The sequence below is a fragment of the Bufo bufo genome, chromosome 9, assembly GCF_905171765.1.
Source record: "Bufo bufo chromosome 9, aBufBuf1.1, whole genome shotgun sequence".
In the NCBI taxonomy this organism is placed as follows: Eukaryota; Metazoa; Chordata; class Amphibia; order Anura; family Bufonidae; genus Bufo; species Bufo bufo.
The window spans coordinates 81385932-81674289 of record NC_053397.1 but is presented as its reverse complement, the minus strand read 5'-3'; the positions used below and the strand labels follow the sequence as shown (position 1 = coordinate 81674289).

At 41.6% G+C, this 288358-nt stretch overlaps 1 protein-coding gene across 1 annotated transcript; it reads right to left on the bottom strand.

Annotated features, from left to right (window-relative positions):
• Window positions 1-86828: 86828 nt before the first annotated feature.
• Window positions 86829-276588, bottom strand: COL11A1 (collagen type XI alpha 1 chain). Its single transcript, XM_040407771.1, has 67 exons — window positions 276337-276588; window positions 249518-249685; window positions 243291-243504; window positions 238469-238631; window positions 216445-216573; window positions 208047-208163; window positions 207103-207195; window positions 204008-204307; window positions 202438-202500; window positions 199786-199827; window positions 198882-198944; window positions 198693-198767; window positions 197933-198016; window positions 197101-197157; window positions 185250-185303; window positions 185045-185098; window positions 183218-183271; window positions 182441-182494; window positions 181781-181834; window positions 179954-179998; window positions 177805-177858; window positions 176995-177039; window positions 174001-174054; window positions 171845-171889; window positions 170016-170069; window positions 166375-166419; window positions 160364-160417; window positions 159314-159358; window positions 154827-154880; window positions 154457-154564; window positions 153446-153499; window positions 147874-147927; window positions 147448-147492; window positions 147246-147299; window positions 146965-147009; window positions 143678-143731; window positions 142834-142887; window positions 136496-136549; window positions 135891-135998; window positions 134836-134925; window positions 134340-134393; window positions 133737-133844; window positions 131445-131552; window positions 127707-127760; window positions 126202-126255; window positions 125096-125203; window positions 121456-121509; window positions 121267-121320; window positions 121122-121175; window positions 108530-108583; window positions 107075-107182; window positions 106919-106972; window positions 105269-105322; window positions 105040-105093; window positions 102702-102755; window positions 102485-102592; window positions 102252-102305; window positions 97972-98025; window positions 97435-97542; window positions 97224-97277; window positions 96674-96709; window positions 96336-96389; window positions 95710-95956; window positions 94176-94288; window positions 93813-93881; window positions 92580-92813; window positions 86829-88272 (listed from the first exon to the last, which is right to left on the bottom strand). The coding sequence occupies exons 1-67, from the start codon at window positions 276449-276451 to the stop codon at window positions 88126-88128; spliced, it is 5472 nt and encodes a 1823-aa protein (XP_040263705.1). The 5' UTR covers window positions 276452-276588; the 3' UTR covers window positions 86829-88125.
• Between the last annotated feature and the right edge of the window lie 11770 nt (window positions 276589-288358).

Below are 288358 nucleotides of genomic sequence, written 5' to 3'. Positions count from 1 at the left end.
CTGGTCCATAAAAAGTGGGATTTTGAAGATTTCTGAAAATTGTAACATCCCCAAAAAATAAAATATCATTCCCAAAATGCTACAAACATGAAGTAGACATATGGGGAATGTAAAGTTATCACAATTTTTGGGGGTATTACTATGTATTACAGAGGTAGAGAAACTGAAACTTTGAAATTTGCAAATTTTTCAAAATTTTCGGTAAAAATTGTATTTTTTTATGCAAAAAAATTAACTTTTTTGACCCAATTTTAGCAGTGTCATGAAGTACAATATGTGACGAAAAAACAATCTCAGAACGGCCTGGGTAAGTCAAAGCGTTTTAAAGTTATGAGCACTTAAAGTGACACTGGTCAGATTTGCAAAAAATGGCCAAGTCCTTAAGGTGAAATAGGGCCGAGTCCTTAAGGGGTTAAGGACCGGGCTCATTTTCACCTTCAGGACCAGGCCATTTTTTGCAAATCTGACCAGTGTCACTTTATGTGGTGATAACTTTAAAACGCTTTGACTTATCCAGCCCATTCTGAGATTTTTTTTTCGTCACATATTGTACTTAATGACACTGGTAAAATGGAGTAAAAAAAATAATTTTCCAAGTTTCAATTTCTCTACTTCTATAATACATATTAATACCTACAAAAATAGTTATTTCTTTACATTTCCCATATGTCTTCTTCATGTTAGGATCATTTTGGGAATGACATTTTAATTTTTGGGGACGTTACAAGGCTTAGAAGTTTAGAAGTAAATCTTGAAATTTCTCAGAAATTTTCAAAAACCAACTTTTTAAGGACCAGTTCAGGTCTGAAGTCACTTTGTGTAGCTTACATGATAGAAACCACCCAAAAATGACCAAATTCTAGAAAATACACCCCTCAAGGTATTCAAAACTGATTTTACAAACGTTGTTAGCCCTTTAGGTGTTCCACAAGAATTAATGGAAAATAGAGATACAATTTAAAAATTTTACTTTTTTGGCAGATTTTCCATTTTAATATTTTTTTCCAGTAACAAAGCAAGGGTTAACAGCCAAACAAAACTCATTATTTATGGCCCTGATTCTGTAGTTTACAGAAACACCCCATATGTGGTCATAAACTGCTGTACGGGCACACGGCAGGGCGCTGAAGGAAAGGAATGCCATACGGTTTTTGGAAGGCAGATTTTGCTAGACTGTTTTTTTTTACACCATGTCCCATTTGAAGCCCCAATGATGCACCCCTAGAGTAGAAACTCCAAAAAAGTGACCACATTTTAGAAACTACAGGATAGGGTGGAAGTTTTGTTGGTACTAGTTTAGGGTACATATGATTTTTGTTTGCTCTATATCACACTTTTTGTGAGGCAAGGTAACAAGAAATAGCTTTTTTGGCACCGATTTATTTTTTTGTTATTTACAACATTCATCTGAAAGGTTAGGTCATGTGGTATTTTTATAGACCAGGTTGTCACGGACGCGTCGATGCCTAATATGTATACAATTTTTTTATTTATGTAAGTTTTACACAATGATTTCATTTTTTAAACAAAAAAAATCATGTTTTAGTGTCTCCGTAGTCTGAGAGCCATAGTTTTTTCAGTTTTTGGGCGATTATCTTAGGTAGGGTCTCATTTTTTGTGGGATGAGATGACGGTTTGATTGGCACTATTTTGGGGTGCATATGACTTTTTGATCGGTTGCTATTACACTTTTTGTGACAAAGGGTGACAAAAAATGACTTTTACACTTTTTTTTTTTTTTTTTTTTTACGGTGTTCACCTGAAGAGTTAGGTCATGTGATATTTTTATAGAGCCGGTTGATATGGACGTGGCGATACCTAATATGTATATATTTTTTTATTTATGTAAGTTTTACACTATGATTTCATTTTTGAAACAAAAAAAATCATGATTTAGTGTTTCCATTGTCCATATATTTCCATATATTTTTTTTTACGGTGTTCATCTGAGGGGTTAGGTCATGTGATATTATTATAGACAATGGAAAGAGCCATAGTTTTTTCAGTTTTTGGGCGATTATCTTGGGTAGGGTATGATTTTTGCGGGATGAGATGACGGTTTGATTGGCACTATTTTGGGGTGCATATGACTTTTTGATCGCTTGCTATTACACTTTTTGTGATGTAAGGGGACAAAAAATTGTTTATTTAGCGCAGTTTATATATATTTTTTTTTACGGTGTTCATCTGAGGGGTTAAGTCATGTGATATTATTATAGAGCTGGTTGATACGGACGTGGTGATACCTAATATGTATACTTTTTTATTTATTTATGTAAGTTTTGCACAATAATATCATTTTTGAAACAAAAAAAATATCATGTTATAGTGTCTCCATAGTCTGAAACCCATAGTTTTTTTTATTTTTTGGCCCATTGTTTCATGAAGGGGCTAATTTTTTCAGGATGCGGTTTGATTGGTACTATTTTGGCGTACATGCAACTTTTTTGATCACTTTTATTACCTTTTTTGGGAAGTAAGTTGGGCAAAATTTCTATTTCCTCATTATATATATATATTTTTTTTATGGCGTTCACCGTGCGCGGAAAGTAACATGACCGTTTTATAGATCAGGTCGTTATGGACGCGGCGATACCTAATATGTGTAGTGTATTTCTTTTTATTTTTTTTTATTCAGTGATAAATGTGTTTCTTTTTTATCTTTAGTTTTTTCACATTTTTTTTTTACCCAGACCCACTTGGCTCTTGAAGATCCAGTGGGTCTGATGTCTGTATAATACAGTACAGTACTCTATATAGTGTATTGTACTGTATTTTACTTACATCTGTTCAGCACCATGGACAGCAGGATGCCTGAGAAGGCGTCTTGTTGCCATGGGAACCTTCCCCGTGTGCCACAACTGAGCAGACGGGGAAGGGGAAGGAGTGGGGCTCCCTCCCTCTGTGACACCATCCTGTCTGGGGGCTGCAAAGGCATAGCAGCCCCCCGATGGGAGAGGGAGGAAGCTCCCTGACTGTTAACTTTTTCCATACAGCGGTCCATACGGACCGCGGTATGGAAAGGGTTAAACGGCTGACATCACAGCACAGATGTCAGCCGTTTATATCAGAGTGTCAGCAATGTGCTGACACTCTGGTATACCCACTGAACGCCAATAAATATTTAAGAGGAGGCGGGCAGGGCATCGCGATCCCGCCTGCCGCACCGCCCGCCTCCCACACCGTCCGCACCGCCTGCAACCCCCTCCCCCCCTGCACCACCCGCCGGCATAAAATCATTCAGGGAAGCAGGGGGGTGAAAAAAATCTTTATTTTTGGCATTTTAAAGTTTCTGATCCCCGCGGTCCGATCAGAAACTGCAGAAAGCGCTGCAAACCGCAGGTCTGAATTGACCTGTGGTTTGCTGCGATCGCCGATACGGGGGGTCACATGACCTACCCCGGCATTGTGACAGGATGCCCGCTGAATGATTTCAGCGGGCATCCTGTTCCGATTAACCCCTGCTGCGCCGCAATCGCGTTTTAAACCCATGACGTACCGGTACGTCATTTGTCCTTAAGGACTCGGGAAACATGCCGTACTGGTATGTCATGTGTCCCTAAGGGGTTAATATTGGATGGCACTCAAGATCACCTGGAATCCACAGTCTTCCGCAAGACTAAAGAGGACAATAGTATGGCGAAGTCATTCGAACATAGACTGTTCCTAGATATAATGGAGCAGGGAATGGTGCAGGAGGAAACAAAAAGCTGGGTTGCACCTCTACCCTTTAAGCCTCAAAGACAACGCTTACCCAACAATAGAGAACGATTTGTCTCTCTCAGGCACAGCCTACAAAGTAAACCTAAGATGAGAGATCACTTCTTTGCCTTCATGGAAAAGATATTCCGGAACGGTCATGCAGAGCTAGCACCCGCACTTCGAGACTTGGAAGAGCGCTGGTACCTACCCATGTTTTGGGTGTATCACCCGAAGAAGCCAGGTCAGATCAGAGTAGTGTTTGACTCAAGTGCCAAGTATGAAGACGTATCATTGAATCTGTATCTAAACAACAAGCTCATAGGAGTGCTCCTCTGTTTTTGCAGAGACTCCGTTGCATTCACGGCTGATATCCAACAGATGTTCTTAAAAGAACCCAGGAGATGCTCTCTCTGTCTAACCTGTGGCTACACAAGATCGCTTCAATCAGCCAGAAATTTATGGAAGCCTTTCCTTCTCAGGACCATTCAGAAGACTTAAAGGATTTAGATCTAGGCTCTGACTCACCTCCAATGCAACGGAGTCTTGGCCTACTCTGGGACCTAAAAGCTGATACCTTCACCTTCCAGGTTAGCAGAGAAGAAAAACCCTTTACTTGCAGAGGAGTACTGTCAGCCATAAGCAGTTTATATGACCCATTGGGATTTGCAGCTCCAATAATAATCAAAGGAAAAGCTATGTTAAGAGACTTCACCAGAGAAGTGTCGTACTGGGATACTCCCCTTCCCATGAAGGAAGGAAAGAACCACGTGGATGGCCTGGAAAAATTCCCATACAGCCTTATCTGATCTTCACATAGCTCGCCCATATATTTCTGTACAAACTACCAAGGTTGAGACACAAAAACGTGTTTTCTGCAATGTTCAGTCAAAGCAATTGCGGCTGTAGCTTACTTGAAGACGTTAGATACCAGCGGACAATGTCATGTAGGGTTCGTCCTGAGCATACCGAAACTAACGCCACTCTATGAACACACAATACCGCACCTGGAGCTATGTGCCGCGGTGTTAGCGGTGGAGTTAGCTGAACTCATCACTATAGAAATGGACCTGGAGATTAAAGACTCTGAGTTCTATATCGATAGCAAGATAGTATTAGGATATATCTGTAATGAAGCTAGTGATAGATAGTTAAGCCACGGCACTCCAATGGATACATTTTCAATTTCTTTATTACACCTGAGGTAGCGACGTTTCGACCAAACGGTCTTTATCAAGCTCACATTATAACAATGACACAGTGAACATTTAAATACCTCCCCAAGGACTTACATTGGTTACAGCTTGGCCCATCCCATTAACCCCCTGTGTACTTCCTAAAACTCTCAAACCATGTTTTCTACATCCCCATTTACCTTCCCATCATATATGGACATTCAAGCCCTTGCATACCGTGTCCCCATGCTGTAGGAGCCTCCGTCGGACTTGCATTACCAGGGTATATCTTTATACTTGCACGCTAGTTATTTCATCACCGGCGTCCTTCTATTCAATTTGCGCATGCGCCATGTCGTCACTTCCGCCCTTCAGTCTGTACTTCCGCCAGGTCCGATCCTAATGCTATGCCCCGGTATTTTCGATCACATGACTAGGTCTCCTAGTGACGTCACATGCTATCACCTGACTGCCAGTTGCTAAGGTTACATGACGCTAGAGGCTGACAATCAGATTTTCATTTAGTTCTAAAGCGGTCTCTTGATGGGATCTCTCAGTAACATGATGCGGACAACCCGGTGCATACTAAAAAGGGCCATTTATACATTTAATATTATATACGGCTGGCTACTTTCTGGGTTCACTAGTGGCATCATTAAGGATCCATTCTTCTCAACTTTATTTTCATTTATATTTATAGAGTGAATTGCATGGTGCTAATTAAACAGCTGCTTAGCTGGTCCTCCACCATTCATCAAGTGGCTGGTATATAGGCCCAAAGCTCCAGGGGGGTCAGCCCCCAGTCCACAGGGTCATCCAGTCCTTAGTTACCATTCACTCTTAGGGGATTTATGAGAATGGGGGGCTACAATCCAATGACTGGATAAGCCCTCCCCTTGCGGCAGCCTAATCAAAGGTGACTCCTTCTTCCATCCAAGAACCGGGAAAAAATATGACATTAGAGGCCACTACACGTGCAATACGGATTTTGTTATCTACAGTTTGCAGTGCCCGTGTGGCCTTCTCTATATTGGAGAGACGACACAGGCCTGCAAAAACAGAATAAACCAACATAGATATACAAAACGTAAGTTACTAGCTAAAAAAGAGAGCCAACAAAACCGAGATTGTGGGGATGAGGCAGAGTTATAGACATAACATCTCTCAACTAAGATATAGAATCATAGATAGTGTCCCTACGCTGAGGAGGGGTGGAGACAGGGAAAAACTAGTAAAATGGAAAGAATTGCGGTGGATCTATGAACTAGAGACCATGGAGCCAAAAGGCCTTAATAGGGAATTTAAGGTAGGCTCTCTCTTCTGAACCCAGTTTTAGATCAGGATGTGTGTTAATACAATTCAAGCACCAGGCTAAAAGCCGTGTGTGCTTTGTTATATAAAAAATCTAACCCCCTTGTTTATGTAACCTTTTGTCTTATGCACCCTAATTTTTTATGTATCCTCATTGTTTTATCTTTATTTTTAATTTCTAGATGCAGCTGTGTACATGCTGTGGGAGAACTGTACCTGGACTATAAAATAAGACTCCAAATGAGAGAGCTGTAGGGAACTAGTGGAGTGTGAGAATTGTCCATGGGAGTCTCTGGAAAGGGATGCGAGGCTATCCCGATATGTACCAAACGGATGGTTATAATAGCTGGAAATAAAGGAGGGGTCTACAAACATGGGAATTCACTGTTGGCATCTAAGGATAAAATACACTTGAATGGAGTGATATGGTGATTAAGCTGGATATTTAAGTAGCAGGTCTATCCACAAATAATAAAGAGGGACAAAGGGAAAGGGGAGGGCTTATACAGTCATTGGAGTGTAGCCTCCCATTCTCATAAATCCCCTAAGAATGAATGGTAACTAAGGACTGGATGACCCTGTGGACTGGGGGCTGACCCCCCCTGGAGCATTGGGCCTATATACCAGCCACTTGATGAATGGTGGAGGACCAGCTAAGCAGCTATTTAATTAGCACCATGCAATTCACTCTATAAATATAAATGAAAATAAAGTTGAGAAGAATGGATCCTTAATGATGCCACCAGTGAACCCAGAAAGTAGCCCGCCGTATATAATATTAAATGTATAAATGCCCCTTTTTGGTATGCACCGGGTTGTCCGCATCACGCTACTGAGAGATCCCATCAAGAGACCGCTTTAGAACTAAATGAAAATCTGATTGTCAGCCTCTAGCGTCATGTAACCTTAGCAACTGGCAGTCAGGTGATAGCATGTGACGTCACTAGGAGACCTAGTCATGTGATCGGAAATACCGGGGCATAGCATTAGGATCGGACCTGGCGGAAGTACAGACTGAAGGGCGGAAGTGACGACATGGCGCATGCGCAAATTGAATAGAAGGACGCCGGTGATGAAATAACTAGCGTGCAAGTATAAAGATATACCCTGGTAATGCAAGTCCGATGGAGGCTCCTACAGCATGGGGACACGGTATGCAAGGGCTTGAATGTCCATATATGATGGGAAGGTAAATGGGGATGTAGAAAACATGGTTTGAGAGTTTTAGGAAGTACACAGGGGGTTAATGGGATGGGCCAAGCTGTAACCAATGCGAGTCCTTGGGGAGGTATTTAAATGTTCACTGTGTCATTGTTATAATGTGAGCTTGATAAAGACCGTTTGGTCGAAACGTCGCTACCTTAGGTGTAATAAAGAAATTGAAAATGTATTCATTGGAGTGCCGTGGCTTCACTATCTATCGCTGGCAACTACGGGAACATCTGGACCGGGATCCAACGCTGCAGGCACCACCACAAACTGGAAATACTGAACTAACAGTGAGTAGTGCTGTCTTATTGCTATATCGTGTAATGAAGCTAGCCGCTTCTATGTCTACGTCAACAACAGGGTGCAATGGATCAGAAGATCTACCTCTCCCGAACAATGGAAATATGTACCTACGCATCTCAACCCTGAGTACCAAGCAACTAGATCCATTGCTGCTGACCGTCTCAAGAATACAATTTGGTTTACAGGCCCCACCTTTTTGTATAGGCCGACACCCAACACAGCAGAAACTGCCATGTTCGAACTAGTAGACCCACATGCTGATGTTGAGATACATCCTCAGGTGTTACATACAGAGATTCTGGACCACCACCTGAAATCCCATAGATTCAGTAGGTTCTCTACATGGAGATCTCTTGTCCGTGCCATCACTTGCCTGACTCACATTGCTCGGTCATACAAAGTGACCTCATCGGCAGGTAAAAGTATCTGTAGAGGTTGTAAACATGTTTACACAGCTCTCGATCTAGAGCGGTCAAAAAATTTTACCATCCAAGCTGTACAGCATGAAACCTATGCAACGGAAATCGACTGTGTAGTAAGCCAAAGACCTGTGCCCAAAGGTAGTGTTTTAAGGAAACTTGACCCAGTGATCAATGATAATGGGCTTTTAAGAGTAGTTGGATGCCTTATGGAAGCCAATGTAGGTCTTTGTCACCGCCAGCTCTCTGAGAAGCTCTGGCAGACGTTCTTCTGTACCTCTTGCATGATGTTCTTTGTTTTGGTTTCACTTTGTCATCTCTTTTCCTTCTCCCAGCTGTCATCTATTTACACTGATTGCCTCCCTTTATATTCCCTCCCATACTGCCTCACTTTGCGGTTTATACTACTTCCTGGATTGTGTTCACTGCTACATGCTGCAACTGCTGGTTCCTCAGATAAGTCTTTTCCTTTATTTGTGTTTCCATGCTGGCTTGATTCTAGGTGACCCAGATTCCCTTCGTATTAAGTGCAGGGAGCCGGTGGTCATGTCCCCTCACTATTATAGAGTTTTCAGGTGTCACAGTCTAGTAACGAGGGCATGCAATTATCTATCATAAAGATCTTTGCATGGGCAGAGCAGTCAGGGAGAGCTCTAGGGGTTTTATAGGGCTCACCCATATGTTCCTTAGTTTGGGATCAAGTCAGTGTTTATTTATAACTTCCAGTTTTCTGCAACACCATCCGTGACATTATAAACCGCCAAAACCGTCTTAAGCATGGATCCGGTTTCAGCCTTGATTGACCGCATGCAGGGTCTTTTACTGGAGGTAGCAGATCTCCGTAAAACTGTGTCTCAGTTTCAGGTGACTGGTTCTGCTTGCGTTCATGGAGTTTGTTCCGAGCCTAAGATCTCGCTTCTGGATACGTTCTCCGGGGGTAGTGAGAATTTAGTTTGTTTTAGAGAGGCTTGCAAACTCTATTTTTGCCTACTTCTCCATTCATCTGGTGATGAGGAGCAGAGGGTGGGGATCATCATCTCGCTGCTCATGGATAACGCTCAGTCTTGGGCCTTTTCGCTGCCGGTGGGCGCACGGCCCCTCCGATCGGTGGATGAATTTTTTGTAGCCCTGGGGCAGATATATGATGACCCGGATCGTATTGTTCTGGCTGAATCAAAACTGCGTCATTTATGCCAGGGTAAACAGTCCGCAGAGATATATTGTTCAGAATTTCGAAGATGGGCAGCTGATACTGGTTGGAATGATGCTGCACTCCGAAGTCAATTTTGCCATGGTCTTTCGAAGGGATTGAAAGATGCATTTGCCTTTCATGAGAGACCTGCCTCGTTGGAGTCTGCCATGTCTCGAGCTGTTTGTATTGACAGGCATCTTAGAGAGAGAGGAGAGATCACTCCTTCCTGTCATATTCAGTCCAAGGACAGTGGGGCAGTCTCATTCAGTGTGCAGGGGCCTCAGTCTCTCTCAATCCCCTCTGAGCAGGAGGCCATGCAGCTGGGTTTGCTTGCCTCTGATAGTAGAGGAGGGTTTGTTTCTTTTGTGGAGTTATAAATCATTTGGCAAATGTTTGCCCCTCTAGGAGATTCAGGAAGTTTTCTGAGGGTAATAAAGAAACAAAAAGAAAAAACCCTCTAAAAACTTTCCATCTGTTACTATTGGCAAGGTTGATGCGGAAATTAAAGGTTTGCCGTTTGCTTGTAGTTCCCGTTTTGTCCTACCTGCCAGGGTGGCGCTAGATAGCAAGAACATTGTGAGATTTTTGTAGATAGTGGAGCAGCTGTCAATCTCATTGATAATCAATTTGCTACAACACATGGTTTCCAGGTATGCACTTTTGCAAAGGATATACCTGTTTTTGCTATCGATTCCGCTCCACTTTCTCAAAAATCGTTAAAGGGCATAGTTCACAATATCCATTTGACTGTGGGTGATGCTCACGTTGAAGATATGTCATGTTTCGTCCTAAGCGGATTATTTACTCCTCTAGTGTTGGGGCTACCCTGGCTCACTAAACATAACCCCACCATTGATTGGCAAGCAAGGCAAATAAATGGTTGGAGAGACTTTTGCAGAGAGAATTGCCTCACGGCATCTCTTTCAGAGGTTTCTACCAAGACTGTACCATCTTTTCTCTATGAATTTTCGGATGTGTTTTCAGAGAGTGGTGTCCAGGAGCTGCCCCTTCACCGGGAGTACGATTGCACCTATTAATCTCATCCCAGGCGCCAAGCTGCCAAAATCACGTTTATACAATCTCTCCCAACCTGAGAGGGTCGCTATGCGTACTTATATCTCTGAGAGCCTAAGAAAGGGACACATCCGACCCTCGAAGTCACCTGTTGCCGCTGTTTTTTTTTTTGTTAAGAAAAAAGATGTTTCTTTAACCGCCTCAGCTCCCCTAGCTTAAACCCTCTTAATGACCAGACCACTTTTTATAATTCTGCACTACACTACTTTCACGGTTTATTGCTCGGTCATACAACTTACGACCCAAATGAATTTTACCTACTTTTCTTCTCACTAATAGAGCTTTCATTTGGTGGTATTTTATTGCTGCTGACATTTTAACTTTTTTTGTTATTAATCGAAATTTACCAAAATTTTTGCAAAAAAATGTCATTTTTCACTTTCAGTTGTAATATTTTTTTTTTAAAAACTACATTTCTATATAAATGAATCTCTAATTTTATTGTTCTAAATGTCTTTGATAAAAAAAAATGTTTGGGTAAAAAAAAATGGTTTGGGTAAAAGTTATAGCGTTTACAAACTATGGTACAAAAATGTGAATTTCCGCATTTTGAAGCAGCTCTGACTTTCTTAGCACCTGTCATGTTTCCTGAGGTTCTACAATGGCCAGACAGTACAAACACCCCACAAATGACCCAATTTCGGAAAGTAGACACCCTAAGGTATTCGCTGATGGGCATAGTGAGTTCATAGAACTTTTTATTTTTTGTCACAAGTTAGCGGAAAATGATGATTTATTTATTTTTTTATTTTTTTCTTACAAAGTCTCATATTCCACTAACTTGTGACAAAAAATAAAAGCTTCCATGAACTCACTATGCCCATCATGAAATACCTTGGTGTGTCTTCTTTCCAAAATGGGTCACTTGTGGGGTAGTTATACTGCCCTGGCATTTTAGGGGCCCTAATGCGTGAGAAGTAGTTTGAAATCAAAATGTGTAAAAAATGCCCTGTGAAATCCTAAAGGTGCTCTTTGGAATGTGGGCCCCTTTGCCCACCTTGGCTGCAAAAAAGTGTCACAAATGTGGGATCTCCGTACTCAGGAGAAGTTGGGCAATGTGTTTTGGTGTGTCTTTTTACACATGCCCATGCTGGGTGAGATAAATATCTCTGTCAAATGTCAACTTTGAATAAAAAAATGGGAAAAGTTGTCTTTTGCCAAGATACTTCTCTCACCCAGCATGAATATATTTGAAAAGACACCCCAAAACACATTGCCCAACTGTGACCCCATTTTGGAAAGAAGACACCCCAAGGTATTCCGTGAGTGGCATGGTGAGTTCATAGAAGTTGTTTTTTTTGCGCAAGTTAGCGAAATTGATTTTTTTTTTGTTTTTTCTCACAAAGTCTCCCTTTCCGCTAACTTGTGACAAAAAGTTCAATCTTTCATGGACTTAATATGCCCCTCAGCGAAAACCTTGGGGTGTTTTCTTTCTGAAATGGGGTGACTTGTGGGGTATTTATACTGCCCTGGCATTTTAGGGGCCCTAAAGCGTGAGAAGAAGTCTGGAATATAAATGTCTAAAAAATTTAAGCATTTGGATTCCGTGAGGGGTATGGTGAGTTCATGTGAGATTTTATTTTTTATCACAAGTTAGTGGAATATAAGACTTTGTAAGAAAAAAAAAAAAAAAATTTCCGCTAACTTGTGACAAAAAAAATAATCTTCTATGAACTCGCCATGCCCCTCAAAAGTGATCTTTATAGCGCCGCAGCGATTTTACGGTGTTTTTGCAGTGATCAGAAAAATATATATTTCTGTCACTGCAGTGGGGCGGACTGAACGCAAGTGTGCGCACAAGATCAGGCCTGATCGGGCGAACACTGCGTTTTTTGTAGAGCCTATAGACCGCAATTGCGGACAAGAAAAGGCATTTTCTATATAGTTCTGGCAGTGTGCGGATCCGCAAAATGCGGAAAGCACATTGCCGGTGTCCGCGGATCCGGATCCGCGGATCCGTGGATCCGCAAAACACATATGGGCGTCTGAATGGAGCCTTACAGGGGGGTGATCAATGACAGGGGGGTGATCAGGGAGTCTATATGGGGTGATCATTCCCCTGTAAGGCTCCATTCAGATGTCCGTATGTGTTTTGCGGATCCGTGGGTCCGCGGATCTGCAAAACAGATACTGACGTCTGAATGGAGCCTTACAGGGGGGGGATCAATGACAGGGGGGTGATCAAGGAGTCTATATGGGGTGATCAACCCCCTGTAAGGCTCCATTCAGACATCCGTATGTGTTTTGCGGATCCGTGGATCCATGGATCCGCGGATCCGCAAAACACATACGGACGTCTAAATGGAGCCTTACAGGGGGGTGATCAATGACAGGGGGTGATCAGGGAGTCTATATGGGGTGATCACCCCCCTGTAAGGTTCCATTCAGACGTCTGTATTTGTTTTGCGGATCCTTGGATCCGCAAAACACATACGGACATCTGAATGGAGCCTTACAGGGGGGTGATCAATGACAGGAGGGTGATCAATGACAGGGGGTGATCAGGGAGTCTATATGGGGTGATCACCCCCCTGTCATTGATCACCCCCCTGTCAGGCTCCATTCAGACGTCCGTATGTGTTTTGCGGATCCGCGGATCCGCAAAACACATACGGATGTCTGAATGTCTGAATGGAGCCTTACAGGGGGGTGATCAATGACAGGAGGGTGATCAATGACAGGGGGTGATCAGGGAGTCTATATGGGGTGATCACCCCCCTGTCATTGATCACCCCCCTGTCAGGCTCCATTCAGACGTCCGTATGTGTTTTGCGGATCCGCGGATCCGCAAAACACATACGGATGTCTGAATGTCTGAATGGAGCCTTACAGGGGGGTGATCAATGACAGGGGGGTGATCAGTGACAGGGGGTGATCAGGGAGTCTATATGGGGTGATGAGGGGTTAATAAGTGACAGGGGGGGTGTAGTGGTGTTTGGTGCTACTTTACAGAGCTGCCTGTGTCCTCTGGTGGTCGATCCAAGCAAAAGGGAACACCAGAGGACCAGGTAGCAGGTATATTAGACGCTGTTATCAAAACAGTGTCTAATATACCTTTAAGGGGTTAAAAAAATCGGTTCGTCGCTGGCAGGCTGCAGATCCACTCGATTACCTGCAGTTCCTGTGAACGCGCGCATCTGTGTGCTCGCGTTCACAGGAAATCTCGCCTCTCGCGAGATGACACGCCGGCCCGTGAGTGTGCCTGAGCCAGCCGCCTCCGGAACGCAATCCTGTGTTAGGCGGTCCGGAGGCGGTTAAGACCATGTCTGGATTTCAGGGAGCTGAACTGTATCACAATTTGTGACCCTTATCCGCTTCCTCTGATCCCGGACCTGTTTAACCAGATTGTTGGGGCTAAAAAAATTTCTAAATTGGATTTAAGAGGGGCATACAACCTAGTCAGGGTCAGGGAAGGGGACGAATGGAAGACGGCCTTCAATACCCCTGAGGGCCATTTTGAGAATTTGGTTATGCCCTTTGGTTTGATGAATGCTCCAGCCATCTTCCAACATTTTGTGAACAGCATTTTTTATCATTTAGAAACATAGAAACATAGAATGTGTCAGCAGATAAGAACCATTTGGCTCATCTAGTCTGCCCAATATACTAAATACTATGGATAGCCCCTGGCCCTATCTTATATGAAGGATGGCCTTATGCCTATCCCATGCATGCTTAAACTCCTTTACTGTATTTGCAGCTACCACTTCTGCAGGAAGGCTATTCCATGCATCCACTACTCTCTCAGTAAAGTAATACTTCCTGATATTACTTTTAAACCTTTGCCCCTCTAATTTAAAACTATGTCCTCTTGTAGCAGTTTTTCTTCTTTTAAATATTCTCTCCTCTTTTACCTTGTTGATTCCCTTTATGTATTTAAAAGTTTCTATCATATCCCCTCTGTCTTGCCTTTCTTCCAAGATATACATGTTAAGGTCCTTTAATCTTTCCTGGTAAGTTTTATCCTGCAATCCATGTACCAGTTTAGTAGCTCTTCTCTGAACTCTCTCCAAAGTATCAATATCCTTCTGGAGATATGGTCTCCAGTACTGAGCACAATACTCCAAATGAGGTCTCACTAGTGCTCTGTAGAGCGGCATGAGCACCTCCCTCTTTCTACTGGTAATTCCTCTCCCTATACACCCAAGCATTCTGCTAGCATTTCCTGCTGCTCTATGACATTGTCTGCCTACCTTTAAGTCTTCTGAAATAATGACCCCTAAATCCCTTTCCTCAGATACTGAGGTTAGGACTGTATCACTGATTTTATATTCTGCTCTTGGGTTTTTACGTCCCAGGTGCATTATCTTGCACTTATCAACATTAAATTTTAGTTGCCAGATTTTTGACCATTCCTCTAGTTTTCCTAAGTCCTTTTCCATTTGGTGTATCCCTCCAGGAACATCAACCCTGTTACAAATCTTTGTGTCATCAGCAAAAAGACACACCTTGCCATCGAGGCCTTCTGCAATTTCGCTGATAAAGATATTAAACAATATGGGTACCAGAACAGATCCCTGAGGTACCCCACTGGTAACAAGACCTTGGTCTGAATATACCCCATTGACTACAACCCTCTGTTGCCTGTCCCTCAGCCACTGCCTAATCCATTTAACAATATGGGAGTCCAAGCCCAAAGACTGCACTTTATTGATAAGCTTTCTATGTGGGACAGTTTTAAAAGCCTTACTAAAGTCTAGATAAGCGATGTCTACTGCACCTCCTCTATCTATTATTTTAGTCACCCAATCAAAAAAATCAATAAGATTAGTTTGACATGATATCCCTGAAGTAAACCTATGCTGTTTTTCATCTTTCAATCCATGGGATTTTAGATGTTCCACAATCCTCTCCTTAAGTATGGTTTCCATTAATTTCCCCACTATTGATGTCAGGCTTACTGGCGTATAGTTGCCCGATTCCTCCCTACTACCTATCTTGTGAATGGGCACAACATTTGCTAATTTCCAATCTTCTGGGACGACTCCTGTTGCCAGTGATTGGTTAAATAAATCTGTTAATGGTTTTGCTAGTTCACCGCTGAGCTCTTTTAATAGCTTTGGGTGTATCCCATCAGGCCCCTGTGACTTATTTGTATTAATTTTAGACAGTTGACTTAGAACCTCTTCCTCTGTAAAGACACATGCATCAAAAGATTAATTAGTCTTCTTTCCTAACTGAGGTCCTTCTCCTTCATTTTCCTTTGTAAAAACTGAACAGAAATATTCATTGAGGCAGTCAGCTAGTTCTTTATCTTCTTCCATATGCCTTCCTTCTTTTGTTTTTAATTTGGTAATTCCTTGTTTTAGTTTCCTTTATCATTTATGTATCTGAAGAATGCCTTCTCGCCTTTTTTCCCTGACTGAGCTAATTTCTCTTCTGCCTGTGCTTTGGAAGCTCTTATAACTTGTTTGGCCTCTCTCTGCCTAATCTTATAAATTTGTCTGTCATCCTCGTTTTTTTTTTATTTTTTATAATTCCTAAATGCTATCTTTTTGTTTTTAATGATTTTGGCCACTTCTGCTGAGTACCACAGTGGTCTCTTCCTTTTTTTGCTTTTACTGACAAGCCTAATGCAATTTTCTGTTGCCTTCAATAGTGCCACTTTTAAGTAGTCCCATTTCTCCTGGACTCCAATGAAACTGTTCCAGTCTGATAGGGACTCGTATACCACTAATCTAATTTTAGAAAAGTCAGTTTTTCTAAAATCTAAAACTTTTGTTTTTGTGGTGTGAATCAGTCACTGTACTTATAGTAAACCACACTGACTGGTGATCACTAGATCCCAAGCTTTCCCCTACAGTAATATCAGATACCAAATTCCCATTTGTGAATATTAAATCTAAAATGACCTCCTTCCGGGTTGGCTCCTCCACTACTTGCTGTAGAGATAATGCCAGTAGGGAATTTAGAATATCTGTACTCCTGGCAGAACTAGCTATTTTGGTTTTCCAGTTTACATCTGGAAGATTGAAGTCTCCCATAATGATAACTTCCCCCTTCAATGTTATTTTAGCTACTTCCTCAACTAGTAGATCATCTAATTCTTTGACTTGGCTAGGTGGTCTATATATCACACCTACACGAGTTACCTTATGATTATCAAGCTGCACGGTAACCCAAACTGACTCTAAATTGTTCTCGCTAACTTGTATCAAATTAGATTTTATGTTATCTTTCACATACAGGGCCACCCCTCCCCCTTCTTGCCTTCTCTGTCTTTCCTGTATAGAGAGAACCCTGGTATTGATATATCCCAGTCATTACTCCCCTTGAACCACGTCTCAGTAACAGCCACTACATCTATATTCTCAGATGCCATTATAGCCTCAAGTTCATTGATCTTATTCCCTAGACTGCGAGCATTTGTAGACAAGACTCTGAGCTTGTCATTTCTTAACCTTTGTGCTACTGGCCTCTTCTGGCATTGTTCCGGGGGGCAGTTGGACTGCTGGATTATCACTCTTTTGCCCCCCTTTCCTAGTTTAAATGCTTCTTAGCAAATACCTGGAACTGTTCACCGAGGACATTCGTCCTTTGAGAGAAAGATGCAAACCATCTTTCTTGTACAGTTCATTTCCATTCCAACAAGAGCTAACATGAGACACAAAGCCAAACCCTTGGTTCAGACACCATTCACCAAGCCATACATTGAATTCCTTAATGCGCATCTTCCTGTCATGCTGAAGGTTATGCACAGGCAAAACTGCAGAGAATGAAACAGTTGATGCAACCTCCCGTATATCCTTTCCAAGTGTGAAATCCTGTGAAATTTGTACTGGTGTATCTACAAACCGGATTCCAAAAAAGTTGGGACACTAAACAAATTGTGAATAAAAACTGAATGCAATGATGTGGAGATGGCAAATGTCAATATTTTATTTGTAATAGAACGTAGATGACAGATCAAACGTTTAATCCGAGTAAATGTATCATTTTAAGGGAAAAATACGTTGATTCCAGTTTTCACTGTGTCAACAAATCCCCAAAAAGTTGCGACAAGTAGCAATAAGAGGCTGGAAAAAGTAAATTTCAGCATAACGAAGAGCTGGGAGACCAATTAACACTAATTAGGTCAATTGGCAACATGATTGGGTATAAAAAGAGCTTCTCAGAGTGGCAGTGTCTCTCAGAAGCCAAGATGGGTAGAGGATCACCAATTCCCACAATGTTGCGCAGAAAGATAGTGGAGCAATATCAGAAAGATGTTACCCAGCGAAAAATTGCAAAGAATTTGCATCTATCATCATCAACTGTGCATAACATCATCCGAAGATTCAGAGAATCTGGAACAATCTCTGTGCGTAAGGGTCAAGGCCGTAAAACCATACTGGATGCCCGTGATCTCCGGGCCCTTAAACGACACTGCACCACAAACAGGAATGCTACTGTAAAGGAAATCACAGAATGGGCTCAGGAATACTTCCAGAAACCATTGTCAGTGAACACAATCCACCGTGCCATCCGCCGTTGCCAGCTGAAACTCTACAGTGCAAAGAAGAAGCCATTTCTAAGCAAGATCCACAAGCTCAGGCGTTTTCACTGGACCAGAGATCATTTAAAATGGAGTGTGGCAAAATGGAAGACTGTTCTGTGGTCAGACGAGTCACGATTCGAAGTTCTTTTTGGAAATCTGGGATGCCATGTTATCCGGACCAAAGAGGACAAGAACAACCCAAGTTGTTATCAATGCTCAGTTCAGAAGCCTGCATCTCTGATGGTATGGGGTTGCATGAGTGCATGTGGCATGGGCAGCTTGCAAGTCTGGAAAGGCACCATCAATGCAGAAAAATATATTCAGGTTCTAGAACAACATATGCTCCCATCCAGACGTCATCTCTTTCAGGGAAGACCCTGCATTTTTCAACAAGATAATGCCAGACCACATTCTGCATCAATCACAACATCATGGCTGCATAGGAGAAGGATCCGGGTACTGAAATGGCCAGTCTGCAGTCCAGATCTTTCACCTATAGAGAACATTTGGCGCATCATAAAGAGGAAGGTGCAACAAAGAAGGCCCAAGACGATTGAACAGTTAGAGGCCTGTATTAGACAAGAATTTGAGAGCATTCCTATTTCTAAACTTGAGAAACTGGTCTCCTCGGTCCCCAGACATCTGTTGAGTGTTGTAAGAAGAAGGGGAGATGCCACACAGTGGTGAAAATGGCCTTGTCCCAACTTTTTGGGGATTTGTTGACACCATGAAATTCTGATTCAACATATTTTTACCTTAAAATGGTACATTTTCTCAGTTTAAACTTTTGTTCCGTGATTTATGTTCTATTCTGAATAAAATATTAGAAGTTGGCACCTCCACATCATTGCATTCAGTTTTTATTCACGATTTGTATAGTGTCCCAACTTTTCTGGAATCCGGTTTGTAGATGACATTTAGATTTTTTCTCCTGATTTCAAAACTCATAGGGACCACCTACGTCAGGTCTTGCTCATTCTGCGGGAGAATAAATTGTACGCTAAACTGGAAAAATGTATGTTTGCGGTTCCAGAAATTCAATTTCTGGGTTTTCTTCTCTCCGCTTCTGGTTTTCGCATGGACCCTGAGAAGGTCCGCGCTGTGCTTGATTGGGAGCTTCGTGAGAATCAGAAGGCGCTGATGTGGTTTTTGGGTTTTGCCAATTATTACAGAAAGTTCATTTTGAATTATTCCTCTGTTGTTAAGCCACTCACTGATATGACTAAAAAGGGGGTAGATTTTTCCTCCTGGTCGGTTGATGCACTTAAGGCCTTTTCTAGTATCAAAGAGAGTTTTGCTTCCGCTCCCATCTTGGTTCAACCTGATGTCTCTCTGCCTTTCATTGTTGAGGTGGACGCTTCTGAGGTGGGTGTTGGTGCGGTCTTGTCTCAGGGTCCCTCTCCTGCCAAATGGCGACCGTGTACCTTTTTCTCAAGGAAACGCTCCTCCGCAGAGAGAAATTACGAAGTGGGAGATAGGGAGTTGTTGGCCATCAAATTAGCTTTTGAGGAATGGCGCCATTGGCTAGTTGGAGCCAGACACCCTATTACCGTGTTTACCGACCATAAGAATCTGGCCTACTTGGAATCAGCCAAGCTTCTGAACCCGAGACAGGCCAGATGGTCTTTGTTCTTTTCAAGGTTTAATTTTGTTGTCACGTTCCGCCCTGGGGTTAAAAATGTGAAGGCTGATGCCCTGTCACGTTGTTTTCCGGGAGGGGGAAACTTTGAAGACCCGGGTCCCATTTTGGCTGAAGGGGTTGTCGTCTCTGCTCTTTATCCTGATTTGGAGGCAGACGTTCAGGCAGCCCAGGCAGAGGCTCCTGATTTTTGTCCTCCTAGGAGGTTGTTTGTGCCTCTCGCTTTACGACACAAGGTTTTTTAAGGAGCACCACGATACTGTCCTTGCTGGGCACCTGGGGAGTAGAGCCACAGTGGATCTCATTGCTCGGAGATTCTGGTGGCCGGCTCTTCGTAAGACGGTTGAGGGTTTTGTGGCAGCCTGCGAGACCTGCGTTCGTGCCAAGATCCCTCATTAACGGCTATCGGGTTCTCTCCTCCCGTTACCCATTCCTTCCCGTCCTTGGACGCATCTGTCCATGGACTTCATTACGGACCTGCCTCGTTCGTCGCGGAAGACTGTGATTCTGGTAGAAGTGGACCGTTTTAGCAAAATGGCGCATTTCAATCCCCTCCCTGGGTTACCCAATGCTAAAACGCTGGCGCAAGCATTTGTTGATCACATTGTCAAATTGCATGGCATTCCTTCAGACATAGTTTCTGATAGGGGCACGCAGTTTGTTTCCAGATTCTGGAAGGCTTTCTGTTCTCGCTTGGGGGTTCGGTTGTTGTCTCTTCTGCTTTTCACCCGCAGTCGAATGGCCAGACCGAACGCGTCAATAAGAAATCTGGAGACATATCTGCGCTGTTTTGTGGCAGAGAATCAGGAGGATTGGTGTTCTTTTTTGTCCCTTGCTGAGTTTGCTTTAAATAACCATCGCCAGGAGTCCTCGGATAAGTCACAATTTTTTGGTGCATATGGGTTTCATCCGCAGTTTGGGACATTCTCTGGAGAGGGGTCTTCTGGTTTACCTGATGAGGAGAGATTTTCCTCGTCTTTGTCATTTATTTGGCAAAAGATTCAGGGTAATCTGAAGAGGATGAGTGAGAGATATAAGCGTGTGGCGGATAAGAGACGTGTGCCTGGTCCGGACCTGAATGTGGGTGATCTGGTGTGGTTGTCTACAAAGAATATCAAACTGAAGGTTCCCTCCTGGAAGTTGGGTCCTAAGTTTATTGGGCCTTATAAGATCTTGTCCGTCATCAATCCCGTTGCCTTCCGTCTTGATCTTCCTCAGACTTGGAAAATCCATAATGTTTTTCACAGGTCCCTATTAAAACCGTATGTCCAACCCACTGTACCCTCCTCTTTGCCTCCTCCTCCGATTGTTGTTGATGGTAATCTTGAATTTCAGGTCCTCTAGGATTGTGGATTCTCGCATTATCCGCGGTTCTCTCCAGTATCTCGTTCATTGGGAGGGTTATGGTCCTGAGGAGAGGATGTGGGTCCCAGTGGCGGACATTAAGGCCACTCATCTTATCAGGGCGTTCCATAGGTCCCATCCTGAGAAGGTGGGCTCTGGGTGTCCGGAGTCCACTCGTAGAGGGAGGGGTAATGTCATTGCCAGCTCTCTGAGAAGCTCTGGCAGATGTTCTTCTGTACCTCTTGCATGATGTTCTTTGTTTTGGTTTCACTTTGTCATCTCTGTATTCCCTTCCATACTGCCTCACTTTGCGGTTTATACTACTTCCTGGATTGTGTTCACTGCTACATGCTGCAACTGCTGGTTCCTCAGATAAGTCTTTTCCTTTATTTGTGTTTCCGTGCTGGCTTGATTCTAGGTGACCCTGACTCCCTCCGTATTAAGTGCAGGGAGCCGGTGGTCCTGTCCCCTCACTATTATAGGGTTTTCAGGTGTCACACAGTCTAGGTACGAGGGCATGCAATTTTCTATCATAAAGATCTTTGCATGGGCAGAGCAGTCAGGGAGAGCTCTAGGGGTTTTATAGGGCTCACCCATATGTTCCTTAGTTTGGGATCAAGTCAGTCGGATGTTTATTTATAACTTCCAGTTTTCTGCAACACCATCCATGACAGTCTGGCAGATAAACATCCTGTGATAGTACCTGGACAGCATCATATAGCTACTCTGCTTGTGCAACATTACCATGAACAGACAAAGCACCAAGGTCGTCTGTTCACTGAAGGAGCTCTAAGAGCAGCTGGACTGTGGATAGTTGGAGCCAAAAGATGTGTATGCAGATTGATTTAAATGTGTTACCTGTCGGAAACTTTGTGGTATGTCATAGGCACCAAAGATGGCAAACCTCCCGTATGACCGACTAAGTATGGATCCACCCTTCACCAATGTTGGCCTAGATGTGTTCGGTCTTTGTCCTGTGGTTGTCTGGAAAACCAGGGGAGGCCGCACGCATGGGAAACGTTGGGTGATTATGTTTACTTGTCTGTCCATCAGAGCTGTCCATATTGAAGTAATTGAATCTATGGATACTTGCTGTTTCATTAATGCTTTCCGACGTTTCATTGCCATTAGAGGACCTAACAAACACATTCGATCTGACCGAGGCACAAACTTCGTCGCAGCAGCGAGAGAACTACAACTCTATTCCAACTTGGACGTTAACAATATAGAAAGATACCTCAGTGAACGAGGATGGACTTGGACCTTCAACCCACCACACTCTTCACACATGGGAGGTTCTTGGGAGAGGATGATAGGCATCGCACGGAGAATCCTAAACTCAATCTTCTTACAAGAAGGATTTTCAAAGCTGACTCATGAAGGTCTGACTACCTTCATGGCAGAAGTATTGGCTATCATAAATGCCAGACCGCTAACTTTGATTTCTAATTAACCTGATGACCCAACAGTTCTCACACCCACCACACTGCTTACCCAAAAGACTGAATAAATTTGTGCTCCACCTGGAGAATTTAATTCTAAATATCTTTACAGGAACCGATGGAGACAAGTACAGATTTCTCAAACTCGTTCTGGAACAAGTGGAAAAAGCAATACATTCCTACTCTGCAACCGAGGAGAAAGTGGCAAACCAGCAAGCCTAACCTCCAGGCCGGTGATGTAGTCCTAATGAAAGACTGACAGTCACGAAGAAACGAGTGGCCGTTAGGTCTTGTTACTAAGACATTCCCAAATAAAGACGGAATAATACGCAAGGTAGAATTGAAAATATGGAGACAGAGAGAGACCAAATTGTTCCTCAGACCAGTAGGGGAATTCATTCTACTGTTTGCACCCAACGAATACAATAGTGAAGTCAGCTGACATCAAGCGGGGAGTGTTTTGTTCCCAGATGCAGATCCAGTTGTTTTTGTGTGTTTATCAGTTTAACATTTCATTTACCTGTGTTGTAATTCATTTGCATTAGGCCGAATGCACATGGCCGTGTTCAGCAGCCCAGAGCGGTCCGTGGTATGCCGGGCTGGATTCCTGTTCAGAGCAGGAGCGTACGGCGTCATTGATTGCTATGACACCGTGCGCTTCATGTAGCCGCTGCACTACAGTAATACACTATACGAGTGTATTACTGTAGTGCAGCGGCGGCATGAAGCGCACGGCGTCATAGCAACCAATGACGCTGTGCGCTCCTGCTCTGAACAGGAATCCAGCCCGGCATACCACGGACCGCTCTCGGCCGCGGAACACGGCTGTGTGCATTCGGCCTTATATTGTATGGTAAAAGCACCATCTACTGGTAAGTTCATGTATTTCATCCAGCCTGTTTTTCCTATGCATTATGGGAGTCCCAGGGCATTGTGGGTAGTTCCTGGTTCTTTGTAGTCTTGTGCTTGTATTAGAAGCAGTAGCCTTCTTATGTCTCGGTAGCACTAAATGTGTGACATTTGCTTTAGTTCATTATATGTTTCTTGTATTTATAGCTCATTATCATTGTATTACCTCATGTAATGCATGTATAGCAGATATTCTTTATACATGCCATGTACCATGGATATTTATGTTCTGAAATACTACTGTTTTATTCTGTAGTTTCACCTTTCCTGTAAATCAACTAGCAATAAAGAAAAGGTTAAAGCTGAACAGTTCCTTTTTCCCTCAGAAGACAGAAGGTTTAACTACATGTCAAATTACACACCGTGCTAAAGTGTATGAGGACAGTATACTCACCATGCACTCCATTTCAATCGGGAGCCCAACTGTCCATGTGGCCATATTTCCTGATAGAACATTTACAACTTTCTTTAGTTCGTTTTGATGTCAATGCTGTTTGGTCATGTTATGTTTCCAATCAAACACATTGTTAAAATATTTTTAATGTTTCTGATAATCTCCATATCTTTATCAAGATTCATATAATCCATAATGTTTAATGGAGTGTGGATTCCCATTTTCATCCTGTAGGTTTTCCACTAGTTCTGTTGTATAAGCTACCACAATCAATAACTTGGTTACCAATTCCCTAGTGCTGCCTGTATTGCTTATTTGAGTGGCAGTTTGGGAAAATTACTTGGAAAGTTAACTTTTCATATAGTTTTCCAGGTGTCACTGTATGGGGTAAAAGATAACATCATAATAAAAGAAATATTTAAAGTGCTGCGCTCATGAGTTAGCTCAGATTTTGCAAAGTTTGACCTTTTTTTTTGCTAGCCGTGAATATCTATGTCTTGCAAAGGTTTCTACTGTCTGCCTATGTGACTGATGGCTCATAAATTGTTAGATCAGCTCGTAGTGTTAGTCCAGATGACTTGGCAGAAGACTATGTGCACACACACTTCATCATCTCACATGGAACAGACTTTATAGCAATATGATTCAATTTATACCTACTGTATAATGAAGTCCTAGTTGTCAATTAAGACTGCTGGAGATCTAATGTATTAGCAATATCACTGATAAATAATATCCCAAAGGTTTATTACCGATATTAGGCAACAATGATATTGTGCACAAACTGTTAATGCAGTGCCATAGTGGGCTAGTACATATATGTCTTTTTATAGTATAATAAAGGGGGAGTCCAGCTTCCTGTTTTTTGGTTTTTTCTCGATCAGAATGGTATAAAGTAATAAAAGAAGTCATGCACCCTATATCAATTTCTGTTTTTATTTTGATACTACCTGGGTCCATCACTGGACTGGTCTCTATATACTGAAGTGTCAACATGGACATGTGACTACTGTAGCCAATCGCTGCCTGTAACATGTCAAAACCACTGAAATCACCACTGCAACCAGTGATTGTGTAGTAGTCACTGTGTCTGTGTGAACACATCATCACTAGAGTATAGTGTACAGAGATGACGGGAGACCAGTGTAAAAACAAGAACTGGACAAACCTTTCAATGTTTGTTTTAGTACAAATTAGGATTTATTAACACCAAATCTATGGGAATCCTTTACGATCAGGCGCAGATTGTGGTGCAAAGGTTATTTACAACGCAATCTGCGACTTTTTCCTGCTCACGCCAGCTTTAAAAAAGTGGGTGTGACGTGGGCAGGGGACGGGCCAGCAGGCTTGTCTCATTCATCATTTTCTACGCCTGTTTTAAGGGTAGAAAATTGTGTAAATGTGAACTAGCAAGGAAGCTGGCTTACATTTAGCCTGGTGGTGGATACGCCAAAGTTATGTAGAGGCCAGCACCTCTATATAACTTCGGTGAATGCACCACCAGCGCAGGGGCTTATTAACACCGGCATCTAAAACGCTGGTCTTAATAATTGACCCCCTATATTTTTAGGATATTCTTCGGAAAGAATTGACTAGATTTCAATAGGAGCTGGAAAGCACAATTAGATTGGCTTAATTTAATCCAAGGTAAGGCATGTGTGGAATACTCTGAATCCTCACATGGAGGTCTCAACTTTGGATATTAGTGATTGTTGATATTTTGTGGTAGTTACTGAGGAATCATTAAGGGGTTTCAACTGACATGGCATCACACAAACACACTGATACCCAGTCAGAGAACTGATCAGATTAGAATGACAGGTCTTTTTCCTCATAAATCGATGCTGATGCTCTGTTATTGTCACGACGGGGAGTGGGGGAAACCCCCCACCGTGCGGTGTCAGAGGGTAAAGGGGATCAGCCGGGCCAAAAGGAGTAATAAGGGAGCAGGTCACCTCCTACCGCGTCCCTAATCCTCTCCCTGACTCCTCACTGTATGAGCGGACCCTGATGGTAGAACGACTCATACTCAGGATACCTAAAGACCCTAAGTTGCCCTGGTAATCCCTCACCAAGGAGCAGGGAAGAGACGACCTGTTCATCCCAGTCATGGAGGAACAGGAGTCTCTATCTGAGGCCAGGCTGCAAGGAGAGGGGAACACATACAGCTATAGAGATGGCAGGTAAGCGAGACTAGTAACACACTTACCTGCCACAGACACACTGACTGGAACCCGTGCACAAGTGCTGGTGTCCACACCAACATTAAAAGTACACAGCACACACCACAAACCACACAGGGACCCAGGACTTCCATAGCTGCAATAAACATAAGACACCATAAAAACATCTTCAATGACCACAAGGGTGGCCCTTACTGGACATATGAAATATGCCAGGAAGATAGCTCCAGCATACACCATGGCTGGAGTACCCCCTGTGACGCTTTGCGATCCATAGCGATACTAGGAAATCGCAAATTTGCCATATTTCGCAATCACAGAGACACCAGAGCCTTTACTAAAAATCTTCTCTTTTCACTAAAGGAGTAATTCACAGAGCAGAGGTGCCATTATCACCACCTTGTGACAAACCTTTCCTGCCCAGGCCAAGTTGAGTAGCCATCAATCTAGTTCTCTTATGACAGAACCTCAAAAACCTGGTCTTTCTGCAGCCATAGTGTCTCCAATACCAGCAGGGGTCCCACACCTTTAGCCTGGGCAGCGAGCTTCAGAAGAAAAGGACAGATCCTTATCACACAGCTGGTTGGTACAGGAAGGAAGATGACCTGAAAGTCCCCTTCAATCCATAAGCTTCATATTTTTCCCATATTTTCCTAATATTTCATGGGTTATGGAAATGTGAAAGGAACCATCTTTTCAGAGATGGTTTTGGTTCTTCTAACCCACCTTCTAGGAAACCCGCGGGCAAATCAGAGATTCCCGCTCTGAGATATAAAGGTTCTCAGGCACCCTGTATTATCTTTTAGTCGTATTTGTTATCAGATGATGCGTAAAATTGTACTGATTATCAAAATCAACTATAGTTCTTGATTGGACTTACGGGATATGGAGAAATGGGCAAAGCAAAGATTCTGCCAGATTTTCTCCCTATGGGGCAAAGGACTGCCCCTGTTCCAATTACACAAGGCTGGACCTGAACGTGTCATAACCACTCCCCGCTTCAGAGGGGGTAAAAACAGTGACACACTCAGGTCCTGCGTCCTTCTTCTACCATCTGACGTCGACTAACATCACGACCGCCCGCTGGACACGGGCACACCCCACCATCTTGGATTATTATACAAAGACTTTGCCTTTTACTGGACACTACCACAGTAATTCTGAACTTACAGACATTCTATTCCCTTCCACCTCTTACCTATTTCTATCCAAACCAATCTGTTCAACTGGCAGGTATATTTATCTGTCAGCTTTAATATATATATTTTTGTGTATAGTTTTAGAATAAAACTAACGATTTCATCGTTCCAGTTTTGCCCTTGTTACTTGATGAACTGATCTATGCTAAGAACTCTGTCCTCAGAAGACATACTACCAAATTGTTTTATTTTTATAAATTGTTAATTTACTAGCTAGGTTGCAAATAACCGTTTCGTCCCTTTAGGATTAGCTAGCCGGGGTCTCTTCGCCCCGATTCAATACGAAGAGTGGTGGCAGCAAATTAAGTTGATTTCCAGCGTGAAATCAGTAATTTTATTTTTACCGATTGTACATACAATCGTGATTGTATCATGTATGGGCAACCCAAACCAATCTTAAACGTCTTCTGTGCTCACAGTGGATTCGCCTCCAGAAGTCTCTAGTGGAGACCTGTATGGCAACTGTGGCCTAGTACGACGGGATTGGCGGGTGGTTGTCACATTGTTGGCAGCTAGTGGGATAGCAGAACCCAAAACCAGGCAGAAGTCAGCTTTTGGGAGATCAGAGCACAAAGAACTGACAAGTGCAGCTTTTTGAGCAATCATAACAATAGGACAGCGGTTACTTAGTATCCTGTCCTGCGAAACTTGAGTTCCGGGCGCAAAACGGTACACATTGATAGGAATAGATTGGTTTACATTTCCCCACCTTTTCTTTGCTATATCATATTCTTTTTCTGTTCTTTTCTGAATGTCTGATTCAGTTCCAAATTACCTAAGTTAGTCTGTCGCCGACTTACAAGCCGTGTGTGAGTCGCAAGGCATTGCCATTCTACACAAAAATCGATCACAGCTGATCGAAGCTTTGACGGAGAGAGACGGCCAAGCGATGGAGGATTCCAATCCCATGCGGGAGGCTTCGCTGCCCCTTCGTTCAACGTCACCCAGCATCGCCAGCTATGGGAGTGCTGAGGTTGCTACTTCAGCTCCGGGTGATGCAGGTACCCTGGATAACAGCATGTCCACAGCTCCTGCTAACCCTCAGCAAGGAACAAGCAGCTCTGGACTAAACTTCACTGCCTTGGGCCCTATGAGCCAGCAGTTGTTACCGGGCCTGACTGGCGCGGATTTGCGTTTATACCTGGAGATGCAGCTTGAAAGAGAGGAGCAACAGCAGCAGTTCCAGCTTCAGAGAGAAGCGCTGCAACACCAGCGTGCACTAGAACTGTCCCAAGTGAGACAGGCCGAGCGGTCTTCCTCTCCTAACACTCCTGCTGCAGGAGGCATTCCTCTACCCGTGGTCCCCAAAGCAAGGTTTCCAGTTATGGAGAAAAACGGGGACATTGATTTATATTTACGCTCGTTTGAGAGAGCGTGCCGCCAGTTCTGTATCCCTGAGGATCAGTGGGCTCTACACCTGACGCCTCAGCTGACTGGTAAAGCGCTGGATGCTTTTGCGGAACTACCCACAGACCAAGATTGCGATTATCAGACTATCAAGGATGCCATAATTGCTAAGTTCCAGTTAACCCCTAAGGTTTACCGGAGAAAGTTCCGTGCCATCCAGAAAGGGTCCACAGACTCTTATGCGGATGTGGCTAGCCGCTTATGCACCACATTCCGCCAATGGACTAGAATTCTTAAAGAAAAGACTTATGCTCACCTTGAGGATTTGATGATCCATGACCAACTCCTTGCGATATGCCCTACAGATGTGAGACAGTTTGTGCTGGAGCGCAAGCCCCAGTCTGTGAAAGAAGCTGCTGACCTGGCAGACATGTTTGTCGCAACCCGGGTACCGGACATTCGCAAACCTGTGATGACGGACATCCGCAGGCCGGTGGTATCAGACATCCACAAACCCCTGGTACCTGACAGACGCAAAACTCCAGTACCCAACCAGGACAGAGCCATGTCCCAGAACTGGAGAGAAGGCAGGCCCGCTGGCCCTGTGAACCGTGAGACAACCAGGCCCTGGTGTGAGCTGTGTCGCAGGCCCAGTCACACCAAGCAAACCTGTTACGCAGGAAAGCCGGCCCAACCTCCTAGCACCACGACGACGCCAAGCCCTAAGGGGGCCAACGCTTCCACACCTACCTCGTCTGCTGTATTGCTGGTCGGAGGACCCGAGGTGCACAGCGGATCCCAGAATCACCAGCCTGTCACTGTGAACGGCCAGACTGTCATCGGATTCCGTGATACCGGTGCAGATGTTACCTTGGTCCGTTCACATCTTGTTACGGAGAAGGATATCCTTCCAGGAAAGTACCTCGCTCTGACCGGAGTTGGGGGCACTTGCACTCATGTGGCCCAAGCCCAAGTCACCATTGATTGGGGAATGGGACGGCAAAAGCGGGTTGTTGGGGTCCCGGATGATATTCCCGTTGCCACAGTGCTTGCCACTGATTTGGGCACCCTTGTTTCCCATTACGAATACCCTGCAAGCGCGCAGGAGGCCCAAGCAGGACTCCCTGACCAAAACCAGGTACTGTACCGCCCTTTGGGGAAACAGGGAGACGGGGACACTTTGCCTGCTATTTCTACTGTCCCTAACGCACCTAGGGAGGTATCAGATTTAAACGTACAAGCAACCAAATGTCATTTGCCTACTTCTGCACCTGTCATTGTTGATCTGAATGCGTGTGTTAGTGTTAGCAATGGTGATATAAATGATTCTGTACCTGTTCTGGCCATTACACGTTCCATGGCCAGCCGCCTGAACTCAGAACCGACCGAAGGGACCCCCTCGGGCGATTCTGACCCTCAGGCGGATGACAATGCGAGAACGACCTTTTCATGTGATGATGATGATTGTGTCACTGCGCTGGTAGACGCTTCCAGTGTCGCCAGTAACCTGGGCTCAGATGGGGCTGCGGGGACAGAACCAGCCGTCCCTCCACCCACCTCTGACCCCAGCATTGAAGGTAACTCTCCACAGCTGACTTCATACGTCACTGGTCAGCTGGAGGAGACCGGTGGCGCTGCATTCGTGCAGGCCTTGAAGGGTGACCCTAGTCTGGAGGCCCTAAGGGCTCGAGCCGGCCAGCCTCCAGGTGAGGGCACTCCATATAAAATCTATTGGGGGAACAACCGACTGTACTGTGAAGCTGTGCAGCCTGCAAAAGGTGGCGCAGGTGAGAACACGAGACAGCTGGTAGTCCCTAGGGAATTTCGGGCACAGGTGCTCAAAGCAGCCCACGACATTCCACTTGCAGGACATTTGGGTATCAGAAAGACCCACAAACGTGTTCAGAACCATTTTTACTGGCCCACGATGGGAACGGACATAACCAAGTACTGCCGATCGTGTACCACTTGCCAGAGGGTTAAGAAGGCTGGAGGACCCCGCAAAGCTCCTTTGCAGCCACTGCCCGTGATCACAGAGCCCTTCCAGAGAGTGGCAGTGGATATAATTGGTCCCCTTCCCATACCTAGCAGTTCTGGCAAGCGCTACATCTTAACGGTCGTGGACTATGCCACCCGTTATCCAGAGGCGGTAGCACTGTCTTCCCTTAGGTCGGCCACGGTGGTGGACGCCTTGATCGGGATTTTCTCGCGTGTAGGTTTCCCCGCCGAGATGATCTCTGATCAGGGCTCTTGCTTCATGTCGGAGTTATTGGAAGCCCTCTGTGAGAGGATGCAAATCAAGCACACCACTTCCAGTGCGTATCACCCGCAAACCAACGGCCTTTGCGAACGTTTCAACGGAACGTTAAAGCAAATGCTGGCCACGTTCGTGGAATCGCAGGGGAAGGACTGGGAGCGGCACCTGCCTCATTTGCTGTTCGCTTACAGAGAAGTTCCACAGGAGTCCACTGGGTTCTCACCCTTTGAACTCCTATATGGACGAGACGTCCGAGGGCCCTTAAAACTGATTCGGGAGACCTGGGAGGGAAAAGGTGACCCCTCAGAAGTCTCCGTGGTTGAATATGTCCTAAAATTTCGGGACAAGATGGAGTCCCTCATGACCATAGTGACGGAAAACCTTGCAAAGGCACAGGCCAAACAGAAGGCTTGGTATGATCAGCATGCCAGAGAGCGGTCATACCAAGCAGGTCAGAAGGTATACGCCCTACTCCCTGTCAGGCAGAACAAATTGCAGGCTGCCTGGGACGGGCCATACACCATTCTGAAGCAGGTGAACCCAGTCACTTACCTCGTGAGTCTCGGGGGTAAGCGACATAAATTGTTCCACGTGAACATGTTAAAAGCACACGAGGAAAGAGAGCAGTATGTATTAGCAGTGTGTAGCCAGCTAGAACCCGAAGAGCCAGATCAACTGATAGACTTGCTAGCAGAGCTACGAGACGTGGCAGATGATTGGAACATCAACCCCCACCTCTCGTACCCACAGAAGCTTCAGCTCACCACTCTCCTGAGTGCGCACAGCGCCACATTCTCAGGCATCCCTGGCCAAACCAACCTAGCAGCTCACCGAGTTGACACAGGGACCCACAAGCCCTTACGGCAGGGCCCCTATCGCACCTTACCCGAAGTGCAGGCTGAGATCAAACGAGAGATTGATGAGATGCTACAGGTAATGGTCATCCAGAAATCCTCTAGTCCATGGGCCGCCCCGGTTGTTTTAGTCCCCAAAAAGGACAAGGCAACCAGGTTCTGTGTCGACTATAGGAGACTGAATGACATCACCATAACCGATGCGTATCCCATGCCTCGAATTGATGAATTGCTGGATCAGCTGGCGTCCGCCAGCTAACTAACAATCATGGACTTGAGCCGTGGATACTGGCAGATTCCGCTTGCGCCAGCGGCAAGAGCGAAATCCGCATTCATCACCCCTTTTGGCCTCTATGAGTTTACTCGTATGCCCTTTGGGATGAAGAATGCGCCCGCCACCTTTCAGCGGGCCATGAATGAACTGTTGGAAGGAATGCAAGGTTATGCCCTAGCATATCTGGACGATATAGCCATATATAGTCCAACCTGGGAAGATCACCTTGACCATCTGTCACAGGTATTGGGAAGACTGTCCGCTGCCAATCTGACCGTTAAGCCCAACAAATGTCAGATTGCCATGACAGAGGTTCAGTACCTTGGACACAGAGTAGGCAGCCAGACCCTAAAACCTCAGATAGGGAAGGTCGATGCCATTGTAGCATGGCCACGGCCTAACACCAAAAAACAAATACAGGCATTTTTGGGAACGGCAGGGTACTATAGGAAGTTTGTTCCATCCTATAGTACTCTGGCTAAACCGCTGACCGATGCAACGGGCAAAAAACAACCCAACACGGTCACATGGAACTCTGAACTAGAACAGGCATTTCGGGCCCTGAAGGAAGCGCTAGCTAGCGCTCCTGTCCTTCAAGCTCCCGACTTCTCCCGTCAGTTCCTAGTACAAACTGACGCCTCAGACCACGGTCTGGGAGCCGTCCTTAGTCAGGTGGACGCAACCGGGAATGAGCACCCTGTCCTCTACCTGAGCCGAAAACTACTTCCGCGGGAAACCGCATACTGCACCACTGAGAAAGAGTGCCTAGCGATCGTATGGGCCCTACAGAAATTACAGTCGTACCTATATGGACGATCCTTCATGGTCATCACAGATCACAACCCTCTCAGCTGGCTGAAATGTACTTCTGGTACCAACGGAAAACTTCTCCGCTGGAGCTTAGCGCTCCAACAGTACGATTTCACGATTCAGCACAAACCGGGAAGTCGCCATCAGAATGATGACGGACTTTCCCGCTGTAACGAGCTCAAATAGGGAGTTGGGATTGCTTCAGTCCCAGTCTTGCTGACCACTCCTTCCCCAATCTTCCAAAGGGGGGAGGTGTGACGCTTTGCGATCCACAGCGATACTAGGAAATCGCAAATGTGCCATATTTCGCAATCACAGAGACACCAGAGCCTTTACTAAAAATCTTCTCTTTTCACTAAAGGAGTAATTCACAGAGCAGAGGTGCCATTATCACCACCTTGTGACAAACCTTTCCTGCCCAGGCCAAGTTGAGTAGCCATCAATCTAGTTCTCTTATGACAGAACCTCATAAACCTGGTCTTTCTGCAGCCATAGTGTCTCCAATACCAGCAGGGGTCCCACACCTTTAGCCTGGGCAGCGAGCTTCAGAAGAAAAGGACAGATCCTTATCACACAGCTGGTTGGTACAGGAAGGAAGATGACCTGAAAGTCCCCTTCAATCCATAAGCTTCATATTTTTTTCCATATTTTCCTAATATTTCATGGGTTATGGAAATGTGAAAGGAACCATCTTTTCAGAGATGGTTTTGGTTCTTCTAACCCACCTTCTAGGAAACCCGCGGGCAAATCAGAGATTCCCGCTCTGAGATATAAAGGTTCTCAGGCACCCTGTATTATCTTTTAGTCGTATTTGTTATCAGATGATGCGTAAAATTGTACTGATTATCAAAATCAACTATAGTTCTTGATTGGACTTACGGGATATGGAGAAATGGGCAAAGCAAAGATTCTGCCAGATTTTCTCCCTATGGGGCAAAGGACTGCCCCTGTTCCAATTACACAAGGCTGGACCTGAACGTGTCATAACCACTCCCCGCTTCAGAGGGGGTAAAAAAAGGGACACACTCAGGTCCTGCGTCCTTCTTCTACCATCTGACGTCGACTAACATCACAACCGCCCGCTGGACACGGGCACACCCCACCATCTTGGATTATTATACAAAGACTTTGCCTTTTACTGGACACTACCACGGTAATTCTGAACTTACAGACATTCTATTCCCTTCCACCTCTTACCTATTTCTATCTAAACCAATCTGTTCAACTGGCAGGTATATTTATCTGTCAGCTTTAATATATATATTTTTGTGTATAGTTTTAGAATAAAACTAACGATTTCATCGTTCCAGTTTTGCCCTTGTTACTTGATGAACTGATCTATGCTAAGAACTCTGTCCTCAGAAGACATACTACTAAATTGTTTTATTTTTATAAATTGTTAATTTACTAGCTAGGTTGCAAATAACCGTTTCGTCCCTTTAGGATTAGCTAGCCGGGGTCTCTTCGCCCCGATTCAATACGAAGAGTGGTGGCAGCAAATTAAGTTGATTTCCAGCGTGAAATCAGTAATTTTATTTTTACCGATTGTACATACAATCGTGATTGTATCATGTATGGGCACACCAACCAATCTTAAACGTCTTCTGTGCTCACAGTGGATTCGCCTCCAGAAGTCTCTAGTGGAGACCTGTATGGCAACTGTGGCCTAGTACGACGGGATTGGCGGGTGGTTGTCACACCCCCCAGCTTCAGGCCTCCAGCAGAGGCTAAATAGCCCAAGCAGCCACACCCACACACACATAAACCCAGTGTTAAAACACTAGGAAGGGAGTTAACTCTTCCAACACCAGTCAAGGGGAGGAAGCCACTTAAAGGGGAAGTGCACACACAAGCATGGAAAGCTGCACGTTGCCGCAGGCAACCACATGCGTGGCAACCATGTCACAGCAATCACCCAGAAGGCCGAGACACTGCCACCGCATGCACACACAGAAACACGTTGCCGCGGGCAACTGCAAGTGTAGCAACAGTGTCACAGCGCACACCATAGCCCGTGACACTCCCACCCCTCAAAGCCCCCCCACCAAAAAAAAAGTGGAACTAAACAGAACACCCAAAAAACAACAGGACAGGGGGTGTAGGGGAAAGTAAGAGGATCAGCGTCAGAGCAAGGATGTCTCTCTAAGACTGCCGCCAGCCCCAGGAACAACAAACAGGAACCAGGGCACCAGCCACCAAACAGCCCAGAGAAACTGCACTGAATGCTGCATCCACCTCAGACACGGTTCACAGCGGGTCACTGCCGGCATGCATCCCCAACCAGCACACAGCCAGTACACCAAGGAATGCATCCAGCACACAACACACGCACCTGAACCACTGAGGAATGGACGAGGAGGGACGCAAACACCAGTGACGGTTCACACCAACTGCGACCAACTGTCACAGGGAACCGCACTGTTAATAGCGTCTCGCCTTTCACCCTCCCTCCGGAGGATAAGCATGTGCGCCAGAAAATGGCAGGCGACACATGCTGGGCCCTCTTCCGAAGGCACCAAGCAAGGAGCCTTTGTGGTCATACTGTCATGACGGGGAGTGGGGAAACCCCCCACCGTGCGGTGTCAGAGGGTAAAGGGGATCAGCCTGGCCAAAAGGAGTAATAAGGGAACAGGTCACCTCCTACCGCGTCCCTAATCCTCTCCCTGACTCCTCACTGTATGAGCGGACCCTGATGGTAGGACGACTCATACTCAGGATACCTAAAGACCCTAAGTCTCCCTGGTAATCCCTCACCAAGGAGCAGGGAAGAGACGACCTGTTCATCCCAGTAATGGAGGAACAGGAGTCTCTATCTGAGGCCAGGCTGCAAGTAGAGGGGAACACATACAGCTATAGAGATGGCAGGTAAGCGAGACTAGTAACACACCTACCTGCCACAGACACTACTTCCTGGATTGTGTTCACTGCTAGAGGTTGCAACTACTGGTTCCTCAGATAAGTCTTTTTCCTTGTATTTGTGTTTCCGTGCTGGCTTCATTCTAGGTGACCCTGACTCCCTCTGTATTAAGTGCAGGGAGCCGGTGGTAGTGTCTGTTCACTATTATAGGGTTTTCAGGTGTCACACAGTCTAGGTACGAGGGCATGCAATCGTCTATCATAAAGATCTTTGCATGGGCATAGCAGTCAGGGAGAGCTCTAGGGGTTTTATAGGGCTCACCCATATGTTCCTTAGTTTGGGATCAAGTCAGTCGGATATTTATTTATAACTTCCAGTTTTCTGCAACACCATCCGTGACAGTTATAAGGTTATTATCATGGGGATACTTAAGGATAGCAGCTCTAAGAAAGCCTTCTAATGTTACCTACAAAACAGGTGAAACTTACTGGCCTATGATTCACAGACTCACTTTTTTCACACCATTTTTAACCCCTTCCGAACATCTGTTGTACATGTACGTCAGATGTTGGGTCTTTAAAAATGGTCCCTGCTCAGAAAATGAGTTGGCGCTAGTTTTATGCTGTTTAATGAAAAGACATCTGGAGGCAAAGTTTTTGATCGTAATAATGCCTATCATGGACTTTTAACCCATCAGATGCAGTTGTCATGGTGCCCCCATTGCGCTCCTGGTGCTCAAACTGCTACCCTGCACAGATATCAAGGGAGCTATTTTCTTGCTATGGCAGCCTTGGGCCTTCTGAACCCTCTGTGGCCTGCCACAGCAGAATTCCTATTATAACTCTGCCTGTGGCAGAGCTCCATACGAACATAGCGAATCTCCCATGGACTACAATTATAGTCTATTGGATAAGCAATAAGCAATTGTTCAAGTCCTCTGGGGGGGGGGGGGGTTAAGAATGCAAAAAAAGTTTTTAAATATTGTGGGTTTTTGCTCTGGTAGACAAGATTAGCGGATGCAGTATAGAGGCAACAACAAGTTCTTTGGATCAAACAGTTCAGTGTTTTATTCACACTTTAGGCAAGTGACAAAACAAGCAGTCATAAACAAGCAAAAAGTCACCTTGCGGTGATGGTGGTAATTCACACCATGCGGCAATTCTGCCTCAAAGAGTCCTTGACCATAGCAGCACTAACCTGTTTTCACGCCAAACAGGTAGCAAGCCTTCAACCAGACACAAGGCTCCCAGATCCCAACACAGAGACCCCTCTTCTGAGCCCAGCTGCCTATTTAAGGACAGCCATGTTCTTCCAAAACCTGGATCGGCACTTAAAATCCGATCCGGTATTTGACCTCACCTGGCTGTAACTCAGCCCAGCAGCACATGCTGGGAGAAAAAATACCTGTTTTCCCAGACCAAACCTCTCACTGTGTCACAATATATACAGAATATAAACATTCAAATCACCCCTGTTTCTCCATATGAAAAATCAAAGTAAACAGTAGAAAAAAAGATAATTGTCATTGCTGTGTCCCAAATTGCCCAAACTATTATAATATAAGTGTATTTATTACATATGGTGAAGGCCATAGTGGAAAATAAATCAAAATGGACGATTTACTGTTTTTTGTAATTTCACCAACCAAAAGAAATTAATTTAAAAAGTATCAAAACATTATATACACCTCAAAATGGTATTAATAAGAATAACAAATCAGCTTGTAAAAAATGAGCCCCCGCACGGCTCAGACATAAATATGAAAAAGTTATTGGGCTAGAATATGGTGATGCAAAGAAAAAATGATTTTTTTTTAGCTTCCCACTACATCATATCTAATATAAAATGATGCCATTAGAAAATACAACTCTGCAAAATACAAGCCCCATGCTTCTATGTGAACAGAATAATAAAAAAGTTATGGCTCTGGGAAGGCAGGGAGTAAAAAACTAAAAAGAAAAAATGGAAAATTGCTTGGTCAGAAAGGGTTAATAGTGGCACCACATTTGTTATGCTGCCATCCTGTGAAACAGACTCTGTCATTATAGAATCCTTAAGGAGTAATGCAATCTAAAAGTAGCATGTTATAGAGCAGGAGGAGCTGAGCAGTTTGATACATAGGTGTGGGAAAAGATTCAGTAAAGCCTGTAACTTATACATTTATATCTCTGCTTTTTCTTCCTTCTGTGAACATCGTCAGTACAGGAGGGAGGTGTTATCAGTTATTGATAGCACTGTACATATGTGTACATACAGAGATAGCTGTCAGTCACTGATAATTTCTCCTCCCTGTACCGATAGCATTAAACAGGGCTGCAGATGTAAAAGTAAAAAAAGTTTTACTGAATCTTTTCCCAGAAAAATATATATATAAATCTGCTCAGCTTCTAATGTTCTATAACATGCTGCTTACAGATTGCATTGCATTTTTTGGGGACCGGTCCTCTTTAAATATAAGAAACAGGAGTCTATTTATAATGGTAATTGAGAATTTGGGGTCTAATGAAATCTGGCCCCCGTAATTTGTCCTATATTGGCAGTACATGTGTCACGGGGTTCCGAAGGTGCACTCGGTCCCCCATTGCCCGCAGAACTGGTGCTTAGCTTTTGGAATGAGGTTCTGTGTTTGACCTCATTCCCAGGGCGGCTTTACTAGCTGGGTGGCTCCCTGCTCCTAAGTCTGCCTTGAGCGCCGAGCTGATCACTCGGTGCTCGACTGGTTGGTCTGTCGGTCATGTGACGCTGGCCACGTCACATGACCCTCACTCCCCACTATAAATACAGGCAGCCTGCTGGCTACAGGTTGCCTGTTAATTTCTAGGTTCCTGGCTATTTGTTGGACTGCTGAATACTTACCTGATCCTGTTCCCTGACCATCCTTTTGCCTGCTCCTCCTGTACTGCGCTGCTCTCCTGGTATTTATAACCCCGGCTTCTCCTGACAATTCTCTGCTTGCTACATTTGTACTTTGCAGCTTTCCTGGTATTGACTCGGTCCGTTCACGTCCTGTTGTTTGTCTGTCTGTCATCCCTGCACTTACTCCAAGTTAGGGATTGCCGTCCAGTTGTCCCCTGTCATTAGGACTCGCGAGGCAAGTAGGCAGGGCCAGGGGTAAGGGTGGAGCGCAGTGGTCACTTCCCTTCCCCCTGTGTGTGTGTGTACGCGACCGTTACAGATTAACAGGCCCAATAACCACTGTATTATGAATCCTCTGGTGACCCTGACTGACCATGTCTCTAATCTGACGCAGAGGGTGCAGGAGTTAGGGGAAAAACTCAGTTCTTTTGAGTTAGGGCAAGGTTCTTCCACTCCTCAGGCCTCCAGTCCGCATTTTGAGCCCCAGATTAAGCTCCCAGAACCCTTTTCTGGAGACCGGAGGAAGTTTCTCTCTTTTAAGGAGAGTTGCAAACTTTACTTCCGTTTGCGCCCCGTGTCCTCTGGCCCCGAGAGTCAACGCGTGGGCATTATCATTTCCCGATTACAGGGTGATCCCTAGGACTGGGCGTTCTCTTTACCTGCTGGCACCAGTTGTTTATATTCTGTGGAGGGGTTCTTTCAGGCCTTGGGTACCCTCTATGATGAACCAGACAGGGCTCTAGTAGACGAGACGGCTCTAAAGGCACTGGTTCAGGGCAATTTACCAGCGGAGGATTATTGCACCCAATTCAGAAGGTGGTGTGTCCCCTCAGGATGGAACGAATCAGCCCTGAAGAGTCAGTTCAGGTCAGGTCTGTCTGATAAATTAAAGGATCTTCTGGTCAGTTATCAACTTCCAGAGACCTTAGAGGAGATGATGACCCTTGTTGTCCGACTTGACCGACGGGTTAGAGAGAGACGACAGGAACAACAGTTCTCTTCCCAGATGGTGGTCCAGCCAGAGGCCTATCCCAGAGACAATGCTGAGGTCTCCACCGAGGAACCCATGCAGGTTGGCATGACCCGAGGGAATCTTCGCCGCAGACGTGGAGAATGCTTTTACTGTGGAGATCCTGACCATTGGATCAACCAGTGTCCTAAGAAGGTCCTCTCTGTCAAGTCTCCTAAGACAAGGCAACCTAAAGACCAGGTACACCCTGAATTTTCTAAATGTAAGCTTTCGGTACCCATTACGATTTCTCTGGGAGTAGATAAATGGCCGGGTAAGGCCTTTATTGATTCTGGCTCAGCGGCTAGCTTTATTGACTCTGAGTATGCTGTAAGATTGGGTATTCCTATGTTTGCCTTACCAACTCCTATCCATGTCATGGCTATTGATGCTACTCCTCTTATTGGTGGTACGGTGAGCTTATGTACCTCGGAGATTTCTCTAACCGTGGGTGTGTGCCACTCAGAGAGATGTTTTCTTCTAGTCCTGGAGAACCTACCTGCTGAGGTGGTACTAGGGTTGCCTTGGCTCCGACTACATAACCCCACTATAGATTGGTCGAATGGGGAGTTGGTGAGATGGGGGCCTAAGTGTGACTCGTGCTTGTCCGTGGTACAGGCTGGGGTCTCAGTAAAGTCTGATACTTTACCCTCTGTTGTTAGAGAATATTCTGATGTATTCTCATCACCAACCCCGGAGGTTCTACCCCCCCATAGACCTTATAATTGTACCATAGAGCTAGTAGAGGGGGCCAAGTTTCCTAAAGGACGAATTTATAATCTTTCTATGCCCGAACGCAAGGCCATGGAGGATTATATTAAGGAGAGCCTTGGTAAAGGGCATATTAGACCTTCTGTCTCTCCTATGGGGGTGGGGTTTTTCTTTGTTAAGAAAAAAGATGGTGGTCTTAGGCCATGTATCGATTACCGGAGATTAAATAAAATCACTGTCCAGAATAGATACTCCCTCCCATTGATTCTGGATTTATTTAACCAGGTTCTGGGGGCAACCTGGTTTTCCAAAATTGACCTGAAAGGGGCATACAATCTAATCCGAATCAAGAAGGGAGACGAATGGAAGACGGCGTTCAATACCCCGGTAGGACACTTTGAATATCAAGTGATGCCTTTTGGACTCAGCAATGCCCCAGCTGTGTTCCAAAACTTCATGAATGACATTCTTAGGGAGTACTTAGGTAAATTTGTTATTGTCTATCTTGACGACATTTTGATATTCTCTCCTGACTTTGAATCCCATGTGTCTCATGTTAAACAAGTATTAGAGGTGTTGAGGGAGAATCAGCTATCCGCTAAACAAGAGAAATGTGTCTTTGGTGTACAGGAGATTCTGTTTCTAGGGCATGTTCTGACTCCTCACGCCTTCAAGATGGATCCTGGTAAGGTACTAGCAATTAAGGAATGGGTAAGACCTTCATCCTTAAAGGCCTTACAACGGTTCTTAGGTTTCGCCAATTACTATCGTAAATTTATTATGAATTTTTCCGTAATTGCTAAACCGTTGACCGACCTTACTAAGAAAGGGGCGGATTTGGAGAATTGGTCTACTGAGGCCATTTCTTCATTTAAAAATTAAAAAAGGCATTTAGTAGCGCTCCCATTCTGATCCAGCCTGATCAGGAGAAAGGTCCTGCTAGCCTCACTAACCTGAGACCATGTGCCTTCTTCTCCAGGAAATTCTCTCCCACGGAGAGAAACTACGACATAGGGAATAGGGAGCTGCTGGCCATTAAATGGGCATTTGAGGAGTGGAGGCATTTCCTGGAGGGGGCAAGACATTGTGTAACTGTTGTCACTGACCATAAAAACCTTATGTTTCTCGAGTCTGCTAAGAGGTTGAATCCCCGTCAAGCCAGATGGGCTCTGTTTTTTACTCGTTTTGATTTTTCCATCACGTTCAGGCCGGGAAGTAAAAATGTGAAGGCGGACGCATTATCTCGGAGCTTCCAGGCTTTTCAACCTACTGAGGTACCACCTGAATCCATCCTACCAGCAAAAATCTTCTTAGCAGCTCTTACCCAGGATATCTCGGCTCGCATTAGGTCTGAACAACATCTGGCACCGGTATCCACCCCAACAGATAAGTTGTTTGTTCCCGTACAATTTCGTCTCCAGCTGTTGGGTGAGTGTCACGATTCTGCCTTTTGTGGACATCCGGGTGTTGAGGGCACTAAGGATCTGGTTTCTAGATCTTATTGGTGGCCCACTCTAACTAGGGATGTCAAGTCCGACGTGTCAGCCTGTGAGGTTTGTGCCAGGTCCAAGACACCTAGGACTCGCCCTGCTGGTAACCTACGACCCCTACCCATTCCCAGTAGACCCTGGTCCCATATCTCGATGGACTTTATAACTGACCTACCGCTGGCGGAGGGTAAGACTGTGGTTTGTGTAGTGGTCGATAGGTTTAGCAAGATGGTTCATTTCATTCCCCTGTCTAAACTTCCGAATGCTAAAACCCTGGCGTCTATTTTTGTGAGAGAGATTGTTCGTTTACATGGCATCCCGGAAAATATTGTTTCTGACAGGGGTGTGCAGTTTGTGTCCAAATTCTGGAGGGCTTTCTGTCAAAGATGTAAAATTTCATTGTCTTTTTCTTCCGCCTACCATCCTGAGAGTAATGGGCAGACTGAACGCCTTAATCAGTCTGTGGAACAATTCTTGAGGTTGTATGTTGCTGATGACCAGCAATTATGGGTCAAATTCCTTCCGTTGGCTGAATTTGCTTTGAATAACCGTGTCAATTCTTCCGCTGGGGTCTCCCCTTTCTTTTGTAACCATGGTTTTCATCCCCGTTTTCATTCTGGGTCGTCCGTCTCCTCCTCTAACCCTGAAGCGGATAAACTCTCCTCCGAACTGTGCACAGTTTGGGCCCGGGTTCAATCGAACCTAGAAAAGGCTCAATGTTCTCAAAAACTCAAGGTCGATAGGAGACGTTCAAGGGGGGTAAACTTTCAGGTTGGGGATAAAGTATGGTTGTCCTCCAAGAATCTATCTCTCAAGGTAACTTCTAAAAAATTTGCTCCTCGTTTTATTGGACCATATAAGATCACGGAAGTGATTAACCCGGTATCTTTTAGGTTGGAGCTGCCTGAGTCATTCCACATTCATAATGCGTTCCATAAATCTCTGCTTAAAAAATATTTTGAACCGGTAGTACCATCAAAAGCCTCGCCTCCGCCGGTTCTTGTTAATGATGCTGTCAAGTATGTGGTGTCTAAAATAGTGGATGTAAGGAAGGTGCGTAATTCCTTGCAGTACCTGATTCACTGGAAGGGGTATGGACCTGAAGAGAGATCTTGGGTACCTGCCAGGGAGGTTCATGCTCCTAGACTTGTTCGTAAATTTCATTTAGAACACCCTGAAAAGCCATCGCCTGAAGTCTTGGGTCCGGTGGCCCCTCGTAAAAGGGGGGGTACTGTCACGGGGTTCCGAAGGTGCACTCGGTCCCCCATTGCCCGCAGAACTGTTGCTTAGCTTTTGGAATGAGGTTCTGTGTTTGACCTCATTCCCAGGGCGGCTTTACTAGCTGGGTGGCTCCCTGCTCCTAAGTCTGCCTTGAGCGCCGAGCTGATCACTCGGTGCTCGACTGGTTGGTCTGTCGGTCATGTGACGCTGGCCACGTCACATGACCCTCACTCCCCACTATAAATACAGGCAGCATGCTGGCTACAGGTTGCCTGTTAATTTCTAGGTTCCTGGCTATTTGTTGGACTGCTGAATACTTACCTGATCCTGTTCCCTGACCATCCTTTTGCCTGCTCCTCCTGTACTGCGCTGCTCTCCTGGTATTTATGACCCCGGCTTCTCCTGACAATTCTCTGCTTGCTCCATTTGTACTTTGCAGCTTTCCTGGTATTGACTCGGTCCGTTCACGTCCTGTTGTTTGTCTGTCTGTCATCCCTGCACTTACTCCAAGTTAGGGATTGCCGTCCAGTTGTCCCCTGTCATTAGGACTCGCGAGGCAAGTAGGCAGGGCCAGGGGTAAGGGTGGAGCGCAGTGGTCACTTCCTTCCACCTGTGTGTGTGTGTACGCGACCGTTACAACATGCCTACAGCCATCTCACTTCTCCCATTGGCATAGCTGCTGGAATGCTGAAGTGGCTCTCCCATCTTCTGTTCCACGGGTCTGGACCTGACGCTAACCTTTTGCCCCTGCTTGGGGTTCGTGGAAGGGGTCTAGAAGGATAATTTCTTGAGAACTTGTGGACAAATGCAATATGGCCACCATGTATTGTGTTATACTGGCAATCTGTACCAGCCTCTACCTTACTCCTCCCATTGGCATTGCAACCAGAACACTCACCTGTCTTTCCTATCTTATGTTTGAGTGGTCTGGACCCACCACCAACCCTCTGCCTCTGCTTGGAGGGTCTGGCCTTCGGAGTAGCATTGCACCATCCATCCCATGCAGGCTGAAGCCTGCTTCCTGCCTGCTCGCTTTCTCTCTGCCCCTAAGGTGTGTGCAGTCTCTATAGCCTTAAAAAACTATTCATCAGCCTATGGCTGTCCGTCCCATTGTATTTAAGGTGCACCTTCCCCGTGGGAGGGTTCCTGAACAATAGGTTCTAATAAGCTAGTGTCTTGTGAGGGTGTGCCATTATTCTTTTTAACTGTCTGTGTGGAGATCTTCTGGATTTGAGCCTTTACTAACCTGACCTCTTCCTGTTTCTCATACTGACCCTTTTCTGCCTGCCCTGGCCCTGAATCTGGATTGCACAAACCCCAATTGTCCTGACCTTGGCATTTCCCTGACTATATTTTTTTTTGACTCTTCGTGTCTTTTGACCCCTTTGGGTCTGCAATCTACTGCAATCTTACAATAGAACAATATGCTAGCTAGTTCAATACCCTCTGTTCATAGCTGGCAGGTTCTCTCTGGGCACATAATGGATCAACTGGTACAGTATGTTGATATGTAACAGCTATCTTGGATGATCTAATTATATTAGCCACCTGCAAAGATCTCCAGTTCAGGGAGCTTTTCAAGGAATCTTCCTGGAAGAGGACAACTCCTTGACTGACTCCCTCATTCCAGATGCCATTGCTGCTTCCCTCTTCTTTGGTCTCTGCTAAGGAGCTCATGCAGCTGGACAAACTCAAGTAGTTATCCTAAGAAGAGCATTTGCACAGATGCAACAGCAATGTATGTTTATACTGTGGCGGCAAAGGGTCATTATGTGTGGATTTCCCCATTCAAGCCAGGAAATTCCAAAACTTGGGATCAATTTGAGAAATGATCCTTGGCAAAGGCAATCTCTCTCCAACATAGACAGTTGATGTGCTACTGACATGTGGTAACATGTGGTTTACCAAACTAGCCTTCCTGGATTGTGGCTGGGATGGGCAGGTAACTTCCTACATCAGGCCTTGGTGAACCGGTGACCTTGCTGGGGTTACTGTGGCTCTATTCCCATGCTCCTTTGAATAAAAGGGACAATGGGCAGGTCCTGCGCCTGGGATCAAGATGAAATTCATGCTGTCTGGTTTCTGTATGGGCACAGGTTTTGCAGAATCTACAAGGTCTGTCTCCATCTTATGTCAGCTATGCAGACTTACTATGCCATTAGGAGTAACCCCAAGCCAACTGTGTTCACTAGGAACACCAGATATAACAATTTATCTATTTTAGTGTTTTTCAGAATTGAAATAATCTCTATTATTATGGATCAGTGTGGAGTGTGTGGACCCACTGTGCCAACTTACCGGGTTGGCTTTGGGCTTATTCCACTCTCCTAGGGTATTCACCCTTTAGTCCCTTTATAGGGTTCTGGCCTTTGTTGCGCGGAAACAACCGGACAGCCACCTCCTGGAATAGTTAAGGTGTAGTTGGCAGGGATTCAGATGCAAGCACTTGGAGCTTAGGATTCAGAAAACAAACCAAAAATGCAGGAAAACCACACGAGCAGTCTGAACAGTCACTAAGACTTAAATGCAGGTAATTACATTCAGACTGTGGACTAGTGGACTAGTAGTATAGATTATTGGAAACACAGGACAAACTGGTAGGCTGGGTGGTGGTGAAGACACAGATAGAATAGGCAGGCTGGGTACTTGACAGGAACACAAACAAGGCAGAGGGACAGGGTTAACTTAGATGCACAGAACAGAAACTGACAGTGTAGGAGCACACAGGCAAAGTCAGAAACAAACGCAGTATAAATGCAGAAGAATCGCAGAAGCACAAGATGTCAACATTAGCGAACCCGAACTGGTTTTCGGTGATTTCTTAGCGCTTTTTGAAAGGCTACAGAGCAGCCAATCAACAAGCGTTTAACTGTGTGACCTTAGAAGCCTACTAATGGCATGGCTACTAATGGCATGGCTGTGATTGGCCAGTGCAGCATGTCACCCAGCCTATATATAAGCTGGAGTCACGTAGCGCTGCACGTCACTCTGCTGGGCTTAGTGTAGGGAGAGGATGCTGCTGTGAGGGAGATAATAGGACAAAATCTGTTATCAGAACTCCAATTGAGCTCAGCGATCTACATAGATATAGTTGTGTGGGTGCAGTGCACAATCTTTTTACCCTGCCCTGAGCCCAGTGCCAGAGAAAAACAACTTTTATCCGTCTGTTAGTTAGGTGGGAGGCAGCCGCGGCCATTTTATGCAAGCTCAGTGCACCAGCACTGCATGTAACGGTCTCGTACAACACACACAGGGGGGGAGAGAAGTGACCACTGCGCTCCACCCTTACCCCTGGCCCTGCCTACTTGCCTCGCGAGTCCTAATGACAGGGGACAACTGGACGGCAATCCCTAACTTGGAATAAGTGCAGGGATGACAGACAGACAAACAACAGGACGTGAACAGACCGAGTCAATACCAGGAAAGCTACAAAGTACAAAGGATTAAGCAAAGAATGGTCAGGAGAAGCCGGGGTCAAATACCAGGAGAGCAGAGAAGTACAAGAGGAGTCTTAAGAGAGTAGTCAGGTGGGAGCCGAGGTCACAATACCAGGACGGATGCGCAGTACAGGAGGATCAGGCAAAAGGATGGTCAAGGAACAGGATCAGGTAAGTATTCAGCAGTCCAACAAATAGCCAGGAACCTAGAAATTAACAGGCAACCTGTAGCCAGCAGGCTGCCTGTATTTATAGTGGGGAGTGAGGGTCATGTGACGTGGCCAGCGTCACATGACCGACAGACCAACCAGTCGAGCACCAAGTGATCAGCTCGGCGCTCAAGGCAGACTTAGGAGCAGGGAGCCACCCAGCTAGTAAAGCCGCCCTGGGAATGAGGTCAAACACAGATCCTCATTCCCAAAGCTAAGCAACAGGTCTGCGGGTGATGGGGGACTGAGTGTACCTTCGGAACCCCGTGACAGTACCCCCCCTTTTACGAGGGGCCACCGGACCCAAGACTTCAGGCGATGGCTTTTCAGGGTGTTCTAAATGAAATTTACGAACAAGTCTAGGAGCATGAACCTCCCTGGCAGGTACCCAAGATCTCTCTTCAGGTCCATACCCCTTCCAGTGAATCAGGTACTGCAAGGAATTACGCACCTTCCTTACATCCACTATTTTAGACACCACATACTTGACAGCATCATTAACAAGAACCGGCGGAGGCGAGGCTTTTGATGGTACTACCGGTTCAAAATATTTTTTAAGCAGAGATTTATGGAACACATTATGAATGTGGAATGACTCGGGCAGCTCCAACCTAAAAGATACCGGGTTAATCACTTCCGTGATCTTATATGGTCCAATAAAATGAGGAGCAAATTTTTTAGAAGTTACCTTGAGAGATAGATTCTTGGAGGACAACCATACTTTATCCCCAACCTGAAAGTTTACCCCCCTTGAACGTCTCCTATCGGCCTTGAGTTTCTGAGAACATTGAGCCTTTTCTAGGTTCGATTGAACCCGGGCCCAAACTGTGCACAGTTCGGAGGAGAGTTTATCCGCTTCAGGGTTAGAGGAGGAGACGGACGACCCAGAATGAAAACGGGGATGAAAACCATGGTTACAAAAGAAAGGGGAGACCCCAGCGGAAGAATTGACACGGTTATTCAAAGCAAATTCAGCCAATGGAAGAAATTTCACCCATAATTGCTGGTCATCAGCAACATACGACCTCAAGAATTGTTCGACAGACTGATTAAGGCGTTCAGGCTGCCCATTACTCTCAGGGTGGTAGGCAGAGGGAAAAGACAATGAAATTTTACATTTTTGACAGAAGGCCCTCCAGAATTTGGACACAAACTGCACACCCCTGTCAGAAACAATATTTTCCGGGATACCATGCAATCGAACAATTTCTTTCACAAAAAAAGACGCCAGGGTTTTGGCATTCGGGAGTTTAGACAGGGGAATGAAATGGACCATCTTGCTAAACCTATCCACCACTACCCACACTACAGTCTTACCCTCCGCCGGCGGTAGGTCAGTTATAAAGTCCATCGAGATATGGGACCAGGGTCTACTGGGAATGGGTAGGGGTCGTAGGTTACCAGCAGGGCGAGTCCTAGGTGTCTTGGACCTGGCACAAACCTCATAGGCTGACACATAGGACTTGACATCCCTAGTTAGAGTGGGCCACCAATAAGATCTAGAAACCAGATCCTTAGTGCCCTCAACACCCGGATGTCCACAAAAGGCAGAATCGTGACACTCACCCAACAGCTGGAGACGAAATTGTACGGGAACAAACAACTTATCTGTTGGGGTGGATACCGGTGCCAGATGTTGTTCCGACCTAATGCGAGCCGAGATATCCTGGGTAAGAGCTGCTAAGAAGATTTTTGCTGGTAGGATGGATTCAGGTGGTACCTCAGTAGGTTGAAAAGCCTGGAAGCTCCGAGATAATGCGTCCGCCTTCACATTTTTACTTCCCGGCCTGAACGTGATGGAAAAATCAAAACGAGTAAAAAACAGAGCCCATCTGGCTTGACGGGGATTCAACCTCTTAGCAGACTCGAGAAACATAAGGTTTTTATGGTCAGTGACAACAGTTACACAATGCCTTGCCCCCTCCAGAAAATGCCTCCACTCCTCAAATGCCCATTTAATGGCCAGCAGCTCCCTATTCCCTATGTCGTAGTTTCTCTCCGTGGGAGAGAATTTCCTGGAGAAGAAGGCACATGGTCTCAGATTAGTGAGGCTAGCAGGACCTTGTGAAAGGACTGCTCCTGCGCCGTCCTCGGACGCATCCACCTCCACAATAAAAGGTTTCTCCTGATCAGGCTGGATCAGAATGGGAGCGCTACTAAATGCCTTTTTTAATTTTTCAAATAAAGAAATGGCCTCAGTAGACCAATTCTCCAAATCCGCCCCTTTCTTAGTAAGGTCGGTCAACGGTTTAGCAATTACGGAAAAATTCATAATAAATTTACGATAGTAATTGGCGAAACCTAAGAACCGTTGTAAGGCCTTTAAGGACGAAGGTCTTACCCATTCCTTAATTGCTAGTACCTTACCAGGATCCATCTTGAAGGCGTGAGGAGTCAGAACATGCCCTAGAAACAGAATCTCCTGCACACCAAAGACACATTTCTCTTGTTTAGCAGATAACTGATTCTCCCTCAACACCTCTAATACTTGTCTAACATGAGACACATGGGATTCGAAGTCAGGAGAGAATATCAAAATGTCGTCAAGATAGACAATAACAAATTTACCTAAGAACTCCCTAAGAATGTCATTCATGAAGTTTTGGAACACAGCTGGGGCATTGCTGAGTCCAAAAGGCATCACCTGATATTCAAAGTGTCCTACCGGAGTATTGAACGCCGTCTTCCATTCGTCTCCCTCCTTGATTCGGATTAGATTGTATGCCCCTTTCAGGTCAATTTTGGAAAACCAGGTTGCCCCCAGGACCTGGTTAAATAAATCCGGAATCAATGGGAGGGAGTATCTATTCTGGACAGTGATTTTATTTAATCTCCGGTAATCGATACATGGCCTAAGACCACCATGTTTTTTCTTAACAAAGAAAAACCCCGCCCCCATAGGAGAGACAGAAGGTCTAATATGCCCTTTACCAAGGCTCTCCTTAATATAATCTTCCATGGCCTTGCGTTCGGGCATAGAAAGATTATAAATTCGTCCTTTAGGAAACTTGGCCCCCTCTACTAGCTCTATGGTACAATCATAAGGTCTATGGGGGGGTAGAACCTCCGGGGTTGGTGATGAGAATACATCAGAATATTCTCTAACAACAGAGGGTAAAGTATCAGACTTTACTGAGACCCCAGCCTGTACCACGGACAGGCACGAGTCACACTTAGGCCCCCATCTCACCAACTCCCCATTGGACCAATCTATAGTGGGGTTATGTAGTCGGAGCCAAGGCAACCCTAGTACCACCTCAGCAGGTAGGTTCTCCAGGACTAGAAGCGAACATCTCTCTGAGTGGCACACACCCACGGTTAGAGAAATCTCCGAGGTACATTAGCTCACCGTACCACCAATAAGAGGAGTAGCATCAATAGCCATGACATGGATAGGAGTTGGTAAGGCAAACATAGGAATACCCAATCTTACAGCATACTCAGAGTCAATAAAGCTAGCCGCTGAGCCAGAATCAATAAAGGCCTTACCCGGCCATTTATCTACTCCCAGAGAAATCGTAATGGGTACCGAAAGCTTACATTTAGAAAGTTCAGGGTGTACCTGGTCTTTAGGTTGCCTTGCCTTAGGAGACTTGACAGAGAGGACCTTCTTAGGACACTGGTTGATCCAATGGTCAGAATCTCCACAGTCAAAGCATTCTCCATGTGTGCGGCGAAGATTCCCTCGGGTCATGCCAACCTGCATGGGTTCCTCGGTGGAGACCTCAGCATTGTCTCTGGGATAGGCCTCTGGCTGGACCACCATCTGGGAAGAGAACTGTTGTTCCTGTCGTCTCTCTCTAACCCGTCGGTCAAGTCGGACAACAAGGGTCATCATCTCCTCTAAGGTCTCTGGAAGTTGATAACTGACCAGAAGATCCTTTAATTTATCAGACAGACCTGACCTGAACTGACTCTTCAGGGCTGGTTCGTTCCATCCTGAGGGGACACACCACCTTCTGAATTGGGTGCAATAATCCTCCGCTGGTAAATTGCCCTGAACCAGTGCCTTTAGAGCAGTCTCGGCTACTAGAGCCCTGTCTGGTTCATCATAGAGAGTACCTAGGGCCTGAAAGAACCCCTCCACAGAATATAAACAACTGGCGCCAGCAGGTAAAGAGAACGCCCAGTCCTGGGGATCACCCTGTAATCGGGAAATGATAATGCCCACGCGTTGACTCTCGGGACCAGAGGACACGGGGCGCAAACGGAAGTAAAGTTTGCAACTCTCCTTAAAAGAGAGAAACTTCCTCCGGTCTCCAGAAAAGGTTTCTGGGAGCTTAATCTGGGGCTCAAAATGCGGACTGGAGGCCTGAGGAGTGGAAGAGCCTTGCAATAACTCAAAAGAGCTGAGTTTTTCCCCTAACTCCTGCACCATCTGCGTCAGATTAGAGACATAGTCAGTCAGGGTCACCAGAGGATTCATAATACAGTGGTTATTGGGCCTGTTAATCTGTAACGGTCGCGTACAACACACACAGGGGGGGAGGGAAGTGACCACTGCGCTCCACCCTTACCCCTGGCCCTGCCTACTTGCCTCGCGAGTCCTAATGACAGGGGACAACTGGACGGCAATCCCTAACTTGGAATCAAATACCAGGAGAGCAGAGAAGTACAAGAGGAGTCCTAAGAGAGTAGTCAGGTGGGAGCCGAGGTCACAATACCAGGACGGATGCGCAGTACAGGAGGATCAGGCAAAAGGATGGTCAAGGAACAGGATCAGGTAAGTATTCAGCAGTCCAACAAATAGCCAGGAACCTAGAAATTAACAGGCAACCTGTAGCCAGCAGGCTGCCTGTATTTATAGTGGGGAGTGAGGGTCATGTGACGTGGCCAGCGTCACATGACCGACAGACCAACCAGTCGAGCACCGAGTGATCAGCTCGGCGCTCAAGGCAGACTTAGGAGCAGGGAGCCACCCAGCTAGTAAAGCCGCCCTGGGAATGAGGTCAAACACAGATCCTCATTCCCAAAGCTAAGCAATAGGTCTGCGGGCGATGGGGGACCGAGTGTACCTTCGGAACCCCGTGACACTGCATCTGTGCTTTTGTGACATTCAAATACAAGCTTGAAATACTGCAATAATAATTTGGCTTTGAAAAAACACACATTTTTGGCAATATTCAACATCTGGTGCCTTTGCAGGATTAGTCAGTTTGCAAGTTAAGCTAGAAAAACCGCTATAATTTTCTGGGTTTTTAAAAACACCCTTTTTGGGCAAAATACACAATTTTACACCCCTTGCAGCATCTGCACGTGTGAAATTCAAGCGTTATATACAGCTTTGATATTCTGTTATTAAAAAAACACCCATTTTGGGCAGAAAAAAGGATTTTGCAGCCTTTGCTGCATATGTCAATGTGAGATACACACTTTAGATACTGTGGTTCTATTCAGTTATTTAAAAAACAACCATTTTGGGCAAAAAACTTTAATTGCGGCCTAGTCTGGATCTTTACGTGTGAGATACACACTTTAGATACTGTGGTTCTATTCAGTTATTTGAAAAACAACCATTTTGGGCAAAAAACTTTAATTGCGGCCTAGTCTGTATCTGTACGTCTGAGATACACACTTTAGATACTGTGGTTATATTCTTCTATTAATAAAACACCCTTTTTGGGCAAAATACACAATTTTACAGCCCTTGATGCATCAGCACGTGTGAAATTCAAGGGTTATATACTGCTGTCGTATTCTGTTATTACACAAACACCTAAGTCAAAAAACTTTAATTGCGGCCTAGTCTACATCTGTATGTGTGAGATACACCCTTTACATACTGTGGTTCTATTCTGTTATTTGAAAAACAGCGATTTTGGGCAAAAAACGTAATTTTGCAGCCTTTGCTGCATATGTCATTATGAGATAAACAATTTAGATATTGTGGTTCTATTCAGTTATTTGAAAAACAACCATTTTGGGCAAAAAAAAATTAAATGCGGCCTAGTCTGCATCTGTACGTGTGAGATACAACCTTTACATACTGTCGTTCTATTCTGCTATTAATTAAACACCCATTTAGGGATAGATCCTAAATTTGAGAAATATGAGGAGAGCGTCAAATAAGGGACGTGGCACAGGTCGTGGTGCTGCTGGTGGAGCTGCTGTTGCAGGGAGAGGATGTGGTCGATCTGTGCCAGCTACACGCACAAGTGAAACACCTTCCTCAGGTGCGAGTATTCCAAAGAACCTGCAGCGGTATTTGGTCTGGACGAATGCTGCTCTACGAATGGGGAGGCCAGAACAAGTACAGGCAATAGTAGATTGGGTTGCTGACAGTGTCTCGAGTTCCTTCACATTGTCTCCCACCCAGTCTCCTGCTGAAATATCAGAGTTGGCACCTGCAGCCGATGTCCATCAGTCTTTTACCTCACCCCCTTGCAAATCAGCCAAGCAGTCTGAGCCCCAAGTCATGCAGCAGTCTCTTCTGCTTTTTGATGACTCTGTTAGCAGGGTTTCCCAGGGCCATCCACCTATCCCTGCCCCAGAAGTGGAAGAGATTGAGTATACCGATGCCCAACCACTTATGTTTCAAGATGAGTACATGGGAGGACCATCGCAGCACGTCTCAGATGATGACGAAAAACAGGTGCCAACTGCTGGGGCTTTCGAAAGTGTGCAGACCGACAAGGAAGTCAGGGGAGAAGACTGGGTGGAAGATGATGTGGAGGACGATGAGGTCCTCGACCCCACATGAAATCAAGGTCATACGAGTGACCTATGTAGTTAAGAGAAAGAGGCGGTGGTCGCACAGAGCCACCAGCACAGCAGAAGAGGGAGCAGGGTGCAAAAGTGGATCGGCCGTCCCCTAGACAGTACGCCTGCTACTGCCCAGTGCCCACCGCAGCAAGGGACCAAGCACACCAAAGCCAGCTCCAAGGAGTTCCCTGGCATGACAGTTCTTCAGACAAAGTGCTGACGACAAGACACGAGTGGTTTGCACGCTGTGCAATCAGAGCCTGAAGCGAGGCATAAACGTTCTCAACCTGAGCACAACCTGCATGACCAGGCATTTAAGTGCAAAGCACGAGCTGCAGTGGAGTAGACACCTCAAAAACCAAGAAAGGTCTCTGGCTCCTCCTGCTTCCTCTTCTGCTGCAGTCTCGGCCTCTTCATCCACCTCTGGAGTGACAGTGCCACCTGCCACCCTGCAAACAGAGGATTTGCCAGCAACACCACCACCTGGGTCACTAAGCATCTCCACAATGTCCCATGGTAACTTTCAGCTCTCCATATCCCAAACACTGGAGAGGAAGAGGAAGTACCCCCCTACCCACCTGCAATCCCTGGCCCTGAATGCCATCATTTCTAAATTACTGGCCTTTGAAATGCTGTCATTCCATCTGGTGGAGACAGAGAGTTTTAAAGGCCTTATGGTGGTGGCTGTCCCACAGTACTTAGTGCCCAGCCGCCACTACCTACTTCTATGCCTCCTTGAAAAAACACTGCTGGCGATGATGGAAGAGTATGTGGCACAGGAGGAGGAAGAGGGATCATTTAACATAGTAACATAGTAACATAGTACATAAGGCCGAAAAAAGACATTTGTCCATCCAGTTCGGCCTGTTATCCTGCAAGTTGATCCAGAGGAAGGCAAAAAACCCTGTGAGGTAGAAGCCAATTTTCTCCACTTTAGGGGAATAAAAAATTTCTTCCCGACTCCAATCAGAATAACTCCCTGGATCAACGACCCCTCTCTAGTAGCTATAGCCTGTAATATTATTACGCTCTAGAAACACATCCAGGCCCCTCTTGAATTCCTTTATTGTACTCACCATCACCACCTCCTCAGGCAGAGAGTTCCATAGTCTCACTGCTCTTACCGTAAAGAATCCTCTTCTATGTTTGTGTACAAACCTTCTTTCCTCCAGACGCAGAGGATGTCCCCTCGTCACAGTCACAGTCCTGGGGATAAATAGCTGATGGGATAGATCTCTGTACTGACCCCTGATATATTTATACATATTAATTAGATCTCCCCTCAGTCGTCTTTTTTCTAAAGTGAATAACCCTAATTTTGATAATCTTTCAGGGTACTGTAGTTGCCCCATTCCAGTTATTACTTTAGTTGCCCTCCTCTGAACCCTCTCCAGCTCTGCTATGTCTGCCTTGTTTACAGGAGCCCAGAACTGTACACAGTACTCCATGTGTGGTCTGACTAGCGATTTGTAAAGTGGTAGGACTATGTTCATATCACGGGAATCTATGCCCCTTTTGATGCAACCCATTATCTTGTTGGCCTTGGCAGCAGCTGCCTGACACTGGTTTTTGCTGTTTAGTTTGCTGTTTATTAAAATTCCTAGATCCTTTTCCATGTCAGTGTTACCGAGTGTTTTACCATTTAGTATGTACGGGTGACTTGCATTTTTCCTTCCCATGTGCATAACCTTACATTTATCAGTGTTAAACCTCATCTGCCACTTATCTGCCCAAGCCTCCAATCTATCCAGATCCCTCTGTAGTAGTATACTGTCCTCTTCAGTGTAAAGTACTTTACACAGTTTAGTGTCATCTGCGAAAATTGATACTTTACTATGCAGGCCTTCTACAAGATCATTAATAAATATATTGAAGAGAATAGGGCCCAATACTGACCCCTGAGGTACCCCACTAATGACAGTGACCCAATCTGAATGTGTACCGTTAATAACCACCCTCTGTTTTCTATCCCTCAGCCAGTTACTTACCCACATACAGATGTTTTCTCCCAGTCCGAGCATTCTCATTTTATATACTAACCTTTTATGCGGTACAGTGTCAAATGCTTTGGAGAAGTCCAGATATACGACATCCATTGATTCGCCGCTGTCAAGTCTAGAACTTACCTCCTCATAGAAACTGATTAAATTAGTTTGACATGACCGATCCCTCACGAAGCCATGCTGATATGGCGTTATTTGCTTATTTCCGTTGAGATGCTCTAATATAGCATCTCTCAGAAAACCTTCAAACAGTTTACCCACAACAGATGTTAAACTTACCGGCCTATAGTTTCCAGGCTCTGTTTTTGGCCCCTTTTTGAATATTGGCACCACATATGCCACGCGCCAATCCTGTGGGACATTCCCTGTCAGTATAGAGTCTGCAAATATCAGAAATAAGGGTCTGGCTATGACATTACTTAATTCCTTTAGGATACGGGGGTGTATGCCATCCGGTCCTGGCGATTTGTCTATTTTAATCTTTTTAAGCCGCTGATGTACTTCTTCCTGGGTCAGACAGGACACTTTTAATGGGGAATTTATTTTTGCATTCTGCATGTCATCTGACAATTTATTTTCCTCAGTGAATACATTGGAGAAAAAAATATTTAACAGCTTTGCTTTCTCCTCGTCGCTCTCTGCGACTCCCCCCTCATTACTCTTTAAAGGGCCAACACCTTCAGCTTTATACTTTTTAACATTTATATAATTGAAGAACATTTTAGGGTTGGTTTTACTCTCTTTGGCAATTAATCTCTCGGTCTCTAGTTTGGCCGCTTTTATTTGTTTTTTACATGTTCTATTTTTTTCCTTATAGTTTTTCAGTGCTTCCGTGCAACCCTCCTGTTTTAGTGTTTTATATGCTTTCTTTTTGTCATTTATTGCTTTCTTTACAGTTCTATTTATCCACATTGGTTTCTTTTTGTTCCTTAACCTTTTATTACCATACGGTATGTACCTCTGACAATGAGTTTTTAGGATGTTTTTAAAGATATCCCATTTTGTGTCTGTATTTGTGAGGACTTTGTCCCAGTTAGTTTGGCCTATGGCCTCTCTTAGTTGGCTAAATTTAGCTTTTTTGAAGTTTGGTATTTTTGTTCCTCCCTGTAGAAACGCTCTTTTGAATGATAATTGGAAGGTTATTACTTTATGGTCACTATTTCCCAGGTGTCCCCCGACCTGCACGTCTGTTGTTCTGTCAGGTCTATTGGTTAATACTAAGTCCAGTATGGCCGTCCCTCTAGTCGGGTCCTGAACCAGTTGGGAGAGGTAATTGTCTTTGGTTATAGCCACGAACCTGTTTCCCTTATGAGATATACAAGTTTCAGTTTCCCAGTCTATATCTGGGTAGTTGAAGTCCCCCATAATAACCACCTCATTATGATTTGCCGCCTCGTCTATCTCGTTTAGTAGTAGATTTTCTGTGGTATATTAGGTGGTTTATAGTAAACTCCTATTAGTAATTTATTGTTGTTTTTAGCTCCATGTATCTCTACCCATAGTGACTCCACATGTTCATGTCCCTCACTTATATCTTCTCGGACTGTGGGCTTTAGACAGGACTTTATATAAAGGCAGACCCCTCCCCCTCTCCGGTTTTGACGATCCTTTCTAAACAGACTGTAACCTTGTACATTAACTGCCCAGTCATAGCTATCATCCAGCCATGTCTCAGTTATTCCCACTATGTCATAGTCCTCCTCACACATCACTAATTCCAGTTCACCAGTTTTATTAGTCAGGCTTCTGGCATTAGTATACATACATTTGAGAGGTTTATGTATATTTTTTACCCTACACCTTTCCTTCTGAATTGTTCTAGTCCCTCCTTCCATTCCTCCCCCATTCTTATTACCTTTCCCCCGGTCTCTATCTGCACTATCTTCCCCTCCTATAACGTAATTACCCTCCCCCCCAGTCCCTAGTTTAAACACTCCTCCAACCTTCTAGCCATCTTTCTCCCCAGCACAGCTGCCCCTTCCCCATTGAGGTGCAGCCCGTCCCTACGATAGAGCCTGTTGCCGATCGAAAAATCGGCCCAGTTCTCCAGGAACCCAAACCCCTCCATCCTACACCAGTTCTTGAGCCACTTGTTAATCTCCCTAATCTCCCATTGCCTTTCTTGTGTGGCTCGTGGTACAGGCAGTATTTCGGAAAATACTACCTTAGAGGTCCTTGCCCTCAGCTTTTGACCTAAATCCCTGAAATCATTTTTAAGGACTCTCCACCTACCTCTAACTTTGTCATTGGTTCCGATATGGACCATGACCGCTGGATCGTCTCCAGCCCCTCCCAGTAATCTGTCAACCCGATCCGCGATGTGTCGAACTCTAGCGCCAGGAAGACAGCACACTGTTCGGCGATCACGGTCTTTGTGACAGATTTCCCTATCTGTTCCCCTAATAATGGAGTCTCCCACTACCAGCACCTGTCTGGCCTGCCCTGCTCTCCTGGTTCCCTGCTTACTGGAGCTGACATTCCCCTGACTGGCAGAGGAAGTGTCTGGCTGCAGCAGTGCCGTCCCCGGACTGACATCCCCCTCATCTGCCAAACGTGCAAACTTGTTGGGGTGTGTCAGATCAGGGCTAGCCTCCCTGGCACTCTTCCCTCTACCCCGCTTTCTAACTTTTACCCAGCTAGCTACCTCACTTTCCTCAGCCTCCTCTCTGTCACCCTCCCCCTCATCTACCCCAAAGAGTGCTTGCTCGGTGAGAAGCAAACTCTTTTGCAAATTATCAATGCCTCTCAGTGTTGCAACTTGCCCATTTAGAGACTCGATCTGCGATTCCAAACGGGTAATTTGCTCACATCTAGAACAAAGATATACACCCTCGAACGGCTGTTCCAGGACTGCATACATCATGCAAGATGTGCACTGGACTGCGTTGTAAATTGTGCAACACATACTCCTACACCTCTCATGTCTCTTCACATTTCATAGGGTTTCCGGACAGTCATTCACAAGTGGTTCCGAGGGTGGGTTCCTGCACCCACAAACGCCAGGTACACAATTGTCCAGCCAGGGCACAGTTCTGGAGTATGACGAGGTGGAGGATGAGGAGGAGGAGATGGAGGTGGACAAACCTTGCTCACAGCAGGGTGGCACCCAGACCAGCTCATGGCCATCACTGGTGCGTGGCTGGGGGGATACAGAGGACACAGACGATACACCTCCCACAGAGGACAGCTTTTCGTTGCCTCTGGGCAGCCTGTTTCCACAACGACCGCCGAGTTGCCCACATTCTAACTTGTGCTGATTACTGAGTGGCCATGCTGCTGGATCCCCGTTTCAAGGACAACATACCGTCCTTAATTGCCTCACTGGAGCGTGATCGTAAGATGAGCGAGTACAAGCGCACGCTGGTAGACGCGCTGCTGGTGGCATTTCCACCTGACAGTGGGGGCACAGTGGAAGCACAAGGCGAAGGCAGAGGAAGAGGTCGCCAACGCAGCTAGGGCACCGGCAGCACCTTAGAAGGCAGGGTTAGCATGGCCGAAATGTGGAAAAGCTTTGTCAGCACGCCATAACAGCCAGCACCACCAGCTGATATGGAACGTCTTAGCAGGAGGCAGCATTTCAGCAACATGGTGGAGCAGTATGTGTGCACACGCCTACACGTACTGAATGACGGGTCTGCCCCTTCAACTTCTGGGTCTCCAAATTGGGCACATGGCCTGAGCTTGCCCTTTACGCCTTGGCGGTGCTGGCCTGCCCAGCAGGGGGTGTTATCACAGACAAGCGCAGCCGCCTGTCCACAGCCAATGTGGACAAGCTCAGGTTCATTAAAATTAACCAGGCATGGATCCCACAGGACTTGTCCGTACCTTGTGCAGAATAGACATGTATACCGGCCTTAAGCAGCCATTGCTGCCTTAAGCAGCGCAATTGCTCATTCTTGCATTTTGGATATTTCACACTCTTTTGGAGTGTACACTAATAAAAAAAAAAAAATTTAAACCAAAAAACGGTGTTGGCTACTTCGTCCTCCTCCAACGCTGCTTCCACCTACAACGCTACGTCCACTGCCTCCTCAAACTCCTACTCCACAAACTCCTACTCCATATGGACCTCCGCCTCATAAATAGAAAAAAATGTTTTTATTTGTACGTATTTTATTTTATGTCATTTCACTACTTTGTCTGTTACATTTTCGGGTGAAATTCACAAATTTTTGGGTGTGATGTACCACTGCTATACGTAGTAGACAGGTTAAAAAAATGCACTAATTTATCTGTTACATTTTCAGGGGAAATTCACCAATTTTTGGGTGTAATATACCCCTCCTCTACCTAGTTGACAGCTTATTTAATTTCACTAATTTTTCTTTTACATTTTCAGATGACAAAAACAATTTTTTCTGTCATAGACCCCTGCTCTACCAAGTAGACAGGTTAATAAATTTCACTAATTTTTCTGTTACATTCTTGGGTTGACATTTTACAATTTTGGACTTGAATAAACACCTGCTTTGCATAGGTGACAGGGAATAAAATTTCAGAAATTCTTATTTAATTGATGCGCGCCACCTCCTTTCATTCAATGCTTAAACTTTAACAAGTTGTCCCACATTTGCGCTTCAATAATTTGTCCCACATTTGCGCTTTAATCATTTGTCCCACATTTGCGCTTTAATAATTTGTCCCACATTGCGCTTCAATAACTTTCCCCATATTTCCGCTCAATCAAAATAAAATTTCATCCATTTATCTCCCTTGGATGTGGTCTCTCTTTCTTTTACTATGCAAGCCTTCTACAAGATCATTAATAAATATATTGAAGAGAATAGGGCCCAATACTGACCCCTGAGGTACCCCACTAGTGACAGTGACCCAATCTGAGTGTGTACCGTTAATAACCACCCTCTGTTTTCTATCACTCAGCCAGTTACTTACCCACATACAGATGTTTTCTCCCAGTCCGAGCATTCTCATTGTATATACTAACCTTTCATGTGGTACAGTGTCAAATGCTTTGGAGAAGTCCAGATAGACGACATCCATTGATTCACTGCTGTCAAGTCTAGAACTTACCTCCTCATAGAAACTGATTAAATTAGTTTGGCATGAAGCCATGCTGATATGGCATTATTTGCTTATTTCCGTTGAGATGCTCTAAGATAGCATCTCTTAGAAAACCTTCAAACAGTTTACCCACAACAGATGTTAAACTTACCGGCCTATAGTTTCCAGGCTCTTATTTTGGACCCTTTTTGAATATTGGCACCACATTTGCTATGCGCCAATCCTGTGGGACATTCCCTGTCAGTATAGAGTCTGCAAATATCAGAAATAAGGGTCTGGCTATGACATTACTTAATTACCTTAGGATACGGGGGTGTATGCCATCCAATCCTGGCGATTTGTCTATTTTAATATTTTTAAGTCGCTGTTATACTTCTTCCTGGGTCAGACAGGACACTTTTAATGGGTAATTTATTTTTACATTCAGCATTTCAGACAGTTTATTTTCCTCAGTGAATATATTGGAGAAAAAAATATTTAACAGCTTTGCTTTCTCCTCGTCGCTCTCTGCGACTCCCCCCTCATTACTCTTTAAAGGGCCGACACCTTCAGATTAATACTTTTTAACATTTATATAATTAAAGAACATTTTAGGGTTAGTTTTATTTTTTTGGGCAATTAATCTCTCGGTCTCTAGTTTGGCCGCTTTTATTTGTTTTTTACATGTTCTATTTTTTTTCCATATAGTTTTTCAGTGCTTCCGTGCCACCATCCTGTTTTAGTAATTTATATGCTTTCTTTTTTGTCATTTATTGCTTTCTTTACAGTTCTATTTATCCACATTGGTTTCTTTTTGTTCCTTAACCTTTTATTCCCATACTGTATGTAGCTCTCACAATGAGATTTTAGGATGATTTTAAAGATATCCCATTTTGTGGCTGTATTTTTATTTTTCAGGACTTTGTCCCAGTTAGTTAGGCCTATGGCCTCTCTTAGTTGGCTAAATTTAGCTTTTTCGAAGTTTGGTATTTTTGTTCCTCCCTGTAGAAACGCTTTTTTCAATGATAATTGGAAGGTTATTACTTTATGGTCACTTTTTCCCAGGTGTCCCCCAACCTGCACATCTGTTGTTTTGTCAGGCCTATCGGTTAATACTAAGTCCAGTATGGCTGTCCCTCTAGTCGGGTCCTGAACCAGTTGGGAGAGGTAATTATCTTTGGTTTTTGCCAAGAACCTGTTTCCTTTATGAGATATACAAGTTTCAGTTTCCCAGTCTATATCTGGGTAGTTGAAGTCCCCCATAATAACCACCTCATTATGATTTGCCGCCTTGTCTATCTTGTTTAGTAGTAGATTTTCTGTGGACTCTGGTATATTAGGTGGTTTATAGTAAACTCCTATTAGTAATTTATTATTGTTTTTAGCTCCATGTATCTCTACCCATCTATACGGTTTTGGCAATCCTTTCTAAACAGACTCTAACCTTGTACATTAACTGCCCAGTCACAGCTGTCATCCAGCCATGTTTCCGTTATTCCCACTATGTCATAGTCCTCCCCACACATCACTAATTCCAGCTCCCCAGTTTTATTAGTCAGGCTTCTGGCATTAGTATACATACATTTGAGAGGTTAATGTATATTTTTTACCCTAAACCTTTCCTTCTGAACTGTTTTAGTCCCTCCTTCCATTCCTCCCCCAGTCCCACTACCTTGCCCCCGGTCTCTATCTGCACTTTCTTCCCCTCCTATAATGTAATTTCCCTCCCCCAGTCCCTAGTTTAAACACTCCTCCAGCCTTCTAGCCATCTTTCTCCCCAACACAGCTGCCCCTTCCCCATTGAGGTGCAGCCCGTCCCTATGATAGAGCCTGTAGCCGATAGAGAAGTCGCCCAGTTCTCCAGGAACCCAAACCCATCCTTCCTACACCAGTTCTTGAGCCACTTGTTAATCACCCTAATCTCCTGCTGCCTTTCTTGTGTGGCTCGTGGTACAGGCAGTATTTCAGAAAATACTACCTTTGAGGTCCTTGCCCTAAGCTTTTGACCTAAATCCCTGAAATCATTTTTAAGGACTCTCTACCTACCTCTAACTTTGTCATTGGTTCCGATATGGACCATGACTGCTGGATCTTCTCCAGCCCCTCCCAGTAATCTGTCAACCCGATCCACGATGTGTCGAACTCTAGCGCCAGGAAGACAACACACTGTTTGGCGATCACGGTCTTTTTGACAGATTGCCCTATCTGTTCCCCTAATAATGGAGTCAGCTTCTATGAGGATGTAAGTCCCACACTGACCCAGGTAAGATAGTGGATGTTTTGCCTCTAGACTATTTAAAAGTATTTCATACTGTGCCACATAAATGGCATGTACAATGAGATTGCTAGGACTAGATAGTATAAGTGTACATGGGTTAGCAACTGGCTCAGTGAAGGGAAATAGGGGGTGGTTATTACTGATACAGCTTGAGACACAATCACTAGAGGGGTACCAAAGGCTTCCGTATTGAGTCTTCATCTTTTTGATATTTTCATTAATGACCTCATAAAGGACTTAAGGTTGTATTAGACTGCCATATTTTTTGGCAGATGATCGCTCATGAGCATTTCTATGAACGCTTGTTGACAATCATCTTGCAGTCTAATACTGCCTCCAAATGCCTGATGAACAAGTTTGTTCATCAGGCAATTGTGATTTTTAAGCATGCTTAAAAATCACAATAGTGTCGGCGGCAGACCGCTCTGTGTAATAGTGATCTCCCACCGGCACACCACTGCGATGGCATAGCAATCATTTCTCCCCATGCCGCGAAGGACATCTCTGCATGTAATAGCAGCTGTGTCCTCCGCTAGCTATCTGACCATTGCCGGGAGGGAACGCTTCCCTCTCAATAATCGTCTGCAGCATCAGGGTGTCTAATACACCCTTCACAGAGGGAATTTCAGTATTTGCAGATGATACTAAGCACTGCAAACTATTCAACACAGAGAAGAATATAATATTGCAGTTTTGGGAAAGCAGGCATCATGGGACAAAAATTGTAAATGAAGTTCAATGCAGATAGCTCTAAGGTCATGCATTTGGGCAGAGGAAACAACATATACAATTATATATTAAATAATAGGTAAACCTGCCTGAAAAAACTTGGGGATATTGGTGGACTTATCTTTATTGACTATTGCTGCTAAGGCAATACAATAATACATACATAAAATGGGGCATAGATGCTCATGTCAAGAACATAGTTGTGCCTCTGTTCAAATCAATATTCAAACCAAACATGGAATACTGTGTACAATTTTGAGCACCTGCGTATAAAAAAGACATATCTGAACTAGAGCAGTTGCAGAGGATGACTATGAAAAACAAGTTACTTTTGTAATTTACTTTCTAATAAGAAAATTCTCCAGTTGTTTCATTATAATTGCACATTACTATAAACTGTATAGTAATGAAATATATATGATAGAACTGTGATAGAGAGAGCTGCAGCAGAAAGGACACAATCCCTGAGCGGCCAGCAATCAAAGCAATGAATGGGGAGATCTCTGCATCCATGTGAGATACAGGGCTGGTCCTAGCTTTGTTAGAAATAGAACATTATGTATTATATGATGTCTGATTTTATTAATATTAATAATGGTAAAAACTATTTAAGGGAATGTGGGGGATTGGGTCAGCACAACCTGCATGTAGGTGCACATCACTATGGCGAAATACATATACAAACGGAAAATACAAATGTGATAGCACTCTACATCCAGCATTCTGCCCTGCCTCCATGCTGGATGAGGCATTGGTGTACATTTTGGCCAAAGCGTAATAAGCCACTCACCACGTCAAGGTCGCCTCTTTTGAGTGGTCCCTAACACTAGTTCCTACCTTTTTATGGGCCATGACAGCCACACAAAGTCCAGGGAATGCAGGTCAGCGTGCACGCCAAGCACACTCTGCTTTTAACCCCGTCCGGTGCCATTGTATATATTGGAGGCGTGGCGATCTCCTTGGAGTCATGCACACCTGACCAGTCAATCTGTCGTGGAGGCTGGTTTTAAAGTCAGTATAAAATGGAGTCTGCTTATATAGAACCTACCAGTAGCCATTTGGCTCCAGGAGAAGGATATGGTGGGCTCAGCGTGCATGTTAGTACTTGCATCCCTGGATACGATGAAAGCTGTAATGGCACCGGACGGGGTTAAAAGCAGAGTGTGCTTGGCGTGCACGCTGACCTGCATTCCCTGGACTTTGTGTGACTGTCATGGCCCATAAACAGGTAGGAACTAGTGTTAGGGACCACTCAATAGAGGCGACCTTGACGTGGTGAGTGGCTTATTACGCTTTGGCCAAAATGTACACCAATGCCTCATCCAGCATGGAGGCAGGGCAGAATGCAGACTGTAGAGTGCTATCACATTTCTATTTAAGGGAATGGTTGGATTGCAGTAACATGAAAGGTTATTAACTCTTTCCTGACATCCGCCGTTGAGTCTTTAAAGATGACGCCCACTCCAGCGGCATGAGCACCATAGCCGCCGGGTGCCTGCTACTTTATACAGCAGACACCTGTGGCTAACATCCACGATTGACAGTAACGCTGACTGCAGACATTTAACCCCTCAGATGCTGTGGTCAAATGTAATAAAATATATCTTAGGATAGTTTCACACTTGCGGCAGAGGAATCTGGCAGGCAAAACGTATGCCAACTGATTGCATTTTAAGACTGATCAGGATCCTGATCCGTCTTACAAATGCATCGAAATGCTGGATCCGTCTTTCCGGTGTCATCTGAAAAAACGGATCCGGCATGCGCAGACCAGAAGGACGGGTCCGGCATTACGGTAAGTATTCAGTTTTTTTGGCCGGAGATAAAACAGTAGCATGCTGCGGTATTATCTCCATCCTGATCAGTCAAAAAGACTGAACTGAAGACCTCTAGATCTAGAGCTGGGGTCGTCATCCTGTGGTACGAGTGCCACAGATGGCATGCAGGCCATGTTCTACTGGCACACCAACTGCTACCAAATGGCAGTAAGACTGAGAACTTCAGCTATGTTTTTTTTTTATTGCACACCCTGACCCCTGGTCTACATATAAAAAATATGAACAAGACAGCACTACTCACTGAGTCCTTTCAGCATTTCCGTTTTGGGGCGGTGCCCTCAGTGTTGAGTCCTGGCCCCCGAAACTCCTCAAGGATTTACAAAGTTATAGAAAACTGCAGCACTCCAATGTCATAGAAAACTTCACCTTTTATTTACACCGAATTCTGCGACATATCGACCTTTCAGGTCTTTATCAAGCTCAAACAAACATACCAGTAGTGAACATATATAGCTACCAAATCTCTGTTTACTCCACCTAAATTGAATATAAACACATCCCCCTTCACATTAAAAAGAACTTATCCTTTGTCAGCCACATCACTTTATCATCTCATCCAACCATTAAACCAATCCATTACTCCATTTCTTATCCCTGTCACTGGATGTGGGATACATCCATGGGGGGTGTACTGTGCATTCCATTAGCTCATATATTCCGCACCTCACATGGTGTGTATGGCGTCCTCATGTTTCCTCTGAGCATGCGCCACTACGTCATCCGTGACATTTATCGCATCGGTCAGCTATGGTCATCAGAAGCGGTCCTTCTCTGGTACTGCCCTTCTTGGTCACGTGCGTCTTCTCATGCTGCTCCACATGACCGTCATAAACCTCACTGCGTAGCGGCTTCTTGTCTATAGTTACTTATCACTGGACATTTTCTCTTGATAACGGACATTCTTTAAGTATTTAATGGTTATCATACTATCACATTAAGAATGTCCTCCCTAAGAGATGTATATATATATTTTCTTTTAATATATGCAAAAAAATAGTGCCGGTGTCGTTTAATCCCCTCGATGGGTTGCCGGCTCATGCATCCCTCATTCTCCAGCGGGGCACCCGTCTCAACCCTAGGGCGCATCTATTTATGCAATTCCATCCCCTACATATATGCATAAACACGGGGGTTGACAGACGCTTTGTCATCCTTCTCCACGTGTACAGTTGCAAGAAAAAGTATATGAACTCTTTGGAATGATATCGATTTCTGCACAAATTGATCATAAAATGTGATCTGATCTTCATCTAAGTCACAACAATAGGCAATCACAATCTGCTTAAACTAATAACACACAAATAATTTAATGTTACCATGTTTTTATTGAACACACCATGTAAAAATTCACAGTGCAGGTGGAAAAAGTATGTGAACCCCTAGACTAATGACATCTCCAAGAGCTAATTGGAGTGAGGTGTCAGCCAACTGGAGTCCAATCAATGAGATGACATTGGAGGTGCTGGTTACAGCTGCCCTGCCCTATAAAAAACACACACCAGTTCTAGGTTTGCTTTTCACAAGAAGCATTGCCTGATGTGAATGATGCCTCGCACAAAAGAGCTCTCAGAAGACCTACGATTAAGAATTGTTAACTTGCATGAAGCTGGAAAGGGTTATGAAAGTATCTCCAAAAGCCTTTCTGTTCATCAGTCCACGGTAAGACAAATTGTCTATAAATGGAGAAAGTTCAGCACTGCTGCTACTTTCCCTAGGAGTGGCCGTCCTGTAAAGATGACTGCAAGAGCACAGCACAGACTGCTCAATGAGGTGAAGAAGAATCCTAGAGTGTCAGCTAAAGACTTACAAAAGTCTCTGGCATATGCTAACATCCCTGTTAGCGAATCTACGGTATGTAAAAACACTAAACAAGAATGGATTTCATGGGAGGATACCACAGAGGAAGCCACTGCTGTCCCAAAAAAACATTGCTGCAAGTTTACAGTTTGCACAAGAGCACTCAGATGTTCCACAGCAGTACTGGCAAAATATTCTGTGGACAGATGAAACCAAAGTTGAGTTGTTTGGAAGAAACACACAATACTATGTGTGGAGAAAAAGAGGCACAGCACACCAAGATCAAAACCTCATCCCAACTGTGAAGTATGGTGGTGGGGGAATCATGGTTTGGGGCTGCTTTGCTGCGGGGCCTGGACGGATTGCTATCATCGAAGGAAAAATGAATTCCCAAGTTTCTCAAGATATTTTGCAGGAGAACTTAAGGCCATCTGTCCACCAGCTGAAGCTCAACAGAAGATGGGTGTTGCAACAGGACAATGACCCAAAGCATAGAAGTAAATCAACAACAGAATGGCTTAAACAGAAAAAATACGCCTTCTGGAGTGGCCCAGTCAGAGTCCTGACCTCAACCCGATTGAGATGCTGTGGCATGACCTCAAGAAAGCGATTCCCAATATTAGAAGCATCATACTTACCTGATGGGCGGCTGCAGCGATGTCTGTCTCCGGCCGGGAGCTCCTCCTACGTGTAAGTGACAGGTCTGTGCGGCGCATTGATCTGTCACTTACCAGTAGGAGGAGCTCCCGGCCGGAGACAGACATCGCAGCAGCCGCCCAGCAGGTAAGTATGATGCTTGTAATATTGTAATATTGCTAAGTAACCATGGCAACCAGGCCTGCAGTAGCGTCCTGGTTGCCATGGTTACCGATCGGAGCCCCAGAGCGATTAAACTGGGACTCCGATCGGAATCTCCGCTGCCACCAATGATCGGGCAGGGGGGGGAGAGGGGAGGCCGCACACTGGCCACCAATGAAATTACAATAGAGGGGGGGAGGGGGGCCGACGGAGGGGGGGGGGGGGGGGGGAGGGGAGGCCGCACACTGGCCACCAATGATATTAATACAATAGAGGGGGGGCCGCACACTGGCCACCAATGATATTACAATAGAGGGGGGCCGACGGAGGGGGGAGGGGGAGGGGAGGTCACACACTGGCCACCAATGATATTCAAACTGGGGAGGGTGGGGGGTCTGCCCCCTGCTGCCTGGCAGCCCCTGATCTCTTACAGGGGGCTATGATATGCACAATTAACCCCTTCAGGTGCGGCACCTGAAGGGTTAATTGTGCTGATCACAGCCCCCTGTAAAAGATCGGGTGCTGCCAGGCAGCAGGGGGCAGTCATGTACACAGTTTGTAGTATATTCTAACTAGAAGCGTCCCCATCACTATGGGAACGCCTCTGTGTTAGAATATACTGTCGGATATGAGTTTCACGATGTAACCTCATATCCGACAGTATAGTCTAACATAGAGGCGTTCACATGGTGATGGGGACGCTTCAAGTTAAAATATACCATCGGATTGGAGAAAACTCCGATCCTATGGTATATTAACTCCTGACTTTACATTGAAAGTCAATGGGGGACGGATCCGTTTGAAATTGCACCATATTGTGTCAACGTCAAACGGATCCGTCCACATTGACTTGCATTGTAATTCAGGACGGATCCGTTTGGCTCCGCACGGCCAGGCGGACACCAAAACGACTGTTTTTTCATGTCCGTGGATCCTCCAAAAATCAAGGAAGACCCACGAACGAAAAAACGGTCACGGATCACGGACCAACGGACCCCGTTTTTGCGGACCGTAAAAAAAAACGGTTGTGTGCATGAGGCCTAAAGAACACACAATCCTTCCTCCATCGATGTTATTCCCACCGCCTGGATGAGATGATAAAGTGATGTGGCTGACAAAGGATAAGTTCTTTTTAATGTGAAGCGGGAGGTGTTATATTTAAATCAAGAGATTTGGTTGCTACAGTATATATGTTCACTACTGTTATGTTTGTTTGAGCTTGATAAAGACCTTAAAGGTCGAAACGTTGCAGAATTTGGTGTAAATAAAAGGCGAAGTTTTCTATGACATTGCAGTGCCGCAGTTTTCTATAACTTTGCAAATCCCTGGTTTACATCAGCATAGCTATATCATCAATTCGACATCAGCATAGACAAGGCTTCTTTACTATAAGACCAGTGAGACTATGAAACACTTTGCCAGTGGATGCCATGATTTTTTATTCATTGCACAAGTTCAAGAAAGCAAAAAAAAAAAGGCAGAGAGGGAGAGAAGGCGCTCATAGGGTGAGTATGTTGGTTAGCAGTGCTTTTTTCTGGTGATGGTAATGTGCTCACCTTTTTTGGTTGCATTAAATTGGGTGCAACCACAATTAAGGCCAAACAAGAAGATTACTGGTTGGTGCAGCCGAACTCATCCGATGACCTTAGGCGGGAGCCAAGTCACCGGTCAGGTAAATATTGTGTAGAAGAAGAGCTGGGCCATAAAAGTTGAGCAGGCTTGTGGACGACAAAGGGCGCAGAGCCACAACCAGGTGTGATATTAATCCTGTTTTATTTATAGACAATGCGTTTCGGGGTGCCTGACCCCTTTATCAAGTCTTTAGGTAGCGAGCAGCAGCCTCAGCTTGACCGCTGCGGGATGAGACATGGAGCGTTTGCTATGTGTTACACATAGTGGACGCTCCAGGTGCCGTCCCACAGCGGTCGAGTTGAGGCTGCAGCTCGCTACCTAAAGACTTGATAAAGTGGTCAGGCACCCCGAAACATGTCGTCTATAAATAAAACAGGATTAATATCACGCCTGGTTGTGGCTCTGCGCCCTTTGTCGTCAACAAGCCTGCTTGACTTTTATGGTCCAGCTCTTCTTCTACACAAGTTCAAGATGGCCTGGATGCCTTCCTTGAATGTAAAAATTTGCAGGTTCCTGGAGATCTGACGCTGAAGCTGGAATTTTTTCTGATTGCCACTGTAGGATTACAGGTTGAAATTAATGGACCTGTGTCTTTTTTTCAACCTTTCCATATATACCATATACATGTCTGGTGGTCCAAAGCACACATATTCAGGTCCTGTGCTGTCCCTGTAAGCCATTCTTAGTTAAAAAAATGTTATAAAGCTATATATTTTAAATGTATGACATAATATTAACATGGTACATATTGTAAGTACAGATGAGCGAATCGAAGCTGATGAAGTTGAATTCGTTCCGAATTTCAGGAAAAATTAGATTCTGAGCAAATGCGAATTTCCTCTCACTTCGTGCTAACGAATCGCAATTTTTCCTAACATGGCAGCTACAATGGCGGCTAAAATGGAGCCTACACGTGTGAGGATATGGGGCAAGGAACTCTGGGAAGGTGAGATGACCAATAATGCCATGCATGCAGCCAATCAGCATGTAGAACACCTCGGGATGCTCGGGTACTCTACAATGGAAGTCAATGGGAGAACCCGAGCATTAAACCAGGCACCCCCTGCTCTGAAGAGGGAAGGGTGTCTGGTTCATAGGAATAGGTCAGAAATTGATGGAAACACCACTGAAATGGTTCGGGAACAGCATTGGGAGGATGCCTGAAAGCATCTTGGACTCCCAGGTCGCTGCTGGGAATAATGTTGTCCGAGTAGTACACTACTTTTACAGACTGACAATAATACGCACCAAACCGAAGATAAAATTAATTTTAGAGGAAAAGTTGTTAGGAAACGTTCTTTCCTGTATATTTACTTGTATATAAAGTGCAAGTTCTGCCAAAAATTACAAGGAAGAGGCACTCAGATACACCCTGTATATCACATAAAGGAGGGCCTCATTCACATTGCGGTACAATTGTTCAGGTAGTGGGACTCCTACACTCAAAAAGCCTATGCACTAAGGGAAAGTGCTGCCAAAAATTACAAGGAACCGACACTCCAATACAAGCTTTTTTACACATAAAGGAGGGCATCATACACACCCTTGAAAAATTATGATTGATGGCCTGCTGGTGACCCTCAAAAACATTAGGAGCAAGGGCCTGCTGGTGACCTTCTAAAACATTAGGGGCGAGGGCCTGTTGCTGATCTGACCATCTAAAACATTAGGGGTGAGGGCCTACTGCCAAGCTGACCATCTAAAAAAATTTGTGGGTGAGGGTCTGCTGCCGAGCTGACCATCTTAAAAATGTTGTAGGTGAGGGACTGCTGCCGAGCTGACCATCTAAAACATTATGGGCGAGAGCCGGCTGCCGAGCTGACCATCTAAATTATTTTGTGGGTGAGGGCCTGCTACCATGCTGACCATCTTAAAAATTTTGTGGGCAAGGGCCTGCTGCCGAACTGACCATCGAAAAAATTTTGTGTGCGAGGGCCTGCTGCCGAGCAGAGCATCTAAAAGATTTTGCGGGCAAGGGCCTGCTGCCGAGCTGACCATATAAAAATTAAGGGGTGAGGGTCTGCTGCTGAGCTGACCCTCTAAAACATTATGGTTGAGGGCCTGCTAGTGACCCTCAAAAACATTATGGTTGAGGGCCTGCGGGTGATCCTCTAAAACATTATGGGTGAGGGCCCTCTGCTGAGCTGACCCTCTAAAACATTAGGAGCGAGGGCAGCCTAATAAGCATGTTAATATAATCGAGGAGGAGTAAGAGAAAAGGGAGATTGAAACATATACCCTTTTTAGTGGTGGAAGGGGTGCATGTTAATACAGTGTATTCAATACACAATAAAAGCCTCATTTAAAGTGCCTTTATGTTCAGCCGCTTTTCTGTGGTGGAGTAGAGAAGTCAGGGGCAATCCAGGCCTTGTTCATTTTTATAAGAGTCAACCGGTCAGCATTTTCAGTTGTCAGGCAGATGCGCTTATCAGTTATTATGCCCCCAGCAGCACTAAAAACACACTCTGACAAAACGCTGGCGGCGAGGCAGGCCAGCAACTTCAAGGCGTAGAGTGCCAGTTCGTGCCACATGTCCAGCTTGGACACCCAATAGTTGTAAGGCACACAGGGATCACTGAGGACTCTGACACGGTCTGCTACGTACTCCTTCACCATCAAAATTTTTCCCTCCTTGTGACACTAGGCCGCGCTTCAGGATGAGGGTGCTGGCAGGTAGTGATGGCCTTGCGGTTTGCCCGGCGGTCGATTTGCGGCGAACTTTGCTCGTTCGCGATTCGCCGAACATGCAAACATATGGCGATATTCGCGCTCGTCATATTCTTTTAAATTGTGAAGAACTTTGACCCACGACACATCCATCAGGTGGTACAGGACAGAAAATTAAAAAGTTTTAGCACATGGACATACCGCCTACCTTATAAATAGACCCGATCTGGTTGCCATTTTACATTCAGTCTTTTGTCAGTGTAGGGAAAGGTTGCTGTGTGGAGCAGAGACAGACTGTTAGGGACAAAAACGCTATCAAATAGGTCCACAAAAGTCCTTTTAAAGACTGGTATAGGTCTACTATTGATAGGTGTGCAGTACAGAGGGGTGTAATACACTTATACTATACTTTCTAACATAGAAAGCATATTATAGTGGATTTGTATTGTGCAGCAGTGGTGTGAGCGGTTCTGCAGCGATACTGCAGCTACACAGAGTGACTAACGCAATTAGAAAAAAAATATTATAAGTGGTGTGATATACCAGCCGCCCCCCCCCCAAAAAAAACTGATAGAAGTGGGGTGTTATATACCAATAATATATTTTCTATATAGTGCATTTGGGTACTGCAGCATTTGCTTGCGGTTTTGCTGCGTTCCCTCTGCGACACACAGTGACAAACAGTATTGGAAAAAATAATTATAACTGGTGTGCGCACGCAAATTCGAATAATACATCTGGTATGTCACTGTCCATGTTGTGGGACTATTTGTGCACTTCTAGTAATTATTTCTTGGCTGCAAATATGAGCTGAAGGTTTTTCAGGTTCGCCTGCCATTAAAATGAATGGAACCCGCCGCAAACTTACGATTCGCGAACATTTGATCGCGTTCGCGAACCGTCCCGGCAGATGTTCGTCCATCACTACTGGAAGGGTGTCATGAAACTGTCCCAGGTCTTGGAGAGTGTAGCCCTTCCTCTATTGGAACTGCTGTGTGTTCCCCTCATCTCCCTTCCTCAATTGGCCAAGGAACTACAATACTCTACAGCAGTTGTCAGCCAGTTCCAAGTTGTCAGTTGGAAATTTTTGGAGCAATTTTTCCACAAGGACCTTCTGGTATTGCACCATTTTGCTCGTCCTCTCCACCACAGGAATGACAGATGAGAAGTCCTCTTTGTAGCGGGGGTCGAGAAGGGTGAACAACCAGTAATCGTGTAGGCCAAAATGCATACGCGAGGGTCACGGGAAAGGCAGATTAACATAAAGTCAGCCACGTGTGCCAGAGTCGAAAACAGAAGAGACTTCGCTGTCCTCATCAGAAGGATGACTCTCAATCTCTTCATCCTCTTTCTCCTCTTCTATCCATCCACATTGAACAGATGGAATAAAACTTCCATGGGTACTACCCTCTGTAACGGAGGCAACCGTCTTCTGCTCCTCCTCCTCCTCCTTTATCATCCAATTTGCGCTGAGAAGACGAACTGAAGGTGGTCTTTCTATCACCCTGTGTACTGTCTTACCCCATTTCCACCTCTTCCACATGCAAAGCGTCCGCCTTAATTGTGAGCAGCGAGCGTTTGAGTAGACACAGAAGTGGGATGGTTACGCTGATAATAACATTATCGCCACTCACTATCTGTGTTGATTCCTCTAAGTTGTGTAATACCTCACAGAGGTCAGACATCAATGCCGACTTGTCGCTTTTGAAGAGCGGAAGCTGACTGGAAAGGCGATGACCATATTGCAGCTGGTATTTCACTACTGCCCTCTGCTGCTCACAAAGCCTGGCCAATATGTGGAACATGGAGTTCCAGCTCGTGCTCACGTCGCACAACATTCGGTAAGCTGGCAATTGCCAACGCTGCTGCAGCATTGCCAGACCGGAGGAAGCTGTTGATGACTTGTGGAAATGAGCACACATGCGGCACACCTTCACCAGTAGCTCAGGAAAATTTTGGTAGGTTTTGAGAAACCACTGAACAACTAGGTTGAAGATGTGGGCTAGGCATGGTATGTGTGTGAGCTTGCCGAGCTCCAAAGCCGCCATCAAGTTATGGCCATTATCAGACACAACCATGCCTGATTCTAGGTTGAGTGGCGAGAGCCACAGCTCAGTCTGGTCCCTTATCCCCTGCAACAGCTCTGCGGCAGTGTGCTGTTTGTCACCTAGGCAGATCAGTTTAAGCACGGCCTGTTGCTGCTTCCCCACTGCAGTGCTACACTGCTTCCAGCTACTGACTGGCGGAGGAGGATAAGGGGGGATTGCAGCCACTAACGTAGGTGGCGGCGGAAACCCTGATGGAAGAAGGGCCCGCAATCCTTGGCGTTGGTAGCACCTGTGCCATCCCAGGGTATGACTCGCTCCCGGCCTCCACAACATTCACCCAGTGAGCCATCAGGAAAATCTAGCGTCCCTGGCCAAAAGCACTTGTTCATGTGTCAGTCGTTTAGTGTACCTTCCCAATAACTGAGTTGGTCAGGGCAAGGGTGATTTTACGGGACACATGCTGGTGTAAAGCTGGAAAAGCACACAGTGAAAAACATTGCCGGCTGGGGACAGAGTACCGCGGGACAGCCGCCGCCATCAGGTTGCGGAAAGCCTCAGTGTCCATAAGCCTAAATGACCAGGACCAGCAATTTGGAAAGGTGCGCATTTAGTGCTATGGTCTGTGGGTGGATGGTTGGGTATTTGCGCTTTCGTTCAAAGGCCTGGGGTATAGACATCTGTACGCTGCGCTGGGACACAGAAGTGGATGTGCTAGCTGATGGTGCTTGCAAAGGTCCAGGTCAATTGTGGGAGGCATATAGGCCTGCGTCTTCGACAGGGGATTGGCCAGCACATAACACAGAGGAAGAGGAGGCAGTGGTGTGACCCGCAGACACTGGTTGTGGACCCAGGCGTTTGGCCAACTTATTAGGATGCTTTGGCGAGAGGCCCAAATTAAGGAATGACGATGAAAACAGCTTCTTGGAATATCCGAGTGTGGGATCACTTGTTTGCCAAGAATCTCCATGGTGGGTGAAAGGACTATCAGGGTGAGGATTCTGTTGACCAGACTGTTGTCTACTGAGACTGGACTTTGTGTAAGACAGGGTGGTGCTTAACCGACTGGAAGCATTATCTGCTGCAATCCAACCGACCATGAGCGACATAGGAAATATTCGAATTTGTGATATTTCGCATATTTTGGGCCAAATATTCACCATAAATTTGTAAATTCGAGAATTTGTGATCTCCAGTCACTGTTTACTTGCCTGCAAAAATCGGCAATGTAATATATTTGCGATAAATTTGCGATAAATTTGCCATTAGAATATTTAACACTATTCACGAATATGATTATATAGCACTATATTCTAAATATTAGCGAATTCTCGAAGTGGTGATATTTGCGATTCGAATATTCGCGCTCAACACTACCGACCACCTGGTCGCACTGGTCTGACTTCGAGAGTGGTGTCCTGCTCCGCCATGCAAACTGGCACATGAAGCTAGGTATCGTGGATGAGTGTGTTTCTTGTGCTCTGGCAGCAGGCACAGTTTCACCGCGCCCAGGGCCACAGCCTCTGTGTGATCCATCAGCAGCACAGACACTTCCCCGTCACTTACTGCTGGCCTTGCGCATTAAATGGTATATATGCTTGCAAGTATGTCACACGTACAGTAGTGCAGGTTTTGTAAGTGTATGCACAAATAAAGTACACAGAATTTCACAGATATTTTTAGGATGCGCACACGTTAAACAGGAGGTATAGCACAAGTAATGTCGGTGTCACCGCCGCCTAATAAGAAATTACACTGAATGAATGCCACTGATATTTAGGATGCACACTTGTTAAACAGGAGGTATAGCGCAAGTAATGTCGCTGTCACCACCGCCTAATAAAAAATTACACTGAATGAATGTCACTGATATTTAGGATGCGCACACGTTAAACAGGAGGTATAGCGCAAGTAATGTCGCTGTCAGTGGCGTACCTGCAGCTGCTATAGGGCCCATGGCATGGGGGGGCCCGAAGCGCATGGAAGGCCCCGCCCCCTACATCTGCAGACAATCTATCGGGCATTGAGGAAGCACGCCCACTTGTCCTCAGTTCAGTCCTGGCCGGGCCCTGCTTGCTTCCTCTATGCTCAGGGCCCCCCTCCGAACTCCCCCCCCCCCCCATTCTGTACACAAATGAGCACACTCTGCTGATGTCCCCACCCTCTCAAGCAGACAGAACTTCACAGGCCACGCCCACATCCATGAAGCCACGCCCACGTCCTGTGAAGCCACGACCCCATCGCAAGGGAGAATCTCGGTAGGAAACTAGCTGTCTGTCACCTCCCTCTATCCGGCTGTTGTTACCTATTATCTCCCTCTTGGCCCCCACAGAACCTCTCTTGTATGCCCCTCTACTACTCTCCCCACAGAATAGCTGCAAGCCTGCAAACATCTGTGGCCTCCCAGCCACTATCATCTCCTATGTTCCCTGAAGTCCCCAGAGACTCCTTGCCACCTTCTGTGACCCAGAGAACCTGTACTAGTTTCTGTGCCCCCTTCTCATAACAGAGCCCCTGCCACCTTTTGTATTCCTTGTCACCACCACCCACTCACAAAGCCCATGGAACCCTCTGTCCTCCTCCAATCTCTTTCTGTCCACCCATCAGTAACTGAGCCCCTATAACCTATTGGACTTGATGTGCCCAATCCCTTAGCACAAAGCCCTTGTCAACTTCTGCCCCCTGATCTATCAGTCCTTGCCACCTGCTTCTATCCCCTTTCATATAAAAGAGCCCATGCCAGCTGTTGCTACCCTCCCTCTAATAACAGATCTCCATCACCTTTTGTCTTTTATGTTCACTCTGTTCTGTCAGAATACTATACCTTATCAGAATGCTATACCCTTGTCACTTCCGGTGACGTGGCCGCACCGGAAGTGACGAGAATCAGCTGGAGGAGGGGGTGTGCGGCGCTGCGCAAGCACAGATCCACGGGTAAGTCAAAATTATAGCAGCGCCACGGGAGAAGCGCCCACCTAATGCGCAAAACCGGACGGGACACACTGCGCCTGGAGCCACGGCTGGGTAGGAGATGGTACGCACGTGCGGCTATATACTCCTGTCCAAATCTACCTACCCCTGAGTGCGCACGCGTGGTGCAATCCTGATGTGTGTGGCCGACGGGAGTATATAGCCGCACGTGCACACCCTCTCCTACCCAGCTGTGGCTCCGAGCGCAGGCGCAGTGTGTCCTGGCCGGTTTCACGCATGCGCATTAAGTGGTACCTGATAAGGTATAGTATTCTGACAGAACACACTCCCCTCATAGAGCCTCTAGCAGCTTCTAATCTCCCACCCACTGCAGTGTCCCTGACATCTGCCACCTATAACAGTGCCTAGTGGCACTGACTCTGTGGCAATTATGGGACAAAAAATTGCTAATAGCTGCCCTGTCCCACTGTGTGCAGGATATGATGGCTTTATCTGTGCACATTGTATAAGGGTCCATTCAGACGTCTGTTGAATGGGTCCGGATCTGTGCGGAACGGGTGCGGACCCATTCATTTTCAAATCCGCATTTCCTCTCCACTGCCCCGAACTTCCGGTCCGCGGCTCCAGGAAAAAATAGAGCATGTCCTATTCTTGTCCGCAGCTGCGGACAAGAATAGGAATGATCTATTAAGTGCCGGTGATGTGCGGCGTCAGTGTTTTGCGGTCCGCAATTTGCAGACCGCAAAACACTTTGGACGTCTGAATGGACCCTTAACAGGATTATTTATCTGTATAGCATATTATGTTATTATTTGTGCATAGTGTATGGGAGAAGCACTATATGGTGGAGCTACTGGTGTGTGCAAGGTTAAACAACCTTTATTGGTGTGTAACGTGTAATAGATAATATTTTTTGTGTATAACGTATGATGTTCATGCTTTTATTTCTTGCACGTTATGACAGCAATATCAACTTATACTCTAAAGTCATTATTCATGATAAATGGCTATTTTTTCTCATGGTAAACTAAGCATCAGCAGTAAGGAGTTAAAGGGGTTATTCAAACCCTATAATGCCCACCAAAATTCGAGGGCACCTCATACAGGTAATACTTTGCCCGCTCCCGGCACCCGCGTCACTGATGCCCACATGGCCATTACTGCATCCCCCCCGTCACATGAATGAAAACATCCAGAGATGTGGGGGGCAGTCAATAGCCGGCAACAATGGGAACGAGCCTCCTTAGCATCACGGGTGACGCTAGGGAGGCTCATTTCCTTCACGGCCTGCTATTGGCTGCACCCCCCCCCCCCTTGAGCATAAGTATTACCTGTATGCGGTGGCCAACAATTTTGGGGGGCATAATAGGGGTTGGATAACCCCTTTAACGGGATACCAGAGTTTTTTTTTTCATTTTTATTTTTCTTCCCTATCTTCCTTGAGCCATTACTTTTTTATTTTTCCGGTCACATAACCATATGAGGGCTAATTTTTTGCGCGACAAGTTGTACTTTCTAATGCCACCATTTAATATGGCATACAATGTAGTGGGAAGCGGGCAAAAAATTCCAAATGGGGTGGAATTGGAAAAAAAAACTGAATTCCTCCACCATTTTACGGGTTTTGTTCCTACGGGGTTCCCTTTGCGGCGAAACTGACCTGTGCCTTTTATTCTCTGGGTCAGTAGGAATACAATGGGGGTGTGGCAGGGGGGGAGCCAGGGTAGGTAGTGGGATGGGCCAGGGGTGTGTAGTGGGAGGAGTTAGGGGGCCCAATTCAGATTCTTGCTATGGGGCCCGATTTCTATGTACGCCCCTGGTCGCTGTCACCACCGCCTAATAAAAAATGACACTGAATGAATATCACTGATATTTAGGATGCGCACATATTAAACAGGAGGTATAGCGCAAGTAATGTCGCTGTCACCACCGCCTAATAAAAAATTACACTGAATAAATGTCACTGATATTTAGGATGGGCAAACGTTAAACAGGAGATGTAGTGCAAGTAATGTCGCTGTCACCACCGCTTAATAAAAAAATACGCTGAATTAATGTCACTGATATTTAGGTTGCACAAACGTTATACAGGAGGTATAGTGCAAATAATGTCGCTGTCCCCACCGCCTAATAAAAAATTTACACTGAATAAATATCACTGATATTTAGGATGTGCACACGTTAAACAGGAGGTATAGCGCAAGTAATGTCGCTGTCACCACCGCCTAATAAAAAATTACACAGAATAAATGTCACTGATATTTAGGATGGGCAAACGTTATACAGGAGATGTAGTGCAAGTAATGTCGCTGTCACCAGCGGCGAAAAAAATGACACTGAATGTCACTGATATTTCGGATGCGCTAACGTTATATTGGAGACGTAGCGCAGGTAATGTCACTGCCACCAGCGGCAAAAAAATTTGACTGAATGTCACTGATATTTCGTATACGCAAACTTTATACAGGAGATGCAGCGCAGGTAATGTAACTGTCCGCAGCGGACACCGTTTACGGAAAAAGTTCACTGGATGTCACAGATATTTTTGGGCTGCGCCGATGTAAGACAGGAGATGTAGCACAGATAATGTCGCTGTCTGCAGCAGCCAAACAATTGCAAGCTATTTAGCACAGTTTGCGCTAAAAATATATTTTGGTGCCAGATACAACTATAGTCCTTAAAAGGACTTTTGAGTCTCTAAAAAGTTTTAGCATATTAGTGCAGGTTGCACTAAAAATATATATTGCTGCCACACACAATAGTCCTTAAAAGGACTTTTGGGTCTCTAACAAGTTTTGGGCAATTTAGCAAAAAGATATAGACATCTATGTGAAATCAGCTGACGAGGGTGTAAATGGAGTGTGCTTCTTCTTAGTGCTAACATCGACCTGTAAGACTGAGTTCACACTTAAGTTATTTGGTCGGTTTTGGCCCCGTGACTGCCCAAATAAGTGAAGTGTGCAGTGTGATTCTAATAGCGACGCCTGTCATCTGCATGTCATACGGACTCACAGTATTATTTCACTACGCCAGCAGACTCCCTATGCGTGTTACTGCAAGGCACAGTGTTCTACACGCATATAAAGGCTCTATGCAGCCCGGAAATAGCCTTTTTTTATGCGATTCGTCGCTAATTAATTTGGATCAAAGCAAAAATTTGGTGAACCAGCTGAATCAAATTTTTGAGAAATTCGCTCATCTCTAATTGTAAAGAATAAGGAATTCAAGTGTCATGTAGAACAATCCTCCAGAAATGTGCAATTACTTATCTTCACACAGCTGCTTGTCTAGTACACATTTACCTTCCTGCTGTTCTCTTTAGTGAAGCATTGTAAAATATCTTCGTTACTTGGTAACTCTATGCATATAGCCCATATACACAATACAATACTAAAATACTTTCAGCTTTATTATTTCCGTCACACGGTTTAATTTGAATCATTTTACATGTTTTCACTTCAGAGAAAATCAATTTTGTATAATTTTATAGTGAGGCATACAATATGTCTCCATATAATAAAAATAAAATTGAAAAAAAACATGTTTATAACTATAAATGGAGTTTCTCAAGATCCTGATAAATGACTAATAATTATACCTAACAGCAACTGTTAAAAGACCACTTATTCTACATGAAAAAAAAAAAATCTTAAAGGGAATGTAAAATCTGAATAATATCTACCGTTTAAATCAAGATACACTAACACTGGCATTAAAAATACCAGTCTTATTATAAAGTTCATCTGCACAGAATGCACCAAATTTAGCAGATTTAGGTAGTCTGTGCTCCAGACTTTAAAATCTACACCAGCTATAAGCAGTTCCTGGTATAAATGATACTTACTTTTCTTCAATATTTTTAAATTTTTATTTTGTTAACTGTGTTTGTTAAAAATATATTTTCTAATTTTCTATTTCTAAAATATTAAATTTTTCAGTCTGACCACTGAGACTCATGAGAAACTGATATTTCTTGTTTAATGGAGAGTGGGTGAGCACCAACTGCGCCAACTAACCAGTTTGACTTTGGGCTAAACCTGAGGTCGTTGCCCTGGCCGTTCCCTGGTATTCACCCTTTAAACCCTGTACAGGGATCTGGACTTCACTGCAGGGAACCAGACAGGCCACTACCTTCTGGAGTAGTCCTGATGTAGCTGGCTTCTGACCCATGGGGGTCAGAGACACTGGTACTAAGCAAAATGCATAGTCTGAACACACTCCAATAGTCAGGGCAGGATTTGAGTATTCCAAATAACAATTCCAAGGTCGGGGCAGGCAGTGTACATGTGTAGTCCAGTTCTAGGGTTGGGGCAAGTGACAAGAAGCATAATCAGTGGACAGACAAGGTATGGTGCATGGGTATTCAGACAGGAGATCACCTTTGCTAGTTACTAGCAACTAGAAAACCTCAAAGCTCAGGCAAAGAGGTGAATTTACATCTAAGCTAAATAGGGAAGCTGATCAGCAACTTAACCAGCACCTGGACAGGGGCAGGAGGAAAGGCTTGACTCTTGCATGGCTGAAAGGAAGTTCACTGAGCACCGCTTGCCCAGGACTGAGGCAGATATGAGCCCCAGCCTAACATCCTGTCCTGTAGGGAACATTTCTTAGCAGTTATCTCATTTGCTGTTGTCCGATAGCACTTACTGTATTTACCATTGACAATAGGTGATGCTCACAGTTCACCACCTCTCTCACCTTGCACAGTGACAACTGCCAAGGTCACACAACAAGCCTAGAGCATCTCCTTCTTTCTTGTCAAGCTATCTTTCTGTCTTCTTTTTTCCCATATGCTATCCTTTAAGATGGTCACATAGTAACAGATAATTGTACACTTTCAATAGTGCAAAGGGCAGTAAAATTTGCCATTACTATTATATTTAATGAGACCTGCACTTGGCAACGATGGGACTCTTGACCAAGGGAGTAAATGTGTCCTACATTCTATCTCCAAATAGAACTAAAATGTGGTATCATATAGACTAATTCGGCTCTGGCCACCATTACTCCATACATCCTAATAAAGATAACATATACAGTGAGGTCCATAAATATTGGGACATCTACACAATTCTAAGATTTTTGGCTCTATACACCACCACAATGGATTTGAAATGAAAGGAACAAGATGTGCTTTAACTGCAGACTGTCGGCTTTAATTTCAGGGTATTTATATCCAAATCAGGTGAATGGTGTAGGAATTACAACAGTTTGCATATGTGCCTCCCACTTGTTACGGGACCAAAAGTAATAGGACAATTGGCTTCTCAGCTGTTCCATGGCTAGGTGTGTGTTATTCCCTCATTAGCCCAATTACAATGAGCAGATAAAAGGTCCAGAGTTAATTTCAAGTGTGCTATTTGCATTTGGAATCTGTTGCTGTCAACTCTTAAGATGAGATCCAAAGAGCTGTCACTATCAGTGAAGCAAGCCATGATTAGGCTGAAAAAACAAAACAAACCTATCAGAGACATAGCAAAAACATTAGGCATGGCCAAAACTTGTGTTTGGAACATTCTTATAAAGAAAGAATGCACCGGTGATCTCAGCAACACCAAAAGACCCGGAAGACCACGGAAAACAACTGTGGTGGATGACCGAAAAATTCTTTCCCTGGTGAAGAAAACACCCTTCACAACAGTTGGCCAGATCAAGAACACTCTCCTGGAGGTAGGTGTATGTGTGTCAAAGTCAACAATCAAGAGAAGACTTCACCAGAGTGAATACAGAGGGTTCATTACAAGATGTAAACCATTGGTGAGCCTCAAAAACAGGAAGGCCAGATTAGAGTTTGCCAAACAACATCTAAAAAAGCCTTCACAGTTCTGGAACAACATCCTATGGACAGATGAGACCAAGATCAACTTGTACCAGAGTGATGGGAAGAGAAGAGTATGGAGACGGAAAGGAACTGCTCATGATCCTAAGCATACCACCTCATCAGTGAAGCATGGTGGTGGTAATGTCATGGCGTGGGCATGTATGGCTGTCAATGGAACTGGTTCTCTTGTATTTTTTGATGATGTGACTGCTGACAAAAGCAGCAGGATGAATTCTGAAGTGTTTCGGGCAATATTATCTGCTCATATTTAGCCAAATGCTTCAGAACTCATTGGATGGCGCTTCACAGTGCAGATGGACAATGACCCAAAGCATACTACAAAAGCAACCAAAGAGTTTTTTAAGGGAAAGACGTGGAATGTTATGCAATGGCCAAGTCAATCACCTGACCTGAATCCGATTGAGCATGCATTTCACTTGCTGAAGACAAAACTGAAGGGAAAATGCCCCAAGAACAAGCAGGAACTTAAGACAGTTGCAGTAGAGGCCTGGCAGAGCATTACCAGGGATGAAACCCAGCACCTGGTGATGTCTATGCGTTCCAGACTTCAGGCTGTAATTGACTGCAAAGGATTTGCAACCAAGTATTAAAACGTGAAACTTTTATTTATGATTATTATTCTGTCCCATTACTTTTGGTCCCTTAACAAGTGGGAGGCACATATGCAAACTGTTGTAATTCCTACATCGTTCACCTGATTTGGATGTAAATAGCCTCAAATTAAACTGACAGTCTGCAGTTAAAGCACACCTTGTTTGTTTCATTTCAAATCCATTGTGGTTGTGTATAGAGGCAAAAATGTTAGAATTATGTTGATGTCCCAATATTTATGGACCTGACTGTAGTTCATAGACAGAAGGAAAAGTCCTAAATCTGGGATTTGAAAAGTTAACCCTTTGAAGAAAACAAAGTAATAAGGGTAGTTTCACACCGTTTTTTAGAGGGGGGTTTCAAGCAGATTTTCATGTGTTTTTTTTCAGCCAGAGTGGATCGTGCTAGAAGGGAAGGAATAAGTTATTTTATATTTCTGATGTCTTTTGAATCAATTTCTGGCTTTGGCTGAAATCAGCAGGAAAATCTCCCTCAAAATCACTTCCAAATTTGAACTTTCCCTAACAGTGAGGTGGGGAAGGGGTATTAAAGGGAACCTTTTTGTCTGGAGTCCCTTATTGATGCCGAGAACATGGACACTGATGAAAAGTTGCCCACAAGATGTCTTTCTGCTAGGAGCAACTGTGATTTGTGTTCAATTCTCCTACAGTGCCACCACAGGGAAAAAGGAAGTATTACACAGTGCTTATTTAAAAAGTGAGCCTTCCATATAATTCTGGGTTCGCACATATCAATTGTATCTGGCCAGCTGTTCTATGCTTGAGCCAAAGACAACTGAAGACAATTTTGCCACTGTATGCAGCAGTCCGGCAACATAACTAAACAGAAAATGCTGCATGCTGTTTTCTGTCTGATGTAGGAAAATATCTGATGCTACAACTGATGCAGGAGAAAATAATAGGATGAGTTCTGCCACTAGTTTCCTTCCAGCATTTCACTAACAAACTGGATTGAAAAAATAATGGATGGCCAGTTATATAGGGTTGACCCAAGTACAATGGCTGTGTCAGGTACTTCAGAGCAAGAGAGGAAGATAAAAAGCAGCCCAACACATAGTGCAATGACAATTTACTTCTACTCATTGTCCTATGTTTGATGAACTTTAATAAAAAATATTTCAATTTTATTCCTCCCAAGCCATTTAAATGTTAAAACTTGACACCAGTTGACAGTAGAATGCCTTAGCATAGTAACTGACAACTAAAAAGTCAGCTGGTCTGATGAAAATAATAGCAGTAGAATCTGAAAATGCCTAAAAAATCTAGACTATTTTATTTATCTTATGTGCTCTAGTATTTTGTAAAGGAAATAAAATGTACTCCATTAATTTGTAGTTCAGTTTAATCTGTATTTTAGGATATGTGAGGATGTATTTTACAATATATGATTTGTAAGATATGCATGATTGACCTATTGCTAAAAACTGGAAATTGACAGGCCCATATATGAAAAAAATGGAAAATATGAAAAATGTATTAAAGATTTGTAAATATAAAAACAAACTGTTTTGAAACCTGTAATTTCTAACTTTAGAAATAAAATTTACAACTTTAGAAAAATTGTGTATGGGCAAACTAATAAATATATATAAGAAAATTGGGGTGACATTGGGGTCAGGTTTTTTTTTGTTTATCCTTCCCTCTCGTACTGTCTTATGCTTTAGGGTAGAAGTGAATAATTACAGTTGGAACTTGGAAAAAAGTAATAATAGAATAAAAGTAATAATGGTAAGGTCTAAACTTTGTGAAATCAACATGTTACCTCTTATCAAAATAAAATGAGAGACAAAAAGACAAGAGATAGCTGAAAGAAATCCTCATGCAGGTCTGGTCTGAATGGAGAAGATGAAGAAAGAGAATGTCTACATCAGTGGGGACATCACTGGATGTAAGAGCTACGTGGTACTGTATTACCCTGTGTGTTTTATTCTTTCCTCTCGTACTGTTGTATGCGTTAGTGGGAAGGGAAGGATTACACTTGGAACTTATGTAATTAGAATTTTTTTGTACATTGGATTTTTTATATTTAATAATAAATTGCAAAGAGGGAGCAATAGAATAAAGGTAATAATTATTAGGTCTGAACTTTGTGAAATCAACATTTTGCCTTGTATCAAAAGAAAATGTGTGAAAAATTATTCCCAGGCAAAAATTGTCATTTAACATATGAATCTCCCAGTATGAACTGGACTAGTAAATGATCTATGATGGTAAACTATTAGGAATGCATATTTCTATGTCTACTCATTCACTGCTGTAACCTACTGAGTTTACATAATCTCCAAATGCTGTACTGTAAGTGGATGCCTCTTGTCTGAAAGATAAATATAGGTGGTTATTGTATTCTGTGAGCTAATATAACCGTTATAATTCATAGCAAATGTTATGAAAGAGAAAAATGTATAAGGCAACTTCAATATTTTGAAGCATAAATGATTGCAGATCAAATTGAGCTGCTTGAATGAATGTTAACAGCTATTTTGAAGGCTTCAATAGACAGCATGGTGGCTCAGTGGTTAGCACTGGTGCCTTACAACGCTGGGGTCCTAGGTTCAAACCAGGAAAACATCTACATGGAGTTTGTATGTTCTCCTTGTGTTTCCTCCCGGTACTCGGTTTCCTTCCATACTCCAAAGAAGTACTGATAGGGAACTTAGATTGGGAGCTCCCAAAAGTATGTAACTAAAATGTCCTGCAGAAGTCAACCCCAAATTCCATATCAGTTTTAATTGGAAAAAAATGCACATTAATTAATCATCCTTCTAATGTGTTAAATGATGTTTTGGTCTTCAAGCAAGTAACTGCTTGAGTCTAATGCTGGAGAGAGATTCCAGAATTTGCTAAATTTAGCCATAACTTTTCTGTGGTAGCTTGGTCAGAGTCTGAGATTCTTCAGTAATAAGACATGCCGTTGTGTTGGATTGTGCTAGATAGGAACCATGAGATGTGCAAATACACTTTACAAAATATTCTGCTATTTCATTTAGACAAAAGTAAGCTTGACTCCCCATTGATCCCCAGAACATGGACACTCATCAGACGTAGAGATGTGTTGAAGATGATATCACAACAGTCACGGAAGGGTTTTGGACACATTATAGTCTTATCATTGTGGAATTAGTTGAGGCCCCTACTCATGAATTCCATCAATGTATCTTCTGTCACAATGAGACAGTTTAAAATGGAAAATCAATAGCAGCTTATGGGACCTTGCAGTGACAATCTGCTTGCTGAGGCAAAAAAAACACAAAGAAACTGACCATTTCTTACTATTGTAATGGGATTTGTTTTTATGCTTGACCCAGCATTTATTTTAAGAAATAAAAGGAGCATTTAACGTAAACAAGACTTGAATTTATTGATGACATTTTCATATCTTCTCTGAGGTGACAGAAACATTTTTTGTAGAAAAATATTCAACAGCAAAAGAAAAATGTTTATTCTATATCCTGCTAATTAAATGTCATGGGAAAATGAGCTAGCGGGATCTGAAACCAATTAATTTAACAGTTTATTTATGAAAGAGTAACACACAATTTTCAAGTCTTACATATATTATGAAAAATAATTACAAAAGAATTAAATTTTTAATGTGAAAATCTTTATCTTTATTTGCCAGCTAAAACCAGAATGGGAGGAAAAGACCACAAGAAGTTTGGAAGACTAATTCAGAATTTGGATGTCAAATTAACTGGCGTTACTAGAAGCGCCTCCTATGTTGCTATGCAACCAGGTAGAATCACATGACCTTGACAAAATTGTGTATATAAATATCTGAAAGCTATTCATGGGTTCAACAGCGTAGTAACTTGTTGGCCAACCCTATTGCTGTGTCTGTTTGGAATAGCTATAAATAGCAGTCAGCACTATTAACATATATACTGTCCATCTGGTATTAAACGCCTAGAATAAAAAAAAAAAAACTGAACAAATTCATAACATGACTGTTTCGCATCCAGTTATTACGCGTTAGAAGTTGCACAACCCTTGATGATACATAAATTTAAATATACGTGCGTTTGACCTTCACACAAAATTGACAAATATCTTATACAGAAATAGTTCTCTTAATACACATTTTACCCCGACCACAAATAATAATTAAAAAAAAGTTATTTTAGGTATATACATGCATGTCACAACATCCTGGAATGAGGTATTAGCACCATCAAATATTGCACCAAAATGGTTTCATTTTGCAAAAGAAAAATGCAACACAAAAATAGTGAAATTTAAGATTATCATTTCTGTCTTCCAGTTTGGCAACCTGAGGCTTTATATATAGAGAATGTAAATATATATATATATAGATTTATTTTGTTTAGCAACAGCAAATAAGAGAGGTCGTCCACATCAATATATACAAAGGGATTTTATTTGGAGTCAGACAGAAGGGTTAGAGTCCACTGGAATTACAAGGTATTTTGCACAGTACAGACACTGCATCCGGTCTAGACAGTGGGGAACCTTTTTGGGTTTTGTTTTTTTTCTTAGTTTTATGGCTCAACCCAGAGTCACATGCAAGTTTTGGAAAAGGACATGCAAGCCTGATAATAAGTATGCAGAGTAACTACATGTATACAGCATCTGGTAAACCCATGTACAAGAATAGCACCTATGATGGACGAAGCCTGTTTTTGGATGTTCTTCAGCACCAAACGTTTCCTATGAAAGGATGACACAGCTGTCTCTATTATATCACATCTAAGTCCTTCATATTTTTGTAACTGCTTAAGTCATGTGATTCTGCCCCAAATGAGGGCGCCTGGCAAATTCTAAGTAACCTTTATGCAGCGAGCTATGTATTTAGTTTTTCTTCCCCTCTGCACAATCCATATTCAAAACTTGCATGTGGCGAACATGTCTCTGGTGGTATCCAAAGCCTGACGCTTTTTTTTTTGAAGATTTTTTTTACACTTTTTATTAAGCTGATCGTCCGAAATTCCAGTCTCAACCTAAGAAGCAGGCAGGTCCGACCTCAAATCCAAACTTCTGGTTCTGATCCCCAAAGTCACTTATCATAACATCTGCTATAGGCAACTGATCTATCTTCAGCGTATTGATTTCAAGGACTGTTCTTGCATATCCTTTCCTCAGCTGTAAAAGAATGGTAAGCATTAGTGATCACTATTAAGGGTAAAGTAAATTGTTTGCATACATAAAAATAATAAATATAAAACTATTGTAATATATTTTATACCATGTTTGTCAATAAAGTGGTCTGCTCCCATTTATGTACTTACCCAATATACTTCTATAATATGTCAATTTTTTTCTGAACTTTCTGTAACTAACTGGTTTTGTACAATCACCTTAATGGTATTCTCCACTACCACAGTCGTCAATGAGGAATTAGTCAATGGTTAACAGAATAGCAGTTCTGCAAGAACAATGACTTAGGCCTGTATTACACTGGCTGATGGTTGGCCAGATCATTGCTAACGAGCGTTTGTTGGAAAGCTTGTTAGAGATGATCTGCCTGTGTAAAGCCTAGATAGGCAGATCAGCAAGCAATCATCGAGAGGGAAGCGTTCCCTACTGGCAATCACTTGCTAGCTAGTTTTTCCAGTTTTGGGGGTGGAAAGGAAGGGATTATGGGTTTCTCTCCTTCCATTAGATCAATGGGAAAAATGTTATCGATAATGTAGCCATACACTTTCCCTTCATAGATAAACATGTTTTTTTTCAACTGTACTGGGTAACTATATAACCACATTGTGGAGGCAACATGACTAAGACCTGTATTAGGATACTTTCACATTAGCATTTTTTGCAGAGCCGTCATGGATCTGCAAAAACGCTTCAGTTACAATAATACAACCTCATGCATCTGTCATGAACGGGTATTATGTCTTCTATAGCCATGACGGATCTGTCTTAAACACCATTTAAAGTCAATGGGTGACAGAGCCGTCCCCATTGACTTACATTTTGTGTCAGAATGGATCCATCTTGCTCCGCACCACATCGCAGACAGAAAAACGCTGCTTGCAGTGTTATTCTGTCCGCAATGGGAGTGCAACCAAAGGAACGGAATGCATTTTAGTGCATTATGTTTCATTCAGTTCAGTTTTATCCCGATTGACAATGAATGGGGACAAAACTAAAGCGTTTTCTTCTGCTATTGAGATCATATGACGGATCTCAATAGCGGAATTGAAAAAGGCCTTAGACTGGCAGATGAGCTTTAAAATTTTCAAGAAGGAAACGTTCCTTCCCGACAATTGCCTGTTCATCAGTGGAGGAGACAGCTGCTATTACATGCAGAAATTTCCTCCAGAGCATAGGAAGGAGCGATCGTTATGCCGTCACTTGTCCCCATACTATCTAGTGGTTTGCCGGCAGCAGATAGCTATTAGACAGCATGAGTGTTTGCTTGTTCATTCGGCATGCAGCGGCAGTATTACATTGCCAAATGATTGCTAACGAGCGTTCATGCGAACGCTTATTAGCGATTGGTGGCCAAAATATCGGTCAGTGTAATACAGCCTTAGAAGTGCCACTGATTACGCGATGAACTTCATTTATTGGGCAATCACATCTTTAATGCAAGCACAAAAATTGCTCTGCTGCCAGCAAACCATGATTCTGTGTGGGCACTTGTGAAGGCATTAGCTATCAGTCCTCCCCACACTGTGGAGGATACTGCTTCATGTAATTGCAGCGGTCTCCTCCACTGATGAACAGGCAATTGTTGGGAAGGAACGCTTCCTTCTCGAAAATCGTAAAGCTCATCTGCCAGTCTAATACAGCTCTTGGTCATGTTGCCTCCACAAAGTGGTTATATAGTTACACAGCACAGTTGAAAAAACATGTCTATCTATGAAGGGAAAGTGTATGGATACATTTTCAATAAAAAGTTTCCCCCTATTGATCTAATGGGAGGTGAGAAACCCATAATCCCTTCCTTTCCACCCCCAGGACTGGAAAAAATGCTCCAAACAAGAATTCTACACATTTACATCAGTGTTAATGTTACTCTGTTCTGAGAAATCATCAAAGTCTTTTTTGCAAGTATTAATTGTTCCTTATGTGACCATGTCCTGAAGCATTATTCCTTAGATTCATAAGTCTTACAGTAAAGAAACCTCATCCCCTCTGGAGACTGAACTTTTTCTTCTCCAGATGTAGGCAGTGCTCCCTTGTCTTTCGAGGGGATTTTACATGGAACAGCTTTTCACCATATTTTTCTACAAGTCATTTACATATTTATATAAGTTAATCATGTTCCCCTTAGACGTCTCTTCTCAAAACTAAATAAATGTAATTATTTTTAACTTTCTTAACAACTAAGTCCCCCTTTCCCCTTATCAGTTTAGTGCTCTTTTTTTGTACCTTTTACAACTCTGTGGCATCCTTTATATGAACAGTTTTTTAACCTCTTTTTACCTTTTGTGTTTTCATTTTTTTACTGCCTGCCTTTATGTAGCCATTACTTTTTTATTTTTCCTATCATATAGCCATGAGGGCTTGTTTTTTTTGTTAGACAAGTTTTGCTTTCTAATGGTACCATAGTCTATACAATATAGTGAGAAGCTGGAAAATAAATTCCAAAGGTGGTGGCATTTGAAAAAAATGCAATCCCACCTCAGTTTTATTGATTTTATTTTTACAATGTTCTCTGTGCGGTAAAACTGAACTGTTAATTTTAGTCTTTGGGTCTGCACAGGGATACCTAATTTTTATAGTTTTTCTTGTTTTCATACGTAAAAAAATAAAAATGTTCCCATAATGTTTAGATTTATGTCTATGGGGCTGAGTGAGGGCTCATTTTTAGGAGGGCAATCTGTAATTCATATTGATACCATCACTTTTTATTCATTTTTTTTTTTTCTGGAGGTAAAGTGATGAAAAAGCAGCAAATCAGCCATTTCTCTCATTACATTGAGGTAGGGCTCTATATAGACATCTCGGTGGCAGGCCTCAGATTCTTCAGAGAGCCTGAGGCTGCCACAGCAACCAAACGGCTCTTTTGATCTCAATGTGGGGAAGCCATAGGGCAGAGCTCTCAGGGTTTCACCTCTCTGATACTGTGGTCACAATTATGGCATCTGAGAGGTGTAAAAGTCTGTCATCAGCACTTTGCCTCCAGGTATCTGCTGTGTAAAACAGAAGAAATTTGGCAGCTATGGTGCTTAGCTTAGCTCGTGAGCGAGCATCATGTTTAAAGTCCCAGCTTCCTTCATACATGTAGAGCAGTGGCTGGAAAGGAGTTAAGACCACCCCTATTTATAGATATTATAGAGGAGAGCAATTTGGGGACCCTCTTTATTATACAGAACAGAGAGAAAAAGCACCATGTAATATCTCTTATATGAATCAGCTTCGAGCCCACATAATTTGGGAACAATTTTTTTTTTTGTAGCTTTACTATAGGCAAAAAATTATTATACAATTCACAGCTGTCTATGCAAAAATGTGCCAAGTCTTAAAAAACTCCCTTCTATTAACTTTATTATAGGATACAGTAGCAACAACTTTTCTGTATATTTTCATGTTATCTTCCCAACTGCCTCACATAAAAATTCAAATACAAATATTTGAACCAAGTTAACTTGAGAGATATTTCTAAACCTGAAAATCTAATAATTACAAGTCTTGAGTAAGTCAAGCAGCTGCATCAATAACTATGTCTAATTTCCACGTTTTACTATAATTTGCACACGTTTGTAATTTAATCAGAATACATTAAGACAAAGATCTGCCAAAAGCAAAGGAAATGTATTAATGCTCAACATGGATGTGTGCCTATTGATGTGGAAAACACTTTTTCTTCTCATTTAGCAAGGAAGAAGGATTCTTCCTGAATGTCAATAGGTGATGTATTCTTTTCTAAAAGTTATATATATATGTTATAACCTTGTTACAGAATTTTTTGTACAAGCAGGTAAAAAGTGATAATCACTAAGCATGGACTTTCTATTTGCCTAAAGGTTTTACCACTCAACCTCCTACCAATAGAAACCTTTGGAAGAAGGGGTTTTAAACCACTGAGAAGTCCTAAATGAATCATTGTCTTGGACATGGAACCTAAGATTTTAAGTTGTTTTCTGCTGCTGTTAAAGAAATTTTATTAGGAATTTATATTTCTGTTTTCTTAAAAGTGCTAAGAAATTGACACTATTAGAGATCTAATAATCCATAATCGGTAGGTACTCTATCCCCAAAACCTCTATGATCAGCAGAACGAAGGGGATTAAAACGGGTCTGTGCTTCAGTACCAGGCACATACGAATTGACAAACATTGAAGGGGCCTATGATCAGTGTGCCTTCAACAATCAAAGTGAATAAACATACAACTTCTACATGATGTGTATTGGAACCTACAGTCATATTAATTCTATATATTTTATCTATAAATATATATATATATATATATATATATATAATCTTCTTTACTTACCGCACATCCATCGTGCAGGGCTTTAATAAAGAGGCTGTTGTCGTAAGATATTTCCTCATCATTTGATCCCAAGAACCTCAGGGCCTTGTCATAGTTATTGTTTACAGCATCATGCCAGGCTACTGACTGGTGGCAGCTGTAGGTGAAGTTCTGTCGAGCAGAGGCACTGAGCAGTCTCAGGAAAGTCATTTGAACTTGATTAATGGAGTTCCCCTCAACATCAACGTAGGAGAGCTATGGGGTAGAAATGACAATGGTGTCAGTGGAAAACATACCGACTTGAATCCTCAAATAGTTTAAATCTATTTAGTAACTAACACAATTGCATAAATAAATAAAAGGAAAAAGCGGCACTCACCGAATCTTCACAAATTGTAGCTTTATTACAGGTTAAAACACTGCGGATGCGGGTCACAATTGCAGCAAATCAGGCAACAGCCATTTTGCGCTAAGATTGCGCTTTGTCAAATTGTGACCCGCATCCGCAGTGTTTTAACCTGTAATAAAGCTATGATTTGTGAAGATTCGGTGAGTGCCGCTTCTATTTATTTATGCGATTATTGGCTAGTTCTGGCAGAGCACCACCTATTTCACTGCATGTTTGCTGAAAGAGAAGTGTTGCTGACATTGGACCGCATTCATTAGTGCCTGCTGTGATTTCTTCTTGTTGTGTATTTAGTAACTAACATGCATCAAAAATTTAACATTTGGCCAACAACTATTTTCTATGCAATACAACTGACCCTACTAAGTATGGATATGGAGCACAAGTCACCTGGTGACAACTGTAAGTATCTATGTCAAGCTTAAATTTAGAGGTATCAAGAACTCCTGTATATAATGTATTTTCTTTAATATATGCTTTATTTCTTCTCAACCTACTAGCAACCTCTATACAAATTATATAAAGATGTAATCTGCACTATGTGTACACCGATTGTGCCATAGTGGTCCCTTTAGTGTGATTTGTTGTATTACTGTAATGTTATCCAGTCAAAATAATGGTGGCTTTATCTGTAGGCTCCGAAATGTTGTTAGACTAGCCAAGAAAGGTGGATTTCTAGGGTGTACAGGTATTTTTGAAGTGGAAGCAGCGCTAACATGCTGTCCCTTTAAACAATGGTGGTGTTGGGAATCGGACTCCACCAATCTGATATTGATGACCTGTCTTGAGGATAGGTCATCAATATCTTTGCACTACACAACCCCTTTAACATGAACTGATGAACTCACCAGCTTTCCTCTCTTGAATTCACTAAACCAGGATCCAGGGTTTTCTTTTGGCCATGATGAAATCCGTACCTATATTCAACAAGACATGCAGAACAATTGGTAACTATGATTTAGACAAACAATGACACAGTTAAATAGGATTCATGATTAACTTTCTAGCCAATAAAAATGCTTTCTTTTGCTTAGTATTTTAGAGCTACAGATGCTGTAGACTCCTGAGTTTGCCTTATTGCAGCAAAGTGCCAAAAGATCTCTGAGTATCGTTCTTATTCAGACAAGTTAGTTATCCAAGACCATTATGATTATGGTTAAAATGGAAACTAAAATATTCTATAATGCTAAATTATGGACAGACTAACTTACTCCTTCTGACTTCTTGTCTGCAAATATACAAGTTTCTCCTCCAGCAGTGAAGTTACAATAGACTTTGAAAGAGTCTCCTGAGCATCCCTGGTTTGGATCAATCCAATATTCACCTAAAGTAAAGAATAAGGATGCATGTAATAAATAATAAAACATAACAGTATGTTCAGAATTTCCAGATGTTTAAACTGAGAATTTAATGCTATCTTGTAAAAATTGTCAGTGGTATATGTATAAAAAAAAGTGAGGTTAATGTACAGCTTGGTCAAATTGCTGTTTGTTGTCCACCACCTCTGAATACTGGACAAGGACCTGAGGTGTTTATTTTCTTTACTATACAACTTGCTACGTTATCTTTTCACTAATCTTTTTTCCATGTAATGAATTAAAGTTCCCCATTGTTATATATGCGCAAACATATGCAAGCATATGCATAGATGGGTCATTTAGGAATATATTTTGTGCATTATGTTAAGGATACTTTTTTTTGTGTAGGCAACAGGTTAGGGTTTTAGATTACACTACTGTTTACAGTAAAAAAAATATATATATGTTTTTATAACAGAGGTCAATGTGTGTCATATACAAATGTATGCCACATATTTGCATAAATATAAAATATAAAAATAAAACAAGCCAAACTCTCACAGTAGTGAACACTTAACCATTCAAAGAGATGGCTACTTTACCTTTACTTTCCAACATATACTGGAAACAACATATATAGCTATATATACTTTTATTTGCCAATCTGTTTTCTATAGTGCTGCCCACTGTGAATGCCAATATTCCACACCCCCAGCATGTTGTTCGGGTCTCAAATTGATCACTAATGAAGGGTCACGTAGATCAACCTGATCATCAGTGCTGTCCTTTGAATAACACTGTACACCGCATTGCACATGTGCTAGTTTGACTTGCCATGCACACTCTTATTCAATGGATATAAATAGGTTGATGAATGGGTTGGGTTAAATGACCCTCAATCATTGGCCATTTTGGGACCAAGGAAATGACCCGAGAGTAAAAAAGATTTACGGTATGACTAAAATTGACAAGCTTTCATGAAACTCATACTGCTACAAATAAAAAGAATACACTAATCTAGCCAATATATTACTTAGTTTGTAACGATTTTAGTCAGACTAATAATACATGAGAATAGGACCATTTTTTCAGATAGCACGTGATAAATTGGTCACATTAATTAGGTATAACTAGGGAGCATAACAGTGGTCTAATATTCAGTGGCTAGGCTGTATCCACTAAGGCTGATCACTGTCAGACATACTATTAATATTTACAAGGCATATGATTTCACATTTTTATGAGCAACTAATGAAATTAAGACTGTGGGTCAACATGAGATAGAATTCATGTGTAATATTAACAGTATTAAAAAAAATTAATTTATGGAGCTTGAGAATATATGAAAAATGCATTATACTGCACAGTTGTTTTTTTTATTGCATGTAGAAGATCTATAGTAACATGTTAGAGGAACAGTAGGAAAACACTTTTTATGCATAATTACCATCAGGGAACTCAGGATGAGATAGCTGGAGATCTTTGCATGTTCTAGAAGGATTGTTCTGTGATCCCTCTGGATACTTCATACGTTCTATATCTTGTTTCAGTGAGTTGAGGGAGTTAAAGACCTCCTCCATTCCATCATAATCCAAAATGTTGTCTCCAAGATCAGCCATCATGCCATCTGGGGATCTGCGAGTCTTCTTTGGTGACTGGATAGGTAATGGTTGGATGACTTCTCCAGGTGGACCCTGTACAAAAAATATTCCAGTTACTTCTACTGCTGGATGACCAGAAGTTATACTTATGTTGAAATCAAGAACAATGACAACAAAAACATTTTTCCCTAGTGTCCCTCGTTTGAAGGGACAGTGCTTATTTTTTACCCAAATCATCGGTCCCTCTTTGCTCATAAAATGATTCTCTTTTGGACAATTAATAAAAGTACTATATTTCTCCATAAAGCTAGTTCCATACAAATTTGTACATTATTTAATGTATTGATGCAAGATCCAAAAAGTTTTGAGGTATCAAAAGCATAAGTTAGTACAATATATTTTATAGAATACAGATAAACAGCTTGGATCCCCCAATCAATCATCAAACTTAAACTAATTTAGGGTTTCTTACCGGAGGACCAGGAACTCCAGGCAGACCAGAATCTCCCTTCTGACCAGCAGGACCCTACAAGCAACATATCAAAAAAAGAAATGAAAACAGAACTAATAAACATATCTGAAGATCAAGGTAATGCAATAAGGTACATTGTAGAAGAGACCTGAAGATTCATCTCTATGATATATGAAACAGTTAAAGGGTTGGAAAGCCAGCAGAGACAAAAGATAGCAACCTGGGATCAGGATCAAAGAATACAGTAAATGATTCAAAACACAGAGGATTTTGAATGCCATAAGAGAAAGATGAAAGTATTATAGACAGGTATATAATGATAAGTGCAAAATACTTACAGATGAACCCTTCGAACCCTTAGGACCTTGTGGGCCCTAGAAATATATAACAAAAATTTTTCATTTTTATGACCCGGTTGATTAAACAATCTTAAAAATAATTTATGATTCAAAATTTCACTTCAAACATTCAGTATCAAACTGCTAACTACCCTAGTCTATATAAGTTTGGGTTTTATTCTAAAGCTGCCTATAAAAATAAAACTATTATAGACCTAAAAAGTTTGCAATAAAATAATAATAGTGGATAAATCATTAAAATGTATATTTGGCTTAATCATATGAACATGTTAGACTTTGCTGGCGGGGGGGGGGGGGGGGGGGGGGATCAAGCTAAGCTTTATGACAGACACTTGGTGGAAACAGTAGAAACTAACAGGCATAATATAACAAGCTCAATCTATGAATCTCAAGTTGTACAATATTTTATGTTGAAATCATGATTCTTCAAAGACATGCTTCTGATAAGTTGTATATGTTCAGATATGTATGGTATTCTATGTAGTATTATATTTATTCAGTGTGCATGGATATTTTACTGGATACTTACAGGCAAGCCAGGAGAACCTGGAGGACCATTGGGGCCACCAGAACCTGATATACCCTATTGGAATTAGAAAGGTATATTATTAGAGAAAGATTAGACTTTAGATGTTTCATAGGTTTAAGGACATGGTTATGTATAACATCTAAACATTGATAAGCTTAAAGACTAATGATATAAAGTAGAAAAATTAGACGTATAATAAAATCACACGTACACCATCACCCTTCGATCCAGGTGTTCCCTGTGGACCTGGAAGTCCTCTGTCTCCCTTTTCACCCTGCTCTCCAGGTGGACCAATAAGACCAATCAAACCAGGATGTCCCTAAAAGTAATTGAAGACAAGAAAATGTTAGCTAAATTCTATGAGGTAGTAATAAAAAAAACATCCTTCATAAAAAATTGTCAATGATAAAAAAAAAAAAAAATAGACATTATAAATTTTTGGAGGTGTTGGAGGGGGGGGGGGATTGGATCAATGGCAGACCTAAAAATTGAAAACAGCTACACAATGTGGGCATAATTTTGGCACAACATTTCAAATGGTCTGACCAAAATGAATGTCCACTACTAAACTAAACACCAAATTCTATACTTTGCATATATAACCCTTAGTACTAGAGAAGCTAGAATGCAAACGCCATCATTTTAATAATTGTTATAGCTTCTCAGTTACATTATACAGTCTGGGATTCAAAGTTTTCACAAAAGAATAGGAAATTAATAGTACAGTAAATGGAAAAAAATACGGTACCTTTTCACCCTTTGTACCAGGATCACCTTTCAGACCTGGAAGTCCAGGTGGACCCTAAAGAAAACAAATATACATTGTAACATCTGTCAAACAAATTGAAAAATGAAAATAACTGAAATATGTGTACTCTCTCTCTCTCTCTCTCTCTCTATATATATATATATATATATATATATATATATACTGTATATACAATCAGTCAAAAATGCTGTAATCAATTAAAGGGGTTGTATATGAACTGTTTTTTACTAATTTTCTCTATATGAATGGAGCATCACAGCATTTTCTTGCTACAATGCTCGCCTTTGTCTCACACTGCATCGCACAGGTCAAGTTCTATTTGTTTACTGCCAATAGTACCTGCCTCTAAAACAGCTTAGGGAAGCACTATACACCACCCATCTGTGCCGGTGATGTCACCGGGCTCTCTGCTAGGCAGAAGTCTCCACCTAGCATAGTGATGAGAAGCCTGGTACGTCACCAGCAGTAAACAAACAGACATTGCTATGTGAGATGCAATGCAAGGCAAGGGGGAGCATCGGAGCAAGGAAATGCTCCGATGCTCCACTGATATAGAGTAAATGAGTAAAGAAGAGGTTATATTCGGGTTCAGGTCTGAACCCGGACAAACCCTTTAAGTTAAAAATAAGTTGATTGGGGAAAACGGAACATTTGAAAGGAGGCTCTGGTACCCTGTTGAGCCACCTCTAGCCTGGATACAAAATAAGTTACGGTTGGACATGGAGGCATGCATGCTCCCTATGTTATCTTGTAGCACATTTTCCCACAGATGTTGCACCTGGGCCTATAGATCCTGCAGACTTGTAGGTTGCAGAAGCTGGCATCCCAGATGGTACCATAATTGAGTGATTTCAATCTTATTTGGCTGCCCAATCATCAGATTTATTGCCAATCTGATGAAGACATTCATGGAAACTCTTTCAGTGTCTGGGCGAGCATTATCCTGCTGAATAATGCCAGTTAGAAGCCCTGCCATGAGAGGCTACAAATAGAGATGGCCTTGCGGTTCGCCCGGCGGTCGTTTCGCGGCGAACTTTGCGTGTTCGTGATTCGCCGAACATGCGAACATATGAAGAAATTTGCGCCCGTCATATTCTTTTACATTATGAAGAACTTTGACCCATGACACATCCATCAGGTGGTACAGGACAGCCAATTGAGACATTTCATACCCCCTACCTTATAAATAAACCTGATCTGGCCGCCATTTTACATTCAGTGTTTTGCCAGTGTAGGGAGAGGTCGCTGTGTGGAGCAGGGACAGTCTGTTAGGGACACCAAACGCTAGCTAATAGGGCCACAAAAGTCATTTTAAGGACTAGTATAGGTGTGCTATCAATATGTGTGATACACAGAGGGGTGCTATATACTTATAATATGCTTTTATAATGAGTCAAAAACACATAGATCTATATAGTGATTACCTGGAAGTCAGGGGCCTAGGGGCTAGGGGCTTACTAGGGCCATTTTTATATAGGGTATGGTTCTGGACGGGGTCGCTCTTATCAGGGCGGGTGGTCTGTGGTTAGGCTATGAGAGGCATAATGTGTCATCAACAGATGCCCCCATAACAGTGTGTCTTGCACAGATCCACCATAACAGTGCACCTGCGGAAGCAAGCAGAGGACGGCACAGCAGACGACTGAATAGCTTCTTTTGTAAGTAAATTGTTTTATTATAAATGTATCCCTGCATACCGCAATTCTCTCGTATTTTGTAATATTATTTATATATACTTATTTTGTTTTTGCCCCCCCCCCCATTTTTGACTGTGGTATCTTTGTGCCACCCCCTATATATTGTTCCTAGAGTCGCCACTGGGGACAGTTCTTTGCCCACCCTGTACTTCAATACCACATCATCTTCTAGCCCAGGGATAGATGTTTTTGGCTTTCCCTCCGGGATTCATGAATGTGCACTGGAACCCCCTGGATTGTGGTAGGACATATGGTTTCTGTTTGGTGCCGCCGAGCACTTGTTATTGCCTACCACATCTATGCTTTTTGCTTAACTTTAATACCTTAATTTATTTTCATTTTGAGGGATATCTTTTCCATTCACACGTCCGCAAAATGGGTCCGCATCCATTCCGCAATTTTGCGGAACGGGTGCAGACCCATTCATTTTCAATGGGGCCGGAATGTGCTGTCCGCATCCGCATTTGCGGTTCCGCATTTCCGCATCTGTGCTTCCGTTTCCGCAAAAAAATAGAACATGTCCTATTCTTGTCCGCAATTGCAGATATTGCGGAATGCACATTGCCGGTGTCCGTGTTTTGCGGATCTGCAAAACACTTACGGACGTGTGAATGGACCCTCATAATAAAATTATTAAAGGTTACGTTTTATCTTCATGTATATTCTAATGGATTGCGTTCCTTGCACAAAGTTATAATTTACTTTCTATGTTAGAAAGTATATTATAGTGCATTTGTATTGTGCGGCAGTTGTGTGCGGTTCTGCTGCGATACTGCAGGTATATAGAGGTACAAGCGTTATTGGAACAAATAATTTCTACTGGTGTGATATACTGATTGAAGCGGGGTGTTATATACCAATATACTTTCCTTATAGTGCATTTGGGTACTGTATAGTGCATTTGCACATGAGCGTACGCGAAAATTATATTGCCGATATTTCGCATTGAAAAAAATAATGAATGGAGATCGCAAATTCGAATAATACATCTGGTATGTCATTGTCCATGTTGTGGGACTATTTGTGCACTTCTAGTAATTATTTCTTGGCTGCAAATATGAGCTGAAGGTTTTTCAGGTTCGCCTGCCAGTAAAATGAATTAGACCCGCCGCGAACTTGCAGTTCGCGAACATTTGATCGCGTTCGCGTGATCGTGTTCGCAAACCGCCCGGCAGATGTTCGTCCATCACTAGCTACAAATGTGGCCACAGGATGTCCTGCACATATTGTTGAGCTATTAATGTTCCTCATATCACAAAAATGATGACCGTCATATACAATGTCATCACCACAACAGTGGGGCCAGTGTGCCATTCCACAGCAAATGCGGGATTGAAGCACTTTCCATGAGACCTCCATACTCAAACCCAACCATCGTGGGATCCCAAACAGAACCATTAATCGCTAAAGATGATAAGGTTCCAAGCTGTAGTAGTCCAGGTTTGTTGTTAAGGAAACAACTGCAAACAACGGTGGCTGGCTGTAAATGGCAGCCACGATAGTGGCTGGCTGTCAATGGCAGGACGCATAAAGGGTGCAATCACACAAAATTTCCATCTGCAGTGCTAAGTACCTGGAAATGATCTGGGGAGAGACAGGAGTGTGTAATGTAGATTCCACCTGAGTCTGGATGGTGGACAACGAAGCAGCTTGTACTTGTCAGCAGATCAAATAATCCTCTCTACTGGTAGTCTGTCTGGACTGTCCATAGCCAATTTGCCACGTATGTATGCCCTCATGTAACCACTGCTCTTAACAACACTTAACAGCTAGGTCAGAAAGGCCTAGATGGTGGGTAATTCACCCTGCTTCTCTCAGTCCAGTGTGCCATGGAGGCATGTGTGTCATAGAGGCATGTCCAGCAGTCAACAATCTCTCACCAAGAGGTACATGACCCAAAAGTAGCCTCTGAAAGCTTTTTTTATAGGGTAGCAGGGAAGCACTTTTGTGGCCCCTTTGTGCCAAGAGCCAATGTCTAATATATATAATAGTACAATAGTATTATTTATATTGAATATTTAATTACCACATGATATAAGGAAAAGTCCAGGAACAATGTCAACTTTTTATACAATGTCCTAGAAACTTACATTAAATGTGTTTTCCAGTATTTTGTTAGTGATATCCTATTTTCAGGATAGGCCCACTCCCCCTCCTATCAGCTGTTCAGAAAAAGCTCGATTGTGCAGTGGATAGAGTTGGGTACTGCAGTGCTGCTACTGTGCAGGTTACTGGGAGCAACAATGCAGTAGGCAGTCCTGTCCATTACACAATGGGCAGAGCTGTGTAGTACTCCTGAACAGTTGACTTGTTGGAATGCAGGTTGTTGAATTCCCACCAATCTAATATTGATGGCCTATCATGAGAATAAGTCACCATTTCTAAAATACTGGAATATCCCTTTATAGCCATGTTGCCCTGTGTAGTACAAGATAATTGTATTTTACAGCAAATAAATAAATACCTAAATTATAATTAGCATCCGACGCCTTCGGACAGTGACAGTGCTTGGCACTACATTAATACCATACCATATCATTAAAACATGCGTTTGTCACTTACCATTGGACCTGGAGGTCCATCCTGTCCTGGAGCACCTGGAAGACCTTGTTCTCCCTAAACAGAATAGACCACATGAACACACCAAATCTGCTAATACATCATAAAAATATTGAAATCTTATCTGTATACCCATAGGTTTACATTATGTCTAATGAAAGATATTTAAGTACATGGAAATCATTACATTTCCTTTTTATGCATAGTAAACCTGTAGTAACACTGTATACACTCACCACAGGTCCTGGAATTCCTCTCAGACCTTCAGGACCTGGTTTTCCTGCTGGTCCCTGAGCTCCGACTGGCCCTGTCTTTCCAGGAGGTCCCTCAGCACCAGCTTCACCCTTAAAGAAACAATTTTATATATTAGAAAATATGATGAATGTTCTAAAGTAAATAAATATGGAAATGGAAAGCTCTAAAAATGTAACAGAATATACTGTATACCCTTACCTTTGCACCTTTCTCTCCTTGTCTGCCTTCTGCACCATGAGCACCAGGAGGTCCCTGAAAGAAAAGTTTATACATATACCAGGAATTACATACATGGTGGTTTGTGATACATACACATTTATACACAACTTTCTTCTCAAATCTGGGTTTTCGAGGAGTAAAATATTGATGACCTATCCGCAGTATAGTTCATCAATACCTAATCTTGGGAGCCCCACTCCTGGCACCTGCGCAGATCAGCTGTCAAAAGCGGTCAGCGCACAAGTGAGATTTGTGGCCTCTTCCTAGGCCATTGATGTCACATTCATTGGAAATATAGCCTATGTGCAGCTCAGTTCCATTCAAGTGAATGGGCATGAGCTGCAATACCAAGCACAGTCGTTATACACTGACTGTCCAAAAAAAAGCCTTTAGCTTTGATTACGGCATGCATTCGCTGTGGCATTGTTTCGATAAGCTTCTGCAATGTCACAATCTTTATTTCCATCCAGTGTTGCATTAATTTTTCACCAAGATCTTACATTGATGATGGTAGAGTCTGACTGCTGCGCAAAGCCTTCTCCAGAACATCCCAAAGATTCTCAATGGGGTTAAGGTCTGGACTCCGTGGTGGCCAATCCATGTGGGAAAATGATGTCTTATGCTCCCTGAACCACTCTTTAACAATTTGAGCCCGATGAATCCTGGCATTGTCATCTTGAAATATGCCCGTACCATCAGGGAAGAAAAAATCCATTGATGGAATGACCTGGTCATTCAGTATGTTCAGGTAGTCAGCTGACCTCATTCTTGGAGCACAACCTAGACCTGACCAACTGCAGCAACCCCAGATCATAGCACTGCCCCCACAGGCTTGTACAGTAGGCACTAGTCATGATGGGTGCATCACTTCATCTGCCTCTCTTCTTACCCTGATGCGCCCATCAGTCTGGAACAGGGTAAATCTGGACTCATCAGACCACATGAACTTCTTCCATTGCTCCAGAGTCCAATCTTTATGCTCCCTAGCAAATTGAAGCAATTTTTTCTGGTTTGCCTCACTGATTAGTGGTTTTCTTACGGCTAAACAGATGTTCAGTCCCAATCCCTTGAGTTCCCTTTGCATTGTACATGTGAAAATGCTTTTTCTTTCACTATTAAACATAGCCCTGAGTTTTACTGTTGTTTTTCTTCGATTTGATTTCACCAAACGTTTAAGTCATTGCAGATCACGATCATTTTTTTCCCGCCACATTTCTTCCTCGAATACGATTGGTCCCCACTATCCTTCCAGTTTTTACTAATGCATTGGACAATTCTTAACCCAATTTTAGTAGTTTCTGCAATCTCCTTAAATGTTTTCTCTGCTTGATGCATGCCAATGATTTGACTCTTCTCAAACAGACTAACATCTTTTCCACGACCACGAGATGTGTCTTTCGACATGGTTGTGTAAGAAATGAAAAGCAACTCATTGCACCAGTTGGGGTTAAATTACTTATTGCCAGCTGAAAGATAATCGCCCATGCAGTAATTATCCAATAGGAGGCTCATAATAACTATTTGCTTAGTTAAATCCAGGTGGTGACTTTTTTTTTGGACAGGCAATGTATAATGAAGAGTACTGTGCTCGGTATGATGTGATGGTGCTTGGTATGCTGTGGTCTTCAAACAGCTGATTGATGGCGGTGCTGGAAGTTAGAACTCCACCAATCAAATATCGATAACCGAACCCGAGGATAGGTGACAAATATTCTACTCCCAGAAAACCAATTTAAATTAATCCACCAGCATCCATCCACAGAGTTTTATTGATGAACTATATTGAGTCTATAGTATTTTGAGTTTCTGTGTAGGCCTACAATAGTCCACCAAAAATGTAAAATAATGGAGGAGTGCACAGTTTATTGCTTTGTCAGAGAAGATATGACAAGTTCATGTCAGCACCCAGAGCTTTTGTTAAACAATGCCCAGGTGCTTCACTGTACTAAAATACTTTATAAGATATTTTGCTATTTCAGGCTACAGACTATGACTACCAAAGTTCACCAGAGGGTATGTTTTCCTATCTGTATGGTTAATATAATAATTGTGGCATGTGGCTTTAATGCCAACCGTTGTTGCCTTCCTTCATTTGTTACTTACACAATATGTATGGTAGTTGAATCAATCAATATTCTATTCTGTCCAACTATAATCATTTTGTACTCCCTTAGCTATGACTATTTAGATCTTATTCAATTTGAAAGCTTTTTTCATTTGTCTCACCTTGAAGCTTTCAAGATTATAGTGTGCGGATATCTAACATTGCTAATCCAAAGACTATTCATATGTTTGCACGCAACTAAACTAAACTCACCCTTTTGCCGGGAGGGCCTGGTGGTCCAGATTCTCCAGATGGTCCAGGAGGACCCTGTAATTATAAAATAACACAAAATAATGGTAATATAGCAAGGATATGAAACAGATATACAAGTTTGAAAATATATGGCCTAGTTTAGAATTTTATACTATGAATAGACAAAATTGTGTATATCACCTGGGCCAAAAAGGAATCTGAACATTTAATAAAATACACTAATACTTACAGGTTGGCCTGATTCCCCGTCTTCACCTTTATCACCAGGTCCGCCATCTACACCCTTCAGTAAACATATAAAAGTGAAGATAATTATAAAATCTGTGAATGAAATGGCATGCAGCTTCTAAAAAGAAAACTGTTGTCAATATAAAATGACTCTGCAAATAAAGTCTATCCTATGCAAACTTCTGAGCAGGTCTTGAACATGAAGCTCATGAAAATTCAGCAGATATAGCTAGAGAGTTTAGGAGTTGGACTTAATGTTGCTTCTGTGCTATTAAAATATGTCCAGAACACATTTCTATTTGATAACAAAAGCTTTCTTTACCATATGAGAAATATGCATAAAGTATGAGGATTTCAGCCCATGAGTGCTGACTGTCTTAAAGGGAATATATTGCCTATAGTTCATCGGCAATTAAAACCAGATAATGATAAGTAGTCTTTTTGTAATTTATTATTTTCTGATTGTATAATTTTTTTAAAAATATTTTTATGCATGGATGGAGGCAGCCATTGTGCTTGTGCTGCTCTTAACAGAGTAAGAGATATGATTTACATCAGCTACATGGACATAATAGACAGGAGATGTTCATTGACATCTTTGGGAGATTTTTCTATACATGTCCTGTGGCCTGTGCAGAGGTAACTGTGCAGTGATAGGGGTAGATAAGCTATGTTCATCATTGTTTACCAAGTGATCCTGTGTTATCTACTGTATATAGCAGTTTTGGTGGCCAGTAAGAAAACTGCAGGACTTTAGGAGTTTGTAAAAATATGTATAATTTAAAAAATCTACAAAAATACATTAAACAAAAAAATGCTCATTTAAACAATAGGTCTTTTTCTGATGCACATTCCCTATAAAAATTGCAAAACTGAAAGATCAATACACTTAAGGTGATTTGTTAGATCCAACCACTGTCCATATGATTTATCAGGCATATGGACATCATAGAGGTGGAAGTCCCAGTATCTGGTCTGCCTTCTATAAGTGAGAATGGAGAGTTTTTCTTTGAGGTTCCTGTTCTACAACAGACTACAACAGTCCTTGTTTTACATGATCACCATTCAGCAAAATCTCCACCATACTACATTTTCCCTGCAGCTTCTTTAAGCAAAATCAGCTGTTTATCATGGGTACTTGGAAGCAGGACCCAGGACAAATGGCAGACTGACCTACCCTTTGCATTTTTTGAAAGGGGTTATCTCTGATGAAAATGACCCTTTAACTAAGAGTTTTATAGATCACTTGGTAGTGTATTACCATAGCTTCCTCTTGTAATACTATGATTATAACCAATGAAATGTGTAATAGTTTATATGCCAATGAAATGTGTAATAGCAGTTTAAATGGGAAAAGTTGTCTTGCCCACAGCAACTAATCATCTTATAAATGCTATTCTGCAACTAAAAACTGAACAACCAAAATATGTCTATTATCTGTGCTATTTTTTTCATGATTATATTTTGACCTACCTTAAATAATAAGTAGGCCTATAAAAATATGCCACCTCTTATTTTAACCATGTTCATATCAGTATCTACGTACATATGTAATCAATATTTGTTGCTGTAATATAAGGGTAAATTCAGCTAAAAAATTAAGATAAAAAATTCAGGCTCATAGTGGATGGGTCTAACTCATTATACTTACACTTGGACCAGGTTCTCCGGGAGGACCAGGATCTCCTGGGAAACCAACGGGACCCTAAAAAGTTTGGAGGAGGATGGAGACATTGTGAGTTTCATACTGTACATAACGATTTTTTTAGAAAACATGAAAATACTAATAATTGAATGGTACACTTACGGGATTTCCTTTGGGACCATCATCACCGGGTGGACCTTTGGGACCAGCAGGTCCTGCAGCCCCTGAAGGTCCAGCTTCTCCCTTTTCTCCTCTTTCACCTTTGGGGCCCTGTGTATATATAAGAAAATTACATGAGGATTGCAGATTATATGGTTTTAGAAATGTTTAGAGCTTGTAAAGCCTTTCTGGGGATATACAGTAAGAAGATTAAGTCCTTTGTAGCAATTTTATAAACTGACTGAAACCTTATTTTTGCTATTGTACAGATTATAAAAACCCAGAAGCTTTGAAAGCCTTGTACAGTCTTTATTTAATGAATCTATGTCATCCCTCAAATCCCAAGGCTAATTTCTCTTTAGCTCTGTTCTTTGCTTTCAAAGCAGTTCTTAAGCTCCAGACAGTTAATGGGAAGTAGCCAATATGCTTGAGTAAAGGAGACATGATCATAAGATACCCAATAAATTAGACAGTCACATTAGGAAAGTGAGTTTTACTTATGGGGTGTTAAATAACCATAATTTTATTACTAGATTCACAATTCTTCAAGGGAAGAAGAGAAGAAATAATTTTGTCACAATGCAAAGTTTTGAATGCATTAAAATCCATTGGAGGCAATTTTCCATCCATATGGCTATTATGTGTTAAAAAATGATTGTTTGTATGTAGACTGGGACTGCCCAACAACAATACATAGTTTAGTGGGATGGGGGAGTTTATATTTTAGATTATACTTTAAAACATGTTTTTTGTTGTAAAAAGTTTGTGACTAACAATTATGGAACATCAACATTATTTAATATCAAATGGGAAATTCATTTACAATACTGACTCAATTTTATCAAAGCACAACTGTAATGTGTTTTTTCCCCTGAATAAACAAAGTACAAAATTTACTAATGTGTCTGTACTTCAAACCTATCTAAAAAAGTGGCACAATTTTTAGCAGATAGGTTTTCTGCAATATTTTCAGACTCACTTGAAAAAGGGGTGCAGCCTAGTAGGACGTGGCATGGCAAAATGGAAAAGGGATTGGGCCTAAAATGTGAAATTCACCAGATTTCACCAAAATTCAGTAGAAAAAAAACAAACTAGGCCAACCATTTGATGGTGCAAACTTAGTCTAAATATGTGCCAGATTTATCATACAACCTGAGACATTCTCTGCCACATTTTAAGGCTGCCTGGTCCAATCTAGGCTTTAAGGAATATAGATAGCAGTGCAGTATACAATGTAATAAAGGTCCTGTGCAACTAAAAAGCCTCTACCACTTATGCTCAAATTTAACCAGTGGCACAAATGGTCATTTTGACTACATGGATATCTCTGACCACCCCAACACCACAATTACTGAAATTTTCCATGAATTATTTTTCTCCTGTTCAATCATTCAATCATAGACAAATTCCCATTTTAGATGCAGAAATAATTATGAGCCTTATTGCAAAATAACTTACAGAGACACCAGCTTCTCCAGGTGGACCTGGGTTTCCAGCTTCACCGGGTTCACCCTAAAATGGAAAAAAGAATATATATATTTATTTCACGCTTAAATATCACATTCACTTTCAGTAATGTTCATAAAATCTTAAAATTGTGGTTGATAAATAAATATAGCATGGATCTCTGTAGTAGAAATGAGTGAAACGATTCTAATAAATAAAAATCTATCCAGACTTTTTTTTTAAAAAGAAAATCTGATTCATTAGAACCCACATTAGTTGAAATTCGGTTCAGGAGAATTTTTCCAGAGAGAGAATTCAATGTATATTCGAGTATGTTCAATGTATATTCTAGTACATTCCCTGTATTCAGGTAGAATTGATTCATACAAAAATCTAATTGCATGTTGGCTTGTACAAACACATTTTATGCTCATCTCTTCTCTCTAGTTTTCTGCATAGACCATTGTGGTGTTGAAATGTAGTAAAAATACATACAGTTGCAAGAAAAAGTATGTGAACCCTTTGGAATGATATGGATTTCTGCACAAATTGGTCATAAAATGTGATCTGATCTTCATCTAAGTCAAAACAATAATCACAGTCTGCTTAAACTAATAACACACAAATAATTAAATGTTACCATGTTTTTATTGAACACACCATGTAAACATTCACAGTGCTGGTGGAAAAAGTATGTGAACTCTTGGATTTAAAAACTGGTTGAACCTCCTTTGGCAGCAATAACTTCAACCAAACGTTTCCTGTAGTTGCAGATCAGACGTGCACAATAGTCAGGAGTAATTCTTGACCATTCCTCTTTACAGAACTGTTTCAGTTCAGCAATATTCTTGGGATGTCTGGTGTGAATCGCTTTCTTGAGGTCATGCCACAGAATCGCAATCGGGTTGAGGTCAGGACTCTGACTGGGCCACTCCAGAAGGCGTATTTTCTTCTGTTTAAGCCATTCTGTTGTTGATTTACTTCTATACTTTGGGTCGTTGTCCTTTTGTAACACCAATCTTCTGTTGAGCTTCAGCTGGTGGACAGATGGCCTTAAGTTCTCCTGCAAAATGTCTTGAGAAACTTGGGAATTCATTTTTCCTTCAATGATAGCAATCCGTCCAGGCTCTGACGCAGTAAAGCAGTCCCAAACCATGATACCCCCACCACCATACTTCACAGTTGGGATGAGGTTTTGATGTTGGTGTGCTGTGCCTCTTTTTCTTCACACATAGTGTTGTGTGTTTCTTCCAAACAACTCAACTTTGGTTTCATCTGTCCACAGAATATTTTGCCAGTACTGCTGTGGAACATCCAAGTGCTCTTGTGCAAACTGTAAACGTGCAGTAATGTTTTTTTTTGACAGCAGTGGCTTCCTCAGTGGTATCCTCCCATGAAATCCATTCTTGTTTAGTGTTTTACGTATCGTAGATTCGCTAAAAGGGATGTTAGCATATGCCAAAGACTTTTGTAAGTCTTTAGCTGACACTCTAGGATTCTTCTTCACCTCATTGAGCAGTCTGCGCTGTGCTCTTGCAGTCATCTTTACAGGATGGTCTCTCCTAGGGAGAGTAGCAGCAGTGCTGAGCTTTCTCCATTTATAGAAAATTTGTCTTACCATGGACTGATGAACTACAACGCTTTTGGAGATACTTTTATAACCCTTTCCAGCTTTATGCAAGTCAACAATTCTTAATTGTAGGTCTTCTGAGAGCTCTTTTGTGCGAGGCATCATTCACATCAGGCAATGCTTCTTGTGAAAAGCAAACCCAGAACTGGTGTGTGTTTTTTATAGGGCATGGCAGCTGTAACCAACACCTCCAATCTCATCTCATTGATTGGACTCCAGTTGGCTGACACCTCACTCCTATTAGCTCTTGGAGATGTCATTAGTCTAGGGGTTCACATACTTTTTCCACCTGCACTGTGAATGTTTACATGGTGTGTTCAATAAAAACATGGTAACATTAAATTCTTTGTGTGTTATTAGTTTAAGCAGACTGTGATTGTCTATTGTTGTGACTTAGATAAAGATCAGATCACATTTTATGACCAATTTGTGCAGAAATCCATATAATTTCAAAGGTTTCACATACTTTTTCTTGCAACTGTATATTAGAGGAGATATATCAAACTGATGTAAAGGAAAATTGGCATGGTTGTCCAGGGCGACCAATCAAATTGCACCTTTTATTTTGCAAAGCAGCTTGGAAAAATATAAGGTGGAATCTAAGTCAGTTTTCCTTTACACCAGTTTTGATAAATCTACTCCAGTATTTTGCTTCTTTATAGTTCACTGCTGTAAAAGAATCAATTTAACAGAATGTAAAGGTAAATTCCCCATTAAAAGTGCCCTGTCTGACCCAGGAAGAAGTACAACAGCGACTTAAAAAGATTAAAATAGACAAATCACTAGGGCCAGATGGCATACACCTTCATATCCTAAGAGAATAATGTTATAGCCAGACCCTTATTTCTGATATTTACAGACTCTATACTGACAGGGAGTGTTCCACAGGATTGGCACATAGCAAATGTGGTGCCAATATTCAAAAAGGGTGCAAAAACAGACCCCGGAAACTATAGGCCGGTAAGTTTAACATCTGTTGAGGGTAAACGGTTTGAAGGTTTTCTAAGAGATGCTATCTTGGAGGATCTCAATGAAAACGAGCAAATAACATCATATCAGCATGGCTTCATAAGGGATCGGTCATGTCAAACTAATTTAATCAGTTTCTATGAGGAGGTAAGTTCTAGACTTGACAGTAGCGAATCAATGGATGTCGTATATCTGGACTTCTCCAAAGCATTTGACACTGTACCACATAAAAGCTTAGTATATAAAATGAAAATGCTCGGGCTGGGAAAAAACGTCTGTATGTGGGTAAATAACTGGCTCAATGATAAAAAACAGAGGGTGGTTATTAACGGTACACACTCATATTGGGTCACTGTCACTAGTGGGGTATTTCAGGGGTCAGTATTGGGCTCTATTCTCTTCAATATATTTATTAATGATCTTGTAGAAGGCTTGCATAGTAAAATAAATTTTTTTTGCAGATGACACTAAACTGTGTTAAGTATTTAACACTGAAGAGGACACTATACAGCTACAGATGGATCTGGATAGATTAGAGGATTCGGCATAGAAGTGGCAGATGAGGTTTAACACTGACAAATGTAAGGTTATGCACATGGGAAGGAATAATGCAAATCACCCGTACATACTAAATGGTAAAACACTGGTAACACTGACATGGAAAAGGACCTAGGAATTTTAATAAACAGCAAACTAAGCAGTAAAAACCAGTGTCAGACAGCTGCTGCCAATGCCAATAAGATAATGGGTTGCATCAAAAGGGGCATAGATGCCCACGATGAGAACATAGTCCTACCACTTTACAAATTACTAGTCAGACCACACATGGAGTACTGTGTACAGTTCTGGTCTCCTGTGAACAAGGCAGATATAGAAGAGCTGGAGAGGGTTCAGAGGAGGACAACTAAAGTAATAACTGGAATGGGGCAACTACAGTACCCTGAAAGATTATCAACATTAGGGTTATTAGAAAAAAGACGACTGAGGGGAGATCTAATTACTATGTATAAATATATCAGGGGTTAGTACAGAGATCTTTCCCATCATCTATTTATCCCCAGGACTGTGACGAGGGGACATCCTCTGCGTCTGGAGGAAAGAAGGTTTGTACACAAACATAGAAAAGGATTCTTTACAGTAAGAGCAGTGAGACTATGGAATTCTGTGCCTGAGGAGGTGGTGATGGTGAGTTCACTAAAAGAGTTCAAGAGGGGCCTGGATGTATTTCTGGAGCGTAATAATATTACAGGCTATAGCTACTAGAGAGGGGTCGTTGATCCAGGGAGTTATTCTGATTGCCTTATTGGAGTCGGGAAGGAATTTTTCCCCCTTAAGTGGGGAAAATTGGCTTGTACCTCACAGGGGTTTTTTGCCTTCCTCTGGATCAACTTGCAGGATAACAGGGCAAACTGGATGGACAAATGTCTTTTTTTTGGCCTTATATACTATGCTACTATGATACTAACAATAATATTTTATTTTTTTATTAAAGTGGGCAGACTTAATTTTTTCCATCTTTTCAAGCTACCTAAAAGAAATGCTTCTCAGGTATGAAGACAATATGTGTGTATTTTAACTCTACTTTTATTAAAGACTTATGAGAAGGTTTCAAGGGGTGCCCCTTATTATACTTTCTGCAGAACACTATGGTGTCAATACCGCTTACGAAAAAGAATAGCTTTTCATTTAAGTATATGCAAAGCATTAAATGTTCATTTTAGGAACAAACATTTTACACTGCTCTGCGGGGAGATTTAGATTTGAAATCCAAAGCACACATTAAGCCTCCTGCCATTATTTTTCTAGTTCAGTGGACTGATAAATATAACCAGAAATAGCAATTTACCATTCAAATGTTACTTATTCTGCACAGCGTAGATAGGGATTTCAGAATTAACCTATAGTCTTTCTAACCAGATATTCAAAGAATGATCTGTACACTAACCCACACAGTGCAGGGGATTGTCTTATAGACTAATATATTCATACTAAGGCACAGATTTTAGGTAGGATATGTAAAAATTATTTGACTGTAAGCGCATTAAATGAGAAGTGTTGCACAGTTATAATACATTAAGTATAAAGAAATAATAACTATGAGAAAGGAAGCATTGGTAAGTCGAACCTATTACTCTGCTCCAATCAGGCTCATGCTCTTCTCCAATCAGGGATCATGAGAGTTTTAGCAGATCTACTTGAAGCAGACATTAATGAATCCTAATGGATTACATTGTATTCTAACTTGTCCATCTAGTCTCTGTCAGGTCTTTGTTCTTTTTGAAAGCATGACTATGGACTATGCAAATTATGATATACTTGCTGTTAAAAGGAGAACATGGTGAGGACTAGCACAGATGTGAACAAAGTAGTGAGATAATTTAAAGCTTCTGGTCCCCAGTGCAAAATCTGCAACAGAGTCCCTCAACTATTACATGTCATTTATTGTACTGGTTTCCTCATATGAAACAGTTGGATACCCCTTAATCTCTTGGATCCCATTGTGACTGCCCTTTGCCTCCTATAGTAATGGCTCTGGTATGAAGCCTTACAGAATGAAAACAGGTATAACTATCAAATAATAGCGTACAGAACCATGCAGTAAAGTGTATCTTTACAGACACCTCAGGTGCTTTAAGAGCAAAATCTCTATTTTAATTCACTGTAAAGAAATTATATTCTCCTGAAGGTTAGACCATTGTAAAGATTGAATGAAGAAAGATCTATTGGCATATCTGCTCCACTTATATTACATAGGATGTTGGCACCTCAGTGATACGTAAAAGCTAAAAGTATTTTGTTTTGCATTTTATCTAATATATATGCTACAGTGTGAGTGATGTGTCTTCACAGCTTTGTGTGCAAAAATGTGACTAAACCATAATAAACTGCATGGCCTTGTTTCTATTTTCAGTATTCATTGAAACAGAAATGGTGATATATAGTCTGCAATAAATATGGAAATAATACAATTCCTTCACAGGTGTCAACAAAGGCTTGGAATACATTAGCGGAATTGAAATGAATAACTTCAAGTGGCTTACCGTTCTGAGACTATCTACTAACTCTATTTTAAAATAAAATGTTTTCTGAACATTTTGTGAATATTGAAAATTAAGGAGAGCACAAGGCCAGAGAATGTCAATTCAAGGTTATTGAAGCAAGGTGCTTAATACTGCTAACACCTAAGGCTACTTTCACACTTGCGTTCAAAGCGGATCCGTCTGGGGTCTGCCCAGACGGATCCGCTCATATAATGCAGACTTGGGATCCGCTCAGAACGGATCCGTCTGCATTATATTGTAGAAAAAATTCTAAGTGTGAAAGTAGCTTCAGATGGATCCGTCCAGACTTTACATTGAAAGTCAATGGGGGACGGATCCGTTTGAAAATTGAGCCATATAGTGTCAAATTCAAACGGATCCGTCCCCATTGACTTACATTGTAAGTCTGGATGGATCCGTTTGCCTCCGCACGGCCAGGCGGACACCCGAACGCTGCAAGGTGTCCGCTTGCACGCTTCAGGTGTCCGCTTGCGGAGCGGAGGCTGAACGCTGCCAGACTGATGCATTCTGAGCGGATCCGCATCCACTCAGAATGCATTAGGGCAGTACGGATGCGTCTGGGGCCACTTGTGAGCCCCTTCAAACGGAGCTCACAAGCGGAGCCCCGAACGCTAGTGTGAAAGTAGCCTAAGTTTGCCCTGACCATTTCTACAATGGCACTCACCAAAAATAATGGTTAAGAAAACAAACAGATCATGTGTCCTCCTGGTTTAGTAATATTAGGGAAAAGCCATGAGATAGCCGGAAAGAGAAAGAGAAAAAATATAGTAGCATTGCAAAACCAAATATAGGTATAAGAAGCAAAACTCATGCATCAGCTAGTAAAAAAAATCACAAAACCAAACACAATCTCAAATACTGGGCCCTGCACATGAACATACACACCCTTATACACCTCCTAGCTGTATAAGATTGTAATAGGACATCTTATATGGAGCTCTATTATTCCTAAGTATGCCATCAATTTCACACGGAATGCAACAAAAGAAAAAAATATACCATGTTCTATGATATGCTATGTTATCAAGCATCATATACATGGAGAGCTCCTCAGAACAAAGATGCAAGGACCAAATTGGCTATTGCAGAGACTACTACTTATGGTTATGCTGTATCAGAGATGAACACATTTCTTGAAATTTATTTAGGATTCAATTCACCACATTTTTCAATCAATTCAGTTCAGGTACAAATCAAATCTACAGAAATCAAAAATACTTTTACAGATTGAGATAGATCCACTGTAAAGAGACATGTTCTCATAATATACCACTCTGAATACGATGTGCAAATCAGTTCTCATTTCATAAGGACAAAAAAACTGAACATTTCAAGAGAAAATTGCCCTGATTAATTGAGTGGTCTCTGTTGGGGCCTTGGGGGTGCTCTTTCTCGATACAGAGACCATCTAGTATGCATGAGAAGTATTGTCGTCAAGCCAACATTGCTCTGCGTTTCTTGGAAAAATATATGCAAATTATCATATCGACTTCTACTGGCATCAGATAAGCTTAGTTTTCTTTTCTTTTTAGATAAAACGGTAATCTGAATATCTTTCCCAGAAACCTAATGCATATTAGTTTTTCTTTATGAAAAATCACTGATTGAACAGTTTGAGGCTACCACCAGGGGAAAATCTTATTATGAAAAAGCATTGAACAGTTTGAGGCTATCACCAGGGCAAAATCTGGTGGTATCGTCAAACTATCTGAACAGCATTGGCTGGACTACAATGTACATGCATACTAGCTATACTGGGGGGTCTCCCTAATGAGAAAAAGCACCCCAAGACCTTGAAAAAGGCCACTCAGCAAACCAGAGCAATTTTTTCTTGAGACATTCAGTAATCTTGTCCTTTGGAAGAAGAATTGATTCACATGTTTCTATTCCAGTGGAGTAATATTTGTCTTTTATTTTCCTGAAATGAATCACAAGAAATTTGGAATGAACTCCACATTGGTAGAATTGATTTGCTCATCTCAATTCTATATATATAAACCCTTAGGGCAAACTGTTTGCAATTGTCTCATTCCTGATTTATTTAAATATTGGTGGGCAAAATTGATGACAGATAAACAAACAACAACTAATTATCTATGCTCTTTAAAATATCACCCTGCTGTCACCATCATTTCATGGTCCCATTTACTCAATTGTAATAATTTAGCTATAATTATTCTATGTTCTTAGCATATAAGGGGTGAGCAAACCCGTGGAAGTTTGGGTTCGCCAGATTCGGCCAAACATCAGGTCAAAGTTCGGGTTTGGGACCCGAACTTGACCCGAACTTGAACCTGAATCCGAACCCAATTGAAGTCAATTGGCACCCGAACTTCACTTTATTATTTTCCGTTATAACATGGTTATATTGGAAAATAACATAATACTTAAGACGGAATGCAAAAGGGACACCTTTAGAGGCATTCCATTTTGCATTCCGTCATAATAGAAGTCTATGGGAGCATAACAGATCTGGCATGCTGCCCATAGACTTCTATTATGATGAAATGCAAAACGAAATACCTTTTAAAGGCTTCCATTTTGCATTCTGTCATAGTAGAAGTATATGGACAGCATAACGGATCCATTCTGATTTCCATTGGACTCCTGCATTCATAAATCATAAATCACCCGAACCTGGACTTCAGTGAAAAAGTCCGGGTTCGGGTCCGGGTACCAGAAGTCGCAAAGTTCGGTACGAACCCGAACTTTGTAGTTCGGGTTCTCTCATCCCTACATATAACATGGTGTAAGAATTTTACATATTAAGCAGAATCTGTCACCTTTTTTGGTGAAACCTCCTTAGCAAAATCCCGGATGACTCTCTTTATTTGACTCAGCAATTTTGCTCAAATCTGTATTGAATAGATCCTGTGCAGGAGCAGTTCAATACACAGCATGAGCTAATAAGTCCTGAAATTCATGAGAGCCCGGCTCTACCTGCCCCTAGTCATTGACTGGTATAGGGGAAAAATGTGTAAATCAACATCTTGTAGGAGTTCAAAGATGAACTCCTGTGAAACGCCCTAATTTGAGATGAGCGAATTTCTTGAAAATTCGATTTGGCTGATTCGCAGAATTTCACAAAAAAATTTGCTTCGTGACGAATTACTTTGCCATGAAGCAAATTTTTTTGTTAGTAGAGGGTGCAATGACAGGGAGCTGCGATAGCGCCGCCCCCGTCATTGTACCACTCAGATGCATACATACATGATTGCGGCATCTGAGTGTACAAACAATGTGAAATTAACATAAAAAATTATTACATCAAACTTACTGCATCCATTTGCGCGCGATGGGCTGGCCACTGCCATCTTGCTAGAGGATCTCGGTCGAAATCACGTGCGGCACGAGATTACGTCATCACGCCGGCCAGAGTGATGATGTAATCTCGCGCCGCACGGGATTTCGGCTGAGATCTTCAAGCAAGATGGAGGCTGATGGCCCTTCACGTGCAAATGGAGAAGGTACGTTTGAATTTCAGGATTAATCGGTTCGCTGACACGGAGCACAAGTAAATTCGGCTTCTAGGTGAATCGAATAATTCCTGAAATTCGGATTAAATTCCACTTTGTGGGATTCAATTCACTCATCCCTAGCCCTAATCTTCTCTCTGGAAAACTTGTTATGGACAGCCCATTTATTACAAAAGGCACCATGGTGGAGAGACAAGGGAATTGAACACTTGCTGCCAGGTTCCCCACTATTATAGCTGATCAGTGGGAAAACCAGCAGTGGGACACTGGTCTACTTAAATTTTCTGAGGAATGTAAAAAGTAAACAACCAGTATAACTTTCTTTAACAACTATTCAGTTCTAGCAACCTTTGAAAAGGATTCATAGGTGATTTGGAAGGGACTAAACCAGGTATAAGCAATGCAAAGATCAAACTCTTGGTTAGGTTGGTTGTGAGATAATTAATGGGTGTCATAAGCTTTCTCTAAAGGCATGTTTACACTTCAATAGAGAAGACACGATCAAGAAGAAATGATTAAATCAATGTGCATTCTGGGTCATTTAGATGCAGCAGTCATTGCCGCAGTATGGAGATGATTGATTATTAGTAAGATTATTCTTCCCCCACACAGTTTCATTGTTTGTCGTCAACAAACCCCTGTGTACATAGGGAGACGTGCTGCCAACAAGCAATCACATTTTGTTTTGCATGAATGATCGGATCAACTGACAAACGAGTTTCTGTACTAGTCCAATGTGGGTCCTTTTGACATACCAACATCTTCAGTTTGATTTACTTCTTTGTTTATTTCTTTAGTGTATGATTTTTACAGATTAGAAACTCATTGTCTTAATGAACTAAACAAGAACATCCAACCAAATGCTGTTATTCAAATGGTCTTCTGAGTTCTTTATATTCATGGACTATCCTAATGAATATCAGATCAGTAAGGGGCCGACACCTGCACCCCTAATAATCAACTGTTAGCAGACTCTAGTGCCTTAAATAACATAGTGGAAAGAGCTGAAAGCAGAAAGCTCCATCCAATGTGTAGTGGCCATGCTTGGTTATTGGGACCTGAGCTGAAGTCATCGTCACTACGCGGTGGACACAGCATTCTGTTTCTCGCTCTGTCCACTGTGTTAGTTCCAGTGTAGCAGCTGGGCTGATTGACTGGAGCTAAGATACTTGAATATAAGAAAAAGTTATACCTAAAAAAGCTCAAAATGAGCTGTCTGTCATGCTTAGTATCAGGGGTGATCAGTTTAGTAAAAGCGGAAGCTGTTGGCTTCCCATTGATGGGTTAACACTAAGTATATATAAAAATGTAAAAAATATAGCACAAATAATAAGATTCCAGTGATACAGAAATGTATTCATCATTTAATGCAATAACAAAGCTGTTCATCACTGTCCCAATAGGTCAACCTCTCTAAATTGTTGTTGAGTAGCTTATGTGAACACGCATTGTAATTATAAAGGCGGCACAGAAAATGTAAAAATAAAGATTTCATAGCTAGTTAGATTTTAGTTCACACAAAAACAATCCATAAAAATATTTCTACTTGGCGATGATAAACCCGCAGAGGGCCTGCCTGATACGACTGCACACTTCCTTAGGAATACAAGTCTGCATTTGTCTGATTTTAGATGACTGCCATTATTATACAATAACTCTGCATGCAAACATTGCAGGCAGAATCCTTTTAATGTATGGGAACTCTAGAGATGTGAGTAGAAGCTCTGGAGACATAATGTTCCCATATCACAAGGTAGAGAGAAGAACAAAAATGGATTTCTTTTATAATGCAGTCCTGTAATCATCCTAATGTCTATTTTAAATCCTCTGTATTTGCATAATTCGCTGTGTTTTGGCACTGATGCTTCCTTAGAGAGTAAGCTTCTAAGATCCGTTTCTGCTCTGCAGCTTTCTTGACATGGTACTTCTAGGACAGATATATGGACATCATTTCCTCCAGTAGTGGAATCTATGACTTTTACTACAGTCGATTTTAAACACACTAAGCACACATTTAAATACACATTGAAGCACATATACTGTATATAACTAGGCTGAAGTTAGAAGAAGGCTGTGAACAATGAGTGTGGCCTGGACCAACTGTTACTTAGCGCAGGACCATAAATCCTGATGACCTCTAATCTTCCATTACTTTTGCTGGATGGATGGTGAGCATATTGATCCGGGCCAAGACATGTAGACCAAGTGTGGTCACCTCAGCAATTTGCTAAGCAATCACCATGACTCCCTAAAAAGGACTTCCTTATGATTACTCCCTTATTATGATCCCCCTTTAAGGACTATATGCAAAAGACATAGCAATTGGTTCACATCATTGCATGGGGTACATAAATAAAGATGACGCCATGTTATTTGCATGACGAATAAACAAAGCATTGTTGTACTGTATATTGGTACAATAAATACTATAGTCTATTATATTTTTTGTATTGTTGTATTTGGCCATTGTTGTTTCTATCAACCATGAAGAAGCACGCCAGCAATTCTTTTTTGCATATAATGGTAACCAGCGATGTTCTAGCAGTGTAATTTGTTTCATCTCAACTCAGTTGCATCTATATATTTTAAACCCTCTCAGTATTGGCAGTTGTGCTATGTGATCCCCAGTACGACCACCATTCCAGAGATTGGTCTGCTATGTGGCTGACTTTCTCTGAACTGAAAGATTAAATCAATGTCTATTAAATCGCTCCTGCTGCACTCAGACCCCTCCTTGCCAAGTTTCACCCTCCATGTTTCTCTGTGTGTCCTTCCATGCAAAGAGTGCTACTAAACATATCATGTCTGCCTTACCTAAGAGACCAGGAATGCAGTAATATGGTAGGTGAGTCGCTACAATGGTTAGCTGCAGAACTTTAAACCCCCCGACTCGCACAGTCTAAACTATGTGTGTGCTGTGTGCAGAATCTCCAGTAGATTTGTATATGGCACAGATTTTCACTGTTTTCAATAGGGAAAAAAAAATAACTATCACAAGCAGGATGCAGGGAAGACAGGGTGATACTACATCCCAAATAATATGCTGGGATTCTGGAGTGAGAGCTAGAGGACAGCAGTTCCATATCACTCATATATCACTTGCAAGACAATTGGAAATGCTGGCTCAATTAGGAGAAACATATCAGGGGTGAGAAGGATTTGGCAACTCATAAATAGCACATCCACTAAAACAAGTATACACATAGCATAAACAAGAACCTCTACATTATTATTTAATGACAGCCTATGCTGCAGTATAGAAGCAAAAAAATACTGGTGTGCGTCTTTCAATTCATTCTATATGTGTGATAAGTTAGGATTTGGCATAGCCAGGAGAGGTAGTCACCTATTTGTATAGGTTACTATCCTCCCTACATAGAGGGTTATATCACTTTGTCATGCCTAATGCAGAATCGCTTGCAAAGCATTCCTAACAAGGAAAAAGGAAGAACATTTTTTTCACCTACCTTATCACCAAGGCCGCCAGGAGAGCCAATCGAACCAGATGGACCTTGTGGACCCTGCAGAAAGATTAGAAGTCATGTAAACAGTATATAAATACATGAATAATAAAATGCATGTTCCTACAGTTACACAATGTCAAATACTTACATCTGCACCATTAGGACCTTGAGGACCTCTAGGACCAGGGGGACCAGGTGGACCCTGTTCAATAAGTCAAAAGAAGTGTTAATTTAAATTATAACATAGCCTATATATAAGCATAAGAAATAGCAATATGGCTGACAAAAGGCAAATATGACGTACAGTATATGTCTATATTGTATAATGTTGCCTTACCATTGGGCCAACATCACCATTCTCTCCCTTTTCACCAGGAGGTCCAGGAAGACCCTAAAATAAGTAATAGATTAACATTGTTATTCACACAGAATTACCCTTAAAATAAGAGAACAATGTTTTGGTAATTGTAGTGTTTTGGCTAAGGTAAGAAGCCAAAGTGATTCTTTGGAGATAATATAATGACATGGTAGTGTATGGATTGAATGATACCATTTATTGTAGTGGGCATCAACAAATGACTATGCATGAAGCAATTCGAGGGTGAAGATTAAAAATCCCTTTACAAGGGCCGAAGAGCGATTAAATAATCGAAAAGAAGCGTTTCTAAGAACTCTTGTTCCCGATAATTGCCCTGTGTAAAGGTGCCACCAATCACCTGATGAATCAGATAACGCTCACTCATCGGGTGACAACATTGCTGAAGCGGACACCTAAGTTATTGTTTCTGGGCAGCAGATTTTGCCATGTAAACTAACGATCTGCTGCCCAGAAACAATAAGTTTCTATGGGATAAGCAATCGTAAGTAGAGATCGCTCGTCCCCATATAGTGAAGAGATTGCTGTAAATGCAGCTCTCCTACTCTGAAGAGCAGGCAGTTATCAGGAAAAAACAGGTGCCTGCTGTGTAAAGTGTAAAACATGACTTAAATAAAGGTGGATTTACATGGGCGAGGAGAAACCAATTGTCTGGAACGATAATTGAGGTGCCCGCACCTCAGATCATTTCACACAATGAACGAGCAATTCGCTCATCATCTGTGGCACCTTGCAGATTATCGGGAATAAGCGTTCGTAGGAATGAACATTGGGCTGTGTAAATCCACCTTAAGACTGAGAAGTCAAATATATTCCCTTATATTTTTTAATACTTTGATTATGTTATATAAGATGCTAATTATATGCATCTGTAATACATGGAAGTATGACAAAACGAGTGTGCTAAATATACATTTTGCATCGGGCTCATGTAAACCTTCTATATAAGTCAGATCTGAAGTGGCGAGCTGCATGCAGTGCACTTCTACAACATTTAGCTATCAATCCTTCAGCTACAGTACTGCTAAGGGAAACAAATGCCATGTTGGCCGCAGGATGTTGGCGGCTGTAAACGGATGATGAAAACTGTACACAGCAGTTGTAGTGCGAGCATGGTTAATAATTTATGTCCTGCTGGGCTAGACTGATGATATGTGAAGCTGCTACTGGCAATGCAGAAAGGCACATCATTCATTTTCCTTCTGCAGCTACTGGCACAATATTATATCTAAAAATATAAATATGCATTGGGTATAGAATGGAGTTTACCTTCATCACAGATTCAAAATTACATTTGTAAGAATGAGAGAATATATGGATAAACAAAACTATCAATGCCATCATTATCATGATTCAGCGGCACAATTCAGTGAACTATGTAAAACAGGATTTTCCTTAAATTCAGGGGAAATGATGAAGTAAGTACAAAGAACTTTATAAAAATACAAAAACTGCACAATGAGTTTCGTTTTTTACTTTATTTTAAGAAATTGACTTGAATGGGCAAATGTGCAATTCCCAACACATCTACTGCTAAATGTATGGCATACAGGTACGTAGAGAGCCCGCCCAACACCACAGCCCTTCCATTTGATTGGAGGGGTTGCCAAGAATCACTTTGATTCAACTGGAGAACCCCTTAAATGTCTACAAAGAAGTGGGCCCTGCACATAAATACCCTGGTCAAGGCAGAATGAGGCACGTGCTCGACCAGTCTTCTCCTAACTAAGCTTCTGTACTTACAAAGTACTTTGGGATGGAGATTTATCAAATTCTGCAGTCCAGAATTCAGGTTTCAAAAAAAGCTGCATAATAGGGCTTTGTGACTTTTATTTTGTTTATTTTGCTACGTGTGACATTCTTACACCACTTACTTCAGGGTTGAAAAGAGCGTTGGGGAAGTGGGCATGGTTAGCCTTTCAAGCTAGTTTAAGCTATTATAGTTATCAACCGCGACTTTTAAAAATGTCTCTATCTTACTCTAGTAAAGGGGTGTAGCATCCCAAAATGGAAATGTTAGACTTAACGATGCACATTTATCCAATATTACACAAAATTTGATACATTTGGCGTAAATTACAGCAACTTTAAAATTTCCCCTCATGATAAATATCTCCCTATGTGTTTTTTTTACTTTTATATTACATCCTGAGCAGTGCGCAGCATAAATAACTGTATATCTGGAAACTCACATTTATTTTTACTATTCAAAGAGCATTGCAAAATGCCTTCTCTATTTCATACTGATCATCCTAGAGAGCACATTTCTGCGCAGTGCACCTCTCTGATAAATGAGCCACTGATAAGCGAGGTATCTTCCGCACGTTCCTTCTCCCGGATTTGCAACATCAGTAACTCTCTGCTTGGAGCACAGTGGCACATGAATAACCCTGCCAGCTGGCATAGTACTGATTACTGAGCTGATAGCCCATTCATTCAGTCTGCCAGGACTGCTGACTGAGGCTCAGCCAGACTGATACCCACAGATCTGGGCTGTGCCATCTCCTCATGCACACATTTCATCTGCTAAGGGCATGGGGCACCTCCTGTGGCACTGTAATATCTTCATCCGATGCCAGAAATGCCAGCACACATTCACTGCTAATGAATATATACATAAACACACTTGCCGCTCTGTTTGCTGAGCAGATTGTGTGCATACTAGGAGGGCATAACATTTATTTTAATAGAGAGGACATCCTCTGTATACTATGTAGCGCTGCACTAGATACCAGCTAACATGACAGGGGACATTTACATAAATGAGATTCTGTAGATATTTGTGTATTTAAAATATGATCCATGTTGCTGAATTAGATTTTAATGTCCATTAGGTTTACATGTCCTACCCAGGTTTAAGAATTTTGTTGCATTGCTAAATCCCTAATTACCCGCTTTACGTTTTCCTGATATAAACTATTATCAGTGATTTATGATTGTTATATCTGATTGTATATTTCTTGCCTAAAATGTTCTGAAAAGTAGTAATATGTGGCTTTGAGATATTTAAAGAGGACCTGTCATCATTCCTGACACCTGTTTTAGTAATTGCTTACTTTTCCCATGTAATACCAATTCTGGAGCATCTATTCTTATGACTCTATGTTGTGTCATTCCTTTATTATTCCTGCTAAAAGTTATAAATTAATTGCTAGCAGTATACAATGAAGGTCCAGATGGGTGTTGCCAGTTGGAGGTGTATCCCTGTCTGACACTGTCAGCTCAGATTGGATAGAGTCACATTGTGCAGGGACACACCTCCAACTGGTAACTCCCAGATGGACCTTTATTGCAGACTGCTGGCAATCTATTCATACACGTCTTGTAGGAATAACAGAGGAATGGCACTACATAGAATCATAAGAGAGCATGGGGAATGCAAGTAGTTACTAAAGCAGACATGTCAGGAGCGATGGCATGTTTCCCATAAAATTTCATATTAATACCTTACGAAGTAAGATTTGTGACCATGGGCAGTGGATAGGGTAAAGTGTTTTTGGGGCATGCATTACAAGGAGTCTGTCCATGAATACTAGAGTAGTTTTTGTAAGGAGTGGTATCTGAACAATGCAATGGAAATTCCTTCTGCCATCCTACTCACTTGAAGACCAATTGGACCAGGAGGACCTGGGAATCCACGAGCTCCTTCATCACCCTTTTGCCCAAACATTCCTTGTTGACCTCTTGGGCCGGGTTCTCCATCAGATCCCTGTGAAAATGAAGAATATAGAAGTGTTAAAATTAATATCAAGTAGCTAAATAATGAAATGAGCTGTACTATATTCTAGCTATCCGAAATGAAAAATGACAGGGTCTACGATAAGCATTGATCCAAATGTAACTGTGGAACAAAAATACCAGAAAAAGTATGTGTTTTTAATGAATCACATGCCTCTCGTGTCTGTTCAGAGTGAATTTGAGCTTTGTATTCTTTAATAGAAGCATTTTAGTCAACTAGTGCATTCAATGAAGAAAAATCTTTAAGAATATATATCTTATCCTTTTTTTAATAAAACATCAAAAACAATGGAAGCGAAGATGTCAAATATCTATAACTAATCATGATAATATAATATCATCCTTTACAGATTCTTATGGTAAGTGGATTTGTTGTGAATGAATCGGAAGTAAATCTACAACACAATTGTTAATTGTGGATTAAATTATGGACTTAAACTACATAGAATTTAAGAGAATATTTGTGAATAATCCACAAACAATCCACAAGACAATGGCAAAAAAAGGATTCTGAATGGAACCTGAAGTCAATATAGTTTGCACAGCTCTGTTCGCGTCAGATATGTGCCCTATCTGGTGGCTTCCCTTATTTACGTTGTTTTGCTCCTCGACTGGAGCAGAACCACAGAAATAAATAGCAATAATGTGAACCTGTCCTAACTAACAAATACATTCTCAGTCTTAAAAAGGAAACCTTCACCTCAGTGTACACAGTGCTAGCATGTAAGTTAAGCAGTCTTTAGAATGGAATATCATGTCAATGATGGCTTCCAGCATACTACAATACTCAATTCCTGCTCTCACTCGTACACTGATTAATAGCATTCACAATATCTTATGTACATTCCTTGACATTTCGGCACAGGAATACAAGTAACATACCAGGAAGAAATAGACTGGTAATATGCTATATTCCATGTCAAACTCAATTTTTTTCACATTCTGAAATATCACAAATAAATTACTTACAGCTGGACCTGGAGCTCCAACTGGGCCTTGCAAACCAGCTGGTCCAGGAGGACCCTAGAAACAGGGAAAGAAAAAGAAATGTTGCTTCAATCATTTATTTGACACCAGTAAGTCAAGATATCACCCAGAGGGCTTCTATGTGCTTCATCAGCTGCACAGGATAACAATGCACTGGAATCTCACACATACTGTAATACGTGTTACAACTATGTAACCATTTTAAATGTAGCTAAAGAAAAATTTAAGCCGCCACATCATTTTGTGTTCAGCGTGGAAGTGTTAATAGGGTTGTCATCTTTATTTATATTGATGACCTATCCTCAGGATAAGTCATCAATATCTGATTGGTGGGAGTCTGACTTCCAGCACCCCCACTGATCAGCTGTTTGAAGAGAAGGCCACAGTAGTCGTCGCAACTACAGTGGTGAGCAGGTCTGATTACCCCTAAGCCATCCCATTCATTTCAATGGGATGGCTCTTTCCTATTCAACTCAACACTACAGCGCTGTTGGATGGATTAGGTGTTTAGGTGTAATTTCACTTACTCACTGCTCCAGTTGCAATGGCGAGCAGGTAAACTGAGGATAGGTCATCAATATAAATAAATATAAATAAAGTGGACAAGCCTTTTTACAGAACCATAAAAATGTAGAAGTGGAATGGCAAGACCAAAGAGAAGACATGCTGGCCACTTTATATTTCTACTTGGATCTTTTAGGGTACATGCATATGGCAGTGGGATTTCTCTGACCTTCCAATCCATATTTTACTTACCAATTTTGTTGCTGATTCAAATGTAGAATCTCCCACAGATTTTACCTTTTGCATAGCAAAGGGTATGTTGAGACAAAGGATTTGTCCGCAACAAAATTCTATGTATATCCCATGGCAGAAACCACTGAGCTGTGCTGCAGTTTCTGCTGTGGGTTTTCATGCATACCTGCTCTAGGTTTGAATTAAATGGAGCTAAACCATGAGCAGGCTCCCACTGTGGGAGGAATCCATGTGGTAACCTGGATTCTTGGTGTGGTCTTCAAAACTTGATGGCAAAAACCCTCGGTCTCATGAACTGTGGTGTGTCCTCCCACTGAAAACATTAGGAGCACAGATTCAGCCCGTTTTTTGGTACCGAATCCACTCTGAAATCCGCGCCCAAAATCCTCTGTCTAAACATATTCAAAGGGTGATATCAGCACTGAAAATCCAGACAAAGAATTGATATGCTGCAGATTTCAAAATCCGCACCACAAGGCCAAGTTTCAACACCATATACAGGAGATCTTGAAGATCTCGTATTATGTTGTGTATCTTCTGTATAAAAATTTCATGTGTAATACGCATCATATGCATATGACCCTAGAGTAAGAAGTTTTTCAAAGTATTGAAGCCATGAAGATCAAAGATTATACAAGCGTAATGAAGTGATGGAAAGATGGAAAGTCAATGAGAGTCTTTTCAGTTATTATCGTGATAGTCCAATAATCAAAGCAGATTTACACACTCACATGCTCGCCTTTATCTCCCTTGCCACCCTTTTGACCAGGCTCTCCAATTTCACCCTATAAAAAAAAAAGAAAAAAAAAAAGATAGAAAAGGCAATTATTCAAGGGATTCCCAGCAGCTTGTGTGAATGTCACATTACTGGGACGAAGTTGGCATTGTGCGTATTGATTACTCTTCATATTCTGACAGCTTAATCCTACCATTGATTACCATGGTACTTGCTGAGATTTGCAGCAAACTCTCCCAGAGGTTTAAATAGATGCTAACTAAGTCGGAGATGGGAGACAATAAGAAGGGCGGGAGGTGATTACTAATAAGATCACAGGAGCTGACACAGAGGCTTACAAGATGACTGGTGAGTATATAAGAAAGTAGCAACCCCTAGTACATAAAAGCAAATGCATTTTATGAGCCATGATATAATTCATTACATAGATAACAAATTTCACCTATGAGCTACACTTTTTATTTTAAAAGATACTAGCGAAAAAAAAAATCCAGAAAGTCTGCCAATCCAGCTCCAGCCTGAAGCTGAGATAACAAAAGGAAATACCACAATATACAGTATAAACAGTATAAAAAATAATTACAAAATACAATATGATATAAAATATAATACATTAAAAAGTTATTTTTTTCCATTTGACCATTTGTTTTTTACTTCTCTACCTTTAAAAATATGTTTTAGATTCTTTTCTACAACAGATTATTCAGAATATATGATTATCTGGAATCTGTTAGGTTTCATTATTGGTAGAAACGTAATTTTTTTTTTTTTACTGTGTATCAGCTGAAGAGGCATCAGTAGTTTATGAATATAAATGAGGTGACTTAGCCGGGGCTTTGTAGAATGGCATTGGTTTCTAGCTGCTTGCTTACTAACCCATCTGTATGTGACAGTTCCACAAGTAAGCTTAATTTACAGATATCCATGTATTTATTCATATCTCTGTTCGGAAACAGATTTTCCTTGTCATTGTGTGTCTAGTGCAAGCATATTCAAGTTTTTATCAGTAGTCCCCAGCCAGACTAACCGCAGGCGAGCTAACACTACATTACAACCACCATGGATTTACTTTTTGGAGGTTCAGCCAAAAGAAGCAGCCAATGTTCTTATGTTTGGTTGTGCACTAAGGTCAGTATGACCCTGCAAACCACGATCAGCCTGTCTGGCATCAGGAAAACTCCCCCTAAGAATTTTAAATAACTTTTTTTAAAACATTTATTTGTATGTAATACTATTCATTACTGTCAGATATATTGGCATACTATTAAAATGATTCTTCATTACATTTAATAAAGCATTTTATATCCAGTTTCTTTTCTAAATAATTGGGCTTCATTTCGTGCTTAATTGCAGCTAGGTCATCTTGCTCACTCTCCCCATACTGTCACTGTGAACTCAGTTGGCATATTTTAGCTACAGCATTATAAATCTAAAAAAAAACATAAAGTTATGGCTGAATTAAAGGGGTTGTGCATCCTGTTTGTACTGATGACATATCATCAGGATAGGTCATAAATATCTGATCTGCAGGGTCTGACAACCGGCTCCCCCGATAATCAGGAGGAGACGGTGCTCTATGCAAGCACTACTTCCTCTTCATTACACTGCCTGTCATATTGGAAGTACTATGTTACTACAAGTACTCAGTCATTTTACTTGAATGGAGCAAGTACTTGTAATTATACTATGCCTCCAGCATCAGACGTCAGTAAGCGGTGGCGGGCCTCGTGAGTTTGGAAGTCAAAGTATCAGGCAGCCAATATCCTTTTGGTGGACTTCCAAACTGTGAGACAGAGATTTATATTGACATCTTTTATCTGTCTATCTTTGTCACCCACTTACTATATTGTTTTTTGTATTTTCTTGTATCTATGTTGAGAATCTTACTGCTTCAGCCAGATTTCTTATTGGCATGGAATTATAATGACACCCTACCCCCTGATGAACCCATTTTAGTGGGGGAAACAAGACAGGGTCTCCGGGGGGTCATTCCCCGTTAACACCTTTAGGGTTAATTAGGGAATTATAGTTGAGGAACGAGAACAGAGAGTCTCCACCGTTAGGATTCTTCTCTGGGCTAAGGGGTACTACAGGGTGATAAGTAGGGTAACTTTATCCCTTTCCCCTGAGACCCCCACCCGTCCTTCACCATATATATATTTTATGATACTTGAGTTATCAAGTGTGGTGTTTGTTAGATTGGTATTCTAATCCAATCATAGTTTGGGCATTAGGTTTTAAAATAGTCATATTAAACATTATAGTTTTAAGGGTCGTATTTTTGCAGACATAAATAATTTTTTATTTAATTAGACCTATACATCATCTCTGAATATCTTATTATATGTAAATGGTGGTTAAAAATGGTACACACTCAAATTGGGTCACTGTTACTAGTTGGTTACCTCAGGGGTCAGTATTGGGCCCTATCCTCTTCAATATATGTATTAATGATCTTGTAGAAGGCTTGACAGTAAAATATCAATTTTTTGCAGATGACACTAAACTGTGTAAAGTAACTAACACGTAAGAGGACAGTATACAGCTACAGATGGATCTGGATAGATTAGAGACATGGGCAGATAAGTGGCAGATGAGGTTTAACACTGACAAATGTAAGGTTATGCACATGGGAAGGAATAATGCAAATCACCCGTACATTCTAAATGGTAAGACACTTGGTAACACTGACATGGAAAAGGACCTAGGAATTTTAATAAACAGCAAACTAAGCAGTAAAAACCAGGGTCAGGCAGCTGCTGCCAAGGCCAATAAGATAATGGGTTGCATCAAAAGGGGCATAGATGCCCACGAAGAGAACATAGTCCTACCACTTTACAAATCACTAGTCAGACCACACATGGAGTACTGTATACAGTTTTGGGCTCCTGTGAACAAGGCAGACATAGCAGAGCTGGAGAGTGTTCAGAGGAGGGCAACTAAAGTAATAACTGGAATGGGGCAACTACAGTACCCTGAAAGATTATCAACATTAGAGTTATTTACAGAAAAAAGATGACTGAGTGGACATCTAATTACTATGTATAAATATATCAGGGGACAGTACAGATCTCTCCCATTATCTATTTATCCCCAGGACTGTGTCTGTGACGAGGGGACATCCTCTGTGTCTGGAGGAAAGAAGATTTGTACACAAACATTAAAGAGGATTCTTTATGGTAAGAGCAGTGAGACTATGGAACTCTCTGCCTGAGGAGGTAGTGATGGTGAGTACAATAAAGGAATTCAAGAGGGGCCTGGATGTATTTCTAGAGTGTAATAATATTACAGGCTATAGCTACTATAGAGGGGTCGTTGATCCAGGGAGTTATTCTGATTGCCAGATTGGAGTCAGGAAGGAATTTTATCCCCCTTAAGTGGGGAAAATTGTCTTGTACCTTACAGTTTTTTTTTTTTTTGCCTTCCTCTGGATCAACTTAACAAATGTATTTTTTTGGCCTTATATACTATGTTACAATGTTACATGATATCTGAGACTGGTGATTTGATGCTGGTTATCAGTTGTGTGAATGATGCAGGAAGCATTGGTGTAGTAGCACTGGAGCATCTGGTGATTTGACTAGTGAGTAACAATTATTTTAGGCAGCTTTCTTGGACAACCTTTTTGGAAATAGGAATGTCTCTTACACACAATACTCTACACAGCAAATAATGTTTATAGATATCAGAGGAGTCTTGAAATGTCTCCTAATGTACAGTCTAAGGTTGTTACCTTGTCACCATCTTCACCAGGTGACCCTTGTGGGCCAGCAGGTCCTGGAAGTCCTACAGGTCCTTGTACTCCATCTCGGCCAGCAGGTCCCTGAGGTCCTTTCTCTCCCTAGGATAACAATGAAAATCAGATGATTTGATCAAATGGACTGAAAGATAATCAAGAACAAGAAACCTTTTAAAAAAAATCCTAATACAAAAATTTCTAGTACTTGTTCTTGAATTTGATTGGCTTTATATAAGCCAGAATAAGCCTAGACAATCATACACATTAAATGCTATATTTTTTATTTGGCTGGCATGACTGGTAATGGTAAATGCAAATACTGTCTATGTATACAGCGATTTGGGTGACGCTCATCTCAATGTAATATATTAGTGGCTCAAAGGATGCTTCATTTCCTTGTCAACAGGAAACATCCATCATAATGATAAATCAAAATGGTAATCCTAATAATCCATGTATCATCAATTTCCCTGAAATACTATCCTTATATGTCATATAATGCAGACTAGAGTGAAGAAGCTGTGAAGATTGAATGAATGTGCCAGCATAGCACTGTATACAATGAATAGAACCAGACAGATGGAGCAGAGGTCAGTACTTAGCTAAGGCAGGGTATTGCAGATTTAGCCATCACAGTGCATTTTGTAGCAATGCCCAAGAGCAGAATAATTATATCTAGTATCTAGTTCCAGTATCTCACCATTGATCATAATATTTAGCTAACAAGACTAATATTGTACCTTCATCTTGTTTTCTTTATTACATATGTGCACATATACTGTATGTGCACAACTGGTTGTAATAATGGCTACACTAACAACCAATGCACATGGTCATATCATTGATCTTTGGATCCGTAATAAAAAGCTCTTGAACTTATATGGGCCCATAATGTACCCCTGAGTGGCTCTGATTGTATGCAGATGGCCACTAAGGTAATTTAACCCATGAACAAATGTGACACGATCTGATTCATGCTATATTAGTATATTGCTTCTAGGGAAGACTATAGAGCCTTTTGGAGGTCCATATGACAGCACATGGTGTGCCTATGAGTTCATGTGAATCAATGATAGAAAAAGTGATTGATGTCCAAAAACATGTAGTATTGTAGATGTATTGTTCTCTACAACAATTACTTGTAGAGGTGACTAACCTACAGTGCCTAATGGAGTCACCATACAGTGGTACACATGGTTCTCTGTTCCAGGATACAGAGTAAAAGCCCCTTTACACTGGTTGAAAATCAGCCAGATAATCACTAACAAGCATTTGTAGGAAGGCTCTTTAGGGATTATCTGCCGGTGTAAAGGTACCACCAATTACCCAATATATGAGCAAAATGTTAGTTCATTGAGTAATATGATCGTTTGTGTTGTGCGGACACCAAAATAATAATTTGCTGGCAGCATATCGTTCTATCTAAACATGATCTGCTGCTGGCATACAATGATTCTATATTGGAACAAGCGATGGCAGTAGAGAGCGCTCCCCCCATACTGTGCAGGAGATCATAGCATATAAATGCAACGGTCTCCTTCACTGAAGAGCAGGAGCTTGTTGGGAAGGAACCCTTCCTTTCTGACAATCTGCAAAATTTTTCAGTGTAAAGGAGCCTTAATTCTCCACAAATTTGTCATGTTCTGGACCATGGATCTACGTTCTTCCTGACTTCTGGTCCTAATGCTATTTATCTATTCCCTATTGCTGCGCAGAGATTTTTATTACTTTATCAATCCCGTCCCCATTGGGTCTCAGAATCTAATTTCCCTCTCTCCCTACAGTACACATACACTTGGTCCAACTTCATAGTAAATACTAGACATTTTTTCTCAAATCTTGCAGACATTTAAATACAGTTCTTGGACTTTCAGACAGTCGCTTTTCTGCTACTTTTTGGAATAGGAATAAAGTTGATGTTTCTGCCTAGAGGCTTCTTAAAGTCTTTTCCCAATTGTTTGGATTATAGAACCTAATAACTGCAAGACACAAAAAAGGTTGCCTAGAGAGGGGACTTAAACAGCATCAGTATGAAGGACATATCTGTGCTAAATAAATTGACTTCAGAGTTTTCAGACATATCTTAGAAGTCTTAATCATGTAGGGGAATTAATTGCACTTTTATCTAGACTAAGCATAAACATTGCCTTGGAATAAATAGCTGCTATGTTAACTCTTTCTTTAGTCTGCTTGTAGTCCACAGTATGCTCTGGCTCACTTTTCGATAGTTTAATATGAATTGAGCTTAGTGTCAGAAATGATATGTATATGCAGTGTGATACTTACGGGAGCTCCCTTTTCTCCTGCCGGTCCGGGCGGGCCCTGAGGACCAGGTCTTCCGGGAAGACCAATAGGTCCAGCAGTTCCAGCTGCTCCTCTTTCTCCAGCTGAACCCTAAAGAAATTTAAAATAATGGCATATCTATAAGCAGTCATGATATGGAAGTGTAAATGCAATAATCGAATTAGCATAATGGAGACAAACTGTTCAATTTTCAATGATTGTTTAGTCCTCACAATATGCAAAAAATATTTCCATAAAAAAACTCTAAATGTGTATTGCTGAGAACTTGGAGAATATCTAGTTTTACTTCACTGGTTCTTTAGTGATATCTTAATAGCTTGTTTTTTCCATGCTACAAACCTAACAACCATTAGGTTTATGAACATGTACCGTATGTAGAGTTGAGCTAATCTTTATAAATTCTCTCCTCCATTGATTTTCTGCTTCATCTGGTAACCCGTGATTCTCAAGTCCAGTGAACCAATTCTACCATCTCTACATGTCGGCATAAACTTTTGCATACTCAAGGCAGAAAATATATAATGTACAATTTCTAGTTTGATCATTTGAGACTTGAAAGGAATGACAAAGAACATAACTACTTACAAGTGGACCAGATGGGCCCTGTGGTCCTTCTCCACCTTTCAAGCCAGCGGGACCCTAAAATAAAATAGCATTATACATAGACCATGGGAAAACGTATCATATAACACATGTCTATACAACATAAGTGTAGCTTTACATCAAGTTTAATAGATGCTCCCACATGATGAGTCGAACTGTGTGGCGATAGACATCAGTGAGAGCATACAACCAGATATTGTTTGACTTAGTTACCTCTAAGGAAATGGAAAATTACATTTACTGCTATGCTATACTTTTCTGTGAAAACTCTGTAACAACTATGGCTTGTAGACATTTTAAATTGTACCCATAAGCCAAATGTTGCTTAAGTGAGAACATGTTGACATAACATATCATAATTTACTTGCATAGCTACCTTATTTTACTGTAATCAATCAGCTTTGGACTAAATGGTAAAAGGGCTGATCATTTAATTATTAGATTAAGTTAGATAAGATGCACTGGGATAGAGCCTTACTGGAGCTCCAGAAAGTCCTCTCTCTCCTGGGAATCCACGTAAACCTGGAGGACCATCTTTACCAGAAACTCCTGAAGGACCTGGGTCTCCCTGTTTGAAAACAAACAAACAAACAAAAACAAATGTTATTGACTGATATTAATTATATGTAATACAGTTATAGAAAGGAACAAAGGGAATATTATATTTAATACAGAAATCTAAGCTTAATATTTAAATGAGGAACATGTCCTGACCTGAACCACAGACGACATTAAATCTCAACCGGGTCCTTTATGACACAGTACTATGATTTAATTAGAAACACTGTGATATTTCAAAAAGAAAAAACATAGTTAAGAGAAAGAAACTGGGAATGAAGAGAAAAGTCTGCGCTGTGGCATCTCTTTGCCCTGCTCAGCGTCATAGATAAATCTTTCCCTATACCTAAATAGGGAAATACTTGTCAATCCAAATAAGCAGGGCATGTAGAAGACACACCACAGACCATATGTCCCATGACTGGCTCATTTTTCTGCAGTGTTTCAGAGAAAGACATAACTTTCTGTCATGAGGAACCCTGTTGAGAGTTCATGCTGTCAGTGGTTCATCCACAATAAAACAGAGAACAGGTTCACTTTTGGAACTAAATGGAATCACTACTTTTTAAATGGATATGATCCGTTCAAAAACAGAGTAGAAATGAGTCTTGCATCATCATCTAAAGACGTTTTGGTATGCAGAGACACTTTTGACACGTGCACCAATCTCTAGTGTGGCAACATAACTGACCACATTTGTGCTTATTAGACAATATCCATTTAGACAATACAGTACTTCACCCACTTGGGGCTTAGAAGAATTGTTAAGAGTGAAGTGTTAAGAGTGCACACCTAGCAGCTTTGCCATCATTTTTTGAAAATAAGACCTTACTCCAACAATGTCATCCATTATGGCATGTTGGGTCTCATCAACACATTTTACAATGCTTTTATCAATTCTGTGCATCATACAGAATGAGAGTAACATGTTTATTTCCTTGAGCTTTTATCACTAACTCCTACTGAGAAACTCACCTTTGCACCTTCTTTACCAGCAGCTCCAGGTAAGCCTTGTTCTCCAGGTGGGCCAGGAGGTCCAGGATGACCTCTCTCTCCAATAGGGCCAGTCTCTCCAGTAGGACCCTATGCAAAATAGGTGTAATATTTTAATAAAGATTGTATTTAATGTGTGAGACAGATAGGAGCCAAGCTAAGGACAATGACATTCTAGACTTCTCAAGCCACTAAATGTAACTTTTGAATAAATATACAATTGCTACAATCTATTTCTCCTTATTTATGGTGATTACAAAGAAAGGGGGAGAGCTGTAAGCTTGGGTTGTGTGAAAAGATTGTTTTGTATTGATTTTGAGTTTAAACAGAATTACAGTGTTGTAATACAGAGCAGTGTATGTTGCTACAGAAGAATGCATTTTCTGTGTCTGATTAGTGTTTTCTTTAATGTTTTGTTATCTCATGCCCAAAACGAACAATGAAAATGAGTTAAACAGTATATTAAATATGTATAATAGATGGGTAGGGTGAGCAGAGAGGGAGGGTAGGGGTTTGTGAGATGATGAGACAAAACAAGACAGATATTTGTACAAAACACAGGTTTGATAGAGATATTTTATACTGACCTGTGGACCTACAACCCCACCAGGACCCGGGGGACCAGTTTTGCCTTGGAAACCCTACAAAATAAATATTGCAGTTCATAAACATCAGTGGAATAAGAGTTTCTATAGCTGTAACACTAAAGAAGTAACTCCGGTAAAGGTATTCCCCTACTAACATAATAAAGGCCACTTCACAGGAAGTGTCTATATACAATAATGCCTGAAATGGACACATAGAGGGAGATTTATGATTTACTGGTAGTTTGTGCCTATAAAGGGGAGTTAAAAAGTCTCAAACTGCGTAGTTGCAAATGCAAGTTTTAAAAAAATTGTCAGAAGTGGCCAGACGCCACAACAAATTTATCTTAATTTACACAAGCATTCGGGTGCAAATGAAGCCGTTTAGAGGCATGGACTGCCGAAGGATGTGCCTTATTTATGATGAGGCCTACCCCTCGTCAAAAATTAAGTGCATCCTCAGACAGTGCAGGGGATATCAAGACCGGCACACAAAGCACTGGACTTGATAAAACTCCCCCTATAATGTTAATTATATACTAGAAGCTACAGTACATCTTATATCTTATAAACTGAACTGACATCTGTTTATTGTCTAGGCATACATAATAAAAAAAATTGTGAATTTGATATATCAGCTGTGCTTTAGGACAGGTACACATCTTTACATATTAAAAGCATCTGTGCCATCACCTTACGTGTCTACTTACCAAGACTCCAACACAGTTAGAACAACGTGTTAGCAAGCTGAAGCATCTAGAGTTTGCCAAGCTACATGATCTCTTTCAGCATGGTACATAACGCAGCTTCGTGTATGAAGTGGTTAAAAAAATAAAAAATAAAGCATTTAATCCGCCTGGAAACAAGAGTTATTATGGCATGGGGAAAATGCTATGAAATGCAAGGTAATCTGTGCGGGTCGAAGGCACAGCTACTTGTTAGGAAGCAATCAAATCCAGTATGTTAATAGAGGGCAGCATAATAAGAAACACAATGCAGAATCAATTATTTTACTGGCAATTGTAATAGATGCAATATCTTCAGCTAAGTAATGAAAAAGCAAAAAGAAGCAAATTATAAATATCAGTGGCTATGATGTTAGATTTTCTAGGTCACACCTTAAGAGTTCTTGTCTCGTCTTACTATTGTTTACTAGATTTTAACCTTACTGGAAACAAAGGATACTCCATGTTAATAACCCACAAGGCTGATCCCTCTTTACCAGGGGCGTAACTACCATAGCGGCAGACCATGCGACTGCTATGGGGCCCAGGGCAAAAGGGGGCCCAGTCTTAGTTGGGATCATCTCCTCTTCTACTGAAGGTGAAAACTTGGTCAGGACTCTACCCTCTAAAGGAACAACTTTTAGCAAATGAAGCAGTAAAAAAATGGCCCAAGGGTCACTGAAAGGCGTTTAGGCGGAAACCCTTCTGTCCTGTGTGGGGGGCCTGGTTTGATCCTTGCTATGGGGCCCTTACTTCTCTATGTACGTCACTGCTCTTTACCCTGGCATCTGCCAATGAAGGATAATCAGGAGGTCACTATACACACAAATTGGTGTTAAGCTTAGGCCAAGTGGCAACTATGTTATTTGCCATAGGAATTCACTGAGTCACATATTGTACATATGACTCAATGCATCTGCATCATATCAGCCATTTAAAAGGGCAGTCAACTATTTGATTTACTTCACTACTGCATGCAAGTCAATGGGAGAAAAATCCAAGAAGGTCAAGCACTGTATTAAATGTCTTCAGTCTTTTATGTGCTAACATCCAAAGGTACAAGTCATATAGATTTACGCTAAGGCTTTTAACTCTCATATTCATATGTGCAATGCCTCATACAGTAGTTATTCAATTTCATTGCTTCCGTTGTTAAGCATATACTATAATGAACAAAGCTTATTGCCCATTGATTGTGTTTTTTTTTTGTTTGCATCTTTTTTTTTTTTTTAACAAAGCTCTGCCCCATTTGGGAACAAAAATATTATAAAAATTTCATTTTATTTATTTGTGGCATTATTCTGACACCTTTACATCTTCATTAAATGCATGAAGTCATTTTATTTTAGGTAGGATTATTTCTACCTATCCTCATATTATGTTATTCTTTCTCACTTGGAGAGACATCAGCACTTGTCTTTTGTACATATGCAAAGCTGCAATTATATCCCCACTCAGCTGATGGATATCAAATAATCACTGGGGAGAAAATTACTGGTTTAACCTCACTGAGCGGCTGGTTATAGATTGGAAGGAATATTTATTAGCTATGAAAGTAAGACACCCTGAATTTCAGCAAGCTGTAAAATGTAAGCCGCATCTCCAGCAGTGCAGCAAATATGTGGTAACAACTCCTGAAATCTATAATCAGGTACATAGGGACATAATGACTATCATTAAAATGATTTAGCTGGAAAAAAATCAAACCTCTGCTAACACAATACATTTCAATAGTAATGAGTTATGTTTTACTATTAAATAAGTTAAATATAATACTAACTTCTCTCCATAATTTTGTACAGTAAGCTTGAATAAAGCGTATTTTCTACTACACTTTTATATCATAAGTACAGTATGCACACCTTTAAGCAGATTTCCTTTTTACTCCTTTATGTCTAAAATAAGCAATTGGACCCATAGCTTCAGAGCATCCAGCGCCAGTTCTAAATGTAAGACAGCTAAGAAGCAGTCTTACATTTTGACCATTTTCTATGTCTAAAACAGGAGTGGAAAATAGTGAATGAGATGGGCCTGCTGGCCCGTCCCCTTCCCCGCCCCCGCCATGCCCACAATTTTAGAACTGGTGTGAGGGGGGTGAAGTCGCACCATCTGTGCCTAAAATATGCCCATTTCATCTTAGTCAATGACTCCCTTTGTGTTTACAGCTTCTATACAGAACCATGTGTTACCATGGAAAACAATTACAAACAAAATCTATGTGCAGTCTCTTCATGCAGTCATATGTTCTCCATCTGCATCCTCCTCTGCTGCCTGTAGGCTAGCAAGAAGATCAAGTAGGGTGAGTGAAGTAACACATGACTGCAGAATCAGACTACACACGGTTTGTTTGAAGTTCATAACCATGGAGACACATATGTCTACATAGGAGCTGAAGGCACAAAGTGATATTTTAAAGATTAGATTATGGGGGTTATTAGTAAAGGTTCAACCACTAGACATCAGTGATCAGTATCAGCAGTGATTTTCTTCCTCTAATAAAATATTGGCCTTCTAACAATCCAAGTATGTAACCCTAAATCTTAAAGTCATATGAAATTTTTTTTGAGTCTTGTCCAGTTCTACAATGTGAGGATCCAGCTAAACAAGTTCTCAAATAGGACCCATAGAAGTATTATCTGAGTTTTCAGGTAAGGAGTTAGCTTTAATGATTGTCCTTAAATAGAAACTATCACCAGATTACACATTTGATCTCATACAATTTACAATATAAATTTGTATTTAAAGCATACCTAACCTTTCAACAAATTTTGCATTAATCAGTAGTACAATGTGTGTACATAGGAAATAACACTATTTCTGACCACTATATGACTTGTACCTGGCATTGTTTTATCAGTTTTTCTCTGTGCATGCTGCTCTCTCGGAGATGGTATAGTTGTTAATAAAGAGAAAAAAAGACAATGCAACATCACCCTGCATACCAGATAAAGTACAACAATGCCATAGTCACAAAAAATATTATAATGCTAATGCTACGCTTATTTATAAAGTGAGATGCTTGGCAAATGCATTTTGTACAAAACCATTTGAGCCCGTCTGCCGAACGTCTAGGCGATCTCTGTAAGATGGGAACCTAACACTAAATACTACCTGTTATGCGCCATAATGGTTAGGAAGTGTTGGTTCCACATGCATGCTGGGGCTCTGCCTTTTACCGTTTTTGGTGCCATAATGGCTCCATTACTTCCAAGGGATGCAGGTACCAACATACATGCCGGGCCCACTCCATACCTTTCCTTGTGTAGTGAGAGCAGGCCACAGCTTTATACTGAAATTAATTAAAATCAGCCTATGGCACCAAAAATGGTAAAAGGCAGAGTGGACCCAGCATGCATGTGGAAACAACACTTCCTGAACTTTATGTCGGCCATTATGGCGCATAACAGGTAGTATTTAGTGTTAGGTTCCAGTCTTACAGAGATCGCCTTGACGTTCGGCAGACGGGCTTAAATGGTTTTGTACAAAATGCATTTGCCAAGCATCTCACATTTATAAATAAGCATAGCATTAGCATTATAATATTTTTTGTGACTATGGCATTGTTGTACTGCATCTGGTATGCAGGGTGCTGCTGCATTGTCTTTTTTTCTCAATGTTTTTAGCCATGGCAGCGTGCACCTGCGCACTGGGAGGTGCTGACTGACCCCCTTTTTTTTGCATAGTTGTTAATAAAGCACTCAGGCTGAGATATAAACTTCCTATTTAGCTTCATTACTCTCTTTATCTCTGTGTGTGTCACTCAGCTCCTGCTCACTCCTCCCTTCCCCTTCCATAGACAAATGTCTCTATTGACATATGTAATATGATTCTTAGGTAGAGCTGATTGAAAGCATTTTTTGAACAGAAAATCATTTAGTTGGGGGGGTTAAACAGCTGATAAGATGTAAACTAGATTTTTCTCTCTGTTAAGATATATTTCAAAGTTTCTTAGGGTCACTTGTACTATTGATTTATGCAAAGTTATGTGAAACTTAATAGTGTCCATTTAACTATGGTAATAAATACCTATATATCTTAATGTTTCAATAGCATCTTAATAATCTATCAAATATCTATATGTATATAATGTCTAATATATATGTAATTATATAACACTAAACCATAGCTTGTATAGTTATATTTATTTTGCTCTATTTTTGGAACAATTTTAAGCCTTGGACCAAAAGTTGTTCATCATTGGTAACAAAGTATGAAAATAGAATATTAATGGTTGTAAAATCTCAAAAAAATGTTTCATATGTAATAGATATAAATGTGTAATGATTATAGTTTCCCTAAAGGATTTAAATGGTGGTAAAAATTTTTAATATTATGCATCTGAGTCAAGCTACTAGTGATGATCCATGTGTACCTGAAAGGCAATTATATGATTTAAGCAGCACAGGCAACATATTGAGTAATGGAAAGCAAATGGTTAGTGAAACTTAATTTCAATTAATAAACTTATGCTTCTTGCAATATGCAAAACTTATAAAGCAAACTTGTACAGCAGGTTTAATAGCTGAGGCGGGAAGTCTTAGCTTTGGAGCTCTGGTAACATGGTAGTGATCTAATGTCATCAGTTATATGGACATTGTACAATAAAGCAGTGCATTATTAGATCAGAAACCATATTTTAAAAACTTGTTGGCACACAATCTTTTTTACTGATAAAGTTTTTGAAACTAAAATAAGGAATGGATATAAATGGAGAGAAAGTAGTAAAGACAGATATGACGTTCCTCTTTTTTTTTTATCCACTTCTAGTTTTGACTTAAAAACTTGAACATGTGGTCATATCCTTAGACATTTGAGGCATAATCACAAGACAGATGAGTGAGGGACCTGCTCTATTAGACACTTATAAATCTATAAGGTAGGAATGACCCATTAAAGGGGTTGTGCCAAATTTTTTCGTTATCCCCTATCGACAGAATAAGGGATAACTAGCTGATCGCTAGGGGTCCGATCTCTGGAACCCACACCGATCATGAGAACGGGGGTCCCGTTCCTCCATTCTGATGAGGCGGCATGTCATACATGCCCACTGCCACTCCATTCATTCTCTATAGGGACAACAGAAAAAGATGAGTACGGCCTATCCTCTCCAGCACTTCCATAGACAATGAATAGAGTGGTAGTATGCATGCACGACTTGCTGCTCCATCCGAACAGGGGAACAGGACCCCTTTTCTCATGAACGGTGGGGTCCCAGTGGTCAGGTCCCCAGCACTCAGCTAGTTATCCCTTATCCTGTTGATAGAGGATAACTTTCAAACTTGGCACAACCCCTTTGAAGTCAACAGCAATAGAATTATATAATCAGTTTATTAGATAGTGCATATGGTATAGACATAGTACACTAATATAACTAACTGAATATATAATTATCTTGCTATTCATGGATATTTACAGCTGTTTTGACAGCCATACCTCTGTATTCAAATAGTTGCTACTTGCCATAAACAGGTCCAGCCAGGTACGAGAACACACATTCGGTGTAACCTTGGGAAGTGTCTTCTCCTACCTGTCCAGAAGTGTTTGGAGAAAGTAACGCACAGAGGATAGAGTGGCTGTGGAACAGCTGTCAAGAAAGGGAATGAGTGTTATACTTACAGTTTCACCACGTTGTCCAGGGTGGCCAGGCAGCCCATCCTTTCCAGGAGGACCCTTAAAAAACATCAAACACAGCTTGTTATAATTCCACTGGCAAATAATTCTAAAGTTCCTAAATTTTCAGGAGCTCAAGTCAGCTTTCTGTTATAAATTAATGCTAATAATACAATTGCTTACATGTTCTATATTTTATACTGTGAATATGTAATTTTATACAATTTTACACCAGTTTGGACATAGTATGGGCTAACATACTGTGTTTAACCTTTGAACCAACTACTAGAATAATTGGTCTAAAATAATGGCATGTTCTAACCTATAAGGATAGATCAGTATTCAAAAAACAATGGATGTTACAGGGGAAATGGTTAAGATAATAAAAATGTGCTGGCATCGAGATCAGCTACACTAGGGTCACCACTGTCAAAGCTCACAATAGTCCTTATGAAAACAAAGAAATCTTGAATTTGAGACTTTATGTAAAAAGTAGTTATTCCATATTTTGTCTAAAGAATCTGTGACAACTGTAGTAATACCAGACACTTGGCCCGATAGCTGGTCCTATGACCAACAACATTATCCATTTTCTATATATGTAGCCAGAAAAAGACGTATGACAGTCTGAATAATGAGTGAGCAACATAAAAAAAGGCTCGAATAAACAAGATTTTATCTAATCTTGATACAGTGTGACCAAAATTAAGAGTCACACTGAATCATGGGCTTTTACATTTCTCATATATCCTTTGACGAGCTGACACAGTACATATGCAGTCCTACAGAACTAGTATCACCAGCTTAAATCAAGGTAATTTTTGCAGCTGTAGAAAGTTTGTAAACTTACAGGGGGGCCCTTTGGTCCTGGGAATCCAACTGGGCCCTGCGGTCCTTGAGGTCCCTATGATACAACAGGAAAAAAAAGTTCTTGTTAAGTGACAGAACATTTAAATGATGCCTAAAAGTAATTCAGCAAATAGCAAATAATCAATGTATCAATTAAGGAAATGATAAAGTAGTTAACATTTTCATATAACCACTTCACTAAATTATGCCCTTGACACTGCAGTAATTAGAGTAAATGAAAGATCAAACAGCTGTAATGTGTGCTGCAATGAAACAGACAAGAACGCTACATATTCCAAGAACCGCGCTCTATAGTCTGTTCTGCCCTATTAGATTTCCACAGCAAGGATCCTGAAAAGTAGCTGAAAAAGCTGAAAATACACTTTATATATACATTTTCCAGATCAAAGGGTAGGATTTGCTACAGTAATGATCCAGAACTGTGTCCACAGGGAATAACTGTAAACTGGTTCACCTTGTCATCGTATCTAACCATGAATTCATGGAACAGCTTGTGCTGACGTACAGCAATGAACATGTTAGGGCAAATGATTTTGGGTGTCAAGTTCTAGCCAAGGTGTTCAATAGCTAATAAGTGCTTCTCTGCAATATGGCTTAGATAGCCCTGGTCGATTAGAATACATCATTTCCATCCTCATAATGTAAGTTCTACTATAAAATGTCTATCTTTAAATATAACTTGTGCATGTTTCCTAATAAATATTTAACTCAAAAGGTGATCTGGACTACTAGATAGAAACCTGCTAGGTTGCTAAAGGCAAACCACAACTAGTTTTGATAAATATGCCCCAGTGGGCCGGGTGCTAGACTGAGATGCAATCGGATTACTAGTCTCGGGCATCTGCTCCTCTTACTTTTACCCTGAAATCTGAATTTTTAAAAATCCTCCCAATTTGGGGGTTATGCATTGTCCTATCAGTCTATCTGTTTTTAAATAGCTATGTATTCATTTGACTATAGACCACTGAACACGGGACCAAACAAAACATGTCTTTTGGACATTTTATATCCCGTATTCCATATATTCCGTTTTTTTTTTTTCCTGCACTTCAATAAACATTGGGATTTTAGAAGAGTGCGTAGATCATCTTCTCTTTCCATGTGTATTACTGCTTGAGCCGAGTGACTGGATCCTTGAACTCTTACACTGCACGTGGCCAAACAGATGTTACATAGACTGCTGCGCAACACCTTCTTTTGGAAGTCCATGTGGAACCATCTTGTTTGATGACAGTGAAACAAATTTTGCGGTATCAATGTGTAGTATTGTGTAGTGCGGGGCTAAACTGTCAATGTTTATCTAGATGTAATCCAGGGGCCCTGGACAGGGGAACCAGAAACAGAACTTGGACAACAAACTGAATCTTTGTCCCAGGTGAAAGAAAACCCTTCAGTAGAATTGCGTAGAGGTGGTCAAACCTGGATCAAGACTCCCTCACAAACACATTAAGATATCGTTGGCTGAACCCACCATTTTTACTGGAACTGTCCAACAATCTAATATGTACTGGGAGCTCCCAACTCTTCCCTGCCAAATGATGTCAGACCAGAAGTGCTGCGCATACTGAATGGCGCATCATTTTGTCTCTCAGGAGATAAGCCGCCATCAGAGGTATCTTGCTGTCGCTTTCTCCTAGCTCCCCATGGAAAACACATACATGCTCGGGCAAACTGAGTGTGTATGTGTTCGAGAGAGTCAGTAGAGATAACTGTCAGCTATTTAAAGGGAATCTGTCACACATGACTAATACTGCAGATAAGGAGTCCAGATTGCTACTTTTTATTTTTGTACCCCCCATTATCCAGCTGTCATTGTTTAACGCTGAACTGAAACACATTGTCAGGACTGCTGTGCATTCACACAGGAGTCCTCTCTATTATGTTAGCGCAGCCCAGCAGTCCGGACTTTGTATTTCAGTGCAGCTTTCAGTCCTGACAGCGGTGAATGAAGGGGGAAGGCAGTAGGAAAAAAAAAAAAAAAATGGAGTTCTGGACTGCTTAGCTGTAGAACTACCCATGTATTACTGCAAATTATAGTTCAGAATGGTGGGGAAGATTCCCTTTATGGTTTATAGACATTTTTAGGAAAATAGAAATAGATAAGAGAAAACGTAATTGTTTTCTTTGAAATTTATGTCTATGTGAAAAATTTCTGGAAATGTAAAGGCTGATTTTCACAGGAAAAAAAAAAATCTATTTTCAGCTGCTTCTCAACATTAAGATCAGACTCCTGCAGGAATCTGCTGCTTCCCAGTGTGTCACTGAATACTGGCTAGATAATTACAATATTCTGCATTATAATGAGGATGGTAGTAAAGCAGCAGATAAACTGCTCAGTGACACAAGAAAATACAACACGTTACAATGCATTCTGTCTTGATAAGAGAAGAGCAGTGTACCCCGTGACACAAATACATTAGTGCAGGTTCAATATTCAATGCTTAACAGAGAACTGAAGGAAGGGAAATCTAGTGACTGACAAAGGGAAAGCACGGACATCTTTAGAGACAACTTCCAAGCCTCCATATTGTCGATGCTGCTGCATGATGAGCACTACGGCACCATTATGCAGATTAATACCACAGTGTAAAGAGCAGCAGTAGCTCTAAGGACATGGGTGGTCATTTATCAAACAGAAATATGCCTAAATTAGGCGTATTTCTGATGCAGATTACGGCACAAAGGTCCTTTACACCGCAATCTGCGACTTCTCGCTGCTCAAGCCAGGTCTAAAAAAGGGGGCATGATGTGGGTGAGGAAGGCAGGCCCGTCTCAATTACCATTTTCTACACCTGGTATAGGAAGCTGTCTTACATTTAGAAGTGGTGGGGGATCTGCCGAAGTTATGTAGAGGCCGGCGCCTCTTCATAACTCCGACGGATCCACTGCCAGCTATAGGGCTTATTAAGACCGGCGTCTAAAACGGCGGTCTTAATAAATGTGCCCCAAGATTTCTAAGGAAGAACCACTGTTTAAAAAAATTAAAAATAAAATAAAAACTGGTGAGAAATCAAATGCGGATTAACTGTTCTGGACTGGAACTCTAGCCATTCTAGAAGGTCTAGCCCCTCTATGTGTTACAGGGTCACCCTTAGTGATAGAATAATGCAATCGTTTCATCTTTGGCCCTTTGTAAAACCACATGTAGAACCAAACTCAACTCTGATGCATTTGACAAACTCAGATGTGTAGATATGTTAGGCACACAAGTGTTCATGCATTTTTTAAATAACTGCAGCAACCACAAAACCTCCAGGTACCACTTACCCGTTCACCAGGTGGGCCAGAAGGACCATCATTTCCTGATGTGCCCTGAAAAAGAGGATATATGTCAAGCAACGTGGAATAGAGACATTACATGTAGTGTTTACAAGGGAATGACACTACAATAATTTTGTTCTTCGTTGACAGTATGCACTGCATTATATATACTAGATTTCCTTTCCAATTGATATGTAACATTCCTATACCTTTTCACCCATATAGAAGATTTCACCCATAATACCACAACTGCCCAGTCCATATTATGACAAAGCCAAGATAGTTACCTTAGGACCTGGTTTTCCGGTAGAACCTCTAGGACCCCGAGCGCCCCGTGGACCCTAAGTGAGGAAACAAGGTAACCTTATGAGACTCCTTTCACCATTGTAACTACAACATTCAGAATGCAAGAGAAAAATACAATATATGAGTTTCTAGTCGTCCCATGCGCTTGTAATAGTCTCTACTATAAGATGGAAGCACACTCACCGTTGGACCTCGTTGTCCCCTTGGACCTGGCTTGCCAGCAACACCCTAGTGAAACACAAATATTCATGTTAATAAAATACAGATAGACAGTGCAGATAGGACGTCTTCTGTCCAAGTATTTGACTTCTTCTAATACAGGCTGGGGGGAATGTTGGTCTTCAGCTGAAGTGGAACTATATATGTTATAGGGCATAAAATACCACTGCATTTTCTTTAAGAATGGTACTAAATATCATATCATGCACATGCTTAGGATGCTATCTGTTGGGTATACAGTAAAGTTACTTAAATTTCAAGAAATGAGGGTATCCAGAAGCAATTTAGTTCAGTAGTCAGAGGAATTCTAAGAATTATTTTTAAAATGCTTCATCGTCTCTTATTACAAAATTGCTCTGAGCTTGAGGTAAAAAGGGTTTACAGTCGTACCCGAGCCCCTTTCTCGCCATTGGCTCCAGCAAATCCAGGGAAACCTGTAGATCCCTATTAAAATGCAAACACAAGATAAATGAGTTGGAGAATATTTAACATAAAAATACATAGATAGATACACAATTATAGGTGGGCAGATTTGTCCACGTCATTTGGTGACTCACAGACAATGACAATACCTCTTTGCATATTTGTATCTCAAGTTCACAAAAAAAGGGAAACTCAGGCGTCAAATTAAATTGCCCATAATGACAAGCAAATTACAATTTGATTCACAAGTTGAAGCAGTAGGAGTATGAGATCATAATAAATAGGATTATTACACAGTAATATAAAACTATTCAAATATTATCCAAGAAAATTGGCTAGCTGGTTTATGCTCCACCTAGTGTTCATAGTAATTATTACAAGAGGTGCATTGAAAGAAAGGAAACATGCAGACTTGCTTAGAGAACATTACACATATTTAAAACCTATCTCTGTCTGCAGATAAGATGATGTGACCTGCACATTAAAATAATCTCTTACCAGAACTTTTCAGATCCCGAAAGCATAGAAAAGATCAGAATATGTCATCAAGACGGCTGTAAATCATTGGAATCAATAATTGTTTCACTTGATCCGACTCCAGAAAACTCATTAACAAAGGATGGATTTTATTGTAAAGTTGAATCCAAGTCAAATATGAATGGGAGTGCACTGTGTAAAAAGCCTCTAAGGCTACTTTCACACTCGCGTTTGGTGCGGATCCGTCATTGATCTGCACAAACGCATCCGCATGAATCCATTCAGAAAGGATCCGTTTGTATTATCTTTAACAAAGCCAAGACGGATCCATCTTGAAAACCATTGAAAGTCAATAGGGGACGGATCCGTTTTCTATTGTGCCAGATTGTGTCAGTGAAAACGGATCCGTCCCCATTGACTTACATTGTGTGTCAGGACGGATCCGTTTGGCTCAGTTTCATCAGATGGACACCAAAACGCTGCAAGCAGCGTTTTGTTGTCCGCCTCCAAAGCGGAATGGAGACGAAACGGAGGAAAACTGAGCCAAACTGATGCATTCTAAGCGGATCCTTATCCATTCAGAATGCATTAAGGGCAAAACTGATCAGTTTTGGACCGCTTGTGAGAGCCCTGAACGGATCTCACAAACGGAAACCAAAACGCCAGTGTGAAAGTAGCCTAAGGCTTTGGTTTCCATCTGATGAAACTGAGCCAAACGGATCAGTCCTGAAACACAATGTAAGTCAATGGGGACGGATCCGTTTTCACTGACACAATCTGGTACCATAGAAAATGGATCTGTCCCCCTTTGACTTTTAATGGTGTTCAAGACGGATCCGTTTTGGCTATGTTACAGATAATACAAACGGATCCGTTCTGAACTGACGCAGACGGTTGTATTATCTGAACGGATGCGTTTGTGCAGATCCATGACGGATCCGCGCCAAACGTGAGTGTGAAAGTAGCCTAAAATGGTCAATAAGACTTGCGTTCAAGTCCACATTTTGCAATAAGCCATGAGCTCTTGGCTTGAGAGTATGGGCTATGCCTCTCTTTCAAACATTAGTATGTAGCAACAATCATGATCTCTGGCGATAAATGGGTAAACGTATCTAGGTCTGCTAGGATTTGGCAGCTCCTGCAATTAACTGGCACCTCATCGATCAAATGATTGCTAGGACCAGAGCAGGAAACATCATGTCCGCTTTCTGATCTGTATACACAGCGCTCATTGAACACCATATATACAGCAATGGGGAAGGCGGGATGATAATATACCTTGTCGAACTTCTCCATAGGAGACAACCATTTACCAAGATCTCTGTGCCTGCTGCAAGGACATTCAGAAACATCCTTGCAGAGATGAATGCGGACCACCCAGATGTATATAGTCTATACGCGCGACAATTTTTATAATGGCAGTCTATGGTGTCGCACTGCAACATGCGACATGCCGCGGCAGCGATGCGACAGTCGCAGAAAAATCCATCTCAAATGGATTTTCTGCGACTGTCACGTCACAGTCGCAGCATGTCACATGTTGCAGTGCGACACCATAGACTGCCATTATAAAAATTGTCGCGCGACATTGGTGCAACTTATTGTCGCGCAACAAATGTCGTCGTGTAGACCTAGCCTTAGTCTACAATCCACCATTGCTTAATCGTCGCACGACAAATGTCGTCGTGTAGACCTAGCCTAATATGACTCCTAACATCCTCTGCAGCTGCCCTCAATTCACTGGTGACAGTCAGTCTACACTGCAGAAAGGCAGTTAAGGCTAGGTTCACACCGTGATTTATTTTATTCCATTATACCAAAAAATGGAGCAAACAGGTTATTGCAAGAGGATGCAACAGGATGTCCACCTTGTAGCATTCTGTTGCCCTAGACTTGTTTTGTAAAAAAAAAATCTGATCCATCAGAATTTTGTTGTTCAACGGGACCGAAAAATGCCTATTTACAGTTTCAATGTCTGAGCTTGTATATACAGGATTCAGAAGGGACAGCATCCAGTATCATGAAAAATATGAAAAATACATGAAAAATATGCAGCATTTCGACCCAGAAGGTCATTACCTTCTGGGTCGAAATGCTGCATATTTTTCATGTTGGAAGATTCCCTAAATAAAGAAGAATCTTTGTGATGATAGTGGATGCTGTCACTTCTGAATTCAGCCTTCACCTGTCTGTCCTGTTGAAAAATGGATACCGACAGAAATGTGTCAATCAGAGACAACTGGACATTTTAAACCATTTCAGAAAGCCTATGGATCCTTTTACATTCTGAAAAATACCGAGCCATGATGTGTACATGACCTGCCCCTTCATGTAGCTCTGAGCATTTCGTCACAGATATGCTTATCAGTGTCTGGTGGCTTCTTGCATGTATTTTCCATATAGGAGCGGAGTGGCACATAGAGCTCGAGCAGGGATGGGTAAGCAATAAAGGAGCACTGTGTAGCTTTTCTAGGGGCCCCATATATTGGCAAAATGGGGGTCTCCCAATTCTTGCGTGGCACTTTAGAATGAACTAGATGAGCTGGAGACCTTGCATAAATGCATCTTCATTGTAGTTGATGGGAGTAGAAAAAGCCACGTGCATGCATGGCCTCCTCTTTTCTGTGGTATGGAGAAAATAGGACTCCTGGAAGTGGATCTGGTTTCAGGTATTTAGGGAATATACTTTCAATATGTCATCAGTGTCTCAGCTGGTAATACCCATTTAGGTTTTGAATTGGTTTAATCTGGCAAAGTGGCCTTTGGACCAGAAAAGGTTGTGCATCCCTGCCCTATGCTTTACCTACAGGCCTTAGAAAACAACAGGCAAATCCATTGTAATATCATGATGAGTTGCACTATATGACAAGCTCATCACTATATGATGCTATATGATGAACTCATCACTTGTAAATCTTGAACTACACTCATACTTGGTACATTTTTGAAAATTGGCTTCTGGGAGGTTTACTAAGCTTTTCCAGGCACTGTCATGCCCTGTTCCACAGACTATGCCTTTTTTGTGGGTCATGTCCCCCTTTGCGTGATGTGTCACCGTCTCCTCAGTGTTCATTTGGATGCTGGGGCTGAGTCTGATAATGCAGCATACTGTTACTACACACCTCCAGGGCTAATTTTTGGGAGGTTCCTGACGGCTTTTACAGCACCCAGGAAATTCCAAGTCAGAGAGGTCTCCACTATTTCCAGGAGCCATCCAGACATTCAGGAACAGTTGACAAATATAATTATACCAATTCTTAATGGAATTTGATGGCTATACAAAAAAGTATAACCATGTCTGTAAAATCTCTGAGAAATGGTGCAGGGTCAGTTTGTAACACACGAGTGAACCAGAAAATGATAATTAATGGTGACACGTGCAGGTTACTTCCAAAAGAACAGCTACAGTAATGGACTCTGTTTCAAAGCCCCGAAGACTAAGATGGCAGAACATGTAGAGACAGGAATGCACTTTATCCATCTTGTTACCCTTCTTCCAATAACAGTGAATTAAGCTTTGGGGACAAAGAGAAAAGTGGCAGACTCATGAGAAGAAAGTGCTTTGTTCTCTAGTAAGAACATGATTGCGGAGCGGCAGAAAGGATTCAGCATGTTGTTTTATGTAAAAAAGAAGCATCTGGAGCAACCCTCCTGATACACTCATCTATTTGTTCAATAGCAAAACAGCTGAACGACTTTGATCTCAGGATGTGGCAGAAAATCTCTGCAGACTATTGAAGAAGAAACACAGAATGGAAAGCAATCGATGTGACAGTCATGGTGAGAATGAGGCAGATTTGCAGCAGGTCAGGTGGTTGTACAAATACAGAGAGGTCCAAATGGGGACACGTGTGACTCAGTGTCACATAATGCTGTAAAAACATCACATTTTCAAGAAAAAGTCTTGCTGTAAACTGCTGGAAATTTCAACTCCAATTCATAGGTGACCAGATGTGAGCTTCGTTCTCCTGTCTACTTCAACATCTTACTGTACTGCTTCTTAAATATAGCTCCTGGAAAGGATGGCAACTAATATGGCTGCCATTTCCACTCCATAACTGCTTGCCACCCAGCTTTCTAGTCTCCTGCATGGCAATTGTTCTAGTTATGTAAATACATACAGCTGGAATACGTCTCTGCATGGATAAGCAGGATTCTCTTCCGTGGAAGAGGTAATGGTGGCCATATTGTTTGCTACCAGGCTTTCCTGGAAACAGAAGATTATGATGAATCTGTTTTTTACAACTTGATAGATGTAGACTGCTCAAAGACATACCCACTGAGGACTTTTTCAGTTTGAGCTTTAGAGTCTTAGTGGAAAACAGGAACATACTCTTTATTATAGTATAGTATAAATAAAAAGAGGAGGCATTATTTTAATAGTCGGGGTGTAACAATCTACGCCAAATACTGCATGTTCTGACTGTAAGGTTTTGTGTTGTATTTCAGATCCATGCAATATGAGCCATACGGTACATTGATCTGCTGCTGATTTCATACAACAAGTTCCAAAGCATGCCACATTACTGAAAAATACCCCCCCCCCAAAAGAATGTGGTTTTTATCCCATGGACCAATACTACTGAACCACTGGAACTCCTGCCATTGTAAAGGCTCTGTGCTGCGTGCATGAGGCCTAAAGGGCCCTTAAAGGAGTATTCAAGTCGTCAAACGTTATTCCCTATCCACAAGATAAGGCATAACTATTAGATCAGTGGGGTTCCAAACCCCTTGGATCCCCTCGAAATGAACAGAGTGGCAGATCAGACACGCAAACTGCTGTTCTATTCATCTCTATGGGAGTTCTGGAAATAGCTAAGTGCTGTATTCGGCTGATTCTAGAACTTCTGTAGAGATGAATGGAGCGGCATTTCGCATATTGTACCTGCCGCTCAATTCATTTCAATGGGCTCTGAGTATCCATTTTCGGGATCGGTGGCGATGCCAGTGGTAGGATCCCCACCGATCTTATAATTTTCCCCTATCCATAGGATGGAATACCCCTTTAAGTCTTTAATTTGACATACTTAAATGATACATTTTTCCAGCTTTCTTTCCTTACCTTTGGACCTTGTCTGCCTGGGTAACCGGGCAATCCTGGTACACCGAGTTTGCCCTAAGGTAAATAAAAGACCATTATAATTAATCTGATGATTTAGAATTTATTGTTATATAAATATTATATTTTAGTAATCATCCCAACCTATCCTAAAAAAAATCATTTAAAAATCCATAATGAGCACACGGAAATGGATCAGTGTTCTCATTTTATTCTTGCCCATAGAAATACTCTCTTCCTTTAAGAAGTAAGACATTCATAACTTTGCAGCAGGAGGAAAATCCAACCGTATCCCATAAAAACCAAAAGCAACATTCCTGTGTGTAATTCAAATAGCTGAGTATTTTACATGTTTGATGTGGCCACTAAAATATTTATTCTGAATGTGTTTGATGCACACAAGAAAACAACCAAAGATGAGCTGAATCCCCGATGCGTAGTGCTAGTGCTGGCAATATATAAAGCTATTTACCATTAATCATAAAAGGAAGGTTTGTCAAAGATTAGAAAAACATGGCCGCTTTCTTCCAAAAACTGTACCTCGTGTGTCCATGGGTTGTGTGTGATACTGTAACTCAGTCCCATTCACTGCAAATGGATTAAGCTTCAATATCTCAGACTCAACCCATGAACAGGTTTTTTTTTTGGGGGGGGGGGGGGAAGAAACCAGCCATGTTTTTCTAGCTTGGGCAACCATTTTAAGTAATTTCACAAATAAACTAAATGGATAAAAAGCTGAACATCGGTAGATAAATGTTCCTGGACCAACATAACAAAAAGCAGGATATGTACCCACTGCCCACCACATAATTTCGGTAGCTCCAAGTGGCACTGTAAATTGCATCAAGTTCTATATTACCTATATATACAATGTAAAATGTATACATGGCCATTGCATCATGCTGCAATATCCATGATATGTGTGCATTTTTGTGCTTTTTGATTTCTCTCAGGTCATCAGCTAGAACTATTTTTCTTCTTTCCATGTATTATGGAAAAAGACAACTGGTTTACCTTTTCACCAGCTAGACCTACAGGCCCAGAATCTCCATTTGGACCAGATCTTCCTTTTGGACCTTCAGGGCCATCTTCTCCTCTTGGACCAAGAGGACCAAATTCTCCCTGTAAGGGGAAATGAGTAAAGGAGTTAGAATAACAAAAACATATTCATCTCAGACTGAATCAGGAAGTTTGAAGATATTAATAATTTAAATAAAGTCTTCATGTGACTAAATTCTCATAGACTTGATATATTTCTACTCCTCCATGTTGTAAACTATTTTACTGCCAGGGCAGAGAATGAAATAATGGTAGCATTTACAGGGTAACAAAAGTTAATAATTTATTTATGAAATTAAAACAAAATGTTATTCGAAATACTCACCCTGTCTCCTTTTAGTCCCATGTCACCCTTAAATCCAGGAAAACCATCTTCTCCCTTAGATGCAAGCAAATAAATATTAATAATATACATAATCCATTACAATGCAAAACTGTAGGACATCAACAGATATATGTAATGCCCTTAAAAAGATAAATTCATTAATACAGTGACCACTAACACAGAGACTAGTAAAGATGAAAAAAGACACAAATCCACCCAGTTTACCCTATGATTGTGGGTTTTAACTTTGCAGTGTTGATCCAGAAAAAGGCAAAACAACTACTATGAGTAGCCACATTTTTACATTTTAGGGGTTGTAACTTGTAACATAATCAAATTTCAACCACCTAGATCTCAATCAAGAGATAATAATTTCCATCAGTTGGAGCAAAGAGGATCAGTCCACATGGTCACAGGTTTCATGATGCAGTTTTGGAAGTCAAAATCAGGAGTTGATCATAACACAGGAGAAAAAGTATAGATCCCTTTTCTCCTCTTTTTTTTTTAATTCACTCCTGGTTTTGGCTTCCAAAACTGCATCAGGAAACCTGACCACGTGGCTCTAACCTTACAAAAAGAGGAGGATGGTAGGACTGATTCCTCCATTTGGCAATGTGTAGGGGCCTAACCAAATGGAAAGACTAAGTAAGCTCCTGTCCTCATCATAGAAAGTTATATCCAGCTTCCAGCATATATTCCTGACTGTTATATGCAAGCACTTGCTTTATATGTCTTAGTTAGATCCATATTTTTCTTGGGATGACATTTTGTGGCTTTGGAACCAATTTCTAGTTTTCCCTAGATTTATGGACTCAAATTACAATGGTTTCAATGTATAATGGTCGCCCCTGAATCAATTAATATTGTAACTTGAGGGGCCGCTGTATTTTGCACAGATATCCAACCTTCTGTAAAACATCCTCAACATTAAATAGCTGTATCTCCTATTCTGCCTGCTATCAGTCTTCTCAGATCGATTCATAGAATGTTACACCACTCACCACTCATTAATGAAGTATCTCCAGTAAATCTCATCATTGTAGTTATTAGCTGGTATGATTTTATACACACGGGGAAAGTTTTCTGTCCACTTTTATTGTGAAAGGTAATCTTAAAATGATCTATAAGCAGATTATATCTGAAAGGTCTATGATGAGGTGCAGCTAATGACCTGGGTTTATAATTGAATGTCACAGATAACAACAGATCTCAAATAGTAAGTCCTTGCTCGCAGTTCCTAGGACAGCTATAACACTAATATAGAGAGGAAACGCTAGCAGGATTATAGTGTGTTTGCTCACGTCTAATGACCACTTGTAGATGGATCAGTGCAGTAGTATGCCGAGCACCTGCCAGCCGCACAGAGCACATCTCTGGATTAAGTGTTATTAGCTTTGCTAACAAAGTAGAGCTCTGCAGTTTGTCTTGAATTACAGAAGTGAAGTGCCCAAAATTTCTCACGTCTCTGTAAAATTGGCAGTCAGTAAAAATCTTCAAACAATAAGAAAATAAACTGAACTGTGCTGACCAGATAGAGTTGAAAAAGAAAGCACTCCCTGTTAATTACTAAAGTAACTTTAATGCTGGGAAGCCTTATCTAGCACAATGTATTTGTAAAATGGAAATGTTTCTGCAGACTCAACTCCCTATCTATATGATATACATCATATCTGTACAGAAATGATTAAATCTATCCCGGCTATTTTAGGCCGAAACTGTAACAATGCTCAGGAGTATATATATTAGGAAAATATACATATATCTGGAAAGTTGTAAGCTGCATTCAATCAGTAGACTTTCAGCAAAACAATTACAAATTCCTCAAACTTAGGAGCAGTCTTTATTAGGCCTCATGCACACGACCGTATGTATTTTGCAGTCTGCAAAAAACAGATCCGCAAAAAATACGGATGACGTCCGTGTGCATTACATATTTTGCGGAATGGAACAGCTGGCCCCTGATAGAACAGTACTATCCTTGTCGGTAATGCAGACAATAATAGGACATATTCAATTTTTTTGCGGAACGGAAATACGGACATATGGAAACGGAATACACACTGAGTAACTTTCGTTTTTTTTGCAGACCAATTGAAATGAATGGTTCCGTATACGGTCCGCAAAAAAAAATGAATGGCCACGGAAAGAATATACGTTTGTGTGCATGAGGCCTTAGAGTTATCCATTTCTTAGAGGACTGAACTACAGATGAGCCAATTGATTTGTTAGAACTGAAATTCAAACTGAATTGTTTTTTGTTTTTTATTCTGATTCGATAGAATCAGGATTTCTTCAGATTTGTTTGCGGGGAGAATTTTTTCAGAGAGAAAGAGAGGGAGAGAAGAGAGAGAGATTCAAGTCATCTAATGCACATTCCATTCAGGTAGAATTAATTTGAATTTCTTGGCCGATTCGGACGAATGAGGCAGAAATACATTTTAGGAGTTTCACTCATTTCTAGACAGAACATTAGGGTATCCTAATATTAGGCATAACATGGCAGTGCTTTTCCAGTTAGGCCCACAATCCAACATCTCTAATAGGGATGGCAGTGTAGACCATCGACTAACTTCCTGTGTGTATGGTGTTTAAACACATGTTTTTTGGGGACAATAGAAAAGTCAGACAATTTGTTAAAGGAGTTGTCCAAGTTAAAAAGGAGCCCAAAGCTACTTTGGGCTCAGAAATGTAAAAAGTGCTCACAAATGCTAGTCACCATTAAAGGGGAATATCCTACTATGATTAGAATACTCTGTCATACTGTACATCAGCACTGACTAAAAATTGGCCCTTTCACCACCATAATCAACACCACAAGGCTCATGCTCTTCTGCAGGGTGGCTTACATCCTTCCTAAAGCCCTGCTGCCCATATAATGAATAACTTGGATTAAAATAACCCTCTTGTTGAAGAAAATAAATTCATATTAGCTGGAGAACAAAACATCTACCTGGTACCCTACTTTTCATGTTTGCAGCGGCAGATTTGCCTTTTCCTGGGTTTTTCTGCCATCCAAGATGGTCACACCACTTCTCAGACCATCTAACCTATACTGAGCATTTGGTAGCTCAAGAAACTTGGATTGACCAGCACTGCTCACAAGAACAGAGCTTGACAAGTGCCTTGGGCAACCAATGACAGTATACATCTGGCAGTCTGAGAAGTGATTCGGCCATCTTGGACGACAGAAGAGGAACTCAAGATCTGCAAGTAAAAAGATGAAAAGGCAGACACCATGTAATTTCTCTATATGTTCCCCAGTTAATGTGAGGTTATTTTATTCAAATGGAGGATCACTTTAAGTGGCCCAATCTACTGTAAGAAATATTTTGATTGAAGAATTATTACAATGTAAGGTCTAACATTAACCAATATGGGTCACACGTTGTTCAATTCCAAACAAGCTTTTTTGGTTCAATTCCATAGGAGATTTCCATCTATCTAATATATGTAAACAGGGGTGGAGGCAGTGGCATACATAGAAAAGTAAGGGCCCTATACCAAGGATCAAACCAGGCTTCCCACACAGGATAGAAGGGTTTACGCCTAAACCCTTTTCAATGACCCTTGGGCCATTTTTCCACTGCCTTATTTGCTAAAGGTTGTTCCTTTAGAGCAGGGATCAGCAACCTTCGGCACTCCAGCTGTTGTGAAACTACAATTCCCAGCATGCTCTATTCATTTCTTTGAGAGTTCTGAGAAGAGCAGAGCAAGTATGCATGCTGGGAGTTGTAGTTTCACAACAGCTGGAGTGCCGAAGGTTGCCTACCGCTGCTTTAGAGGGTAGAGTCCTGACCAAGTTTTCTAATAGAAGAGGAGACAATCCCAACTAATACTGGGCCCCCTCTTGTCCCGGGACCCATAGCAGTCACATGGTCTGCCGCTATGGTAGTTACACCCCTGGGCGGAGCTATAAGAGAAGCTGGGGAAACAACTGCTTTGGGGTCCAAACTCAGAAGGGGCCCACCCAGAAGGAGGACTGAAATATATTTTTGTCAGGGCCCCCTCAACAGTATTATAAAATGACATTATATACAGAGACACTATAGGAAACGGATAGAGCAGCTGCCAGGCCTCATCTGAGAGCACAATCTTGACTAGCCACAGTTGGTTGCAAAGATGTTGCTAGGGGGGCCCTGTTTAAATATTTGCTGGGTGGCCCAGTCATTTCTAGTTATGCCACTGTATGGAAACCAATCCCCACTCAAAAGTCTGAAAACCAAAACTGAATTTGTAAAAAAAAAAAAAGCTATTCTGTGGCATTTTTACTTATTAATGTTGTTTAGAATGTAACAAGATTTGTGTTTTAGCTAGCAAACAGAGAAAGCACAAAAAAGTGCATAATAAAGTTTTATGGATGATGAACATATCAATGAAATGTTCTCTGTTCAGAGGATCATATCTTCAGAAATGGCACATCAAAATAGAAAATGTTTAATTTAGAATTCTTTTTCCATGTTCACACATGCAATGACATACAGATGTACCTTTTCTCCTTTGCCTCCCTTCAATCCTCTGACACCATCAGCACCCTAAACAAAAAATAATGAAATGCATTATGAGGGCCCTTTGAAAGAATAACATTTTTGCTTAAACAAACTGAACATAAATTGCCCAAAATACATATTTTATATGATTTATTTATCTTAAAGGTTTTCTGTGGTTTATAAAACTAAATGGGGAGAGGGGGATCCCTTGTTCAGGACTCCGATATAGTAGCGTATTTTTTGCATTGTAGGGTGTCTCTACATTAAATGTACTGCTCAGTCATTGCATCGAGAACTAATGTATTGGCACAGCATGTAAATTGAGCACTTGCTGCTTGATTCCACCACAGATTAGTGTTGATTGCAGAGGACACCCTGTCATCAGCTTATTTTTAGGGTACCCTTTAAACAAAAAGGGATTATCTAAAACAAATTAATGTTTTATTTTTCCATAAAGAACACTTACTACCTATTCACAGTGTCTGATCCAGCAGTCAGACCCCCAGTAATAACAAGAATAGAGATCCTGGAGATTTCTTTGTGAATGGAGTTGTAGTGCATATGCATGCCCACTATTCCATTAACTTAATATAGCAGTGGTCATGCATGCAAACTACTGTACCATTCCATTCACAAAGGAGACCCATGGGCCTCTATTCTTGTGACCACTGGAGGTCCCACTGACCAACAATCAGACACTTATCCGCTATCCTCTACCCTGTCTGACTCTCAGCACCTCCTCTTATCAGCTGTTCGAAGGGCCATGGTGCTTATGTGAGCCCTGTAACCTCTTCATTGCTTACATTGGTTTGTCTACCTACACACCATCTACTTAGTAGAGGCAGTGCCAGATATTGCATCTTTTTCCCATATGAGAGGGATAAAACTGCAACACATTCCTCTTCCAAGTAGACAACCAGCAGGCTCCTGAAAACAGGTGATTGGCAAAGGTGCAAGAATCAGAACCCGCTGAAATCATATTGATGGCCTATCCAGGGGATAGGCCATCAATATTCTGAACCCAAAGAAGCCATAACAGTCATACCATACCTTGACACCGCGAGGTCCAGGATAACCAATAGGACCCTGGGGGCCAGTTGAACCCTAGGAATGAAAGAATACACGTTGCTATCATAACAGGGAGTGTATCACTTAAAAATAAAGGTAGGGAAGGAGAAAGAAAAAATGGCAAAATGATACTACTCAAACAAACAGCTGTGACAGACACAATGTTTATAGCAAGAATTGTATAATCTGCTTGGCTATTCTTGCCATAAATGAAAAAAAGACCTAAAAGTAAAACCTACATAAAGGAGTGTTGTCAGGATGTGACACCTAACTCTCCAAGGCATATGTCAGTTCTACTAAGTACATCGTCCTTTATGTATTTGCACTGCCTGAATATTAAAGAGAGCATATCACCATGAAAATCAGTGCAATTTGCAGGCAGCATGTCATAGAGCAGGAGGAGCTGAGCAGATGGATATATACTGTATAGTCATATGGAAAAACATTTAGTAAACCTGTCATGTATTCATCTGAATATCTGCTCATTCAGGATTTAGGAACCATGTTGGCATTCCTACTTATTGACTGACAGCCTTCCCTGCATAACTTTGCATTTAGAGATGGCTGATAAGCACGGAGCAGGACCGCCCACTGGACTCCTAAGCCCAAGACGAGCAGTTAAATAAAAAAAAATTCAAGTTTCGATAAATGTTTTCCCATTAAATGATAGATCAGTCTGCTCAGCTCTTCTTGCTCTGTGATACAATTCCTGCAGATTGCACTGCAATGTTATGGTGATGGCTTCTCTTTAAAGTGTTAGTAAACTAAAACAGTGTAGAGGCAATTTTCACAGTAACAGTCCTGCTATCTAGGGGGAATTTACAATGAAGGGTAATCTCTGAAGTTAGTTTTGGCTGCATTAACGTACTTTGCCCCAATTTTTGTTGCATTTTGTTTAATAAATTTGTCGTCTCTTTAAATCTAAAACTTTTGTGTAGTTAGTCTAGTTTTTCTATGCCACCCCCCTACTGGAGTGAGTTTTCAACCTCTTATGAGACTTTTTTTTAAAGTTGCAGTGAAAAATCTGGAGCAAAACTTACTTAGCTAACCACTTTCTCACCCACTTTTCAAAGGGTGGCATACAACAGTAAAAAGCCACACATTTTTTCTCAAAACAGCAACTTTTTGGACAGCAGAAAATTGTCATACGCTATGAGGGAGATATATCAAGACTGGCGCATCCATCCACCACATATCCTTGCACTGGAGTGAGATGCATTTAATGTATTAAGAGGCGAATGCCTCCTAACAAATCAGATGCATCTCTGCGCTGCCGTGCACCAAAAAATGAAGTCTACGCCAACTACAGGCTGGCATAGACTTCAGCTATGACTTCTATCACTTTCTGGTGAAAGTTATAGTAAATGTGGTGGGCGTCATTAAGCCACGCCCCCTACCGCTAAGCCACGCAAAAAGTAGTACACCATAATCTGCTACTTTTACGCCACAATAGTGGTGTAAGGGGGTTAATAAATGTCCCTTGATATGTCATCTACTGCTCTATATGTCATACATTTATTATACATGAAAGCAGTTCTGGTGTCTAGTGCAACACTATCATGAAGACACAATTTATGGCAAGTGCCTATTCATATATTAATATATAATTTATGTCATATACTATTTTACAGAATTGAAATGAATGCTATGTTGCTGTTTCTAAAGCCAAGTGAATTAAGCTACGAGGAGCTTTCAACATTTTTCTCTTTTTCAAATACTAATTTACATATGTAAAAGTTGGCAATTAATAGGTAACACATATGCCTGCAATTTTGCCCACAGCAACTGCCTAAAGCAGTCTACATTGGTGGGTTTTTTCAAAGACATGCTTAAGAAAACGATCCTAGAACTAAATCATATTTGCAGTATCACATATAGAATATGGAATTACAGACTGCAGACTTTTTTCTCACTAAGTGCAATGTAGGAAAATGGTGAAGATAGGGCCTGCTGCTTGTGGGAAAAAGGTGCAACCTACCGGTACTTTTTTTTTACATATAGTAAAATCTCTTTGAGACAGCTACTCAAAATTGCAGTTAAAAAATAGTCTTTTAGATGGGTAGTCCTCTCAGACAAGAAGGCCAATATCCAATGAACATACTGTTCAAAATACAAAATTAATAATAGAAAAATGTGTCCTAGATAGGCATTGACTTCTCTGTGGGCTTTTGGAGAGATTTGGTTAGCCACTACTTACTGGCGTTAGATTAACAGGAATAATAGGATGTATAGATTGTCAAAGAACAGCAACAATGACAATAACAAAAACTCCACTGTAGGAGGTCAAAAAAATCACTTGTGAGGGATGACCTGTGAGGCTGACCTCATCTATCTGTACTGAAGGGACCACTAATAGTCCAGCACTTGCACCATGATCATACACTTTTCACACCTGATACTATGGAAGGGCAGTAGTTTATTGATTGGACAATTAATTGGACAATTATTAAGGTAATTGTCTGGTAATATATCAGGACATTTTACCTATCTTTCTGCTATCTATGCTGATTCCATGACAATGTTTGGCTAATCTGTTACTACTAGGGATGAGTGAATTGACTTTGGATGTTTCATCCGAAGTCAATTTGCTCATCCCTAGTTACTAGTTTAGTATTGCTCGTAACTGAAAATGATTGTTCTGTATATCATATCATAGAAAAACATTCATATGAGGAATCTCAAGATGAAAACTGCATTTCTGGAAGTTGTACATAAGCATTAAAGACTTTTATGACATGATATAGGCAACATGCATTTATTACTGACTACTGTACAGTATATACTGTAATCTAGATTTATACTCACGCTAGGAATAGCCAGGAAAAAACATTATGTTACAGGAGACACAGTATAATTCCTTGGTAGTTCATCATCTAAAATGCTATTCATCTATTTTTAACTGCTTATGTTTTGCAGTATCCTTGATCTGGAAACATTCACTAATCTTATATATAAATCACTGCGAAAGGTGCACCACAATGATATACAACTGACAATACTGGCTAATCCCTCAGGCTGATGTTAAAAACTGAGACTTTAGCCAATGTATTCCAGTCAGGAACACAACTGAGCCCTTTTGGACCACCGTAAAGGTATCTCAGTGTGGCATGGGTCCTACCACTAGACTACCTATGGTGTGTGAACATGGTCTGAAAGGTGCTAGCAACGGATCACATGTGGAGGAATTATAAACATGCTACAGTGTTTGGGGTTTTTGAGCATTTCCTCCTATTTATGCCACTTTATTTTAGTGATTTTACTAATCTTATATACAAGAAACTTGGTCCACCTCTAGAGGAGTAGCTAGCGGGAGTGGGGGTGCGGTGGCATGGTTAGACCCATTCAAGACAGATTGGTCGGATATGCGCCACTGTCAACTGTATCAGTGTTCGCAGGAAACCACACACACCAAGCCTTATTATAAAGGATATGAGGGAGCTCATCTGTGGGTAACAGATAGACCTCCTGACGAAGCTGAGGCGAAACACACGTCGAGGTTCTTAGCCTGTCCCGTGCCTGCTGCTTTTACCCTCCATCATGTCTCATGGTATGCTTTAACTTTCTATCTGTTACCCACAGATGAGCTCCCTCATATCCTTTATAATAAGGCTTGGTGTGTGTGGTCTCACTTATGTGAGGGCTGTACATATATTTCATTTTCTCCCCCTTTATTGCTAGATTCGAGCGGATGTTTGAATACTTGTTTTTCATCACATTTTAGGGCTGAGCTGAGACTCATCTGGTGGTTATGCACTAGAGTGACGATCACATGAATTACTATTGAACTAGTCATATTATATGGGCTATTGTGTTGTGAATCACCCCGCTGCATACTACTGGTATACTTGACATGTTTTCCATCTTCTGGCGGGTAGCAGTGACACCGGCCAGTGGATTGCGGCATCCGGTTTTTCTGCTGATTCTTCATACTCTTTTCTTGCTATCTTCAATATTTTAGTAATCATGATATGTTTATTATAATTAAATAAAAGTATATATTTTTGGAATACACTGGGCATTCTTTTGTTGCTTGTTCAACAACATTATAGGTTTATATGGTTATTAATTTCCTGCCCTAACTTACGGTTTTACATTGAGGCTTTTTTTTGGTACTATATAGGATGCGGAAAGGTAGGGCACATGCTGGAAAAGTGAATAGTCAAAGATGCCTCTGTTACAGACTCAAGTCATGGATGCAAGAAGTCATCATGGTGGTTTGGGCCAGATGGAAAAGAATGAATATAGAATGATTCCAACTGGAGAACATGAGCATCAACATTATATTTTACTGTACTGTAATAATTATAGAGTCTGTAGAGTGCCTGTGTAAACCTAAACACCGCTGTATGGTAGTCATTGTACAGTGTTTAGTTCAGTATGGTAACAGCATGCTAATAATTAGTGATGAGCAAATTTCTTGAAAATTCCATTCGGCTGATTCGCCGAATTTCACAAAAAAATTATCTTTGTGACGAATTACATTGCGGCGAAGTAGCGGGTGCAATGACAGGGAGCTGCAATAGCGCCACCCACATCATTGTAGCCCTTAGACGCCGAGTTCATACATGATCGCGGCATCTGAGTGAACAAACAGTATGAAATTAACATACAAAAAACATTAGATCCAACTTACCGCGTCCATTTGCGTGTGACGGGCCGGCCGTCGTCATCTCGCTTAAAGATCTCGGCCGAAATCACGTGCGGTGCGAGATTACATCATCACGCCGGCTGGCGTGGTGACGTATGATATCATCGTGTCGGCTGGCGTGATGATGTAATCTCGCCATCGCACAGGATTTCTGCCGAGATCTTCAAGCAAGAGGGAGGCTGGCAGCCCTTCGCGCGCAAATGGAGAAGGTAAGTTTGAATTTCAGGATTAATCGATTCACTGACACGAAGCACAAGGAAATTCGGCTTCTAGGCAAATCGAATAATTCGGATCGGTTCAAATTCTACTTTTTGGGATTCGATTCGCTCATATCGACTAATAAGAGGAATTTCCTGTTTTGTGGTACTGGTAGTGGTCATGGTGTGGTGTTGCCTGGATTAAGGGCCCCTTAGATGTTGGATATGTTTATCCCCCCTGCACAGTCTGAACCCTAAGCTATGCCTCTGTCCACTCCATTAGCCTTTTGCTGATATTATATTGCACAATTGGGTAATTGGGTTTTTCTACACAATGTGGTAAAATGATGGAAAAGTAGAACATGCATTGTATTTAACATGAGCATCTGTGGTAGGGTCATACTGAGTATAATAAGGAACCCTTGTGTTTCAAAGGCTGGCAGTTTTAAAGGGAACTGTCATGTTGAACATGGTGTGTTATCGAACAGGAGGAGCTGATCAGATTGATATATAGTTAACCTGGTAATTAATACAATTTTTTGTTCTGTTCATTCTCGGCTAATGAGTCCATTGGGTGGTCCTATAATTGATTTTTGTCTATGCACAGTCATACTGGGAAGACTATCAACAACTAAGTAGGACCATCCTATGAACTTCTAAGAATGGAAAGAGCAGGAATTTCAATGAAGAAAATACAAGTTATACCGAATGTTACCACAAAACTATATATCAATCTGTTCAGTCCTCCTGCTCTATAATATGCTTCTCACAGATGGCACTGCGCATACAACATGACATGGACTGCTTCTAGCCATGAGCCTTCATACACTGCTCTAATACCCAAAAGGTCATGCTTTCCCTGATCGATAGATAAGTCCCTTATTACTGCAAATACATATTATCACAAATAAAATCTATCTATGAAGTAAAAATAGTTATAGTGTTTTGGCCAGTGATTTGTGGTTTATGGAGGAAAGATGACTTATCAGATAAGTAATTAAATATCTGGTTATTTCATTGGGATTGAGGGTTGGAATGTGTCCATTTATGACCAGTCTTAATTATTCATTTACATACAGCTACAGCACTTGATAAAAAGTCACTGTATAACATATTATTAGAAAATAAAAACCTTGATGGAAACTTACCACTGCGCCTTTTTCTCCAGTTGGTCCTTCTTTTCCGGGATGTCCCTTAAAAATAAGAAGGTAAGTTACAATGTATCCTTCCGTTTCTGATAATGAAACCTAAAGATCCATGATATGCATAGTACACAATGCTGTTCTAAGCTTGTAGAGCATGGAGTCTACAGAAAAAAAAGAACTTCAGCTTATTGTCCAGCAAATGCCTCCCTCCATAGGGACCATTAGGAGAAATCAAGGAAACCAGTAAACTGAAAAAAATGAAATTGATAGCAGGCATTTTAGATTGAAGTCTTATTACAGTTATGTTTTCTAGACTGCTTGGGATTAACAAAAAAGAACAGATATAAGAGGAGGTGATTGGGCATGATTCACAAAAGGTCAATAACATAATAATGCATTTCTGCGCCTTGTTTCTTATTGTCATTTGATTACTAACTGGCACTAAAAATAAAGCACAGCTGTAATGATGAAATGTGAATAGCAAATTATGGTAATGCAGCAAAAATGTGCCCGAGCAAAAGAATAGACTGTACAAGCGAGTGAGCTCGGCATATTTCATGTCATAATTGTATTTATTTACTAGGCAATAAAACTGATCTACAGTCGCTTTAATAACACACATTTTAATGCTGCGCCCTAAAATCAATAAATATTTCTATAAATTTTGTAGAATTTTGTAATCATCATCTAAAATGCAGATATCTTCATGACTAAATTACCAAAGTTACTGAATATCTGCTATTATTACACATTTAGTCTTTTTTTTAGTGTGTTTGAAAAAAGATCATTTGTAATTGAACTTAACTAACTGAATGTGAAAAATGTGATTTTTGCAAAATTATTTAGTCTAACATAGGGGAGGGAGCCATGATTTTTACATTTTAGCAAATAGTAAAAAAAAAAAAAAAAAGACAGTCAGTAGTGGATTTACACTTCAGTAGCCTCTAGGCACATGTTATCTGTTGGTCTGGCCACGGCTGGTGGTAATCATACTAACCTAATCCCTGCCGCTGAGTTCCAACCCCATTGCTGCTCTGCCGCCTCTGCAGGTTCCCGGGTCACCCAGCGTCAATATTCTGGTTGATGCAGGTCATGTGACTGCTGCAGCCAATGACTGCTCGCAGCAATGACATGTCACCCGTGCGGCATATCACTGGGTTTTGTGACAAATAGGTGATGTGATCGTTGCAGCCAGTGACACGCATCAAACAGGTGCTGTGATGGAGTCAGAACCCAACAGCAAGTATCAGGTAAGTATGATTTACCACTGTGGGTCTGGCTGCGCCGGGGGGCGTCTGTAGTGAAGGTTTCCAGGAGTGAACAATTCCTTTCAACTCCACCCATCATGTAGTCCAGGCATTAGTCATTCCAATGTAGAAAAAGGTGATTTCTCCAGCACTCAAAATTAATCCTTTATTGTAAATGGATTAAAAACATCTTGTACAAAAAAACCTACGCGTTTCGGACACAGTAAGACTTGTCCTAACTCATGCCATGAGATCATAAGCTATGTCTGTGGTTTTTATTTAAAGGGATTCTGTCACCTGGATTTTGCCTATAGAGCTGCGGACATGGGCTGCTAGATCGCTGCTAGCACATCCACAATATACATTCCCCATAGCTCTCAGTGCTTTTATTGTGTCAAAAAAAATATTTTATATATATGTAAATGAGGCAAGTAAGGTGCCCAAGAGGCTGTTACTAACGTTTCTGGAGCCCAGCCACACCTACTGTGAAGGAGCTCAGCACCGCCCCGCATACTCCGAATCTCCTCCTTGCTCCCCGACGTCACAAAGTTAGAGCGCCGTAATCTCGCAGCTGAGGCTGATGCCAGAACAAGGAAGGAACACTATGCCGGCACTGACATGCTCATGTACTCGCCCATGCACGAGATTATGGCGCGCTAACTTTGTAACATCGGGAAGCAAGGCGATTCGGAGGATGTGAGCGGTGCTGTGCTCCTTCACAGTGGCTGGGCACCAGAAACGTTAGTAACAGCCCCTTGGGCACCTTACTTGCCTCATTTACATATATATAAAATAGTTTTTTTGACACAATAAAAGCACTGAGAGCTATGGGTAATGTATATTGCGGACATGCTAGAGGCGATCTAGCAGCGCATGTCCGCAGCTCTATAGGCAAAATACAGGTAAAAAGATCCCTTTAAAGAATTAATTTGCATCTAAAAAGTGAGCTTGCATTTTCTCTACCTATGGTATTTCATAATTTCATATAGAAATCAGGGGTGAAGAATAGATAACAACAAACATTTCTAACGTACTTCTCTCACAGGGAATCAAAGTTCAGGGATAGTTGTGTGGCTGAGGCGACTCCCTGGGAAGTCAATGGCTGCCATATAGGCTCATGATACCAATTTTTGTAACTTTCAGCTGCAATGCGACCCAAAAAAATCAATTGAAAGTACCGTATTTTTCGCCCCATAAGACGCACTAAAACGTGGGGAAAATATCTTATGGGGTGAATACTAATGAGTGCTCCATTATGGAAGCATTCATTAGTACTGGAGAACCGGGAAGTGGTGAATGCTGCGCCCCCTAGGCTTTGCACTCACCGCTTCCTGGTCCTCTGCCGTCAGCTGTGCTGTGACTGTGCACATTGTAAGGACATCAGCTCTCTGTGATCTCACATTGTGTGCATCGGGTCACAGCACAGCGCGCGGCAGGAAGAAGAGATGGAGCAGAGGTGGGAGCTGGAGCAGGAGAGGTAAGTGAATTTTTTTTAATTTTATTTGCTTTGAGCAAGGGGGTCTGTACTGAAATCTGGGTGTCATTCACATTCGGGGGTCTGATCTGAGGTCTGAATGGAGGTTTTTATTCATAATGGGGCTGTTATCTGAGGTCTAGATGTCTTTCACATTGGGGGTCTAATTTGAGGTCTGGGGGGTCATTCACATTGGGGCTCTGATCTGAAGTCTGATTGGGGGTGATTCACATTGGGGTCTGAGCTGGGGTCTGATTGGAGGTCTGATCTGAGGTGTTATTGGGGTCTTATTAACATTGGGGTCTAAGCTGAGATCTGATTGAGGGTCTTATTAACATTAGGGTCTGAACTGAGGTCTGATAGAGGGTCTTATTAACATTGGGGTCTGAACTGAGGTCTGATAGAGGGTCTTATTAACATTGGGGTCTGAGCTGGGGTCTGATTGAGGGTCTTACTAATATTGGGGATCTGATTGGGGCTCTGATTTGATTTTTTTCTTATTCTGCTCCTTTACAACCTAGGTGCATCTTTTAGGCAGGTGCGACTTATAGGGTGAAAAATACGGTAATTAGAGGATCAGGTAAACTGCACACAATAGTGTCCTTTTCTTCAATCAGTTTAACTGATCCATTTTTTAAAATAAATAACTTTTAATTTTCCTTCAACTGACACCCCCCTTGTCTAAAAATTCAACTAATCACATGCCCTTTGCATTGTTTCCAGGTGACAATTATAAAACTGGATCTTTTTTAACAAATGAATGGTAATTCATGTATCAGTTTTTGGAGCAGATCCAGTTTCTTTAAAAAAACAAACTAAAGTGACTTGGTATAACGAAACAGTGTATTCAGGGTGCATGTAGGTTGAATGTGTAGACTGATCATTACAGACGACACTCTAATAGTCAATTATTTTCTACTTACTGGGGGTCCATCAGCTCCAGACAGTCCAGTCAAACCAGGCTTTCCCTGTGGTCCCTATAAACAACAGCACACAAACAAGAATAATTTATGCATGGCAGAGATATACACCACAGTCCATAGTAAAAAAAAAACTGAACTGATCAAATGCTCATTAGAAGCTAGATTTGTTGTATAATTGTACATCTCAGCATCTTCTCCTCCATAAGACATTACACTGTCGTAAAATGAAGCAATTAAATAATCCCGGGAAAATGCTGCTGCAGCAAAGATATATAATCCTTCATTTTAGGGGCAAATTTGATACAATTCTACTGTACTAGAGTTTTTCATATACTGTATTTTTGTTATTTTACAGTCATAAAAACTTTATAGATTTTGTAACTTTTTACAACCAGAGGGTAGTAAATCTAAACTAAAATATGCTGTAAAAAAGGCCATATATTCTAGCTATATGGATAAAGTGCAGGTTTCCGGATGCAATATAACAGAGTGCGTCAGATGTAGCAGACTGAGTATATTAGATGGAGCAGGACTAGCTAGGAAATCACAGTAAATTGTGATATTATGATGTATTATTTGGGGTTTGACATTCGACTGCATGTAAATTTAGAGAGTTATCGTGGCGAACCTAAGAGTTACTTGACAAGTTTAGCTCTGCTACATCTGTGAGCAGATTCTACGGTACTTGTGTATAATTATGTTGTGCAAGCTCTTCATATGGAAATGTCCTTAAACATGTTGACAAATGTGCCTGCAATTAGTGATGAGCGGCAGGGGCTATATTCAAATTTGCGATATTTCAATAAATATTTTGTAGAATATTCGTCATATATTTTCGAATTTCGAGAATTCGAGATTATTTTATTGAATGCGAAAAATCGGCAATGTAAAAATCGCGTAATGCGAATTCGTAACGTGATATAAAGGCGTGGGTCACTTTGGCTATACTTTTCAAGCTGGTATAAGTTTCCTGAGACTGGAGAAAATGGTCGGCACAGCAGAACATTACAATAGCTTTATATGCAGATAGAGTCAAGTGCTCCAATATATTCACGATTGCGCTAATCGGCAGTGACTAGAATATTTTTTCGCACTACGTGCAACTTCACATTTTGGCTGGTCTGACTACAGATTACTGATTGGTGCACCAAGTATTGTTGTGAACTTGACATTGCTTCCTTCTCATTGGCCCACATGCAAGAAGCAGAGAGGAATCATGTGTTCAGATGGAAAAAAATACTGAATATTCGATATAACGAATATATAGAACTATATTCTAAATATTTGCGAATTCTCGAAGTGGCGATACTTGCGATAAAAATTTGCTATTCGAATATTTGTGCTCAACACTACCTGCAATAAGCAATATAATTAGCGTTTTAGACTGTTCTATTACACTATGAGAGCGTAAGATGTACGGTATCTCACAATGCCCCCTTGGCACGCATATTTTAGGATTTCTATAGATGGCCAATGGTTCTATGTTTAAGTCCAACTATGTCAAGACTATAACCAATCATAAACTGTATCCTTATAGTTGTCAATTCCATAAAGGTATAATCACATAAAGCAAGCTCTACATTCTCAGTCATTTTCATCTATGATCCAGGCGATATTATATGATCCTTCTGTAAGTGTTTTAGAATACCTCTTTTGGTCCTTTACGTTAGTTTAATATAGAAATATAACATATTACTCCAATACTTTCTGAATACTTATACTCTACTTCAAGTAATTATCAATTTTCAGTTTGGTCAGAATGTCTCCACGCAAAGAATTCGTGAAATAGGACCGTCTTCACAGCAGTAATTAAGCAGAGGAAAGCTTACCTTTTCACCAGGGGGGCCAATTGGGCCTTGTGGACCAGGGAGACCCTGTGGAGAAAGGAAAACATTTTATCTCAGGAGCTCATTCATCAGTGTGAGCTGAGAACAGACCTGTGCTTCATAGCGCTGCCACACCGTGCCGCATTCCTGTGCCCACGCTCTGACGCCAGGAGTCAGATGCACAATCCCTCATTATTCTTCACTCTCAGACCTGTGCAGAGAGAAGGTGCTGTGGCGTCCAGGAGGACAGCCTGCTTCTTAGAGCTCCCACCTCTCACTACTTAATATTAATTCTGTCTGGTTTTGGTTTACATCAGTTGATAGAAGGAGAAGAAAACTCTCCTGCATTCTGATACGGAACTTCATAATAACTGTACCAAATATGAACCACATCTAGGCCCATCATGTTGCTACTTTTTACTGTAGTAGCCATGTGTATACAATGTCATGTATTTTCAATGAATTTAAATTATGTAGCAAGACTGGTTTTATCTCTAAAACTAAAATGGCTACTGTCACTGGCACAGAGTTGTCTGAGCACCCAAGCATTAAAAATCATGGAACCCTTATGACCTTCTAGAGACATGATACACTTGGTCTGAGTTAAAGGGCCTAAACTTTCTTCTAAACTTTAATGAAACCTGCTGTAAATCCGATGACAAGAATATTTGTCATATACCTTTTCTTTCCGTTTTCCTAGCAAAATAGGCACCTAAATATCAGCTGCTTTGGAATCTGTACACTCATATACCGCTGACATGTCTACCGCTGACAAACTAAAATAATTATAATAATAATAAAGTTAAAAATGTTCTTTTCATCATATTTAAATAGGTTAAAATAGGTGTTAATAACGTTTAGGTGAAAGTTTAGGTACACTTTAACAACCTTCATATAAGAAACCCTTATCCTAGAACTTTCATGATTTTTGTGAATATGGAGTTGCGAGCTCCTCTGGTGATGGTCCCCGGGCACTGCCTCATTGTTCATTTAAATCTCATCCAAAGTCTTAAGGCTAGTTTCACATCTCCTTTTACCTGATCCAGCAGGCTGTTCCAGCAGTGGAGCAGCCTGCCTAGGTTCACTGTGTCCAGTACAGCAGGATACTGCCATTCACCACCAGACCACATTGGCTATAATGGGATCCAGTGGGGATCCAGACAGTTTCTGGCATTAGTGCCAAAAATGGTGCATGCACTGAAAAACAGATCAGGTAAACCATAGATGGCCACACAGGCCTGAAACCTTTTGGTCAAACACTTATTCGGCATCTAATCTTTCAGACTCCCCTATAGACATGCATGAACACTTGGCTCAGTAAAAAACCATCTATGTCTCAACAATGGAAGTGGGGAGTAAGATGATACCAGGCTACTTGGGTGGTGGCTTGTCTCTGAGAAAGAGAAGATAGGTCTGTTGAAATCTAAAAGTTCACTGCCTGTGCGGATACTAAAAAAGAAAACAATAAATCTTTATTGGTGATACGTATTAAAACCTTCACATGGGCAAAAGTACCCTTCGTATCCCAAGGCTCTAGCCTGTAGAATGCTGTTAACCCTTTATTTTTGTTTGTCAGAAGGACAGTCATATCCATGCACTTACCCTGACTGGGTATTGTTCAGCATCTAGAGGTCTTGACAATTGTAGATATTATTAGGACTTGACAGATGTGCCCAATAAGAAACAAATGTGGGATAAAAATTGTCCCCTAAGTTTTTCATAGGCTTTAAAGTAAATTTCTATGAACTGTGTGAAGCCAGATGATTTCACATCAGCAATGCACTTATTATACTCTCTTGTACTGTATGCTTACTTCTCCTAATGGTAGTACTGCAGAATACGTTGGTGCAATAAAGGTCCTTATCCTTCAGGACCGAATCATTATTGCAATTTATGAACCAACTAATATGACCAAAGATCATGCAATATTATAATAATTAACTTTGTACGTGAACCTCTGTAGAGGAACACATGGAAAAGGCCAAGGGACAGCAGTGGAGGACCAGCAGATTCCATTCGGCTAAGAAATCATTTATAGTGTAATGATCACGCAATGGGAAGAAAACATTAATAAGAACAGCTAAAACATTTATTTATTAATGTACCTGTATTTTTATTGGTAGCTTGTGACCCTTATACTATCTTTATATAGCACATACCTGTGGTCCGGGAATTCCTTGTTGACCTCCTGGTCCAGGTTCACCTTGTGGTCCCTAAAATGTACAAATTACAACTTTGTTCATATTAAACTTTCCATAAGGTTCTTCTAACCAACAAAACTACAAGTTTGTTAGTGATAGTGAGCAAATCTACGGCGGTGTTTTCAAGATTAAATCTATTGGCCAAATTAACCAGCCAGGCGCTAATTAAGACTACTGCCTTACTGACATAAGGATCTTACTTCAACTGGGGCAATATCTGTATGGAACTACTATTTCTCCCATGAATTCATGTTGTGTTTCTTCTAAGCAATTTGGTTTCCTCCCAAACCAAACTTTTAGCCTAGCTGGCTTAGACCTACTGCAGCCAAAATGCCTGTGGGCCCTACTGTAAAGATGGTCAGTTGTGCTAAATACCTTCTTCAGGATCGGTGGGTTTAATATCAGCTTCATTGCTCTGATTGAAAATCCAGTCTCGTTGTACTTACAGAGGTTCTCCAGTTGTTCATATTGACGACCTACAGTTTTCTCAGGATCAGCTGTTTGAAGAGACCGCAGCACTCATATGAACTTTGCGTTCTCATCATGGTTTATGTGCTCGCCGTCGACATTGAAGCAGCCATGCAGTGTAAATAAAACTTTTCTGTCCCATTCAAGCGAATGGGATGGAGCAGATGCAATTACACTTCACAGCCACCGAAATGTTGATAGCATGATATTGATGACCTATCCTGAAGATAGGTCATCAATATGAGAAACCGGACGACCTCTTTATAGAAGTGCCTTACAAAGGATGGGTCCACTGCAGTTTTCAACAGCGGAAAAGCCCTACTGTATCTGTAAGAATTCTGTACCAATGGACTTGCCAAAGATTTCATCCTCTGAACTGCAAAGGGTGAAATCTGTGGCAGAAATACATTGAAATACTGAAATCTGATTAGCAAGTCAAGTAATATGAAGATTCTGTTACAGATTTTTCCTGCAGTGTGTGGATGAAATTTTGTAACATCTCATCCACTTTGCTGGTGCTGTCAGTCCACAGCATTTATATTCTGAGACCCTCTTCATCAGCTCTGCCCTTATCCTGTTTCTGCTGTGCACTGTGATGTCACATAATGGCGGCCATTATCACAGTTCATTTTGGAGATTGTTTTTGCACTTATACTTTTATCATTTATGATTTTTTATTAAGGGGATCTCTGCATATCAATTGCTTAACCTTATCAGGGGTTTCTGTGTTGTGGTAATGGGGTTCGCCCTCGTATTGATTGTGGGTACCCTCATTAATACACATGTATTTTAAGTGTTTTATTTGTTTGTGTAATGAATTGGTGGCACTTAAATTTTAAATAGTTTTGCCTTTCATTGAATTCAGGTGGGCTTTATTTACATGAGTACTTGCTTCTTCAGTATATTTACTTTGCTGGTACTGTAATACACTGCAGGCGCAAATTTGTGATGGGAAAAAATGCAGCGTATACACCAAGTGCGATCATACCCTAAAGGGTTTTATTAAGAAGGTGTGATGTAATATACATAGAAACCAAAGCTGCACAGAGGGATTAGATTGTTCTTGGCAGATATTACCATTTATAGAGAGATCTGCCTACAATGTAACGAATCTTGAAAATCACTTTATACCTTTTTTTTTTTTTTTTTTTGAGAAAAGCATTGCTAGGGGTATTTGGAAGGAAGACCTTCCATGGGCATTGGTTCATAATAAAAAAAAAGTTCCGAAAACAACATTGCGATGCTGTTAAGTTTTTGATGTATAGGTGAGGTCCTGAGCATGGACACCCTTCAAGTGGTTTATTACCTGATGTTCAATCTAGGAATATACCGGGTCATTTTGGGTGTAAAAAAAATATTACAAGACCCAGTTTTGTGACTTTTTAAATGCCCAGGTGATGTTTTTACGCTGTCCTCGCCACTGGGGAATGGCAGGGGTGGTGGCGCAGCATGGCGCGCCATCGGCCCTGGCAAATTCACCAACATTTATGCCCAATTCCAGATATATATGACAGTTGAAATCTACTCCTTTCAGGGGCTGGGGTAGATTTGAATCTAGGTTCATGGGCTGGCTGAGGATGCACCTAATTTATAATTTATAGCCTCGTCATGAATTAAGGGCATTCTCCAGCAGAGCAGAGGGTATCACATACTGGCTATCTATCTATCTATCTATCTATCTATCTATCTATCTATCTATCTATCTATCTATCTATTCTTTCTGTCTTTCTGTCTGTCTGTCTAATTATCCATCTACAATATCTATCTATCTATCTATCTAACTATCCATCCGTCTATATATCAATCAATCAATCAATCTATCTATCTATCTATCTATCTATCTATCTATCTATCTATCATTTATCTGTCTATCTATCCTGCATACACAGATGGAATCATGATTTTATTTTTAGTCCATTTAGGTGTTCAGTATATTATTTGTGTCCATCACTGAACAATAAATGCCTTGTCACACTGTATAATACATAATTTCTCTACACAATCTCCCTTTCTACTTACCTTGTAATGCTAAAAAGGTAGTGCTAAGAAGTGACTATGATTCCTTGGGAGAAACTTGACAAGTGAATTGGTGGGATTAATAAATCACTTGTGCTGTGCAACATCATTCCATCATTATTATGCACACATAATGCAGGTATTTTTATATGTTTTCTGCTAGATGACTCTTAATCACAGCTAATGAAGAACAAATACTATAAGGTTTTAGCCTTCACCGATTTCCTCTAAGAGATCTTTTTGGAGGAAGAAGAATAGCTAACTCCTTTAGACATTATTTTGGGGGCACCCATGAGGTTACCTCTTGTTAGTATCTAGTTTGCACATTCTATTCTGCCATGACAGCAGAAAGATAGTCCAAAAGCCTTATGGACCGAAGACGGTGATGTTACTTACAGCATTATATGCATTGTTAAGGAAATTGACTATATGGCATTTCACACTAAATATGACAGAAAACATACATACCATGTTTCCTTTGGGTCCTGGAGGACCATCAACACCAGCAACACCCTGAAATACAAGAGATCAAAGATCATGTCATGTGTTAAGTAAATAAATTACTATAAAATAAGATTCATATGATCATTTGTGTCAATGTCTCTTCTATGAGATGAATGAGGGCCTATAAGCAAAAACACAGCCGTTGTAATAAAAGTGAGTTATCCCCTATAGCTATTCCTAAAGAATCGCAACATAAGTAGCAGTACATATTCTTCAGCATGCTCCTCTTCTGCCATCGAAATGGCCACACCGCTTCTCAGAGTGATGCATACTGTGCATGGGTGGACCAATGCACTCCCTGCTAGTCTCTTGGATTGACCAGCAGTACTAGCCAATCTGAAGGCAGCAGGAAGTGTCTTGGGCTACCAAACCAAGTTGCCTTAAAAAAAGTGGTGTGGCCATTTTGGATGGCCGAATTGGAGGCCTGGAATTGGCACATCTGCAGTTGAAAAAAAAAGGGAGGGTGCTAGGTAAGTATTTAGTTCAGTCCACAGTAAAGTGATTTTTTTCTTGAACCAGAGGGTCACTTTAAGACTATCGTGTTCAGTGGCTAACCCATAAAATCTCTTACAAGTCAGGATTTTGGCAAAACAATCAGAAAGTTATCCCTCAAGTTTTTTCTTGGTCAATCTTTAGACTACATTTCAGAAAGCATTTTAGGGCCCGTGACTCTATTTTAGGGTGCTTAAAGTTGAACTTGTTCTGCATCATTTTACATTGGTAATATATTTAGTATTCTTATTCAGAAGGAAGTCACAGTTATCATATACTTACATGTTGGCCTGGAGGACCAGGAGTACCTCTTGGTCCCAACAATCCTCGTTCACCCTGGAAGAAAAAAATCCAGTTACTAAATCATGCTTTGTGGATAATATCCTAAAATAGGGGTGAATTCAGCTAGGCAGAAGAGCAGCTACTTTTGTTCATTATAGTCCGAGAGCATTATTTACATGTAGCCATCCTTCCAAATGTAGTTGCCAATAAAAGACTATGGGGGACATTTATCAAGTTTGCTATGCCAGTATTTTGTGTAAAAATGTCACAGGTGATGCTTGTGTGTGACATTTGGTGAATATTTTTGCGACATTTGGTCAAATTTTGCTACATTTGGTGAAACTTGCCACTTTTAGATGTGGATTGAAAAGTAGGGAGGATTTCATATTAGAACACCTTTACATCTTATTTATAATGTGCGGATTTTTAAAAAGTCACTAAAAAGTTGCATCTCAACGGCAGGTAACCCGTGGTATACTTTTGCAGACATGAGCGTACACCACTTTGCACTTGCACCAAATCTATTATAACTGTGCCCCATTTCAGAAATTTGTCTCAAGCTCAAAAAGCGAAGACAGACTTAAAACTAACACCAAGACCCCCGCAAATAATACATTCTCCCCTATGTATTGCTTCAAAACATGGTCCACAAAACTTTGACATAACACAGTGTGTCCCAACGGTCTTGCACAGAGGGAGATAACTCAGTACAATGTGATTTCAGTCATGTGAACTGACAACTACAGATATTATTTCTGCAGTTCAGGATAAATTCAGTCACTAAGGGTACGGCCACACGTAGCATACACACAGAAGAACTTCCACAGTAGAAGTACTTGTAGAAAATCCACGTACAGTAGTTTAGAGTAACAAAGAAATGGAAATGTCATCCATTGTAGCAGAGAGTGTCCGCACTAGAATTTGCACATAACCTGACATGGGGGGCAGATTTTAAATCTGAAATGTGTCAATTTATGTTGCGGATATCTGCTGCAGATTTCACCCATTGCAAATCCACAGTCGTTCCACACCAAAATCCAGAGAAAAATGCATGATTTGGTCAAGATACTCTGCAGATATTCTATTGTGGAACATCCAAAGCTGATCCACTATGTGAGTCCTTACCCTACAGGCATTGCTATAACTATAGCCCTAGCAGCCATATCACTTGTTATGGGGTCTAAAGATTTAAAAAAAAAAAAATGGGGGAGGAGGGGTGGACGCTAATCAGGTGCAAGAACATAAGAACATTGCACCCCGTTTTTTTGTGGATTTTTGCTATAATGTGGGTTTCTGTTACGGTATATTGTGCAATTAATTATTGCTACTTATGCTGCTGTTTTAATTTTTTTACACTAGCTGGTTGGGGGCCCATCTTATTTTACTATGGGGCCCTATGAATTATCGTTACGCCCGTGCCTAAAGGTTACCCAAACACCTTAGGCAGCTGTCAGTGGACAGCTAAGCCTCTCAATCCCCCCCCCCTTCCTGCCCCTGGCTTGACTCAGTATGCAGGTCTTCTCAAGTGGGAGAGGAGACACCTCTGACTGCAGCTTATCTCTTATGAAAACCATGGGATCAGACATGTTGTAATTGAACACGTCCAATCTTTATTTCTCCTTGACGGAAAGTTGGAACACCTCACAAATATCAGATGATCGGCCAGCCTTGCAAGACCCGTAGATTCGACCTACAGGAATCTATACAATATGGTCACCTTAGGACACTAAAAGTAGATGTTGAGGGACATGTCCAGCTTAATAGTCTATGTCGTTATGCAATGATTCTCTATTGCAGAGATAGACAACCTGCGGCTCTCCAGCTGTTGTAAAGCTACAATTCCCACCATACCCTGCTATAGGCAGTCTGGGCATGCTGGGAGTTGTAGTTTTGCAACAGCTGGAGAGCCTCAGGTTGGCCATCCGTGCTCTATTGCTTAATTAATTTGCTAGATAGGCAGAAGAATCCACAAGGTATTGAAAATCCAACACTGTCAACAGATTCTTGGCAAAGATCCTGCGGACCCTCTGGCAGGGTAAGGGTCACGCAGGAGCTGCGAATGATTCCTCAGTCAGGGACAGTGTGGCATGGTATGCTGTACAGATATGAAGTGAGAGCTCTTTATACAGAAGATTAATGTGTCACTCACAGGTTCACCGGGCAGCCCTCTGGGTCCAACCTCTCCATCTTCTCCCTGTTACACAAAAGAAAAAGCTGTTTTACCTGTTCTTTAAACACACAGCACGTAAAGTGGGACAGGAAACCAATGTATTTATGTTTCTCAAATTGTAAAACATATGTAGTACTGTGGTGTAACCTTTCCCAAGACGGACGGAAAAGGCTAATTGTAGAAAGATGCTGTGAGAACTGAATGCAAATGTGCCCGCAGCCTCAACTGTGGGAGAAGGTATTGTGCCATGTGTATTAGCTAGTAAAATGGTTTCAGTGTAAAGCCCATCGTGACATGGGCACGTCTGTTCTGACAATTCTCTTCTTTCCAAACTTAGGGGTGTTGACTAGAAGACTTAAAGGGGTTTTCCAGGATTTTTCAACTAATGACCTACCCTCCAGATAGATCATCAGTATCTCACTAGTGGGGGTCTGACACCTCTGGGTCCCCACTGATCAACTGTTTGAGAAGGTACCGATTCTCGCAGTAGCTCTGCGGCCTTCTCCCTGCTCACCACTGTGCATAGTATAGCAGCTGAGCCCCATTCACTTCTATGGAGGTGAGTTGAGCCTAGGCCATGTGACCTATGAACATGACATCACATAACCTAGACAAAGCTGCAAGATGGCCGCACTACTAATAGAACGTCGGTGACTTTTCAAACAGTTGATCAACGGGGTCCTGGGTGTTGGACCTCCATCCATCAGATACTGATCACCTATCCAGAGGATAGGTCATCAGTTAAACAATCTTGGAAAACCTTTTTAATACTTGTATCTAGTTTGGTAGTTACTTGCGAGACATTCAGCTACAACTAGTCATACAAATAATACTATCAATATCTGGTCCCCATTGTGTGCAGACACTATACGCACAACTTTCTTCTATGTCTATCCATGCTTCCATTTGCTAGGGTACCGCTCACCTCACCTCTTTTCTACTGTACAGGACTCCCAGCTACACACTTAGATTGAAGAAATGAAAAAAAACATAGTGGCATACCTTCACTGGAGGCAGACCATGTGACTGCTATGGCGTCAGGGAGGGCTTGGCGGGGAACTCCTATTTCCAATATGAAAACACTGCATGTCCATGCAGACGCCACTAGGGAGGGCTCAGTGCAAGGAGATGATTACAGCTTCCATTCCAGTTAATTGTGTCTGCATAAATTCCTTTGCACTGAGCTCCCCCTAGTGGTGGCTGCAGGCAGCCAGCTTTGCAATAGATGGGTTGCAGGAGATGTCAATGCATTTATGCCAGTTGTCTGTTATAAATACATTGGGAAATTGGATGGCCATATTTATGAAGCACCTGTTTGATAAAGTAGGTGTATCCACTTAAAAAAAATAATACAGAATTTCACTAGAAATCTTGGGGTGTTGCACTTGCCTGAGAGTGATTGAAGCAGGAGTCCTAGGAAAATGGGTGGGACAGGGGGTCCATTCTAAATTTTGCTATGGGGCTGCATGAGATCTGTGCTGAGAAGTTGGACTAACAGATTTCATATGGTTTTATTATTTCTATACTGCATAGAGGTTTTATTTCGGCATTGTATGATAGTATGATTTGGGTACTGAGTGAGTGTTACATGGTACTTTTTCTTCCAGTAAAATAGTGTCCTCATAAAATGTACATATGTGTCTGTCCTTGGCACGTTCCTCATTTTTAGCTACAAATACGAAGATCTTTACAAATGTCTGATAATAAAAGTTAGAATTCTACAACTCTAATAACGGCAATGAGTATATACAGGTTTGGATGGAAAGTAAAACGAATAGCTAAGCATCTCAGTTTCCATTGTCTTACCCTGTCTCCATCTTCACCAGGAGATCCAGGTGGGCCTTGTGGACCTTTATCACCCTAAAAAAATATATATATTTTAGATCAATGACATTTTTTTTTTATCCCAAAGTTCTTTTCTGCTGTCATTTTTTGCTTAATTCTGCAAAGAAAAGTATTTGACAGACTGTATAGACAGGAATAACTGAGGCATATCAACCTAGCGAAATAAAAAGGAACACGCGGAGCCTCTGTGTCAGCCATACTTCATACTCCATAAATCATGGCAGTCTGCCTAATTTTTCTCCTATTAAGAGTGTTTTTCAAATGGACACAGAGACAGTATTCAACTTTCGAGGTAAATGATTGTGTTTGTTTAAAGAAATGACATTAACTAACAATTCCAAAAAGGAAAATGTCTGAGAAACTTAGAACAACAAATAAGTAACGTGTAACAATAGGCTGCGTAAAAAATGTACTGTAGTGTAATAAACATGCCCTTGTATAGTACCGTAACTACGTATGGAAGAAGAAAAATAGCTATTTTATTTGTTTTGTCATAATACAATGTCAGAAATAAGACGAAAGTAGAAAGTGCCCTCTGCTGGACAACTGCGAGAAATAAAAAAGAAGCACAATATCAAAGATGTAAGAAGACAAAGGCTATTTTGCCAAGTAGTGACTCACCCTGTGCCCCTTCTCACCGGGAAGCCCTGGAAGGCCGTCAAACCCTCTGTCACCCTGTGAAATGATGAAAATGAAATATGGTGATTAAGTAGCTAAAGCTGAAAATGGTTCATTAGTAGAACTGAGCACATAATACATGATTAGCTTCATCCCCAAATATATGCCTCTGCTACAGGCATGACTGATGCCCCTCTACTATGCCAGAGGTATTTATCAGGAGGACCCCCCAATTGTACACATATCACATTATATAGGCATACAGTGACATAGATCACCCATAGGCTCCCACTCTAAACATATACCACATAGGATATCATTTTTATTGCATGTGTGTTAGACTATAGTTTCCTATGCAGTGAAAAAATATATCCCAAATATTCCCGGCATATATGGCCTCTTTCACATATCAGTAACCTGCAGACGCGTAATGTCCGTGTTCTCCACAGACAGCACATGTATGCGCTGATTTTAACCTGTTTGCTTCCATGTTTTCCCACTGCCTATGGGTCAATAGAAAAAGAACAGAGACATGCACTATTTCCGTCTGTGATGAGGACCAAACCTGCCCATTAGAGTCTATTGGTTCACCTCAGATCGTGAGCCCCATTGGGGACAGCCTGATGCCAATGTCTGTAAAGCGCTGCAGAATTTAGTAGCGCTATATGAGTGTGTATAATAATAAAAATAATAATAAATGAAAACCACTGATAGAACATGGATGGCACCTGTGTCCACCCTTGGTGGATGATACCCTGGAAATCCGCTTTTTAATCATACCTTGGACCCAGATTCTCCGGGCATTCCACGGGCTCCGTCAGTTCCAGGGCGACCCTGAAATAAATACATTCTATTACAGCACAAGACTTAGCATCACAACTGAGTGATTACCCTGTATAGCAGACCTGCCCAAAACTGTATTAGCTTATAGGTTGCACTTAACATTGTTTTTATTATTTGTTCAGAGCTACAAAAATTAAATGCAAGTCTCATAAAAACCACACAGCAGTTTGTGTCTATCTATCTATCTATCTATCTATCTATCTATCTATCTATCTATTTACATATATCTATCTATCTCTGTATCTATCTATCTTCTATCTATCTATCTATCTATCTATCTATCTATCTATCTATCTATTATCTATCTATCTATCTATCTTCTATCTATCTTCTATCTATCTCTGTATCTATCTATCTTCTATCTATCTATCTATCTATCTATCTATCTATCTATCTATCTATCTATCTATTATCTATCTATCTATCTATCTTCTATCTATCTTCTATCTATCTCTGTATCTATCTATCTATCTATCTATCTATCTATCTATCATCTATCTATCTATCTTCTATCTATCTTCTATCTATCTTCTATCTATCTCTGTATCTATCTATCTATCTCTGTATCTATCTATCTTCTATCTATCTATCTATCTATCTATCTATTATCTATCTATCTATCTATCTATCTATCTATCTATCTGTCTATCTATCTATCTATCTATCTATCTTCTATCTATCTATCTTCTATCTATCTTCTATCTATCTCTGTATCTATCTATCTATCTATCTATCTATCTATCTATCTATCTATCTATCTATCTTCTATCTATCTAATTATAGAAGAAATTCCACGGCACATCAAAGGAGTAAAATAAATGAAGTGACTTTATTCACCAGACCCGCAACGTTTCGATCCGCTTCCTGGGATCTTTCTCAAGCCATTGCTTGAGAAAGATCCCAGGAAGCGGATCGAAATGTTGCATGCCTGGTGAATAAAGTCACTTCATTTTTTTTTTACTCCTTTGATGAGCCGTGGAATTTCTTCTATTTATTTGTTTGGAGCAGGATCGTCTCCCCAGCCACTGGCACTCCATCTATACGCAAGAAAGTGCAGTGCTGCCCAACTCTCATTTTTATCTATTTATCAAATCAAATCTATCTATTAATCTATCTTATATCAACTATCTATCCATTATCTATCTATCTATTATCTATCTATCTATCTATCTATCTATCTATCTATCTATCTATCTTATCTCTGTATCTATCTATCTATCTCTGTATCTATCTATCTATCTCTGTATCTATCTATCTATCTATCAATTATCTATCTATCTATCTATCTATCTCTGTATCTATCTATCTATCTATCTATCTATCTATCTATCAATTATCTATCTATCTATCTATCTATCTATCTATCTATCTATCTATCTATCTATCTATCTATCTATCTATCTATCTATCTATCTATCATCTCTCTGTATCTATCTATCTATCTATCTATCTATCTATCTATCTATCTATCATCTATCTATCTATCTATCTATCTATCTATCTATCTATCATCTATCTATCTCAGTGATCAGCAACCTCCGGCACTCCAGCTGTTCTGAAACTACAACTCCCAGCATGCTCAATTCACTTCCGTGGGAGAGTGCCGAAGGTTTCTGACCCCTATCTATCTAATTCATCCAGGTTGTTTCCAGCCCGTCATGTACACCCTCATTTACTACCTCGCTCATTGCTGTGTAGTGTGACTAATTACACTTCTATTTATCCATATAACATATGTTGTGGAATAAAGAACTCATTACTCACGCGTTTGCCAGCTTTACCCATTGGCCCAAGCGAACCTTGAATTCCTCTAGGACCCTGCAAAGCAGCAACAAATGCATGTCACTGTTTATGAAGCTGGAATGTGAGCCTACGCGGTTATTGTGCTGCAGAGGTAGACGTGTAGAGGAAGCCAGGTAACGGAATGGTGGAAATGTAGGGATCACAGCAACAGATGACGCTCACTTACCTGAGGGCCTGAGTCTCCTGATTCACCTTTCATTCCTGGAGCACCGGGTGAACCCTATGATAGACAGGAAAAGGAGAAGAAGGGGACATGTTATAAAGTGACTGCCACAGTCTTGGAAAGTGCTAGACCAGGTGTAAGTGCGCACATGATGGGACCACTGCCTAAAACGTCTGCAAGAAACTGGACGGTATAAATTGTGCAGATTTTTTGCTGTCGATTTGCCACTTTTTAGGAAATCAATGGCTTAGAAGTCTGTAGATAAAAAAAATGAATCTAAACAAATACATTGTTTGCAGATTTCACTGCTAATTGTTACTTCCCATTGAAGTGAAGGGGCAAAACCTGCAATAGACGCAGAGTTCTTCCACATGGATGGGGTTTGTTAAAGCCTCATTCACATGCGCTGTACTGTATTCTGCTGTTGTGTTCTTCAGCAGCATTTCAGTCCATGACATTTCACCCTAAGGCCTCATTAACAAAAATGTATTTTTTATTTGTGTCCATTCCGTTTTTTTTGCGGCCCGTATGCGGAACCCATTCATTTCAATGGGGCTGCGAAAAATGCAGATGACACCTTGTGCATTTCGTGTCCATATGTCCGTTCCACAAAAAAATTGAAGATGTTCTATTGCTGTCCATTTTGCAGACAAGGACAGTCATTGTTACAATGGAACAGCAAAAAAAATGGATGCAACACGCACATCCCAGTCATCAGTTATTTTTAATTTTTTTTGCGGTTGTGTGCATGAGCTGTAATTGTATTCATGGGCAGCACAATGGCGGAAAGAACCCCAGCAGCTCTTGAGAAAATCTAGATCAGAAAGTCTTGTTTTACAATAGGCATAGCTGGGTGGCCATGTATGTAGATCATCTCCCGTGTGTCACAATATGGCAGCGCCTTTATGTCATCTGATTATTAAATATATAGTAAGCCATTGTTATTGTGATAAAAAGCCATACCTTCCATTAATCACTACTGCCACCATTGCAATACCGGAGCAGCAGAGCTGAGTTTATCATGCTGACATGGCGATGTTATCTGTGGTTTTATATAGGACTGTGGGGAAAGCTATATCACACCGTTAGGAGAATTTATATTCTCTTCATCCATTTCCTAGTTGAAAGTATTTTTTTTTTTATATCACAACAGCTCCGATAGGGGTTTGCACTTTTCCTTCTCAGTTCTGCGGTAGTGATTTTTTTTTATCCCATTTTACTTGCGTTTTCTTCGGACTGTGTTTTCCTATAGAGAAGTCTATGGGAAAACGCCTGAAAATACATCACAACTAGAGCATGCTGCGATTTGGGGAAAAAAAAGTCAAAAAAGACAGAAAACCGTCTTACAACGCCATTACAAAAAACACTGTGTTTTTAGGCTAATTTTAAACCGCCATGTAACATCAGACTGCTGCGTTTTTTTGTTCGCAAAGAAACACTGACAAAAAAAACCCATTTTTTCCTACACTTAGTATGAAACCACTCTAAGGCCTCGTGCACACAGCCGTTGTTGGCCGCTGCCCGTTCTGCAGACCGCAATGCATGAGCACCGACCGAGTGGCCGTGGTCTGCGGACGCATTCAATTGAATGGGGTCCGTGACCCGCATCCGCATACTTTTTTTGCGGTGCGGAGGCACGGACAGAGGCACTCTTTCTGCATCTGTGTTACCATGTACACACGGCCATTGCCCGTATATATTACGGCCCCACTGTTCGCGGGCTGCAATACAGGCAAGGCCAGGCAACGGCCATGTGAATAAGCCCTAAATCTAATAGTTGATACTTGTCAGATTAGCCTCGCAAGAGTCTAATAGAAGGAGGTGACAACCCTACAGGAGCTGTAATGGTTGCTATTTCCTGTTGTCACTTTCGGAAAACATAGGGGGGGGGGGGGGGGCAGTTGTTACTGAGAAACAGCTGAACAATTTTTAGGAAAAGAAAAACCAAAGGGGTTTATTAGTGTCTTTCACTGAGCATTTAAGCAAACAATATTGTGCCAAAGAAGGAAATGACAAACTCAGCACTGCTACATCTGTACGTCCCAAATACCCTACCTTTCTATATAAATGAATGCATCAACCACACGGGTAATGCCGGTCTAAATACCTATTGGGGACTAATATGTGACAAGTTGTTTGATGCATCATCAGTTGGATGAGCGCTGGATCCTGCACACCAGGGATGCCCAACCTCCAGCTGTTGCAAAACTACAACTCCCAGCATGCCAGGGCAGCCTACAGCAGGGCATCCTGGGAGTTGTAGTTTTACAAAAGCTGTAGGGCCGCAGGTTGGGTTTCCCTGCTGTACACCATCATCATACATTTACCATGTACAGTATATACTGTACCTAGAAATAGCGAAGTACAGCAGAATGCTTATTACGCTTATATGGACTATATTTATCATGTATGGATGCAGGACGATATTTCTCAGAATATAGAGACATTAAAAACCTAAAAGGGAACCTGTCACCGGGATTTTGTGCATAGAGCTGAGTACATGGGTTGCTAGATGGCCGCTAGCACATCCGCAATACCCAGTCCCCATAGCTATGTGTGCTTTTATTGTGTAAAAAAAACGATTTGATACATATGGAAATTAACATAAAAGAGTCATATCTTACTCGTGTGACCAGAGAAGAGTCATATTTTCAAGCTCTGACTCATCTCAGGGTAATTTGCATATGTATCAAATCGTTTTTTTTTACACAATAAAAGCACACAGAGCTATGGGGACTGGATATTGCGGATGTGCTAGCGGCCATCTAGCAACCCATGTCCTCAGCTCTATATCCAAAATCCCGGTGACAGGTTCCCTTTAAAGCTACATTCACACAAATGTATTTTGTTTCCGCGTCTGTTCCGTTTCTTTTGCGGATTGGATGATGACCCGTTTATTTCAATGGGTCCGCAAAAAATGCATACGTATGTCCGTTCCGTAGCCCAGCAAAAAAAATAGAGCATGTCCTATTCTTGTCCATTTTGCTGACAAGGATAGGCATTGTTGCAATGGATCCGCAAAAAAAAATGGATGCAATACGGATGCCAAAAGGACGTCATCTGTATTTTTTGCGGATCAGTGTTTTGCGGACTGCAAAACACATACGGTCGTGTGAATGTAGCCTAAATGTGGCCTAAAACCCCATGACGCAGCTGCATTGTTCACTAGTCCTGGGTCTTTGCTCATGCTATCACCTAATGAAATAACTGGACGTCTACAGCCTCCTTGTGGTGCGAGAGCTAAACAGCTCACAAAGGGATCCTCACTGGTTTATAAAAATGAATTCATATTTCCTATCCCGGCAGCTGGAGGCAGGAAAACTGCAGAACTCATTTTCAAAACGCCTCGCACCTCCGCACCGAGAGCTGCAGCGCTTTCCCTGCTTTCTGCAATGCCTTCCGCGCTCTGTCCTGTTACAGACACCGCACCAAGAGCATTCTTCTCTATGCATCTCTCAGAAGCTTACCTCTCCACACTATTATATGTATTTCATATGTGTTTTATCCAATCATGAACAGTTATGGCATAATATTGTTTGGTACAGGCAGCCATCAGGTTGGTTCAGAGCAAGAATCGCTGCATTAAAGGGAGTCTGTCACCCGTTTTCTTCTGCCCTCACTTTTAAATCCTAACAGCTCCAGCACCTGCCAATGAGTCCTGATATTCATGAGCTCACGGCTCTCCCCGCCCACCTGCCTCTGATTGACAGTTTTTTCTATATGAATCAGCAGCAGGTGGGCGGGGACAGCCGGGAGAGCTCATGAATATGGGGACTCATCGACAAGCGCTGGAACTGTTCAATACAAGATTTTAGCAAAATGCCTCAGTCAATTAAAGAAAGTGACCCAGAATCTGTCACTTGGTTATGTTGCCCATAGTTTAAACACCATAAAACTGGTGAAAGATTCCATTTAAGAGTAAATAAATGAAAATGCTAAGGGCCAGTTTACATAGAGTTTTTGGCATTGATCTTGGAGTGTTTCCATCTCAAAACAGCCTCCCATTCATTTCAATAGGAGACAGCACTTACTTTTTTTTTCCAGGTGGAAAAAAAAGAAGCAGCATGCTCTATCTTGGTGAAGAATCCATGCTGAATCTCTCATTGAAATAAATGGACAGTGTAAAAAAAAAACTAAAAACTCCATATTCTACTTTTATTTACAGCCAGTGAAGACATTATAACACCTGGCCATGTCCATCAGAGTGGAGAGAGTACAGCAGTTGCAGAGAGGGCAGAGCCTCTAGGTGTAACAGCAACTCCCCCACCGCTCATTTGCATATATTTAAACTACATTTTTCTCAGTAATGCGGGCACATATGTATATGGGACCATCACAGATGTCTTCAGCTGCCAAGTGCACAAATAACAGGTCAGCCAGTATCAAAGATACAAATATGCTGACAGATGGTCTTTAAAGAAGTTGTCCCGTTTCAGTGCTGGACCCGGACATACCCAGAATTTCACCCAGGCAGCCCCCCTGACAATAGCATCAGAGCAGTTCATGCTCCGATGCTCTCCTTTTCCCCACGCTGAATTTCCCAGGGCAAAGGCATTTTGTGGAGTTCCGGTTACGAACCAGGCTCTCCTTCCGGCTGCCAGGCAGAGGCTTCCGCGCCCAGCAGTGAGCCGGGCTTTCACGCTGCCCTAGCCTGTAAAACGGCTAGGGCAGCGCTAAAGCCTGCCCTTTAGAGCCAGTGACTACACCGAACACAATGCCAGGGGCGGAAGCCTCCGCCCAGCAGTGTGTTATAGTAAATAAAAGAGCCCTTGCCCTGCGCGATCTTGCGCAGGGCAAGGGAGAGAATCAGAGCATGAACTGCTCCAATGCTCAAGTCAGGGGATGCTGCCTAGGTGAGATTATGGGTATGTCAGGGTTCAGCTCTGAAGTTGAACCCTGACAACCCCTTTAAGAAGATATACATTAAAACAGTAAGGGGGGGGAGTTAATTTGACACTGAATTCTGAAAACATATGCAAGCGAAATGATGCCTTGTATGCTGATGGTGTGCTAGCGGAAATTCTTAAAAATGCAATTCCAAATAAAGTTGAAAAAATTCACTAAAATTGAAAGGGGACCTGTCACATGATTTCTGCTGCCATATCTGAGAACAGTTGAAGGGTGAAAAAATTGAGACTTGAACTAGCGGTGCTGTCTTCAAAGATAATTGCTAGTGTATCATTTAAAATACACTTTTTATTGCTGCTATTGTAACATGTTTTGCTGCCGTACTGGTCCCATCATCAAGACAACAACGAGCTGCAGCCACAAGGATTGTATCAAAGGCTAGATAGGGGTTGTGCCCTCAGCTCAACAGGTATAGATGAGTAGCATTCATATGCTGGCCCACCTGATAATTGGAAGCAACATTCCTATGATACGCTCCTCTGTTCTGTAAGTAGCTGAAATCAGCATATGATAGAGGGACAGAAGCTAAGCTAAACTGTAGGTTTACATGATTTAGAGCAGGTGGTCTGAATGAAAAGAGTAAATATTAACAGGACTCTTAATAAAGACAGTGAGAGTCCTGATAACATCCCCCATACATGGGGATTTAACAGCTTTTTTTTCAGTGTGTACATACAGATAGCTATCAATCACTGTATGTGGACAGGGCCAGTAGGACTCTCATTGTCTCTCCTAGAAGTCCTGTTAGGATCGTTCTCTAAATCATACAAACCTACAGTACAGACCAAAAGTTTGGACACACCTTCTCATTCAAAGAGTTTTCTTTATTTTCATGACTATGAAGGCATCAAAACTATGAATTAACACATGTGGAATTATATACATAACAAACAAGTGTGAAACAACTGAAAATATGTCATATTCTAGGTTCTGCAAAGTAGCCACCTTTTGCTTTGATTACTGCTTTGCACACTCTTGGCTGTGTATCCACCTGACTTCTCCTCAATGCCACTGATGGTCCCAACCCCATTTATAAGGCAAAAAATCCCACTTATTAAACCTGACAGGGCACACCTGTAAAGTGAAAGCCATTTCAGGGGACTACCTCTTGAAGCTCATCAAGAGAATGCCAAGAGTGTGCAAAGCAGTAATCAAAGCAAAAGGTGGCTACTTTGAAGAACCTAGAATATTACATATTTTCAGTTGTTTCACACTTGTTTGTTATGTATATAATTCCACATGTGTTAATTCATAGTTTTGATGCCTTCAGTGTGAATCTACAATTGTCATAGTCATAAAAATAAAGAAAACTCTTTGAATGAGAAGGTGTGTCCAAACTTTTGGTCTGTACTGTATATATCACAAAGGTCATCTTTTCTCTGTATCATATCTTGCTCTCAGATAGGACAGCAGGAAACATTTCATTTTAATGCCTAGAGTTTTCCTCTTCTGTCAAGTTCCACGTAATGCACTAGTGTGAAATCAGCCTTGTGTGGGATTAGCCACCAAATTGTCTGGGAAAGATAAAGCTGAAGAACTGCCGCTGTGGTAGATGCGGTGTCACCAGAAATAACAAGACAGTGCTAAAACATGTCCAACCTGACAGAAGAGAACAACTCATAGACAATATCCACAATTGGAAATCTGCTGATGTCCCTAGACCAGTGGCGGAGAACCTATGGCACGGGTGTCAGAGGCGGCACTCGGAGCCCTCTCTGTGGGCTCCCATGCCCAGGAAAAAGTCTATGGTGTACCAATATGCCTTAGACTTCTCATGCCATTCATCAGCACAGGACGCACTATGAACAGCACAGGCAGCGCACTAAATGTAGGCAGGATATTATAGCTAAATGATAAAGATATACTATATTGGTATTCAGGTTAAATTGTCGTGTTGGCACTTTGTCATAAATAAGTGGGTTTTGGGTTGCAGCTTGGGCACTCGGTCTCTAAATGGTTCGCCATCACTGATCTAGACTAGATATAGCTGATATAGCTGTATATAACGGCTTTTCATCCTATTGAAGGAACTGCTTACATTAATAAGATCACATCTTCTTGTCTTAGAATCCCTTTCGGTTGTTTCTCTCAGTCATGATATTATCTTTACATGTTCATATACAGATATAAGACTTGTATTTTTTCAGTCGGTGATTATGTGCAGTGCATGCAGAGGGTCCCCTTAACTCACAACCTCTGAATGTCAAGGGTAATTTAAAACTACAATTTCTAGTGTTCATTTAAGACACCAGTCTGATGGTCATTCCCAGGACTGATCTTGTGTGTGAAGAGATTCTATTTGCATTCCATTTCCATGTCTTTTGGACTATTAACACCAAAGGTTAACAGGGACTAATAATGGACTAGAGTTGCTGACTGCTGTTACTGTATTCAAGAACCACCAGCCAAAAGGTGTTGAGTAAGTACAGGGAGTGCAGAATTATTAGGCAAATGAGTATTTTGACCACATCATCCTCTTTATGCATGTTGTCTTACTCCAAGCTGTATAGGCTCGAAAGCCTACTACCAATTAAGCATATTAGGTGATGTGCATCTCTGTAATGAGAAGGGGTGTGGTCTAATGACATCAACACCCTATATTAGGTGTGCATAATTATTAGGCAACTTCCTTTCCTTTGGCAAAATGGGTCAAAAGAAGGACTTGACAGGCTCAGAAAAGTCAAAAATAGTGAGATATCTTGCAGAGGGATGCAGCACTCTTAAAATTGCAAAGCTTCTGAAGCGTGATCATCGAACAATCAAGCGTTTCATTCAAAATAGTCAACAGGGTCGCAAGAAGCGTGTGGAAAAACCAAGGCGCAAAATAACTGCCCATGAACTGAGAAAAGTCAAGCGTGCAGCTGCCAAGATGCCACTTGCCACCAGTTTGGCCATATTTCAGAGCTGCAACATCACTGGAGTGCCCAAAAGCACAAGGTGTGCAATACTCAGAGACATGGCCAAGGTAAGAAAGGCTGAAAGACGACCACCACTGAACAAGACACACAAGCTGAAACGTCAAGACTGGGCCAAGAAATATCTAAGGTTTTATGAACTGCTGAAATGAGAGTGAGTCTTGATGGGCCAGATGGATGGGCCCGTGGCTGGATTGGTAAAGGGCAGAGAGCTCCAGTCTGACTCAGACGCCAGCAAGGTGGAGGTGGAGTACTGGTTTGGGCTGGTATCATCAAAGATGAGCTTGTGGGGCCTTTTCGGGTTGAGGATGGAGTCAAGCTCAACTCCCAGTCCTACTGCCAGTTTCTGGAAGACACCTTCTTCAAGCAGTGGTACAGGAAGAAGTCTGCATCCTTCAAGAAAAACATGATTTTCATGCAGGACAATGCTCCATCACACGCGTCCAAGTACTCCACAGCGTGGCTGGCAAGAAAGGGTATAAAAGAAGAAAATCTAATGACATGGCCTCCTTGTTCACCTGATCTGAACCCCATTGAGAACCTGTGGTCCATCATCAAATGTGAGCTTTACAAGGATGGAAAACAGTACACCTCTCTGAACAGTGTCTGGGAGGCTGTGGTTGCTGCTGCACGCAATGTTGATGGTGAACAGATCAAAACACTGACAGAATCCATGGATGGCAGGCTTTTGAGTGTCCTTGCAAAGAAAGGTGGCTATATTGGTCACTGATTTGTTTTTGTTTTGTTTTTGAATGTCAGAAATGTATATTTGTGAATGTTGAGATGTTATATTGGTTTCACTGGTAAAAATAAATAATTGAAATGGGTATATATTTGTTTTTTGTTAAGTTGCCTAATAATTATGCACAGTAATAGTCACCTGCACACACAGATATCCCCCTAAAATAGCTAAAACTCAAAACAAACTAAAAACTACTTCCAAAAATATTCAGCTTTGATATTAATGAGTTTTTTTGGGTTCATTGAGAACATGGTTGTTGTTCAATAATAAAATTAATCCTCAAAAATACAACTTGACTAATAATTCTGCACTCCCTGTAGTTATCACTTCCATCCTCCAATAGTCCAATGTCATGTTTGTTGCCATATGTCTCTGACATTGCTTGTTTCACACTAGGAACACTTGTTACAGAAATGTCTACAATTCTTCCAGACATCTGAAGGAACCAATGTACATACTATTTACATGGATGTATGGAATTGTTGCAAACATCCCTACAACAAATCTGCTGCATGTGAACATACCATAATAATACCCTAAATAATAATCCAATACAGATGTCAGTGAGTGTCTCGCACCTCACAAATGCCAGTCATATCATTGGAGGATACCATAGATACCATAAAATAGGATCTGCCTATAGTTCTCTATTGTATATGGTCCTACTCCTCCTACATCTATCTTATCGTAGGTATCATAAATAATAATTATTAAAAACATGTTCTGCCACTTTATGTGTACTATTAGAGTTCTTCACTGCACTTCCTGTCCCTGCATGTGAACCTCCTGCACAGACTGGGTCATGTGGTCTGCTGCAGCCAATGACTGGCCTCGATAGTGATGTGTCCCCAGGCAGCATGTGACCCAGTCCAGTCACTGGCTTCAGCAGCTCATGTGATTGCCCCCCCCCCCCCCCCCCTCCATGTGTTGTCCATTCAGGAAGCCCCTTTGTATCAATTTCCATGCAGGAAGTTTATACATAGGGACTGGAAGTTCAGTGAAGTTTGCCTGGGACCAACAGCGGGGAATATTCAATGTCCCACAGAGAGAGGGGAATAAAAGAAAAGTACATTTTGAAAATCCCTTTAACATGTAACATTTATTTTCTGAAACTGGTCATCTATATACAACGCAGCCTTTATGCTGCACTGCAAGCATCAGCTACCAAACAAAACTACTCCCATCGTTTTAATCAAATTCCATTTCACCGTCTAAAGTTTTGCTGCATTATTAGAGACGTACATTGCTACTTGGCAGCCATATTAGCGTGTTTTTTCCCCACTCTACTGCTTGTCTCATCTCTTTCGAGCTCATAAACTTCATTAGACAAAATGTCTAATCATAACACTGTAGCTGCAATCAATGCGGCCGGCACGTCTACCCTCTAATGGGTCATGGAATTGTTTTCAATACAATAGATTCTCTCAGATAAAATATGCAATGCAATGTACGCTTTACCAAAGTGTTAATTAAATGGCTCTGAAAAAAATGCTAATTTCACATCTAACGACCACAATCAATAACTTTCTTTAGTAAATAGAGAGGGCTCCAAAAATAATATATTTGGATGTAGGCAGACCTATTAAAACTTTGTGAAAATAAATGTTCTATTATGAGTTAATAGGCCATGGAAAAGCAAGGCAAATCTAGGCCAAAGCTGAATGCACAGTTCATTCAGTTCATACAAGGCAATGGGGTATTTATTCAGATTATCCTTGTGTTTGACTGGGTGGCAAGAGATGATATTATCTGTTGTGACAGTTTAACGTTTACTAAACAGCTACAATGTGGCAGCTACATAGTGGGATTTACTGACGCTACGTATCACAACCCCTCCTGGAAAGTAATAAAATAAACCTTTCACAAACATACAGTGTTACAGGCAATAGCAATGAACGGTGTATATTGTATTATTAACTTAGTTTTATATGAGAGTATTATGGTCGCATTTTTGTGCCCACATTAGGTTCAAAGGCCCCAGCTGGCCCGCGGTTTACTGATTCTACTGAACTCACAGCTGTGGGTTTGCATGTACTTACACTAGTATTGGACAGTTTATTTGCTGCAATTAATGCAGTAATCAACAACAAAAATGCATGAATTGCATAAAATGTGACTATACACTAATAATATTAATATATATTTTATACAATTATAAAATAAAAATTATACTAGTGAATCTAAGTCATTTAAGATTGTCTAGGCTTCTATGTTGCTATACGGTTCAGGCTACTTTCTCACTAGCGGCAGGACGGATCCGACAGGCTGTTCACCCTGTCGGATCCGTCCTGCCGCTATTTCGCCGTGCCGCCGGACCGCCGCTCCGTCCCTATTGACTATAATGGGGACGGGGCGGAGCTCTGGTGAAGCATGGCAGTGCACGGCGAGAGGCCGCCGGACTAAAAGTACTGCATGTCCGACTTTTTAGTCCAGCGGGCCTCGCAGTGCCGTGCTGCGCCGGAGCTCCGCCCCATCCCCATTATAGTCAATGGGGACAGAGCGGCGGTCCAGCGGCATGGCGAAATAGCGGCAGGACGGATCCGACAAGGTGAACAGCCTGTCAGATCCATCCTGCTGCTAGTGTGAAAGTACACTTAGCTATTGTTAACATCTGCTGCGGTATTTGTGTAGCGTTTTTAACAGAATCTGTGATGGAGGCTCATAATGGAGCTTCCATCACAGATATCAACGAAGTCTTAGTAGGAATAGTGGTTGTCATTAGAAGCAGCTTTCCAGGACTCTCGAGTAGCTGTGTTGCCATATTTGCAATTTTTTTAAACTATTTTTGACTCTAGGTAAGCTGAATGCGTCAGACCTTGCGCCTGATATTGATGACTTATCGTCAGGGTAGGTGGGTCTGCCACCTTGCATCCCCACAGCTCAGCTCTTCACTGCAGCCTATGGTGTCAGAACTAGCACTTTAAATGGATCCAGAAGGAAAGTTCTATTCAAAGTGTAATGGTCGTAGTGCCGCTCAGCATGAAATTTAAAGCGGTTTTCCAGAACTCAGATTTTGATGACTTATGCTCAGGATAGGTTTTCATCAATATCAAATGGATGGTGTCTGACACACCCCACGGAACAGCTGTTTTGGGCAGTAGCTGGTGCTAGAAGCTGTACAATGAACAGAAGGCTTCACCCACCCAGCTCAGCTCCCATTCGCTTCAATGAGAAAAGAACTGCAGTACCCTAGTATGGACATTAGGCAGCGGCAGTGATAGTATGGCTGCTCCCAAGTAGATGGACACATACATATTACAACAGTAAAAACTATTAATAAGTTACATACCACTGGGCCAGATCTTCCTGTAAGACCCATTGGACCTGAAGGACCTCTCATGGCAATCTTAAAATAAAAAATAAAACAACAACATTGGACAAAGGCAGAAGACATTTGATCTAAACAAAAATATTGAATATATATATATACAGATTGCCTAAACAATGAGAATTGAATGGAGACAGAAAATCCACAAAAAAAACCATTACATCTGCTGCAGAATGATTGATTCCACAGAGGAACACAGCACAGGGGAGATTTTGTCTATGTTATCCCATGGGACTGAAAATTGTCAATGGCTTGTGGATTTTCTGAGGCTGAATGTCTCTATTCATTTCAATGGGGAACAAAGTCAGTGCAGAAATCAACCCTTAGTTTTGTTCTCCTTTAGGAAGGAAAGCTAATTTGCATACCTTTTCCCCTGAAATCCAGAGGATCATTTGCCTGGCCTATAGGGGTTCTTACGCCTACTAGATGCTCTACTTAAGGAGAAATTGTCGCCCCCCATATCCCAACCAAGGCCTCTCACCGAACTAAGCCAGTTCTCTCTGCTTTACACTGATAAGGTGCAATCTAATTTATGCTTCAAAGCCTGTTTACAAGGCTAAGCATTGACTTATTGGATTGATACCTAACATCTGGTGGTAATTGAGGCTTAGTTTTCTGTTCCTTTTAGAAGGAAAACTAATTTGCACACCTAGGTGATGTTTGTCTGGTATATAAGACTCTTCATGTGGTTGAATCTCTGTCTATCTCTCAATTCTACCCAGTGAATTGATTCACTCATCTCTTCTGATAAACTTTACTGTAATGTGACCTGGAAAAATAATGCATTACTCACACGAGCCTGTTGGAGAATAGCCTGAGCTTGAGCTTCCTGAGCAGATATAGGTGGTCCTTTCTCACCATCGGAAGAATAGCGGAACTAGAAAACAAGATATATAGTCAGGATGCGTATATGTTGCTTCACATAGTAAGGCTTTGCATTTGTATGCCTTGTATTTTTTACTCTATAGCTCAAAAAGTGAATTCAAATGTCTGTGCTTTTCATAGTTTAAATGAAACAATAGGCCTTTTGTCTTTATTTGTCATGTTATTACATCAAATGTACAACTGAGATAATTTTTTTCCAGAAAATGTGCCACTCTTGCCTATGGGATGTGTCTGGTTTTGCAGCTCAGCCCCTTCCTATGAAAGTCTGCAATGACAGGCAGTGGCAGTATTTCTGCAGAAAAGGTCATTGCTCCCTCTGGAAATAAGTTTTTTTTAGTAGATAGTCACATAAGGCAAAATGTCTGCTGTTTTAAGCCGTGTGTTTTCTGCTAACATTTACTATAAAAGAACTACAGTATCATGATTTCTAGTATCCAAGTTTTTCTTATGTATACTAAGAAAAACATTGTAATTCACCAATTACTGATTGAACACAATTGGATTTGTACCGGTATTTCTTATATCAATATTACCTCTTATAAAGATAGCATAATCTTCAGCAATACTACATGAAACTGTTCTTTTCAGCGTTTTTCATATATTATGGACAAGTAGGAACTAGAAAAGATTGAATAGATGGACTATGGTGACTGAATATGGTAACTTACAGGTAGCATTAGCATAGTGCCAGGAGGTCCAGGTAAACCATCAGCACCAGGAAGTCCAGGACGTCCAGATGGACCCTACGGAGGAAGAACAATCTAAGTCACACAGCAAGGTGTAGTTTGCATTCTAAGTGTAATATATTGCATGGCACTCTGCATATAATGTGCAAGGGAATTGTTGATAGTACTTACTCTATCGCCGGGATCTCCAGGTGGGCCAGATGGACCTTGCAAGCCAGGAGGCCCCGTAAGACCCTAGAAAGAAAAGCCGATAGGTATAAACTGAAACTTTTTCCAATAATATGCAGGCACCATCACAGATAACGATTATTCTTGCTCCTGGACAGGTCATAACTAAAGGCATCCTGACAGTGCAGCATATGATAAATCAACTGCCTGGTCAAATTTCGCTCAACAACACAAAAATATGGCTGATCTGGTCAATCACACATAAGAATTCTCAAATTATCAAAGGGAAACATCATTTTCCAAGAGGGTTACTATAGCCCTGAACTTCATTCACTTCACTTCATTCATACAGATTAGAGTAAATAGTAAAAGAAATACATTACATAATTACAGCTAGCCTCATAAATGATTACTTTAGGGGATGTTGATGCAAATCAGAAACCCCCTGTAAGTCTGTAGCTCAGCACCAGAACAAGATAAGTCATGAAATTTATTTGCCCAAACTTTTATCTACAAGGCATTTAATACTTAATAATATAGTATGATGGCTTAAGATACGCCAATGCGTACAAAAGTTTGGGTGGGAAATGTTGATGCAATGCAAGCCTGCCAATAAACCAATGGTGTAAAGTTTTAGCATTGGCTACTGTGATACATTTGGCACATCTTTAGATTGTCTAAACCTTAGTCACGATGAGTTCATCTGTCCCAGTACTTTCAAACTTGTGCTGGTTGTAGCAGCTGTACAATGATATACTAAGATAAACTAGCACCCCATTGACTCAATGACTAGAATAACAACTCTTTATAGCATGGATCTGATTTGTTCCTTCCAATCTCTTCAGCTCCTTCTTTAAGCTGAGTCTAAACAATGTATGCTTTTCAAAGGAAATAATTGGATACATACTGCTGGTCCTTCCAGTCCTGGTGGTCCTTCAATCAACATTCCCTGAAAAATAAAAGTGCATTACAATAGTGAGTAGAAACCAAGAAACCATCAAATACTATGTTATTTAAGCACGTGGTCAAAATGACTCTAAGGAATGAAGAAACATATGACAGCCAGTCAAAATGAATGAATCTCGGAATGACCTGTGTCAGTACAGACAAGGTTATCTTTTTCACTTGCCTATTCACTGGGAAATAATTGGTATTCAGTCTGGGTGTCTAAAGAGTCCTGAAGAGCCAGACATTATATTAGAATTTGTTATTATACAATGCAGCTCATTTAAACTATTCCTGTTGTCAAGATCCTCAGCTTACGAACCTCAGGCATTGAGACTAATATGTTATCACTGGTTTACTGAGTTAGGATTTGTGTGATTGTAATATAAAACAGATGATGTGCCAGCTAGGCCAGGGATTAGAGTATTAGATAATCTATTGCAGGGATGGCCAACCTGCGGCCCTCCAGCTGCTGTAAAACTACAACTCCCACCATGCCCTACTGTAGGCTGATAGCTGTAGGCAGTCTGGGAATGCTGGGAGTTGTAGTTTTTTAACAGCTGGAGAGCCTCAGGTTGGCCATCCCTGATCTATTGTTTTGCTGTGCATATCCTTCGCAGGTGCTATATTCCAGGTAGCCTTTTAGGTCACCTCACAGATGCTTCTTTGGCACCACATTTATGAGCTGCATAAATCAAATATGATTAGCTGATTGTATTTCTACCCGTCTCATGCTTGGAACAATAAGGGTACTTTCACACTTGCGTTGTTTGATTACGGCAGGCAGTTCCGTTGCCTGAACTGCCTGCCTGATCAGGCAAACTGTATGCAAACGCATGTCATTTTTTCTGATCCTGATCAGTCAGAAAAATTGATTGCAATACCGGATCTGTTTTTCCGGTGTCATCCGGCAAAACGGATCCGGTATATTTTTTTTTCACATTTTTAAAGGTCTGCGCAGACCGGAATACCGGATCCGTCAATGCGGCAATTTGAATGCCGGATGCGGCACAAATACATTTCTATGGAAAAAAATGCCGGATCCGGCATTCAGGCTAGTGTTCAGTTTTTTCGGCCGGAGATAAAACCGCAGCATGCTGCGGAATTATCTTCGTCCTGAAAAAGTAAAAAAGACTGAACTGAAGACATCCTGATGCATCCTGAACGGATTGCTCTCCATTCAGAATGCATTAGGATAAAACTGATCAGTTCTTTTCCGGTATTGAGCCCCTAGGACGGAACTCTGTGCCGGAAAAGAAAAACTCAAGTGTGAAAGTACCCTAAAACAAGTACAGTATGACAACCACACACAATGGACAAATAAACCTGAGAATTGAATGAAGAATATTATACAGCAGAAGTCATTATATTCATATAAAGGTTTTATTTGAATATCCCAAGTTATCCAAAGTCTTGTAATTACATTTAACCTAATTTTGGGAATCAGATAGAAAACGATGTTAAAAGCAGACATGGCAAAGATTGTTCTTGACTGTCTTTGTCCTCTATTTTTCAAGACATAGTAGGTCCAACAAGTTCAACTGTTCTTGATGAATTATGTAACATTGTTTAATTGTTTCATGACATTCTTATTTAATTTTTAATTAATTATAACCTTCAATGTTATTCGATATCAGATAAGGATCTAGCCTTTTTTAATGGCTAACTGTAAGGCCTCTTTCACACGAGCGTGACGGATTAGGCCCGGATGCATTCAGGGTGCGTTCAGTGAAACTCGCACTATTTTTCAAGCAAGTTCAGTCAGTTTTGTCTGCGATTGCGTTCAGTTGTTCCGTTTTTTCAGCGCGGGTGCAATGCGTTTTGATGCATGATAAAAAACTGAAGGTTTACAAACAACATCTCTTAGCAACTATCAGTGAAAAAAGCATCACACCCGTACTTTATTCCGGATGCAATGCGTTTTTCACACAGCCCCATTCGCTTCTATAGAGCCAGGGCTGCGTGAAAAACGCAGAATATAGAACATGCTGCGATTTTTACGCAACGCAGAACGGATGCGTGAAAAACAACGCTCATGTACACAGACCCATTGAAATGAATGGGTCAGGATTCAGTGCGGGTGCTATGCGTTCACGTCACGCATTGCACCCGCGCGGAAAACTCGCTCGTGTGAAAGGGGCCTAAAGAATCCTTTCCTATATAGATGTCTAAAGTGCCTTTCCTCCATGTGTAGAGAATGTCCCCACTAAAGGTCATTTGTTCCATAGTGACAGCTCCTGCAGTTGTAATGGGGTCTGTAGAGATGGGCTGGCCTCAGTTGTGGAAGGTCTGACCTCTCTTTTCTTATGGAAGCACAATCTGTGTATGGTTCACCATATAAACATGAACATTTACAAACCAGAGAAGAGGGTAATGGCCCAAAAGTCACCCCTCATCTTTTTAAAAACAGATATAAAAGACATGGTAGGTATACAAGTGAAAAGAAAGTGAACCATGTGAACCCACCATCATCATGAGTCTATATTGGCCCCTCTCTTCTAAGTACTCCCCTGTTGTCTGTTTTTCTCTAAGTGTGTGTGCAAGAAGTTGAAAAGTGAACATCATCATTCAGATTAGGGATATGATGTCTACCTATGACTTGTAAGTTACTTACTGGTTCAATAACAGCTGGTTCTCCTTTCTCACCCTTCTCTCCATATCCTCCATAATTATTCACCTGCAAAACCATTAAATGTTATAGTAAAATACAGTTTTTAGAAAGGCATAGGGAATTATTTAATAGATGCTATAAAACATTTATCGTTTATAACAAACATAACCTTTAAAAATGAATTGTATATGCACAGTTTTTCATTTTGGTAGACAACTGAGCAAATAACCCCTTTACATAAAATAATGGACTAATAAAGAAAGATGGCCTTAAGTAGATCAGGTTATAGTAAGTGATTGCTGTACACTTTTATTATAATTATTCTTGTCCATTTATATTATCCATTGTATAATTTAGGTCCATGCATGCTCAGCGGAGAAATGCCGTTCTCAATCTATATACTGAGAAACTAAATTATAAGACATCTTCTTCATGTTATGGGTAATCACAGACAACCTGGAGATGTTCTGGCCACATTTCACCAGAAAAAGGCAGTAGGGGACAGTAGGGAATAATTTTTAAAGTATTGATTTCACATTTTACGAAACTTGGGTAAGGGCACAAAATGGTATACAATAAAAAATAAATAGTACTTAGGCTGAGTTCTCATATGTAGCGCGATAATCCGGCTGCCTGATCCAGCATAAATGCCATCTGTTGGCCAGACAAAAAAGCATTGCATGCAAATGTTTACGTCTAACCGAAACCCGCCATTTATGCCGGAAAGCAATAAGATCCCCGCCGGATCTCATAATAGTCAATAGGGATCTGGCGGTGATCTGTAGAATTTGGCAATGTCGGATCTGGTGAACTGTGAACGTGGTCTTACCGGTTAAATTCAGTACCACTCAAGTGCCACCACTCTGCTGGGCACTGCCAGTCCTGCAGTGATGACCTCATATACATCATTGACGTGACCAATCACTAGCCTCGGTATGATGCTTACATACATGTCATGTGACCACTGAGGCTGGTGTCTGAACACAGCATTCACATCATTCATGTATGGGACCAGGACCAGTGAGGACCACCAAAGCAGGTATTTAATGGGTAATTGCTGGTTATTCGTTATTTTTATGCCCTTATGTAAGTTTTCTTAAAATCCTGGAAAACCCCTTTATAAAAATACTCAAACTGCTACTTATAACTGAACCATTAACCAGGTCCAGTAAAGGAGATAATATGAATGAGAATACAGTTTTCAAAGATTGAAGGTATTTTATAGTAAATTATTCTCTTTACTAATGTTCTTTACTACAGCGCCTGACTTCTTGTTTTGTATATGCATGCTATGTATATACGTCAGTTGTCTCCCGCGGCTGTGTACAGTTTCTGTTGAACATTAGTACAGTATAGTACTGAAGTAGCATGGGCAAAAGTCACCTAGTAATCATTCTTTCAATAAATCATGCAAGCCTTTTCCTTTTTTACACCTTCCAAAGAAGGAATCATTTTCCAAAATTGAGTTCATAAAAAAAAAAGTTATTTGAGTATTGCAATCCTTAGTCTTTGGATCATAATAAGTCATGGTATGTTCATTTTATTTTCACAAATGTAGCCACTAATCACTTACGGTGGTCTCTCTGATATCTTTCTCGGCTGGCACCCCAGGTCCAAATTCATCTGTAGTAGGGTTTGTTGCTTTCTCTTCATAGTCTGTGTACTCATATAAATCATCTTTTCCTAAATCTCCTCCCACCACCGGCTCAGACTGTGTTGGCTCTACAGCTTTCACCCCATATTCTGTTTCCTCTACCAGTTTTTTGTCTGAGTCATAATCATATCCAGTTATGTACTCTTCCAGAAAAGGATCCTCCACCAATGGCTCCTCCACCATTGGCTCCTCCACCAATGTCTCCTCCTCAGGAATTTTCTATCAGTGTAGGTGTGACAAGTGGGAGGAACACACGGTTTTAGGTTAGTGAAAGCGTTAGATGCATTGATGCAACTTTAGATTAACCTAAAGCTTTAACTCATTATTATCTTTTAATTTGATTTTAGGAGCATGCTGTGATCATGTTCTCTGCATCAATTAAAAGATGATATAACATGATTTATTGTAAAGCAGCAGTACTAATGTACAGTACACGAATGAGTGAGACAAGAAGCTAATTATAGAAGATAACTAGTTAATCAATGATATTACATATTTTGGCAATTTTCGGTTCTGGTGTTTCTTTAAATTTAGTGATTTAATAGTACTGCTGCTTTCAAAGCAATGCCAATATCCAGATCAAGCCAGCATATGCTTAAAATTCATGGCATAGCAGTTCTCTTCATGAAATATTATAAAATAAAAGCTATTATAGCATCTGCAAATAGCTGATTCTACAAATGTTTTACTAAATGTTTTCTTTAAATGTGCATTCCGCTATTGCTGCAGAATATTTTGTAGGACAACATATGCTATTTAGAAAAAGATTTAGCATATGATTTAAAAATCATCTTGGTGTGAAATTTCACAGAAATTCTTTGGGTGCTATATCATGCAATATATATTGTATGTAAAGGGAGAATGCATATTTAAAGCAAAAACACTAGTGTTGAGCGAGCATGCTCGGCCAAACACCAATTCAGCTCAAGCATCGCTATGCTCAGTACATCGCAGAGTTCGGCCGAACACCATGTGCACCCGAGCATCACGAACTGTTCTACTCGAGGACACGAACACTTTGGTGCTCGCTCAACACTAAAAAACACTAAATAGAATCATGATATTTTATGATTTGAAGCAAATCCATTATTTCCAAAAGAATGATTTTCAGAATAATTAAATCATCTTAACTAAAAAGATAATTTCATAGATGTTTATTCCAATCTGCCTGTGAGATAGATATAAACCAAGCACAGATAATTTAAGCGAGAAATAAGCAAAAGGTAGACATTCCTTGGCTGGCCAGCTGCTAGTGAAGTGTCTATTCCAACTAAAAGGCCTTAAAAGTTGGTACTTCCAGTCAATAAACAGATAGCGAGCCAAATAAGACCATTAAAAAAGACGGCATAAGTTAGACACTTCTGGTGCCATCTTGCAATGGATTATCTTTCATTATTGTCTGTTACTTCGAAGATATCATGGGAATTGTATAATCACAAAACTTGGCCAAATCTGGTGTAACCATACCATATGGAGGCAAGATATGGAAAGTATATATTTGAGGTTCAAAGATATCATCAAAGCATTTAAAATATTCACAAGTAGATTAAAATGATGTATCTTTCCACGGCAAATCAATTTATCATCTAGAACCTTTTAAGTCACATTTAAGTATGATATATCTACTTGGTTGGTTATATCTACTTGGTTAAATTGTTTGCATCAGGTGACAGTACTACAATATTTGGCAGAGTTGCCACCTGCAGAAAGGTTCCTCAGATAAGATGGAGAGAAGGATACAGGAGAGTCTAGATTAGGTGGTGATCTTCATTGAATCTCACTAATGTCCTGAAAGTACTGTAACTACACCAAGTGAGTTCTGGTAATGTTTTATATAACTGTGGAATGGGTCTTCCTCAAAGCTATGCGTAAAAGGTACAGTAGGTTAACCAAATTACATTGAGGTGCCCAAAGTGTATGTTGGTGTATAATAGTATTTCTCAGTGCCAGGGATTTGATATCTTGACTCCATGATAGAATGTATAGACTAGCATTGTTTAGATGGCTTAAATGTACATAGCATTACCAGTCCTCATAAATGCTCTTATCAGCTATGTGGCGCTATGCAACGTGTATGACTTCTATATTAAAGAGTCATAAAGACATTTATTGTACTTCAAATATATCATGCCTCATGCATCAAAACCTGGGGTACTGGGGCTGGTTTAGTTAGAAAGAGTGCTTATAGCCTTTCCACAGTCATAAGTTTGTGAAAACATACTGTACTTAAGCTGGCCATTGAGGCCGGGCCATTTTTAGTATGTAAAGCCCTGGTTAGTTATGAAAATGAATAATTTGTAATCCTTTGGTGTGAAGAAAAGGTTCTAGGTGATGGACTTGTTTAATGATGCCAGTCAATTTTAATATATTTCAATTCACAAAATGCTTTTGCCTAGTAACAAAGTACTTCGGTAGATAATAAAAACTGATGCACAAGAGAATGCAAAAACCTTTTGTAATTGTTTATGTTTTATTATTTTTTCTAAATGGAAAAAAATATTATTTGGTTGAAATAGGTAGAAGCCTCTTTTGTCACTTTTTTTTAAACAACAATCTACACAGTTTTGTGATTGCCAAGGAAAGGTACATATACACTAGATGGAATATGGAATTATTGCAGTTTCCAAGCAGAACAAATAACTATATTGCATTAAAACCTAACTTTTATGAACAGCAAGCAAAAGCCAGTAAATCTGCGATAATATTTTTTGCCTGTAATATCCTATTTTTTTTTGCCAAAGCTGATGTTTGCTGTATTAATCCACAAGGTAAAAGCATTGTCATTAAACCAGTCATGTCCCACTCCAACTCTGTGCTTCATACTTTCTAAAGTATTGATGGAGTGGTCCAAACCTGAACTACAGAGTAACCTGAATTACCAGTGTGTATTTCTATTTGCTTCAGAGTACAGCTCTGGAATTTCTACAATGATCATTCATAACGTCGTACCAATCCATGTTGCAGTCCTATAGGAAAAGGTCTTTCCACCTACTGTATGTTGATATTTTGTTTACCTCATTGGGTCCAGTTGTAAGTGCAGGAGTATCTGTCTGGTAACCATAGTCTACTTCTCCATATTGTTCTGGCAGGTAATCGACCACATTAGCCTGAGTGAAAAATAAAAAAGTTATGTTAATTTAATCTTGAGAGCTTGCAAGATGCCAGTTCAAAAGTAGGAGTATAGATATAGGTTATGGTATTAGCCAGAGGTTCTGTCCACTTCTAGTGAGGTTAGGGCATTTTATATCTCATGATCACAGATCTTCGGGGCTGACCCTATTGAAGATCTTGATGTCTTTGCTACCTTTACCCCTATTCTTTTTCTTGTTGATGCCTGGTAATCAGTCTTGCCCTTCTTCTTCTTAGCTGTAAATGTGTTTTTGGGCGTGACCTTTTTAGGTTTGTCCTTTGATTTAGGGGGAACTGTCTTCTTCTTCGTTTTGGAACTGGCTTTCTTCTTCTGCAAAAATGTGGTGAAAGACCGGATGGAGACAATAAATGAAAGAATGAAGGGGAAGTAAGGAGTAGTTTTAAGGGCAGGCGGTGTACCTTTATTGATGGCTTATGTTCTTATTCAATACTTTATGAGGATAACAAATAGTCATGTTGCCCAATGGGTGGCATAACGGAATAATTTATGGTTTGCTTTCAAAAACCATGACATGTTCCTGATCTCATTTGTAAATCTCACTCAACAAATAAGAATATAAGCCATCAAAACTATAAGTTTGCAATAAGAATATCTCAATACATTTCTACTAGATCTTTGCTAGAAGAATTTGTTTTTTGATTCTGAGGCTGTATTTGCTGAAAACACCAAACTGTTGCCTGCCATTAACTTCCCCCATCTTCCAGAGTTAGGAGACCACAAGTCAGCTGGAGAAAAGGGACTGAGATGATGAGGAGATGATGAGAGGACAGTGACACACGCAGTGCACACAACATATATTTACTGTACCTCAGTTTGAGCTACATATTCTTCAGCAACTGTGGGTGTCTCTGTAACATAATCAGGCTCCTTGTAATCTGCTCCCCCATACTCATAGTCATATTCGATTAGTTCTTCAGGTGCATACTATATTGCAAAAGGAAGATTTGTTAGGCAAGGCCGTGTTAGTTTGAAGCAGATTATTAGCATTGTTACAGGTAATCTGCAATGTATCTTCTTACAATTACAGATGCAGAATACATTGCAACACAGCAATGATTTTAGTGCATCTGTCAGCAGACTTATACCTATGAAACTGGCTGACCTGTTGAATGTGAGCTTGGCAGCTGAAGGCATCTGTGTTGGTCCCATGTTCATATGTTCCCACATTGCTGAGAAAATGTATTTTTAAATATATGAAAATGAGCCTCTAGGAGCAATAAGGGAGTAGCCTTTACACCTGGAGGCTCTGCTCTCTCTGCAACTACCGAGCCCTCTGCACTTTGATTTAATAGGGCCAGGCATTGAAAGCATCATAATGTCTGATCATGTCAAATTAAAATCCAGAGGACTCAGCAGTCCTAAAGGCTCATTTGCATATAATAAAACATATTTTTTTCTCAGCAATGTGGATACATATGAACATGGGACCAACACAGATGGCTTCAGCTGCCAAACGCACATGCAACAGGTCAGCCAGTTACAAATCTGCTGATAGATACCTGATAAGCTTGAAGGAATTTTCCAGGACTTAAATATTGTTGATCTATCCTTATGTTTGACTCCAAGGAGACCTATAAGTCATCTGATAATAGGAGCGGTGGCATACCATAACTAGCACAGCTCCATACATAGGCAGTCTGGGAACTTAAAGAAGCCTTGAAAAAAACCATGTTGGCCCTATGTTGTAGGCCGGTCAAAATTAACAGAAGGCAGGGACAACAGAAGTAGATGGGGCCTGCAATAATACTGCCAATAATACGGCCTCAACAGAAGCAAATACTACAGTGCTGCACAAAATACTGCTGCCCTCACCCCATTATTCAAGTGTATCACTATCCTGAGGATGGTGATACAGTAGAATTTAGGAGGGCACCTGCGGATGCTGGCCAGGTAAGTAAGTACTTGATGCTCCTAGCAGTAATTAATGCTGAGAGGATCAGATCATTATGTACCCATCCGGCAACCACGAAGAAGGCTTTGGCAGGCCCCTGGGCACTGACCAATCCGTCCCTGGTTCCATACACTGTGTAGTAGCCAGGAAATGTACTGCAAGCTCTGTCCCATTCAATACCCAACTTTTAAGTCCTGGAAAACAACTTTAACTGAGCAATGAAGCCTTTGTAAAGCATATTTCACAGAAAAACCATGAACCTACTGGGCTTATTTGGCTTCAAATAGCCATTAAATAGCTATTTTAAAGTGGAACTAAGCATGCAATATAATAATTTCACCAAAAATGTGATTTACTATGTATCAGATCTGCATCCTAAATGCAGGTTAATTGCCCATACCACTTTCCATAAATTTATGTCTATGAACAAAGAACTATATTCTTTCTGCTCATTTTATTGATCCACATTTAATAATAGAAATTTAAAATCCATAAATGGGTCATTTATATTTAGTTCCACTTTAAGAGTTTTTGCACTGGTGTAGGTAGAGTGTTTCCCAAATTGCAAGCATTAATGGTATATTCATAAAATATATCATTAGTGCATGATCAGGGGGCTCAACCTCTTGGATGCCTAAAATGACAGGGGTCATGATGGTGAGTAAATAACTCGGTACCATTAGCATTTTTATTAATAGCTCCAATCTACAGATTGAGAATATGTGGGAGTCGCAACACAGCTTCATACACTTGAGTGGTGCTGTTTGTTAAAAAGCCAGGGTGAGGATACTAACAATGTGTCCTTCCTTACCTTTCCTCCTTGCTCAAGTTCTCCCAAGATGTGTGGTTTGAGATAACCAGCTTTGAAAAAATTTTTTGGTCATCATGGGTCACCTTGTACCAATCATCTCAGGATATCTCAAGTCAGGAAGAAAGGTATCTCCTTTGTTCTAGAGACACAAGCAGTGGGTCCCATACTAGCCACACTGTGACAGCGCATCTCATCAATGCATCATCAATGCATATCCTGGTAAAACCACGAATGGCTTTCCATGAAGATTCATCTTAGAAGAGTTCTTGCAAATAAGCAAATGAAGGACTGTGTAATGCCGTCTTGGTACCCAGCATACATAAAGAAAGGACACAGCAGAGTAACTGTATGTATACAGTATATTGTACGTTATAATCTATGCAGCTTTTATCTTGCAAATTACAATAAAACAGGAATGTATTATTTATCAAATGGTTCACTTCCGTTATCGATCAATATGAAATTATTTTTATAGACTTCAGCGAAAATAATCATAATGGTAAAAAATAATGGACAATTTAATTTCTTTTAAATATTCTCTAAACAAGATGGCGGTAGAATAGTAAAAAAAAAAAATAACAGCTTAGGGTGCTTTATAATTTCTTTTTGGACAATACACAGTTTGGAAAAAGGTACTGTATGCTTCAGATGCTCATAGACATGTTCAGTTTAGTTGCCAACTGTGTCAAATTTCCTGAACTTCTCCAAGTTTTTGAAGGTTAACTCCCATTAAAATATCTATTCATGTGCCTTTATGTTTGAAGTACTTTATTCTGGGAAAGGAATTTCTGAGGTTTTCATGTCCCTTGACTAATGCCGGAATGATTTGATATATAAGACATTTTCACAGAACAGGACATCTATCTTTACTTTCACCAATGCATGCAGTCTACAACCGTATATCTGTATGGCCCCAGAGAAACTGGTGTGTAGTATCCAACTGGATTTCTTTATGTATTCCAGAACGTTTTAGAAATACATGGCAAACACTATTTTCTAAATGTCCTTTTATATGCCTTTTTTGCATAAAGGAAATTCATGGGGTTGGAAATTGAAAGCATGTTCTAGGCAATGGAGATTATAGGTCAATCAGTAGTATCAGTAAAGCAGCTATTATGCCTTTCTGATAATAACCCCCATCATCCAGTCTGTCATCTTTTTCTATGTAGACCTAACATTGACATTTTCTGAACAATTACATTTGACTTTTAGGTTTCTTTTCTCTTCTTCATTCCTTTATAGTCCGGAATTTAATGGTCTGACGGCTTTAATTATTAATTTTTATGGTTACTTGAAAAGAAACAGACCGATATCAAACTGTAACTTAATTAAATGTGCCGCATCTAAATGACTGCATACGTTACGGTTAAAAAGAGCCTAATAATCATAAAGCTCAATTCTATCTTCAAAAGTGAAGTAGAAGGCATGGCTGGGCAAAGGTTTTCTTGGTTATAAGGCAGATAAAATCCTGACTGGTATTCTCTGTCTTGTGCATGGACTTGGACAGTTGAAAGTCAGGACATGTGCAAATTTTGTATAAATGGCAGGCGATGGGGACCACTGAAATCTGGCCAGTGTAAATAGCTATCTTAATTCTTGCCCATGCCTATTATTGACTTATATGAAGCACCCTATCATAATGATCTGTTTTTACGTAGTCTGTACTCTCCCAGCCTAAGATGCATGTACAAAATGGCAGAACTTAACCGGAGACATGTATGCTGCTTTCTACATGAAGGTGATATTGGTTAATGATCATATTATGCTCCATCATCCAGTTACTACAGGTTTCTGAGTCAGGTTGGGACTCCTGGCCACAATCTTGCAAGCAGTGAACAGGTTAAAAAAAGCATTTGAAAACCACAAAATTACAGCAGTAAAGACATTGTCTGGAAAACGCATTAGAGGTGAATTTCTTTTAAATATATATTTTTCCCTGAATGCCTCCGAATATTTCCACAATGATCTCATCGCTCCTATTTTCCACAAGGCGCAGCGTTATCATGTTACACAGTAGCTCCAAGGGATGTTTGTATCAATGAATTGTACATTTCAGAAGCAGTGGCCTCCAGAGACATCGCTCCCATGGCAAGAACACATGGTTCTCATTTTGGAGGCAAAGAGCAGACACAAAGACAGTGTGAACCTTGTGGATCAAATCATAGGATTCTTATTGCCTTACTTTTTCTCCCACCTCTCCACCGGAATTACTAAGTAAAACAGGAAGTAATGACTGTCAGGCATCAAATCAATGTCTTATTCCTGATCTAAAGGGAATGTGTCATCAGAAAAGGACCTATTGTTTAAATCATGTTTTTACGTTAAACATATTTTTAAGAATTGTTGGTGATTTTTGTTTTCAATTTCCATGTTACTATCTATATTTAAATAAAAAGTTAATGTACTCCTGCAATTTTCATACTGGCCACTAGGTCCAATAATAGGTCATGATTTTCTGTTCTGTACAGGTAAGGCTGGGTTTACATCACCGTTATGCATTCCGTTATTGCTTTCCACTCTTATATGGTTATAACAGAAAATAACAGAATCCATAAGACAGAAATCAAAATGGAAGCCTTTAAGAGGCATTCCATTTTGATCCGTCATAATATAAGTCTATGAGCAAGCATACCGGATCCATATGGTTTTCGTAATGCAGGACGGAAGTAACGGTGAACTGAACCCGGCCTAACTTTTCAGTAGTATTATCATTATCATCACAGGCAGAATTACAATGACAAGTAACACCTCTATTTAGATAACATGGGATCATCCACTCACAAGTGGAGATAACACAGCTTATCAGCCCCCTCCTGATCTCCGCACAGGTCACAGAGCATGCCTAGAAAACTCTCCCATATAAGCCAATGGGATCAGCTCCTGTCCATTGGGTCTGTGGCCTATGTAGCTGCTCTCAAAAGACAGGAAGTCAACATATTTTCAGCTTAGTGTCCAGTGTGAAACCGCAGGATTCTAGGATCTTTTTTTAAATATGGATAGCGACATAGAAAATTAAAAGTAAAATCACCAATATTGCTAAAAATAAAATGCTTAAAGGGGTTTTCCGGTAAAAACTATTTTAACAAGTTCTTGCAGCATGGCCCTTGAAACAGAAGATTCATACTTACCTGCTCCACAGTGCTTTGGTCCTCCGCACTGCCTCTACTGTCTCCATTTTCCGGTCCTGGTCCAATGAGTGGCTTCAGCTATGATGTTCCACAGAAACATGTCACCAATGAGGCCAGTCATGGGCTGGAGCAGTGCATGTGACCATGTCCACAGCCAACCGGATGTAAGCAGTGCTGGGATCGGAAGATGTAGACAGTAAAGGCAACGCAGAGGACCGGAGCACTGTGGAGCAGGTAAGTATGAATCTTCAGTTTCAGGGGCCATGCTGCAGAAACTTATAAAAATATAGTTTAAAGGGACACTGACAGGCCCAATAAGCATATTTAGGTATATATATGACAGAACAGGTCTTATTAAGTGTATTAGAATCATCTAAGTATCCCCCCTGTCCACCTTATAAATACAGTAAAATGAAGTTTTATAACCTGCTTGAATCATCTTCAATCTGCCCAAGGGGCGGCGTTTGATCTCCACTTGCGCCCAGCCAGCCTCGCCCCAACTGCCGTTTTGAAGCGCCGCCCAGCTCATCAATATTCACTTCGCTGGGCGGCTACTACTGACCCCGACGCAAGATCCGGCGCATGCCCAATACAATCCTATAGGCATCGGCCTCCGGATCACCTTCAGCACATGCGCCCGGCACCCTCACTGGCCGGGATCACATCGCGCCTGCGCACAGTCTGCATCTCAGAGGCCGATGCAGCCTCTGCTTTATGCGCATGCGCCGGGCACAGTTCAGAGCAGCGTTTCAGAGTAGCCGCCCAGCGAAGTGAATATTGATGAGCTGGGCGGCGCTTCAAAACGGCAGTTGGGGCGAGGCTGGCTGGGCGCAAGTGGAGATGAAACGCCGCCCCTTGGGCAGATTGAAGACGATTCAAGCAGGTTATAAAACTTCATTTTACTGTAATTTATAAGGTGGACAGGGGGGATACTTAGATGATTCTAATACACTTTATAAGACCTGTACTGTCATATATATATACCTAAATATGCTTATTGGGCCTGTCAGTGTCACTTTAAACGTCAGGTCATTTCCTGCTAACACAATCAGTGATTCTTTACTATTATAACTTATTCTGAAATAATTAAGTAGAAAAAGTTATGTGATTCAGCTTTGCATTATATGCCAAAATGAAATTCTCAAGAGAGGCCTCGACAAGAACATCTGTATGAATTGATTGCTTGAGATTTACTAATCAAAATACCTACAATGGTGATGAAATTTGTTCCCCAAAAAATGGCGTACTTGACTTGCACCGAGATTATTATGTGCGGCTTAAGATGTGGTAATGTGTGCTAAAATGTCCCCACAGGGTAAAGCAGGGGCATCTTATGGACATGTCCGTTTTGCAGGCCACTAATTGCGGATCCGTTAATTTCATCTTCATTTTTGTGGCCTCTTTGACTTAAATGGGTCCGCAGTTCGAAGAGATATATAGGACATGTTCTATGTTTTTGCTGAACGGACATATGGATGTGGAAAGCACACAGATCATCTGTGTGCTTTCTGCATTCATTTGTCCATTCCACAAATAATGCAGACCACAGATCCACTCAAAACAACGGGTCCGCAAAACAGAAACAGTCGTGTGCATTGGGCCTCAATTATTTTTTAATGTATTTAAATAAATAAAATAAAAAAATTCCCATTTAAAGAAAAGAAAGTCGATGTCCTTTGAAAGGAAAGATATGCACATGCGGGTGGTTTTGTGTTTGTGCCTCCCAGTCTATGAATACAATAAAAACCCACAAAAACACCAAGTATGGGACATGCAAAGAATAAATATATAATGCAGCAGAGACTCCGTTTTTTACTGCACTATGGAAATTGGAATTTCCCATTCACTTACAATCTACTTAAAATCTATCTGATATATTATTTTTAATGGACAACTCTCTAAAAGATTTCACTAAGATGAAACTGGCAGTAACGGAAATGGATGAGATGGAAGAAACGGAAAGATGAATGGAAGCAACAAAAAACATAGTTAATACAAAACAACGACAGAAATAATTTGAATAAGAAATACAATTACATTTTTTTAGAAATAAAAACTACTTTATAAAGTTATAGACCTAGGACTATTAAACAGGTATTGTAACAAGTCATTCCCTATAGAATGGATGGGAGATAACTACTAGTAACATAGTAACAGTATATAAGGCTGAAAAAAGACATTTGTCCATCCAGTTCGGCCTGTCATCCTGCAAGTTGATCCAGAGGAAGGCAAAAAAAACCTGTGAGGTAGAAGCCAATTTTCCTCACTTTAGGGGAATAAAAAATTTCTTCCCGACTCCAATCAGGCAATCAGAATAACTCCCTGGATCAACGACCCCTCTCTAGTAGCTATAGCCTGTAATATTATTACGCTCCAGAAATACATCCAGGCCCCTCGTCTCTACTAGACCTGTAGAGGTCTGACAGCTGGGACCCCCCCACAACATGAATGGAGCTGCTAGTCAAGCATGCTCACTACTGTTCCATTCATCTCTATGGGACCGCAGGTAATAGCCAAGTACTTTGTATTCGTCTATCTCTGGCAGTTCTATAGAGGTGAATGGAGTGGCAGTGTGCATGCTCAACCTTCTGCTCCATTCAGTTTGTGGGTCCTTGTGGGGTATAGGGTTCACATTCTTGTGATCGGTGGGGGCCCCAGTGGTTGGACCCCCCACTGACCTAGTAGTTATCCCATATACTGGGCATAGGGGATAACCGTACTACCCCTAGTGGTTGTATGAAATAAAAGAGACCTCCAGAAACAGCACCATTCTTGCTGAAAGGCTGTACCTGGTATTGTAGCTCAGCCCAATTTACGTGAATGAAGCCCAGTCCATGAACAAAACTAGTGGTCTTCTTGGAAAAAAGCAGCTCTTTTTCTAATCTGATAGAGCCTCTTTAAAAAGTACTTGGCTTCAGGTAACAAAACAGTCAAAACGTATTTACAGGAAGCAATGAATGTTCAGATTTTATTCTGCCTCTAATACTAAGAAAATAAGTTGAACTCTGGCTGTTGCTATGTGTAACAATGCTCCTATTATCTCAGACGGTTTTGATACAAGGAGCAAATATTCAGTAAAAAAACCAAAAAAACTGTGGAACGGAAAGTATTGTTTCTCCGAAAAATTAATCAGACCCTTTTCTTTAGTATTCGAATCCTCATTTGCAGAATGACATGTAGAATCTGCTTTCCTTTGTACAAAATTTTACATGACCGGCATGATAATAACGACATAAAAGCAGCTGTTTTATTTGATCTTAAATAAGAAGCATTGAAATGCAGACATTTAACTTCTACGGAAATTGTTACTTGGAGTGTAAATGGACTGCATATCAATTTCAAAAATTCCCAGGGCAAAGCATGATCAAGTCCTACCTCATCCACTTGTGGGTCCTGAGCTTGGGGCCTATTGGGTGCTGGGGAGTCACAGTCCGTCATGTAATGTTCACAGTAGTCATACGCAGCTTTGGGGTCATCAACTATCAGTAGCTGCTGGATATCGCCCTAAGAAAAGAAAAAAAAGAGAAAACATGTAATAAAAGTAAAACATTAGCAAGTCATTCCAGAACAGTGATTTGTGATAACCTAAATTTTATTTGTGTTGACTCACGATACGTGCACAGTTGCACACACTTATTTACTGTAGTGAAAGACCAGTCCAGTTCATGACGGTTGAAAATATTGATGTCTACAATGATTACAGTGAAACTGCAGTGAGAATGGAAGTTTCTAATTGGAATCAAACAGTAAGAAGCCTGAACATGTTTGGGTCATTGCATTAAATACAAGTAGCGGTCACTTTGTGTCACATCAAAATATCAGCACCAGCAAGAGCACAGCGGTTTCTCAGCACTGAAGCAATCATAACAAGTTGAGGGCCAAGGGATGATGTACCTCCCATGCTCAGCCACCAGTGCAAGCAACACCTTCCCACCATAGATGTGCCTGTGTAACGGGATGTGGGAGTGAGATCTCTCTTTCTACCAACTGGTTAAGACCCATCGGCCAATTTACCCGTTTACCACTTATGCCATAGACAGATGATATATGTTAAAGGGGTTGGAAAGTGGGTTAATATTGATGGCCTATCTCAGGATAGATCATCAATATCAGATTAGCTGTTTAAAGAGGTAGTGGTGCTCATGCGAGCTTTACGTCGTCTTCAAAATTACCAGCGTGTTGCCTCACTTGTAGAGTTGATGTAATTAGAGTAGGGTGTGCCACCTCGGCAAGCAAAACAAGGAGCAGTTCATTTTGAAGAGAATGTAGCACTCACAGGAGCACAACAACCTCTTCTACCAGCTGATCTGTGTCACGGCCATGCCCATGACCGTGACTTCTTTACCGCATGCAGTTGCCTGCGGTTTTGTATGGGTGTTCAACCACGGGTGAGGGCCGCTTGTCTGTGGCCTCACTTGTGGTTGCCGCGGGCAACCACTGTTGTATTTTGCAGCAGAGCAGCCTGAGCGTTGCTAGGCAGCTTGCTGCCCTGGCATGCGGTCACACCTAGCAACCTTTATGTTAGGTGTGTGTATGTTATGCACGTTGTATGTATTGTGTGCACTTCCCATTTATGTGTCTTTCCCTTCTGTGGTACTGGAAGGGTTAACTTCCTTCCCAGTGTGTGTGTGATGTCACTGGGTGTGTCCAACCCTTGGGTGTGGCCACTTGGGCCTATATAGACCCTCTCTTTAGCAGGGCTCAGTAGGTTGCTTCAGTCTTGCTAGCTGAAGCGGCCTCCTGTGTTTTCCATCCGCCTGTGAGAGCCACCACTGTGGTCATAGGTTTAGGTTTAAGTTTTCGTTTTCCTGTACTATTCAGTGCTGCCATGTATCTGGGTTCCGGTGTGTGGATGAGTGTGTGCTGATGTCTGTTTGCTATTTGTGGACTTCAGCTTTCCTGCACACGGATCCAGTCAGCAGGGCTGTGGCAGGTGGCTGGAACTAGTGCAGCACCTGCCATATACATAGGCTGGCAATTGTTCCCCTTTTCCCAGCAGCTTGGCCGTTGAGACTCCTGCCCCTCCGTGTCTAGGAGGAGTGGGTTGTCTTACTCAGCTCCTAGTTTAGGGCCATCTTGAGGGCTAGCAGGGACTTCTAGGTTCCGGAGCATGAGCCCTCCTACCATCAAGGTTGGCTCATGTAGCTAGGAGTCAGGGTCAGGTTAGGGATGCCTTTAGGAGGTGACCTGCACCTTAATCCTGTCTTCATGGCCAAGCAGCCATAACATCACCTGGCTTCACACGGCTGAGGATTTCCCCCATCCTCAGCCGTGACAATCTGATATTGATGACCTATCCTGAGGATGTCATCAATATTAACCAACTGTACAACCCCTTTAACAGCTGCTATATCCTTTTAACATTCATGATGGGTGCAGAAATGAAGTATCCAAAATGCTGATCAATTTCCAGCAAATCACTAACCTCTCCATAAGAGGAATAGCCACTACGGTACCTTTTTACATACTTTTTTTTTTGTCTGTCGTTAGGCGGTTAGAGTTTGCAATTAAAGTAATAAAAAACTGTCAGAAAGCAAAAAAAAAGATGGTGCAAAGGTTGTGTGGAAAATGTTATGGGCCCCATTCTAAGCATTGCTATGGCGCCCATTGGTTACCTGTTCGTTTTTCTTTTAGCTCAAAATCAGATGTTATTCAAAATATAGTTCATTATAACTTTTTATGTTATCGTTATTTTGTTCATAAAATACAGGGTATAATATAGTATTTTCATATATGCCAACTGTCCGTAATTTGGTGGGACTGTCCATGATTTTCAGAGACAGTCTCGGTAAATTTACGCTCTCCTGGGCTGAAAATGGGCTGGGCTGAGACCATCCCCACCCATCAGTGGGTGTTTCCAGGTGGCCGGTCCCAAGGGTGGGGTTTGATGCCAAGATTTTACCAATTGAAATGTTAAGTAGATATATGAGACCCTTTAGTTAGGACAAAAAAAGGTTTTTTATAATCCTTCCTGTTCATTAACATTATCAGGATAATCTCAGACAGCGATGGATGGGACAAGTTGCAAAATGCCCTTCCAAATTATTATAAAAGGCATCTTTCATAAGACACTCCCCTTTAAAGTAGGCCATCTGGGAAATTTTGTTTACTAGATTCTCCTTAGAAAGTGCCATTTCAGGATGTGCTCTATTTGTGAGTTGTCTAAGACAGCTAAAACTGCCAAGACGGTTCCTAAGGTACCATCTCTCCAACCCCATACCTGCTCACGCAGGAAGTGCTGAGGAGATGATGGCCACAGAATTTGCACAAGAGGTTGCCCTTGGCAATTTTAATTTTTAATCTTAATATGAAAAAATAAAAGCAACAATCTGATTGGTACCATAGCTAAAGGAAGAGCTCCTAGATGAAGCCCACTACCTTGAGGTGCATTTAGACGTGCAGACAATCGTTACAATTTAAACGCTAACAATTCATGTTGAATGATAGTTGTATAGTGTGAATGTATGTAGTGACTGAATAATGGCACTAAATTTATTAATTCGCACATTATTAACAAGACTTGAACGAGCATCGTTCAAGGCTTGTTAATAATGTGCGAATTAATAAATTATCCTGTCATTATTGAATTGTGGTAATCTAAAGGTTTTGTGATCGATGTAAAAACAGGCATGTTTGATGTAAATCACTGCTGTCTAAATACGATGAACAAGTAAACGATCGCATGCGAACAAATTTGTACATAAAAATCTTTGCATGAAAATGCTTGTCTGTTTAAGGGTGCATTAACACGTCCGTAAGCGTTTTGCTGTCGGCAAATTGAGGATCCGCAAAACACGGACCGCACATGGCCGGTCCTATGATAAAAATGCTTATTCTTGTCTGCGAATGCGGACAAGAATAGGACATGCTCTATCTTTTTTGCGGGGCTGCGGAACAGAACAATGAATATGGACAGCCCACGGTGTGCTGTTTGCATCTTTTGCAGCCCCATTGAAATTAATGTTTCCGCACCTGTCTCACCAAATTACGGAACAGATGCGGACTGAGAAATACGGTCATGTGAATGGACCCTAAATGTGACTGTGTTTTTAATTGCTTAAATAATTACTCATCTACATGCCCCTTTAGACATAATAGGGCATCCCATAAGTGCAGAAAACAGACACTTTCATACAAAGAGTGTGGCTACAGAGGCACAGAGATAGCAGTTACACTCAGGGCTTGATGCGAGATATTACCTAGATGCCCACCTGAGAAAATGCCAGTATTATCAATGGCAAATGCTATGTGTGAGGCTAGTGTTGGGTGCGAATATTCGAATCACGAATATTAATCGCGAAAAATCGGCACTTCGAGAATTTGCAAATATTTAGAATATAGTGATATATATTCGTATTTTCTTTCATCTGAACCCATGATCCCTTCCTGCCTCTTGCTTGTGGGCCAATGAGAAGGCAGCAATGTCTTTGTCTGAGCTTAGCAACATCCCCAGCAGCCATTTTCTGTAGTTTTATCGAGTTCTGAGAGAGACAGCAGTGTTATTGCTGTGCTCTGTGCTTTCCTGTGTCATTACATTAGATAGATAGTTAGACGAAGCCAGTCGGCGAAACGCGTTGGGTAATTGAGGGCACTGGGATGGGTTTTTGGCTGGAAGATCTCTTCTATGAACTATGAACCGTTTTGATAATTTTTATCTCTTTGGTACTTGCGGCACATGGCACAATATGCACTCTTACTGTCCGGGTACCCCTATAGGCATTGTCCTCCAGGGAGACTTTAGTCGGACACCTTCTCATTACTGCTGTGATGCTTTTGCTGCATATATCTTTGTCTAATCATGTTCATAGATCATCTGCTCCCTTCATATGATTAACTCATTGTTAGCCCCCTCTCGTGGTCCCGTTTTGTAAATGTCATTTATTCCACTGAATCATGCAGACTCCATTGTATGTCTTTTATTAATTGTATTCCAATAAAGCTTCTTTTGTTTATTAAATGGCCGTGTGCAGTTCCATGATCTGGGTATACACATTGTTCTGTAGGTGCTGTGTAATAACTCTCATGTGGCCCTAATAGGTTGTATTTATAGGTTTCATACATCAGATAGTTAGTTAGCTCATATATATAATACAGATAGTTAGTGGGAGATAGTCAGTGTAGGTTATATCCTGATATAGTGCTGCTGTCCATACATACAGTGCTGCCCATAATTATTCATACCCCTGGCAAATTTTGACTTAAAGTTACTTTTATTCAACCAGCAAATCATTTTTTGACAGGAAATGACATAGGTGTCTCCCAAAAGATAATAAGGCAATGTACAAGAGGCATTATTGTGGAAAAAAAAAACATTTCTCAGCTTTTATTTACATTTAAGCAAAAAATACAAGATGTTCCGCACTGTGGAAAATCTCAGAGGACGTGGTCGGAAGCCAAAAGTGACACCTGTGTTGGCCAGGAGGATAGTTAGAGAGGTGAAAAAGAATCCAAGGATCACCAATAAGGCCATCCTGGTGAATCTGGGCTCTGCTGGTGGCAATGTCTCAAGGCAGACAATCCAAAGGACACTGCACACTGCTGGGTTCCATGGATGCAGACCAGGCACACAAAAGCTTGCTTGGCCTTTGCAAAAGCTCATCTGGACAAAGAAGAAGACTTCTGGTCTTCTGTGTTATACAAAAATTGAATTGTTTGGTCACAATGATGTTTCCTTCATTTGGCGTAAAAAAGGAGAAGCCTTCAACCCAAAGAACAGCATCCCCACTGTCAAACATGGTGGTGGCAACCTAATGCTTTGGGGGTGTTTTTCAGCCAATGGACCAGGGAACCTAATCACAGTAAATGGCACCATGAAAAAAGAGCAATACATGAGGATTCCCAACGACAACATCAGGCAGTCTGCAGAGAAACTTGGCCTTGGGCACCAGTGGACTTTTCAGCATGACAATGACCCAAAACACACAGCAAAAGTGGTGAAGAAATGGTTAGCAGACAACAACATTAACGTTTTGGAGTGGCCCAGCCAGAGTCCAGACTTGAATCCAATTGGGAATATGTAGAGGGAGCTAAAGATCAGGGTGATGGCAAGAAGACCCTCCAACCTGAAAGATTTGGAGCTCATTGCTAAAGATGAATGGGCAAAAATACCTGTGGAGACATGCAGAAAGCTGGTCTGCAATTATAGGAAGCGCTTGATTGCTGTAATAGCCTTTATTGGCTATTACAGAAATCAAGCGCTTCCTATAATTGCAGACCAGCTTTTTGCATTTCTATTGATTATTGAGAAGGGTATGAATAATTTTGGACTGGACACTTTTTGCTCAAATGTAAATAAAAGCTGAGAAATGTATTTTTTTCCACAATAATGCCTCTTGTACATCGTCTTATTATCTTTTGGGAGACACCTATGTCATTCCCCATCAAAAAATTACTTGCTGGTTGAATAAAAGTAACTTTAAGTCAAAATTTGTCAGGGGTATGAATAATTATGGGCAGCACTGTACATGCTACAGACATAGTGCTGTGATGTCACAAGTTCACAACAATACTTAGTGCACCAATCAGTAATATGTAGCCAGACCTGCTAAAATGTGAAGTTTCACGTATTGCGCCAAAATATTCGCATCATTAGTGCAATTGCGAATTTATTGGAGCACTCTAGCTGCATACAAAGCCATTTTTAAAGTTCTGCCGTGCCAACCATTTTCTCCAGTCTCAGGAAACTTCTAGCAGCTTGAAAAATGTAGCAACACTGACCCACGCCTGTATTGCGCGCGCGCTAGGCTACTTTCACACTGGCGTTTTGGCTTTCCGTTTGTGAGATCCGTTCAGGGCTCTCACAAGCGTTCCAAAATGGATCAGTTCTGCCCTAGTGCATTCTGAATGGAAAAGGATCCGCTCAGAATGCATCAGTTTTCCTCCGTTCCGTCTCCAGTCTGCTTTGGAGGCGGACACCAATACGCTGCTTGCAGTGTTTTGGTGTCCATCTGACAAAACTGAGCCAAACTGATCCGTCCTATCACACAATGTAAGTCAATGGGGACGGATCCACTTTCTATGACACAATCTGGCACAATAGAAAACGGACCCATCCTCCATTGACTTTCAATGGTGTTCAAGACGGATCCATCTTGGCTATATAAAGATAATACAAACGGATGCAGACGGTTGTATTATCTGAATGGGTCCGTGTGTGCAGATCCATGACGGATCCGCACCAAACGCGAGTGTGAAAGTAGCCTTACGCGAATATTACATTGCCGATTTTCGCAATCAAGAAAATAATCGCGGATTCTCGAATTCGTGAATATATGACGAATATTCTACAAAATATTTGCGAAATATCGCAAATTCGAATATTGCCCCCTGCCGCTCATCACTAGCTACCGCCACAGATTTTGCACTGGTGTCTAGGAGCCTCAGGTTACACCTCTACTTCATGCATAGGTTATCTCCTGTTTTCCTGAAGATACGATGATATGCAGCTGCTGATGACATTGTTAATCACTACCCTGATAACGTGTAGATATCTGTGGAGTACAGCGCATACTGTAGATGTAAGACCATAGCACAGGAGGCACACAACACCACTGTGCCAACATCTGAAGCTTCTGTAGATCACAGGCAGCCGAGTATTTAGTGCAGTAGGATAGTGGAGCACAAAGCCCTCACAGACCCCAGAACTGTAAAAAGGCTCACACTGTGCACAAAAAAACACCCCAGATAACAAATATCACAAGGAACATGACATCTGTGCCACAGCACCGGCTCAGGTCTTGTTTGTAATACCAATATCCCACAGAGCAGAGCTAGATTGCACATAAATATTCATATCAGATGTAGCAGAGGTGGATGTTGATGTTGTTTCTTAAAGGGGTTGTCTCACTTCAGCAAGTGGCATTTATCATGTAGAGTAAGTTAATACAAGGCACTTACTAATGTATTGTGATTGTCCATATTACCTCCTTTGCTGGCTGGATTCATTTTTCCATTACATTACACACACTGCTTGTTTTAATGGTTACGACCACTCTGTAATGCAGCAGCAGTGGCCGTGCTTGCACACTATAGGAAAAAGCACTAGCCTATGTGCGCCCCCACGGCCCTGGCCACCAGAGAGGCCAGAGATTTTTCCTATAGTTTGCAAGCACAACCACCACTGATGGATTGCAGGGTGTTGGTAGGCCTGAGGTGTAGCTAGGAAAAAGGGTCTGTGGGGCATGTCCCATGGGTGTTGGGTGCAAAGGGGAAAGCAACAAGCTACTCTGTCTTATGCCAAGGTATAGAGATACAGCGCTAGTGAAGGTCTTACTATTCATCTGTTATTGGCATATGCACACCTGAGTCACAGTTCGAGTTGGCCCATCTTCCTCTACCATGGATGGTCTGAATGTAAACCCTCAAGAGACACCATAATGCTGCCTAACAACGCAACTAGCCTCAGAGCCATGCAACTCTATCAATCATGCACCAGGAGGAGGGACCATCATTTTTCCATAGAAATAGGTTCCATTTTAACCTCCCCATTAAGGACCAACTCTACTCGACGTATGTTCAGCCCTTTTATATGGTTATGAAAAGACAGTGACACTAGTCCTTCTACCTTTTCAGAACTCTTTCTGGAAGTGCTTGACAAAGAACATTTCTATTACTACAGAAGATAGAAAGGATCCTCTTTCTTTCCCTCGGCAAATCCAGTTTTATTGCACTGTGAAAGACATTTGGTAACTTACTGGCAGGAATATATCTCCTTAGACATTTTTATGAGGCTCAGCGTGAAAACTGTAAGTTAGCGGAATGTGGTCCTGTCTAAATCTTACATATAAAGGATACATGGGCTTGACAGCACAGAAGCATCATTTTGCACATGGGAAGCTTAAAAAGATACTTGTGTAGCATGCAGCAACTCTGCAAGAGGAATTCACAGTTCAGACAAAAACCCGTCTGTGGGTATAGTATTGCAAAGGTGGTATAAGGAAAATCAGTAGTCACAGACCACCACCCTTAAAACGTAGCCTTTATTATGTACCATTAAAACCCCAAATAATGAAATATAGAAAAGATGAAGAAAATCATAAATTTAAGTAAATAGATACTCAGCGTTCTGGGACGTAGGTAGGGTAGTATGGGCCAGATATGTTATACTATGGGTCCTATATCTTATATGCCCTGCCTATAAAAGGAATAGCCGATCCCGTATCAGGAACCTCATCTTTTCTCCTTTTTTTTTTAGCTACTCATCAGTGTAGTGACGGTTCTCTTGGTCAGCATATATCACGTAGCTGTATCCCATATTCAGGGCCATCCCAGGGCGCTCAGGAGGTTCCTGATACGGGATCGGCCCATGCCTCATGCACACGACCATTCCGTTTTTTGCGGTCCGCAAACCACGTATCTGCAAAAAACGGAAGCCGCCCGTGTGCCTTTCCGCAATTTGCGGAACGGAACAGGTGGCCCATTGTAGAAATGCCTATTCTTGTCCGCAAGAATAGGACATGTTCTATTTCTTTTGCGGAGCCACGGAACGGAGAAACGCAGTCCGTGCGCTGTCTGCATCTTTTGCTGACCCATTGAAGTGAATGGGTCCGCATGCAGGCCGCCAAAACGGCTCCTCGGATGCGGACCCAAACAATGGCCGTGTGCATGAGGCCTTACACGGACAAGTATAGGACATGTTTCATTTGTTTTGCGGAACCGTGGAATAGAAAAGGGCCCCATAGAAGTGAATGGGTCAGCATCTAATCCGCAAAAAAACGGATCCGCAATTTTGCGGATAGCATACGGCCGTCTGAATGAGCCCTTAAACAAATTAGACTCCAGTATAATGTATTCCACTTACACTGATACATTGTAGCAAAATATCAGAACAGCAGAGAGACTGGAGCTGCTGATATATTAAAGGGAACATATCGGAAGACGGATGCTACCTGAACAACGAGCCGCATGAAATCCCAATAGGGTCCCTGGTTACAAGCAGTTAGCCAAGCATACTTTAAAAACAAATTGGGCATGGGAAGAAGAGTCATCTGGGCAGCTCCCTGACGACTTTTACCCCCCTGCCCCAATAGCGAGATACCTATTAGTCAAGCCGATTCAGCAGAAGCCGATGGAGAGACACCCAGATGTTCTCCCTGCGCTTGTCTAGCTTTTAAGTTATGTTGCACTAGTTGTTTGTAACCAGGGAGCCTGATGGGATTTCTCTTCGGGCAGTATGAATCTCCTGACAGGTTCCCTTTAAAGAGGTTTTATGAGAATGGGGGGGGGGGATATTTGGCAACCCCCCTCCTTTTGGCCAGACCTGTAAATGGAAACTTACTACTACCTGCACCTTCTCCTCTCAGCCTACGATGATGCTCCATGGTGCACCCTCGCTGAAAACATCCGTCTTTAGGCCTCCTGCTGGCCGCAGAGGTGGCCAGCTCCCCTTCTGTCGCGACCATGGGGATAGCTATAGGGGAAGCAGGGGAAGCGGCTGCTTTGGGGTCCTGACCCAGAAGGGGCCCATCCAGGAGGAGGAGGAATAAAGGATTTGGTCAGGGCCCCCTCAACAGTATTACACAATGAAATTATATACAGTGACAGTATAGACAGCGTAGGAAACGGATGGAACAGCTGCCGGGCCTGGTCTGAGAGAGCGATCTTTACTAGCCACAGGAATGGGGGCGGCATGAAAGGAAGGGGTTGCGAAAAACTTACTGGGGGAGGGCGGCCCCATTCAAAAATTTGCTGTGGGGCCCAGTCATTTCTAGCTACGCCACTGGTCGCGACAAATGGTCACATGACGCAATGGCATCCGGTCACTGCTACGCCCAGTGATTGGCTGCAGGAGGCATTAAACCAGATGCTTTCAGCGAGGGAGCGCAGCAGAGCATCACAGGCTTGGAGGAGAAGGAGCTGGGCGCCAGTGGCAGAAAGCAGGTAAGAAAGCTTCCCTTTACAGGTCCGGCCAAGTCGGGGGCGGCCGCACAACACCTTTAAGCTCCCTTGTCTATACTGTAGACAATTTGAACAAATGCTCAGCTCTGAGAGGTATTAGCACTGTACGTGAGTGACTGTGTAAATATATGTATGTGTGTTCTTTCTCATTCATGGACATCAAAGGTATTGAAAAAATAAAAATCTTTTATAAATGTGCAAACACGCAACAGATAAAGAAAATTCTCAAGAGGCTTAAGTGACAAAATAAACTAATTTTCCTTTCTAAAGCTTTTTAATCTTAGGATTCTACCATTTAACCAACTTATCACTTTCTGGTGGACGTTTGGATGCCACAGGTACGCTACGGACCTACTGCAGATGATTTCATGTGCAAAGCGTTCTCTGCTTACTTCTGCCCTGCTGCACTGAGTGGATTAAACCTCATCAGGAAGGAATGTTACAGGACAGGAATACAGGAAAAATACTCGTCTGAGACCTGTAAATTTCATCTCTGGGAAACTCATTACTTCGCCCTTCTTTCTGCAGCTCAGAGCTTGAGTACCCTTCTGTGCCAGATCCGAGACGGTCAAAAAAAATACACTAGACGTGATCAAATTAACACCTTCACCGCCAGGAAACTACACAATCCCTATCAAGAAAACAAAAGTTAACCTGTACCTTTCTGACACAGTTCTGGCTGTTAATGGTATTTAATGGATCAAATAGTTTATGTCCCTTTTTAGGATTATCATTGTAGTGTGGGAACCATTATATCGAGACAGATACTATCTGCATACGGTTCTTCTTATTGCAACATTTTGGAGATTTTCACACCGCAATTGCATGCACCTCCATTTTGTTACATTTATTATGGTTAGAGATGAGGGAAGTTTAGAAAAATTTGATTCGCTCCGAATTAATTCGTCACAAATCGCTACAAATCAGGTATACTCAGGTCACTCTGCCTTAGGGTACGGCCACACGGTGAGGCGATGCTGCTAGCTGGTTGTGGCCATGAGACAGTGAAGAACCGTGTGGCCAGTTAGCCCGCAGTTGCCTTTCATTTAATGAGGACCGCACTGTATAGTCCATCTTCATTGTAAATGGCCACGTGGCACCTTTACTCAGGGGCTGTTGCTGGTATAGGGTTTGTCTGGTTAGGAGGGGGGACGATATGCATATTATTGTGGTTCTGGCCTGCAATCTCCTGCAAGTTATTTGACAGTAAACACAAAATATTAATCAGCTCTGGCATACCCACTTCTCCATCCCCAGCGCTCTCCTGCCCTACAGGTCGGAGCCCTTCTTCTGTCAGCTGCTTTTCCTCCTTTTCCACATCATCATCTAACATTGATGGGAATATGTCATCAGGAACATCCAGCTCCTCCTCTCTCTACATCTTTCTGACTTTCTAGGACATGAAGACTTTGAAGGATGATTTGGAAGTAGTAAAGGTAGCAAAAGATGAGGATGGTCATCATTAAGACCTGGGCCCCCTAAGGGGTGCAGATTGGATGGTATTGGTTGGCACGCTGGCAGTTGAATAATAAAGGCTTCCATCTTATTGGTATTTAATTACATTTACGGCTGATGTAGGAAAAAAAAAAAAAACTTACGCAGAATAAATCTCCCTGCACTCTCCCTGCAGTTTCCCTGCAGTCTCCCTGCACTCTCCCTACAGTCCCCCTCTCCAATATTCTTCTACTAATTATTTTCAGCAACACTGTCCCTAATGCATTAGCGCTTGCGATTTCTCTGACTATGCTTAGCTCACAGGACAATGGCGGAGACCGTGAGGATTTTTATAGGGCTGTGACGTCACATGGGATAGCTATCTGCGGATTGGCTGGCTACACAGCATTTTGGGTAATCGCACATTCTCAGGCTTCTTAATTTATTTGTAAGATGTGCAGCTGCCATTTTAGGAAAAACTGATTAGTTATGGCAAAGCACGAGCAAATTTGGATTTATTGCGAATCAAAGTTTTCCTAAACTTCGGACCGAATTCCGCTTCAACTGTTTTGCGTCACTCAACACTAATTATGGTCCTCTGAGTATATGGCTCCGTGTGCAATGTTGGTTTTCACTTTTTATAGAATTTTTGCCTCTGTGTAACCCTGGCCTGAGTTTACATATTTTGTTTCAAACATCAAGTCCCAAAACTGCTTCACTGGGATTATTCTAAACTATTATTATAGTTTATAGGACATCTCCACAATTACACACCATAGTTACCACACTGTAATATGTGTTGTTTTATTCTCTGCTTTCGGATACTAGAATGTGGTGAATTGTGGGAGCTGATATGGCATTCCTTTGGAGGTCTTGAGATAGCATCGGGAGGATTCAAAATGTCCACATGACATCTGCTATGCACCTTCTGTGTGCTTCCGGCATGTCTGTTCCACAAATGATGTAACATGTCCTATTCTTGGCCGCAAAATGCGGTCCACTGACCCACTGAAGTCAATGGGCCAGCAAAAAATGTGGATGCAACATGGACGGTGTCCATATTTTGCGGATCCAAAATTTGTGGACAGCAAACTTTATGCCGTCATATGCATGAACCATAATGTTGTAAAGTAAGCCAGCCTTGAGTTGGCAAAAGAAAACGTATATACCGTAAGTTCTAGCAAGATGCGTTGATATTTCAGATAGCGAGCGCCACTGTGATCATTTTGGTGCATCTCCTGTCATGTCTGAATTTGTTAAGTCTAAATTAGAAAACAGAATAAGCTTCATTTATCAAATGCAGACAATCTGCCTTGTTGCCCATAGCAACCAATGGCAGTGCAGCTTTCATTTAACCTAAACAGGTTACAACATGAAAGCTGAGCTCTGATTCGATGTTTTGGCAATAAGGCCAGTTTCTCTTTTAGACATGACTGTCACCCAGAGTTGTAAAGCAGATGAATTTGCTGTGATCAGTTCCATCAGCAATATGAGCAAATGTTGGGACAATGGGTTTATAGTTCTTACTTTCATAATTAAAGCTGTGTCTGGATAAGCTGGATATCAGACAATATTGCTGCCACTACAATTGCTGTGGATTTTATCATTCAGCTTTCCTAAGGGAATTAATAGCAAATCTGCTAGCAGTACATGATTTCAACTGTTGAAACATACTATTCAGAGGTCTAGAAAGGCCAGCACCAACCCTGTGGTCCCCATCATGGTGGTCAAAGTCAATTCTTTGTCACCCAACATAACCAATACAGTGAGGTCAGTCATGGCCCTCACCTGGGTTGAATTTCTTTTAAAGAGCAAAAAAAGGCCACTTTGTGTGCCATCACGCTTCATTATTATAGGATTTAATGAGTACTGTGTAATGCTTTATCTGCCCTTTGGAGGCGCAGCCTGAAAACAAAACGCTTTAAACTGGATTTCCTGACCACAGACCATCGATGGTTTCCCCAGTGGCAGGACATGGTGTTATCAACATTTTGTTGGGGGACCCTTCTAGCAAAGAACGTTTGTGCAAAGTGGACAAACTTATTAATCACAATTTTCTGCGACTTATTAAATGAAGGCTTCTGTCTTTCTACGTGTATTATGAATGATACCAGTTGCATGATTTCCTCAGAATAGAGTGAAAAAAAGTTAAGCTGGAAGTTGTACAGTCTTAAAAAACTGAAAAAATATATATATAAAATCACGGGTGTTTAAAACGGCACGAATGGCTGCACATTTATCACTTCCATTTGCTTTTGAAGAGTATCTGTCGGACTGTTTGTACAAGCCGTTGTGGCCTCCTGCATGATGTATGGATGAAATGAGTCCCATCTGGTGACTGCTCTGCATTCAGGAGACATGCCACAGTCAGACATTTCAGATCCTCATAAACCTACGCTGTAAACACCCGGATGGAGGCATTTGGATGTCAGATTGCAATAGTCTTATAAGGAATCCGGCAGATGTCTGTGTTTCTTCCTTCATAGTCAGCACAATGACAGACGACACCATTACTATTAGTTTGTTCAAGTCAGTTGAATGTACATTAATTTTCTGACTTGTAGCAGTTGAGATTTTGCTTACATTTATGTAATTTTCTGCCTCCTACATGATATCTGGCCTTCAAATGCCTAGATGAATATTCAATGTTCATTTGCTTATTTTCACTCTACCATTTAATTCTGTAATAGCCCCTCATTTTATCAACAAGTCAAGAAGCTGCTAACCTGCACCAACATGAAGCCTCTGGACATTTCCTTTCACGGTCAACTATTAAGCTCAAGCAAATTTCTCTGACTTTCTCAGATATTTAAAGGGGTTGTCTTAAATACAAGCACTATCCATACGTCCTATTAGGGCTCAAGAACCTCATATAGGGGAGACACCTCTCTAACTTCTAGAATGGAAAACTGCTCTGTAAGATTCATCTTAATAGTCCACATGTAGCACTATATTATGGAGATGCCACTGTAGGGAAAATGTCAGCAGAGAATTATCAGCAGTTTACCAAGGTGTAAGGAGCCGGATCATGGGAAATTTGTAGCCCATTTTGCAGTCACAGTACCTCTCTCTTACTAAATTATAATTCAATACAATGACAAGTTTTCCTGAAATTCCTATGTGTGACTACTTGTATATCGTCAATCAGCGCTAACTTGGGGCGGTAATTTCCCTGTGGAAAAGGATCCTTCATATAATACCTCTTTGTTTGCCAGTTAGAAACCAAAACCATATTTGGCTTATAGCAAAAAGAAATAGTATGAAGGAAGAGTAGCAGAAGTATAAATGGCAGGGGTGTAATAATATGGGGACACATAGGTAGCAGCAGTACCCAGGTCATTGTGCCTAAGGGATCTCAACTTCTTCCGCCCCCCTAAAAAATATGATTGTACATGGTAGGTGAGGGCAAATTTACGCTGGCGCACAGGAGCTTTAAAAAGGAGATTATATTTACTCGCTTGGTACCAACACCCTACAGCCCCACCAATCAGTTGTTCCAGAATACTGTTTGGTTGATGGAGCTGGTCAGGGCCGGACTGGGAACTTAAATTGGCCCTGGGAAAAAATTAAATAAAGGCGGACCCATGTTGTAGGAGGGTCCAAACTGATGGAAGACAGGCCCTGCAATACCTTAGTGCAGCACAAAATACCACCCCAGCAGAACAAAATACCACAGTGCAGCACAAAATACTGCAGTCCCTGCTGCAGTATTCAACTGAGGATGGTGATACTGTTGAATTTAGGAGGGGATCTGCATCTGACAGCCAAGTGCATAAGTACCAGTTGCTCCTAGCATTAATTAATGCAAAGAGCATTAGACGGTTATGCAGCCAGCCTGCGGCTGTGAGGAGGGCTCGGTCGGCCCTCTGGGCATCAGCCCACCTAGAAATTTCCCTGTTGGGTCTATGGCTAGTCTGCCCCTGGAGCTGGTAACTGCCTCGCTTCTCCCATTGAAGTGCAAGGTGTTAGACCACACCAATCAGATATTGATTGCCTATACGGAGGGTAGGCTATCAATATTAAAATGCTTATAACTGGCCAAGTACAAGTTTTATATCAGGGACTTCAAGAGGAGATGTTAAAATTGTACCTTAATCAATTCATCACAATCAGCAAAATTCATTTGCCGATATTGTTTACATTGCAGAAGAGAGGACAAAGTAACCAATCCATATATGCCAAAAGTGTCCGTATGCTAAAACGATAAAATATGGCTTAACCTTTCTTCCCAAAGTTGAAACACATCGTAGGAGTTCTTTGCTTCCTCTGTGATTCCTTTCCACTATGGAGCCATTACTCTTTATTGCAGCGCTCTCAAGGCTCAGATTACTGGCTGAAACAACTTCACTGATTTCTTCAGAGAAATGACCCTGGTACTCCACATTAGAGCACAGAAATTGTCTTTGTTTCATTTGCACCAGTGCAGTCAGTATCAAAGCATGCAATAGTCATATAAAAAGGCTCAGGGAAGGCTCTGTCGTTATATAAAAACTGCTATTGATTTGAAAGGTGTATGAAATATTTTAAGATTCACGCCTGGGAAAATATGTTGCCATCAGCAGCTTCTTCTAGTGATATTGGCTCACCTCCGGGAAGGGTGGATGGGGCTGTCTTAAGAAGGGTTTCTCCTGACAGAGAAAAGCTCCTTTGAGTAAAGACTTAGTAGTCAGAAATGCTTGAGCAGAGCTTGTACTTTACTATGTGTGTTGTACTTGCTGTCATCTTTTAAGATTTTTAAGTTGTCCGGAGAACTGGCCTATGCTCCTGGCTTTCACTTCTAGCTATAGCATCTGGATTCAGTGAGATGTTTCTCACCTCGTCTTTTGACTATTTCTCCTGATAGAGCAACCCCCTCTATCAGGGTTATTTGCTTGCCATATCTTCCCGCCATAAATATGAAATACCCAAACTAATTTGATCCCTTAGAAGGAACGCTTGAGTTAATATCATGTATTTGATGGGTCAAGAGAAACTGTCCTTGTATTCATTATTTTGAGCAAATGGTACCCAACGGAACCACAATTCAAGGGATAAAATTTACTAGAACTTCGGAGAGTAGTCAGTTAAATCAATAAGCCAAGCAACTAGTTTAAAATGATGTAAAGTCAATGAGATAAAATAAAATGACTCCAAAAGGGTAGGAACCAGCAGTAATTTTAGGAAATAGCACTGATATCTGCTCTTGAAATAGGGTTTAAATTAAGAAAACAGCTTGTAAAAAATAAAAACTGCAAACACAGCTTTTAATCACACTATATCCGGGATTGTGTCACTATAAGTAATCCACAGAAGCATGAACAACCCACGTCTTGTTCTCACGTCAAGGAAGGGAGTTGACAGCCATCTTTCAGCACTGCCCAAAGTCAGCAAACTGTTGTATGGGTAACTGGCTGTAGCCGAAAGTTTCATTTCATATCATATCAGTTACAAAGAGGCAAAGTCAACAGAGAAAGGAATGTTACTTGATAGTTAAAAGTGGGCTGAAGAGTAGTCTTAACACTGAAAGAGATCAGTTAACACCTAAATCTAGTCATCTGACATGGCTTGATCTTTTAAGTAAAAAAATATCACATTTGTAGATATGTTAGCGATAACATTTCTCTGAAGCTGCAAACGATTTAAGAATGTTCACAAGGAAACACTAGATCATCGAGTAGTTAGCAGCTGGTGTACTACCATAGTTAGTTTGATATACTAAAGAAGTAGACATGTACGTTTCCTTGATGTAGAATTTGGCAATGCATAACTTGATCAACTATATGCTAGTGGTTTTGAGAATTTTTTTTAAATGTTGTAATTCCTCAGTGTTATGAGGTTTCTTGTAGGGTTACAGTCCCCTAGATAGTCTCTCATTAGCAGTAACTGGAGCCCAGGTGAGGTCAGTGACAATTGTTTGTCATATTTGTAGAATAATACTTCCCTCACATTACTAATTAATGATAATCCTTCCATTAACCATACATTCACTGCCCGAGACCTCCAGAGATTCTTACATTAACCCCTTTACTGTCCTAGACAATCAGAGATACTGAAATTAATCCCCTCACTACCCTAGACCTCAATGTATACTGACATTAACTCTTCTACATCCCTAGACCACCTAGGAATTCTGGCATTAACACCATCACCAGCTTGACAACCCTAGACAACCATGAATACTGACTTAAAACCCTTTTATTGCGGTTTTATTAACCTAAACCACCAATGATGTAGACAATACCCCATACCTGTTTGAAGTTTAGTACTATTTGCCCAGATGCTATTTGGTCTTGAACATCACACTGCATTTTAGATAATTATTTAGGAGTTGTACATTACTATTTAGCAGATATGTGTCATGGTGGGGAGTGGGGGAAACCCCCCACCGTACAATGTAAAGGGAAAAGGGATAGCTGCTAGGCCAGGACGCCAGGATCACCTCCTAAAGCGTCCCTAATCCTCACCCTAACTCTTCACCGTATGAGTGGACCTGGATGGTAGGACGGCTTATACCCTGGATACCTGAGGCCCTGAGTCGCCCTGAGAATCCCTCACAAAGGAGCTGAGGAGAGGCGCCCTGTTCTTCCAGGACACGGAAGAAGAGGAGTCTCAAAAGGCCTAGAAGCAAGGAAAGGAAAAGACCATATGCAGCAACTGGATCGGCAGGTAAGAACACCAAAAAACACACTTACCTGCCGATGCCACCACGATTGGAACCCGTGCATACGTACCGGAGCCCTAACACCAAACAGGACGCCGTACCAGCCACTCACACAGGCATCCAGCACACCATACTCCGCCAGGACCCCCATGCATGGCAGCCCCAGGCAGCGCTGCATACAGGCTTGTGGTTCACCCCCCCCCCCCGGGAAACCAACCCCCTTCTGGAAGATACAACACACAGGGGAAATGTCAAGCAACCATGCTGGAAGATATCACCAAACATACCAGACATGGAACACCAAGCTAGATATTACAACACACCAAATCATAACCCCACACCAAACATACAACACATGTAAGGAAGGGAAGACATCGCTGGAGACCTCATTGTCCCACTAGGAGGCCCTCACTCTGGGAGATAAAACATGAAGACCAGGAGCATAACTCCAGCACACACCATGGCTGGAGTACCACTGACTCCTGGCCTCTAGCCACAGGTAAGTTGAAGCACCTAGTGACCACACCCAACAAGGTGGTTAACCCCTTCAGCACCGGACAGAGGAGGAAACAACTTAAAGGGGAAGTGCACACACCAACATAAAAAGCTACACTTTGCCGCAAGCAACAACATGCAAGGCAACCATGTCACGGCACACACCACAAAGGCCGTGACACTGCCCCCGCATGTTGAAACAGCAACACGTTGCCACAGGCAACAGCAAGCGTGGCAAAAGTGTCCCAGGGCACACCAAAGGCCGTGACAATATGGTTCTGTATTGCCTGGCTTAGAGCTAAAGGCACCCATATCCTTAACTGTTTCGCAAACTAGCTACATAGACTTTCCAGAAACATTGGGTATGAACAGAGCCTGAGGCACATTTTTGAAATTGATGAAATACTAAATGTCAGAATAGCTGAAAATAAAGAGCTTGGATATAGCAGACTTCTCCTAGATTTGAGAACAGGTGAGAGATGTGTGTGAGGGTGTGTGGGGGGTGGGGTGTATAGAAGATGACACGTTGTCAGTTAAAATGACAAGTGAAGCAGGGAGGAGAAGAGTCTATGACTGAATGACTTCAGTGTAGACGGTTGTAATGGTATTTTTCTCATCGGAGTGAACCATGGGGAGCCACTATCAATTATCAGAAAAGATTCCAAATGTGACTATTTGTATAAAATTGTGTACACAACATACCGATTCAGCTCCATGACACCACCGCTAAAAGTCTCTGATCATAGTTTGTTTTCATGGTATGTCTGAGAAATTGATCCAATAAAAGTAGAATCTTTAGACTTTTAATATTGATGATGGCGCGCGCCTCCCCTGGGTGCCAGGTGTAAGACCCCCACAGATCTGATATTGATGACCTATCCTGAGGATAGGTCATCAATATTAAAAGCCCGGAGAACCCATTTAAATATTTAGTAGACCAGGGATGGTCAACTTGCCATAGGGAATCTTTCATCTCCAGCAGGCCCTAATAAGTATAGTAATACAGTACATGTGTAGAACACTTACTGCTGACACTGGATCAGTAATTTGTACGTTGATACTCATCCTCCATTCCTTCGCTGTGCACCCACTAACTAGCTATGGAATGCATTGAGGGGACTCCTGTACATTCGCACATAATGGATATGATTCCATCATGGCTGGTTTGTGGACACATAGCAGGGGAATGGAGTAAAGTAACATACACATTTCTGATCTGTATTAAGCGGCAGATCTACACATGTATCACTGTACTTAATAGGGCTTGCCTGAGATTAACTAAAATGGGCTGCCACTCCATTAAAAGGAAGTACATCAAATTCGGCCAAGTCAAGAGGTAGACACACATACATACTGTATATGACTTTTTAACACAACTGAACTATATTAGTTTTGGGCATTTTACTCCATAGATTGCATTTAGCTAACAACGGATTAAGAAGATGAAGAAACAGAAAAATAAAGAAAACAAGATCGAAGACAGAGCTTCTATGTTCTGGCAAAAAAGAAAAATGGAAAAAACACAAATGAAAGGTATAAATCCCATACACAGGTGTACATTATAATTAGAGTTGAGCGAATCGGAGTATCCAAAGTGGACTTCGATCTGAATTTGAGGGAAAATTCAATTCACCGCAAAGCCAAATTTCCTCGTGCTTTGTGGTAACAAATCAATTTTCCCTCATCTATTTGAGCGCAAAGAGGCTGCCGCAGCCATCTTGATTAAAGCTACCATGCGAAATCTCGTGCGAGGTGACGTATGATGTCACCACGCTGACCAGCATGATGACGTCATCACGCATGGCGCAAGATTTTGCGCAGGATCGGCAATCAAGATGGCTGAGTATTATTTTTTTAACCGCTCAAAGCCCTCACTATTATTCTCAGATGCCGTGATGAACATGGCATCTGAGGGGTTCAATGATGGGGGGCAATTGCCATTCCCCATCATTGTGCCTGCTACTTACAAATAAATGCGCTTTGTGACAAAGTAATTCGTCACAAAGCAAATTTATTTGTGAAATTTGATAAAGCAGCTGAATCGAATTTATATAAACTTCACTCATCTCTAATTATAATAATGCATACTTCACAACTGCAGGAGATGGTCAATCATGTACAACGATATACAACAGCATACGAAAAAACAGACCTGTACCAACTGCCTTCGTCTGTCCCTTTAACCCCGTGCACCTCTACTGGTGACAACTACAAATAATCCTGTCACCTAATGGAACCAGCACTATTGTCACATTATTTAGGAAGAACATGCCCCTGGCAGCGAAAGTAATCATGCAGATTTTCTGCACGGATTTTCATGCGGACTCTCAGCACCAAAATCCTAATGGAAAATCCACGCATAATTCAAACTATTGGGGTCATTTATCAAACTCCTAAGGAGCTGTCAAAAAGGAAAGGTGGAATCTGATTGGTTGCTACTACTAGAGGCAACTAAGCCAGTTCTACTTTATTCCAGTTTGATAAATGACCCCCATGTGTACATGTGGCTTTACGGCGATCTTTACATGACATATGCATTATTTGGTATGCACGTTATCCGTGAACACCCAGAAAAGTCCCAATGTGCAACATGTCTATTATATTAACATGACAGAGGCCAAAAGAGTGTCCTTTTGGCCTGTGTTCTGCTGGTACTGTATATATGCCTGTATACCTCAAGAAAATGTCCACTATGGAATAGCATAGTAGTAGACTATACTATTCCCTACAATGATATCCAGTAAAAAAAAAAAAGTATAAGCTAAATGTATACATCTTTTTTTTCCAATGGAGCCATATGGGTGACAAATGCCGCTGTATGGCATTTGTTCAATGTACGTGCCGAAAAAAAAGCTGAACATAAGTAAGTATGACACACTGTTATATAGTAGCTGTGTGAAGTATGCCAACCATTATGAGCACTGCTTCTCTTACCTCAAACACCTCCTCGTCCAGGATGCGGGTCCCAAACACAGCGATGCCGGTGGTGTCCAGGACAGGTCTGTCACTTCTCGGAAGGGCTTTAGTGATCTTTTTTTTGCAGTCCACAATCATTGTGACTGTATTCTTTTCAACACTGATTGCAATTCGATGCCACCTATATGAATGAATAAAACATTGTAACATAAGGTCTGACATGTATCCATTGGGTCAGCCAGCCAGTCTGCATCTATATAACATTACTGGAATACAGGTTACCATAAACAGTATTTTTGTACTCTGTTGTACAGGGAAACAAGATCGAATTTTCAATTTTCCGCAATCGTTCACTGTTGTTTTCTGGTTGAACGTTATAGAAGGGGATTTGTATATTAGAATTATAAGCATGAAAAAGCTTGGAAGCACCTGTAAGGTTGAACATGCTAGTCTCTAAGGGGTAGACCTGGAGAGGGTGAGCAGGTTGGTATGGCTTTGGAAAAGCAGGAGGAGAGAAGGAAGATGGGATGTGCACACTGCACGTGCCGTCTCCTCAACCAGCTGATCGGTGGGGTGCGGGCTGATGGACCGCCGCCAATCTGATATTGATGAACTATCCAGAGGAAGCCAAAACCAGAAGTGAAGTCAAAATAGAGAAGAAGTTATATTTCTCCTTTATACTTTATCTCCTTTTATGATCTACTCGTGATTTTGGCTTCCAAAACTGCATCAGGACACCTGACCATGTGGCCTTACCCTTACTATGTTAGGGCTCACGCACATGAACATATTTTTTTCTGTGTTCTTTGCAGTTTTTTTTTTTTTTGCAGCCTATATGCCGAACCATTCACTTAAAAAAAAAAAGGAAATGCATTCCGTGTCTGTATGTCCGCATGTCCAGTCCTTGAAAAAATAGAACATGTCCTATTATTGTCCGCATTACGGTCAAGGATAGGTCTGTTCTATTAGGGGCCAGACATTCTGTTCATCAAAATGCAGAATGCACACGGCCGGTATTTGTGTTTAGCAGATCCGCAATTTGTAGACCGCAAAACATCCAATGGTCGTGTGCATGAGCCCTTACACTGCGGATTTTCTGAACAAACATCCATGCGGAAAATCCATGCCTTTGTATATACCCTAAGGCTATAGTCACACGGTAAGGTTTCTGCATCCATTTTTGGAGGACAAAACCAGAAGTGAGAAGTTGCATCTGTCCTTTCTACTTTCTCTCCATTTATGATCCACTCCTGATTTTGGCTTCCAAAACTGCATTCAGAAACCTGACCATGCGGCAAAAACCCTAAAAGTGGAAACGTTTTCTAATCACTTGCGAGATTGACCTAGATTGCCAAAACAACATGATTAAAAGTTTTATGCAAGTGGCCACTTTGTAGAAGACATCATAGACGTCATAGCGTATCTGCACAGCTGAGCTTCTTGGCACAGACATAACAGGGCTTTTAAATCAAAAGCACAAACAATGTAAGAAGAAGAAAGCTTATTTTAGGGAACAGTGGGAAGCGCACATTGGTCCAGGCTAATTGAAATTAAGGATTTTAATTCCATTTCATTCCAAGTTCTTCAACATTCAAACCACATTATCACAAACACATTGCTTTGTCTGTTACATTCATGGACTGCTTCAGATGCCCATAAACCAACAACTGTAAGGCAGCTTTCATATGGCAATGCTTAGGTCAGTATTTTTATGCCAAAAACAAGAATAGAACCTACAGAAAAAGATATTATGGAAAGATTTGCACCACTTCTGTTTTTTGACCCGCTCCTGGTTGTGGCTTACAAATACTGATGCAAAATATTGTCCAAAAGACTGCCATGTGAAAGCGGCCCTAGACTTCATTCACATTTGCACTGGAGGCGCTGTTAATATTATGTCAACAAGTTAATAAAAAACACTTAGGATGCGGCCATACGTGGTAGGTCTGCTGTGGATTTTGCTTTGGTTTTCAGTGTGGAAATGCTGCATATATAAATTGACATGATGCAGATTTTAAATCCACACCACATATCAAGTTATCTGCAGATATTGTTGTGGAAAAGTTTTGTAGCATGTGAATGAGATTTTTTAAAACCTCACCCATTTTGCTGCTACCAGGGGCGGACTGGGAACTTAAAGTGGTCCTGGAAAAAAGACTAAGGCCCCTTTCACACGGGCGAGTTTTCTGTGCGGGTGCAATGCGTGACGTGAACGCATTGCACTCGCACGAAATCCTGACCCATTCATTTCCATGGGGCTGTGTACATAAACAATGTTTTTCACTCATCACTTGTGCTTTGCGTGAAAATCGCAGCATGTTCTACATTCTGCTTTTTTCACGCAACACAGGACTCATAGAAGTGAATGGGCCTGCGTGAAAATCGCATTGCATCCGCAAGCAAGTGCGGATGCAATGAGATTTTCATGGATGGTTACTAAGGAGATGATAAGAAATAGGGATGAGGTCCATTCACTTTATTATTTTCCATTATAACATGGTTATAATGGAAAATAATAGCATTCTTTAATACAGAATGCTTAGTAAAATGTCCCTTGAGGGTTAAAAAATAATACAAAAATTACTCCCCTCATCCACTTGATCGCGCAGTCGTTATCATCTTCTTTCTTCTTCTTGCAGGACCTGCAAAAGGACCTGTGCTGACATCATCGCGCTCACCGCGAAGTCAGCGCAGGTCCTTTTGCAGGTCCTGCAAGAAGAAGAAAGAAGACGATAACGACTGCGCGATCAAGTGGAGGAGGGGAGTAATTTTTTTTATTATTTTTTAACCCTCAAGGGACATTTTACTTAGCATTCTGTATTAAAGAATGTTATTATTTTCCATTATAACCATGTTATAATGGAAAATAATAAAATCTACAGAACACCAAACCCAAACCCGAACCTCAGTGAAGAAGTCCGGGTTCAGGTCTGGGTACCACATTCAGTTTTTTATCACGCTCGTGCAAAAAGCATTAAAACGCTTTGCAGTCGCACGGAAAAAACTGAACAACGCAACGCAATCGCAGACAAAACTGACTGAAATTGTGTGCGCACTCGCACGGGTTTCGCGCAATGCATCCGCAACGCATACGGACAAAATCCGTGACATCAGTGTGCAAGGGGCCTAAGGGTGCTGGCACACAGTGCAGTTCAGGATGCAGTTTTCAATTTAGCCAGTTTAGCAGCCTTGTTAAACCCTGGTGTTCTGCATAGTGCCAGCACCCTCACAGTAGTCCCATGTTGTAGGCTGGTCCAAATTGACAGAAGGCAGGTCCGACATAAGTAGACAGGGCCAGCAATACTATAGTGCAGTACAAATTACCACCCCAGCAGACCCAAATACACAGGCAGCACAAGATACTGCCGCAGCATTCAACTGTATCACTGTCCTGAGGACGGCAATACAGTTGAATGCAGAGGGACACTTTCTTCTGCTGGCCAGTTGCATAAGTACCATATGATCCTAGTAATAATTACTGCTGAGAGCATCAGATCGCTATGTACCCAATAGGTGGCCAAGAGTAGGCCACCTATTGGGTCCCTGTAGGATCTACGACCAATCCACCTCTGGCTACTACTGTAAATCCTGCGGTTTTTCTGCACACAATTCCAGCACAGAAAATCTTCAGCGTTTTTGCTATAGCTGACCGTTTCTTTATAATTGCCTGTGTTCTTTCTGTGGAGCAGCAGAGGCAAGTTTTGGGAAACATCCTGCTCTTTTACCTGGCAGGGAAGCTGCTGGGAATTTGAATATGTGTTCTAGCGTATTATCAGACTACCTGCAAACTGAGCAATTTCATTGTTGGGTCTATATTACAGATTTGCTATTAAAGTCATAAAAGATGAATGGAGCTCCTGTTATTAAAAAAAAAGTCACTAATTTTACTGCACACAATTTTTGGTCAACATTTGTGACTTCCTGTGATTTCTTGCTGCACACATGACATTTAGGAAATGGGTGAGAAAATAAGCAAAGCTATATGTCATATTTATCAAATGTTACATTTTTATGACGTCATCAAAAGTGACGCAATCTTAAGTAAGGGGGTGATGTAAAAGACACTTGATAAATGCAGTGCAAAATCTGGCAATGCAAACTCAAGAAAAACTTAAAAAAGGCTTAAAGGGAACCTGTCACTTAAAAAACACCTCCCAAACCACCAGCATTACCTTAAAGTAGCCAGCAGTATGTTTCTAAAGATCCTTTTCTTCCTCCAGCCAGATGCACCAAAATCTTGAAAAACAAACTTTAATCCCTTGCATGCGCTATGTAACAGCAGAGTTTGAAGTCAAGGGGGCAGCGGCCTCCTCACTTCAAGTCAAGATAACCCCACCCTCTTTCCTTGCCCCTTAACCTCTGATTGACAGCCGCGCACGGGAACGTTCTGATGCGCGCTCACACCCGGGAGCCTGCGAATTAAGCCGCTGAAAACTACCTAATAGTAGGCACGTTAATAGAGACGTCAGGGCTCATGTGTGAGACTTTGGCCAGCTTGGCTGTACAGCTGAAAACTATCGGCTGGCTGTCAATTAAAAGGGGAAGGGGCAGGGAAAGGGGGCGTGGTTATCTTGACATGAAGCGAGGAGGCCGCTGCCCCCTTGACTTCGAACTCTGCTGTTACATAGCGTGTGCAGGGGATTAAAGTAAGTTTTTTGAGATTTTGGTGCATCTGGCCGGAGGAAGAAAAGGTTCTTTAGAAAAATACTGCTGGCTACTTTAAGGTAATTCTGGTGGTTTGGGAGGCGTTTTTTAGGTGACAGGTTCATTTTAAAAAATTCTCCTCTTGATAAATTTCACCCCTCCCTCATTTGTATTCACCAATTTGAATTATACTTACTTTCCATCTGCAACATTAACAGTGCTAAAAATGGGGTAGTCCTCGGGTGCGGGTTTTCCATGCTGATCTTCATAAAGGAAGACAGGGGACCTTCCGACCTCCACTCCCAATTGCTGCACACCTTTTTGACTGTATAAAGATAGGATGAATGTCTGCAGGCCCTTCTTGGGCTTAACTGTGATCAGGATTGAGAAATCCTTTGGGAATACTCCCCCTAAAAAAAGAATTACAAGATCAGTAAAGCTCAGAATATATAGTCAGAACCAGTTCTACTTTACACCAGTTTGATAAATCTCCCCCATATTCTTTTTTAAGGAAACATACCATAAGACATTATGATTTCCCTGACTCCACAGGAACTTTTGTTATATTACTTTAAATAACATGTGAATTAACTTAACTATTGTTTATTGCAGGTTGGCTTCTGGATATACTTTCCCCTGCAATCTAACAGGGTGCGGCCCCACTTTACAATAATTGGAGGATGAGACAGTCTTGTCCTTTCGTTATGTTTCTAACAAATTCTCTCTGCCTTAAGCAAATTTGACTGAAGACTGCAACAAATTTTCCACTGAATATGTCCATCATGAATGGACATATCTCAGGTGTCTTACAGAAGAACCTGTCTTAACAAGTAAGATTCTTCTAACAGTTTCACAGGAAAATTACTTAAAGGGATTTTCCAGGTGTCTAATACTGATGACCTTTCCTCAGGATAGGTCATCAATACCTGATTGGTGGTGGTCCGACACCTGGGACCTCCGCCAATCAGCTGTTTGAACATGCTGTGGTGCTCTGGTGGGCATTGCGGCCTTCTCACAACTTACCAAGCGCGGCACTGTCCATTCGATGTGCTAGGTAATGCAGCTCAGGCACATTCACTTGAATGGGACTGAGCTGCGTCTAGGCCATGTGACTGATGAAAGTGGTGCCCTTGGCCTGGGTGAACAAAAAAGCTGATCGGCTGATCTGACATTGATGACCAATCCTGACAATAGGTCATCAATATTAATCACCAGGACAACCCCTTAAATATATTTAATAGAAGTAAAATAATACAATGATGGAGTTATTATGTATCAGTGATGTTCCTACTTGTCAGGAACTTTCAAAGCTATTGAGTAAAGCAGGAAGACAATCCTCTTATTGATGTTAGATAAGTACTATCCTCAGTGATAATTTGTCAGTGTATTAAGAGGAATTATACACTTATGTGTGCCAGAATGGTCTATATGGGTGCAATGCCTGCAATTATAAAGAAAGAGAAGATATATAAATGTAGAAAAAACTAATTTTACTGAATCTTTTTCAAAAACAAACCATATATCACACTGCTCAGTCAGCTTATCCTGCTCTATAACATGCTGTCTGCACATTTCATGGCAACAAATTATTTTTAAAGGTGTTTTTTCGGTCATAACGAAATGTTTTTATCTGCTCAAAGTACCCCAAACACTGCACATTTTGTACCATATATCTGTTTTTCTTTCAGTGCTGTCCTTCCCCAGTTCTCAGTTTCTCTGCATCCTAGCAGGAAGTTTACATGCAGAGCTTCCTGTTTTAATCAGCCTCCTGCTTGGCTATCTAACCAATCCAAGCATGAACTGATATGTACTGTTGCTCAGTGCTTCTCTGACTGGCACACTGTTCTTGCTGCAGTAGTTACGCCCCCCCAACACCTCTCCTCTCTGGAGCAAGTCCTGTTAAACATTACAGAGAAAAAGCATGCAACAGAAAATGATAAACACAGGAAGTTCTGCAAGTCAACATCCTGCCAGGATGCAGCGATGCTGAAAAAGGAGGAAGGAAAGTGCTGACATGAAACAAAAAGTATGGGGCAAAACAAAGGTGTTTGGGATACTCTGGGCAGACAAAAAAAAATCATAATGAAACCGGAGAGCCCCTTTAAAGTTTTCATGTTCAATGTATACTAATAATAGATGAACTTTCCCTCTTTGTTAGAAGAGTCACTTGACATTCTCTACGTGACATTTCTAAACTAGACAACCCGCTTACTTTATAGGATTTGAACAAAATTGCTTTATATAGACAATTAAAGATGGAACTTTTAGTTCTGCTACACTGCTACTGTTTTAACACTGTTTAAATGGCGCTCATTTCAGGTTTTCCTGCCGCAGGCACTTCACGCTAAGAATAAGACCTTTGAGGAATTCACACTTATTTTCAGGGTCTTACACGTCTTGGCTTGTAAGGAGATATATGAAGAAGACACTTGTAAAGTCTTGTTTATTTATTAAAAATGTAAAAGAGATCACAGCCAGCAACACATTAGCAGCATGACTGGAGCAAGTCCTTCCTCATCAATGGATTCCAGCTGCAGAAACCCCCAAGAAAACAGATGCATCTTGCAGGCAGATGTGCACTAGCATGCCCTAGTCTACAGTATTGACTGATCTCAAATGTGATAACTTACTGGATTTTCATCACTTGCATACCTTTGTCACAATTAATAAAAGCTCTCTACACTACGGTACTTTTTAAACAGTGAGTCGATAGCCACAGAAAGGAATGGAGCTTGGGGGCAACATGAGCAATGGTCATTGCACCAAATGCTCATTGGACCAAAGGTTTACGTTGCATATTAGGAAGAAGTATCATAACTTGGGAACAGAGTCTCAGATCAACAAAAGAAAAACTGTGTTTTAATCAGGTGAACAAGTTGATATGGAGGTCTCTTGTGACAGATGACCCAGACAATTTTTGGATTTTTTTCCGTTGCTTCCTCCGATCCTTTTAAGAGCCTTATCTTTAAAAATGTTACATTCACCTAGTCATATGAGGGATTATTTTGTGTGAAGCAAGTTGCATTTTTTTTAATTGACACTACTTAATTTACCATAGCGTGTACTGAGAAATGGGAAAACAAACTCTTTGTGGGGTAAAATTGAAAAATAAAATAGAATTCTGTAATGGTTTTTTTTAATGTTCTGTTTTTTCTGCATTCAATGTTCCCTTAAAATGACCTTATTCTGTAGGGCAGCATGATTATGGTGATTACTACTCTAAAATATAAAAACCTTGTTTTTTGCATTGCCATAATTTCTATCTTTTAGTCTACAGATCTGAGTGAGGGCTTGGTTTTTAGCGAAGCGGGCTGTAATTATTTTATTATATTATTAAATGGTACCATTTTGGGACCCATGTGTTTGAGATCACTTTTAATTGTATTTTTCGTGGAGGCACGCTGACCAAAAAAATGGCAAAATGCGTATTTATATCTTTTTGCTTATAGTAACGTTCGCCATACAGGAAAAATATAATTTTTTTAATAGTTTGGACATTTTCAGGTGCAACAATACCAATTATGTTTATTTTATGTTGTGCATTTATTTTTTTAGGTAAAATTAGGGAAGGGGTGATTTGAATTTTTTATATTATTTTTTTTTTTTTATATATAACTTTTAGTCCCTTTAGGGGACTTGAACATGCGATAGTCTGATTGAATGCTATGGGATTTGTATAAGCTGCCTGTGAGGCCATGCCTCAGGAACATCTGTGCAGATAATTCACAATGGCAGTACTGGGAGCCTTCCCATATTAACTGATCAGAACCCAGTGATTTCACTGCAGAGGCTCCGATCAGAGGAGATAGGGAGCCCCCATACTTCTGTCTAACTATTCAGATGCCACAGTCACTACTGACTGCAGCATTTGAGGTTAAATGACCTGGGTCGGCGTTGTCTCTGATCACAATGAACTGTTCTTCTGCTCTGAGTAACACCTGCACCATCCAATCAGGAAGGCACTACAGCTGTCACTCAGAGGAGAGGGGAGGGGCTATGATGCAGCACACTAGAGAGATGCTTTACAGTGAAGGACCACCTCCTAGGCAGTTGTGGGAGCAAAACAGAATGGAGTGCACCAGAATGCATTCTGTTTTGTAGCGTTGCCATGCCAGACACAAAACCGCTGCAAGCAGCATTTTTGTGTGTGTCATGGGATGCTGATCAAATCAGATCCGGCATGAAACACAATGTAAGTCAATGGTGCCAGATCAATTTTTTCAGACACGTCTTGTTCATTTTTGAGATAATACACCCAGATCCGTTCAGAATGAATGAAGACAGTTGTATTAGTGACCAGATACGTTATTGCTGATCCCCTGTCGGATCCAGCAAAAATGCAGATGTTAAAGTAGCCTAAGGATCTGAGCAAGATGAGATTAGTCCATCCTAACTGTAAAATTGACATACTTTCCTGCTGCAGTCTTCTGTTGTAACCCCACCAAGTTCCAAAGATCTATGGTAGAGAAAAACTGTCTCATGCCTAAGTACCATTGCTTTGATGTGTACCTTGACACTGGAGAATCTTGCGACTATACCTCTACTATTTGGAAAACAGAGCAGGATTCCGCCGACCTGGAAGCTGCAGTATTTTAAATCTCGCATTGCGTCCTGCGATTAATTGATTTGGTAAATAATGTTAGCTTGCAAGATTGTTTAGGAGAGGAGAAAGTGGGACTGGAAACTGAGCCATCTGAGGGCCTGCCTGGCAAAGTTCACTCTGAAAGGGACACAGCAGCTTGCAATGAATATGAAAACATGCATGCTGCAGAAGGACAATTGATTTTAAAGACCTTTTTAAAATGTTTACATCTTTAAGAACACAGACAACTTTATGGTAGGGAGTTATTGTGAACTGAAGTCTTTCAAGCTCTAGCTCCAAGCATATCATAGGAGAGGGTTTTTCTCCCTTAATAAATAATCATGAAAGAAATTGGAAATCTGATTTCTGTTTTGATATGTCATCGTGCCACAAGGGAAACCATATGTTGCTTCTTTTGTTCCTCAGTTTATTTTCTTACCAAACATCCTCTTGTACTAATATTTATATCTCTTCTATGTCACAGCTTGTTTTAACAAAAGAGGAGAACAGGAAGACATCTCCAGCAGATCTCGAGGAGGGCTCATTTGGTTCAGATGGTTACATAATAAACTTTATAGAACTCACTGGTGTTTTAATTTCTTATAGTTATAATCATTTTGACATTGCTGCAAAGAAAATTGACTCTTTATGTACTGGCTTCCAGGGGAGCTTTACGATGGGCTTTCACTTATACAAAACAATTAAGGCTACTTTCACACTAGCGTTTTTTTTTTTTGCGGATCCGTCATGGATCTGCAAAAACGCTTCCGTTACAATAATACAACCTCATGCATCCGTCATGAACGGATCTGGCTGTATTATGTCTTCTATAGCTATTGAAAGTCAATGGGGGACGGATCCGTTTTCTATTGTGCCAGATTGTGTCAGAGAAAACGGATCCGTCTTCATTGACTTACACTGTGTCAGGCGGACACCAAAACACTGCAGGCAGGGTTTTAGTGTCGCCTCCAGAGCGGAATGGTTACTGAACGGAGGCAAACTGATGCGTTCTGAGCGGATCCTTTTCCATTCAGAATGCATTAGGGCAAAACTGATCTGTTTTGGAACGCTTGTGAGAGCCCTGAACGGATCTCACAAACGGAAAGCCAAAACGCCAGTGTGAAAGTAGCCTAAACTGAACAAGCAGAGCTGTGGTTTAAAGCATAATAAGGGCTAGAATAGCAGCCTAATGCTTGGATGAGACATAAGGTGGACTGCAAACTAATGGAGCAAAATGTTTATGCAGGAGGCAATGTATCTACAGCATCTCTTTTCTCCCTTTATATGTGAGAATTACATTATGACACAGCAGATGCTAGGAAACTATTAAAGTGTACCTATCATTTAAACAAACGTTTGACATGTCATAGTAATCGTTCTCTAATCCTTTTAATCCATGTAATTTTATACATTTTTTTGTATTTATGTAATTTTCTTGTATTTGTGTTATTTTTGTAATTGTTGTCATTTTGCAACTTTAGTTACTCTGTCTTTATTTTTGTAGTTTATGTACTAATTATGTAATAATCATGTAATATCCCCCTGTTAGATATAGCTGACATCGCAGCCAGAGCACCTACAATCACCTGCATTTTCCTGCATCCTTAAATGCTTTACAATGTCTTAACATTTGCCAGTACCTTGGCAAACCACATAACACACACTGCGCATGCACAATCCGGATGGGAAATCCAATACCGTCCTCCCAAGATTGCCAGTTTCTCTGTGACTTAACTATACTTACAGCGCATGCGCTGCGCCAGGTCTACAGACACTTTGAATGTGACAACTGGCCTAGAATGATGAGACGAGAACATGCCATGAGTATCTTCGTTTCTTACCTGGATATAATTGGCTCATTGGGGCACTAAGCTGGGCATGTTTTTGAACTCTGTAGGCTGTGTCTGATCCTTTGGTTGCCTTCCTGTTGGCGCATAGCCCTGCTGTTCTTGACACGCCTTCAGGTGTACTGTGAAATTCTAATGCTCTGAGTACATCAACGGGTCCAGCTGAAAAAACAAAACAAAAAAAATCACTGTTAATTGACATTCCCAATAGACAGCAATTAATATTTAGCACTTGCAACTTTTCATTAAGTCATATAATTTTTAGTTTCTCGAAAGCCACCAGTCAACACTGTTGTGAGGATAATGCATGAAATCCAGGGTATGGAAAAGTATACCAGAGGGTTAGTAGGATGTAATCTTCTATCATCTCAAAACAAAGAATGCAAAGAGAATTTTTACTATAGAGTTGAAGGAATTTTCCCATCTTAAACACATATGAAATATCAACAGGATATGCCACATGTGTCTGATAGATATGAATCTGCACCTACGTATGTCTAGAAACAGGTCCCCCTAAGGGTAAGGCCACACAATCAGGTTTCTGAATGCAGTTTTGGAAGCCAAAATCAGGAGTGGATCATAAAAGAAGAGAAAGTATAAAGAACTTCTCTTTCTTGGAGACTCTACTCCTGGTTTTGGCTTCCAAAACTGCAGGCAGAAATCGTACTGCGTGGCCGTACCGTACCCTAACCCTGTCCGGCCTGAATGTGGCAGCCAGAGGTGGTGTGAGCTACAGAACCAGCCAAGTGGGCTGTGTTATTTTGTTTCCACAATGTCCATACAAGTGAATGAGGGGGTGGGGAGTGGGGGCATACAGTATGGAAATTCGAATATAGTGCATACAGTTTCACATAAAGATGTGTATTGGCAATCTCCTGCATTTATATGCAGTATTTTCACACAAAAAAAAACTAAAATGAGACTAAATCCACAACATAGTTGATGCTATCGGCATGCCATCGATAAAGTAAAATATTGATTATCCTGATTGCATCTCTTTGGATGATAGATACTGCTTCTACACAGGTAAGCCCATTTAGGAGTTCTCTGACTACACACCTTAGCAAAAGCGTATTTCCCAATTGTCCAACCAATTCCAAATGTCTATGACTAGCATGAGTGAAGAGCTATGCAAGGTATTTGTTTTGGACCTGTCTTCTGCCCCTTCTCACCAAACTCAGTTTTGTCCATGCAGAATTCAGCTCCTTCTCACTACAGGGTAGTGCCCATTTCATCAGAATACTCAGTCATGTAAGAAAACATTCAAAGCTAATGCTGAACTAGCCATAATTATTTTTAACAGAATGGATGATTGTTCTCTTAAAGGGGTTGTCCGGAAATACCCTTGTTTTCACCCAGGCAGCCCCCCTGATGTTGTCATCAGAGTATCTCATGCTCCGATGCGCTCCCTTGCCCTGCACTAAATTGCGCAGGGCACGGGCTCTTTTGTTTTCAATAACACACTGCCGGGCGGAAACTTCCGCCCGGCAGTGTGCTTGGTTCCGTCACCGGCTCTGATAGGCAGGCTTTAGCACTTCCCTAGCCATCAGTGCCGGTGACGTCACCGGTGTTCCTGGCAGCCCCATGGAGAGCCTCGGTACGTCACCGGATCTCCAAAAAATCGCGCAGGGCAAAGGAGAGCATCGGGGGAAATGAACTGTTCCAATGCTCTTGTCAGGGGGGCTGCTTGGGTGAAAATGGAGGTATGTCTGGGTTCAGCTCTGAACCCGGACAACCTCTTTAACTCTCTACAAGCAAAAGGTTTGAATCAGACTTTCAACTTTTCATGCAGTTTTTGAGCAAGAAATAGATTTAAAGAGGGATTGGAAATATAAGGAAATATAATCCTACCTATTGGGTTTATTTCTGACTTTGGCTCAAAAAATAAAAAAAAATTAAATGCACGTACAACTGCATCAAAACCACGTATAATTTTAGCTGCTGCAGTTTTTTTTGTTATTCATGCAGGTTTTTGAGCCAAAGCTTGGAGTGAATTTGAAAGGAGTGACTTCTACTGCGCTTTCTAGTTGGATCCACTTCTGGCTATTTTTCTGCCATTTTTTTATGGATTACTGTTTGGCAAAAACTTTGTAGCCTGATGTTTCAATAAGGAATTATGAATTGCATTCCATATATTTTTGTGGCACTTTTTTTGTTATGTTTGTGTGTTTCTACAGTTTATGATGATGCTCTAAGTATAGCATTTTTCAAGCATATATATAAAGTATTCACAAAAAAAATATCTGGTGTATAGGAAATCTTAGGCTAGAATTTAACCTAAATAGGCATTTCTATAACGGGGTCCGAGGAAAGTGTTAGATGCACATGGCCGGTAGGCAGGCAGTCAAAGCACTTTCAATTCAGGTAGAATTGATTTGGACCCAAATCAAATCACACAGCTGATTCAGATGAATCAGACCTAAGTTGAGTTTTAATAAATGTGCTCATCTTTAGCTCCCATCAAGCTCCCAATGGTTGAGGTCTGGCTGTGAAATATTGTCATGCACTGTTACCAAAATTTTCCGCGTTTCTCGACATGTCCACACAGCTTTGCAGGTAGAACTGCTGTGCCTTCAAAACTTCCATGCCAATAATAATTGAAAACCCGCAAGTCAACTATGTTTCAGCTGCAACATGAGAAGTTGAAATTAAGGTGGATTTACACAGCCCGAAAATCGTGCAGATTATTGGGAACAAATGTTTCTGCGAAGGCTCGTTCCCAACGATCTGTATGTAAATGTGACACTGATCACCCGATAAAGGAGCAAAACGCTCATTCATCGGGTGATCCTGTCATTTGTGCAGGCACCACCAATCATCATTTCTGGGCAGCAGATCATGCTCTCTAAACAGCAGAAACAGAGCAGCTGTATGGGGACGAGCGATCACAATATTGATTTCTCATCCTTATACTGTAACGGAGAACGCTGCATGTAAATTCAGCTCTTCTCCCCCACTGAACGAGCAGCCGACTGTTGGGAAGGAACCCCCCTTTAAACAGCTAATCGGCCAGTGCCAGGAGAAGAACTCCCTGAAGGGTCATCGATTTTTAATTAATAGAAAGACCCTTTAAACTAATCTAAATGCTGTAAACTGCAAGAATTCCATCTACAAATCACGGTATCTGTAATCTACTGGTTTGGGCTGATAAATCTGCAAGCAAGGCATTTGGCTAATTTCTTGAAAAGACTGACCCCATACATGCCACATATTCATCACCGAAAATTTACCAGCGTTGTCACAGCCAGTCCCTGGTATATAATAACTTAATCACATAACTAAATTACATGAATATTTTAGATTTTTCATGTTCCTTGCTTCAACAGAGCAAAATAAACTCCTTTCTATGATGATCAGGATTGTAAATACTGGATATTGGTGGAGGTACTGTTTAATTCTGACACAAACATTATATTTATCTTTATTTGAAGGGTTTGTCCAGCTTTTATTAGGTGCTGGCCTATCAATGGGAGCAGCAAGCTTATTCCACTACAAAGTATATGGAGCTGTCTGCTTCCAGCTCTGAAGCTATTGCTGAACAGCTGATCAACAGGGGTATGGGATGTCAGACCTCCATCAATCAGCTAGTAATAACCTATTCTGAGGATTGGCCAAACCTCTAATAAAAATAAATGAGCAACATCTGTTTCTACTTGTGGAGCGTTCCAGAGCTAGCAAAGGCAATCTTATAGGCCAGGCAATGTTCCTTGGAAAAAAAGGATATGCAGATTAGCTCTCTTTGAAAAGAAAGAATGCTGCCCCTGTAATGCCACCTGGTGAAGGTGGCAACCCTGTAGTCAATGCTCAATCCTGTAACAGGTCTTGCAACATGACTAAGGATTTTAGCCAAACCAAGAGTATTCTCCAAAAGGAAACCTATCTGTCAACAGCTGTTACTGTGTTTTGTCCTTGTCATAGATAATCTGTATATTCGTTTTCCTTGGGACTACTTGCAGTTACCTGGTGGATCACTGCTAAAAGTTAATTGCAAAAAGATAAATGTGATTTAATTCTAAAAACACTTATCTCTCTATGCACTATGTATTCCAAATAGTCATGTACAGACAAAAAAAAGTTAGCACTGGTGGTCTTGGTTAGGTTGTCGTGGAGGCCGGCTGGTCCGACCACATATGGTTGGTTAGAGAGTTTTGCTGAGCAGTGCTAAAGACAACACCTACATGTGCGAAAGTGAAGCCTCATCCAGAAAACATCATTCCTGAGACTGAACGGCCGCCAAAGAACAATTTACCGTTATTGCTTGTGGAAAGGGTTCATTGCCTCGGCACTCACCACACTATGAGATGGACTGTCCATCCGAATCTTAGCTCTAGTTTGCACTGCTCAGCCTTGGAATTGCAGAAGGAGTAAAGGAGAACAGAATTGCACTGTGTTTTCAGGAAGATTGTGTTTAGAGTGACACTCAAGGACAGGGAGGTCTACTACTGCCTATACACAATCCTACTCTTTAACATACCTCAGAACTGTGTCTTTTGCCATTGTATGAACTACTACTCTGATTATCTATTCAGTAAAGAGAGATTTTATTTATTGCAACAAAAATGGGCCTGGTCATTGTCTCTTTAACCTTTCCCCAACCTTGCAATTGCCCTCCTGCCAACTGAACACCATCAAGGGGACCCCAACTACCACCAGATGGTAGTCCCAAAAAGCCATGGGTGTGCCCTAAGGGAAGAAAGAACAGCCACCGCGAACCGCTACTACTCCTATCTGTGCCACCACTACTACTCCCATCCTTCTCTACACGGCTTGCCCCCTGTGGGTCACTGCACACTGCCTGACATGCATACAAGGATCCTTATCCGAGCTCAGAAACTCTCCACAGTGAAAAACATTAATCCCCCTTCCCAGGACCTTCATTAATGGCAATTTGTTTCCTCTTGGAAGAAAGCAAATCTGCATATAACATGCTAAAATATAACAAAAGTAGTAGAAAACTGTCTATTACTATCTCTTTAAAAGTGGGTTGAAAATCACCTTTAATGAATTTTTTTTAAGACTCAAGAGAAGTTTGGTCTTTTAACTCGTCGACGTTTTCATCTCCAGGGGTTTTCATCTCAAAATAGTGACACAAATCCCTTTCTTCTAATCTCTCTTTATTTTCAGAGTGCAGATTTTTTAATTCTATTTCCTGAAGATGATTATGGGGGCGGCCATCTTGCCTGAGCTGTTCTTAACAACATTTAGAAAGCATTAAGAAAATTGCTTTACGGCATGGCCCATTGACACAATAATCTGGAAGGGACCTCATTGACTGGTATCGGAGAGTTTTCTAGGCATGCTCTGTGACCTGTGCAGAGGTCATTGTACAAGGGAAGAATAGATAAGCTCTGACAATCAATGGTGGATCCTGTCTTATCTGTCATTCTAATCCTGCCTGTAATGATATCATCTCTGTGTGCCTATTATTATCCTAATAGTGGCCAATGGGAAAACTGCAGGATTTTATGGTTTTTGTTTAAATATAGATATTGACATAGAAAAATTACATCACCAAAAAGTCTGTTAAGCATAAAAATGTGATTTAAACAATAGGTCATTTTCGAATATGACACACTTCCTGAATATACTGTTCACACTGTGCAATTAACCCGGGGACTGTGACTACAGTTGCTCCTTTGTATTCACAGATGAGGAATGCATGCATAGCAGCACTGCTTAGACATAGGAAAAGCTACATGATATATGAAAACCCACCACAAGAGTAATCTTGTATGTACTATCTATACATGTGGAAGATCAGCATATATCATAACTCTCAGCTCTTCCACCACCCTTCAAGGATGATGTGACAGTTAAATCCCCTCCTTGGCATTCAAAAATTCACAGCAGAGTTATTTCAAGTCCAGAGGGCATTTCACTGCTCTTTAAAGGGGATTAGAAGGAGCTTTAAGGAAGGAAAATGGGATTAGCAGCATAAGTCAGCTTTGCAAAAATATCAGGAGAAAGCTTTAGCCACATCAAAGTGTCTTGTTACATACATGATACATTCATAGAACTAATTTTCTTTCTGCTAAAAACTTTTACCTCTTAATCATGAAATCACCTGTAATATCCTTCAGTTGTTTTCTTCTTCTAAATAAACATGAAGACAATCGCTGTCCATTTGCCCTGTTCGGAGTGTTTGCCTGCCCTGAACCCTATTTATGAGCCAGAATGGAGAGCCACTCTATGGTAGTATCTCCTGTTCTTGTAGACCTTATCCATCCTTAAATGGACAGTCTTTCATCTGAATGGCATATAATTCTTCATTTCCCCTACAGGGGCCACTGCCAGGAAAATACCTGGCTTGCGATGGCTTCCACCAGCAAAATCAGCTGTCGGCTGATGGTATGGGAAGTGGGTGATTTTCAGAATGGTTTTCTCAGATTAAATAATACAATTTAGAAATGTAGTCATCTCCTTCTCTTAGAAAGTCTGATGACTGTATGGCTACTATTAATGGTCCCATATGGTTTGCCACCCAGCTGTCTTAGGCTACTTTCACGTCTGTGGCACTGCGATCCGCACACTTGTTCCAGCAGAGAATGCCAGGAAGCAGCTGGACGCAAACCGCAGTGTGCAGTGGTTTGTGTCCTGCCGATTTTCTGAATTTTTGCCGGAATGCGGCCGGATCTCCACTGGACCCCATTATACATAGTGGGGCCGCCGGACATTCCAGTTGCATCCAGCAAGGCCAGATGCAGAGAATTCCAGAAGGCTGTTGGCTGCCGGAATACATACCACAGATGTGAAAGTAGCCTTAGATTGTTGAGGAGCAAAAATAACTACTGTAATATATTGTAATACATCCCACTCCCATATAGCACCAAAACTAGCCAGATATGCCGATATTCACTGCAGGAACCTTTAAAAAATCCCTTTGAGGGCTTAATGGCCATCATATTGGTTGACTTGTGCTCTGGGGTGCCAAGAGAGGGCGATTAGTTCAGGATATTTCAATATGGGGCTTGAGTAGCAAAGTGAAAGGTTTTAGCTCCCATTCAGCTTTTTTGTTCTGTTGGAATAACGATCACTTGAATGTCATGGATTGTGTGACTACCAGGGTAGCAGACAGGGCAGCTGTTGGGGGGCCCAATAACTAGATGGGCCCACTAGAGTGGTACAATAAGTGAAGTCTATAGATGATGGACAGAGGACATGGAAATGTTCTGCACCCCTACTCTGAGAATTACATATCTGTAACAATATTATGCATTTTTCGTGCTACAGTGTAATTAAGTGCATGCACTAAGGCTCCATTCACACGTCTGTATAATGGGTCCGCATCCGTTCCGCAAATTGTGGAACGGGTGCGGACCCATTCATTCTCTATGTGGACGAAATTCATGCGGAGAGCACACTATGTGCATTTCCAGAGCGCGCCCCCGATCTTCCGGTCCGCGGCTCCGGAAAAAAATAGAACATGTCCTATTCTTGTACGCAATTGCAGACAAGAATAGGCAGTTCTTTGGGGGTGCCGGCCGGGTGTATTGCGGATCCGCAATGCACTACGGACGTCTGAATGGACCCTTATGATCACTTCATTATGTGTTTCTTCCCATGCAGTGCTATTGTGCCACTGTGTGTGCATTATCCCTTTACTGTGACATCATCAAGTACATTATCCTTTATCTGTGACGTCGCCATATCTGTCTCTATGCTGTGACATAACTGTGCATTATCCCTGTAATCTGACATCGCTAAGTACATTATCATTTATCTGTGACATCACTATCATATTTATAGCTATGCTGTGACATAACTGTTTGCCTTCTCCCTGTACTATGACATTGCCAAGTACATTATCCTTTATCTGTGACATCACTATCATATTTATAGCTATGCTGTGACATAACTGTTTGCCTTCTCCCTGTACTATGACATTGCCAAGTACATTATCCTTTATCTGTGACATCACTATCATATTTATAGCTATGCTGTGACATATGTAAGAAAAAGGGCAACAGGAGCCGCACTGCGACAAACGATGTCAGCGGAGTGCAAGCGGCTATGAAGGCGGTCCCCCTCCAAAGCATATAACAAAAAGAAATTCCGCAGCACTTCCAAGGCGTAAAATGAAAAGATAGTACTTTATTTACCAGACAGCAACGTTTCGATCCTTCTCTCTGGGATCTTTCTCAATCTGCTTGAGAAAGATCCCAGAGAGAAGGATCGAAACGTTGCTGTCTGGTAAATAAAGTACTATCTTTTCATTTTACGCCTTGGAAGTGCTGCGGAATTTCTTTTTGTTATATGCTGTGACATAGCAATATACATTATCACTGTACTATGACATCATTATGTTAATCAAGTAAAGTATGTTAATCTGAGACATTTTCATTACTGTGTACATTCTCTCTGTGTATGAGGTAAGATACATGGTATAGAGAGGAACGTCAAAATAATCCTAAACTTTTCATGCTTGCATCACCGCATAAATTATCTCTATTAACATCCCTTGCTTGGTGCACATAGAGCATTAAGGAAAGACACGTGGCATGTATAGTGAAGATCAAAATAATCATAAACTCTTCATGTTCTGAACTCCATATTGAAGGTGGTATTGGAGAGTGGATCCCTTTCCCCATTTTGCTATAGGGGCTGTGGAAGTGTGACTCCTGGAGTGACATGGTTAAAGTTGTGAAAGAGGCTGGACTCCTAACTTCACCAACTCCAACTAATTACTCTATTCAATGTGTTGGGTCGTCTAATGAGCTAGCAGCTATCTGGGTAGCTTTTTTAAATAGGTTATGAGGGCTTCTCACATGGTTCCCTGCCTGGGCAAGAACGGGCACTGCCAGCTGAAGGGGGCCTGGATCTACATCAGATTGTATGGACTGTAAGGTTTATGTTTGTATCTGATGTCAGTTGTTAGGCCTGTACTATGACAGGGAAGAGTCATTGGTTTAGGTTAGTGCCTGAACAAAGCTAGGTATTTTTGATTATACTACCTTTCACAGTGGTGAGAACCCTGTTTAATTTACGAAAAATAGGTCAGTTGCACCAAAATCTTGTGTCGACTGCAATGTGTTCTTTTGTGCCTGCTGAAGAGTGCTCGTCTACTTCTGGAGATGACAAATCTGCTGGATAACCCCTTACAGACCAATTACTTATTATGATATCATCTGGGACGCTATAATGGACTTTCTACCCAAGCAAATTTAATGGTTAAAAGTTCATTTAAAACAGAAAGAAGTGCTGCCAAGACCCTCCTCCCCAATATGACCCTCTGTGATGGGTTTTCCACTTACTAGTATATTCTAAATCATGCCTTGAGAAGATGCAATGTGACAATACTGGGACCATAAAAGTTAAGACATGGAGCTTAGCCCAGTTTACCCAGCAATTGTAACCCGCTAATACCATTGTAAAAGGCATCACTAAAACCGTATTCTTGTGCTACTCTTAGTTATTGGCCAGAATAACAAATGTTCTTCTTTACAACATCTTTTGTCTCTCTCCGTCTCCATTGTTACAAAGCTTTCCTCGTTGCTGTAAGGAAGAACACTGCAGGTTCCCGCTGGGAAGAATTTGATATGCTGGGCAAGCCACGGGAGTTCAAGAAACAGAATGTATCTCTTTTTCCCCTGCCAAGCCTTTGTACGGTAAAGTTTGGACCATATCAAGTGTGGCATAGTAAAGAGGACTGCATGTACAGAAGAAGATTGTTTTGTTTTTCCATGAAGTTCTAAAACCATCCCGAAATATTTAACTAAAGCTATAAACCATGCATGCTTCTGGCAACTGAATTCCTCATTAACTTTTCTTATACTACCAGAAAAAGGGGTTCAGTTTCTGGCTAAAACCAAATGCTTCCTTTGTTAAAACTAAATGTATTGACGATTTTCCATAAAAAAAATAATTGACAACACTAATGCTAGTTGTAGTCGGAGAATTTTTACAAAAAACAGAGCACTACTAGCTTCTCACTGAAGGACTTCCATTTTGGAGGACTTGATGCAGCCATGCTTTGCATGGTTACCTATTCATGCGTGGTATTGAACATACGTGAAAGTGAATTTAATAAGCCAGCTCTACTTTTCACCAGTTTGATAAATGACCCCATATATCTATAGTAGTAATAATACATTATAGCACATAGACAAATGGGGTACATAGAAGAGAAGGGCTTCATAGGAAACATCAAAATGACACCCCTTCCCCCTATGTTGCTGGATCACCCAGTACAGAAGGGCCTGGTGTTTGTATGGCCATACCATGACCACTGGGCCAATTCATCAACCCTTTGATTGCCAAGAAAGCAGTTCCTCTAGAGAGTGGACTACTGCAAAGGTTCTTTCACCCAGGATAGAACCCGTCTGACTGCACCTCCCTCTCTACCCGCACCCCATAACTAGCTCATGGCCTGGCTCTGTGTATTTGCCTCCTAGGAACAAATCCAATGATAGCTCTATACACTCTAGAAAAAATCAAGCAGATAAAACTCTGCAAAATTAAGCTTTTATAGACAACTAGAGTTGGGCAAATTGATTCTAATCTAAACAAGTCAAATTCAACCCAAATTGTCCAAAAACTTGTGGCAAATCCTAATTTTTGCCAATTCGATTTGGAATTTGGAATTTTTCAAAATGGTGTCAGCCACTGTTCAGATTAGAACACAGGAAAAATGAAGGAGAAGGACAACTTGACCCCAGGCAGTGTGTGTATGTGTGTGTGCGTGTGTATAGATACATTTATGTAGAAGCATTTTCTGCCAAAAATTAAAACATTTTCAGACCATTAAAAAAAAAAAAGTGCAGCCTGTGCAAGATGTAGGTTACCCATGCATTTTCTTTCAAATTACTCAGGGTGATTCGGCGATAAAGAGCTTGAAATTAGTTGCATACAGTCCTAGGAGACCTCAGAATGTACTCTTTAAGGCAACTGGAACACCTTAGATTTAGATCAAATTTATTTGAGCCTGAAATAAACCGCCTGACCGATGTGAATCAAATTTCATGAAATTCACTCATCACTATTAACAACTTGCTGCATCTCCCGCGTCCGTGCAGGAATCAGGAGCGTTGCGGGTGCTGAGGAGCGGTGTAAGTATAATCTTTATGAGGGGCTTGGGAATTAGGAGCCTTGGTTTAGACTTTGGATAATCCCTTTAAGTAACTGTTACAAAGTTTGTATTTCCTTCTATTGTATAACTGTGCATATTCTCATGAAACACCTTAAAGGATGTCATTGCTAGTTTATTAGAGCTAGGCATGTATACCTGAGTTAGTCTGTCAATGATTGTCAAAACATCTGTAATTACCTTATAATAACAGCTTTCATTAATGTCTCCAGTCCCTTTCCACTGCTCCCTTAAAAGACTGTTGCTATGGCTCATCTGTTTCCGGCTAGGAAGACAGAGGGGCGGTCCTTCACACTGCATACCTGCATTAGGCTTCAGAGTGAGGAGGCGTGTCTCTCAGTAATCCAATCTGATTGGCTGGCAGGGAGCTGCCGGCTACAGCAAGTGTGTATGTGAAGTGAGGAAAAGCATTTTTGGCCTCAGAGAACTGGCAGAGGAGCCATCTTGAGAAGATCCTCATAATGTAGGATTCAAAACAGCCGTGAATAAGGGGAAAACTCAAGGAAAACAGTGGTGAGTGAAGAAACAAAAGTTTGCTTTATGCATAATGCTGCTGCAGCAGTAATATATGCTAAAATTGATTTTTTTGATGGAAATATGACAGTTATCCTTTAAGAATGAGCATCACATAGGTTCAACAAGAATAAGCCTTTCTTATTTTTTTGAAATATTCTTAACTGGTCCACATATACTGGTATAGTCTATAAATATCTGTTAATATGAAGCCTAGTCCGGCCAGATCCTCTAGAGCAGTGATGGCTAACCTCCGGCACTCCAGCTGTGGTGACACTACAACTCCCAGCATGCTCAATTCATTTCTATGGAGTTCTGAGAACAGCCAAGCAAGTGTACATGTTGGGAGTTGCAGTTTTACCACAGCTGGTGTCCCGGAGGTTAGCCACCACAGCTCTAGAGTGTGATATGCCTGCAGGGGAAATAAGAGAGATACTTCGGAGGCACAATCCGTTGCTCTAACACGCCACATGTCTTAATAAATTGTACTTGACAAATGGAAAAGTACATTAATTGAAAGCATCAGGTTTCTCCCATGTGTATGTCTTATTGCTGGGTCTTTATCTGTGATTTATATGCCTCGTGAAGACGTCCAGAAAACATCTTTACATAATGTGGCAGTCACTATTTCACAATGGTCTTGTCAGAGCACACTGCCAGCTACTGTCTAGCGAGAAGACGCACGGCCCATGTGCTGTTGTAAGATGTCATGAATGTTAGATATAACTATTCCATGTTCTGACTTTGTGACGTTCTGGTTATTACGGTAGTTTATTCAGGAGTTATTTTGCATCAAATAGGGTTTTTGTACATTTCTTCTCTCATTAGAGAAATCACAGCAAATCCGCAACTAACACAAACCTACTGTACTGATGTCTAAGTCCTTTATCATTTCCAAGACCTTTGATTTTTGTCAGTTAGTGTTGAGCGAACTTCTGTTTTCAAGTTCTGCCTAGAAGGTTCGAGTTATCTAAGAATTCCGTTATGGATTCCGCTACCATAAATTCTTAGATAACCCGAACCTTCTACGCCAAACTTGAAAACAGGAGTTCACTCATCCCTATTGTCAGTTTATCTGAAAAACTATGGAGGTCTAGTTCTGTCCATAGGTTAGGTACAATTGTAAGGCACGAGCGTTACGGATTCTCATAGGCCTCTTTCACTCGAGCGTTACAGATTCTCTAAGGGTCTGTTCAGGAAAAAACGGATGGTTTTGCACGCAAGTTCAGTCAGTTTTGTCTGCTATTGCGTTCAGTGTTTAATTTTTTTTTCACATGGGTGCAGTTTTTCATGCTTTTCTCACGCATCCGGATGCAATCCGTTTTTTCACTGAAGCCCCATTCACTTCTATGGAACCGGAGCTGCGTGAAAAATGCAGAGTATAGAACATGCTGCGATTTTTCCTGAACGCAGAAATAGTGCATGAAAAATGCATTGAATTGAATGGGTCAGGATTCAATCCAGAGGCCTAAGGGGCTTCGGCAATTGTGTGTTCCTAAACATTCTGTAGGCCTATAGTGCGGCAAACTATAAGATCAGTGGGAAGGTTTGCACTGATGCTGCTGCTGTGATAAGATCACAGAGGATTGCCTAGACTAGATATAACTGAAGTAAACTATTTGCATACAAATGGAAATCACATTTAAAGGAGCTTTCCGGGCCCACCGATCAGCTGTTTGAAGAAAGAAGACCACTGCCGCCTCCTGGCATACCAAGCACAGTGCCATACACTGTATTGTGGCTGCGCTTGGTATTGCAGCCCAGTCAAAGTCACTCGGATGTGACTGAGCTGCATGTAGGTTATGCATTATTGAGAACACTCAAGATGCACAGCAAATGTAATTTTTACCTGAATCCACAGCGAAGTATGTAATATAGCCCTCCTTAACATGTGTAGTTTAATCTTATAATGCCAACTTACAGATTTCCATGATAAAAGGGTCTCTGTACGAGTGCTGCTTTAGTATGTAACCATCAACTGGCCGTAAAGGGGTTGTGCACATTTGGGGAGGGGGAGAGTTGCAACCTCCCCAACATACCTCCTGGGCACACCTGCAAAGGGAAGACCTGCTAACCAACACTGGCTCTTGGCGCCTGCGCTCTCCGGCCTCTGCTGCTCCTCTTGGGTCCCTGGATGTAAACTTCCGGTTTGAAGCAGCTGCAGCCAATCGCTAGCTGCAGCAGTGACCTGTTCCCCTTGCATCATTCCAAATGGGCAGTGGAGGCCTGAAGGGGATGGAGCCAGGAGCCACTGTTAGGAAGCTATTAAGGGCGGCTCCTCACCAGCGCTAGGAATTCCATTATAGTGTTCCATTATAACAGAGTTATAACGGAATATAACGGAATTTTAGGACGGAATACAAAACGGAACCCTTTAAGAGGCATTCCGTTTTGCTCCGTCCTAATACATGTCTATGGGCACAAATAACTGTTTTGTTCTGTTATACATGACGGAAAAAATAGTCCTGTCGTCAGGAAAATGACCGGTAAGCTACTGATGGTAGTTGAAAGTAAAAGGAAAACTTTAAAACCATCAGTAAAGAAGTAACATATAGTCTTCTATGATTAGAGAGCATAGAAGGCATAGCAATAGCAGGGGGCAAACACAGACAGCGGAGGTGCCTTGTGTGGGAACAGTAAATGGGCCCTTTGGTTTCCAATAGCTCACTATAGGAAACCCCTTTATATATCTCTAAGGGGCTTCATTCACATGTCTGTATCTCTGATGACATCTATGAAAAGAAAGCTGGGTCTCTAATGCTATCAGGTGGAAGGTAGCAATACTACAAATCAATGCTCAAACTTTTAAACAGGCCTTGAGACATAACTAGAATTAGAGCTAAGCCAGCACCTCATCTGCAGACAGAATTGTGTCAAGACGGTATATGTTTTATCCATGGAGATGTCTGGGAAGGGTCCATTTTTTGTCTGCTTTTTTGCTCTATGTGTGTCATCCGTATTCTCTCTGCACTGATAGACTGAAAAGGGGATTTTTCAGACCATCTTCTACTAATGGTCAGTGAAAACCAATGAAAGAAAAAGGATGCCATTCATGTGCCATCATTGTTTTGCACACACTTCAATGGGCATGTTTGGTCAACATCACAGACCGATGTAGTACCTGTCTCCACTGTCGGCTGTGGGTCTGTGGGAATACAGGGATGTGTGAATAACCACCTTAAATCAATGGATACGTGTGCTGTCCATGGAGAACACAGAAAGCACAGGTCCATGATTCGCTGCTGTTAGAGGGGCACTGGGCCTCCTAACCTACAAGACACCTCAGCAGTTGCACAGGTTCCACATATGTCCACTGTGAGCCACAGCTCTTATTTTATGCACTTATATAGCGCTGCTATAGTCCGCAGCGCTTTACCGACATTAGCATCCAACTGTCCCCATCGGTATGTCTTTGGAATGTGGGAGGAAACCGGAGAACCCGGGAGAAACCCATGCAAACACGGGGAGAACATGCAAACTCCATGCAGATGTTGTCCTTGGTCGGATTCCAATCTAGGACCCCAGTGCTACAAGGCACCAGTGCTAACCACCGAGCCACCCACACCTCTTCTGCTGTCTCCATTCACAAACTTATGAGGGTCTATTCACCAAGAACTCTGCAGTGTAGTTCGATGGTATACGGTATGTCCAGGGGATTTATTATGGAATACCTCCATTGATCCAAAGGGGTTTTCTAGGATAGTGTACAGGGCGGAACACCATGGCACCATGCGCTGTGGGGTGGCCATGTGTGGGTAGTGCAGCTAATTCTGCCATTCAGTTGAATAGAATACAAAAAGATATTACTGCTGCTGTTTGTATTCCCTGTACTCTTATATGCTTGCCAAATTAGCTGTCTTCCAGAAGAAAAGACACTATTTTCTTTTGCCACCTCCTGGAAGCAGCTACCTTGTAAGCTAACTCCAATAGGTGGCACTAGCCAGATAATTTTCTTTCTTCTGGGAGAGAAGTAATTGTATACTTTTTTCTTATGAATCATTGCCAATAAGACTCCCTTCACAGCTGCTTCCCTTAATAAGAACCACTACTTCTCCCAGCTACTTTCAAAGAAGTTCTGACTCCAGAGTTGCGGACCATATTCCAATCTCTGGCTCAGTAGAAGTTCTAGTACAGAGTGAGTACTACGTCCACCAGCGTGATACAGGCATTATCTCTGGGAGTAGTATGTACTCCTTACTGGATATAACTTTTGTTGTTGAACCACAGCCGATAAAATATTGTCTGCTGTCTAGCAAATAGTAAAAGCAAAAAGTTATTCATTAGGGTTTCTAAAGAATTCCATAATGAAACTATACAATATGGACTGCCCCTCCACTGAATTTCACTCTTCAGGTTTTTTTAAGTGTTTTAAAAGCTTTCTACGAGCCAGTGTCCTGCAGAATCTTGTGAGTTTGATAAACTAAAGTACCTCTTGATCTCTCGCTTTTCTCTTCTTGCACATTAAAAACCTTTTGAGTGTCTTCTCTCGCTCTCTCTGTACATATGGGAGGGGGTATTTATCATCAGTTTTACAGGAGTCTACCTTGCCATAATTTGCACCAGATTTATCAAATATTGCCCAGTGTTTGATACATTTGGTGCAAAATTCTCTTCAATAAGATAAAAATAAAATAAAAAACAAAATAAAAAATAATAAAATAAATATAAAAGTTCACCACTGTGTTTTCTTTTTCTTCTTTTGGCATTGCAGACCACCGTGTACTGCCTTACTTTGGATATATTTCTTATCCTTATCAAGACTCAGGAAATATAGCCAAAGTAAGGCAGAGCGACCCCTTCGTTGAATTGGTGCAAAATTCTGCCTTAAAGGGGTTGTCCAAGTTATATTTATTGATGATCTATCCTCAGGATAGGTCATCAATATCAGATCGGCGGGGGTCCGACACCCGGCACCACCGCCGATCAACAGTTTGAAGAGAATGCGCGCGCCGTGCCAGCGCTGCCTCTTCTTCATTGTTTACCTGCTCGCTGTCGCATCTGCAGCGGTGAGCAGGTGTAAATACACCCAAGCCGTCCCATTCATTTCAATGGGACGGCTCATTCCTTTACACTTCTATAGGAGCGATCCGTACCATTGAAATGAATAGGACGGCTTGGGTGTAATTACACCTGCTCACCACTGCAGATGCAATGGCGAGCAGGTAAAGAATGAAGAGGAGGCAGCGCTGGCACGACGCTAGCCTTCTCTTCAAACAGCTGATCAGCGGAGGTGCCAGGTGTCGGACCTCCGCCAATCTGATATTGGTGACCTATCCTGAGGATAGGTTATAAATAAATATAACGTGGACAACCCCTTTAAGATGTTACTCCACTTTCTACGCCAGCCCTTTATAGGAGTAAAATTGTGACAATTTTTGCGACTTTTTAAAAAGTTGCAGTTGATAAATCTGGCTTCAATCTTCTGAACAGGTTAACCTCACCCACTATCCCACCCATTTTTCAAAACCAGGATAAGTGGTGGAAAAAGTCAATAAAATATGTTTAGCTTTCCTTTCTTCTGATCCATCTGAGGAAAAAAAAAAATGGACGTTATTTTGAGCATCAGTTATGACGCGTTTGTGCAATTTCCTTCGTGGATCAGTTATTTTTGACAGGAGAAAAAGTCCTGAAAAAAGTATGTTTTCTCCCATCAGAAATAATTGATCTCTGATGGAAGTGACACAAACTGATCATAATTAATGCTCCAAAAAAATCAGTTTTTTTTTGTTTGTTTTTTTGTTTTTCTGTTCTTCTGACAGATTTGAGGAATGGAAAGCTAAATGGTGATGTGAACACTGCCTAAGCCCCCAGAAATGCAAAGTTCTATTTATCAAATTTGTGGAGCCAGAATTCTGGAGTGCAGGGCTTGATACATTTCTACAATGGTGATTACTACTCCTTCAACCCAGGCTCTTTCACATTACATATTTACATCAATGTTCATCATCTAAATTTGCTGGCATGGGATTTCCGACTTTGATAAACTTGGCTTTGGCTGAAGTCTGAGATTTTTCTCAATTTATTATATGACATCTGGTGCAGGTTGGTATGTGTCCAATAGGTCTCTTACTAGTAGACTCTTTGGAAGTTTCTATTTCTACAATATAATTTGTAGTTGGTTAAATATACAAGTCTAATGAAAGAAAAAATGTGTTTCTTATCTGTAAAGCAGCTGTTTCAGGAGAATGTTCTTCCACAAGGACTACTTGCATGGAGGTGGACCATACTGCACATCTGGTCAATGTTTCTTTTCATAACATTAGTATGCCACACACACATCAAAGTCAATACTCATGAATGCACCGTCATTTACTATACTGCTATACTAATGAATATACAATACAGTAACTATGAGATAGCTAGGGTATCTGCATCAGATGTAATGAGTTGTGACCACTGAAACAAGCACTATACAGAGATTATGGATTTCATATTTCCCAGACACTTAAAAGTTTTTTTTTTCAGATGAATGACTTCTATGTCACACCCTTCAGGCCAGGGATGGACTGGCCATAGACCCTACAGGGAAGTCTCCTGGCAGGCTGATGCCCAGAGGGCCGACCGAGCCGCAGGCTAGGTACATAGCAATCTGATGCTCTCAGCATTAATTAATGCTAGGAGCATCAGGCACCTGGCTGGCGGCTGCAGGCCCCCTCCTAAATTCAAAGGTATCGCCATCCCCAGTTGAAGACTGCAGCAGGGCTACTGAGAGTTTGCATGAATGCTCACTACCGATTATTTGGAAGTGTAGTACTGCCACCGATTGCCCGATGAACGAGAATATGCTTAGTCTTCAGGACATCCAAATGTTTTGAAATACTTATCATTTGCAGGCGGCAGATTGTGGTGTCTAATTACGATCTTCCGCCGGCAAACCCCTATGCAGCATAGGGACGAGCTATGGCATAACGATTGCTTCTCCCCATGCAGCGGAGGAGATCGTTGCATGTTATATCAGCGGTCTCCTCCACTAGCAAGCAGGCGATTGCTGGGAGGGAATGCTGTGGATCGATTATAGTGCCGTGAAATGATACCTACTTTTTAATACCCACATCAATCTAAAGATACCGTACTTAATAATTTTTGGGAAGCTATAAAAAATCCTATCGGTTTCATAATCTAATGAATATAAGCATTTCAATTTTTTTTGGGGGGGGGAACAGAGCTAATTTGCATACCTTTTTCTCAGAGAAGTCTTTTCTTATGCCTACTAGGCACTGTACACCAAAAAGAGTTTTAAAAAGAGAGTAAATCCCCCCACATTCTAATTGCTGGGCAATGCCAAATATGTTGGTGCCATTGCCTAGCAGCAGTGAATAATTTCACTGTTTCAGGCTAGTTTCACACTAGCTCTATAATCTTTTGGTAGGTTTTTCCAGCAGTGGAACAGACTGCCAGAGTCCATCATATCCGGCATAGCGGGATACTCCCTTTCCCTCTTGGAGTCCTTTGACTAATGGGACCTGGCGGTGATCTGGCCTGTTTTCAGCATTAGTGCCGGGATTCAGCCAGACAAAAAAACTGCTGGTAGCAGTATTTGACCAGATGAAATCTGTCCGAATCAAGGCACTAATACCGAATTCCCACCGGGTGCCATTATAGTCAAAGGGGCCTGGTGGAGCTCTGGCCCTATCTGGCTATGCCGGATACGATGAACTCCAGCAGGCTGTTCCTCTTCGGAGACAGCCTGCCAGGAGACTTTACCGCTTGTATCAAACTAGCCTTACAGGATTACTGGTAGCAAATCTTGATGATACATGTTCAGCACTTCCGCTCTGCAAATTCTGCCGGAAATGTATTTCCACTAGTCCCCTGCAGTAGGCAGAGGAAATAAAATGTATTACTTATTTTACTCCTTTATTAGGGGAGTGATGGGGAACTTCAATGTGCTTTTTAATGAATGCCTTTTCAGCATAGGTTCTCACCGCACAGGAATGAACCTAGAACAATAGCAGCATTGCCAGTGCCATGTGTTTTTTGAATTAGCTAACTAAAGTGTGATCCCAAATCCCTTGAAAAAGACTTTTACACCTCCCTTGTGTTAGCAGGAGTCTGTTTGCTCTTTCGCATGGGACATACTTAGACCACATGTGTTTACTTTATCTCTTCTGTTTCATGGGTCACAGGGCTTACACTTTTAGAATGCAGCCAGCAAATAACTGAATGTGTGAGCAGGCGGCACAGACCTGATTATACAATGCTGACTAATTTTACACATTTTATGTATTATATGATATTGCAAAATTCAGTACAAGAAATGGCGTACATCATATCTGCTATTTTTTTGCTGTTTTCCAGGTCACCTTTTTTTTATCTATCTATTCAGTGGCGTGCCTGGGGGGTGCGGTCCGCCCTAGGTGCCGGCTCTCAGGGGGGTGCCAGAAGCAATCAGTGCTTCCATCAATAAGGATGCCCACATACTGTGGTGGGGCGCAGGAGCGCATAGTTCCCTTCCCCGCCGCCGATCACCGCCATAGGCCTCAGGCCTAGTAAGCCTGAGGCCTATATGGTAGTGAAATCCCAGCGCAGGCGTGCGTAATGACATAATCGCGCACGCCTGTGCCGGGACGCAGCAGCACAGTGCCTTCCTCTGCGAGCAAGCACCTGGACATAGGTGAGTATTTAGCTTTTAGTGTTTTTTTTTTACATTTTTTTTAAATTTAATTTTATGTGCAAACTTTGGGGGATACGGGGGGGGGATGGACACAAGAGGACATGTGGTGGGGGGAAATTATTATGGGAGGGATTATTATTACGGGGAAAATTACTATATGGGGGCAGTGTGGGGGAAACTACTGTGTGGGGGGCAGTGTAGGGGATACTAATGTGTGGGGGCAGTGTGGGGGACACTATTGTGGGGGTCAGTGTGTGGGTAAACTACTGTGTGGGGGGCAGTGTGGGGGACACGAATGTGTGGGGGAAACTACTGTGTGGGGGAAACTGCTGTGTGGGGGGCAGTGTGGGGGAAACTACTGTGTGGGGGGCAGTGTAGGGGATACTAATGTGTGGGGGCAGTGTGGGGGACACTATTGTGGGGGTCAGTGTGTGGGTAAACTACTGTGTGGGGGCAGTGTGGGGGACACGAATGTGTGGGGGAAACTATTGTGTGGGGGAAACTGCTGTGTGGGGGGCAGTGTGGGGGAAACTACTGTGTGGGGGCAGTATGGGGAAACTACTGTGTGGGGGCAGTGTGGGGGAAATTACTGTGTGGGGGGCAAATTACTATGGGGGATTACTATGGGGAGCAGTGTGGGGGAAATTACTCTATGGGGCAGCATGGGGGGCGTTTCTATTGGGGAGGCACTGTAGGGGCAAATCTATTATTTCTGGGGACACTATACAGGGATTATTACCTGGAGCACAATATAGGGTGTTATTATTACTGAGGGGGCACTCTATGGGACATTATAACTGCCGTGGACACTATAGGGCCATTTGGGGTAATTTATCAAACTGGTGTAAAGTAGAACTGGCTTAGTTGCCCAAAGCAGCCAATCAGATTCCACCTTTCATATTTGACAGCTTTTTTGGAAATTCAGTTCTACTTTACACCAGTTTGATAAATGACCCCAATTATGTCTACAGGGGTCCCTATTTTTTCAGCAGTATAGTACCTGGGGCATTGGGGGGCACAAAGGGGCACAGTTTTGGGGGTGGCAGCAGGATGACACTGTGGGGACCCCAGGATGGGGAAGTTGATGGAAAAATGGAGAAATCTACGGTAACATGTCTGTATTGCAAACTCTGTAGAGACGAGATGCGGCTGAAAGAATTTGTCATGGTGGTCTAACGGAGGAGAAGAGGAAAGAAGGATCTACATGACAGGAGACGTCCCTGAATGTAAGAGGTATGTGGTCAAGTATTGGGGGGGTGCCAGAGAAAGGACCCACCCCGGGTGCCAAACACCCTAGGCACGCCACTGTATCTATCTTTCTGTCTTCTGTCTATCTGAAATATAGATTGTATCTCAAACACAATGTCATTAAGTGATCACCTTGATTATTCTGTTAAAACACACCATCATAAAACTAGAACCATCCAATACTGTACAGTAGTAGTAGCTCAATGTAGCTGTCTAGCATATGATTTAGCCCTAGTAGCTGTATTATTGAGGCTATCAGACTTTTATAGCACATCACTTGAATAGAATTTGGCAACTAACAGACAGTAAATATGGTCCATCCCTGATAGGCTAGGTAGGACATCCCTAATTCTACAAGCTATAATTGTATTTTAGAGCAGGGGACGATGGACAGCATTCTCCCTATCAGAGATACTGCCTGCCAAGACTGTGGAACTGATTACTACACACTGGAAGGAGATTCCAACCAAACTAATAAAATCCCAACTAAAAGGCCCTCAAAGAATGAACCTTTCTTGATTCACGCCCAACATGTGTTCCGTCTATTGCCTCTATCTTTGGCAATAGGACATGTGTAGTGTGAAAATAATCAGGGCGAGAGGGAGCTGACTTCATCCTGGGGGTCTCAGCCTGCGGGCCAGCTGGCCACATGTTAGACACACTGCAAAGTAATCAGTTACAACTGGAGAGAAATGTCTGGCGAGGGCTACAAGAGAGTAAAATATTTCTCATCACCGTGCAAGGCCCTTAACTCACTACACATGCTACTTAAGTCTCCAGTTTCCACAAACAGCATAGAAATAAGGACCCTTGTAGGACAAGCGAGGAATGCTTTATCTCTACCAGTGCATCAATGGAACTCACAGAGAATTCAGCTCAAAGGGACATTCTGAAAATCCACATAGCACTCATATTTCAGTGTCAGCTACAAGTCAGAGGTGCAAGAAGCCTTATACACGCCCCTCAGCCATGAAAGGGGAGACAAGCTGAGGAGAAAGCCAGGCCCTGTTCCTGCTGTTTTCTTAAGCAAACCGTGAGTGTCTGCTCCTCAAACCATTTCACCTGCCGATCCCTGGGACTCAACTCAACTCCTGCTTTCCGATGACCAACCTTTCCCCATCCCACTCAAGTTTATTTAATCATTTTGCTTCAGCCTTGCTCGATTCATGCCACCAGACAAAGTGTCAATTGTGAGCTTTTTTTTTTTTTTTTGCACATTTTTAACATTTCTATGTTATTTTTTACTGCTGAAAGTAAAACACTGGCAAGAGTACAAAACGCTATTGAATCTGCTCTCTCTTAAAGGGCCTAGTGTCAGCTTGGAATAATACTCAAAAAGGGGACATATACTTTGAGACAGAGTTTACATAAACCTTGCCCTTTCATGGCGCTGATAAATCGGGAATACATGTAGGGATTCAGAAGCAAAAATGTGGAACCTTTTTAGATAGCTAAGCCATGGCATTCCTATTGTGACCACATATCCAACCGAGTAAAGCACATCCTTAGACTTGAGAGAATTTGAATACAAGTGGCACAGTGTGTGTGTGTTCTATGAAATATGTCTGCACTACACAAAGAGCAGCTAGGAAGAAGGATGATACATACCCTACATATGTCACGCTCGCTAATAAGAAGCTAATTGAGGATAATGCATAATCATAGCAACAGAATTTCCTTTTTATACTTTTCAACAGACTGAAAGAGTGAAATGACAAATTGCGCTCTGCTACATCTGTTTTAGTCTAATCCCATGAGCCTTTCTTTTTTCTTTACTTTCTTCTTTCTAGCCGTGTCTCATTTTAAACGTTATTAACTTCTTGTCTCCACATGTCTGGGATCCTAAGGGGCCTTACCATAAGTAACCCTTTATATCCTTTACAGGGTAGAATTACACAGTCAGCGGTATGGAAACGTACAGGTCTTCTCTACGCCGTTTGCTTTTAATTACCTTTAGTCAATACGTATCAATTGTATTTACACATCGGGGGGGGGGGGGGGGGGGGGGAATAGCAGAACAAGACGTCTAGTAACAAATGTTCCCAAACACAGTACTGTAGATGAGAACCACATTTCCTAAAGTTTTCTGGGGCCTGTAGTATATGGGTTGGGCCTGGATGGAGATTAGAGAGTTAAACTATTTGGGAGCCAGACTCCAGATTTGATTCCAAGTGTGAAGAATACGCTAATATGCAGGTTAGAAGTAGTGACCCTGATTTAGAGGAGAAATGGAATTTGACTTTTTTCAGCCTCCTTTTTTTTTTTTAAGTTCTAGGTGCAAGTGGCAATTTCTGTAGGAAACTATTCTAATGACAGGGATTAGAAAATCTATGTTCCAGGCTCTTTCCAATCTTCTCTGTCCTACTAATTTATAGCATACAATTATCTGCTCTGCAAACCACTGAACATTCCTCAAAGCAACCTGCAAAAGAAATCATTCATTACTCTGTCTGTGTCTAGGAACTGGAGAAAGCTTGACAGTTCAAGACGTCTAGACTTCTACCTCCAGCTTCATGACCCATACTTGAAACTTGCCTGTAAATATATATCTTATTGTACGTATCAGATGTATCTGTCGAGTAAACATGTTCCTTGGTAATAGTTTTCTAATGGTACATACCAGGGACAGGCAAACTGCGGCTACAACTCCCAGTATACAGCTATTAGCCTACAGCAGGGCATGATGGGATTTGTAGTTTTACAACAGCTGGAGAGCCGCAGTATGCCCATCCCTGGTATATATGATATAATGCATGATGGCTACCATATCAAAATTCTATGGATTAGGCTACATGCACACGAACGTTGTTTGTTTCCGTGTCCGTTCCGTTTTTTGTTTTTTTGCGCATAGGATGCAGACCCATTCATTTCAATGGGTCCGCAAAAAATGCGGACAGCACACCATCAGTATGTCCGTTCCATCCGTTCCGCAAAAAAAAAAAAAATAGAACATGTCCTATTCTTGTCCGTTTTAGGCATTGTTACAATGGATCCGCCCCAAAAAAAGGATGGCATACGGATGGCATCCGTTTTTTTTTTGCGGATCCGCAAAACACATACGGTTGTGTGCATGTAGCCTAAGCCTCCTGCAATTTACGTAAATGTTGCGAATTGAATTCAAGGTAACCTCACTTAACATTAAACCAAAGCTCTACCAACTGCAAATAAATACAGCTTCAGATGTAGCAGGGTTGAATGTGCCAGCAATCTGTATAGCCAGATAAGTTGGGACAGATGACAAACTCAGAATTGCTACAACTGTATTTTTTTTCTGATAATTAATATATAAGAAATACTGGTGCATGGATAAAAAAAAAAAACATCTTCTTAGGTGGCCTAAAGAGGAGAAATATCACTAGAGAGTTATTTGAAGTATTGAGTATATAAGTAAATTCCCTGTATATAGGATGGGGGATATCCACACTAAGAAGAAACTGTGCAGGAACCTTGTCCCATTGCTAATCTATCCTGCTCAGAATCATATGAGAGGACTTTATTTCCTTTCTACAGTATAAAGAATCCTCAGTTCACCTCTGCTGGAGCTTGATGAATGTGAGAGACCAGAAGAGGGCAGAATGGAGGCAGCCCGCACACTGCTGTACTGTTTCCATTACCTTTCATGCAAGGCAAACATTGCCACAAGTACCATATAGAAGCCTTGAACACAGTCAACCTATTATACCATCTTCTGTAGGTCCCTTGTTGTATATACCACTTCCTAGAAATAATGTCACCAATACACTTGACATGTCCTTCTGCCTATAGGTTGCCTTATACCTTGAGTGTTAACTATGATAGCTTGGGTCAAGGTAAATGGCACAATATAGAAGTACTGCCTGATCTACATCTTGACTTTCACCCCTGTTGGACCAGGGAGTTGTTAAGCTGCCTATACATTTTGCAAATTTATGGAAGAGTCTCTGAATATGACACAACATAGATGTATGTATGATTCCACATATTAAATGGCAGATAACTATGGATTCCTGCAACAAATCTAGAAGATAGTTATGGAAATTATTTTTTAAACTTGATGGTAGTTTAAAAAAGACATCTATTCACATAAGTGATTTTTCCATGGTGGAAAAAGAAGGTAAAATATTGATAAAATAATGGCAAAATTGTAATAGCTCTAATTGCTGAATGCATGTCTGGCCAGCTTTGGTCTTCTCCCAACAGATGAGATGCTTTTCAGTCTCTCAGAATGTACTACTCTATGGTCTGGATCAGGCATGGCCAACCTGAGGCTCTCCAGCTGTTGTAAAACTACAACTCCCACCATGCCCTGCTGTAAGCTGATAGCTGTAGGTAGCCTGGGCATGCTGGGAGTTGTAGTTTTGCAACAGCTGGAGAGCCTCAGGTTGGCCATCCCTGGTCTGGATGATAAATTCATCATACACATTGTGTTATACTCCACGTGATACTAGATATTAGAGTTCTGAATTGTGCAACCACAAGTACCAGCAAGGCATTACAGCACTTGTAGTTCCACAATATCTGGACGCTCACAGTTTGAATACGATTGTCAGACTCCTGCCTCTGAGACTGAGAATCACTTCACTAAGGGACACTCTCTGAACTATACTGAAAGCACTTAAACCATTGCATGATGCTAAATAAGTTTGCAGTGAAATCACTAAAAGAGCTATTCAGAAACCAAGGAATTCTATGAGGAGGATAAACAGACTAAATTACATCAAATCAATGTCTCCCCTCAAGGAGTGATTGATTCTATAAAAGTATTCTCTGCATCCTGGAGTAATCTCCTAGTCTGGGACTTCAACTGTGAAGGTGGTGGGATCAGTGTGTCTGGTTCCACCCCTCTCATAGACGTGTCTGAATATGACATCCCCTGGGGGGAGGAATTCCTAGCACAGAGGGATCATTGCAAAGAAGGAAAAAAAAAATCCACCCTTCTAGCCCTGTCCATAGACACCTAACGGACCACCATCACCTTTCTCTCCCACCTCCCAGGACAAGATAAGCTACACTCAGACAGAGGGACCGTCCAGCATCCTCATAGAGTTTCACAGCTACAGAGCTAGGTGTACAATGAAAACTCCTCAGACCTGTCACCTGTGTCCCTACATTACTACCTCCTCCCTGCTCTCTGCACAGAAGTGCTAGAGGTGCCCCCACCGTCACTTCAAATGAATGAAGACTACATGTACATGAAACACTCAGCACAGCATCAAAGTGAATGCACTCAGGCATGGTGTGATGAACTTTTGTAGTAGGCAGTTATCCTCATAAGGCTTAAAACTTTCTGTCCAGGTCTGTTTTATATTTCTTGAGTTTTGATGGGGATGTGTAGGGGAACCCATCTGTCCCCTAGTTTTTTTTTTTTTTTCTTACCTCCTCTGACCTCTGCAGCTTGGAAAAGGAAAGTCAAAGTGATGAGAATTAGGGAGCTAAGGGATGAATCCCACAACCTCCTTTTCGTTTTCCACCTTGTGTTCCACCTCTCCATCTCCAATCCAAATACTGGGAGCCCCCCCAGATGATAAAGAATCTCAGGATTCAATCTACAGCACCAACTCCTTCCAAAAGTCCCGGAGGTGATCACTACACAGCCATCAGGAGGAAGAAAACCAAAAGTCTGACAGGGGGAGGGGGGCTTGGGGTGGCTTTTCTTCTCCTTTGCCCAGCTGAGATGTGTTCCTCCCCAGTCCCCTGCCTGCAGACTGAAGAAGGTATGAGGGCTTTAATCAAAATGCAAACCTCTCTCTCTCCTCCTAAAGTCCCACCGTCAGAGGGTTGGGCTAAGACCCCTCAGCTGGGTCTCCAAGCATTCTCCAGCCTTCCTCTTCTAGCAAATAGTATTCAGCTTCCAAAAATCAAAGACCCTCCCCAAAGACAGGACTCTCCAGGTTGGTCCAGCCCATCTCCCACCCTCCCAAAATAGAGGGCTCCAGCTATATTTGTTCAGTGGGCTGAGGATAGGAGGGAGGGTAGGAGAGGGTGACAGCTTCTTCCAGGCTTCTGGTCTTCCTGTGCTCAGTCCTGCATCTAACCTGTGTCTGCACTGATGAGTTAACCCCTGGAATTATGCTTTGTTCTGTAGAGGATACCACTTTTTCAGAGCACTGGCTATTATATCGCACTTGAACAGTTGCAATATTTTACCTGCATCCTGTCAACTTATTCTTCTACTTTTTACTTGCCACATATTTCATTACTGTGCATGAAGCTCTGAAGACAAAATAATACAAACTTATTTCTTTGTAAATAATATCATAGACATACAATGTAAGGCTGAATACACACAGGCAGTTTTCATGCAGTTTTGAGCGAACAGAGTAATGTATATGAGATACTGTACACGTTTTCCTGACATTTGGATTCTCTGCTGGCGCTGGCTTGGGGGAATCCAGCCTGAAGGGGAAAGTAGGATTTTTGATGATATTGGGAATGTTACAGAACGTAAAATCTATCCTGCTTAACCTTAACATAGTTCTACCTGTGAGCCACTTTCAGGAATTGCATATTCAGCAATAGCCTAACAAGCACTGGCTATTGGAATTCTGATAAAAGAGCAGTGGAATCATTATCCCTCCTGTTGAACTACTGGTGAGATTTGCAGAACAAGCGCAAGGATAACAGCAGACTGCATCAGTAGATGGCATTGGCACAGGAGGCATTGTATCATGCCAACCTACAGGGTGCTGGGTGGGAATTTACTTCAGTTCTGTTCCATCTATTCATCAAATACTAGCTTTAATCATAGAGTTATGTTAAGTAACAGATAATAATGTATCCTCCCTAATAAACAAATTAAAGGGGTTCCAAGGTGGTACCCAAGATCAGCAAGAGATGAGAAAAAAAAAAAAAGAGAGATTTGGGTTCTCTTAAAACTACTGTTAAGAGCGTCTGGTGGCATGTAGTTCTATTGCAGTTGTCAAATGGGATCTGTCAGAAGCCATGACACTAGTATGAACACATCCTGATGTTTCCTCTATTAGAAAAATAATTGTGTTTACGGGGGTCTCCGGGATTTAAATGTTAATGACCTATCCTCAGGATAGGTCATCAATATGAGTCGTCAGGGGTCCGACTCCCAGCACCCCTGCGGATCATCTGTAGGAAAAGACTGCAGTGCACTGTGAGTGCTTAGGTCTCTTCCTGGTACAGTCATGTGGCCTAGACACAGCTCAGCCCCATTCAAGTGAAAGGGGCAGTGCTACAATACCAAGCACAGCCGCCATCCAAGGTACGGTGCTCTGCTTGGTAATCTGCAAGGAGGCCATGGTGCTCACAGGAGTGTTGCAACTTCCAGCTGATTGGCGAGAGTCCTGGAAGGTGGACATCCGCCGATCTAATATTAATTGGTGAGGGTCTGACACCCCACAAATCAGCTGTTCCCTTCAGACTTTGGTGCTGGAACTAGCACTTTAAATGGAACAAGAAGTACAGCATAGTGTAGTGGCCGTGCTGGGTTACTTTGCTGTACTTCCTGTTCCATTCTAAGTGCTAGTTCCAGCGCCGAAGCCTGCAGGGAACAGCTCATCAGTGGGGGTGCGGGGTGTTGGATCGTCACTGATCAAATAATAATGATCTATCCTGAGGAGAGGGAGGATAGGCCATCATTATCAGCAGCGTAAAAAAAAAACTTTAGGGTCCATTCACACGTCCGTGTGTGTTTTGCGGAAGCGTAAAAAAAAAACTTTAGGGTCCATTCACACGTCCGTGTGTGTTTTGCGGATCCATGGATCCACGGATCCGCAAAACAGGACATCAGCGATGTGCGTAGCGCATTTTGCGGATCGCACGCACTAATAGAATATGCCTATTCTTGTCCGCTATTGCGGACAAGAACAGGACATGTTCTATTTTTTTCGGGATCGGAATTGCGGACCCATAGAAATGAATGGGTCTGCAATTCCGTTGCGCAAAATGTAGAACGGAATTACGGATGTGTGAATGGAGCCTAAAGGTCATGTTTACACTGTGTACCCCAAAAAAATAGAGCAAGTCATTTTATTTAGGATATATACAGTATATATATATATATATATATATATATATATATATATATACAGTTGTGTTCAAAATAATAGCACTGTTTAAAAAAGTGAATAAAGCTCAAAATCCTTCTAATAGCTTTTATTTCCATACACACAAATGCATTGGGAACACTACACATTTTATTCAAAATCAAAACATGAAGAAAAATATATAAAATTTGTGCTGTTCCTCTAAAAAAATTGAAGTGAATATTAGACTGTTCAAAAAAAATAGCAGTGTTTGTATTCTTCTTTACAAACTCAAACATTCACTATATAAACTGAAAAATGTTGGAAGATTTTGCTTTCCTTTGAATCACTTAACTAATATTTAGTTGTATAACCGCTGTTTCTGAGAACTGCTGTACATCTGTGTTGCATGGAGTCAACCAACTTCTGGCCCCTGTGAACAGGTATTCCAGCCCAGGATGATTGGACTACATTCCACAGTTCTTCTCTATTTCTTGGTTTTGCCTCAGAAACTGCATTTTTGATGTCACTCCACACGTTTTCTATTGGATTTGTAACATCCCGGAGTATGTCACTAAACTCTTTCTCCCTGCTACAACATGTTAGGTGTATGTATATTGTCATCTTGTGTAATCTAAACTTGCATTTTTCTGTATGTGCATTTTCTAGGCCTGTTTTATATATTATGCTGTAATTTCCATGTACACCAGCAGGTGGCAGCAATATGTTTAGCAGGACCTTATCCAGTTTAGTATTGCTAGACTGGAATAGTTCATTCCAGTCTAGTCTCTCCTCCTCTTTGAGCAGAAGTGGGCTGTCCCATGTCCTGTCTCATGGGGAGGAAAGGAAAGTTCTAGTTAGTGTATCAGCCCCCCTGCTTGGGGTAGGCTGTGTCAGTAGGAGCTCCCAGACATAGGGATCCCTACCTAGGATCCAGCCTCGGCTGAGGCCAGAGATCTCCATTCCCAGACTGAGCCATCAGCCTCAATGCTGGAAGAAAGAAAGCAGCACCTCCAGAACTCCAGAACTCCAGGAAGAATCATACCCTGCGAGCAGTCCTGTGAGTAACTTATCCAGAGACCAGGAGAAGCCAAATTCCTCCTCAGCTATTCAGGCCCACACCAAGCAGACAGACAGAGCAGAAGATAGATACCTGCCAGATTCTTCAGGCATATGATAAGAAGCAGAATATATATTGATTCCTGACACATATTGCCAATACCTGCTGGGACCCAAGACTATTGCTGTACTCGTATGGATTATGCTGCCATTCAGTAAAGACAAGTTGAAATTCCAAGACTGGATCTCATTCATTATTTCCACCAAGTTCCTCAATTACTCCTACTAACAACACTCAATTTATTGCAAGTGAGCCAGGATCCAGGAGTCCAGCCGTACCAAGGTAGGAGACACAGTTGACACTACACAGAGGCATTATTCCCACTCTGGCATTCCTCATTCCTCACCTGGTACGTGAGTTACTACATCTTGAAGGGCCCTGTTATAGTACCTGCGCAAGCTGCAATTGGCATCACGAACTACCTATAGACTTTCATACACATATCCTGACCCACTGCAACATTGGCCACCGTACCATGGTCCTGCTCATTGCAGATTAAGATCCGGGGCTGGCCACTCCATAACATCAATCTTGTTGGTCTCGAACCATTTTTGCAAGTTTACTGGTGTGTTTGCGGTTGTTGTCTTGTTGGAACACCCATTTCAAGGGCATTTCCTCTTCAGCATAAGGCAGCATGACCTCTTCAAGTATTCTGATGCATTCAAACTGATCCATGATCCCAGGCATGCGATAAATAGGCCCAACACCGTAGTATGAGAAACATCCCCATATCATGATGCTTGCGCCACCATGCTTCACTGTGAATGGCTTGAATTCAGTGTTTGGGGGTCGTCTGACAAACTGTCTCCGGCCACTAGACCCAAAAAGAACAATCTTACTTTCATCAGTCCACAAAATGTCTTTTTAGGCCAGTCAATATGCTCTCTGGCAAATTGTAACCTCTTCAGCACATGTCTTATGGCATGCTCTATTGGGTGCCATATCCCCAGAAGCATTCTTCTTCTAAAATGCATTGTTTGAATCTGCCCTAAGTCTTATGAACCCAAATACTGATAATGTACAGTATATTATATCATATAAAAATGTTAGCTTGCTGGTAACAAAAAATAATAGTAATGTGTTTAGCAAAAAAAATACAAAATAATATCACAGGATACATATACACTGTAGAGGGTTGTAAATAATGAAAAGACTTGATGAATGCTGATACAGTGAGGGGACATATCATTTTGGTCCATTTAAATGTAAAAGAGAACCTGTCTTTGTGAACATGGCATCTGCAGGCAGCATGTTATAGAGCAGGAGGAGCTGGGCAGATTGATATAGAGTTTTGTGGAAACATATTCAGTATAACTTGTAACTTTAACTCCTTGCTCTATTTATTCTTAGGAGTCCAGTAAGCGGTCCTACTTTTTGACTGTGTGGCTGTGCTTATAGAGATATCTGTTCACTAAGTATGACTGTGTAAGAGGGTTGAAAGCAACACCGACCGTCAGTGAACGCCAGTGTCTTTTTGCCTGCCACTGTATCCATGAACTGTACATACTGTAGTTAATGATACCTGATGCTCTGCTTCCTACTCTGCACTGTTAAATAGTCTCCATTATCCCATATGGTATACACTATAGGCAGGCTATTGACAAGGCTGTTGTATCAGGACTGGAGGATGCTTAGATCTCCTCATGGAAGTAGCTAGTTAGAGTGAGGGAGAGAGACTGACATTAGCGTGCTCCTGACTGTGAGTTACTAAGCAGTAAGAGGTTTCAGTGGAAATTGATCCGAAAGGATGAGGTATTCCGCACCCTACGCCGCACTGGACTGTGTGATTAGAGATGAGGGAAGTTTAGGAAAATTCAATTTGGCTGCTTTTACGAATTTCCTAAAAAAATTTGCTTTGTGAGGAATTACTTTGTCACAAAGCGCTTTTTTTTGTAAGTAGCAGGTGCAATGACATGGAGCTGTGATAGCACCACCCCCATCATTGTACCCCTCAGATGCCACGTTCATACATGATTGCGGCATCTAAGAGTAATATTACAGTGTAAGGCTACATTCACACGTCAGTATTTTTCTATAATCCGATTTTCGGTCCGTTTTTTGCGCATCCGTTGTTCCTGAAAATGTTTCCGTATGTCATCCGTATGTCCTCCGCAATCCGCGGATCCGCAAAAAACTGAAACATGTATAAATTTCAATAAGCAAATAAAGTTGTTTGGATTTCTTTAAAAAAAAAATAAAAAAAAAATTAAAATGTAATTTCCAGGAACGGATTCCGTATAAAACGGATGACATACGGAATGACATCCGTATGTCATCCGTTTTTTGCAGATCCATTGACTTTGTATTGTACCAGGATCCGATTTTTCAGGAAAAGAATAGGACATGTTTTATATTTAAACGGACATGCGGAACGGAACAACGGAAACGGACAGCACATATTGTGCTGTCCGTTTTTTTCCAGGACCCATTGAAAATGAATGGGTCCAGATCTGGTCCTGATCTGTTCCGCAAAAAACGGAACAGATCAGGAAAGAAAAAACGGATGTGTGAATGGACCCTAAAACTAACTGAAACAAAAATTAAATCATACTTACCACCTCCGCTTTGCTTAAAGATCTTGTGCGAAACCTCGAGCATCCCGAGATGACGTAGTCACACAGGCCGGCATGGCAACGTCATACGTAACCACGCATCGGATTTTGGCCAAGATCTTCAATCAAGATGGTGGCGCCTGGCCCTTTGTGAGCAAATGGAGGAGGTAAGTATGATTTTTAAGAGGTAGTAGTGTAAAAAGGCAAAAGCAGGCGGCACTGCCGAGTGACATAACTAAATGCACTGGGTCCTCTAACCCCTGTCCCTTTTCAAACAAAAAAAGTGGTGCACAGCCCAAAAATAGATGCCAATAACAATGCAGCGAGGAGAATAGAGAAAAGGCGGCACTCACCAATGCTGGTAAAAAAAAATCTTTATTCGTCCAGTAAAATATTAGGGCAGGAGCATACGGTGATGGAACACACAGAAAGGATAAGCGGCGACGGCCGTTTCGCGCTAATTTGCACTTCGTCTGGCCAGTATGATTACTTTTTTTTTTGTTTCTTACATTATTCCAAGTTAAATTGATTAGCTACCACGAAGCACGAGGAAATTCAGCTTCGCAGCTAATCGAATTTATTCAGAAATTTGGATCAAATTCCAATTCGTTAGATTTGATTCGCTCATCTCTATGTGTGATAACATTGAGCCTTCTGTACTGCCTTCAAGGGACGTTGGAATCTGTGAATGGTTACAGATTAGGTTCTAACCTAAAGAGATTGTGAGTGGGCCAGAAAGAGAAAGAGGAACCTGAGAGTAATTATGGACCACTACCTAAATTCATCCTGTAGTAGTTGACGAACCAGAACACCTTGTAATTGTGGTGCAAGCCATGTGTCACCAGCAAGAAAGCAATTTTGCATACACATGAAAAAGATAAAGCTGTGTAGACACAATGTGTAGTGTGACAATCTGGACTTAGACTGTCACTAATATTGTGTGCTGAATTGTGGCAAAGGACTAGGAACCTGATTGGGAGAAGCCTCAGATAACAGGAAGTCCTTCTAAGTGGAGTACTGCCTGATACACACGCAGTAGAAGGTTACAAGAGAACATTTGCCTGATATTTTAACCTCCAAGTATACTGCCTCTGCCCAGAGAAACCCAGCACAGTGCCTCTGCCAAGAATTGTAAGTGTCAAGCATTGGGCCTTGTAAAGCTTTCTTGTAAACATTCTTATGAGTATACTATGTAAACTTTAAGCCTGAATCCTCTGTGTGAGATAGAAATGCCATAGAAGTGCCTGATACTATTGAAATTGCGGAGTCTGTGTTCATTATTGTACCTTCTTCTTGTGGGCTCTAAAGTAGGAAAATATGGAAAGATAGAAAATAGTAAGGATTGAACATCTTATAACTATCCACTGGACACCTAGGCATAGGCAGAGCAAATAATTACTGTAAATGAATAAATTACTTGTTATACTGAATCTTTTTCAACAAACTATACATCAATCTGCTCAGTTCCTTCAAGTATCTGGCTCCCCACTACTGCAACTGTAGGGTCTTCATGCAGCTGATAATTCTGCCAGGATGTTCGGAGACATGCTTGCAGAGGTAAATGAAGACCTCTGAAACATATATAGTTAACAGATGTAACCGCAACTGATTTTAGAACCACTATATTTCTCACATATACCCAACAATCTGAAAATCCTGTGCTTCAACTCTATTGTATCAAACTATTGGCTGTATGGATTCAGATACAACTGAGGGTCTAGAATACTAGCACTTGATGGAGTCATTGCCACAACTTCTGCAGCTTACAGGGCCTTTAGGCACCAAGGCAAGGGTGCACTTGCTATCTGTATGCTACTATCGCTAGAGAAGAGCGAATTGATTCGGCTGTTTCGACAATTAGAAAAAGAAAATTTGGTTCGATACAAATTTATTCACGGCAAATCGTGTTAATAAACGGCTATTTCCTGGCTGCAGAGAGCCTTTATAGTGGTGTAGAATACTGTGCCTTGCAGTAATACACATAGAGAGTCTGCTTTGGTAGTGAAATAATACTGTGAGTCCGTATGACATGCAGATGACAGGCGTCGCTCTTAGAATCACTGCACACTTCACTTATTTGGGAAGTCACGGGCCCAAAACTGACCAAATAACTCAAATATGAACTCAGCCTTACAGGTCGATGTTAGCGCCAAGAAGAAGCGCACTCCTTTTACACCGTCGTCAGCTGATTCCACATAGATGTCTACAGAATCTGTTCTATTAAACGCTTTTACAAGTAGAGCCCCCCGACAGAGTGGAGAGGGTGTCAACAGTAAGTTTGTGTTGACGTCACAGATTATTTTGCCCTTCCTCTGATCCTTTAGAACAATAACCCCCAAAAAACAGATCCTGTCTGTGGAGCAAACGAGGTGCAGAACAGCGTGACACTGCCTTGCCCTGCACATGTGGTATGCTGGAGGGGCACTGTGAATTTTCCCTGCAATGGAAGCTGAGGACACGGTGGAGGATGAGGAGGCAGATGCGGACATTGTCACAGGACCAGCGGCGTGATAGCATGGAGGCGGAAGCGGCGTCACCTGGCCAAGTTGCTGGTGTGGCTGTGCAGGAACCACATTCAACCAGTGGGCCGTAAAGAACATGTATTGTCCCTGACCGTAGTTACAGCTCCACACTATGGCGCTGCCGTGCACTTTGGCAGACACCGACAGGCTCAAGGACTGGCCCACCTTCTGTTCTACATATTTGTGCAGGGCTGGTACTGCCTTTTTGACAAAGAAATGATGGCTTGGGACTCTCCACTTCGGCTTGACACAAGCCATCAGTTCTCTGAAAGGTGCAGAGTCCATCACTTGAAAAGGGAGGAACTGCAGCACCAGCAACTTGGCCAGGAGCACGTTCAGCTTCTGTGCCATTGGATGAGTGAACGTGCAGCGTGATCCCACATATGTGTGTAAATGGACACTTCAAACATCTTAATGTATATACATGTGTTTATTTGCATTGTATGGTATTCTCTATTATCTTGCTGGCAATTTCATTTACATCCATTTGTCCCTAGGTGATGCTGACACCACATAATATAATATAATATAATATATATATAGTGGGGGTGTGTCTAGCTTAGAAGAGAATGTTAGTTAGTAGTTGGTGAGGTGAGAGGAGGAGAAGCAAGTTCATGGAGGGGACAGACAGGCTAAATTCACCATGTAGCTATGTTCCTTTCCTCTGGGCCTTGATCAAGCCTGGAGAAGATAACTACAGAAACCAAGCACCAGACAGTAAGTCTAAACACCAAGATGCAGAGAGACTAGTGAGTAGTGATGAGCGTCAGGGGCCATATTCATGATATTTCGCTAATTTTTTGTAGAATATTTGTGAATATTCTAAAAACGAATATATAGCACTTATATTTGATATAGTGCTATATATTTGTTTTTTCTAATATTCGTAAGTTTTTTCTACCTGTACAGTTGCTTCACTTCGGCATACTCCTCCCCGACAAGCGTCCCCATCACCATGGGAACGCCTGGGGGTTAGAATATATTATCGGATCTGAGTTTTCACGATCTCACTCAGATCGTGAAAACTCAGATCCGATGGTATATTCTAACCCCCAGGCGTTCCCATGGTGACGTAGGTGCTTGTCGGGGAGGAGCATGCCGGAACAACTGTAGAGGATTAAAAAAAGACGAATATTCTAAAAAACTAATATATTCGCTATAGTGCTATATATTTGTTTTTTCGAATATTCGTCATTTTTTTCCATCTAAAGTCATCATGATTCCTCCCTGCTTAAGTTGCTTGTGGGCCAATGACTCATTGGCGCACAAGCAAGAAGCAGAAAGGAATCATGTGTTCACTGTTCAGATGGGAAAAAATTACGAATATTTAATATAACGAATATATAGCACTATATTCGAAATATTTGCAAATTTTCGAAGTTGCGATATTCGCGCTCAAAACTACAAGTGAGTGTAACAGCTAACTATAGCTTATAAACCTTAGTAGCACAAGCGACCAGGATTAGTTTTCCGAGTGCCTGGACACAAATGGACAATTGATGCGCAGAATTGTCTTTATTACTAACTAAACCTTCCGAGTAGTAGTGAAAACCAAAAACCTTTCTAGAAGAGATTCCTGCCAAATAATGAAGCAGATGCGTTTGCCTGCCGTGAAGGAAACGCCCTTAAAGGATAACTCCTAAATAAATAGTTAATAGCATCTTTAGTGCCAGAGTGCTGTAAAGAGTGAACTTAGGATTACCACCATGATTCTTGCCTGTAGAGTATCAGCATTAGAAGAATCCCTCCATTGACAACTGCCAATACCTGATAATAGGATTACAAGTGAACTTTTACAAAAAGCGAATATTCGTGTTCAACACTAGTTGCGATGGAGGAAGCATTCCAAAAAACACAATTTCTCTCAACCTGGAGACGAATCCTGTCAAGATGAATGCAACTGCAGTATCAGCTGGTCATCGAGCCAGATACTTCTGGGGAAACCTGCAAGGCATGAACAGGCCTCTAGTCGCTACAGACAATGAGAAGACAAAGCTTCAAGATTGCATGGAGCCCAGAAGAGTCGTGAAGTTCATCAAGATTCAAATCATAACTACCAGCCCCTGGTCTCTTCATCAGGGAAAGCATCACGAGTTCCCAGTCATCATGAATGGGAAGGAGGACATCCTGTGGTGCACAGAGATGGTCTTCGGATTCCCCTGGCACTATTCGGATGTCTCAGAAATGAACCGCTGCTCCACACAGAATTTCCTGGGAAGGTCATGGAGCGTCCCGGTCATCCGACATCTATTTGCCCCACTGAAGGATTATTTTGAAAGTGTGTAGAAGCCACACGGGGCCCCAACACTGCAGATGTATCATGGAGACACCGGATTTTATAAGATTACATTATTATATAAAGAAAAAAAATGAAAAAATGAAGCTCCCTCATCACCCGGCTACCAAATGCAATCAGCTACATCATCATCATCGAGTACTGTCTGCACGTCACTGATGTCCTTCTCAACTGTCTCTGGGTCAGGAGCCTGACCGCTCGCAACACCAGCTCCCACGTCACTCTCCTCATCACTACTTGTCCGCCTAGTGGAGGAAGCAGCGGATGTCTCCTCCACGTCTTGGCTTGCCAGTAGCTGCTGAACGTCTTCTAGTAGCTCGTCCTCACTGTATAGTGGAGTTTAGCCCACAGCATACAATACTTCTCTGGCTGAAGGAACAGAAAAGAACATATGCAGGTTGAGGACAGGTGAGGGCACAGGGCCTGCTCCCGGGCCATGCCAACTAAGGGTTGTGTCTAACGAACCCAACGACTCTTGGCTTGGGGTGTCTGATGTCACTTGCAATGAAGTCGTAGATCGAGTCAACCATTCAAGAACCGCTGGGTTACTGGTCAAGACACGACCGCTAGCTAACACCGGAAGCTCAGGCCTCTCTCATCTATTTATCCCCAGGACTGTGACTGTGTCGAGGAGACACCCTCTGCGTCTGGAGGAAAGAAGGTTTGTACACAAACATAGAAAATGATTCTTTACGGTAAGAGCAGTGAGACTATGGAACTCTCTGCCTGAGGAGGTGGTGATGAGTACAATAAAAGAATTCAAGAGGGGCTTGGATGAATTTCTGGAGTGTAATAATATTACAGGCTATAGCTACTAGAGAGGGGTCGTTGATCCAGGGAGTTATTCTGATTACCTGATTGGAGTCGGGAAGGAATTTTTTCCCCCTTAAGTGGGGAAAATTGCCTTGAACCTC

Bases quoted from the DNA above. Each gene is read 5' to 3' on its own strand.
- COL11A1 (XM_040407771.1), bottom strand. From the start codon at position 276,451: ATGGAGAGGTGGAACACAAGGTGGAAAACGAAAAGGAGGTTGTGGGAT. The intron at 96,390-96,673 runs GTAAGTATTTTG...TGTTGCTTGTAG, and splicing joins AGGGTTCGAAGGGTTCATCT to GGTCCTGCTGGTCAGAAGGG. The intron at 88,273-92,579 runs GTAAGTAAAGAA...ATTCTTTTACAG, and splicing joins CCCTGCACGATGGATGTGCG to CTGAGGAAAGGATATGCAAG.